Genomic DNA, 288,358 nt, shown 5'->3' on the forward strand with positions numbered 1-288,358 from the left:
TCATTATCATGCTTGGAGCTCCATCTCGTGGGTGCTGGCCACCAGCAGCACTGGCCACTGGCCAGGGGGCCTGGAGGCCACCAAATCTCTTGGGCATCTGGGCTCTCAGAGCCATGGACACGCTTTCTGGTGGCCTTTGAGTTAGTACTTTTTAGTGGCATCCACTTTGCATTTCTCAGCATTAATCTCTCTTATGTCCCTGTTGGAGTCACTAATGGGCAAAGCTGCTGCTCGTCTGGCAGGGCTGTCTGTGAGCTCCTCCTGTTTTGCCATGGTTCAGGGCTGCTTTGTCTCAGCACAGCAGTGAATGGGAAAACATTTGTCATCTTTGAGCTGAGACGTTGCTCTGATCCTTCCGGATGCACCGGGTCAGACTCAGACCTTCCCAAGATTTCCATTCTTCGTATGTCAGCTCTGAAATAGTCCACCCTAAATGTCATGGTGCTGTAGCACATCACCTACAGCCTTTTCTTCAGAGAGAACCAGGACAAAGCCATGAGAGACTTGGATGGAGCCTCTGTCAGGTGTGTGCATCAAGAATAACGATGGGGCAGAGGTCAGTGGAAAGCTGCTGGAGAAACACAGTGTGTCATGGACTGCCCAATGCACATTTCCTGCAAAGGAAATCTCTCAATAAAAGGTGTTGTAAAAATGTGAGTTGATGTTCAAGGCAGTAACATAACAGTAGTGGTGAGCATTATGGATAAAGTGAAGAAACCCTACCCTGGGAAACAAAAGGTGTAATTTAATCCTCTGGACGGTGAATATTCTTGAAGTACAGTCAAGCTAAAATGGCTTAGTTCTTTAAGGATCATTTCAACACATCCATGCTAAACTATTTACAGAAGAAAAAAGAATCTAAAAAAAAAATAAAAGCCATCCCTTTACAGCGCCAATAAATGTGCAGAAGCTAAAGTTTTCTAATTAAAACTGAAGTTAATGGCAAACACCTAGGAAAGATTCAGCTGGCAGCATCTGGCAACACTTCCCTGGGTGAAATAGTCCTTGGAGAAGATGCTGGAGCAAAGCTCACACATTAAAGCTCACATACTCCCCAAAAGCAGAGCTCTCATTTTACCACATCACAGAGATGTGTCTGGCTGACAACCAAGCCCTAAAGAAAGTAGCCACCTGGACCCTTTCCAAAATATTCTTCATTATCAGCTGTGCATGCAGTCAGCTTCATTTCTCATTGTCCATTGCCCTTGAAGCCCTGGCCTGGCTCCCTGCACTCACCTGTGCCTTGACCAGCACTGTGCCAGGCCCACATCTTGAGGAGCTGGAAGGATCAGAGCAACATCTCAGCTCAAAGATGACAAATGTTTTCCCATTCACTGCTGTGCTGAGACAAAGCAGCCCTGAGCCATGGCAAAACAGGAGGAGCTCACAGACAGCGCTGCCAGACGAGCAGCAGCTTTGCCCATTAGTGACTCCAACAGGGACATAAGAGAGATTAATGCTGAGAAATGCAAAGTGGATGCCACTAAAAAGTACTAACTCAAAGGCCACCAGAAAGCGTGTCCATGGCTCTGAGAGCCCAGATGCCCAAGAGATTTGGTGGCCTCCAGGCCCCCTGGCCAGTGGCCAGTGCTGCTGGTGGCCAGCACCCACGAGATGGAGCTCCAAGCATGATAATGAGCTGAGTGAGCACAATCCCTCCTGCTCTTTGCACTCCTTTTTCCCTTCTTCTCTCCTGCAGAAATGTGGAGCTGTGGGCGTGTAATCCATTTTCTTATTGAGTGAGTGCTTATTTCAAATGTCAGTTTGAGGTTTTTCTTCCCCATCTGCATCTCTGACTCTTCTGGTTTGCTCTCTTGTCCAGCACAGGCTCTGCTGGGTATGGACTCAAGCCAGGAGTGTGACCAGAGAGTGGGGCCCAGTTGTGAACACAGAAGATCAGGCCAGCTTCACTCAATTTTCCTGCTGAAAGCAGTGGGAGGCAGGGAATATTGGTGGACTCAGATGGTTGGTAGTGACATTGAATGGGGGTTGACCCAGGCAGAGCCATGGTCAAGAATTTCCAGGAGTTTGCAGAAGATGTTGGGGCAATTCTGTAACCATTCAGCAGTTTCTGTAATTGTGGCAGGAGGTCAATGTCCCTCCTGCAGTCCTGTCACAGCTCCCAGTACATTTCGAGGCCTGGAGACCAAATGAGTTATGAGAATGATCTTGCCCACTTTTACAAGGGATGGTTTGTTGAGGAAATTTTTTCATTGTGTTTCTGCTCAGGTAGAGGGCGGCAGAGCTGATGTCAGAGGGATGGCAGCTGAGGAGAGGCAGAGGTTGTCCTTCTTCCTGCAGAGGGAGATTGCAGCTGCAGCATTTCCCTGGGCTGTGCTCCAGGTGCTCTGAGTCCCTGTGTCAGCTGCAAGGCTCAGTCCTGGCAGCTCCAAGCAGATTTGCTGTGAGGGATTCTATGGTGTCCCCAGGCTCTGTGGGTGGGTTTTGAGCCCCTCATCCCAGCCCTTTGGAATCTCTGTAGCTGATCCTCAGGGACCTCATTCAGGCTCTGCTGAAGAATGGCTTTTGATGCACCAAGCATGAACCTGGATAGTTTTGGAGGAGTTCAGGCATCACCCCAAAGCAAGCTCACTGTAGATGTGCAGCACCAAGTGGAACATTTTGGGGAGCAAAATGTAGCCTCTTATTCCCCAGAGATGCTCAAACCAAATTACAAGACTAAAGAGAGGGATGAGCATCTGGTTACACCCAAAAAAAAAATCAGCTGTGAGACTCTGGAGAAGGAAGGCAAGAAAGCAGAAGATCATGTATTAGAAACACTCATGTTTTCTAAAGCTATGCTTTTATCCTACAGGAGATAGATATCTCGAGTCAGAGAGACATTAATTATTTTCTGACAAAAACTTATACCATTTTCTTACAACTTAAAAAACTGCATCCTGAATTTCAGCAGTGTGCAGTGATGTTTAAGTTGCTTTTTTGCAGCTGAAAATCTGGCTGATGAGATCAAACCCAAAGACATCTTCTCCCATACCAGCACCTGTGACAGTGATGACAGCACGCAGGGCATGATTTATAGCAAGGAGAACAGCTCCTTTCCCAGGGAAATTCAAGTCAGGGTTAAATGTCTCTAAAATCCTTGGCTGCAACAGAAGTTTAATTCCCAAAAGCAACAGAGAATAACAGGTTTATTAAGTAAGAGGTTTTGCTCTCAGCCGCGGGATTTAAGGCTAAAAACCCTCCAGCGTTTTTTGCTTGGTGTAACAACCCTGAAATCTCCAAACTCTCTGTTCCAATTCTCCCCCTGTGGTTCATTGTGCAATGTCCATGCCTCAGGAGCTGATGGATGGAGAGTAAACTGCTGAATGCTTCAAAACTCAGCTTCCTAGAATCAGTCCCAATTTGTCCAATTTATAACTACCATGCTTTCATGAGGATTTCTCTTCCCACTGGCTAACTGGCTCGGAACAAAACAAACCATCATTATTCCTGCAGAATTCAGAGTGGCCTCTGGAAGAAAATTATTTTCTCTGGCATGTTTTCTTTCTACAGGATGTCCGTGATAGTCAAGGCATGTGATTGCTGGGCTCCAGAGTAATGGTGAGCTGCCACAAACAGATCTGCTGCCTTCCACATCCTCAGTAGCTGGGTCTTGCTGTGGAAACAAAATCTCATCTATTTTGTATGCAAGAGTGGCTGGGAAGTTGCTCTTTATTTTATTCTTCCTTATTTGCACCTTTGCTTAATGGTGGCATTTTTTATTTCTCTCCATGCATAGAAAACTTCGATAAGCTTCTAATTCTTCTTACTTATGAACTTCAGGCAATCTCCAGGACGTTAGCAGGCAATTAAAAAAGGGATTTAGAGACTGCAGCAAGTAGGAGTGGGCAAAAAGGAGCACGGTATGGCTGTGTCCTCTCTACTCTGTGCTTATGTCTTCCCAAAGAGACTCTCTCCAGGACCAGGTCAACATCCACAAATCAGTGGAACAGCAAATCAGGAGCCTAATTAATGCTCTCCCTATTAATGCTGATGAGGAAAACAAACAAGATGAAACAAGGCTGAGGAAAAGAAGAACCAAAGGCCTGGTTGATGTGTTCCTAGGAGCTGTGATTGCAGTTTTGGCAGCTAAAAGAGTTAAAGTTTTAGCCCAGTTTTCTTGCTCCCTTTTCACCTGGACAAAAGGGCTTAAGAGGAGGCACTGGACTTCAAGTGTGTGTAGGAGAATCCAAACACAGGCATAATCTGCCGGTTTGTGAAAATGAAGAAATTGACAGCTTTGAAGCACTCAGTTAATTAAATTAACTTCAGTTAATTTCCCTGCTGCAATAATCAGTTCCATGACTGAACAGCAGAATGCTGTTAACAAACCAAAGTCCTGGCTTTGTGGATATTTAAAAATAGGTGCAGCCAGAAACTCCTTTTCAGAAATGATGGACAAGCTGAATGTAAAAATGTTCCATTAGTCAGTTCCACAAGCCCACAACAAGTGCACCACTGATCTGGAGAAAAAGTCCTTGTCTGGAGTGTGGATTGTGTGATAGACTGTCCAGTATGAAAATCATACTTGCAGAAGGCAATATTTGAATTTGCAAGAAGGCTTCATGCTGCACAGATAGAACACCACTCACTACACCTACAACTTGCAGAATTCAAATGGAATTTCAGTAAGATGAAAAAAAGAAGTTGACAAAGCCCAGAGCCTGTGAGAGCAATTAAATATTCTTCAGCAAAGATTCATCACACATGAGAGGTTTGACAGTGTAGGAGAATTAAATAATGCATTACACTGGAAGCATCAGGTACAATCACTTTTGAATGAACAGGAGTAACAGCCACAGGAGTCAAACAAAAAACTAGAATTGCACTCCAGTGAAGAAGCAGATAAAAGCCAAGCCTTGTATGAAACTTTAAATGATGACACAGAGAGCATGGCCATGGACTGGACCTGACGACTTCTCTTCACCAAAGGAAATAGAAGACAACTGTGAGAAAGTCTGCATTTTATAACTCAATCTTTATTTCACATATCCAAGCTTAAATCTTACTTGTGTGTGATTTGTCCATGGAGTTAGTTTGTTGTCTTGCTCTCTACTTTTATTATTAGTTTGAAATCACAAATTAGTTTTACTTAAACTAGTTTTGAAATCACAACCTTGTGCACTAAAATCTCTTGGAAATAACTATGAAAAAATGAAACAACACACAAGACACCCTCCATCCCCCCCTTACTTCATTTGGCACGGTATCTTTAAAACTGCATGACATAGAATTAACAAAATTATGGCTGAAAGCCATTTGCAGAGATCAGGTCACAAGCAAGAAATGAAGTTTTGAGAGTTATCCCAGAGAGTGTGGAATGTTGTGGAGTTTTTATCTCTTGCAATTAAAACCTTCAGTCTTGAAGCATATATCCTGGGTCTCCTGATGGATGTGTGCCGTAAGACAAAACCTAAAAAAAGCTCAGGATACCATAGCTGGTGCCAGCAAATAGTTAAATCATCTGCACTCTGAGTGTGCAGACAGAGACAATTTAACAGCAGCTTCAAAAACGGAGCTGCAGAAAACACATCAGTGCGCAGAGAAGGAGGAAGCGCTTTCCCAGGATACTGTAGAGTGGGTTTTATTCAGTTGGTTTTTGACACACCTGGGGCTCGAAATCTCTCAGCTTGAGAGGTTTCACAAGAGCCTTTCCCTAACCCTAAGTCCCTCCTCATGGAGGGAGATGTGCTTCCGTGATCCAGAGAGCCCCTGCTCTGAATTCTGTCCACAGACATTCAGAACTTTCTGCCTGTTTGTTCCTCCCCATAACCTGGGCGCTGCCCCGGGGACACGCACATCAGCCCGGCTGTGGTGTCAGTCGGTCCTTTTGGCTCTCCGCAGTTACGTTTTACCGTCGGGAGCCCTTTTGAAGCCTTTAGACATTTCTGGAGGCGGCAGAGAGCGGCGGGAGCCCCGCGCTGGGTTCGGGGCGCTGTGACATCACCCCGCGTATCCAGGCAGCCGCGGAATTCCCGTCCGGGGCTCCGCCTGGCCCCTGGACTTCCTGCGGCAGTCCCAGCTTGGCACGCTGGAGGGCGAGCACCATCGGGACAGCTGCAGAACTCCGGTGAGTTTCTGTGGGCTCACTGCGGGTTTGTTATAGGTCGGGGCTTTTGCCTGGTTTAAGTTGGCGCCCCTTAAGATCACGGTTGGGTTTATCCTCGAGTGTTCTTCATCACCTTCAAACGTGGCGGGACCTTCCAATGCCGTCCTGTTCCACCCTCTGCCATGGGCAGGGATCCATTCCGCTGTCCCAGGCTGCTGCTCCAAGCCCTGTCCAGCCTGACCTGGGACACCCCCAGGGACGGGGCAGCCACGGCTGCTCTGGGCACGCCGTGCCAGGGTCTCAGCACCCTCACTGAGGAGAATTTATTCCTCACATCTAAATCAGGGGCCTATTGGGAAGTATTCAGCATCTATTCGGAAGTTTGCAAGAATAAACTGACACAAGTTTTTAGTGACACATCAAACGTAATTCCCCAAGCAAAAACTTCCTCTGCTGTTTTGGTTAATTTTGGAGCTCCCACAAGCTGCTCCATGGCACTGGAATTTTTTTTTTCCTAAGTGAAATAGCACATTTTTTGAATTTATCGTTTGTATGCTAGTAAGCTATCGATACATATTTTAGCAGAGGAATGTTGCATATTCAAAATCTTTAGCATTCTCAGGTGACACTCTTCAGATTTGGTTTTTTCTTTTCCACTATGTGACTTCCGAGTAATTTAAAGAAGTTTTAAAACTTCAGAATAGCGTGGATGTGACAGAAAACATTTTGATTCTGTTATGAGACTACAAATTTTTTTCCCATTCATTATGAGATTTTGGTGTAAGTTGCAATAATAAAAAGAACAATGTTATGAAAAACTAATTTGTTAGTTTTCAGGGCTACATCTTAAAGCAAAAATTCTGCACAAATTGTGAAAGACTTAGCAGCCTTTAACATAGCAAGTGTTCTATTAGGCAGGCAACCTTGGATATCTGATCTACTTGAAAAATCACAGTACCTTCATTTATCTCCCTTAGAATTGTGTAGAATTATTTTGAAGAGAAGCAGAGAGTTTGTAATCTGCTTAGGAGGAATGTAGCTCAATCTATGCAAAGATAATATTTTTGTATTGGTGTTCTGAAAACTCTGACAGTGGATATCGTGCTATATATACATATTTATTTCTCTACAGTAGTCAGGCTTAGAAGAATAGCAGTACAATTCCATTTCCTAAAGCTGATGTCAAATTGCAGTTGTGGTAATTGTTCATGTGACATGGTAGTATGAGTGGTTTAAAAAATCAATATTTTAGTAGGCTGACAAATAAAGCAAAGCATGTCTCTGCTAGATGCCTTGATAGTTTAATGAGATAGAAGAAGCTAATCTTTGAAGCTCATCGAGTAAAAGTCTATATGGTTAACTGTGTTCTTAATCCTCCACAGTTTATAGACTTTAAAAAACCACAGTTTGGAAACCATGAGTTCAGCTCCTTCAGACAATGTCGCTTCCAGTTCAACCTATTAGGTAAGGTCCAGTTCTGGATTTTTTAAGCCTAGCAGTTTAATTCCTGCTTTTTTGGCTTATTTATTTTCTGAATGCCTGAAATGATACAATTCAGGTTGAGTAAGAACCAGATATGGTGTGATAGATGCAAACTGTCATAGAGTCATCAGGAGGTAGAGACAGTTTCTGCCAGCAAGCAGGAACACTGCCCAGAAGGCACAGGAGGATTTTCCAAATTAATTGGGGTGGTAGAGGTTGGCTTTAAATCTTATCATGACCCCTGTGTTTTATAACCTGATAAGAGTTTGATCTTTGGCACAAGCAATTTGTCTCTCTTTAGTCTGTACAAAACTGCCAGTTCTATGGGAACTGCAAAATTTCACAAATACAGAGTTGGTTAGAAAATCAGACTGCAGTCTGCTCCCTTAGCTGCAGAAGTTTAGCAAAATTACACTCCTAGTTAGTAAATGAAAGAACATTCCTCTCAATTGCAAAACTACTCTGCATTTTCTGCCAGCTGTGGAATTGAACCTATTGAAAAGTTGCTTTTCTGCAATGGTCAATGCTGACTGTAAGCAGTGGGCTTGTGAAGTGAAAACTGAGAATTTAGGTTTTGAGCTACAAAATACCTTCTGCGATGTAGAACTCAGGAGCTATTTCACCTGCTCATATGCTTTATTGAAAGCTCTTAAATTCCTGTTAAAAATGATGTCTTAATAAAAATGGTATCTTATTAAAAGCTGTAGTTGGTAAAAAATGTATTTCAGCTCAAAATCAAGAGTTGATGAACTACTAAGATATGAAAATGGAAGTAGAAAACATTCTCTGAATTTTGTTAGGCTGCAAATTGTGCATATTTTGAAACCTTCTAGGGACTTTGTGTGGTTTTGCCTTTGGCTGAATCTTCTGACAGCTTTGTGGTTGTAACACTTGGAGCTGTTAAATGAAGATGGGAGGAAAAATCTCCTAGAAGTGGTAGTAGAAAGTTTTCATAAAGTACTGCACTTGCTGGTCGTGCTGTGACAATTAAAGAAAGTATCACAGAAACAAAAATCCTTAAGGCTAGTTTCCATTTTATTTGAAAATGTATAAGCAGACAACCAAAATGAAGGGGGCAACATAAGCAATAGTTCAACAGTTCTGACACTGGTTGGCTGGGGGATTTTTTGTTCATTTGTTTGTTTTCATTGGTTTGGGGGGTTTTTTTGGTTGCTGGTTTTGGTTTCTTGGGAGTGTTTTTTGGTTTTTTGTTGTTGTTGCTGTTCTATACTAAGAAAAAAAATTAAGGTTTTCTGATATATATCTTTAAGTTTCCACCAATTGCATTGCGATTTCATAAGCTGTGCATAAAATGCTATTTCAAAAAGAGTCTAATGCTTTTTTTGCCAGTACTTAATATTATGTTCTCTGTTTTAATGCTCCAATACATATTTTTGATTTCCATGGCATCCTTAATTTGTTAATCCTTGTGGTATCACATAATTTGTGCATGGCATGGTTTTGGGTTTTTTTAATTCTCCCCTACAGCCCCCCCACAGATTCAGTTAAGCAGAATAGTTTATTGGATAGTTAGTTTCTCCTCTAAGTTTTAATTTGCCTATCCATTCTGATTTTTTCTTGGTGGATATTTCATAGGAGAGCTGAAAGAAACAGATTTCTTTAGCTCTGACTGCCACACAAACCAATGTAATTTAATGAAAGCGTTAAAGGTTTTTACAAAAAGTCATTTTTCTCTTGCTTCCATTCTGTGTGGTCTCCATGAAAATAATATTACATCTCACCAGGTTTAAATAAGGTAAATTACTCCCCTGCTGCCTACACACCACATAAATGGTTACCCTTTCCATAACCCTTTTTCTTGGACCAAGTCTTGCCCAGTTTTCAGTTTGGGTTTCATTTTTCCCCCTTGGTGCTGTCTGGCTTTTAGTTATTTTCAGCTGAGACTGGTACTTTATTCATCATCTCTGAATGATATTACTTGCCTTTATTTCTTCTGTGTTTTCCCCAGAAAGAGAGAAAAAAGGGCCACTCAAACCTATTACATGATGTCCACAAACAAGATTTTATTCAGCTTACAGATGCTCTAGCTGCTTGGGTTCTACTTATTTCCAAATCTTCTTACTACAGGAGCTGAGTTGCACTAAAAATAGTGATTTTAATTGTTGTTGATCTCTTGCTCTTTGATTCATGTTGCTTGCTTTGGGTATGGCTTTGGTAGTAAGTACTGAACACTAATAATGCAGTGCATGCAGGTTTTGATGATTATTGTCTCTACATTTATTAAATATATAAAATGTGTTAAGAAGACGGCACCTTATGGAACAATTTCTGATGACATCTAGCTGTTCTGATCTGACAGATAATGTCTGTCTTGTTTTTAAATGGGAAAATACTTACTATTTCTTCAATTATAAAATATTTATGGTCTGCAGTTAAAATTGAAATTTCCTTCTTTAAGAATAGTAATGTCTTTAAAGGCAAGATTTAATCTAAGTTACAGATCCCCTTATTGATAGTATTTGTGTCTCTTTGGCCAGACAAAAAAAACTACAGAAAAATATGTCATTAGGTAAATTTTTGGTCATGAAAAATGTTAACTGTACACAAATCTAGGGGTAAAGTGGTGACTTTTTATTTAGAAAGATCTAATATTTAAATGGCAGTACAGTATTACTTCTGTAAAAAATACTTCATGCAGACAAAGGTATTTTAGTATTTACATTTCTGCATTATATGATACTAGTTTAGTGCTTAATTTAATCATGTTTCTTTTATCAGTGTATTTCACATTTACTGCCCATAAACTCTTGCACTTTTGTCTGGATAAAATAATTGTTGCGGTCTTACGTATTTAAAAGAATGTGAACACTGATATTCAAGAACTGAAAGAACTGAAAAGTTTTCCAGTTTGAAGTTATAATAATTTCACTTTAAATTATTTAACTGGTTAATAAATAGGTTTTTTATGTAACTATTTATATGTATATGCATACATATACATATGTATCTATATATATTTATGTGTGTATGTATATGTATAAATTTATATATCATATGTATAAATTTTTCACTTTCTATATAGAAACTTGGTGTTGACTCTTTTGTTATTGCTTGTGGTGCTTGAGGGCTGATTCTGCTAATTGCCAAGTAGATTTTGTTTTAAGTAAAATAGTAGTGGAAATTATGATGAAACAGGGTAGTTTGGAGGACTAAGCCTTCAATTTGTGTCGTGTCTGTGATCAGGTGCATGTCTGTGTTTTGAATGTATGTATCTCAGAAGACAAAGTTTAAAAAGAAAGGGTTTTCCCACATCTGTGCATTTGTTTTGTGACAGAGATGGTTTTGAGATGGTAACTAATGTTAAAAAATGAGACTTTTTGTGGAGACAAAAAGCTTGCAGTTGTTTTAACTCACATAATTGGAATTACATTTCTAAGCCTCCTGGAAGTTAATTATCAAAAATTATGGAAGTTCATTATTGGAAACTAATATACTGAAAAATAATAATGAATATGTTATGCTTAAATCAACTTTATTAATCCAAAGTGAATCTCTCTTTTAAGTTCCTGCTGCCACATCTCTCATATCTTGCACAATAAGCAATTCTATATAATCCTTTCTTCAAAGAGCAATAGCAAGATGAAAACTGCACAAAATAATTTTACTTAGGTGAAGGTTTAAAACTCTGGACCCATGATTGTGGAATGGAAATAAAGAAGCATTAAAACTTCAAAGGAATGCTCATGTTTTTTCAAAACACATTTTTCAGCTCAGATAATCAGTTACAAGAGGTACCATTGCATCAGGATTTCAATAAAATGGAAATGGACACTGTTGAAGATCTGAGAAGAAAACTCGAAAGTCTAGAGAAAACAAATTTGGAATTAAACAATCAACGCTTTAAAGAGGTAAGGAGATTTTTTGTTTGTTTGCTTTATTTTACCCTTAGAATAAATGTAATTTATTCTACGGGTAAAAATAAAATTAATTTCCTTAAATGCAATTTGCTTCCTTGAAATAATCCTCTCATCAGGTGAGTAAAAATCACATTCAGAAGTTGGAAAATAACAAAGTAGCACTGTACAGATATCTCATGCCTGTCCCTAGGAACTGATATCACTTTTAGTGTCATTGCTAAGAGCTGAAGGTGTGTGCAAGAAACCTGAGCAGTACACAACAGTACAACCATGCAGGAGAATATTTTGCACCCCCAGCTTTGGAATTCTCAGCATAAGATGTGGTTTGTTTGTCTGTTTGTCTGAGTATTTTAATCCCAGTAATTCCAGGGGTCCATTTTACAGAATCACCCCACCATTGATGGAGCAATGGGGTCAGGACAAGGGCAAAGCCCTGTGTAAGAAGCAGCAATCCTTAAACAAATGGATAGGGAGCAACAAACTTGGTTTATTGGCTGTATTTAATAGGAAACAGATGAATGAGCATCCACACCAGATGCCCCTAAAAAACTGATAAGAGCAGAATTGTTACTTATATCAGTAATAAAATTCAAACGAAAGAAAATTTTAATGAAGCATTTTCTCACTGCTACTTCATTTAGGTACCAGTTTGCCACAAGAGCATCAGGGAAAACCTTTGTAAGGGGGCTAAATTATTTCCTATGAATGGGGCATGCATGAAGGATGCTGCTGCTTTGTAGATGTTCTGAAGAAATTCATGTTTTACTTTCCACCTTCTTGAGTTCTAATGGCTTGAATGTGGTTTCCTGGGTCTAGTTTTGGCAGCACTGACTAGACTATCTTTCTTACACCAGATAAGAGTCCTTTTTGAAGCCTTTTCTTTGTTTTGTTTGTTGTGTTTAATAGCATTCTGCTTGACTGCCGAACATCATTGGACTGAAGTTTGTGTTTACATAGTGAGTTCCTAGGTGTCTGATAATCTAATATCCCAACACAACTGCTTTTCTAGTTGCTAAATACAGTTACCATAAAACTGCCTGTGGAATATAATTGTAGCTTTTCTTTTCTTAAGGCAGAGCATGTTTGGAAAAACAGAGAGGTACATTTAAGGTACATGAAAATGACCTAGGAGCAGGATCAGTTTGCATAAAAAAAATAAAAGTATCTAAAATGTGTGGTTTCAAGACTGTATTTAAAAATCAGATGGGATAAGATGGCAGCTGTGAATGCAATCTCTGAAATATTTATTTTCTAGATGTCTCGCTATGAAAAAGAAATACTGCAATTAAGGTTGGAACTTGAGAAAGGAGAACTTCTTCGTCAAAATCTGGAGAGTGAAATGAAATTTGCTAGAAAAGAAGCTAATTTACAGCTGTATTCTGCAGAGGATGAACTGTGTGATGCAAAAACCAAAGTTATGGAACTTCAAGGTAATTTTCAAAAAAAAAAAAAATCATGGCCAGAGGATACACCAGTCCCAAGTCATTAAAAAAGCAGAGATTGCACAAGGTTTTACAGTTACAGCATTCTTTGAAAGTCTCTTATTTTCTTATTTTCCCATGTCTTACTCATCTGCTTCTATAAGCTCATAAGAGTTTGCAAAACCCTTGCTGTCTCGTATGAATTAAATATAACCTGCTATGCCTATCAATACCTTTGTTTTCTCTTGCTCCTTACCTTCTGTTATTCCTTCCTTCAGTGTGTACAGAATTGTAATTAAGGAGTCCCTCTCCCCATCCTGCTTATCACTATGTCCAGCAGTTCTTCCTTTTTATTTTCAGGGGGAAAATATAATAAAATCAAACCCTGTTTATTTGTTTACACTCTTTCCAAAAAGCTTTGTCTTTCTCCCCAGGAGTTCTCATCGTGCTGCTTTTTTCTTTCACCTTTTCAGATATTTCTAGCTTTTTGTTGCTCATATCTGGCCTCTTCATCTCATCTTTGGTTTTGTTTAGTTTGTGGAAAAGAATGGTTTTACCTGCACATTTTTCCCCTACTAGTTTTGCATTCAGAAACTTAAGTTATTAATTATTCTCAAGCAGAAAGAGATTTCTCACTCTTAAAAGCTGGGGAGATTTTTTTTTGTTTGTTTGCTTGGTTTTTTTTTTGTTACCTAAGTAAATAAAATACTGTTTAAATTCAGTACAGGAGATGTATTTGGGAATCTCTGGTGTTCACTGAAAAGACTGGAGCACTCCTGAACTTTGTAACCTTACAAGGATGGAAGGAGACTCTGAAACTTGAAAGTGCATTTACACTGCCATATTTTTTAAAAGATAATAAGAATTCTGCACTTTCATTCATTTGGAGAACACACAAATTACAAAAATCTTGGTTGGTTTAAATTTCTCAAGCTGTTTTTTGTTTGGTAGGGGGTTTTTTTGTTAGTTTAGTTTTGTTTTGTTCTGTTCTTTGTTGGTTTTTTTCCCTCGGTTTTGTTTTCATTGTGATAAATGTCAAAGCCAAATAGTTGCAGTGTTGCTTCTCATTTCTTTTTCAGTTTTTAACTTACTGCTTCTTCTTCCTTGTCTCTCGGAGCCTTGCTCACCTCGTGTGGTGTTTTTGACACCATCTCAGCTTAACTTCTTGGACAGAGCACCTCACTTGTGCCCTTTCTTTAGTATCCTCTCCAAACTGTTTTTCTGCTGTTCTTCTTGAGGTTCGATTCCTGACATCTGACAGGTCTTTTCCATCATTGTGTCCACAAATTCTCTGTGTTTTCCCAACATGTCTCTTCTGGTTTTCTCAGCCTTCTCCATCTAGGAAGAAATTTCAGAAGAATGGGATGAATTTGAAGTAAAAATCTATTAGAAAGTGGTGATCACATAAATGCCAACATAGCTAGTTGTACTCAGCAACATAAAAAAAAATCAACATATTTTGACGGAGTTTGTGAAATGAAGCAAAGTTCCTAGTAAAACTGCTTTTAGGAAAAGAGCTCTTCCTTGGGATTTACGCTTTAACAGAGAAGTAGATCCAGTATTTCCCTATCTTGGGGCAACCATCGGGCTGAAGATTAAACTCTCTTGAGCAGCAGTAAATTTCCCCAGAAAAGCTAAGCCTTTGCTCATTAGCCCAACCTGCCTAAGGTTTTCCTAGAATCATTTTCATGTGGCTGGTATTTGTCTTTATTGATACTTAAAATGAGCTTGAAATTAATTGCTACAGACTGAAGTATCTCATAAATATTTGGAAATAAGCTAGCCAAGTGTTGCAGAAAAATGTAATTAAGTTATTAAGCTCCCTATGCTATAGAGGCCTCACTTGAAAGAGTTGAATTTTTATTCCTTTCCAAAGGGAGAAGAGCTTAAACTTGTAGAAATCTCCAAAGTATTTCTATGTCCTTGTGTGAAAGTTGCTGCAGGAACACAAAATGTGATTGTTCTCTGTAGTGAAACTGGAAGTGTTACTGTTCCAGTGTTTCACAGGATATCACAATATACAGAGGAACTTATGTTCATTCTACTTTTTTTCTGAACATGCTAATTTTCAGTGCTATTTTTCTTTTTCTCTTTCTCTTTTTTTTTTTTTTTTTTGTAAACAACAGTAATCAATGACAAACATCAGCAAAAAGCATCAGAGATTGAGAAATTAGTTCAAAGTGATCAGTGGCAGCTTCAAGCAGAGCAACAAAGATGTGCAGTGGAGAAGGATAACATCCACAGAGTACACCTTGCTGAGCTAGAATTCCTCATTAGAGAAAAAGCTGAAGCAGAAATGGCTTTTCAGGTATGATGTATTAATAGATGGAAAGTTCCATGAGATGCTGGCTGAAAGGTTTTTGGTACAAAGTGTGGGGTGGGTTGGAGGTTTTCTGGTTTAAGGGGGAAAAAAATCCCCCAAATAGCTAAATACTGCAGAATGATACTGAAGATTACAGAAGTAATGAAGTTACAGAATTATGAAGTTATTACACTTAGTGTGTAATGCTGGTTTGGGGCTTTGATGGAAGGTGTTGTGCCTGTTTGTCATGGTAAACACCTAACCCAAATTATCAGTACACAGTGGTAGTGAAAAACAGAGGAGCTTGTGGACAGGACCTGATGTCCTTCTCAAAACAAGCAGAAACATGAAGCCTCACTTTGGGCGCCAAAATATTTGAATATGAATCCCAATATCACCAGGTAGATTGTGCCTGGGCCAGTCTGACCCTTGCTGCTGGGCCAAAGGCGGCTACTGTGGTGTGTCACCCCAGAGACACCTTTAGCTTGCTGGTGGTTGCAGCTGGGCAGCTGAACAAGTCCAGGCTTGTTAGGAACTCCGTTTACCTCAGGAGAGAAGGCTTCAGGCTATGGTGAAGAGAAAGGAGACGGATTCTGGTGGAGGGTTGATATCCAGAGCTTTATTCCATGGTCACAGAGGTCTGAATCTTGGCAACAGCTCCAACAGAATCCTGAGCACATGGTCCGATTGCCCTTTTAAGCTCCGGGGGAGGGGAAGGGAAAGGACACGTGTGCCACCAACCAGATGGGAGGGGGAGGATCTCAAGGGACGAGGGACACCTAGACAGGCCAATGATCCCCAGGCTTGAAGGGCATCCTTTGAAAGTGACCAACCATAGGAGGCCATGCTGGAATGTTAAGCCTGATTGACAGAACTCACTCAGCAAGGGGGCGAGGGGGAAGGGAGAGAGGTATTGGCACACCTGGGGAAGGGACCCGGAAGTTTAAAACAGGATATTATAACACACTGCAACAGAAACACAAACCAGTTTTTATTCAATGCTGATCCTTGTAAAGCTGGGCAGGATATCGGAGGTGAAGAAGCCCACTTTTATGTAGAGTTTTCCTTTTTAAGTTGCCAGGGGCAGCAGGGTAAGCTCTGAGTTCTGGCCAACAGAAGTGGCTGAGTTAATTTGAGGAGGCTCTGGAAGGGTATTGCCTTCTGTTGTGTACAGTGTTTTATAGGAGCTACCTTCAGAGAGTTTAATGCTGCATCAAAAATCAGCATTGAAAAAGTATGCCATGCTCTGTCGAGTGATGTTTGTCCTTGAAACAGGACAAAAGGAGCAGTGTATGGCTCAGGACATTGTGTTGTCTGTCAGTCCCCTGGCAGTGTTCTCTGACAGTGGTTGTAGAGGAAGGGGTTTTGTTGGTAAATGCATTAAAGATACAAAATTGTAGGAAATGTAATTAGCATGAGTAGACTAAGATTGCCATGAATACATCTAGTTAAACAGGCCAGAGTGAGCTGTAGGGTTTCAGTCTTGATGTCACTGAACTCAAAAGTCTTTCAGGACTTTCACTGAAATGAAAATCTGATTCACTGGTAGGTGCCAAACCCTAACCTGCCTCGGTAATAAAAATGTTAAATTTTTCCACTTTGCTTTTGTAGCTGTTCGCCTGCCCATCACCCTAGAATTATGTTATGGATAGTTATAAAATTACAGGAAATAAAAATTCTTACATCTGGGCTTGACTGCATTGAAAGCTGAATTCATTTAAACTTGTCAGATGAACATCAGAAATGTTTGGGTTTGTGTTGTGTATTTACAGGCCTGGTTTAAATCTCCTTTAGTTATTCTGAGTTACAAAATGAAAGCTAAGGAGATTTAATTGTGGTCTTAATAAGTGCAGAGAAGTGGGATTCTGAGCATGTAGGCAAATCCTTTCCGGAAAAACTGCAGGTCACAAGCCGTAATTCTGAACTTATAAATGGCTGTGAAAATGCTGAGGTAGGCATGGGAGTGGAGTCATGGAGTATTGAAATGCGCCTCTGGAACGAGCACGCAGGAAAAATCACCTTTTCTGCTTTGTGACAGGATCTGTTGGGCGGATCCTGGCCCGGGACAGGAGGGCTTGGATGCGATAGGAAGGGCAATAGCATCGTCTCGTGGTTAGGCAGGAGTCCATAGCCCTTCACGGTTTTTTCCTTCAAAAACCTGGGAGATTGTGTCGTTTAAAAAAAAAAACAAAAAAAACCCCCAAAAAACAAAAAAAGAAAAAAGAAAAAAAACTCAAAACAAACAAACAAACAAAAAAAACCCCCAAAAAACAGAACCAAAAAAACCCAAACAGCTGTGTTTTTCATGAGCAAATATTATGGGGATAGTATTCAACAGTCATATTGCCGCCGAAAAGTTCAGAAATTCTTCAGAACTCTGAAATCCTGCTGCTCATTCTGACTTGTTTAATGAGCTTGATATACTCACGACAATTTTAGTTTGCTAATGCGAATTATATCTCCAGTAGAAAATGTTTCTAAATTTTTTGTAGTATTTCACAGCAAACTACCTGCTACTTATTTCACGTTCCCCAGTTCAAATTTGTTAATATTAGGAATATAAACCTGATATTTCTCTATCTTTCTAGGTATAGAGTAGGAATGTTAGGAAATGTAGAAAACAGTTAATTTTTTGTTTATTTATTTATTTATTTATCTTGCATTCTAAAGGGAAGAAAACTGTCTTGCTGGACATTCAAACCTAGAGGATTACCTTAAATTTAAATGAAATTCATATGGACAATGGGGATCCTGTAGCAGTGATTTCGTGGAGCTGCAGTGTCCAGTAATTGAAGTAATGCTTCCAGCCTGCAGCTTAGTTCAATTTCTGTATGCAGAAATTGAGTGGAGACCAGATTATTTTATTCTACTGAGGACTTCATATTTCACAAGTTTTTAAAGTAATTCAGTTTCTAGATAGTAGCAAATCCTTTTCAGAATACCAGAAATCAAAATTATTTAGTCTGTGGGACTAGCTGTTTCTAAAAAACATCTGATTTGAAGTTTGAGCAATCAAAATCATAACAAAAATGTCCCCTGTTGGGGGACAAAAGTTCACCCAATGCACTCCGTTTCATTGCCACGGAGCTGGGAGACAGAAGAGATTGGAAGGGCTGTAGTCTTTTAGGGAAAGATGTCCTGTGGAGATCTGGTATTGATTTTAGTGTTACCACAGAAGATCATGTTCACAGTGATTTTTTAGCCCAACAGAGATTTCTTGATGGTGAATCAAAAGCATCTCTGCTGTTGGGTAAGCACTTCTGTTGACATGTGCTGGCGTCGTAGATTTTAAAATTCTAACATCATCTTCTGATGCAGTCTCCATTTCTCTGTTGAACTCTCAACTGCAATACTTTATCATAGAAAAAGTGCCTCTTGGCATATTTATTTATTTATTCCTTTACCTGCCTACCTTTAGAAAACTAATGCTGCTCTGCAAAGCATTGCCAAGAAGCTGAAGGACATGGAGGCAGAGCACAATGGCTGCGCCAAGGTGCTGAGGCTCCAGGCCAACTCTCTGGAAATCAAGAACAAACGGCAGGAGAGGCTCCTCAAAGAACTGGAGGTAAAGCTTTCTGCCTGCTGCTGGGAGCCTCAGCAAGCACTGGCACAACTGAGCAGTGTCATTTCTGAGGGGTGAAACCTCTGAGTCAGGTTATGAGTGCCCTGTGTTTGGTTAACAAAATGTGGAGTGTCACTTCCCAGGAAATGTGGATTCACAGGTGAATGCTGTGAGCCCGACCTGAGAGTGGTGTTTGAACTGCAGATGAAAAGGGGTTTATGTCACTGGGAAAGCAATCTTAGCAATACAGATGTATAGAAGAAGAATTTGTGCAGGATTTGTGAGTTTTTTAAAAGTTTTTATTTAAGCATGTTAAGCAGATAGGTCTTGTGGGAGGAGGCAAAGCTTAAGCCTTTTGGCTGATGCTTTTGTGGAGGGGGTTTGGTGATCTCTGTGCTGTGGCTTTTTCTTTAATAGGCCTTCCACAGATCTCTGTTTCTCAATTATTTCCTTTTGTGAATGTGCGGGCTTATACAGAGTTTAAATTTATTGCCAACAGCTAGTATGTAAATTTTATTTATTTATTTATTTTTAAGTTAACATTTCCCTAACTGAAATTCTTAGAGTTAGGATTCAGTCTCACATACTTGCTACTTTGCTTTACCTGTCCAAAATCAATGACTTTACTTGTATCTGTGTAACCTTGAGTGTCTTCAATTACTTTTAATATTAATGTCCTTTTCTTCATCTTTGTGGCATCACTTGAAGGCAGGAGTCATTTTGGGGTGTATTGTTCTTTTCAAATCAATCATCAGTCAAAGTGAGAGGATGTTTTTGATAGGAAAGAATGTAATTAAAATTTCATGTGAATTTCTATTACAGCAGCTCTGTAGTTACTGCTTTTGCTAAAAACATTTTTTCAATTGAAATATCATGTCCAGGCCTTTATGTAGAGACACGTATCTGTGACTATAAAAACTGTAGCAAGAGCATAATCCTACATCAATTTCTTAAACTAAATAGAAAGTATTACTTTGATATTCTGGATATGTAATGATTTCGTTTCATTTGTTTATTGGCATGAGTTTTCACAGTTCCAAAGTGCAAGTAGTTCAGATACCACAGGTTGGTTTATGGAGACCTAATAAAGTGAACAAATAAAGTTGTCTTTACATGATGTTATCATCTTTCTGGACTTAAATATTTTTAAAATGTACTTTTAGGCAGCTGCAGTGAAAATAAAGGAACTGGAGGATGATGCTGCAGCAGCAAGACTAGCACATGTAGAATGTAAATACACAACAGATGTCATGCAGGTAAACTTTTGATTAAATATTTGGTGGAAGTTTGCAGTAAAATAGAAGATGGACTTGTAAAGGTGCAATCTTCCAAAAATGTTAACATTTCCTTGCTCCAGTGAAAACACTGAGTAGATATTTTTGCAATGATTGTCAAGACTGTAAAAGGTAATAGAAAAACATCTCCTTTATTTCCAGGGAACTGTCAAGTTAATAGAATCAATATTAAAATAAAATGTCACATTCTTATGTTTTAGAATTCAAAGTAGCATTGAAACAGTGAGGGGAAAGGAAATGTTTCACAATAGTTAAACTGCTAAAATATTCTGTCCTATATCTCTGGAATGGGCACTTATATAATTTCAGAGATAGAGTGTACTCACCCAACTTCTCTAGGTGTGAGATATTAATGCATCCTGAGGCTGCAGTTCCAAATGTAAATATTCAGAGTTCATTTCTGCTATTACATCTGCTGTTACCAGAAAAGTTTGAATATATGAAAAAATGCTATATGTATACTTGAATATTAAATTTTTGTATCACTAAACTGTGTCACATAGGGTTTGATCCATTAAAGCAATTAGGATTTATTAAAAAAAAAAAGTGAAAAACCTGAAAGATGATTGCTGAGTGATCTTTTGATCTGCTGAGTGATCTGACTAGCAGTGGAATTTAGAAACACTAAATGAGAAAACAAAAGGTGAATTTCATTAATTTTTTCTTATTTTCTGAGGAACTCAAAAAAGCATTTCCACTTCTTCAGTCAGTTATTTTTTTATTACTTTTTCTAAGTACAGGCACTTGGATTTCTGAAGTGATGATTAAATAAGTAATGATGATGCAGGTTTTTTTATTCCTTCTCTACTCTTACAACATACAAAGGGAAAGGTAACATTCCTGGAAGTTAGAGATTTCTCTTCTTTGGGTGAAGAACACAGCAGGTTTTCTTTCTTGTTTATGTACATGAACAAGCTCCACATGAGCTTTGCTCTGAGTGCAAGTGTAGCTTTTACTGTTTATCCTACACTTTTATGAGCCTACTTAATGAATAGAGTTCCCCTGGAAAACTTCAGTAATATAAATAATTGAAATCAGGAAAATCCAAACACCACGCAAGGACAACAAAATGTGCTTTTGGTTGGCATATCTATTTCTCTCTGTTTTGAACTCTATGTATTAATACATTTCTATGTGTGTTCAATGCTTTCTGATTCCATACAGAATTAATAGAATATATTCACCTGTAAAAAGCAGAACAGAGCAGTGAACAGCATGAAAGACCGTGGTAATCTTTCCTAACTTCCCTTAACTGCTTTCTTAACATTTGCTAGTTGAGAATTCAAGAACTCGAAGACATTTTGAATGAAGATCAGCTCGGCAGAAGACAAGCTTTGCCAGAAGGGGTAGCAAGGGAAGATTTCAGAGAGCCAGTAAATGCTCTTGAGACAGGAAAAAAAGCGTAAGTTTCCTTTTAAAGCCATTCCAAAATGGCAGTAGACAGCTTGAGTACAAAATAGAAAATTCCCTGCAATTTTCAGTCAGCAGAAAATTCTAGGGCAATGGGACAAACCAAGCTAAAGGTTCAGAATCTGGCAGTCCATTAATAACAGGCCCATATCAGTAACCAAAGCTATTGTGAATGGTACAGATAATAACTGGCCTGCTACAGATTATTTGCCAAACCAAAAATTTTGAAAATCGTATTTATGGTAGGGTCCAGCCTCCAGTAGTGTTTGGGGTGAGTGTAGGAAAAGATATCCAGCAGATATCCAAAAGATGTCCAATTCTTATATTATTATGAAAACATTGTTTTCCACTTCAGTGAGTCAGTTGGATCTCTAAGACTCCTGTCAAGAAGTTGGGTATCATTTATAGTGGGTAATCTTTGTTTTCAACTTTTGAATGACTGTAGAAAGCTTGACATGGTTAAAAAACATTGAAAAGTGTGAGAGCACAGGAAATCTCTTGGGATGTTTCCACAGCACAGTCTGCTGTGCCTGTGGTAGCAGAACTTTGGTGACCTCTCTTTCAGCCTAGAACTATTTGGGTCCGTATACACAGGTGTTTCTTTTGACTTACTCACACAAGGAGTAGTGGAGAAGGAAAAAAATCAGTTTTCCCACAAGAAAGGAAGTTTGTGGCCCGAGCAACTCGTTCAAGATTCATGATTATAGACATGTTTTTAGTAAGATACTTCAAACTTGAGCTGGAAAAACCTTTGTCATCCTTTGCAAACATCATTTTTAAGCAAGCTTTTGGCTTTCCTGATACCATGCCTAAATACTTAGGCAATCTTTTAAAATTCTTCCTTGCATTCCCTCTCTGTGCTTCTGTGTCGTTTATGCTGTTGTTTTGCCTTGTAGTTTCCTCATCAGCTGCCTGTTTAGTCATGCCAGGCTCTTGGTATATCTGTTTTCCTGACTGACACAGTACAAGAACAGATTAAAATTCTGGGTAGCTTGCTTTCAAAGTCAGACCAGAGTAGGGTCAGGCATGTGGAAATCTTAAGAGCAAGAACTGTACTTGAAATCAGGACTGATGATGCAACATGTGACATGGTCTCTCTGAAGACAGCTGTTGTGCTAATTAAAATATGAAGAATTCTGTTTGTTATATGTAACTTTGAGGCCACATCCAAAAAATCTTATGAATTGCATGACACCAGGCTTGGTAACTGAAAATATAACCTCTTGAAAAATCTTTCTTAGAAGGAATATCAATTTCTTCATTCAATTAAGAAAGGCAAGCAGCTTCAGGATCCATGTGATGTGCTAAAGTGGTATCTGCCATATCCATTGATTATCATTTAAAAGAACATAGAGCATCCGACAAAAGTAATTTTGGTTAAAGTATCTTTTTTGTGGAAACTTTCCAGTTCACCAAGACAGCATATTACCTACGGTATGGAATGGAAAGACAAGGTTGAAGCCATGAGGAGAGCTCAAGATCCCAATGCCACAATAGCGGTTCCTCCAGACAGCTTCAGCCTGCATGAAGGCTCAATAGTAAGGAAAAAAATCCTCAATAGTAAATTGCAAATACAAATAAAAAGTGCTCAATAGTAAGAAAAAATATGTGACACACATTGTTTAGGTGTTTTAAAACATACTGTCAACATATTTACTGTGGTGAGGATTTGCTGCATTTGCTGTGCTGAGCTGCGGAAGAACTCTGCCATTCTCTCACCCTTTCTGTTATTATGTTACCTTTAAAAAAATTTACTACCTGAATAATCGTAACCAATGACTTGGAGAAGCTAATTTGAAAATATTTTTAAAGTATGGGTAGGATGTACTGGCATTCCTAATTAAGGCATTTTGTAGATATTGATTATCATATCATGTGAAGAATGTTCTTTCTACCTAACTTTTTTGTCAAGTTTCATTAGCTACCATTGTAGAAATGCTTCTTTCTATTTCATACACCTTTTTAGTTTTAGTGCAAGTATTTAACTGTAAAAATTGCTTGAAAATTGTTTCAAGCTTTCAGGTGGAAAAGCAGAGGGGATTTTTTTCTTGTTGTTTTGTTTTTTACTTGTTTTGCTGTGGCTTTGGCACATTGGATGTATTTCGCTGGATTATTTTCTGAAAACTTTCTCCTCTTATGTGACCACTTTGGGCTTTTCTACTGTCTTTACCCAGCTACACCTTGAATAACAATTTTGTCATCGTTTTGCATAGCAGCAGGGACAAAGGAAAGTTGTCAGCATGTTTAGAAAATCTCTCCTTTGATAGTGTGGTAACATCTGCTCTCTTTCTACTCTTAGCAATATAAATATTTTTTTGCTGGTGGCTTGGAAACTTCTCTTTCTCTCTCAGAGCTCTGAGCATGGAAGGTACATGAGGTCTGTTCCCTGTGGACAGGAGCAGAGACCTGCATCAGAGAGTCTTCAGATTTGTGGGTGTCTTTTGTTCAGTTGATGGAGTGATTCCACATTTTGTCTCAGTGCTGTCCACTGCCCAGACAGATCTGTGATTCATAAGCTGGAGACAAATAAAATCAGGATCTTCTTTTTTATTTCTGGGAGAATAACAGCTTCTTCCATGCAAGCATTCATGTATTAAAAGACATTTGCTGGCCTAGTTAGGCTGAGAAAGTAATTTCATCAGGCACAAAAGGAATACATCCAGAGAAAAGCAACTGTCTGTCCTAACTACAGGCATTAATGATTGCTATTTATAACTACAAAACACAATTGCAAGCTGAAAATATTCTACTAAAATTCTTGCTTAACCTAAAGTGCTTGCTAGCTGTTGCTGTGGCAGAAGTTTTCCTTTTTATTTGTATTCCCTAGTAAAATATATGACATGGCAATAATTATGGACAAGATTCCATTCATGATCAAGATTTCTTTTAATGGAAACAGTATTTAATGGTAGACTCAAAATTAATGTTATATTATCGCAAGGTTAAAAAATAAAGGGTTGTCTCACTGTCATATTCATAGAACTGGTTGTTTTAATTGTTTTACTCAAAGGATTTCAAACCACAAGACTGTCCTGAGCAGGTGGTAAAAATGTTCATTTTTGGAAGAGTTGTATTAGTAGTTGTCTTATGAGATCAGGTATTTATTGCCTTGGATGGCTTTGCATTTTCCCAAAGCTGTTTGTATTTGTTTGGGAAGCAGAAGTGCCTGTATGTGGTCCTGTTTACTCCATTGAGACAGCTCTGATTTTGCTTCCCAAAGTTAAAAACTAAATATAAATAACATTTAATATATTGCTGTTAGTCTCTGCTATACCTATGCTTAAATTGTGTGAAAATGCCAGTGTGTTCTCTTCCATTCAGTTTCCCCTCCTGCTTTCTTGATCTGTACAGTATTTTTCCATGTTTTATACCATTTTTATGCTTCCTGAATATGTTCTTTCCACTCTAGTCTGATAATCTTATAGTGATCTCTGACTGTACTGATACAGCATTTGAGAAACAGCTTTCTATTATCTTAAGGCACTTTATGAACTGCAAGTATGAACAATTGAATTTCTACTGCATGCTGTTGTTGCTAAAATTTATTTTTAATCCATTTAATATACTACTGATTAAAATCACTGTAAAGAAATGAGGCATGGCTTGTGGAGTTTGACTGATGGAGCTGTAGGCCCATTTTGGCCAGCTGATTAATCATATATAATCCACACAAAGCAAATTTTTAAAGGAATTTAGAGTGTATTGTGCTGCCAAGCCAAATGGACAGTTTTCTGTGTGCTGTGCAAGTGTTGGGGGACAATTTGGAGGCACCTCAAGGTATTAACATGGGTGAATGAATTGCATCCACTAAGAGCATGGAAATTTTTAGCTGCCAGGTCATGGTTGTGGCTCCCACAGGACTGGGATTTACTCACATACTTTATTTACATACTGTGTCTAACTAGATAAATTTTGTGAAATCTGCTTTCTTACTCTGCTGTAATATTATGGCTGCAATTATTAGAAATGAACTGAGGAATTTTGTAAAGCTGTGAGAATGAACCTTAAGGGCTCGTTTTCAGCTGTGCTCAGCGCTGCTACTGCACATATGATGCATCTCTTTTGATTTTAACATTGCCCAGCTACAGCAATTAATTTTTTTCTTTGTGTTCCAGAGGGAGATGTCCATCCTCCTGAACTTATACCAGACCCTGGCAAACGCCCAGGTGCTTTCCAGACAGACAAACGTCCCCCTGGAAGAATTACCTTGGACAGAGCTTTGTGCGCTCTTGCATGAGAATGTTGAAGCCCTGGTCTCGAACTTCAACAAGGCTAAGCAGAGGGTGAGCGTCCCCAGGCATCAGCTGCCTCTGCTGAGCTCAGTGACTTTTATTCACACTGCAGTCTCGTTAAAAAGGACTGATATTCATGCCCCCAAAAAAGGATTTGGACACTAACAAATGAGCACCATTAATGATGGCTTGTCCACTGCTCAGTTTGTTGCCAGGGGCATTTAGATGTGAGTGGAGTGTGCATCAAGTCTCCCAGCTCCACCTTCTGTGCAGGATATTCTGAAAGGACAATCTGATAGTAGCCACAGGGACCTAATTAAAAGACAATAAATTCATCTTACTGAGGAAGAAATTCACTGAACATAGTCATTTACAGTCATAAATCAAATCTTTATTTTACTGTAATCCAGAGGCAAAATACACTTTCTCAAGGAATATCACCTTGTAATTATGTGTTTATGATTCAGATGTACTATTTGAAAGAATGCCAGTGTGGGGTTTTTTTGTTTAATTGTAACTTTGGACTATGACATTTTTATTCAGAAACAAACAGAAATACCTATTCTAAAACATGTCAGGATCTGTATGAAGGAGGAGCTGTACTTTTCTGAAAGGTTTTGAAGCAAATGAGCTTACATGGCTTTTCTCTCCAGAAAACCTTGTGGTTTTAGGAAGGAAAAAGCCCCTTCTAAAATAACTCAGCTGGCTCCAGAGGCTAAGCTATGCCTAAAGAGCTCTTCAGGGTATCACTTTGTGTTCTGGTTTATTTCTCTTTTGAAGTAGATGAGGAAAGGGAAGGGAAGGTGAACACTGTTGGCAGTGTTTGTAGGGCTTGTGTCTTATTGTTGCTTGCTATTTAATTAAGGATTGTTATTAAGACTGATTGTGAGGTCTCTAGGGCTCTTCTCATGTACTTAGCAGCTTTTCTGGGATTTTAGACTGTGCTGAAAAAAAACTTTTTTTCCACACAATTCAGTGTGATCTATCTGGAAGTATCTTGATATTTTCTAGGAACAGAAAGTTGAGGTGTGTGCATTTGGGGATCATTGTTGGCTTGGTTCATTCCTCCATTTAGCTTGCATGAGAAGTGCAGTGTTAAAGCACAAGAGTGAATCCCTTCATGTTTGTTGAAAATACAGCATAAACTTGTGAGCTATTTGTAAGGAAAAAATTCTCTGTGCTAGAATTCCCTGAAATTGTTTTAAAACTTAATCATAACCTGGAATGTCTTGACTTTTCAACAAAAGAAAAAAATCAAAAACCACAAACAAACAAACAAAAAATTAAAGGCTGTGTTTTAATTATTGTTTGCAGTCATCACAAACTTCTAAAGGATATACTTGGATTACTAATTTAGTAAAATTGAATACAATCATTTAAAAAAAAAAAGTTATGAAGTGTCTGGCTCAGGTTTCCTGCAAAGAGGGTGACAAGGTGGTAGAAGGCAAAACCGAAACCAAAAAATATATTTCAGTTTTGTTTTGAGAACCAAGTAATTTATCTGCCATGAAAGGGTTTTACTTAGTTTTAATAAAATATTGAAAAAACTGCAGTTTAGATTTTATGCTGGAATAGTCTGTGCTTAACTTAAAGTGAAAAGGTAAATAAGAATTTCTTCTTAAATGCTTGTCACACAGATATCTCACCTAGAATATATGTGCAAGCACAAGACTGAAACTATGAACAACCTTCAGCAGAACCAGGAGGATGCTTTGGAGAAAATGTCTGAACAGTTAAAAGCACAGGAACACTGGTCGCAGAAAGAAAAGCAATATCTTGAACAGCAGTACTCAAACGCCCTTGCAGAAATTCATGCAAGATCACAGGTATGGTGCTGTGAACTTCTAATTTTTTTTTCTTTAAAAATTGAATTGATTATTTCAATAGTTTAAGCCTCTTAGCAGTTAAAGGTCATTTGGGAATTTTAGTATACGTTTAAAGTTTTAAAAAATCCAAAACCAAACAACAAACCAACCCATCGCTGTGCTAATATTAACATCACTTAAAAAAAGAAATAAATTACTTGGATGAAGCATTTGTTGAAGAGAATTTAGTCTTCAGGCCCAGCTGAGAAGCCTGATTTCATCTGCAGATAGCAGTATTCTTTTTCTGAGAATGTTAAAGCTGTAAGATCAACTTTGCTTGTTTTAAGAATTACTGATGGCAGCAGCTACTTTTCCAGCATCATCATTTGCAGAGATTGTATAGAATAACAATAATGTGGTATCACCTGGGGATAAATTTAGTTACGTATGTACTGACCCTAAGAGCAGTGGTAGATTTCAATGGTGTTAAGCAATTCTGTTTTTCTGATACTACAGTGAGGAGTGGCCTAAAAGTGTGAAACTGTCACTCCTTGTTAGATGAGTTCTTTGCAATCCAAAATGTTCCCTGTTATTCCACAACCACCATTTACTGTCTTTATCATCACACTCCTTCACGCCTGTTTCAATTAAAAGCATAGTGAATAAAGGAAATAGATGTCCCTTGTTATTTGTGAGTTACTGCAACTTACTTTACAGAATAATGCTGTATTTGATGCAGATTTCAGGACTGGAAGTCTCTGCATGCTGAAAAATTCAATCTGTCAGCTTTCATGTTCCAGACTTCCTGATGTTTTTCCTCTCACTTACACTGGCTTTCTGCTCGGTACAGCAGTGTTTTCTCTGAAATTGGAGGATGTTATTAGTATTGTTAAGGCAATTAATAAAACTGAATTGTGGGCAGACAGGTGGTGTTGGACCTTCTGTGAGCTGTCACGGTGTTGGTGGATTGTTTTCAGAAATCAAGAGTCCATTTGCAATTGATTATCATGTAAATTTCCCTCCTACCACTGTTTTTGTTTCATTCATCTTATTCTGTAATTGCTTACTAGAAGAGACACTTTCATCACGATTATTACTAACGACTTTTGCTCCTTTAATGCATCATTTGAATGGCAAAGCTAAATTTTCTTTTCATTCTTGTCTAGGTAAAAACCATGTAGTTAATGTTTCGTCCATTATAGTTTGGTTTGTTTCTGTCACAGGAATGTGAAGAAACAGTGCAGAAAAACAGGCAAAAACTCTATGGCCTTGAACAACTCTCTGACAAACTGGCCCAGGAAAACAATACCTTGAAAAATTCATTATTAGATGCTTTCAAGGCACGCTCATTCCTGCTGGCAGCCTCTGCACTGCTATCAGGGGCCCTGTGCTCTCTCTACGGCCGACTGTGCGCCATGTCTTGCCAAAGAGACATTCTCCAGGAACAGGTGAACCAGCAACAACTATTGAACCACAAGATCGTCAGCCTCCTTTATGCTCTCCCTGCTGTCATGGAAAGAAACCAGGACGAAGTCAGGACAAGGCAAAGAAGAGCCAAGAAGCTGGCTTATGTGTTCCGAAGAGCTGTGATTGTAGCTCTGGCTGCCAACAGGCTGAGGGGTCTGGCCCGATATTCTTGTACCTTTTTTGTCTGGTCAGACGGATGCAGAGGAAGCCCTGGAATTCAAGTTTGTCTGGGAGAATCCAGAGGCAGGCATCCTGTGACACGTAAGTGAAATGTTTTTAAAGAGTTACATCAAATTGCACGTTTGGGGAATAAAAAAGAGGAATATTATTTTTAGTGTTGGGGCATAAAAACATATTTAATGACATTTTGACAAATGTTATTTATGGATTTATGTTTTTTATATAGCTTGATGAATGTATTTCACTATGGGAGGAAATGCCTAGTCTTAGGTTAAGAATTGCAGGTAAAAGTTCAGTTATGCACATGAACTCAACACTATCTGATATTTTTGATATTTGTGTTATGGATTTCAGAACTAGGTGCTACAGCATCTTCCCTGTGGTAAATATCTTGCAATGTTCCTAAACGATTTTTCTTTTTTTTGGAAAAGGTATTTCCTCTTTTTTTAAAAATAATTTTTAATATTTATTTCCTAAAAACCCACAAAAATTGCTTTCTGATTCAGGTAAAACATTAGCATAGGATTTCAAAATTTTCTTTAGAGATTATGTCTATTTGCCCCTTTCTGTTGCCAGACCAGTTTATATTTCTCTCTACAAGGATAAATGGTATTAAAAATGTTTTCCAAATTAGAAGATTCATCTACTTTTTTTTTTTTTTTTAATGTCATTCGGGAAGCATGCTTCAAACAGTCTAAATTGTCCTGACTAATTTCTTGTTTATATGCTTCTTTTTGGTTAATTTCTTAAAGAGCTGGAGGCAGCAGTGTGCCATATTTTTGTGATTTATTTATCCTGCTAGCTGCACTTCTGTTTTACAGGTTTTGGAGAGGAAGGAGTTGACTGTATTGAAGCAATTAACTGGTTGTGTAGCTCTAACCTCTATACTGCAATGATCAATTCTATCTCAGATCTGGAGGGTGTTCTCAACAACCAAGGTAATTTTAACTGCATATTGTTGTAGCAGAAATATATTTAAAAAATAAATAAGTCAGGGTGGTCATATAATTTCCATTTTTATGATTTTATCTAAAGTATTCTGTTTAGATAGCTCTGAAGAGATATTTCTGAATATTTATGATAGACACCTTTGACTAGAAGTTATGTCCTGAGCTAGTCAATACAAATTTAAGTGGGGCTGTTTCCCTGAAAGAGTAATTTTACTGCAGGCTAAAATAATAACCCTTTTCTACATTCTCTGAATGATCACATTTCTGTACTGTTGGAACAGATTAATTTTCTTAAACAGCTGATAGGATATTTTATCCTTTCGGTATATAGAGGCCATGGAAGCAGAGGGCTGTTTCTGGAGTTTATTTACAGTGAGAACTGATACAGGTTCCCTTGATTCATCTGCATTTCCGCCACCCCTGGTTCTTTATTAACCTATAGTTTTAGAGTCCCCAGATTTTTGTCACAGAAAAAAGGATAGTAGAAGAGGGATAATTTATGTGAATAAAGGGAAATAGCAGGAGAAAGACAAGGTGATGCATTTTCCAGAAGCCTAAACACTAGATTGGTATAAAAGTTGACATTGAATCAAGTGTGTTTAGATTCAGTTTCAGGCACTTTCTTCTTTGATCATGCTCTTTTCAATAAATTGAATTCATATCCTTTAAAAGCAAAGTTTGAACAGTGTTTCAGATTCAGCATTCTGTGTTTCAGAATATTTACAGGTTCCATCCTGTAGAAGTGAAAACGAACATGATATTATAAGAAATGAGAACTAATAACCTGCTTGATGTTTCCTTTTTGTTGTTTTTTTCTTAAAGATTCAGAGCTGTGGCTTTCTAGTAACTCGCTGATCGGCACAGCCAGGAACTGCTTTGCAAAACTGATGGACAACCTGAGCGTTCTGATGGAGACAGTTCAAGGGAAGACTCGTGGGTGCAGAGCCTTCCTGGAGAGGGACTCCCTGATAGACAGGCTGGCTCGTGGGCTCCGCAGACTAAATGCCCAGGCCCTGGAAGCTGGATTGCATGACAGACTGCCCAGCACAGTAAGCAGACTTGCAGTCCTCCTTCATGGAAACAGAAGGTTTACAGCAACATTGAAGCTCCCTTGATAGCAGCATTTATTTTGTTTCAGACTGGTGATGAGTCCATGACAGTGAAGTGCTACTATATGGACACTCAGAAGTTGATTTGTCACACATTAGGGTGTGAATAGGTCTTTTCTTTTATTGAGAAAGAATTTTTGGAGGAGGTTTAGTGTATCCAAGTAAAAGATTTTTTTTAAGTTCTATCAGATCTGCATTAGCTTGTAAGCACAAATTTGCTTTTGGCTTGATGTAAATGTTAAGGTTGCTTTTTATTCTTGTTTTCTACTTTCTCATGTTTACCATCCTTTCTTTCAGTAAAGATAACCTTCTTCCCTTTAACCAAAATAAAAGGATAAACTCTTTCCCTACTAATCTTTTCTAGTAAACCTTAGGTGAAAATAGTACTTCCTTGTAAACAGAATTTGCAGTTACCCTTGGTAGGTGACAGGTTCAAACTTTTGTCCTTGTGTATGTCTTTTAGAGATGGAGGAAAAAATTATGTTTTGTCTTCTTTTTCTTGAGTCTTAAATATTATTTATTTTATTGCTAAAACAGCAGATTTTATAGCCCATCAACTTGTTTTTGTTTGCTGACAGAGAAACATAGCAACTTTGCAGCAAGAAATATTTGCATTTTCACGAAGGCTTCATGCAGCAGAAGTAGAGTCCCGCTCACTGTACCTGCAGCTTCAAGAATGCAGATGGGCTTTCAACAAGATGCAAAAGGATGCTGAAAAAACCCACAGACTGCAGACCCAATTAAGTGAAGTTCAGCAAGTAAGTGCATTTGACTTGGAGGCTCTCTTGCTTAAAAGAGACTCTCCTTTCTACACATGTTTTGATTTGTGTTCTTTTGGAAAACAAGCATCAAATTGATTTACTTTCAACAGAATTTTCCAGAAACCTTGCCTTGTAAATGTCACTAAACCAGAAGACAGATTTATTTAGAAATATCTCTTTTCCACTGGAGTTATCTTTTGATTTGTAGAAGGAGGTATCCTGTATAAATTAGAGTTTGGTCTTCAGCAATCCAGGTTCTCCCATTTGCTGGAAATGTTGATCTGATTTATATATCCTCAAAGAAGATTTCACTTAATAGAATAAAGTCAGTGGGAATGAGGGTATTCAATAAAAATTTTAATGAAATATAAACATAGCAGTTTAAACTCTGTAGGGATGTTGGTGAATGTTATAATAAATACAATGCAAAGTTTAACAGGTCTGTTTCCCTGAAGAAGTAACTTTATGGCAGGGGGAAAAAAGCTTTTGTCTATATTCTCAGTAGCACAAAATTCCCCTGAGCCTTTTGCTGTTGGTGATTGACTTACTGAGACACTGTGGGTTCCCCAACCTGAAGCCTAGTTGGTAGAACCTGTCAGGGGGTTCTACCAAGCAAAGAATATCTGCTAGATGATGTCTCGCCCATTGTCCTTCCTGTTCTTAGCTAGTAAAATGGACAAAAATATCTAATCATCTTCAGTTTTGCTCTTAACAGGTTTTATGCCCTTAGTGGTTTTGGACTGTTAGATGAAAATTATCACATATTAGATAGTTGAAATGCAGATGACAGCTTTCTTTGAAGAATTACTTCTTTCTGGAACAGTTTTTGGACAAGAAGAACAGCCCACAAAGGTGTTTACAAGGGTTAATAAGCTCTCCACTAAAATTCTGAACATTGATCTGCATAGTTTTCCTTCTAAATACTGAAGTTTTGCATCCCATGGTGTTAATTAGAATAGAGTAATGAATGCCAAGACTTTACATGAATGTTCTTTATAAAAAACACAGCAATTAACTGGTCTGCCATCTTATTGTTCAGCGATGTCTTCATGTTAAAAAAACCTCAATAGTACTCATAAGCATGCATTTAGTTTAGAATTTGATATGTTTGCAAGTGGAACTCACTCAATGGTAGGGAAGCCATTGGGTATAGTTACAGAATCAGGCACAACTTGTTTCTCTTTCCAGCACATCAACAAAGACAATATACAGGAGGAGTTACAAAACGCTTTACAGCGTGAGCATGAGGCACAATTGCTTTTACAAGAGCACCACCAACGGATTCAGGAGCTGAGTAATAGACTGGAATCACAAGCATTTTCTGAGCTAAGTAAAAGCCAAGTATCTCCGACGGTAAGATTATTCTTCTTATAATATATATATATAAAATAAATTCTTCTTATACCAGAGTATTACTTTTCATTAAATAAGCCAAATAGTGCAGTCCTTGTGTAAATAAAATTACCGGAGTAAATACACCCGCACTACTCAGTCTGCTGGAACTTTAGGCTACTGAGAAAACACTTCAAAGACTCCTTTTCAATTTTTTTTTAGCTAATGGGGTTTTTTAACAGTTTAAGAAAAAGTCTTCAATGGGGGGTTTTTTTCGGGTTTCTTTTTTTTTTTTTTTTGCCTACAATCATTTTGTTTTCTAAAGAACATTTATATGTAGCAAACACTAAGGGGGTTCTGGGTCAGTAATGCTTTTGCTAGGAAATTCATAAAACCTTAGGATGCAGTGGTCCAAATCTTCTTTACAATCAATTTATCCTTCAGTAGTCAGTGGCGTAAAGTGAAGTTTATTTGGGCTACAGAGTAACTCTGCTCTCTGTCTGCTGGCAGGGCCTCCCTGATGCAGCAGAGGAGCTGAGGAAAAGAGACCAAGCTCTAGATCAACAGGAGAAACTCCTGAAAGAAATGGAGCAGGACCAGAAGCGGCTGTGGGATACTCTCGAGGAGGCCGAACGTGCCCTTGATCAGGGAATAAAGTGAGCCCTGGGGCCTGGGGGATGTCACCTGAAAATGAACAGAGATTTAAATTTCTACTTCCAAGGGCGGGGCTTTAGCCCTGGACAATGTAAGATTAGAAGAGAAAAGTACATCTGTCTCTTTTATTTTTAAATTCAGGGATAGTCTTCTAAAAACAAAAGTGTTAGTTCAAAATACTAGGGCATCCATTTGATGCAGTTATCCCATAATAGTTCTTCAAATTCTGGGTGCTGAAATAACTGGCAAAAAAAAATACCTGTGCTGTCTTACTGATCTGACATATCTTTGGCAGATCCTTAACATTCTGTTTATTTAAGAAATTGTTGTTTGTTCTCTGAGTTTCCATGCCAACTTTTTCTAGACAGATACAATTTATTTATAGTAAATACAGAAGCATCAGCTAGGGGACGGGTCTTCACTGTCAGAGAGACTGAAACCCATTTTGGATCTATGGCTTTCCTGTGGTACAAGATAGATCCTCCTGCTGATTTCAGGGAGTTTTGGATTTAGACCTAATCCCCACACCACTTACACCATAACCTGGAGAGGAAGGAAAGGCTCAGGCAGTGGTCTTGAAAAGATTGGTAGTCAAAAGGAGCCCCCTTGACTTGAAGCTTATTACTAACTTATTCTTATGCCATTTGAAAAAAATAAGTCTTTGCAGACTTTGTTGTCTAATACTTTTCATAGTATGAAGTATGTGTTACGAATATTGTTGTTCCATGGCTAGGATCTAAAAAAATTTTAGTTCATTAAAATTTCTCATCATACCTGGGGTCATTTGACCTCTGAAGAACAATATCTGAGAAGATTTAAGGGTTTTATTCACCAGGGAAATAATGTAATTTGTATGGTCATCAGTTAAATGTTTAACAAGCTAAGTAAAATGACAAATGTTATTTGGTATGATTTGATCAAAGCAGGTGTCACCTGCAGAAAGATTTGTTCCAGAAAGCTTGCCCTTTTCATCCTTCCCCAATCTATTTTGGGCATTTCAGTAAAGATCATTCCTTGTGGCCATATATATATATATATATATCCAGAAAAGGTTATTCTAATGTGAAGTAACTTTAAAACTGGCTTTTTTTTTTTTTCTTGTATATAGCAGCTGAATATCAACAAAGAAAGCTACTCTTCCCTCCATTATTACAGCAACTCTTCACAACTAATAGGTTTTATTTCTCCCTTCGGAATATAAGCAAAAAGATGAAATAAACAGAATCTGTCTGTGGTTTCCAATACAAGAATATAATTCCATCCTGCTAGAGACTTTTTATGACCTCTATATCCAAGCCATGATGGTTGTTCATTGATAGGCCTATGATTATCTAAATTTTAATTGCTTGTCCTCAACAGAAGCATCTTTCATATGGAAATGCACCAAATAGTGGTACATGAACTATTTTTAGGGTTTGCATTGGAAATATGAAAAAGAGAGAAAATCCTAATAGTTTGGGTTATCAACAATTATTTTACAAGACATGACAGCCATAAAGTAGCAGAAGATTAATTTCTACATTGGCAGAGCTTCAGTTCCATAAAGTTACTCCGTTGTTCTTGTTTTGTTTTGTTTTATTTTCTTTTATAATAGAGACAAAGAGTTAATCATTGGTCAAATGAAAGCTGTGGAAGCTGCCCTGAATAAGGTAAGAATTTGAACTGTTCCCTCTGATTTGTGTTTTTAAACATGGCTAAAGCCTTAGAACTGCTAATTCTCAGGGGAGGAGAGAAGCCGTTGCAAAACAACTTCCTTTCCCTTAGTGTTGAAGTTTCCCCTCTCAACTTGTTCCATCTTAAAAAACCACAGTGAAATCAAATGCAAGTTTGTAGTACATACACACCTTTTTCTGAATGTAGAAGTTATGACAAAATTCACTTGCCTTCCCTCACTGAACACTTTTTCTGGTTGACAAGTGAAAACTAATGAACACACAAAAAATTGGCAACTGAAGTTACCCCTCTACTGAATAATAAAAAGTCACATGCTTGGTGGCCATATAACATTTGGCTTTGTGTCTGCTACTTTAACCTATGAAACATCATAAATAGGAAAAGGCAGGAAGTAGCAATCTGTGGTCAGAAACTTCCACAGTATTTTTTAAATCATATTTTAAACTTAATAGTAATCTCAAGTTTTTCCTCTGACTTGTACAATTGTGCCCTGATATAGGACTATTTGATGGTCCAACAAAGCTGTATGTATTAATTATTTAGGAGAAAGGACTATTTTCAACTATAGCTCTCATGGTAGATGGTTTCACAACTGTTTTTAATCTAGAGCAGCACAGAGCAACAGTGATTTCATTACCTGGGAGTGTCAATTTCCCTTACTATATCTTTAATTCCCAGCAATGTGGGAATCTCTATTTTAGTTTTGGAGATCACAAAAAACTGTTGCTATTTATTTAATTTATTTCTTTTCAGATCTCTTTTTCTAGTCTATTTCCTTTAATGTTCATGGAAAGTGACAGAATCTGAACTGCATGTTTCTCCTACAGCAAACTCTGCTGATAGAAAATTTCCGTTGTGCCACCACCATCTCCATACCGGCTTCTTTCAAACTTTGGAAGCGAATGTCATGCAGCAAGTGCTGTGTTTTTACAGTAATACATATTTGCCATATCCTTGGCCTTTCTCTTTTCAGACCAGGGCAAGGTGCTTTTTTTTTGGTAGCATTCTCTCCCAGCACTTTGAATTAGAGATTTATTTGCAACAAAAATTCAATCAGTCATACTTTATTCATGGATTTTAGGTCCAGTGATCAAAGCAAGTCCGCTCAATGGGCTCAAGGAGACACCATTCATCCCAGGTGGTGTGTCTGAAGGAGAATTACCACTGATGCTGGGGTTTTTTCCCTTTAGGCCAAAGAGCAGGCTGCAGCATCAAGTGCTGAAGCAGCCGCACCACTCCCCAGCCTGCAGCTGCAGACCCTTCCAGAGGAAGCAACGGCGGGCAGGCCAGAGGCTGCCTCATTACAGGTTAGAGTCTAAAACCAATCCCATTTAATATTTTTTTAAAATTTTCTTTCATTTTTTGCATCTGACATACAACTGCTCTGAGCATGTGGAGAGCAAAAAGCTTCAAAACTCTTGCAGTCAACAGTTGAAAGACTATTTCCATGTATGCTCTTGCACGTGGTATTTCAGAGATGATGGTAACTTCTAATTTTGCGGTTACAGCGTTAAATAACTGACAGCAATACAAACATGGACAGAAGCATACATACCTGAAAATTAATATCCCTCTATCCCTCTCCCTTTTCTCCCATTAATATACAAAAGACTAATTAAAAAAAGAACAACCAAAAAAACCCAAACAAAACCAAAGCCAAGATCCCCAGAAACAAGCAAAACCAACCAAACAAAAAAACCAAAATTTTCATATTCCTTCTTGGTCAGTATCAGATTTGTTTTCAACCCACAGTTTTAGAATCAATTGTGGGGTTTTGAGCATTCCTTATTTAAAAGAAACTGCTCTTTAGAATGTTTAAATATAGAAGCTATGTTGCTCATGTAGGTTTAAAAACTTGCACATTTCAAAATACTAATTTTGTTAGGATAAAACAATGAGTGGGAAAAAGGAGAAGTTAACAGAAGATGTGCCATATTTTCAGCTCTGAACATAGATTCAGTGCAATGCCTCCTCATTGTTTTTAAGTTTGATGTCTTCTACAGAAACTATATTAGTCTTTCTAGCTGTGCAGAATGCATTAGTGCCAAGACAGATTTTTTTTTTCCCCAATGAGAGAACAAAAGGCAAAGTGAGTACATATTTCTTTCATTGTGCTGCTCTGTCTGAATTAGAGAGAGGGCAGGTAATCAAGTAAAGTGCAAGGAACTTAGGCAGAGTAAATATTGCATACAGTGTGTAAGCTTCTGCAGTAATTCCTTCAAATTTATTGTAGATTTTCAGTTCTGGTGCAGTATATAATTGCAAGATCAGGGTCACAAAATCAAACATTCAAGAAAGGCAGATTCGAAGCTGGAAATTTTTCACTGTTGCCCTCTTGCATGCATACATACACTTCAATATGATAAAGATATAAATTATGTGTGCATTATGGTGTTTCCACACTAAAATATGGAAATACGGAATATGTAAAGCCTTGAGATTCCCATGAAGCTTAATTAGCACAGATGAACTTTTCTGTCAAAAGGTAGAATTACAAATTTTTCCCCAGTACAGTGATGATCCATTTTAGAGCTTCACAAAAGTTCCCATGGGTGGCATCTTTCCACAGGAGGCATTGTGGCAATCGCCAGCTTTTCAATCCTGCTTTTCTAATTTGGTAGTCAATGCTGCTTTTTTTTTTTTTTTTTTTTTAAGTCCCATCTCAACTCCCATTCTTTTTAGACCTCACAATGATTGCAGAAGCATCTGCAACCTGTTCCCTCTTTCTCTCCAGAAGAGAATAAAATCACAAACAGTTGCATTTCGTATTTGCACAAGGTGCTTGTGGTACAAATAATATAGTACGGTGTGTGCTGGGGAGCTCGCTGGTGGGGCAGAACTGTAAAGTTCTTGTTCACCTGGCAGCCTCAGGTGCACTTGGTAACTCTGGCCATATACAAACAGCACCAATGGCTCACAGTCTGTGTCACTGTGACCTTCCTTTTCTTCATCCCTTTTCCTTTTTGTCCTTTCATCATCTCTCTTTCCCCCTTTTCCCCCTCTCTCTCCTCAGCCCTCATCTCTAGTTCCTGTTTGATTTCTTTCCAATCTCATTATTGAGGTTTCATTACAAAATTTGCCTTTTATGGACTGAGGTCACCTAATGGATTTTAGTTTTACTCTATGCCAAACTGTATTAAGGGCAGTCCTGCAATCTTGAGTGAGGTAAGCAGCTAGGAATGACTTTAGGGACTATTGTCATTAAAAGCACTGGAGTTTGTTTGCAGGCACATCCTCTAGAACTGCCTTAGTTAGTCTGTGATGAGAACATTTCCATTAAATGCCTTATAATCTGCAATAATCCTCTTTTGGGACTAGGACCACAGCACCAAGACAATTTGGAGATTCTTTCTGATGAAAAGAGATGTGATATGGGTTAATTTGCCACTGCTGTTTCCTAGACACCATGATGAAATAACATGATTGATTTTAGCTGCGTTAATATCTATTCTGAAAATCGTCAAAGTGATGAAAGGAAAGGAAAACTGCAAAAATCTTTTCAAATCCCTGTTTGTGATACTAAGCTGATTTTTGTCTGTATCACAGGTCTACATTCAAAAGACTAATGTAATACTGTCAGAAGGGGAAAATCATAGCAAATAAAATGTGATTAACCATTGTAAAGAAGACCAATAATTTCAACAGTTAGTTGAGACTACCCCAGGGGTAGATATAAAGTTACCAGTACTGCCAAATCGTCTGTGCTCTCTTGTCCTGCTAACTTTATGATCAATCCAATCAATGTAACAAAATTGGGACATTCTTCCACTGCATACATGGAAACAGCTATATTTTTCCAGTTATAGTGCAATCATATCATTTGTTTTCAGAAGTCTGTAGGTTTGTGATGTTTCTTTTGTTACTGCCAAGTTTATTCTTTTGCTGTGGAGTGGAAGGATTAGTAAATTGATTCATCTTGGAAGTGTGAACATTAGCCTTCAACTGTGTGGTAATTGTGAACAGAAATTGAACCTGCACTATGTGTTGTATTGAAATAAAATGAAAAAGTTGTTGCAAGAGCTCAATGCTGTATTGTATGCTTGAAAACATCTCATCAAAGCATCTCCTAACTAGGGTGTAGAGCAATTCCCTTTTCCTCAATGATATTAATATTCAACATTTTAGAAAAAAATAGAAAATCCACTGTTAGGTGTTTTTGATGTTTAAGTCCTGGGACTGACATTCTCCCTGGCTTACAAACTCTATTTTATTTCTCTGCTAGAAAAAGACCCATCTTTTGTAAAAAATTTGGATATGTGCTATTTGCCATTTAAGTGTAGTTTGCCTGGGACTAATGATTCCTTCTACTTTTATTTAAGAATGTGGTTAGAAGTTTTGAGGATCTCTACTCACTGGCAGCTTCCAAAATTGATGTATTAAGAGCAGGAAGAGACTCTTCAGGCTCTACCTATGGATCCTTAACAGCTGTTGGGAGTCGTTCTGCTGAGGGTAAGTCTGCTCTTCAAGCAATTGTAGTCACTGGGATGAGGGTTCCTAGCCAGCATCTCTCTTCATGCTGCACAGTTTCTGTAGGCCAATACAGCAAAACTTAATTGTAAACATAATGGAGAGCAATAAAATTACTGCAAAGAGAAACATCCTGAGATATTTTCCAGAAGAGAAAGGGGATGGTGAAAGCTAACACAGTCATTGAAATTACTACTGTATGTTTTTTTCTGCTGGTCACTATTTGATAGTGGGTTTTTTTGTTTTAGTTCAAATTCCTTGGTTGATTAGTTGGATTGTTTTTTTGGGTTTGGGGAGTGGTGGTGGCAGGTGGGTGGGTATTAGTTTTTTTATTTTTATACATTACCTTTATTTCTGTTCTTTTTTCTCTCTTTCTCTCTTTCCTTCTCTGTCTTTCTTTCTCTTTCTCTTTCTCTTTCTCTTTCTCTTTCTCTTTCTCTTTCTCCTTCTCTTTCTCTTTCTCTTCCTCTTCCTCTTCTCTTCCTCTTTCCCTTTCCCTTCCTCTTCCTCTTCCTCTGCCTCTTTCTTTCCTTTTTTTTTTACCAAAGGACTTTCCTTTCTTTCTGTTATAAACAATAACATTTCTGTAATAGTCTTTTTTGCAACCATAACCCCTTCAGTTCTGTCTATGTCCTTGGTTTTTAACATTTACTTTCTCTGAACAGAATCCTCGCAAATTCACTTTGCACCTGGACCAGCTACTTCATCTCCTATTCCTATTACTCCTGCTCCTGCAGGTAAGTCTGCTTTTCAAGAAATTATAGTTTCTTAGAAGTGAGTTTCCATGCTGCTCAGCTTCTGTAGGTAAATACAACAATACTTGATTTTAAACATAGTGGTGCAATAAAACTAATGATAAGAGAAATGATCTGTGACTTTACAGAATAGAAAGGGGATGGTGAAAGATAAAACAGGCATTAAAATTACTACTGTTATTTTTTTTTCTATTGGTCCTGATTAGCTTAGATATTTTTGGTTTTAGTTTGGGTTTGGTTGGTTGAATCTATTGTTATTGGGTAGTAGTGGTGGTTGTTGGGTGGATGTTTTCTTTTTGTTTTTGATGGGTTTTGATTTTTGGTGGGTTTTTGATTTCTGTTATTTTTGTCTTTCATTTCTTTCCTGTCACTTTCTTTTTTTTTTTTTTTTTTTTTAATGAAGTCTTTTCTCCTTTCTTTCTGTTAGCAACCATTAACATTTCTGTATTGGCCCTTCTTTGCAACCATAATCCCTTCAGTTCAGTCATTTCCTTGCTTATTAAAATTTCTTCCTCCAAGCAAAATTTTTACAAGTTCACTTTGAATCCAAAGCAGCCGGATTTTCTCCTCTTTCTCCTGGTGGTGCTATTCCTCTTCCTTCTCCTATTAGTGTTGGTAAGTCTGCTTGTCAAGCAATTGCACTCATTAGAATTTGGGTTCCTAGCCAGCATCTCCCTTCATGCAGCACAGCTTCTGTAGGAAAATACAACATCAATTTTTAATGTAAACATAATGGAGCAATAAAAGTATTGCTAATGGAAAAAATCTATGACTTTTCAGAAGAAAAAGGGAATAGTGGAAGATAGCAGAACAATTAAAATTACTACAGTAATTTATTTTTTATATTGGACCCCCTTTGCTTGGGTTTTTTTATTTTCCTACGGTTTTGGTTCCTTGGGGAGTTGGATTTTTTTGGTTTTGGGAAGTGTTGGCTGTGGGGTGGGTTTATTTGGTTTTTTTGGTATTACTATTTTTTCTCTTCCCTCCCTCCCTCCCTCCCTCCCTCCCTTCTTTCCTTCCTTCCTTCCTTCCTTCCTTCCTTCCTTCCTTCCTTCCTTCCTTCCTTCCTTCCTTCCTTCCTTCCTTCCGCCACTTCCTTCCTTCCTTCCTTCCGCCACTTCCTTCCTTCCGCCACTTCCTTCCGCCACTTCCTTCCGCCACTTCCTTCCTTCCTTCTTTCCTTCCTTCCTTCCTTCCTTCCTTCCTTCCTTCCTTCCTTCCTTCCTTCCGCCACTTCCTTCCGCCACTTCCTTCCTTCCTTCCGCCACTTCCTTCCTTCCTTCCTTACGCCACTTCCTTCCTTCCGCCACTTCCTTCCTTCCGCCACTTCCTTCCTTCCTTCCTTCCTTCCTTCCTTCCTTCCGCCACTTCCTTCCGCCACTTCCTTCCGCCACTTCCTTCCGCCACTTCCTTCCTTCCGCCACTTCCTTCCTTCCGCCCCTTCCTTCCTTCCTTCCTTCCTTCCTTCCTTCCGCCACTTCCTTCCGCCACTTCCTTCCGCCACTTCCTTCCGCCACTTCCTTCCGCCACTTCCTTCCTTCCGCCACTTCCTTCCTTCCGCCACTTCCTTCCTTCCTTCCGCCACTTCCTTCCTACCTTCCTTCCGCCACTTCCTTCCTTCCTTCCTTCCTTCCTTCCTTCCTTCCTTCCTTCCTTCCTTCCTTCCTTCCTTCCTTCCTTCCTTCCTTCTGCCACTTCCTTCCTTCCGCCACTTCCTTCCTTCCGCCACTTCCTTCCTTCCTTCCTTCCTTCCTTCCTTCCTTCCTTCCTTCCTTCCTTCCTTCCTTCCTTCCGCCACTTACTTCCTTCCGCCACTTCCTTCCTTCCTTCCGCCACTTCCTTCCGCCACTTCCTTCCTTCCTTCCTTCCTTCCTTCCGCCACTTCCTTCCTTCCTTCCGCCACTTCCTTCCTTCCTTCCTTCCTTCCGCCACTTCCTTCCGCCACTTCCTTCCTTCCGCCACTTCCTTCCGCCACTTCCTTCCGCCACTTCCTTCCTTCCGCCCATTCCTTCCTTCCTTCCTTCCTTCCTTCCTTCCTTCCTTCCTTCCTTCCTTCCTTCCTTCCTTCCTTCCTTCCGCCACTTCCTTCCTTCCTTCCTTCCTTCCTTCCTTCCTTCCTTCCTTCCTTCCTTCCTTCCTTCCTTCCTTCCTTCCTTCCTTCCGCCACTTCCTTCCTTCCGCCACTTCCTTCCTTCCTTCCTTCCTTCCTTCCTTCCTTCCTTCCTTCCTTCCTTCCTTCCTTCCTTCCGCCCCTTCCTTCCTTCCGCCACTTCCTTCCTTCCGCCACTTACTTCCTTCCTTCCTTCCTTCCTTCCTTCCTTCCTTCCTTCCTTCCTTCCGCCCCTTCCTTCCTTCCGCCACTTCCTTCCTTCCTTCCTTCCTTCCGCCACTTCCTTCCTTCCTTCCGCCGCTTCCTTCCTTCCTTCCTTCCTTCCTTCCTTCCGCCACTTCCTTCCGCCACTTCCTTCCTTCCGCCACTTCCTTCCGCCACTTCCTTCCGCCACTTCCTTCCTTCCGCCACTTCCTTCCTTCCTTCCTTCCTTCCTTCCTTCCTTCCGCCACTTCCTTCCTTCCTTCCTTCCGCCACTTCCTTCCTTCCTTCCTTCCTTCCTTCCTTCCTTCCTTCCTTCCTTCCTTCCTTCCTTCCTTCCTTCCTTCCGCCACTCCCTTCCTTCCTTCCTTCCTTCCGCCACTTCCTTCCGCCACTTCCTTCCTTCCTTCCTTCCGTCCTTCCTTCCTTGCGCCACTTCCTTCCTTCCTTCCTTCCTTCCTTCCGCCACTTCCTTCCGCCACTTCCTTCCGCCACTTCCTTCCTTCCGCCACTTCCTTCCTTCCGCCACTTCCTTGCTTCCTTCCTTCCGCCACTACCTTCCGCCACTTCCTTCCGCCACTTCCTTCCGCCACTTCCTTCCGCCACTTCCTTCCGCCACTTCCTTCCTTCCTTCCTTCCTTCCTTCCTTCCTTCCTTCCTTCCTTCCTTCCTTCCCCCACTTCCGCCACTTCCGCCACTTCCGCCACTTCCGCCACTTCCTTCCGCCACTTCTACCACTTCCGCCACTTCCTTCCGCCACTTCCTTCCTTCCTTCATTCCTTCCTTCCGCCACTTCCTTCCTTCCGCCACTTCCTTCCTTCCTTCCGCCACTTCCTTCCTTCCTTCCTACCCCCACTTCCTTCCTTCCTTCCGCCACTTCCTTCCTTCCTTCCTTCCTTCCGCCACTTCCTTCCTTCCTTCCTTCCTTCCGCCACTTCCTTCCTTCCGCCACTTCCTTCCTTCCGCCACTTCCTTCCTTCCGCCACTTCCTTCCGCCACTTCCTTCCTTCCGCCACTTCCTTCCTTCCGCCACTTCCTTCCTTCCTTCCTTCCTTCCTTCCTTCCTTCCTTCCTTCCTTCCTTCCTTCCTTCCTTCCTTCCTTCCTTCCTTCCTTCCTTCCTTCCTTCCTTCCCTCCGCCACTTCCTTCCTTCCGCCACTTCCTTCCTTCCGCCACTTCCTTCCTTCCTTCCGCCACTTCCTTCCTTCCTTCCTTACGCCACTTCCTTCCTTCCTTCCTTCCTTCCTTCCTTCCTTCCTTCCTTCCTTCCTTCCTTCCTTCCTTCCTTCCTTCCTTCCTTCCTTCCGCCACTTCCTTCCTTCCGCCACTTCCTTCCTTCCTTCCGCCACTTCCTTCCTTCCTTCCTTACGCCACTTCCTTCCTTCCTTCCTTCCTTCCTTCCTTCCTTCCTTCCTTCCTTCCTTCCTTCCTTCCTTCCTTCCTTCCTTCCTTCCTTCCGCCACTTCCTTCCGCCACTTCCTTCCGCCACTTCCTTCCTTCCGCCACTTCCTTCCTTCCGCCACTTCCTTGCTTCCTTCCTTCCGCCACTACCTTCCGCCACTTCCTTCCGCCACTTCCTTCCTTCCTCCCTTCCTTCCTTCCTTCCTTCCTTCCTTCCTTCCGCCACTTCCTTCCTTCCGCCACTTCCTTCCTTCCGCCACTTCCTTCCTTCCTTCCGCCACTTCCTTCCGCCACTTCCTTCCGCCACTTCCTTCCGCCACTTCCTTCCTTCCTTCCGCCACTTCCTTCCTTCCGCCACTTCCTTCCTTCCTTCCGCCACTTCCTTCCTTCCTTCCTTACGCCACTTCCTTCCTTCCTTACGCCACTTCCTTCCGCCACTTCCTTCCTTCCTTCCTTCCTTCCTTCCTTCCTTCCTTCCTTCCGCCACTTCCTTCCTTCCTTCCTTCCTTCCTTCCTTCCTTCCTTCCTTCCTTCCTTCCGCCACTTCCTTCCGCCACTTCCTTCCGCCACTTCCTTCCTTCCTTCCTTCCTTCCTTCCTTCCTTCCTTCCTTCCTTCCTTCCTTCCTTCCTTCCTTCCTTCCTTCCTTTTGCCACTTCCTTCCTTCCGCCACTTCCTTCCGCCACTTCCTTCCGCCACTTCCTTCCTTCCGCCACTTCCGCCACTTCCGCCACTTCCGCCACTTCCTTCCGCCACTTCCTTCCGCCACTTCCTTCCGCCACTTCCTTCCTTCCTTCCTTCCTTCCTTCCTTCCTTCCTTCCTTCCGCCACTTCCTTCCGCCACTTCCTTCCGCCACTTCCTTCCGCCACTTCCTTCCTTCCTTCCGCCACTTCCTTCCTTCCTTCCTTCCTTCCTTCCTTCCTTCCTTCCTTCCTTCCTTCCTTCCTTCCTTCCTTTTTTCCTTCCTTACTTCCTTCCGCCACTTTCTTCCGCCACTTCCTTCCTTCCGCCACTTCCGCCACTTCCGCCACTTCCGCCACTTCCTTCCGCCACTTCCTTCCTTCCGCCACTTCCTTCCCCCTCACTTTTCGCCACTTCCTTCCGCCACTTCCTTCCTTCCGCCACTTCCTTCCTTCCTTCCGCCACTTCCGCCACTTCCGCCACTTACACCACTTCCGCCACTTCCTTCCGCCACTTCCTTCCTCCACTTCCTTCCGTCACTTCCTTCCTTTTTTTTTTTAACAAAGGCTTTTTCCATTCTTTGTATTAGAAACCATTGACATTTTGTAATAACCTTTCCTTGCAGTCACAAACATTCCAGTATTGTGCACTTCCTTGCTTATTAAAATTTACTGTCTCCAAACAGGATCTCCGCAAGTTCACTTTGAACCTAGTGTTACACCTCCTGCTCCTATTCCTCTTCCTCCTCCTATTCCTGCTTCTGTTCCTGCTGCTTTTCCTGTTTCTGCTCCTGCTCCTGTTCCTTCTGCTGCTGCTGTTCCTGCTCTCACTGGTAAGTCTGTTTTCCAAGCAATTGTAGTCACAGGGATGTGGGTTCCTAGCCAGCACCTCCCTTCAGGCTGCACAGCTTCTGTAGGCAAACAATACTTAAATAGAAACATAAGGGAACATTAAATCTCCTGCTAAGAGAAACATTTTCTGAGACTTTTTTCAAAATAGAAAGGGGATGGTGAAAGCTAACAAAGGGATTGAAATTACTCCTGTCATGTTTGTTTTCTCTTGGTCCCTATTTTTGATTTTAGTTTGGGTTTGGATGCTTAGCTGCTTGGATTTTTTAGTTTTGGAGAGTTGTTGTGGTGGGTGGGTGTTTGATTTTTTATTTTTTTCTTTTATTTCTTCTTTCTATTTCTTTATGTTTATTTTAACTGAAGACTTCTTCCTTTCATTATGTTAAAAACCAGTAACCTTTTTTTAATCGTCTTTCCTTTCAACCATAACCAATTCAGCATTTCCTTGCCTTTTAAAATTTCTTCTCTGAAGTCAATTTACTTTCTCTGAACAGACGCCTTTCAGCATCGCATTTCACCCCAAGCAGCTGGAAGACCTCGTACTCCTGTTTCTGCTCCTGCTGGTAAGTCTGCCTGTCAAGCAATTGTAGTCCCTTGGATGTGGCTTCCTAGCCAGCATCTCCTTCCATGCTGCACAGCTTCTGCAGGCAAATACAACAATATTTGATTGCAAACATCATGAAGTAGTAAAACTGGAACTAACAGCAAAGCTGTAAGACTTTTCTCAGAAGAGAAAGAGGATGGTGAAACCTAACACAGGGATTGAAATTACTACTATAATTTTTTATTCTCTGAGGGTGTGGCACAGCAGTTTGCATAGCACTTCGTGCAGGCAGAGTTGCAACTTTTCTTGCAGTTAAGGTTTGCTGTGTGTTGTTTGCAGTGTTTCTGTTGGTTGGTGGGTTTTGGGGTTTGTATTAGTAATGATTTTTATGCAATTGAAAACTGTAGTTAGTACAAGTGTACATAGTCAAATGGAACCCTCCAAAAAGGTTACATCTGTCCAGACCCATTCTTGTGCAGAGTGTTTGAGCTTAGCAGCAGTTTCAGGGGCAGTTGTGCAGGAAACCTGCCTGCAGTGTGAACAGGTGAACAATCTCCTTTCACTGGTGGCTGAGCTTAGAGAGGAAGTTTAAAGACTAAGGAGTATTAGGGATAGTGAAAGGGGAATAGACTGGTGGATTTGCCCTTCCATCCTTGAGGGAAGCCCACCAAGAGTCAGAGGACTCCCATGCCTCTCACTGTCGGACAATAGAAGGACACCTGGTAAGTGGAGTGGAAATGGGTACCTACTTGAGGAGGTAATAATAAAAATTCCTCCCGACCCTCATCCCCAAGCCAGATGCCACTTCAGAATAGGTATGAACCCCTGGATCTAGAGAGTCAGCCAGATGATTTAGAAGAAAATTATCTGCCCAGTGAGCCTCCCACTCATCTGTGAGAAGGATTACCACCTCTGGCATCAGGAAGAAAAAAAGGGTCATTGTAGTGGGTGGCTCCCTTCTAAGGGGAACACAGGGCCCCAAATGTCAACAGGACCCACCCCACAGAGAGGTCTGCTGCCTCCCTGGGGCCTGGGATATCACTGAGAGACTTCCTGGGCTGATTCAGCCCTTTGATTATTATCCACTGCAGATATTCCAGGCTGCCAGTGATGAGATTGAAAAGAGGAGTGTCAGGACAATTAAAAGGGACTTTAGGGCACTGGGACAAGTGGTTGATAGGACAGGGGTACAGTGAAAGGAATAGGAGAGCTCGCATTATCAACAAGTGTCTCAAAGATTGGTGTCATCAGCAGAATTTGGGTTCTTTGATCATGGGGCAACTTTTACAGCACCTGCTCTACTGGAACCAGATGGGCTCCATCTTTCTGTTAAGGACGGAAGGTTTTTAGCTCATGAACTGGCAGAACTTGTTGAAAGGACATCGAACTTGGTCTGAAGGGGAAAGGGGATGCATCTGGGCTGTCTGGAAGCAGGCCCAAGGGTGGTAAGCCTGAGACAGGAGTGAAATCTGCAGCCCAGCTCAGTTGCAGGTATACCAATACACGCAGCACAGGTTACAAACAAGAGCTCGAGGCCATGGTAAAGCAGCAAAGCTATGATGTAATTGCCACCACAGAAATGTGGTAGCATGACTCACATGGCCGGAGTGCTGCACTGGATGGCTACAAGTTCTTCAGGAGAGACAGGAAAGGGAGAAGAGGTGGAGGGGTGGCCCTTTATATTAGGGAGGCTTTTGATACCATGGGTATTGAAAGTTATGAAGATGAATGCCTACGGGTAAGAATTAAGGGGAAGGCCAACAAGGCTGACATCCTACTGGGAGTCTGTTATTGTCCACCCAACCAGGAAGAAGTGGTGGGCAATTCATTCTATAATCAGCTAGAGAATGTTTCTGGATCATCAGACATTTTTCTTGCTGGCGATTTCAACCTGCCGGACATTTTTTGGGAACTCAATACAGCTGTAAAAAGGCAGTCCAGGAAATTTTTTAGAGTTTGCAGAGGACAATTTTTTGTCACAGCTGGTAGGTGAACCCACCAGGGGAGTGACAATGTTAAATCTGTTATTTGCAAATAGAGATGGACTGGTGGGAGATGTGGTAGTTGGAAGTCACTCAGGGCACAGTGATAATAAAATTCTAAAATTCTCTATATTTGGTTAAATCAAGAGGAACATTAATAAGACTTTCACAGGTGACTTCTGGAGGGCAGACTTTGGCCTGCTCAGGACACTTATTCAGAGAATTCCTTGGGAAGCAGCCCTTAAAAACAAAGGAGTTCAGGAAGTGTAGGTGAGCTTCAAAACAGAGATCTTGAGGGCACAGGAACAGACTGTCCCTGGGTGCCAAAAGATCAGTCAACGGGGTAAATGTCCAGCCTGGATGGGCAAGAAGATTTTGGAGGAAGTTAGGAATAAAAAAAAGGATGTATTATCTTTGGAAGGAGAGTCAGATCTCTCAGGAAGTATTTAAGGGGGCTGCTAGAGCATGTAGGAAAAAATTAGAGAGGCCAAAGCTCAGTTTGAACTTAAAATGGCGACTTTTGTAAAGATTAATAAAAAATACTTTTGTAAATATATTAATGGTAAAAGGAAGAGTAAGATCAACCTTTGTTGTTTATTAAATGCAGAAAGGAACTTAGTAACTGCAGATGAGGAGAAGGCAGAGGTGCTTAACACCTTCTTTGCCTCAGTTTTTAGTGGGAAGGCTTGCCTTCAGGACAACCGTCCTCTTGGGTTGCTTGATGATACTAGGGAGCAGAATGGTCCCCCCATTTTCCCAGGAGGCAGTCAGAGAACTGAGCTGCTTGGATGTTCATAAATCCATGGGTCCAGGTGGGATCCATCCCAGGGTGATGAGAGAGCAGGCAGATGAGCTTGCGAAGCTGCTCTCTATCATTTACCAACAGTCCCGGCTCACTGGTGAGGTTCCAGATGACTGGAAGCTGGCCAATGTGTCAATCATTCATAAAAAAGGGGTGGAAAGGAGGATCCTGTTAATTATAGGCCAGTCAGCCTGAGCTCAGTCCCCCAGTAAGTTTATATGGAGTGTCATCACACAGCGCTTACAGGATGGCCAGAGTATCAGACCCAGTCAGACCCAGCAAGGGTTTAGGAGGAGTTGGTCATGTTTGACCAACGTGGTCTCCTTTTATGACCAAGTGACCCACCTGGTCAAAGTAGAAAAGGCTGTTGATGTTGTGTGCCTGGACTCCAGCAAGGCCTTTGGCACTGTCTCCAACAGCATACTCCTAGACAAGCTGGCAGCCCACGGCTTGGGCAGGAGCACTCTGTGCTGGGTTCCGAACTGGCTGCAGGGCCAGGCCCAGAGAGTGGTGGTGAGCAGTGCTGCATCCAGCTGGCAGCCAGGCACCAGGGGTGTCCCTCAGGGCTCTGTGCTGGGGCCAGTTTTGTTCAATATCTTCACTGATGCCATGGATGAGGGAATTGAGTCTTTCATTAGTAAGTTTGCAGACAACACTAAGCTGGGAGCGTGTGTTGATCTGTTGGAGGGTACGAGGGCTCTGCAGAGAGATCTGGAATGGTTGGATGGATGGGCAGAGCCTAACAAGGTGAAGTTTAATAAATCCAAGTGCTGAGTCCTGCATTTTGGCCACAATAGCCACCTGCAATGTTATGGGCTGGGGATGGTGGGGCTGGACAGTGCCCAGGCAGAAAAGGACTTGGGGTTACTGTTTGACACTGGCTGAACATGAGCCAGCAGTGTGCCCTGGTGGCCAAGAAAGCCAATGGCATCCTGGCCTGTGTCAGGGATTGTGTGGCCAACAGGAGCAGGGAGGTCATCCTTCCCCTATACTCGGCACTGGTGAGGCCACACTTTGAGTGTTGTGTCCAGTTCTGGGTCCCTCAGTTTAAGAAGGATGTTGAGATACTTAAGGGCATCCAAAGGAGGCAACAAGGCTGGTGAGGGGCTGGGAACACAAATCCTGGGAGGAATGACTGAGGGAGCTGGGGCTCTTCAGCCTGGAGAAAAGGAGACTCAGAGGCGACTTTAGCACTCTCTGCAACTTCCTGAAAGGCGGCTGTGCTCAGGTGGGGGTTGGTCTCTTTCTCCAGGCAGCAACTGACAGAACCCAAGGACACAGTCTCAAGCTGCATCAGGGGAAATATAGGTTTGATAATAGGAAAAAGTTTTTTATAGAAAGGGTGATAAAGTAGCAGAATGGTCTACCCAAGGAGGCGGTGGAGTCACCATCCCTGCATGTGCTTAAAAAAAGACTGGATGTGGCACTCGATGCCATGGTTTAGTGCTTTAGCGGAGATGTTAAGGCATGGGTTGGACTCAATGATGTTTAAGGTCTTTTCCAACCTAGTCATTCTGTGAATTCTGTGAATACTGTGGGTTTTTTCTATTGGTCCCCATTTGCTTGGCTATTTTAGGGTTGGGTTTGTTTTGTTTTTTTTTTTTTTTTTTTCCTTGGTTGCTTGGATTTTTTTTTGTTTTGCAAAGTAGCAGTAGTGAGTGGGTGGGTGTTTGTTTTTTGACTTTTTTTTCATATTTTCTCCCTTTTTTTGCCCCCCAAAGGCTTCTTCCTTTCATTTTATTGTAAAGCAATAATAGTTTTTGATCATCTTCTGCAAAAATAACCATTTCAGTTCTATGCATTTCCTTGCTTTTAAAAACTTACCTTCTCTGAACAGATCTATTTCGGATTAGACCACCCCGTACACCTACTATTCCTGTTCCAGCTCCCGCAGGTAAGTCTGCTTGTCAAACAATTCTAGTCCCCTGGATGTGGGTTCCTAGCCAGCATCACCCTTCATGCTGCACATCTTCTGTAGGCAAATACAGCAACACTTAAGGGAAAACATAATGGAGCATTAAAACTAGTGCTAACAGAAATGTTGTCATACTTTCTAAAGAAGAGAAAGGGGATGGTAGAAGCTAAATTAGGGATTAAAATTATTACTGGAAAGTTTTTTGGTTGGTCTCTATTTCCTTCTAGCTTTTTTTTGTTTTAGTTTGAGTTTGAATGCTTGGTTGTATGGACTTTTTTGGTTTTGGGGAGTGGTAGAAGTGGGTGGATGGGTGTTTGCATTTTGGTTTTTTCCTTTTATTACTTCTTTTAAATACTTTCTTTTATTTTAATAACAAAAGGGGTTTTCATTTCTGTTCCAAACCATTCAAATTCTGTAATAGCCTTTCCTTTCAAACATAGCCACTTGCAATCTGTGCAATTCCTTGGTTTATAAATCCTATTTTTACTCAAGAGATAATATTTTGCCTTGTGTTTCACCCCAAGCACCTCATACACCTCCTGCACCTCCTCTGCCTCCTGTTCCTGCTCCGGTTTCAGCTGGTGAGTCTCTTTTTCAAGCAATTGTAGTCACTGGGATGTGGGTTCCTAGCCAGCACCTCCCTTCATGCTGCACAGCTTCTGTAGGAAAATGTGACAACACTTAATTGTAAACATAATGGAGCAATAAAGTTAACGCAAAGAGAAACATTCGAAGACACTCTTCAGAAGAGAAAGGGGATGGTGAAAGCTGACATAGGGATTAAAATTAATGCTGGAGGAATTTTTGTTAATAATGGGTCTTTAATATGCTTTGATACTTTTGATATTACACTAGGTTTAGCTGCTTGGTTGGTCGGATTATTTTTGATTTTGGGAAGTGGTCGTGGTGAGCGGGTGGCTGTTTGATTTTTGGTTTTTTTTCTTTTATTTCTTCTTTTTATTTCTTTATTTTTTTTAACTGAAGACTTTTTCCTTTCATTATGTTGTAAACGATTAACATTTTTTAAATCATCTTTCCATTCAACCATAACCATTTCCATTCTGTGCATTTCCTTGGTTTTCAAAATTTATCTTCTCTGAAGTAAAATTACTTTCTCTGAACAGAATCTTTCTGGCATCACTTCAAACCCCAACCAGCTGGTATCTTGTACTGTGATCTAGCTTGAAAACAAACTAGTGTCAGATTCCAAGCCAGAACTACAGTTTAATAGGACAATTAAAATACAGGCAGAAAACACTGGCAGGAAACCTAGAGAGTCAGGATACAACCTGACACCCAGTTGGACGAGGTGGTGGTAGCAGTCTGATCAAATGGTGGCTGCAGTCCTGCCGGAGTGATAGATGTGGTTCTGTTGATGCGCTGATCCTGTAGAAGGTTCTGGTCTTCCTCTGAAGATCCAGTGGTGGTTATGTACTTCTTGTCCTCTGGGAATCCAGTCAGTAAGGCCATTCTGGTGTTCCAAACCTCAGATTGTATCCAGGAAGGAATGCTTGGTTCTCCCCATTGGGCAGAGCATCTCAAATGGGATGATGTAATTTTATGGGTGATGCAGTGAGACCTTGATGGTCCACGAGCAGACATAGGCCCTGGAGGGAGTTGTCAGTGATGAGTCATGGAGACAATAAAGAATACTGCCCCATTTCTCTAAACAGCTGACATAGATGGTAATAGGCTACACACCTCGGGGTTACATTTTCCATGACACCCTAAGACACTGAAGTAAATTTACTTTCTCTGAGCAGACTCCTTTCACAGTCGCATTCAACCCCAAGGACCCGCTACACCTTGTACTCCTGCTCCTGATGATAAGTTGGCTTGTCAAGAAATTATAGGCATTTGGATGTGTGTTCCTAGCCAGCATCTGCCTTCATGCTGCACAGTTTCTGCAGACAAATACATCATTTTAAACATAATGGAGCAATAACACTACTGCAAACATTTGGAAATGGCCATTTCTTGCATCCATAACTATTTCAGTTCCTTGCATTTCCTTGCTTTTTAAAATGTACCTCCTCTGAAGTAATTTTACTGTTTTTGAAAAGATTTTTTCTGGATTCCTGTTTCAGCCCAAGCTGCTCGTACACCTCCTGCACTAGCACAAGCTCATGATGGTAAGTCTGCTTGTCAAGCAATTGTACTCACTGGGATGTGGATTCCTAGCCAGCATCTGCCTTCATGCTGCACAGCTTCTGCAGACAAATGCAAAAATATTTAAATGTTAACATAATGGAGCAACAAAACTAGTGCAAACAGAAACATTCTGAGACATTTATCAGAAGAGAAAGGGAATGGTGAAAGCTAACACAGGGATTAAAATCATTACTGGCATGTATTTACTCTTAGTTCCTATGCCTTTTGTGGGTTTGTTTTGGTTTTATTTTGGGTTTCGATGTTTGGTTGCTTGGACTTTTTTGGTTTTGGGGAGTGATTGACGTGGGTAGGTGGATAGGTTTTTGATTTTAGAAATTTTTCTTTTCTAATTTTCATTCTATCCTATTTTCTTTTGTTCTTTCTTTCATTCTTTCTTTCCTTTTTTTTTAATAACCAAAGGGTTTTTCATTTCTATCTGATATAAAATACTCCCATTTTGAATTAGGATTTCCTTTCAAACACAACCGTTTCCAAACACTTCATTTCGTTAGTTTTTAAATCCTACTTTTACTCAACAGATATTCTCCAGCCTCGTGTTTCACCCCAAGCAGCTCGTGCAATTCCGGCTCCTGTTCCTGCTCCTGTTCTTGCTCCTATTCCTGCTCTGGCTCCTGCTCCTGCTCCTGCTCCTGCTCCTGCTCCAGTTCCAGCTCTTCTTCTTCCTCCTGCTCCTGGTCCTGCCCCTGCTCCTGCTCCAGTTCCTGCTCCGGCTCATGGTCCTCGTCCTGCTGGTAAGTCTCTTCTTCAAGACAACAGTCACTGTAGTTACTGGGTTATGCCTTCCTAGCCAGCATCTCCCTTCATGCTGCAAAGCTTCTGTAGGCAAATACAGCAACACTTTAGTGTAACGATAATGGTCCAATTCAGCTCATGCAAAGAGAAATGCTCTGAGACATTCTTCACACAAGAAGGAGAGGTGTAAATAATACAGGGATTAAAATTTTTATCAGATTGTAGAAAAACCTGCTTTCCTTGATTAAAAAACACATTTTAGGATTTATGAGCAGGAGGGGTATAATATGTCCTTTGTCTATTAAGGACGAATATAGAATATTTATATGAAATGTCTTTCAAATAAGCAATTAAGACATGGAGCAAACAGTTGTAAGTACTTCAAATACGTAGTCTTGTCAGAACTATTCAACAGCAAATGTAGATTCTCTCCTGATTTGCTTCTATTCATTTTTTTTTATTCCAGCATTCTGGGGACGTCCAAGATTCAGAACCTATACTGTGTCTGAAACCGACTCAGACTACAGTAGTATGACCCCCGACGGAACCTATACTGTGTCTGGAAGCGACTCTGTCTTCACTTCGTCACCCAGCAGATCCTATAGTCTATCTGGAACTGACTCAGGCCTCCATAGTCTGACACTCGGCAGAACCTATACTGTGTCTGGAAGCGGCTCAGCCTTCAGTACGTCACCCAGCAGATACTATACTGCGTCTGAAGGCGACTCACCCAGCAGATACTACACTGCGTCTGAAGGCGACTCACCCAGCAGATACTACACTGCGTCTGAAGGCGAATCACCCAGCAGATACTATACTGCGTCTGGAAGCAACATATTTGCAGGTGTGTCATTCTACAGAATCTGTACTGTCTCTGGAACCAACACTTCCATTCTATGCATCTCCTTTCTTTTTAAAATGTACCATCTCAGAAGTAAATTTACTATCTCTGACTCAACTCCTTAGGGCATCCCCAAGGAGCCAGTACACCTCGTGCTCCTATTCCTGCTGTTGATTATAAGTCTGCTTCTGAAAATATTAGAGCCATCTGGATGTGGGTTGAGAGACCACATCCATGGGGAGTGGTTGAGGTGGGTGGGTGTTTGCATTTTGAATTTTTTTCCTTTTATTACGTCTTTTATTTGCATGCTTGCTTGATTTCTCTTTTTATTTCATAGCAAAATTGTTTTTCCTCTATTTCTATTACAAACCATTCATATTCTGTAATAGCCTTTCCTTTCAAACATAACCATTTCCAATCACTGCATTTCTGTGGTTTGTAAATCCTATTTTTCCTCAAGGGATAATACTCAGCCTCATGTTTCACCCCAAGCAGCTCGTACACCTCCTGGTCCTCCTGCTCCTGGTCCTGGTCCTGGTCCTGGTCCTGGCCCTGGGCCTGCTCCTGGTCCTGCTCCTGCTCCTTCTCCAGCTCCTGCTGGTAAGTTTTCTTTTCAGGCAGTTGTAGTGACTGGGATGTCACTACAACTGCCTGCATCTCCCTTCACGCTGTGCAGCTTCTGTAGGCAAATACAGCAACACTTCATTGTAAACATAATGGAGCATTACAACTAGTGCAAACAGAAATGTCATGATACTTTATAGAGAAGGGAAAGCTGTAGGTGGAAGCAAACATAGGGTTTAAAATTATTATTGGAAATATTTTCCATTCGTCTCTATGTCCTTGTGGGTTTGCTTTGGTTTTTCTTTGGGTTTGGATGCTTGGTTGCTTGGATTCTTTTGGTTTTGGGGAGTGGTTGAGGTGGGTGTGTGGGTGTTTGATTTTTTCTTTTCTTATTTAAATGCTTATTTTAATACTCTTTTTTTAATAATAGATTTGTTTTTCTATTTTTCTGTTACAAACCATTCATATATTTAATCATTGTTCATTTCAATCATAACCATTTCCAATATGTTCATTGCCTTGGTCCTTAAATCTTTTCTAGAAGAGATAATATTAAGCCTTGTGTTTCACCCTAACAGCTCATAGACCTCCAGCTGCTCCTGGTCCTGCTCCTGCTCCTGCTCTCGTTGCTGCTCCTGCTCCTGGTCCTGGTCCGGGTCCTGGTCCGGGTCCTGCTGGTAAGTCTCTTCTTCAAGAGAGCAGTCACTGTAGTCACTGGGATGTGGTTTCCTAGCCAGCATCTCCCTGCACGCTGCACAGCTTCTGTAGGCAAATACAACAACACTTTAGTATAACAAAAATGGAGCAATTCACCTAGTGCAAAGAGAAATGTTCTGAGACATTCTTCACACAAGAAAGAAGTGGTGTAACTAACACAGGGATTGAAGTTTTTGTCAGACTGTTGGAGAAGTTGCTTTCCTTGATTAAAAAACACACTTTAGGATTTATAAGGACCAGGGGAAAAATATGTGTGTGAAAATATGTAAAACTTCAAACAATGTCTAATTACAATACTTTGTAGGGCAAGATACTTGTGCTAATGTCGTTTGCCTATTAAGGATAATAAAGAATATTTATATGCCATGTCTTTCAAATAAGCAATTAAGAGGCAGACAGTTGTAAATACTTCAAATACATAGTCGTGTCAAAGCTATTTTACAACAAATGTAGATTCTCTCCTGATATGTTTATGTTCATTTTTTTTTATTCTAGCATTCTGGGGACGTCCAAGATTCAATACCTACAGTCTGTCTGAAACCGACTCAGGTTACAGTAGTATGACACCCGACAGAACCTACACTCTGTCTGGAAGCGACTCAGTCTTCACTTCATCACCCAGCAGATCCTATAGTCTATCTGGAACCGACTCAGGCCTCCATAGTCTGACACTCGGCAGAACCTATACTGTGTCTGGAAGCGGCTCAGCCTTCAGTACGTCACCCAGCAGATACTATACTGCATCTGAAGGCGACTCACCCAGCAGATACTATACTGCGTCTGAAGGCAACTCATTCTTCAGTACGTCACCCAGCAGATACTATACTGCATCTGGAAGCAACATGTCTGGAGGTGTGTCATCCTACAGAATCTGTAATGTCTCTGGAACCAACATTGCCTTTCCTTCCAACTACAAGCATTTCCATTCCATACATCTCCTTTCTTTTTAAAATTTACCATCACTGAAGCAAATTCACTTTCTCTGAACAGACTCCATAGGGCCTCCCCAAGGAGCCAGTACACCTCGTGCTCCTATTCCTGCTTTTGGTGGTAAGTGTGCTTGTGAAAATGTTATAGTGATTTGGATGTGGGTTGAGATCCCACATCCAAGTGGACTGTTTGCGGTGGGTGGGTGGGTGTATGCATTTTGATTTTTTTCCTTTTACTACCTCTTTTAATTGCATGCTTGCTTGCTTTCTTTTTTTTTTTCCTTTTTAAATTGCAAAGTTGTTTTTCCTATATTTCTATGACATACCATTCATATTCTGTAATAGCCCTTCTTTTTAAACTTAACCATTTCCAATGGGTGCCTTTCCATGGTTTATAAATCCTATTTTTCCTCAAGAGATAATATTCAGCCTCATGTTTTCCCCTCAAGCAGCTCGTACACCTCCTGGTCATCCTGGTGCTGCTCCTGCTCCTGCTCCTGCTCCTGCTGGTAAGTCTCTTTTTCCAGCAATTGTACTCACTGGGATGTGGGCTCCTAGCCAACATCTCTCTTCATGCTGCACAGCTTCTGTATACCAATACAGAAACGCTTCACTGGAAACGTAATGAAGCATTACTAATATGTCAAACAGAAATGTTTTTATACTTTTTAGAGAAGTGTAAGGGGATGGCAATGTCTAACAGACAGTTTAAAATTATTATTGGAAAGTTTTATTTTTCTAATTGTTTCAATTTTTTTTCCAAATTGTTTCAAATTGTATGTCATTTTCAAATTTCATTTCAAATTGTTTTTTCTTTATTTCTCTTACAAATCATCCTTATTTATTAATAGCCTTTCCTTTAAACCATAACCATTTCCAATCTGTGCATTGCCTTAGTTTTTAAATATTACTTTTAATCAAGAGATAGTATACAGCCTCGCGCTTCACCCCTAGCAGCTCATAGACCTCCTGCTCCTCCTGCTCCTGCTCCTGCTCCTGCTCCACTTCCTGCTCGCGTTCCTGCCCCTGGTCCTGCTCCTGGGCCTGGTCCTCGTCCTGCTGGTAAGTCTCTTCTTCAAGCAATTGTAGTCATTGGGATGTGGGTTCCAAGCCAGCATCTCCCTTCATGCTGCGCAGCTTCTGTAGGCAAATACAGCAACAGTTTAGTATAACGACAATGGAGCAATTCACCTAGTGCAAAGAGAAATGTTCTGAGACATTCTTCACACAAGAAAGAAGTGGTGTAAATAACACAGGGATAAAAATTTTTGTCAAGACTGTAGAAGTTTCTGGTTTCCTTGATTAAAAAACACACTTTAGAATTTATAAGTACCAGGGGAAAAATATGTCTGTGAGAATATCTAAAACTTCAAACAACGTCTGATTACAATAATTCCTAGGGCACGACAGTTGTGAATGTGTCCTTTGTCTATTAAGGACTAATATAGAATATTTATATGAAATGTCTTTCAAATAAGCAATTAAGACATGGAGCAAACAGTTGTAAGTACTTCAAATACGTACAGAGACCTATTTAACAGCAAATGTAGATTCTCTCGTGATTTGTTTCTATTTTTTTATTCCAGCATTCTGGGGACGTCCAAGATTCAATACCTACAGTCTGTCTGAAACTGATTCAAACTACAGTAGTATGACCCCCGACGGAACCTACACTCTGTCTGGAAGCGACTCTGTCTTCACTTCGTCACCCAGCAGATCCTATAGTCTATCTGGAACCGACTCAGGCCTCCATAGTCTGACACTCGGCAGAACCTATACTGTGTCTGGAAGCGGCTCAGCCTTCAGTACGTCACCCAGCAGATACTATACTGCGTCTGAAGGCGACTCGCCCAGCAGATACTATACTGCATCTGAAGGCGACTCACCCAGCAGATACTATACTGCGTCTGGAAGCAACATATTTGCAGGTGTGTCATCCTACAGAACCTGTACTACCTCTGGAACCAACAATGCCTTTCCTTCTAACTATAACCATTTCAATTCTATGCATCTCCTTTCTTTTTAAAATGTACCATCTCAGAAGTAAATTTACTATCTCTGACTCAACTCCTTAGGGCATCCCCAAGGAGCCAGTACACCTTGTGCTCCTATTCCTGCTGTTGATTATAAGTCTGCTTCTGAAAATATTAGAGCCATTTGGTTATGGGTTGAGAGATCACATCCATGGGGAGGGATTGAGGAGGGTGTGTGGGTGTTTGCATTTCGATCTTTTTCATTTTATTACGTCTTTTGATTGCATGCTTTTTTGCTTTCTCCTTTTTTTTAATTGCAAAATTGGTTTTCATTTATTTCTATTACAAACCATTCATATTCTCTAATACGCTTTTTATTTCAACCATAACCATTTCCAATTGGTGCATTTCCTTGGTTTCTAAATCCCATTTTCCTCAAGAGATAATATTCAGCCTCATGTTTCACCCCAAGCAGCTCGTACACCTCCTGGTCCTCCTGGTCCTGGTCCTGGTCCTGGTCCTGGGCCTGGGCCTGGTCCGGCTCCTGCTCCTGCTGGTAAGTCTCTTTTTCAAGCAATTGTAGTCATTGGCATGTGGATTCCTCGCCAGGATCGCTCTTCATGCTGTACGGCTTCTGTAGGCAAATACAGCAACACTTCATTGTAAACGTAATGGAGCATTACACCTAGTGCAAACAGAAATCTTATGATACTTTCTAAAGAAGAGAAAGGCAATGGTGGAAGCTAACACAGGGTTTAAAATTATTAATGGAAACTTTTTCCATTGGTGTCTTTGTCCTTGTGTGTTTCTTTTGGTTTTATAAGGGTTTGGATGTTTGGTTGCTTGGAGTTATTTTGGTTTTGGGGAGTGGCTAAGGTGGGTATGTGGGTGTTTGATATTTTATTTTCTTATTTAATTGCTTCTTTTAAAAACTTTTTTTTTTTACAGAATTGTTTTTTCCTATTTTTCTTTTATAAACAATTCTTATTTTATAATAGCCTTTCCTTTCAATCATAACCATTTCCAATCTGTTAATTGCCTTGGTTTTAAAAGTTACTTTTACTCAAGAAATAAATTTCACCTCATGTTTCACACCTAGCAATGCCTAGACCTCAAGCTCCTGCTCCTGCTCCTGCTCTTGCTCCTGGTCCTGCTCCTGCTCTCGTTGCTGCTCCTGGTCCTGGTCCTGGTCCGGGTCCGGGTCCTGGTCCTGCTGGTAAGTCTCTTCTTCAAGAGACCAGTCACTATAGTCACTGGGATGTGGCTTCCTAGCCAGCATCTCCCTTCACACTACACAGCTTCTGTAGGCAAATACAGCAACAGTTGAGTATAACGATAATGGAGCAATTCACCTAGTGCAAAGAGAAATGTTCTGAGACATTCTTCACACAAGAAAGAAGTGGTGTAACTAACGCAGGGATTAAAGTTTTTGTCAGGCTGTAGAAGAAGTTGCTTTCCTTGATTAAAAAACACACCCTAGAATTTATAAGGATGAGGGGAAAAATATGTCTGTGAGAATATGTAAAACTTCAAAACAACGTCTGATTACAACACTTCCTAGGGCAAGATACTTGTCGTTTGCCTATTAAGGATTAATATAGAATATTTATATGCCATGCATTTCATATAAGCAATTAAGACAAGCAGCAAACAGTAGTAAGAACTTACAATACGCACTCTTTCAGAGCTATTTTACAGCAAATGTAGATTCTCTCCTGATATGTTTATGTTCATTTTTTTTATTCCAGCATTCTGGGGACGTCCAAGATTCAATACCTACAGTCTGTCTGAAACCGACTCAGGTTACAGTAGTATGACACCCGACAGAACCTACACTCTGTCTGGAAGCGACTCAGTCTTCACTTCATCACCCAGCAGATCCTATAGTCTATCTGGTACTGACTCAGGCCTCCATAGTCTGACACTCGGCAGAACCTATACTGTGTCTGGAAGCGGCTCAGTCTTCAGTACGTCACCCAGCAGATACTATACTGCGTCTGAAGGCAACTCATTCTTCAGTACGTCACCCAGCAGATACTATACTGCATCTGGAAGCAACATATTTGGAGGTGTGTCATGCTACAGAACCTGTACTGTCTCTGGAACCAACATTGCCTTTCCTTCCAACTACAAGCATTTCCGTTCCACACATCTCCTTTCTTTTTAAAATTTACCATCTCTGAAGCAAATTCACTTTCTCTGAACAGACTCCATCGGGCCTCCCCAAGGAGCCAGTACACCTTGTGCTCCTATTCCTGCTGTTGGTGGTAAGTGCGCTTGTGAAAACATTATAGTGATTTGGATGTGGGTTGAGAGCCCACATCCTAGGGGACTGTTTGCGGTGGGTGTTTGCATTTTGATTTTTTTCCTTTTATTACTTCTTTTAATTGCATGCTTGCATACTTTTTCCTTTTTTTTTAACTTGCAAATGTAGTTTTCCTTCATTTCTATTACAAACCATTCATATTGTGTAACAGCCTTTCTTTTCAACCATAACCATTTCCAATGGGTGTATTTCCTTGGCTTGTAAATCCTATTTTTCCTCAAGAGATAATATTCAGTCTCATGTTTCACCCCAAGTGGCTCGTACACCTCCTGGTCCTCCTGGCCCTGGTCCCGGTCCTGGTCCGGCTCCTGCTCCTGCTGGTAAGTCTCTTTTTCAAGCAATTTGCAGTCACTAGGATGTGGGTTCCTAGCCAACATCTCTCTTCATGTTGCACAGCTCCTGCATGCAAATACAGCAACACTTCATTGTAAACAAAATGGACCATTACACCTAGTGCACAGAAATCTTATGATCTCTTTAGAGAAGTTAAATAGGATGGTGGAAGCTAACACAGGGTTTAAAATTATTATTGGAAAGGTTTTTCCGTTGGTCTCTTTATACTTATGGGTTTGTTTTGGTTTTACATTGGGTTTGGGTGCTTGGTTGGTTGGACCCTTTAGTTTTCGGGACCTGTTGAAGTGGGTGGGTGGGTGTTTGATTTTTAATTTTTTTCTTTCATTGCTTCTTTTAAAGATTTTTTTTTAAATAACAGAATTGTTTTTCCTATTTTTCTATTGTAAAATATTTGTATTTTTTAATAGCCTTACTTTTCAACCATAACCATTTCCAATGTGCATCGCTGTGATTTTTAAATCTTACTTTTACTCAAGAAATTATATTTAGCTTCGCTTTTCATGTCTAGCAGCTCCTGTTCCTGCTCCTGCTCCAGCTCCTGCTCCTGCTCCTGCTCCAGCTCCTGGTCCTGCTCCGGCTCCTGGTCCTGGTCCTGCTGGTAAGTCTATTCTTCAGGAGAGCAGTCACTGTAGTCACTGGGATGTGGCTTCCTAGCCAGCATCTCCCTTCACGCTACACAGCTTCTGTAGGCAAATACAGCAACACTTTAGTATAACGATAATGGAGCAATTCACCTAGTGCAAAGAGAAATGTTCTGAGACATTCTTCACACAAGAAAGAAGTGGTGTTACTAACACAGAGATTTAAATTTTTATCCAACTATAGAAGAAGTTTGTTTCTTGATTAAAAACCACACCCTAGAATTTATAAGGACGTGGGGAAAAATATGTCTGTGAGAATATGTAGAACTTCAAACAACATGTGATTACAATAATTCCTAGGGCAAGACAGTTGTGCTAATGTCCTTTGTCTATTAAGGATTAATATAGAATATTTATATGAAATGTCTTTCAAATAAGCAATTAAGATAAGGAGCAAGCAGTTGTAAGTACTTCAAACACTTACTCTTGTCAGAGCTATTTAACAGCAAATGTAGATTCTCTCCTGATTTGCTTCTATTCATTTTTTTTTATTCCAGCATTCTGGGGACGTCCAAGATTCAATACCTACAGTCTGTCTGAAACCGATTCAAACTACAGTAGTATGACCCCCGACGGAACCTACACTCTGTCTGGAAGCGACTCAGTCTTCACTTCATCACCGAGCAGATCCTATAGTCTATCTGGAACCGACTCAGGTCTCCATAGTCTGACACTCGGCAGAACCTATACTGTGTCTGGAAGCGGCTCAGCCTTCAGTACGTCACCCAGCAGATACTATACTGCGTCTGAAGGCGAATCACCCAGCAGATACTATACTGCGTCTGGAAGCAACATATTTGGAGGTGTGTCATCCCACAGAACCTGTACTGTCTCTGGAACCAACATTGCCTTTCCTTCCAACTACAAGCATTTCCATTCCATACATCTCCTTTCTTTTTAAAATTTACCATCACTGAAGCAAATTCACTTTCTCTGAACAGACTCCATAGGGCCTCCCCAAGGAGCCAGTACACCTCGTGTTCCTACTCCTGCTGTTGATTATAAGTCTGCTTGTGAAAATGTTATAGTGATTTGGATATGGGTTGAGAGCCCACATCCATGGGGAGAGATTGAGGTGATTGGGTGGGTGTGTGCATTTTGATTTTTTTCCTTTTATTACTTCTTTTAATTGCATGCTTGCTTGCTTTTTCCTTTTTTTAATAGCAAAATTGGTTTTCATTTATTTCTATTACAAACCATTCATATCCTGTAATAGGCTTTTATTTTCAACCATAACCATTTCCAATTGGTGCCTTTCCATGGTTTATAAATCCTATTTTTCCTCAAGAGATAATATTCAACCTCGTGTTTCAGCCCTAGCAGCTCGTACATCTCCTGGTCATCCTGCTCCTTCTTTTAAGTCACTTTTTCAAGCAATTGTAGTCACTGGGATGTGGGTTCCTAGCTGCCATCTCCCTTCCTGCTGCACAGCTTCTGTAGGCCTATCCCGCAACACTTAATTATAAACACAATGGAGCTTTAAACCTCATGCAAACAGAAATGTTATAATACTTTTTAAGATGTAGGCTAACACAGGGATTAAAATTAATACTGGAGGATTTTTTTTCCCTATGTGTCCTGTATTTGCTTAGATATTTTTTGTTTTAGTCTGGGTTTAGGTGCTTGGTTGGTTGGATTCTTTTTGGTTTTTCAAAGTGGTCCTTGTGGTTGGGTGGTGTTTTAGTTTTGATCTTTTTTTTTAGCATTTCTTTTAATTACATTTCTTAAACTAAGTCCCTTCTCCTTTCTTTCTGTTTTAAACCATTAACATTTTTATAATAACTTTTCCTTTCAACCATAAGCATTTCAGGTCTTAGTGTTTACTTGTTTGTTAAAACTTACTTTTTTTCAACAGGTAATTTTCAGCCTTCAATTTCATCCCACGCAGCCAGTACACCTGCTACTCCTACTTCTCCTGATGGTAAGTCTGCTTTTCAAGAAATTATAGTCTCTTGGATGCGGGTTTCTAGGCAGCATCTCCCTTCATGCTGATCAGATCTTGTACGTAAATACAACAATACTTTATTTTAAACATAAGGGGCAATAAAACGAGTGCTAACAGAAATGTGAGATTTTTTAAAGAGAGAATGAGGATGGTGAAACCTAACACAGGGATTAAAATTACTTGTGTAATTTTTCTTTTGGTTCTTGACTGCATGAAAAATTTTTGTTTTCAGTTTGGATTTGGTTGGTTGGGTTCTTTGGTTTTGGGGAGTGGTTCCGCTGGGTGGTTTGGTGTTGGGGCTCTAATTTTTTTGTTTTAAAATTATCTCCGCCTTCAACTTTTTTTTTTTTTACTGAAGGCATTTCTTTTCTTTATGTGATAAATCATTGTAATAGCCTTCCCTTGCAAACATAACCATTTCAGTTTCATATATTTCCATATTTTTAAAATTCACCTTCTCTGAAGTACATTTACTTTCTCTACACAGAATCATTTCAGCTTGTCTTTGTACCCCAAGGAACCATTTCACCTCGTACTCCTGATCCTAATGGTAAGTCTGCTTGTCAAGAAATTATAGTCATTTGGATGTAGGTTCCTTGCCAGCATCTTCCTTCATGCTGCACAACTTCTGAAGACAAATACAACAATACTTGATTGTAAACATAATGGAGCAATAACACTATCGCAGATATTTTGAAATAGTAATTTATTGCAACTATAGCCATTTCAAATCTGTGCATTTCTTTGCGTTTAAAAATGTACCTCCTCTGAAGTCATTTTATTTTCTCTGAACAGCCTCTTTTCAGTTTCCGGTTTCAGCCCAAGCTGCTCGTACACCTCCTGCACTAGCACAAGCTCATGATGGTAAGTCTGCTTGTCAAATAATTGTAGTCACTGGGATGTCAGTTCCTAGCCAGCATCTGCCTTTATGCTGCACAGCTTCTGCAGTCAAATACAACAATCCTTAATTGTAAACATAATGGAGCATTAAAACTATTGCTAACAGAAATATTCTGAGACATTTATCAGAAGAGAAAGGGGTGGTGAAAGCTAACACAGGGATTAAAATTACTGCCGTGATTCTCTCCATTGGTGCCCAATAGCTTGGCTATTTTTGGTTTGGGGTTCTTTTTTGGTTGGTTGCTTTTTATGATTTTTTTGGTTTTCCAGAGTAGCAGTAGTGTGTGGGTGGCTTTTTGACGTTTTGAATTTTTTTCTTACTTTTTTTTTTTTTTTTGCCATATGCTTCTTCCTTTCATTATGTTACATACCATTAGCGTTTTTTAATCATATTCTCTTGCAAACACAACCATTTCAGTTCTGTGCTTTTCATTGCTTTTAAAAATTTACCTTCTCTGAAGTAAATGTATTATCTCTGAACAGATATATTTCAGGTGAGCTTTGGACCCAGAGCACCCCGTACACCTGCTACTTCTACTCCTGCTGGTAAGTCTTCTTTTTGAATGTTTTCTTTTCTAACTTAGTTTAATTACATTCTTTCTTTCATTCTTTCTTTTGTTCTTTCTTTCTTTTTAAGAGCCAAAGGCTTTTTCCTTTCTTTCTGTTATAAAACATTAACATTCAGAATAAGTTTGTTTCCTTGAATAAAAAACACAGCTTTGGAGTTAATATGATGAGAAATAAAAGATGTCTTTATGTGAATACTTGTAGCACTTCATTTAAAGTGCTATAGCAACTATTTACGGGCTAGGATACTTGTGCTAATGTCCTTTGTCTATTAAATATTTATATATAATAATCAGGTGCCATGTGTTTCAAAGAAGCATTTAAGGAGCAAACATCTAGAAGTACTTCACATACATGCCCTTGTAAGGAGCATTTAAGAGCAAACGTTAATTCTCTCTCGATTTGTTTTTTATCCTTTTGTTTACTCTAGCACAGCGGAGAGTGCCTAGACACAGAGTCCACACTGTGTCTGGAACCAACGTACCCCCCGTTGTGCTACCAGCCAGACCCTACAGTGCATCTGACACCAACATCCCCTCCAGTGCGATGCCACGTCGAACAGGTTTTGGGTCATCAATGGAACCAGCCATCAACCTGATTCCAACCAGATCCAATATTGGGCCATCCATGGATGCATCGTCCCACACGAGACAAAACAGAGCTTTTACCATGCCCTCAAGCAACACGCCCTCCCACCTGACAGGAAACAGAGCTGGTATTGGGTCTTCATCCTTCAGTTTCAGACCACGCAGAACCAGTTCTTTGCCTTCAGTAGCTCTTTTCAGGCGGGATGTGATACCCAGCACTAGAAGAAATAAGGAAATTTAATTATCAGATGTGAGAGAGTTCTTCATAGAAATACTAGCTTCTCTCCCGAAGAAAAACACTCCAGCAACACAAGATCTAAATAAAGTACAGTCTTACCTACTTTTGTATTGTGGTTCACTGTAGATATTTTTTGTAATTTCATATTGTTATGAAAATGTCATCCATATCTTCACATTTCTGTGTTTCTAATTAAAAAGCACTTATTTATATAACTCTTTTTATTGCAGTTTTTAATTTTTATGTAGTATATTTTAAAATGTTATAAAACAACACCTTTTGGGTAATTTTCCCCATTACTAAAAAATAATAAATCCACAAGCCATTTTAGTCTCTGTCTCTCAAAGTTGTTTCATATCCGTGTATTCTAAACCAGGATTTCCATACTTTAATAGGATTGAGAGAGGTCCATGATATGTACACCAGTGACTCCTCTTGTGGAAAGTCATGGCCCTGTGTTTGGTTTGAAAAGGCAGGTGTCTGCTAAGAAAGGAAGGAGCCTCCCTTGAAATTGAAAATGCAAACTCCCTCTCTCTGAATTATCATTTTGAAATTAAGGGGCTCTCAGGCAAAGACATGGGAGTAGGAATAGTAGTTGTTTCTTAGGAAAATTAAAACACAAATGCACTAGTACAAAAACAAACTACTGACAGAGTCAGAATATGCCCTGACACTCTTTTGGTCAGGGTGTTGGTAGCAGTCCAAAAATGGACAGCATGGTGGCTGTAGCTTTCTTGGAGTGGTGGATGTGGTTCTTTTGAAGCAGTGATCCTGTAGAAGGGTGTAGTCTTCCTCTGAAGGTTCAGCGGTCGTGTAGATGCGCTTGGTCTTCTTCTGGAAATCTAGTGAAAAAAAAGCTGCTCTTCTGGGAATCTAGTGGGAAAAGGCTGCCATGGTGTTCCAAATCTCAGATTATATCCAGGTAGGAATGCTTGGGTCCTTCCCCTGGGTAGACCATCTCCCAGTGGGATGATGTAATTTTTTCATCATGCAGTGAGATTCAGTGGCCCACTAACAGAAGATATTTTCTGGAGGGAGGATTGGTTGTGGAAGAGATGAAGCAATCATCTGCCCCACCTGGTTTTAACAGGTGGCCCAATTAGCAGAAGATAACTGCCCTATCTCTAACAGACAGCAATAGAACACATACTCCCAGACACATTTTCCAACCTAAGACATTATCCACCCCTTCTTCCATTAGTACTTACATTATACTCAAATCAATAAACTTGACACCATGAAACCTTACACACAGTTCTTACTTAAGACTAGGTTTCCCTGTGATACACTGTTGTTGTTGAGTTAGGAACGAATGAAGAAAGGTGACATTGATTCCTTTGATCAGAGGGCATAAAGCGAGATTTATTAGGAACTTCACATATTTATAGACAAGATTGTTCACCCAGAACCTGAATGCCCCTCACACCACTGGTTAATGACGAACAACATCTTCTGGTAAAATATCTTTCCATAAACATGTACAAACATTCCACATGTTCACAAATACCAGGTGCAGAGATTAAGATAATTGTTTTAATTCTTTCTCTGAGCATTCTCACAACTTCCCTAGGACAATGCCTGGGAAAGTTGTCTGTTTTTCTCTCTGTCAGCATCCAGAGATGACAAGAGGCCAATCCTGTGCAATCATCAAAAGAGAGGGAAGTCCAGGTTGCAGAGGCCCCATGTCCTCTATGATATCGTTGATCTTCCTCAGGTCATGGAGCAATCTTCAGGAATCAAAAGTTGCCTTATGAATTACAAAAACTGGGGAATTCCAGGGACTGTTTGTAGGTCTGATGTGGCCCTTTTGCAGTTGTTCACTTACTAATTTTTGGAGAATATTCAATTTTTTCTGCTCAAGAAACCATTGATCAAATTGGCTGATTGGTTTTCCATGATAATTTCAGAGCGGCAGGCATTGCTGTGCTTTTTGTCAAACACCCACTTCTATCTTTGCTCCCCACTGGGACACACATCTCTTCCCTGTACTGTGATGGGCTTCTGCACCATGAAGGGACTGATGGCTGCTGTCCTTGCCTTGGGACCTTGGGCCTTGGGTAACAGTAACCATGAATTCACTTTGCAGACACAAGATAGCTCCTCCAATTCCTGTGAGAGCACCCATGGGTGTCACCAAATTCCAATTGCACAGCCAGGATGCACGAGAAATCACAGTGATGTCAGCCCCTGTGTCCAGCATACCTGCAATATGAACAGTTTGACCAAAGTGCATTAGACTGCACGTCAGCTCTGGCCATTCATTGCTGACATGTTTTAGCCAAAGGACATTAGGCACCGGGCCAGAACTCTCAAAAGGCATTTCTCAGCATACAACTTGCTTATTTCTACTCATTGGTAATGCAATAGTGATAGCTATTTCTGGTTTTCTTTCAATTACCATTGGAGCATTGTAAGTAAGAGCTGAAATGATCACCTCTTCATTATAATTTGCTGAGACCACAGTCGGAAAAATTGAAAGTTGAAGAATTTTATTACTGTCCTTGCCTATAATTAAAAAGTCTTGCTTTTGTTGTGAATACATTTCCTATGTGAATGTATTCATGGTAAAAGTTTTTTTAAAAATAAATTAATTTGGAATTTGTTAGTTTGCATGGTGCCCCTGGGGGTAATAAGTTGGGATCACTTGGGAGATGGTTTTATCTTGTATGACTTTACATCTCATCTTACCCTAATCGGACAGTCTTTTTGAATTATTTCTTGAATCAACAGAAGGTAAAGTAGGTTTTTTTTCTGTTTTTGCGGGACTAGTATGTAATAGGTTAACTTATTGTTCAGAATCACTAGAATTATCACTGTTATTTTCCTCCCTCACAACCTTGTAAATTACAGACTGTCTCGGAGGAATTTCACGGTGACTAGAGACTGTTTGTTTTGTAATACTAACAGAGAAATCCTGCCTTTTGCTAACAGAGATACTGGTGTCGAGAATTTTTTCCCTCTTTCTCTCCCTGCACTTTTTCTCACAAGTAGCAAGGAGCTCTCATGTTCTGGGGGGGCAGAGTGGGGACCCAGACATGGCTTGGAAAATGGTGAAAGTTGGGGGGCACACTGCCATGCTAGGGGTGGAGGTGTCACAGCCCCAGTCTGAATGTCAGGGTCTTGAGTTACAGCTGAAGCAGAGGTGGGAGGTCTGGGGACTCAGTGTTGGGGGAAGGCGCAGATGCAGCTGAGGAAGTGGAGGGTTTAGTAGAATGTTTAAACATATCAATCATGGTAGGACAACACATCAGAAGCAACTTAGCAGCTGTTTGATCTCTGTTTGTGGTAAAAGCACTGTATAGTTTCAGTCCTAATAGTTCCCAAAGAGGGAGTGAAAACATGGAAGTTTTATCTGTAGCTGGAAACTACTTCTGAATATATAATAATAAGTCTTTTAACTCGGTTTTTGAAACATTACAGGAATTAGATTTGACCAGATCTTTGAGGTTTTTATAAACATCTCTAGGTAAATTGGCCATGTTGTGTCCTAATATGTTCCCTGAGGCTTACCTGATGTTGAACAACATGCAAGTCCTTGTCGCATCTCCATCCTGATCGAGCCAGCAACAAGGGGAGAAATCCAACTTCTCTCTTTTTGTAAGAGTTACGATCCTGGGATTTGTGCTTCTCTCAGCAGAACTTTACAAAAATTACCTCAGGGCTTTTAGGTCAGTCAGTTTAGTCAAGTTATTTGCTCCTGACACGGGAACACCAATGTGTTGGACAACACCCTTTTCTGACCCAGAGATGGGGCAACTGAGAGGCATTTTAAAAACTTTTATTCCATTTTCAATCTCATAAGAAGGGTGAGACAATACAGATGTTCACAATCATTCACGCTACCATAATCAGAAGCTGACTATTTCCTATCAGCGTTTCTTGGCCTATCAGCTTTTTTTGCCACACCATGCTGTAGATGCCTTCAAGCCAATAATCTAAAATTACCCCTCATTGTCCTACTACAATGCATCTTTTATAGTTCTTTCTCTCCAAAGTATCCAGTCTTATTTACAAGACCATCCTTTGAAATTTTTTTCTAGCTCCAATTCTTTCTCAACAATATCTGTTCTATTCCGTAGCATTTCTAAGTCAGCATTTCTTATCTCAAAGCTTGCATATGGATGCATACTGTGTGAGCCTCCTGTCAGGCCCTGAGAACTCTCTACAAATCCATTTCCCACATTGGTCAATATCAGTGTAGCGGCTTCTGGCAATACAAAAAGCTCTTTCAAGACTCTTCTGAAGAGAAATGTCTTTTTCCTTTTCATCCTAAACTGCAAAGCTCCCTCTAGGATGTACAGCAAACAGTTATCTAGATTATCTTTCCACAAAAGCAGAACACTTGCCCTTTAATAAAGCCTGAATTGGCAAATTCTCATCTGTATTAAGGAATTTAATTTAGTCTATAGTAGCAGTGTGACCCCCGAGCAGGGAATAGTGAGCTTTGACTCCATGATTTCAGAAGGCTGAATAAATGCTTTATTAAGCTATACTATATTGTACTGTACTACTATACTATACTAATACTAAAATATACTAAAGAAAAACCCGTGACCCATTACAGTCAGTCACAACACAACTTTGACCTAATTGGTCAATCAATCCAAACACCATGTCTAGTCTCCAATTAACAAATCCCTTTTGGGTAAACAATCTCCATTACACATTCCACATAACACATGTGCCAAACAATAGACGCAGCAAGCAGAAAAAAGAATTGTTTTTCTTCTTCTCTGAGCTTTCTCACTGCCTTCCCCAAGTAAAATCCTGGGCAAGTCGTGCCTCTCTCTGCGCGGCCACAAGTCTCTACTGTAAAAAAGTGATTTCTATGCAACAGAGTTGATAAAGGACAAACCTGAATTAACAACAGCTGCCTTGCCCAAGGACAGCCCCTGTGCCAGCCGGGGCAGCTGCGCTGAGCAGCCCCAGCAGGGGCAGGGCCCGCTCCTGCCCCGCCGGGCAGTGCCCACGGCCACAGCCCACGGCAGCCTCAGCCCCAGCCTGCCTCCCGGGGCCTGTGGCCTCAGCTGGGCTCTCTGCAGGCTGGCAGCAGCAGGTCCCTGTTCACTGCTCTTGCTGCTGGCCTTCAGCTCCTCCCTACTGCCTCCCGTCAGTCTCCGGCTGTCCTCAAGGTTTTTCCTTGCAGCTGTGGCAAAAGTGGAGGTTTCTGGAATTGCTTCCAAGGCCTGGCAGAGCTGCAGTCCCTGCTGTGATCCCTGCTGGCCTGCTCCATCCCCTCAGCCCCGCCATGCTCTCGGTGAAGCCCCAGCCCCCTTCAGTTTCTTCAGCCCCTCACAGTCCTCTCACCCCCCTCAGTCCCTTCTGAGCCATCCCGTCCCCTTAGACCCACCAACCCTCAGCCTGTGCTACTTCCCTGTCACCTCAGGGCCACCATGGCCCTCGGCTGCCCAACTGCCCTCAGGCCCAGCAGCAGCCACCGCCCCCTCAGCCCCCTCTGTCTCACCGTCCTTCAGTAGCTCCTCAGGGGACAGTGCCTGGGGCAGCGGCAACTCCCACCGCTCCAGGGACAGCCAGGGCTGGAAGTGCTGCTCCGCCCGGCCTGGCCGCCAGCTCGGGCCCAGCACAGGGACAGGGACACAGGGGACACCGGGGGAAAAGCAGGAAGTAAGTGTTATGAACAAAATTCGGGTAATATTTTTTTGTGAGAAAAAGTTACAAAAAAGCAGCCAGACCACGGGTAGCTGCTGAAGTTCTTCGTGTTTTGTTATTGTAATCACGAGTCCTTGTGGCTAATCGCTCCTTTTGTATCAGCAGAGCCTCGCCCGAGGCTAAGTTGTACCTTTCCCAGAAGGGTGGGAACCTTCCCGAACAGTAGAAGAGACCTGAGAAGGTGAGGGGGGCTATGCAAAGTGACTCCAAGACCACAATGCAGCATGGGTCCCCCGGTGTACAGAGAAGACCCCAAAACGACGAGCCACCTAAGAGTTGAGAGACTGGAGTGATGTCTGGACATGAGGAGCCGAGTGCTGAGCCTGCAGAGATGCAGAACCCCTTCAGACCCTCTCGCCCTGACCAAGAGAGACGACCCCGGCGGTGAGACCAGGCCGACTGAGTGGGTGGGGCAACATCTGACCGGGAATCACGCCCTAAAGGCTCCCACGAGAACTGGATTCCCCCAGCTCTGCCCCTTGTGGACAGAGCTGCGCATATCCTCCTCCTCTGAGTCGCCCGGGAAGACGACGGAGACTGCAGACCCGTCGAGCCACCCAATCCTGAGCTGATCACTTTTAATAAAGGCATTAAAAAGGAGAAGAAGTCTCCTGGCCCTTGTTTATTTCAGTGAGGGAGGAAGCAGAGCAGTGAAACAGGCCTATAAAAAAGAGGCCTGTACCTATACAGATACCAGTCTATGTAACTAAACCCCATATACAAATATGTACATAAACACACTTGCTCTCTCATCTCACAACTCATTCTGCAAGTTGCAATAAACAGCTGAATGCTCTCAGTAGCTCCAAGTTGTTCCTCTTACCATCCTGAAGGGACAGGCAAAAGCAGTAATAGACAATATGAACAACTCTTCAATTCTATTCTAACTTAACTCTTCAAAGATCAGTTTTTATTTTGTGTCTTCCAGGCAAGCAGATGGCCCAAACACACAGGAGAACATGATTTTACTCGGTGCTGATTGGTCTGGCAGTTAGTATGGTCAAGAACTGCTTTTCTCAGGAACTTGTGGATAATCCCTCTCTATGCCTCAAGAACTGCATAATGAGTAAAGCCTGAACGGACCAACTTGCATTTCATGAGTTAGATGGTAATCCTTACATACTCTGAGCAGTGTTTAATAAAGAAGTTAAGGGATATTGGAAAAATATCCTCTCCTGGCTTGACCTGTGATTTATGGGTAAGAAAAAATGTTGGTTTTCCAAAGAAAAAAATAGTGTTTACAATAGGGAATTCCCTAGATTTGCCTGAGAAAGCTGCACTTCAGAAAAGGCAATGAACAATATAGGGAACAAAAAGAAACTTAGCTTAGAGCTGAGAATAAAAGCACAGAAACACATAATACAGATTTTAACCTATCTTATACACTGAATGGCTATGACTCCGAAACTTTTATTTCAAGTTGTATAAGTTTTTATGTATTTTCCATCATTTATTTTTAAGTAGGACTGTACTAATAAAGTAAGAAAAGCAGGAAGTACACCTAGTACCATCTAAAGAGTGATGTTAAACACAGGCAGAATCAAATCATGTCAAGCAATTTCTGAAGCTATCTGAAGTCTGCTGGTCAGTCACTAACTGAAAGGAACGGTAGAAACACCAGAATAAATGTAAAAAAAACCAAGATTGGCTATGACATCTTTCATAAATATCCATGCATAAGTGTTAGGTCAGTTCAGATCAGTGAAAAGATTCTTGCTGACTGCAGTGGGTTGGAAAATGCAAATTGGAAATAATTAACTTTGTGAAAAGATCCCAGAGAAAGCATTAAACTGATCTTCATATCATTTGTAATCAGTCTGTTTCCTCCAATAAAAACAAGATACATGCTTATAAATCACAATCATTCCTCTGCTATTAGTCTTAGTTTGGTATTTCACACCACTCTTAAAATTGAATTTGCTGTTCTCCTTTCTATTCTTCTAGCAGTCACATGAGTAGGGACAGTGAGGAGTCAAAAAGTGCACCCCAATTGTGTGGTCTTTTTGGTTTTTGATTGCTACGTCACATACGTGTGTGACCCTCTCCTTAAGTCAGTTTCATCTTAACCATTAATACCTGCTAAATATCACAGCAATTCAGCAAAGGGAATAATTTGTTTCAAAAGTCAGACTCCTAAAGTCAGTGCCCTTCATGAAGCTGCTTTCCCACCGATGGAGACCTCCTCAACAAAGCCTCTTGGGTTTGTCTTGAGAATTAAGAGCAGAAGTGCCAGCTGAGCACATCTGCAGCTGCCAACATCTCCTGCAGACCGTCATGCCTCCGAGCTGAGCTAGATTTTCATATATCTATATATCTATACATCTACATATCTATATAGATGGATATCTATGTATCTATATCTATAGCTGTATCTAATCTCTAGATGTATATATGTATAAATCTATATATCTATATCTATCTAAACAAGCTCCCATGGAGGAACAGGTACATGGAAAACTAAAGTACAGCCCCAAATTATTAAATCTCTAACTACAATACACCTGTGGAAATAAGGAATGGGGGGAAATAAGGAATGCAAAGAAGATGCAGTCCTACTATAGAGACTTTATGTAGCTGCCTAAGAGTGTTTGTTATCAATTTTAATGGTATATGAAATTTTTTCTTTGCCAAAGGGCATGTTCTGCAGGTCTTGGGTCATATTGTGGACATTTTGCATTTAAAACAATATTAGACAGCTGTGCTGAGACTACAGATAAATTCTAGATATCTGGCTCTCAAGTATAGATATCTAAATTCTAGATACCTTGTTCTCACAGACTTGATGAACCTTCATATACAATCTTGGAGCAGCCCAGAAGAGCAAAGACGAAAACTCAGGCAAAAGTGATTCTTGGCTTAGATGGCTTAAAATAATAAAATATTAAAGAAGAATATAAAGAAGAAGAATATTAAAGCATTTTTAGTATTACTTTTCCTAGATGGAAACCATAGAGTCTGTGATCTAAAATGTCTCCTACAAGCCATAGCTGCTTACCAAGAGCACAAATATTAGCCAAAGGAATAAATCATGCTGCACATGGATAATCAAGAGATTTCATAATGTGACCTAAACAATAACAAATCTTTGATATTGAACTGCATTGCTGCTGCCTCAGCAACCTCCAGATGAATGAATAGAATAATTAACTGATGCTGTTGAGTCAGGGATGGAATGAAAGACTCCAGTCTTAAGAAGCTGAATCAGAAGGCAAGTTAATGATGGTAATGTGTCTTTTACAGTATGACTCACTAAGGCAAGACTTGGTTGGTCTCAAAGTAAAAACCTCTCACACTATTGGTAAACTATGAATAGCACACTCTGGAGAACCCTATCTATAAACAACGGTTACAGAAAGAGAGATAATAATTGTTTTAATTCTTTTCCCAGGCTCAGCCTGGGAGAAATTTTCTCTGTTCTTTCTTCCACTGAACAAAGGATACCCACAATTCCCCCTTTTTGTTTAAAGGAGGAGGCAGTGTTTGTAATCTCCTGTGGGATCCCTTGCAGGAAAGAGAATAAACACAGCTCCAGAGGTTTATCAGTTATCAATCAAAACCGCAATCGGACATTGGCTCAGAATGGTCAAAGAGATCTCATACTTATACTATAAATTCTCTACCATTACATTCCATAAATTTTAACTATTAATTCTAAAAGTCAGTTACCAACTTTTAGTATAGTAACATTGTTAATCTGCTCATAACACTGGGAGTCTAACTCATCAACAATCTGTTTCCGGAAACAAGGAAAAGATAAAACGCTCATACCCCACTCGCAGAGGGGCCAGCTTGATGGTCAGTATCTTGATCATCATTCAAAGACTGTGACTGATGGTCAGCACTTTGGCCACTGCTTGAAGGTTGCCTGCTGGCCACATTCTGTTTCTGATGTCGCAAGTCAGGGGGAACACTCCTTGCAGGTATCCATCGTACCCTGGTACCTCTGGAGACACATGCATATCCGAGGCCCCAGGTGATAAGGTCGCACGGGCCCTCACACTTATTGGTGGCAAGGTCCCATATCCAGACCTTCGCTCGACGCAGGTGTGTCTCACCTGCTGAATTCAACAAGAGAAAATGATTCAGAATTACAGGAATCTCTGAATTCTTTGGCACTGTAAGGTGATTATTTGTATAAAGCTTTTTCCAGTTGACTGTGGGCAGTCTCTCCCAGAATTCCCCTCTTTTGTTTTTCCAGAACATGCTTTCAAGTGCCATGAGCATGTTCAACAATAGCTTGACCCACTGGTGAATGCAGAATACCAAGTTTGTGTGAGACTCCCCATATGTGTAAAACCTGACGTGTCTTCTTGTGAGACAAGGCAGGGCCATTGTCAGTTTCCATAGAAGAAGGTATCCCCAAAACTGCAAAAGCCATCCTCCAACAAGCAAACACATCACAACCCCTTTGAGCAGATGCCCACATGGCAGAGGAGAAGGCGTCAATAGACACATGCACATACAAAACTCAGCAATGTAATATCTATTTGCCAGAGCTACAAGCCCCTTAAGCCTCCGAGGTTCACCCCTGCTGGTAAAGGTGCAGCAAGGCCATGGCACTCAGCACAGGAACTGACAATGCCATGAGCTTCAGTCAACATTAACTGAAATTGCTTTTGCAGAGTATGTGCACTTTGATGAAAAAAATCATGCGATGCTTTGGCTTGCGCAATCTTGTCAGGCTGAAGCGCTACCCATGCAGCATTAGCCAACCTGTCAGCCCTGGCATTACCTTCTGCTATGAAACCTGGTAAAGTGGTGAGACTCCGAATGTGCAGGATGTAACACAAATGAACCTGGGTTTGAATTGCACACCCCAAGGCTTCCAATAACAAACAAAGCTGCATTATTGACCTCTTTCAGAAGCGAGCAATCCAAACGCTTGGTTATGTCTGCGACATAGGCAGAGTCAGTGACCAAATTCAGAGGCAGAAAATTTCTGGAATGCCATGGCAACAGCTTTTAGTTCAACCAGTTGGGCCGAGCTGGAAACATGGCCTTCCAGCACTTGCCATACACACTCATCATCCTTCCAGGTAACAATGGCCTTCCCTGTTTTTCCTGAGCCACCAGTGGAGACGGTGGGTCCCTGCACTGGCACTCAACTATTATTTGGCCATAAGGACAGACTGGTTGTTTTTGGCAGCTGCAGTAACTTGTGACTGGGCAGATGACAAGCAATGTAGCAGGCACAGGGCCTTGCAAGGGCTCCCTGGTGTGCAGAAGTCTAAGATAGGAAATGCCAAGTCATGGTGAATGGGCTAGAAGCCCCTCTCTTCTGCCTTTGGACCCCTGCTTACCTCTCTGTAAGACTGTAGGTCACTTTCCTTTAACCCTTGCTATTGGACAATTTCTGATACCCAGGTACCCTATGTAAAGAGCTGCTTTTGCCCAGCTTGGGCAGAAGAGCTGTCACTGGGAACCTTCTCCCAAGAATCAACAAAGACGCTCCTGTGGAACCCCACACAGACTTCTCCTCTCTCTCCCTGCATCTGCCTGCCTAGGCACCTAGAAAGCTGAAGGGCTGAAATCATAATGAGCTGATAATCACTAAAGAGCTGATATCACTTAAGCTTGCTAAGTGGCCTGTGGCTAAGAATTGCTTGGGAGCTCCGACAGTCTGTCCTGAACCAGACTGCGCTATCTGGACCGCTGCAGCCTGCTGGAGACACCCTGAAACCCAGCAAAAGGTCACAATAAATGGTTTGTCTGCTGGTAGGGAACGGGAAAACATGGGATCAAAACTTAGTATATTGAAAGGATCCCACAATAAGAGAGATTTATACTTACTAATCCTAGAAATCCTATCTTCTAACAACTTCTCTTTCTCTAAAGGTAATCTATCAAAAACTAACCTGAAAAAATTTATAAAATGGATTCTTTCTCAGCTTCCGGATACTAACACAGACATCATTACTAAAGACTTCTTTTAGGACAAAATTGGGAACACGATACATACGCTCCAAACTAACCAAGATTTCTCTGTAACTCAGTTTATTCCTATGTTCCACATTATAACTAAAGCCATAGAGAAAGCCAACAGAAATAGCTCACATTCCCTGCAACCTCCCACAGCAGGGACAGACTACCTCCCTTCAAATCCCAATCACACTGATAACAATCTTTCCCTGGAATTCTGCCCTCCGCCTCCGGGTCCCCAAGGTCCCAGTGCCACCTCTGCCGCTGTTCCATCCTCTGCCCTTTTCCCTGCAAACCTCTCGCCGCTTCCCCCCACCACCTCCGCGCCCGCGGGGTTTGCGTGGTCCCCCCTTCCCCTCCCGGACGTGGCAAACACGAATTCCGCGGCATCCTGTGTGTTATCTGCAAGTGCAAAGGTGCCTCTTTCCTCTGAGTCAGCTCCCCCCACCCTTCTTGCTGCTTCTCCTACCCCGACCACGGCTTCCCCTGCCCCCACTGCGCCCGCCCCCACTGCAGCCACCTCTGCTGCGGCTCCCCCTACCCCTCCTCCCGTTCTCCCCCCGCTCCCGCCGCAGTCCTTCCCATCCCCGCCACCAGTCCCTCAATCCCAGCCCCCACCCCTGCTGCTGCCACCTGCACCCGGGCGTGTATCCCCATCCCATCCCTGCCTGCTGCACTGGCAGGTCTCCCTGCATGCCGGCACACCCCAGCCGCAGCACACCACGCTGTACCCGCGGCAGCCCAGACCAATCCCACCGGCCCCTCTCCCCCGCTTCTCCTTTACCCCCACCCCAGGCTTTCCAGCCGCCCACCCACCCTCAATGTCACCCGAACGGAACCTCAGAGACCCCCCACGGTACCACCCCACTTCCTCAAGCCTGTGCATGTCATTCTGCTGCCCTTCCAGCTCCACTGCTGGCTCCCTCTGGCCAAGCTCTTTTGTGCCTTCTCTCAGCCATAAAAACCTCTGCAAAATCTCACTCCAACGCGCCGTAAAAAGCATAGGCCACGGCCTGCTCGCTCTCATTCCTCCTCTAAGGACAGCAGTGGCAGTGACTCTGATTCTCATACAGAGGACATTGACCCATGGGCTCTCATTAAGATAGAAGCGACCAAGGCAGGAGACTGGCAGATGGCACAAAAAATTAACACCTTCTCCGTAGATTATAAAAAGGGAAAAAGAGAAGGAGCCACTAAGAGAAAAACATGGGAACCTAACTCAAAGAAGGAACTCACACAATTAAGAAATATAGCCAAAGTACATGGCAGAAGTTCACATATTTTTAGACATTTCCTAGAAGCTATGTTCTCAACACATATTTTAGTACCCCATGACATTAAAAATATTGCCCACTGACTCCTTGCCCCAGCAGAATATATGTTTTGGAAAAGGCATTGGAAAAGACAATTAAAAACATTATTAGATTCATATTCTACAAATGCTGGTAAGTCTGATTTCACCGTTGAACAGCTGGCTGAGGAAGGGGATTTACAGAAACCCTCTGACCAAGCTGACCCCTTACCTAAGGAAGCATTACACGATGTGGCACTTGCAGCAAAAACTTCCTTGCTTCTTACCCCAGATAACTCTATCCCTACCCAACACTTTTCTAATGTTAAACAAGGAGTAGATGAAAGCTTTATCAAATTTCTGGACAGAATTAAAGATGCTCTGAAAAAACAGCACAGAGGCAAGAAAGGGGCTGTTATGCAAGCTTGCCATGAGTAAGCCAAATGAACAATGCAAAACAATTCTGAGGTCTCTACCCTTGGATACAGAACCTACCTATTACATGCCCTGTTCTAAAAGACTTTTACACTGTTTTCCCTCTCTCTGTGTTTTCACACTTGTTCAACAAGGTTTTCTTTATAAGAATATTAATCACAATATCCCAAAAAATGGTTGTGTATTTGCTCCCTAAGTATTTACAAAGGAACAATTAAAAACCAAAAAATCTGTATACATGCTGGATGTAAAATGCAAATAAAAATAAACTTGAGAATTCTGCCAAAAAACCTTAAGAAAAAAACCCCATGTATCCTGTAAAACCCAGAGTATCCATCTACAGAATACAAAAATGGGCACGTTCTAGAAGACAAAATTTGTAAAATGATTCTGCACAGAATTCTATGCTTTCAAGCTTTTTGCCCTTCAGGGGCAGTGCCATTCTCTGAACTGGAATGCTCTGAGCATGTTCTGCTCACCACGGCAACTTTCTGCTCTCCCCTGGTACAGATCATCCTCCCAGCAAAGGGGGAGTGCAGCCACCACAACTCGCAGCACTTTCCCACACAGCAAGAACCTGAAGTACAGAGATGGCTTTCACCAGCTGCTGCGGGTTCTAATAGTGCCACCTCTCGGCTGCTGAAACCCTGAATTTCTGTGTTGTGATGTCTTAGTTTATTGACTTAAATCTTCTGTTATCTTGTGGTGTGTTCAAGTGTTCCCTGAGTAATTACACTTCGGTCTCCCCTGTGTTATGATCTCCTACCCAAATGGCCGTCAAGGAATCTCCTCCCTCCTCACCAGATTTTTCCCTGTCTGTCAAGACAATCCGGCCCCTTGGGCCCATCCATCAGCCCAAACCCTACCCTTTGTTCCAGAAAGTTCCCTGTCCCTCACCCCAAGATCCAATCCCCACCCCAACCCTGTCTCCTCCCCTTGTTCTGATTTGTTGTAGCCTTCGAAACCACACCATGAGAGTCGCTTATTGGTTACTATATGGTGTCCACCCCCTGTTTTGAAAGATTTTAAAAACCCGTGCACAGCAGGGATGGGAGTTGGGAGTTGTTTTTAGTTTTGCTTGTTGTTTGCAATTCATTTCTATGTGCTTTTCTCCCGCCTTTTCTGATAAATCTGCTGTATTTTACACTGCAGAAGAGCTTCCTCTGTCTCCTTCACTTGGTCCTTGTTGGTGCTCTACAGGTCTCTACTGGTAGGCAATTAGCTTAGAGGTTCTGGCTCAGGCAAAACCCTAAGCTAGCCAGTTCCCCATTCTTGCCACTGTCCTTGGAACATCACAGAGCTAGCCAGGGCTCTGGAGGGACAGTGACCCATGCCCTGGCATGTCACAGCCCCCAGAGCCACACCTGCCAGGCCACAAGCCCCAGCCCTGGTCCCCACTGCCAACCGCAGCAGCTCCTGGGCATCTTCACCCTGAGTGCAAAGTGCAAAGGCAGCCACAGGTGCCCCCCAGAGCGCTCTGGATCCAGGCTGCAGACACCCTAAAGCCAGCACTGAGAGGGACATGGATGGGGACTGCAGCTGCATCTCCCAGTGCTCACCAGCTCTGACTGCTTGCTCAGTGCACCCAAACCTCACCTGCAGCACCTTGAGCACATTTACTCTTCTCGTCTATTCTGGAACGTGATGTTGCCCCATCCTCTACCAGCACTTTGCAGGGAGTGATCAGCTCCCAGCTGCTCTGCTACCCTGGCCTTACTTTCTGTTTCCTAGCAATGAATTTAATGGATACACTCATGAGTATCCCCACCCAGCATTTGTTTCTCAGGACCTCTTAGGCAAAAAAATTCCACTGATGACTAGTTTTTGCACAGAGGAGGAGGTGCTGACAAACATAAGGCACAAGCAGGGCTCGGGCATGAGAATTCCTGATCCACAGGATTCCACCCATTGGTGTTGCCAACTGCTTTGCTCGTATGTTCCACCCAGTTTGGGACAGAAGTTGCTGTTGCCAGGGTAGGAAAATTTGGAGACATAAAGACGCAGAAGACAACCAAGAAATCCCAAGAGGAAAAATATTTAGAAACACAGAGCGCAAAAGTTCTCGGAGATGGTTCAATAGAAAAATGCCACCAGCAGTGAGCAGAGCCCAAGGCTGGTCACTGCCACCAGAGGGGCTCCTCAGTCCCTTGCTGGTTTATGTCTCATCCCTACTTGGCTCTCTCTGCCCCTTCAGCAGACACAGCCCTGCCTGGAAAGGGCTCCATGCTCTGGTGTTCCCAGCTTGCTCCAGGCTACATTTTTAGCAGCACTGAAAGAAGAGGTGAAACAATGCCGTTTTTTGTCCTGCTTGCAAACTCTTCTCCTTCAGTGCTATTGCCAGAGATCATCCTTCTGTCAGCTTGGCGCTGTGTCTGCTGCTGCAACCTTGTCCATGTCCCTTCCATCAGCTGCTGCATATCGGCGCTTGTTGTCCCACATGAACTGAGAAGAGCAAAGATTGAATTTTCTTGGTTTTTCCAACAGACACAACAAATCTAAGTCCAATAACTTGGTTGTTTGTTTCAGCCCTCCTTGTAGATAACTCTTTCCTGCTTTAATGCAAAAGGTTCTTTTCCTACATGGATGGAATGTTCTGTAATTGGCAGTTGTTTCAGGCTGTTAGGCACTATGGGAGTTTTCTGTTGTCTCTGATGGGGATTTGGTGAATTTTCCATTGGTCACTTGGTGGAGGCCCCATGGGCTGAACTCAGCGGCCGACTCTGCTGTCCCCAGGGGATGCATTGGGATGCCAAGCCTCTCAGGGCTGGAATTCGGGGTTGGGCGGGCTCGGAGCGCGCGGGGCCTGGGCCCGTGAGGAGCTGCTGCTGGCGGTGGCTGTGCTCAGCCCGCTGTGCCGAGCAGCCGCGGCCATGGAGACACGGGCGGGAGCTGTGGCCGATGCCGGCAGGCGGCCTGGGCCGGCTCGCAGCTGCGAGGACGCCGGCAGCCTGTGCCCTGAGGCCGAGGCTGTGGCGGGCGCTTTGCGGGCAGGGCTTTTCCGAGGCGGCCGCAATGTGCTGCCTCTCGTGTGGGCCCGGCTGCGGCAGAGGCAGGCGGGAGCGCGGCGGGGCCGGCAGCGGCGGGCAGAGGCCGCAGAGAGCAGCAGCCCGGCCGGGCCCACTGCGGAGCGGCACGGAGCTGCCGGACAGCCCTCGGCCGTGGCTGTGGGCACAGGGCAGGAGCAGAGGCCGGAGCCGCGGCAGGAGCCGCGGCAGGAGCCGGCCATAGCGGCATCTCGCCGTGCCCGGGGCCGCAGCCGCAGCTCTCTCCTGCCGGCCACAGCAGCAGCCGGTCGCCTCCGAGGCTCCGGCGCTTCCCGAAGACGAGGGGCCCGGCCCCCAGCACGGCCTGGAGCCCCGCAGCTAGAGGAGCAGCCGGCGCCGCAAAGGGCAGCGCCGAGGGCGCAGGTTGAGGAGGAGGACATGAGGCTTGCTGTGGGCCGCGCTGGGGCAGCTCTGCCCTCTCGGCCTTCGCCTTGAGCCTTTTGCTTCTTTTCCAGGAGCCCTGATGCCCGTCCTTGGCAAAGGGCCCCCGCAGCCCTTTCCAGGCGTGCAAGAAAAGCTCTCTCAGTGACAGAATCACAGAGTCAGTGGCTTGGAAGACAGACACCTTCAAGATGATCGACTCCAAGCCATGTCCTAACAGCTCAACTAAAGCACGGCACTGAGTGACACATCCAGTCTTCTTTTAAAGGCTTGCAGGGATGGTGAGTCCACCAGCTCCCTGGAAGGGTCTGTCCCAGGAAGAACCAAGATAACACTGGGGCCTTCTACCCCCCAGCATTTGGAGCTCTGGAAGTTTGTCTTTCTGCTTAGGCAGATGCAGCGATGCCGCGGCCAAAAGTCCTGTGCCTGGCTAGCTGAGAGGGTGGCCAACAGCCCCACTGCAGCAGGGGGTGTCAGTCCTGGTGGCTAGGCCCCAGGACTGGCAGCTTCAGGCACCCCTCGGCGGTGAAAGCCTCGGGCTGTGCCTGCAGGACGAGGTCTTCGGAGAAAAGCTGTGAGGCAGGGCGGAGTGAAGCAAGAGCCGGACACTCTCTGGGGTAGAACTGGTTTAATGTCCCGGGGGACGGCCAGCAGGGGGTGACAAACTGGGAAGGACCAGCAGAGAGTGACAAAGAAAATGAGCAGAACATGGGATTATAAAGGGAGGTGGTAACTGGGGGAGGAGTTTACAATGGACCAATCCGGGGAGGTCAGGGGAAGGGTTTAACATAACAGACTTGAGGAAAGAACCAATGGATACAATGTAAAGGAGGGGCCCCGGGACCTCAGCCAATCACTACTCCCACTGAAGGGAACCTTCTAGAAGACAGGGAGTGGTGGGGAGTGATTGACTGGGCCCAGGGAGGAGAGAAAATTATACATATTTGGAAATATGGGGCGGGGAAGTTACATAACAGGGGGGCAACCATAGCAACAACATAACAGACAGACACTAGGGAGGGGAAAACTAGGAGGACAGAACCATCATAACAAATAAGGGAGAACTGGAACAAACCAACACAACACAACATCTCCCCGTTTTTTGTTAAATAAAATTGAAACAAACGTAAATGTCCATGTTAAAAGTTCAAAAGGCTGGATTCCGGGGCTGGTCAATCCAAGAGATCTCTTCGTCGCCATACAGCTCCTGATGGTACGGGGGAGGCTCCTCTTCCTCTGCGGCTCTGTCTGCCTCTGAGGAGTAGTCTCCCACTTCAGCAGTTTCTCCCGCTTCTACTTGGTTGACGCTAGGAGCTGTGATCTTAATAACGAGTCTTTGGACCAGCCCACGGATCAACGAAAAGCAAATCAAAAGTAGAAACAAAACTAAAACAACTTTTAAAACTGATTCTAACACAGAACTGGCCCAACTGCCCAAGCCCCAACCCTTAAAAATGTCCCTCAGCCAATCTGATGCTTCTTGTTCCATCCGGTGAACTTGGTCTTTCATGCGCTGGATGGTGTGTCTGACGTCCTCAGCTCGTGATGACAAATTCATGCAGCAGAGGCCCTCAAACTCCTCACAATTGTGGTGATGGAGCAGCAATAGAAAGTCTATTGCCGCCCTGTTTTGGAGTGTCGCCTTCCTTGTTAATTCCTCATCTGTAAGGAGGTCGTATATTGCAGCCGAAGTCAAATTGGCTTGCTTAACCACCCAACACTCTAGGCGGCCCAATTCGCCTAGAGATTTCGCCACTGATACCCACGGCAATAAGATGGTAAAAGCGATGGTTTTGGAATGAGACCAATGAGTAATTTCGTCATCACAGTCTTCGGGGAGATCTTTAAGTTCTCTTTTGGACCTAGCCAATTCTGCTGTGATGTTTGTCCTTTTCCAATTCACAATTTGGGTCATGTTGGGGGTAAGCAGCGTCAGCTTGCCAAATGTGCACGGCCCTCCGACCAGACCAGAGGGGATGCCTGCCCACGCTCGGTCGCCACAAATCAAAAAGGTTCCCTTAGGGAGGGCATATGGGGTGCGGCCAGTGGTGGTGGGGCCACTGATCTTTAAAACGGCCTTGCACCACTGGTAAGCTTGATATTCAATTTTATTCTGCTGCACCACCTCATTTCCCTTCTCTATGGGGGAAAGGGAATACTCAAACTGAAAACAAATAGAGGAATTGGTCGAACCGAGTAGATGGAGTTCAGTGGGCTCGGAGGGTAGAGGATCCAGCCTCACCACTCCATCTCTCCAGGCGTTGCTGGAATCAAAACTAGGCAGGATAGTGAGGCTCCGGGCCAGAATAGGGGAAAGGGCTGATTGAAACGCGGAGGGGAACTCGCCTGGAGAGAAGGGGATGCCCACAAGGCATGACGACATCGGGTCCTCTGCTGATCCTGCGTCAAGGCAGATATGATCTTGCCCCAACGCTTGAGCCAAGGTACGCCAGACATTCACCTTTGGCTGAGGGATAATCCATGCTGCCCAGGGTGGTAGGAGGGAGCCGATGACCATGAGAAACAAGAGAGTGCTTGGGCGCTGCCACAGTTGAGGGCTGAGTTGGGCCATTCTGATGAAGCGGGGGCCGGAAATCAGGAGATGAACTGGAAAAGCAAAATAAACCTTATTAACTACACAAATTTCAAATGGATGGTTCTGTCCCGAACAATAACTTAAGCTCGGAGGAAGAGTCTGACGTCGGGGAGGAAGGTCGGGAGTCAAAAACAACACAAAAAGGGGCACGAAACAAAGGAGGAGATGAAGGGGACTCCATCGGAGGGAACCTGTCAAGGAGATAAAAATGAGAAGAGGTGGAAGGTTTCCTCCTCCGCCACCAACATGCCTCTTGTACCTGTGGTACAGCCTCTGATGTCTTCACTTGCTTGGGAAGGAAGGGCTTGACCCATTTAGATGGTATCCATTTGGGTCCTGAGGGAGTGGACACGCAAGCGTATCCCCTCCCCCAAGTGACCAGGTCAAATGGCCCTTCCATTCGCCAGGTCTCCGGATCCCTTATGAGAACCGGGGGCCTGGCTTTCGGCTGCAGCTGTTGGTGACTGCCAAAATGCCGGACAACTGGAGGGTTCAGGTTGTCGAAAGAGCAATTGAGAAAATTAAGAGTGTACAATGCTCTCGACAACCGGACGTGGGGGGTCTCCACCTTCACTGCCGCGCGCTGTTTTTCTAAAGTCTTCTTCAGGCTCTGGTGGGCCCTCTCCACCATGGCTTGGCCTGTCGGGGAATAGGGGATGCCGGTCTTGTGTTCTATTCCCCATTGCTGCAGGAAGCTCCGCAGTTCCTTGGAGGTGTACGCTGGGCCGTTATCAGTTTTTAAGGCCCTAGGGATGCCCAGGACAGCGAACGCCAGAAGCAGATGCTTCTGGACATCCGCTGCCCTCTCACCTGTGTGGGCAGAGGCAAAGATAGCTCCCGAGAAGGTGTCAATGGAGACGTGGACGTAACACAAGTTCCCAAAAGATGGGATGTGCGTCACGTCCGTCTGCCACACTTCACAGCTCGCCAAGCCCCGGGGATTCACCCCAGATGCGATGGTGGGCATCTGATGGGCTTGGCATTGGGGATATGTGGCCACGATCGCCTTGGCCTGGTCCTGCGTAAGATGGAATTGCCTGACCAGACCTGGCGCATTCTGATGGAACCGCTGATGGCTGATCTTAGCCTGGCCGAACACATCTGGGAGCGGGCCCATCGTGACAGCAGCTGCGGCCAAAGAGTCGGCCCGACGGTTGCCCTCAGCGATGAACCCTGGCAGGTCGGTGTGTGATCTTACATGCATCACAAAGAAGGGATGCTCTCGGCGGGAGACCAATTCAACTAACTTTGAGAGCAAGTTAAACAATTTTTGATTAGAGACCTCCTGTAGAACTGCCGATTCTGCCCTAGACACCACACCAGCTACGTATGCAGAATCTGTTACCAAATTGAAGGGACCATGAAACTTCTCAAATGCTCGGACGACTGCGTCCAACTCAGCTATTTGTGGAGAAGCCTCCACGATGGCAACATCAGCCTCCCACCGCTGAGTCTGAGGATCCTTCCAAGTCATTACTGACTTGTGGGATGCTCCGGACGCGTCAGTAAAAACTGTCAGAGCATCTAGAGGCTTCCTGCTCTGAATCCCTTTAATTGATAATTTAAATTCCGAATTAAAAAGTTTATGGGCCGGCCGATCGACTGCAAAGCGGCCAGTGTAGCTGTCTAACGCAAATTGCAGCATTTCGTTAGTCTCAAGCAGTTCATTGAAAGTCTTTAATTTAAGTTGGCCCGAAACCAATCGAATTGGAAGATGGATGGATGCAAAATCACAGCCCGCCAGCTCCCTGATCCGAGATCTCGCTTTTCGGATCAGTTCGGCTATCAGCTCTTGTGGCCTTGTCGTTCTTTTGGACTTGTGGTGGCTGAGGAACACCCACTCTATGATTAAGAGGGGGTCGCCCAGACCCTGGTCCTTTAAACTCTTGTCCCATTGGTGGATCAAGCCGTGAAGATGTGGCAGTTTCCCCAAAATTATAAATTTGAATGGCAGGCCCCAGTGGTAATGGTGGGCCTGCCTGGCCGAAATGGTTTTTTGCACCTTCTCTAGGGCTACCTGAGCCTCTGGGGTGAGTTCCCTAGGAGAACTCAGCTCCTCTCCCCCTTTCAATGAATTGAAAAGAGGGGCTAGGTCTTCAGTTGGTATACCTAGCCAGGGCCTCACCCAATTTAAAGACCCACACGGTTGATGGACATCCGCAAGGGTCTGGACTGAAGTCCTTATGGCCAATTTTTGCGGAACAATGGTCCGCTTCGTAATTTCAAGGCCCAGGTATTTCCAAGGCGGCATCCTTTGAATTTTGTCTGCTTGGAGCTCAAACCCTGCAGCAACCAACGCACTGGTTGTCAGGTCAAGCACATGGGCAAGCAGATCATCTGTTGGGGCGCAGACGAGGATGTCATCCATATAGTGGTATAACAGGATGACATCCCCGAGGGCTGTACGAACAGGAGACAGCAGCGAAGCGACATACCACTGGCAGATGACAGGACTGTTCTTCATTCCTTGTGGAAGAACACGCCAGTGGTAGCGCTTGGCCGGGGACTCACGGTTGATGGAAGGAACCGTGAAAGCAAAACGCGGGGCATCATCAGGGTGTAGGGGAATTTGGAAAAAACAGTCTTTGATGTCGATAATTGCCAAATTCCAATTTTGAGGGAGCATTGTAGGGGATGGCATCCCTGGTTGGAGGGGACCCATATCAATTATTAGTTCATTAATTTGGCGGAGGTCGGTCAGGAGCCGCCACTTGTCCTTGTTGGGCTTCTTGATTACAAATACTGGGGAGTTCCAAGGTGACATGGTCTCCACCAGGTTGCCCTTGAGTAACTGCTCCTGCACCAGCTCGTTGAGCGCCTTCAATTTTTGTTTGTTAAGTGGCCACTGTACCACCTGTACTGGCTCATCTGATCGCCAATCCAGCTTCCAGGTAGGGCGCTCCTCAGTGGCCACCGCCCGAAAAACCTGGGGAGCCTTTGGGAGGTCAATTCTGGCTCCCCACTGGGCTAACAGGTCCCTTCCCCACAGGGGCTCGGTGTAATCTAAAACGAATGGGCGCACAGAAGCCAATTGCCCATCCGGCCCCGTAATTTGTACAATGCTCTTGGATTGTTTTGCCAATTTAAGACCCCCTACACCTTGTATATGTCCGGCTGCGCTTTGCAAATCCCAATGTGACGGCCAATCCCGAGAGGGAATGATCGTCACATCTGCTCCCGTGTCCAGTAACCCCCGCACGATCTTGCGATCCGCGCCCAGGGACAGTTGACATCTCAACCTGGGCTTCTCTCTCCCCACAACTTGTGCCCAAGCAACCGTTGGAGGTGAGGTCCCTTGAGATGGCTTGGGTTCCTGCACCTCCTCCGGCACTGGGATGGCTTGGGCGATGACCCGGCCCTTGTGGAGAGAAAGCGGGGGCAGGACGCAGTACAGCCCCAAGGCAAATCGGTCCCGGTCGGTTGCTACCAACCCCGGGACGATGTGTAAATCTATGGGTGTATATTTTGCGTCCCCAACAATGATCCACCTGCTGCGTCCAAGTCTCCTCCAGCTGCCAGGATGTTGAACGTCGGCAGTCACCAGGTGGAAGTCAGTGTCCGTTAGATGAATATCACGGGTCAGCTGCAGCCTGAATGGGGAGAACGAAGAAATAGTTGTTACGGCAGGCTGAGGCTGTAACCAACAGGTACAATACGTCAAATCCGGGAAAGAAATGTCACATCTAGTAGAGGCACGTGGCGGGCCTTTCTCTGTTCCCTCCTCCCTGTTCAGCATTAACTTGCCCGCCTTATTTCTATCTTTGCGCAGGGAGGGGCTGCGCTCACTTCCTAGTTTTTTGAAGATTTCCCCTCCTGTTTTCCAGCAGGGCACTCCTTCCTCCGATAAGTTAAAAATTCCTCCTTCAGAGGGCAGTCAGGCATCCAGTGCCCAGTCTTCCCGCATAAGTGACACGGGTGGGTGCCTGGATGCCTTCTGGCTGCTCCTGGGGTTGACGATCCGGCCGCCGCCGCACTGTAGTCTTCCTCATCGGCGCTGGAGGTCGACGCGAACGTCACCGAGGTCCGTCTATTCTTGGTCTTGGGGTCAGGCGCTCCTGGCAGTGGGACCTTCCGTGCCACGACCTCCATCATCATCTCGATGGAAGGCCGCGGGCTACGGGGGAGGGATCGGATGGCTCTCCGGCAGTCAGAGTTTGCGTTTTTAAACGCCATCCTCCGTAACAGGTTTTCCCTTTCGCCTTCCTCCGAAGCTTGTGTCTCCACGTACCTGTAGAGTCTCTCTAAGAAATGTAAGTATGGTTCCTGAGACCCTTGCTGAGGCTCTTCCTCGTTCTCCTGTGAGAAGACTGCAGGAGTTTAAAGAAAGCCCTCTCCGCAGCACGACAGGATTCTGTAATGTGGTCTGGGAAGAGCACTCGCACCTGGGTCACCCCACCGGCCCATGCCCCTGTACCCACCAGATGATTTGTGGATATTAATTGGCCCTCTGTGTCATGAGCGGTCGCTTGGTTCTCCCAGAGGATTGGGAGAACTTCTGCGACCTCTCTCCCCCACTCTACCGCCCAGGCCCTAAACTCCATAGGACCTAAAAGGCTGGAGAAGAGAGCCCTCAGGTCAGCGGGGACCAGATCTCCCGGTGCAAGGGCCGAACAGAGGAGCCCCCGGAAATACTCTGATTCCCGGGAATACTCTCTCTGGGCCTTGCACAGATCCTTGATCCGGTCTTGTGCTATAGGAACCCACTGAGCCTGGGAGCTCCCCTCCCCGCTCAGGCGGTAGCTAACCGGGGCGGCTTCAAAAACCGGGGCTCGCCCTGGCTTCTGGTTACCCACCCCCACCCCCCACCGGAACACGGAGCGTGGGAACCGGAAGGGAAGGCGTGGGAACCGGAAAGGGGGGAGGCAGAGGCGGGGCCCACCATTTGGGAGGGGCAGGCTGATGGGCGTGGCGGAACAGGAGGTGGCAGCTGGACTTTCTCCGCCTCCGAGGTGGAGTCTGGAGGCGGGGCAGAGTGAGGAGGTGGGAACGAGGAGGGATTACTGAGGGGAGGAGCGCAGGAAGGAACAGGGGGCGGAGGCAGGGGAGAAAAGGGTGGAGAAGGGGGTGGATCTAGGGGTAGGAAGGGGTTGGGTTGAGAGGCAAAGGGATTATGGGAAGGAGAAGAAAAATTGGCAGGAAAAGCAACGTGGCCGCCTCCATCTTGGGCTCCATAGGAGCCATCTTGTGGAGGCGGTGGGGCATTAACTGGGGGGACATTAAACCGAACCTGTTTAGGGTTCTCAACTGGGAACTGGGGGGAATGAGAAAAGGGGTAGGAAAACCTGCTCCGAGGAGTCTGGCCCGGATCTCCTCGGAGTCCTCCTTTAGGAGGGCCAGGTCGGGCTGATCGAGAGGGGGCAGAGGGAGGATGGAGCCTCTGCTGCATGTTGGCCTTAAGGACCCCCCTCAAGGGCTCCGACCGAGGAACACGGGGTGAGGTAGACGGGGTAGGGACAGCAGGACTGGGAGAACTGGGGTGAGAACCTGAAGAAGATGGATTTTTCTGCAGCTCCCCCTGTGGAGTCAACTGGTGCAAAACTTTACCTGCCCAATAAGCGGCCGGGTAAAGTTTCGCCTCCCCAGAGCTGACCTCCTGATCTAATTTGGCCAATACGGCTTTCCAATAACGCGGGTCCTTAAGTTGCTCTGGGGTGGTGTTGGGGAACTGAGAAAAGATCCACCGTACTAATTTCTTTAAATCAACTTTCGGGGGATCCAACCCTCCCCCAATCAACAAACTTCTAACCTGGTGAAAGGCTCTTTTTTGAGGGGAACTCTGCCGCGCACCCATCGCGGAACGCAAAGAAAAACGAGAAGAAAATCAAAGAAAAGAGTCCCCTACGGTGACAAAGCCGCCTTAACCGGAGCGAACTATAACTAAAACAAGGACCGTCTGCTCGTTTGCTCCTCCCTACTGCTGGCTTAGAGGATCGGTCCCAGAGCAGGCATGAACCCCCTAAAGGCCAAGCAGTAAAGAAGGTTTAAGGGAAGTGGGAGCCTTTACTTAGTGGCGGTCCCCGTCGGGCATGACCACTAAGCTGCCGGTCCTAGGAAAGGCATGAGCACGGCACCCACAGGAAAGAGAAAAACAACAAAGGAAGGGGGTCTATGGAGAAGTAGGATTGGGAACAGTCCCCAAAGCAGGGCTCGGCTCCCGGGAGGGGTTAAAAAAGGTGGGAGGGAAGACCCCCAAGGCAGGGGCTTACCAATCAGACGAGCAGCGAAAAGAAATCCAGGAAAGGCAGGACTCCGCCCTCGGAGCTCTCCCTGGGTGTCGAGAGTTGCAGCTCCGGGTCCACCGGGAGCGCCGCTCCTACAACGGAGCCTGCTGCGACCAGTGGTAGACTGTCGTCGAGAGGTCCAGTGACCTCGTCCGCGGGGTCCGAGCGACGGCTCTGGCCCCACGTTGGGCGCCAAGTTGCAGCGATGCCGCGGCCAGATGTCCTGTGCCTGGCTAGCTGAGAGGGTGGCCAACAGCCCCACTGCAGCAGGGGGTGTCAGTCCTGGTGGCTAGGCCCCAGGACTGGCAGCTTCAGGCACCCCTCGGCGGTGAAAGCCTTGGGCTGTGCCTGCAGGACGAGGTCTTCGGAGAAAAGCTGTGAGGCAGGGCGGAGTGAAGCAAGAGCCGGACACTCTCTGGGGTAGAACTGGTTTAATGTCCCGGGGGACGGCCAGCAGGGGGTGACAAACTGGGAAGGACCAGCAGAGAGTGACAAAGAAAATGAGCAGAACATGGGATTATAAAGGGAGGTGGTAACTGGGGGAGGAGTTTACAATGGACCAATCCGGGGAGGTCAGGGGAAGGGTTTAACATAACAGACTTGAGGAAAGAACCAATGGATACAATGTAAAGGAGGGGCCCCGGGACCTCAGCCAATCACTACTCCCACTGAAGGGAACCTTCTAGAAGACAGGGAGTGGTGGGGAGTGATTGACTGGGCCCAGGGAGGAGAGAAAATTATACATATTTGGAAATATGGGGCGGGGAAGTTACATAACAGGGGAGCAACCATAGCAACAACATAACAGACAGACACTAGGGAGGGGAAAACTAGGAGGACAGAACCATCATAACAAATAAGGGAGAACTGGAACAAACCAACACAACAGGCAGAGGCCATAGAGAAGGGCTGGGAAAAGTAGTCACAAATAGAGTGCCCTATAGAGCTCTAAATAGATATGAAAAGAATACAGAAAACAGAAAAGAAAAAGGCATAACCCAAATGGCATCAGCAAAGTCTTGGGCATAAACACATAGATGCAGATGGTCTTCTCAGCCCTCTTTGTATTTCTGGGAACCAGAGGAATCCTGCTTTGAGCCTCTGGGGAGATGGGTTTGGGAGGTAAAAGTTCATTGCTTTTTTTTTCCTTGGGGCAGCTCCTGTTTGTAGCATCAGCTGAGCCTCTCTCCAGCCTGATGCCTGTTCTGATTGTTGCAGCAAAACAATTGATGGCAGACAGAAGACACTGACACTTGCAGAGATGTGACTTTTTCCAATGCTATTGGAATATGAATCCCAATATTATCAGTTAGATGGTGCCTGGGCCAGTCTGACCCTCGCTGCTGGGCCAAAGGCAGCAACTGTGGTGTAAATCACCCCAGAGATACCTTGGCTGCTGGAGGTTGCAGCTGGGCACTGAGCAAGTCCAGGCTTGTCAGGAACTCCGTTTACCTCAGGAGAGAGAGCTTCTGGCGATGGTGAAGAGAAAAAGGAGAGGATTCCGCTGGAAGGTTTAATGTCCAGAAGTTTATTCCATGGTTACAGAGGTCTGGACGGGAGCAGCTGCTCCAGCAGAATGAACGAGCACATGGCCTGATCACCTTTTAAGCTCCCGGGGCAGGGGGAGGGGGGGACAGGTGAGCACCAACCAGGTGAAAGGGGCGGGGTCTCAAGGGACGAGGGACACCTAGACATAGGCCAATGACCCCTGAGCATAGGGGCATCTTTTGAACTTGACCAATCACAGGATGCCTTGCTGGAATGTTAAGCCTGACTGACACGACTCACTCAGCATGGGGGCAAGGGGGAAGGGAGAGAGGTATAGGCACACCTGGGAAAGGGACCGGGAAGCTCAAGACACACCGCAACATCTCCCCCTAGTTTTGTTTAAAAAGAAGAGGGCTGTGTTTGTGGTCCAGCGTGATTTGCAAACCATGGTTGGTAAATCAGTTCTTCCTCTACAGGAGGGTCAGTGTTTTCCACTGAGGCTTCCAGGTCATCCATTGGAGCACTGAGGGCTTCCAAATGGTAGACCTCTACCCTAGGAGGGGGAGATGAGCTTGAAATTAACTTGAGGACCATGCGTTTGATTACTCTAAAAACAATGCTAAAAACTACAATAACTATAACTAAAATAAACAGCACTAAAAACACAGTTTTCAGAATAGATCCCAACCAGCCCGAGAGTCCCCAGCCTTTGAACAGTCCATTCAGTCCGTTGTCAGTTTCTCTCTTGATGTCCGAGAGCCTTTGTCAAGGTAGTCCATATGTGGTTTGGGCTGCGGCACTATGCAGGAGATCGCAGGTGGGATGATCACGAGCAGAACTAGAAGCAGGCTCGGTCTCATGGCATCTCGAGGCTACACACGAACAGTGGGATCTAAACTGGTACAAAAACTTGAAACAAACATATATTACAAACTATTCCAGATAGGAGGCTTAAATGGAATTTCCTCCAGAGAACGCGTGCGGCATTTTCTTCTCCAGGCAGCATGAGCAACCTGGGGTGCTTCTGCAGATTTCTCTGAGACCTTGGGAACATAGGGCTTTACCCATTTGGAAGGAACCCACCTTAAACCAGAGGGGGTGGACACACAGGCGTATCCACGTCCCCAAGTAACCAATTTGTAAGGTCCCACCATTTTCCAAGTCTCAGGGTCTTTTACTAAAACCGGAGGCTTTTCTTTCATCAACCTGTGACTGCTCCCCCCAAAGTGGCGTAGGATGGGTGGGTTCAGGCTGTCAAAAGAACAATTCAGAAAATTGATTGTGAATAGCGCCCTGGATAACCGGATATGGGGAGGTTCCACCTTCAGAACCTGTTGCTGCTGGTCCAGGACCCTTTTAATATCACGGTGAGTTCTTTCCACAATGGCTTGACCTGTAGGGGAGTAGGGGATGCCAGTTTTGTGCTCTACTCCCCATTGCTGCAGGAAGCTCCCAAATTCCTTGGATTTATAAGCAGGCCCATTATCAGTTTTCAGCTCCTTGGGGATGCCCATGAAAGAAAAAGCCTGTAAGAGGTGCTTAATAGCATCAATAGATGATTCTCCTGTGTGGGCAGAAGCATAGACCGCTCCAGAAAAGGTATCTACACTAACATGAACATATTTCTGCCGTCCAAAAGACTGTATGTGTGTTACATCTGTTTGCCACAGTTCACAACTGTTCAGTCCCCTTGGGTTTGCTCCCGTACTCACTGCAGGGAGTGCATGTTGTTGGCAATTTGGGCATGTGGCCACAATCGCTTTGGCCTGTTCTCGAGTGATGTTAAACTGACGAACCAGGCCAGGTGCATTTTGGTGGAAAAGCTGGTGGCTGATTTTTGCTTGTTCAAAAACATTTGGGAGAGTGGCCATCACTGCAGGTGCAGCAAGAGCATCTGCCCTTCTGTTGCCTTCAGCGATAAACCCTGGCAAGTCAGTGTGTGACCTGACATGCATCACATAAAATGGTTGCTCTCGGTGAGTGACTAACTTCACCAGTTTTGAGAGCAATTCGAAAAGTGCGATGTTAGATACATCTTGCAGAATTGCTTGATCTGCCCTGGATACTACTCCTGCCACGTATGCAGAGTCTGTAATCAGATTAAATGGTTCTGAGAACCTTTCAAAAGCCCTAACAACAGCAGCCAATTCAGCAACCTGAGGTGAACCTTCCACCTCAGCAATGTCAGTCTCCCACTGCTGGGTTTGAGGATCCTTCCAAGTCACAACAGACTTGTGGGACCTCCCAGACGCATCTGTAAAGACAGTCAGAGCCCTTTTTAAAGGTCTCCTACTTAGATCACTTCTCAGTTTTAAAGTAAATTGAACGTCTTGTTCAAACAATTTGTGAGCGGGCCGCGCTACCGAAATTTGTCCTGAGTAGGAATCCAGAGCAAACTGCAACACTTCATTTTCTTGAAACAATTGTTCTAGTATTTTCATAGTATTTTGACCTGATTTTAACTCAACTGGAATGTGAATGCACTTAAAATCACATCCTGCTAACTCCATGATCCGGGTCCTTGCTTTCCGGATCAGTTCTGCTACCAGCTCCTGAGGCTTTGTCAGTCTCTTGGACCTTTTGTGACTGAGGAAAACCCACTCTATGATCAAAAGAGGGTCCCTCTGGTCCCAGTCCTTTTTTGGTGCGTCTTTTGCTTTAGGTGTTTGTTTTTCCTCCCACTGGAAAATAATTCCATGGAGGTGTGGCAACTTACCTAGAATGATAAATTTGAATGGCAGGTCAGGCCGGCATCGGTTGGCCTGTCTTGTGGACATTGCAATCTGCACCTTTTCTAGAGCTTTCCATGCCTCTGGGGTAATAGACCTAGGAGCACCTGGGTCCTCTCCCCCTTTCAGTAAATTGAAAAGAGGGGCAAGGTCTTCATTAGTCAGACCGAGCCATGGTCTTACCCAATTCAAAGACCCACACAACTTGTGGACATCCGCAAGGGTCTTGATCCTTGGATTGATTTCTAGTTTTTGAGGAACAATGGTCCTATTTCCAATTTCTAAACCCAAATACTTCCAAGGTGGCATCTTTTGAATTTTCTTTTCCTGGAGCTCGAACCCTGCAACAATCAATGCATCGATCATTAGGTCAAGCGCATGTGTGAGTAAATCATCATTGGGGGCACACACAAGGATATCATCCATGTAATGATAAATAATGGCCTTCTCTGCGGCTGCATGTACTGGGGAAAGCAGGGAAGAGACATACCACTGGCAGATAGCTGGAGAGACCTTGAGTCCCTGAGGAAGAACGGTCCAATGGTACCTTTTCATAGGGGCTTCTATGTTGTTTGAAGGGACCGAGAATGCAAAACGCGGTGCATCGTCAGGGTGCAAGGCGATTTGGAAAAAACAATCTTTAATATCAATAACAGCTAATTTCCAATCTTGGGGAAGCATTGTTGGGGATGGCATACCAGGTTGGGGAGAACCCATATCTTCAATTACATTATTAATTTGTCGGAGGTCACAGAGGAGCCGCCATCTCTTTTTGTCAGCTTTTTGGATGACAAACACTGGAGAGTTCCATGGGGACATGGTCTCCACAATGTGGCCCTTTTTTAGTTGCTCTTGCACTAGTTCCTCAAGCGCCCTTATTTTTTGTTTACTGAGTGGCCACTGTTTCACCTGAACTGGTTCATCTGTTTTCCACTTCAGTTTTTGGGTGGGGCGCTGTTGTTCAATGACTGCTGCACAAAAATGCTGTGGAGAGTCTGGAATATCAATTGTGACACCCCACTGGGCCATTAAATCTCTCCCTAACAAAGGTTCCGAATAATCTAACACAAATGGACGGATATTTGCCAATTGCCCGTTTGGTCCCTCAAATTGAATAATACTTTTGGATTGTCTTGCTAATTGCAGACCTCCCACACCTTGAAGGTGACCGGCAACATTTTGCAAAGGCCAATGTGCTGGCCAGTCTTGTACTGGAATCACTGTGCAGTCTGCACCTGTGTCTACAAGCATCTCAATGCGTTTAGACTCCCCACCCCCACTGACATTGCACCATAATTTGGGTTTATCTTTCCCAATAACTTGGACCCGGGCAACTGTGGGCCCTTTTTTTTTCAATATTTTCAGGTAAAGATGGCACAGGGATAGCTTGTGCAACAATTTGTCCCTTGGGAAGAAACAGGGGTGGGTGGAAACAGTGCAGGCCGAGAACAAATTGCTCAGGATCTGATGTTGTCATTCCTGGAGCAATTCTGATCTCTTGTGGTGTGTGTTTGGTGTCCCCAATGACGATGTACCTACAACGAATTCGGTTCCAAGTACTCTTCTGTTCAGGATTTACAGAGACAAAATGCCAGTTACTGTCCTTCAGGAGAAGTGACTCTGTCAGCTGCAACCTGTAAGGCTCATTGACAGAAGACGTGGTTAACACAGGATTGCTTAAATCATAACAAAGGTTATTTTGTTTCACTTTCAACAGCGTACTAGCAGACTTAGTCTTTGAAGCACCTGCTTCACTTACACAAACATTAATATTATCGCGCGCTTGATTTGATTTGCTACCCTTATTCCCTTGGCCTGCCTTTTTTATGTCTGCGCGCCTGGCAGGCGGGCGCTCCCTTTTCAGTTTTTTTGTTGTTGACCCGCAGGGAGGGCTTGTAGTTCTCCTCCCCTGCCATGTCTAAATTCATCAAATTCCCTTTTCAGGGGGCACTGGTTACTCCAGTGCCCTAGGTTATTACAAAGCAGGCATGGTTTTGTGGGCTCAACCATTGCTGGTCTCCGCTGCTGCCCAGGGTACTGCTGTGCTGAGGGGAAAGGTGCAGGGCTGGCAATGGCGACAAGCTGATGTGGTCTTGGCAGCAGCCTTGGTCTGGAGTCTTCAGCCACACTCATCAGAGGCACTTTCCTGTTACAGACTAGAAGCATATCTTTTAGGGTGGGAGAAGGTTCGATAGGAAGGCTCAGGATTGCCGCTTGACACTGTGCATTTGCATTTGTAAATGCCATTTCTTCTAAAATTGCTTCTCTAGCATTTTCTTTTTTAACTTGTATTTCAATGGCTCTAGTTAACCTTTCTACAAATTTCACAAAAGGCTCTGATGGTAGCTGTTTAATTTTACTATAGGGCTCAAAAGGCCCCTCAAGTTGGAGGGAAAAGAATGCTTTTTCAGCTGCTTCTTTTACTTTCTCGAGTGTTTCTGCAGGAATTGCAGTAGCTTGGATTGAGGGGGAAGACCATTGGCCCTCACCACAGAGGTGCTCAATGGTGATAGGGTTACCGCTGTTGTCCTTGGCTGTGTTTGGATCAGCATGCAAGCCTGGGAGAGCATCTTTTAGCAGCTGTTTCCATGCTATTTCCCATAATTTGAATTCCATGGAAGTCATGAGACAAGAAAAAAGCTGTTTTAAATCATGTGGAATCACTACAGTCCTACTCAATTCAGAATTTAAAAGGCCACGGAAATATGGACTGTGTGGACCATATTCTTTATGAGATTTACAGATCTCTTTAATCAATTGTCGTCCAAAAGAATTCCAAATAGCAGTCGAGGCTGCCCCCCCTTGTGCTGCAGGCTGAAAGGTAACAGGAGCCAGTGACAACATGGGACTATGCATTGAATCTGCTGTTCCCTGCTCTGTATCCCTTGAAACAGAAGCATTGGGATCACAGATACAGGTTTGGGGACCGGCAGTGGGTGTGTCCCCACTGTGGGAACTCGGGGAGGGGGCGGGGACAGGGGGCAGGCAGGGGGCGGGGAAACCGTGGGAACAGGAGGCGGGGACAAGGGGCAGGCAGGGGGCGGGGACACCTGGTGACATCACGTCAGCAGACGCCCCCTGGGAGGAGTAGAGGGGCGGAGCTGAGGGTACTGCAGGAAAGGGGGGGGAAGGGGGGAAGGGGTCATGAGGAACAGGAGGAGAGGGGGATGGGGCTGGAATTTTGGGATGTTTAAGAGGATTTTGGGAAGAAGAAGACCAGGTTTGGGAAGGTGCCACGTGGCATCCACCATTTTGCGGACCCCCTAGGGATTGGAGGCCATTTTGGGCATCACTGCTCTCTGGAAAGCTGACTCTGGGTTTCAGAGTGGGGGACACAGGGGATTGGGAAAGGTTCCACGCAGCCTGGCCAGGGCCTTGTGGACAGGGCAACTCAGGTATTTCAGCAGACTTTGAGAGTCGACTTCTCAATGAGTGTGCTCTCTTTAAAATACCAAGTTTTGGGTGAAGAGGTTTAGGGGTTTTAGAGCTAGGAGAGGGAGAAACAGGGGGAGCAGAGGTACATGGCTTGGCATTTGGCTTTTTCTCCATTTCCCTTTGTTTGAGCAATGCAGTTCGAATTTGTAAACTCCAGAACACAAATTTAGCTGAGGGTACATTGCTAGATTGTCCTAAGGTTATCAATGCATTCCCAACTTTATCCCAGAATTGAATATTGTAGATTTCTTCAGGGGAAATTTTTGGGAAGTGGAGGAAAAGCCATCTTATAAACTGTTTTAATTTTCCTTTAGAGAACTTCACATTACCACTGTCTAAAATGCTAACAATATTATAATACACTCCTTTTTGTACAATGCTGAGTTTGGAACCCATGTTAGATGTAAAAAGCAAAGTACTTAATCCTGCCTGACCAAAAACAAAGCTAAAATCAGCTACCGATTTCGAAAAAAAACCACAGATAGAAAGCGATAACGAACAGATAAAAGCTTCACAATGCAGCTGTATGTACTGCTTTTAAAATTCCCGGGCAGCAGCAGCAGGGCACGCCCTGCCAAACCGAGGTGGAAACAAAGCCTCCCCCCGCCGTGGAATGCAGCCCCCCCGTGGAGCTGAGAGAACAGCCTCCCCCACGCCACGTGGCAAGCCGAAACCCCGGTCCCCCGCGCCGCGTGTACCGAGAACGCCCCCCCCCGCACCGAGAAACGAATCCCCCGGCCACGTGGAAAGAGAGCCCCCCCCTCCCCCGCGCCGAGAGAGAAAGAGAGAGAGAGCTCCCCCCTCCCCCGCACCGAGAAACGGATACCCCGGCCACGTGGAAAGAGCCGAGCACGCTGCGCTGCCGAGCGGGGGGGAGGGGCAGAGCACTCCCGCCGCTCCGGCGCGAATTCCAAAAGACAGTGAAACACACGGCAGAAAGCAAAGCTAAAACGCAACAAATTCCTCTGTGGGGCTGCACAGCCAAAAATGCAAAGGCAAAAAAAAGGAACAGAACTCACGGCAGAGTCTGTTTTTGAGCTTCTGCTCTACTGAAAGCAGAAATACTCACCTGAAATGGAAGCTGAAGCTGGCTGGGTACAGGAAGGTCTCCTCACCGGACAGGACTTCTCTCTGGGCACGAGAGAGGCTCCCCTGTCCTCCCTCTGGAAAATCTGCTCACCACAAAAGAGCTGGGCTTTCCAGAGGCACCGAACAGTCCACGAAACTTCTTCTGGGAATATTCCCAAAGTCTCTAGCTGAGGGCTATGCAACCAAAGCCCTTCCAGCTGGATGCACGGCTGCCAGAAGCTTCTCCGAGGTGTTGGGAGTCCGTTCTCGGGCTGCAGAGTCGCTTGCCCACCCAAGGGACGCCAGTTATTGGAATATGAATCCCAATATTATCAGTTAGATGGTGCCTGGGCCAGTCTGACCCTCGCTGCTGGGCCAAAGGCAGCAACTGTGGTGTAAATCACCCCAGAGATACCTTGGCTGCTGGAAGTTGCAGCTGGGCACTGAGCAAGTCCAGGCTTGTCAGGAACTCCGTTTACCTCAGGAGAGAGAGCTTCTGGCGATGGTGAAGAGAAAAAGGAGAGGATTCCGCTGGAGAGTTTAATGTCCAGAAGTTTATTCCATGGTTACAGAGGTCTGGACGGGAGCAGCTGCTCCAGCAGAATGAACGAGCACATGGCCTGATCACCTTTTAAGCTCCCGGGGCAGGGGGAGGGGGGGACAGGTGAGCACCAACCAGGTGAAAGGGGCGGGGTCTCAAGGGACGAGGGACACCTAGACATAGGCCAATGACCCCTGAGCATAGGGGCATCTTTTGAACTTGACCAATCACAGGATGCCTTGCTGGAATGTTAAGCCTGACTGACACGACTCACTCAGCATGGGAGCAAGGGGGAAGGGAGAGAGGTATAAGCACACCTGGGAAAGGGACCGGGAAGCTCAAGACACACCGCAACACAATGCCAGCTGTGAGTGGGAGTCAGAAGAAAGACTCCAGAAAGCACAACTCCATTGGAAGATTGCCTTCCTTTTCATTCTGTAAAGAAGCTCTAGATCCACTTGCGAATTGTCAGTTATTTGTTAAGGATGGGAAGTTGTCTTTCATGATTTTTTTCCATGTGGTTTGGAAGTGGATAAGGCTCTCCTTCACTCACAAACTCCAGACCCAAGTGCCTTTGGAATATGGCCCACTGGGCAGTTTTTGCCCAGCCATGGTACTTGTGGATAGAAGAAAGCAAGGGCAATGGTATTTGCAGCCAAAACCCAGCAAAGCTTGGCTCAGCCAAAACATCCTGGGGAGAGAGAGGCCTCCAGCTTTTCCTAGAAATCAGCAGAGTTCCAGCCAAATGGTTCTAAGTGCACTCTCTTTGCCTGGATCAGAGCCTTGCTCAGCTGAAAAAGCAGAAAGATCAGCAAGGAGTTCCCAAAGGCCCATCACATTGTTTTGATTTTGCTCATCTTGTGTAAGTTTGGAACTAAACATGTGTTTGCCGTTGAGCTGATGGGAGGAAAAAAAACCCAAAAACCAAAAAACCAACCAAAAAAGCGCCAAACCCAAGAGGCTTATGACAGGGCCATGACATTCCACAAGAGGAATCACTGGTGTGCATTTCATGGACCTCTCTCAATCCTATAAAAGTATTGTAGCCCTGATTTAAAATAGACCAGTATGAACCAACTTGGAGAGACAGAGACTGAAATGGCTTATAGGGTTTGTTTTAAAAGTGAGGAAAACTACCCAAAGGGTGTTGTTTTGGGACATTTTAAAATAATACTACTTCAGAATTACCAACTGCAATAAATCAAGAGGTAAAAAAGAAATGATTTGGTATAGGAATAATTAAAAACACAAAAAATGTGAAGATATGAATGCATGTTTTCATAAAAATCATGAAATTAAAGACAAATAGATGCCCTGAATTACAATAGAAAGGCAGGTAGAACTGTATTAGCTCTTTTTACATTGCTGGAATTTTTTTCCTTCTGAAGAGGAGCTAGTAGGGTATTGCTGAAGAAAAGTGACCCAGGCAGGATGGGGCAGCGTGCTCTGCTCCCTGCAGAGGCTGCCAGGGGCTGCCCGAAGAGCGCCCTGCTGCAGCCAGAGCCCTCCTGGCCTGCGGCCTGGGAGCAAAGGGCCAGGGCAGCCACCTCCTCCTCGTCCTGACCCTGCCACTGCCCCTTGCTGCTGCTGTGACTGCTGCTGCTGCTGCTGCTGCTGCTGAGGGAAGGAGAACCAAAGGCTGTCGGTGGAGAACACCAGGCCATTGCTGCTGCAGTCTGTCCTGCCCTGACTCTGCCTTCAGCGCTGTGCAGAACCTGGACATCCTGGACAAGGAACAACAGCTGGCGTGTGCTTGTGGCTCCGAGGCTCCTGAGAGCTGATGTGTAACTGGGAAAAGCTGCCCCAGCCCTGACTCTGCCCTCTGCAAGTTGTGGCAGCAGTGCAGACTGTCTCTGCACAACCATCTGCCGTGTCCTCGGTCCACTTGGTTTCCTTGCCTGCCCGGGGATGCCCACCCTCAGGGTGCCACATCTGCATGGCTACACTTCTGGGAACAAGTGAGCACAGCTTGGCCAGAAGAAGAGGTCAACTTCCCACAGTCACGTGGTGAGAGGTCAAGTACTTGTCTGTCACTGGACAGGACCAGGGCAGGCTCTTGCTTGGTATCAGCGGCTCTCTTGACTGTTTGTTCCTTGTCATACCTCTGTACACGTTGCAACCATGTCACCAGCTCACAGCGGGTGTCCCTGCACTGCCACCAGCATGATTTTTGGCGACCTGGCTACGACTCAAAGCAGCCCTACACCGCAAATCCCTGGAATGCTGCCCCTGACCAAGAATATACTGACCCAGCTTGACAGAGCCATCAGTTCTGAGAAGGATGTTGCCGCTCTTCACATCTTGGTGGCTCACGTAGTTTGAGGGCAGAAAATGCAGTCCTTGCAGGCACAAGAAGAGAAAACAGGAAGAGGAGGGCAAAAAAATGGGAGTTCATCACAACAGAAAGAAAACAAACTCTCTCAAAGATTCCCTCTCCAGGGGAATGGGCAGTATTGGCAGAACACAGTGCCATTGAGAGGAAGAGCTGGCTCACCCACTGCCAGTATCTTCCAGTTCAGTGAATTTCATGATGGGATTTTCCTTCTCTACTATTTTCTCAGAGGGAAACAAAATGCAAGATGCTGACTTTAAAGAAGAGATCCCAGCTTCCAGGACATATAAAAGGCAGCCCCACTATCTGGGGCTCTCTGCCGTTTGTGCTCAGCTGGGTAACAACCACCACAATAGCAACAGGACAGGCCGCCCTGCAGTGTAGATGGCTGGCACAGAGGCTAACAACTGATTTTATACAGTTGTTTGAAGAGTTCTCTTGACAGGAAACAAAGCACAGGTAGAAGCATCCCACGCTTGAGAGACAAGGAGATCTTCCTGGTCCTGTTCTTGATGCGGGCAAGACGTCGGCAGCATGGACATGTCTCTGACAGTGCCTTCTGAGCATATTCACAAATTCTGAGCAGCACTGAGAGATGGGACCATCTATCCCCAGTGTGGGAACATGTTTGCAGCTGGCCTAACTTCACACTGGATAGACATTCCACCAGAAAAACACCTGGCCCATGACTGTGCAGGGGTATCTGCGGTTCGACTCCTTTGCTGCCAGTATGTTCTAGTTCGGTGTATATCGTCATGGGATTTTCCTGGTTCACCATTCTCCCTGAGGGAAACAAAATGCAAGATGCTGACTTTAAAGCAGAGATGCCAGCTTCCAGGAGATACAAAACGCAGCCCCACTCTTGGGGGCTCTCAGCCCTTTGTGCTCAGCTGGGTAACAACCACCACAACAGCAACAGGACGGGCAGCCCTGCAGTGCAGATGGCTGGCACAGAGACTGATTTTGTACAGTCCTTTGAGAAGTTCTCTTAACAGGAAACAAAGCACAGGTATGCTGTGAGAGTCTGTCCAAAATATCTTTCATTTTTGCCTCACAATTGTCATGAAGAAAAAGACCACCGAAAAGTTAAAAACTGCTGAGCCAGTGGGGAGGGAAAGTCATATGCTATGGGGTTAAAGGGTAGATAGAGGTCTAATTGTATTAGGAACTCACATTTTAAAAAAGGAATTTACTTGCTGCAGCAAAACATCTAGATATGGACAACATTGGAAGTAGATTAGTGAAGAGCTTTTTTTTATTGTTGGTACATCAGTCTCAGAACATTGTTACAATGGAGACAGGATGTTAACAGCTCGCTGATCTACTGAAAATGTCTGGAGAGGGTGGGGTGATACAGAAAGACATAAAATCATCTCAGTCTAGATTTCAGCTAATCATACGCAGAACAACACATATTGACAAGCATTCTATCCAATCTTATAAAACACATGTAATGGTAGTTAAAACAAAGACTGGTTCATAAGAGACAAAGAACAGAGCTCTATTCATGCTAACCTTCTAAAGATATACGTTAAATAACCCTCTCTGTGCTTCTGTATCGTTTATGCTGTTGTTTTGCCTTGTAGTTTCCTCATCAGCTGCCTGTTTAGTCAGGCCAGGCTCTTGGTATATCTTATTTCCTGACTGACACAGTACAAGAACAGATTAAAATTCTGGGTAGCTTGCTTTCAAAGTCAGACCAGAGTAGGGTCAGGCATGTGGAAATCTTAAGAGCAAGAACTGTACTTGAAATCAGGACTGATGATGCAACATGTGACATGGTCTCTCTGAAGACAGTTGTTGTGCTAATTAAAATATGAAGAATTCTGTTTGTTATATGTAACTTTGAGGCCACATCCAAAAAATCTTATGAATTGCATGACACCAGGCTTGGTAACTGAAAATATAACCTCTTGAAAAATCTTTCTTAGAAGGAATATCAATTTCTTCATTCAATTAAGAAAGGCAAGCAGCTTCAGGATCCATGTGATGTGCTAAAGTGGTATCTGCCATATCCATTGATTATCATTTAAAAGAACATAGAGCATGCGACAAAAGTAATTTTGGTTAAAGTATCTTTTTTGTGGAAACTTTCCAGTTCACCAAGACAGCATATAACCTACGGTATGGAATGGAAAGACAAGGTTGAGGCCCTGAGGAGAGCTCAAGATCCCAATGCCACAATAGCGGTTCCTCCAGACAGCTTCAGCCTGCATGAAGGCTCAATAGTAAGGAAAAAAGTCCTCAATAGTAAATTGCAAATACAAATAAAAAGTGCTCAATAGTAAGGAAAAATATGTGACACACATTGTTTAGGTGTTTTAAAACATACTGTCAAAATATTTACTGTGGTGAGGATTTGCTGCATTTGCTGTGCTGAGCTGCGGAAGAACTCTGCCATTCTCTCACCCTTTTTGTTATTATGTTACCTTTAAAAAAATTTACTACATGAATAAATGTAACCAATGACTTGGAGAAGCTCATTTGAAAATATTTTTAAAGTATGGGTAGGATGTACTGGCATTCCTAATTAAGGCATTTTGTAGATATTGATTATCATATCATGTGAAGAATGTTCTTTCTACTTAACTTTTTTGTACAGTTTCATTGGCTACCATTGTAGAAATGCTTATTTCTATTTCATACACCTTTTTAATTTTAGTGCAAGTATTTAACTGTAAAAATTGCTTGAAAATTGTTTCAAGCTTTCAGGTGGAAAAGCAGAGGGGATTTTTTTCTTGTTGTTTTGTTTTTTACTTGTTTTGCTGTGGCTTTGGCACATTGGATGTATTTCGCTGGATTATTTTCTGAAAACTTTCTCCTCTTATGTGACCACTTTGGGCTTTTCTACTGTCTTTACCCAGCTACACCTTGAATAACAATTTTGTCATCGTTTTGCATAGCAGCAGGGACAAAGGAAAGTTGTCAGCATGTTTAGAAAATCTCTCCTTTTATAGTGTGGTAACATCTGCTCTCTTTCTACTCTTAGCAATATAAATATTTTTTTGCTGGTGGCTTGGAAACTTCTCTTTCTCTCTCAGAGCTCTGAGCATGGAAGGTACATGAGGTCTGTTCCCTGTGGACAGGAGCAGAGACCTGCATCAGAGAGTCTTCAGATTTGTGGGTGTCTTTTGTTCAGTTGATGGAGTGATTCCACATTTTGTCTCAGTGCTGTCCACTGCCCAGGCAGATCTGTGATTCATAAGCTGGAGACAAATGAAATCAGGATCTTCTTTTTTCTTTCTGGGAGAATAACAGCTTCTTCCCTGCAAGCATTCATGTATTAAAAGACATTTGCTGGCCTAGTTAGGCTGAGAAAGTAATTTCATCAGGCACAAAAGGAATACATCCAGAGAAAAGCAACTGTCTGTCCTAACTACAGGCATTAATGATTGCTATTTATAACTACAAAACACAATTGCAAGCTGAAAATATTCTACTAAAATTCTTGCTTAACCTAAAGTGCTTGCTAGCTGTTGCTGTGGCAGAAGTTTTCCTTTTTATTTGTATTCCCTAGTAAAATATATGACATGGCAATAATTATGGACAAGATTCCATTCATGATCAAGATTTCTTTTAATGGAAACAGTATTTAATGGTAGACTCAAAATTAATGTTATATTATCGCAAGGTTAAAAAATAAAGGGTTGTCTCACTGTCATATTCATAGAACTGGTTGTTTTAATTGTTTTACTCAAAGGATTTCAAACCACAAGACTGTCCTGAGCAGGTGATAAAAATGTTCATTTTTGGAAGAGTTGTATTAGTAGTTGTCTTATGAGATCAGGTATTTATTGCCTTGGATGGCTTTGCATTTTCCCAAAGCTGTTTGTATTTGTTTGGGAAGCAGAAGTGCCTGTATGTGGTCCTGTTTACTCCATTGAGACAGCTCTGATTTTGCTTCCCAAAATGAAAAAGCCGAAGACTGTAGCAGAAACTAAGTATAGATAACATTTAATATATTGCTGTTAGTCTCTGCTATACCTATGCTTAAATTGTGTGAAAATGCCAGTGTGTTCTCTTCCATTCAGTTTCCCCTCCTGCTTTCTTGATCTGTACAGTATTTTTCCATGTTTTATACCATTTTTATGCTTCCTGAATATGTTCTTTCCACTCTAGTCTGATAATCTTATAGTGATCTCTGACTGTACTGATACAGCATTTGAGAAACAGCTTTCTATTATCTGAAGGCACTTGTATGAACTGAAAGTATGAACAATTGAATTTCTACTGCATGCTGTTGTTGCTAAAATTTATTTTTAATCCATTTAATATACTACTGATTAAAATCACTGTAAATAAAGGAGGCATGGCTTGTGGAGTTTGACTGATGGAGCTGTAGGCCCATTTTGGCCAGCTGATAAATCATATATAATCCACACAAAACAAATTTTTAAAGGAATTTAGAGTGTATTGTGCTGCCAAGCCAAATGGACAGTTTTCTGTGTGCTGTGCAAGTGTTGGGGGACAATTTGGAGGCACCTCAAGGTATTAACATGGGTGAATGAATTGCATCCACTAAGAGCATGGAAATTTTTAGCTGCCAGGTCATGGTTGTGGCTCCCACAGGACTGGGATTTACTCACATACTTTATTTACATACTGTGTCTAACTAGATAAATTTTGTGAAATCTGTTTTCTTACTCTGCTGTAATATTATGCAATATTATGGCTGCAATTATTAGAAATGAACTGAGGAATTTTGTAAAGCTGTGAGAATGAACCTTAAGGGCTCGTTTTCAGCTGTGCTCAGCGCTGCTACTGCACATATGATGCATCTCTTTTGATTTTAACATTGCCCAGCTACAGCAATTAATTTTTTTCTTTGTGTTCCAGAGGGAGATGTCCATCCTCCTGAACTTATACCAGACCCTGGCAAACGCCCAGGTGCTTTCCAGACAGACAAACGTCCCCCTGGAAGAATTACCTTGGACAGAGCTTTGTGCGCTCTTGCATGAGAATGTTGAAGCCCTGGTCTCGAACTTCAACAAGGCTAAGCAGAGGGTGAGCGTGCCCAGGCATCAGCTGCCTCTGCTGAGCTCAGTGACTTTTATTCACACTGCAGTCTCGTTAAAAAGGACTGATATTCATGCCCCCAAAAAAGGATTTGGACACAAACAAATGAGCACCATTAATGATGGCTTGTCCACTGCTCAGTTTGTTGCCAGGGGCATTTAGATGTGAGTGGAGTGTGCATCAAGTCTCCCAGCTCCACCTTCTGTGCAGGATATTCTGAAAGGACAATCTGATAGTAGCCACAGGGACCTAATTAAAAGACAATAAATTCATCTTACTGAGGAAGAAATTCACTGAACATAGTCATTTACAGTCATAAATCAAATCTTTATTTTACTGTAATCCAGAGGCAAAATACACTTTCTCAAGGAATATCACCTTGTAATTATGTGTTTATGATTCAGATGTACTATTTGAAAGAATGCCAGTGTGGGGTTTTTTTGTTTAATTGTAACTTTGGATTATGACATTTTTATTCAGAAACAAACAGAAATACCTATTCTAAAACATGTCAGGATCTGTATGAAGGAGGAGCTGTACTTTTCTGAAAGGTTTTGAAGCAAATGAGCTTACATGGCTTTTCTCCCCAGAAAACCTTGTGGTTTTAGGAAGGAAAAAGCCCCTTCTAAAATAACTCAGCTGGCTCCAGAGGCTAAGCTATGCCTAAAGAGCTCTTTAGGGTATCACTTTGTGTTCTGGTTTATTTCTCTTTTGAAGTAGATGAGGAAAGGGAAGGGAAGGTGAACACTGTTGGCAGTGTTTGTAGGGCTTGTGTCTTATTGTTGCTTGCTATTTAATTAAGGATTGTTATTAAGACTGATTGTGAGGTCTCTAGGGCTCTTCTCATGTACTTAGCAGCTTTTCTGGGATTTTAGACTGTGCTGAAAAACCTTTTTTTCCACACAATTCAGTGTGATCTATCTGGAAGTATCTTGATATTTTCTAGGAACAGAAAGTTGAGGTGTGTGCATTTGGGGATCATTGTTGGCTTGGTTCATTCCTCCATTTAGCTTGCATGAGAAGTGCAGTGTTAAAGCACAAGAGTGAATCCCTTCATGTTTGTTGAAAATACAGCATAAACTTATGAGCTATTTGTAAGGAAAAAATTCTCTGTGCTAGAATTCCCTGAAATTGTTTTAAAACTTAATAATAACCTGGAATGTCTTGACTTTTCAACAAAAGAAAAAAATCAAAAACCACAAACAAACAAAAAATTAAAGGCTGTGTTTTAATTATTGTTTGCAATCATCACAAACTTCTAAAGGATATAGTTGGATTACTAATTTACTAAAATTGAATACAATCATTAAAAAAAAAAAGTTATGAAGTGTCTGGCTCAGGTTTCCTGCAAAGAGGGTGACAAGGTGGTAGAAGGCAGAACCGAAACCAAAAAATATATTTCAGTTTTGTTTTGAGAACCAAGTAATTTATCTGCCATGAAAGGGTTTTACTTAGTTTTAATGAAATATTGAAAAAACTGCAGTTTAGATTTTATGCTGGAATAGTCTGTGCTTAACTTAAAGTGAAAAGGTAAATAATAATTTCTTCTTAAATGCTTGTCACACAGATATCTCACCTAAGAATATATGTGCAAGCACAAGACTGAAACTATGAACAACCTTCAGCAGAACCAGGAGGATGCTTTGGAGAAAATGTCTGAACAGTTAAAAGCACAGGAACACTGGTCGCAGAAAGAAAAGCAATATCTTGAACAGCAGTACTCAAACGCCCTTGCAGAAATTCATGCAAGATCACAGGTATGGTGCTGTGAACTTGTAATTTTTTTTTTCTTTAAAAATTGAATTGATTATTTCAATAGTTTAAGCCTCTTAGCAGTTAAAGGTCATTTGGGAATTTTAGTATACGTTTAAAGTTTAAAAAAATCCAAAACCAAACAACAAACCAACCCATCCCTGTGCTAATATTAACATCACTTAAAATAAGAAATAAATTACTTGGATGAAGCATTTGTTGAAGAGAATTTAGTCTTCAGGCCCAGCTGAGAAGCCTGATTTCATCTGCAGATAGCAGTATTCTTTTTCTGAGAATGTTAAAGCTGTAAGATCAACTTTGCTTGTTTTAAGAATTACTGATGGCAGCAGCTACTTTTCCAGCATCATCATTTGCAGAGATTGTATAGAATAACAATAATGTGGTATCACCTGGGGATAAATTTAGTTACGTATGTACTGACCCTAAGAGCAGTGGTAGATTTCAATGGTGTTAAGCAATTCTGTTTTTCTGATACTACAGTGAGGAGTGGCCTAAAAGTGTGAAACTGTCACTCCTTGTTAGATGAGTTATTTGCAATCCAAAATGTTCCCTGTTATTCCACAACCACCATTTACTGTCTTTATCATCACACTCCTTCACGCCTGTTTCAATTAAAAGCATAGTGAATAAAGGAAATAGATGTCCCTTGTTATTTGTGAGTTACTGCAACTTACTTTACAGAATAATGCTGTATTTGATGCAGATTTCAGGACTGGAAGTCTCTGCATGCTGAAAAATTCAATCTGTCAGCTTTCATGTTCCAGACTTCCTGATGTTTTTCCTCTCACTTACACTGGCTTTCTGCTCGGTACAGCAGTGTTTTCTCTGAAATTGGAGGATGTTATTAGTATTGTTAAGGCAATTAATAAAACTGAATTGTGGGCAGACAGGTGGTGTTGGACCTTCTGTGAGCTGTCACGGTGTTGGTGGATTGTTTTCAGAAATCAAGAGTCCATTTGCAATTGATTATCATGTAAATTTCCCTCCTACCACTGTTTTTGTTTCATTCATCTTATTCTGTAATTGCTTACTAGAAGAGACACTTTCATCACGATTATTACTAACGACTTTTGCTCCTTTAATGCATCATTTGAATGGCAAAGCTAAATTTTCTTTTCATTCTTGTCTAGGTAAAAACCATGTAGTTAATGTTTCGTCCATTATAGTTTGGTTTGTTTCTGTCACAGGAATGTGAAGAAACGGTGCAGAAAAACAGGCAAAAACTCTATGGCCTTGAACAACTCTCTGACAAACTGGCCCAGGAAAACAATACCTTGAAAAATTCATTATTAGATGCTTTCAAGGCACGCTCATTCCTGCTGGCAGCCTCTGCACTGCTATCAGGGGCCCTGTGCTCTCTCTACGGCCGACTGTGCGCCATGTCTTGCCAAAGAGACATTCTCCAGGAACAGGTGAACCAGCAACAACTATTGAACCACAAGATCGTCAGCCTCCTTTATGCTCTCCCTGCTGTCATGGAAAGAAACCAGGACGAAGTCAGGACAAGGCAAAGAAGAGCCAAGAACCTGACTTATGTTTTCCGAAGAGCTGTGATTGTAGCTCTGGCTGCCAACAGGCTGAGGGGTCTGGACCGATATTCTTGTACCTTTTTTGTCTGGTCAGACGGATGCAGAGGAAGCCCTGGAATTCAAGTTTGTCTGGGAGAATCCAGAGGCAGGCATCCTGTGACACGTAAGTGAAATGTTTTTAAAGAGTTACATCAAATTGCACGTTTGGGGAATAACAAAGAGGAATATTATTTTTAGTGTTGGGGCATAAAAACATATTTAATGACATTTTGACAAATGTTGTTTATGGATTTATGTTTTTTATATAGCTTGATGAATGTATTTCACTATAAGAGGAAATGCCTAGTCTTAGGTTAAGAATTGCAGGTAAAAGTTCAGTTATGCTCATGAACTCAACACTATCTGATATTTTTGATATTTGTGTTATGGATTTCAGAACTAGGTGCTACAGCATCTTCCCTGTGGTAAATATCTTGCAATGTTCCTAAACGACTTTTCTTTTTTTTGAAAAAGGTATTTCCTATTTTTTTAAAAATAATTTTTAATATTTATTTCCTAAAAACCCACAAAAATTGCTTTCTGATTCAGGTAAAACATTAGCATAGGATTTCAAAATTTTCTTTAGAGATTATGTCTATTTGCCCCTTTCTGTTGCCAGACCAGTTTATATTTCTCTCTACAAGGATAAATGGTATTAAAAATGTTTTCCAAATTAGAAGATTCATCTACTTTTTTTTTTTTTTGAATGTCATTCGGGAAGCATGCTTCAAACAGTCTAAATTGTCCTGACTAATTTCTTGTTTATATGCTTCTTTTTGGTTAATTTCTTAAAGAGCTGGAGGCAGCAGTGTGCCATATTTTTGTGATTTATTTATCCTGCTAGCTGCACTTCTGTTTTACAGGTTTTGGAGAGGAAGGAGTTGACTGTATTGAAGCAATTAACTGGTTGTGTAGCTCTAACCTCTATACTGCAATGATCAATTCTATCTCAGATCTGGAGGGTGTTCTCAACAACCAAGGTAATTTTAACTGCATATTGTTGTAGCAGAAATATATTTAAAAAATAAATAAGTCAGGGTGGTCATATAATTTCCATTTTTATGATTTTATCTAAACTATTCTGTTTAGATAGCTCTGAAGAGATATTTCTGAATATTTATGATAGACACCTTTGACTAGAAGTTATGTCCTGAGCTAGTCAATACAAATTTAAGTGGGGCTGTTTCCCTGAAAGAGTAATTTTACTGCAGGCTAAAATAATAACCCTTTTCTACATTCTCTGAATGATCACATTTCTGTACTGTTGGAACAGATTAATTTTCTTAAACAGCTGATAGGATATTTTATCCTTTCGGTATATAGAGGCCATGGAAGCAGAGGGCTGTTTCTGGAGTTTATTTACAGTGAGAACTGATACAGGTTCCCTTGATTCATCTGCATTTCCGCCACCCCTGGTTCTTTATTAACCTATAGTTTTAGAGTCCCCACATTTTTGTCACAGAAAAAAGGATAGTAGAAGAGGGATAATTTATGTGAATAAAGGGAAATAGCAGGAGAAAGACAAGGTGATGCATTTTCCAGAAGCCTAAACACTAGATTGGTATAAAAGTTGACATTGAATCAAGTGTGTTTAGATTCAGTTTCAGGCACTTTCTTCTTTCATCATGCTCTTTTCAATAAATTGAATTCATATCCTTTAAAAGCAAAGTTTGAACAGTGTTTCAGATTCAGCATTCTGTGTTTCAGAATATTTACAGGTTCCATCCTGTAGAAGTGAAAACGAACATGATATTATAAGAAATGGGAACTAATAACCTGCTTGATGTTTCCTTTTTGTTGTTTTTTTCTTAAAGATTCAGAGCTGTGGCTTTCTAGTAACTCGCTGATCGGCACAGCCAGGAACTGCTTTGCAAAACTGATGGACAACCTGAGCGTTCTGATGGAGACAGTTCAAGGGAAGACTCGTGGGTGCAGAGCCTTCCTGGAGAGGGACTCCCTGATAGACAGGCTGGCTCGTGGGCTCCGCAGACTAAATGCCCAGGCCCTGGAAGCTGGATTGCATGACAGACTGCCCAGCACAGTAAGCAGACTTGCAGTCCTCCTTCATGGAAACAGAAGGTTTACAGCAACATTGAAGCTCCCTTGATAGCAGCATTTATTTTGTTTCAGACTGGTGATGAGTCCATGACAGTGAAGTGCGACTATATGGACACTCAGAAGTTGATTTGTCACACATTAGGTTGTGAATAGGTCTTTTCTTTTATTGAGAAAGAATTTTTGGAGGAGGTTTAGAGTATCTAAGGCAAAGATTTTTTTTAAGTTCTATCAGATCTGCATTAGCTTATAAGCACAAATTTGCTTTTGGCTTGATGTAAATGTTAAGGTTGCTTTTTATTCTTGTTTTCTACTTTCTCATGTTTACCATCCTTTCTTTCAGTAAAGATAACCTTCTTCCCTTTAACCAAAATAAAAGGATAAACTCTTTCCCTAATAATCTTTTCTAGTAAACCTTAGGTGAAAATAGTACTTCCTTGTAAACAGAATTTGCAGTTACCCTTGGTAGGTGACAGGTTCAAACTTTTGTCCTTGTGTATGTCTTTTAGAGATGGAGGAAAAAATTATGTTTTGTCTTCTTTTTCATGAATCTTAAATATTATTTATTTTATTGCTAAAATAGCAGATTTTATAGCCCATCAACTTGTTTTTGTTTGCTGACAGAGAAACATAGCAACTTTGCAGCAAGAAATATTTGAATTTTCACGAAGGCTTCATGCAGCAGAAGTAGAGTCCCGCTCACTGTACCTGCAGCTTCAAGAATGCAGATGGGCTTTCAACAAGATGCAAAAGGATGCTGAAAAAACCCACAGACTGCAGACCCAATTAAGTGAAGTTCAGCAAGTAAGTGCATTTGACTTGGAGGCTCTCTTGCTTAAAAGAGACTCTCCTTTCTACACATATTTTGATTTGTGTTCTTTTGGAAAACAAGCATCAAATTGATTTACTTTCAACAGAATTTTCCAGAAACCTTGCCTTGTAAATGTCACTAAACCAGAAGACAGATTTATTTAGAAATCTCTCTTTTCCACTGGAGTTATCTTTTGATTTGTAGAAGGAGGTATCCTGTATAAATTAGAGTTTGGTCTTCAGCAATCCAGGTTCTCCCATTTGCTGGAAATGTTGATCTGATTTATATATCCTCAAAGAAGATTTCACTTAATAGAATAAAGTCAGTGGGAATGAGGGTATTCAATAAAAATTTTAATGAAATATAAACATAGCAGTTTAAACTCTGTATGGATGTTGATGAATGTTATAATAAATACAATGCAAAGTTTAACAGGTCTGTTTCCCTGAAGAAGTAACTTTATGGCAGGGGGAAAAAAGCTTTTGTCTATATTCTCAGTAGCACAAAATTCCCCTGAGCCTTTTGCTGTTGGTGATTGACTTACTGAGACACTGTGGGTTCCCCAACCTGAAGCCTAGTTGGTAGAACCTGTCAGGGGGTTCTACCAAGCAAAGAATATCTGCTAGATGATGTCTCGCCCATTGTCCTTCCTGTTCTTAGCTAGTAAAATGGAATTTTTTTTAAGCTCAAAAATATCTAATCATCTTCAGTTTTGCTCTTAACAGGTTTTATGCCCTTAGTGGTTTTGGACTGTTAGATGAAAATTATCACATATTAGATAGTAGTTGAAATGCAGATGACAGCTTTCTTTGAAGAATTACTTCTTTCTGGAACAGTTTTTGGACAAGAAGAACAGCCCACAAAGGTGTTTACAAGGGTTAATAAGCTCTCCACTAAAATTCTGAACATTGATCTGCATAGTTTTCCTTCTAAATACTGAAGTTTTGCATCCCATGGTGTTAATTAGAATAGAGTAATGAATGCCAAGACTTTACATGAATGTTCTTTATAAAAACACAGCAATTAACTGGTCTGCCATCTTATTGTTCAGCGATGTCTTCATGTTAAAAAAACCTCAATAGTACTCATAAGCATGCATTTAGTTTAGAATTTGATATGTTTGCAAGTGGAACTCACTCAATGGTAGGGAAGCCATTGGGTATAGTTACAGAATCAGGCACAACTTGTTTCTCTTTGCAGCACATCAACAAAGACAATATACAGGAGGAGTTACAAAACGCTTTACAGCGTGAGCATGAGGCACAATTGCTTTTACAAGAGCACCACCAACGGATTCAGGAGCTGAGTAATAGACTGGAATCACAAGCATTTTCTGAGCTAAGTAAAAGCCAAGTATCTCCGACGGTAAGATTATTCTTCTTATAATATATATATAAAAAATAAATTCTTCTTATACCAGAGTATTACTTTTGATTAAATAAGCCAAATAGTGCAGTCCTTGTGTAAATAAAATTACCGGAGTAAATACACCCGCACTACTCAGTCTGCTGGAACTTTAGGCTACTGAGAAAACACTTCAAAGACTCCTTTTCAATTTTTTTTTAGCTAATGGGGTTTTTTAACAGTTTAAGAAAAATTCTTCAATGGGGGGTTTTTTTGGTTTTTTTTTTTTTTTTTTTTTTGCCTACAATCATTTTGTTTTCTAAAGAACATTTATATGTAGCAAACACTAAGGGGGTTCTGGGTCAGTAATGCTTTTGCTAGAAAATTCATAAAACCTTAGGATGCAGTGGTCCAAATCTTCTTTACAATCAATTTATCCTTCACATTGGTCAGTAGTCAGTGGCGTAAAGTGAAGTTTATTTGGGCTACAGAGTAACTCTGCTCTCTGTCTGCTGGCAGGGCCTCCCTGATGCAGCAGAGGAGCTGAAGAAAAGAGACCAAGCTCTAGATCAACAGGAGAAACTCCTGAAAGAAATGGAGCAGGACCAGAAGCGGCTGTGGGATACTCTCGAGGAGGCCGAACGTGCCCTTGATCAGGGAATAAAGTGAGCCCTGGGGCCTGGGGGATGTCACCTGAAAATGAACAGAGATTTAAATTTCTACTTCCAAGGGCGGGGCTTTAGCCCTGGACAATGTAAGATTAGAAGAGAAAAGTACATCTGTCTCTTTTATTTTTAAATTCAGGGATAGTCTTCTAAAAACAAAAGTGTTAGTTCAAAATACTAGGGCATCCATTTGATGCAGTTATCCCATAATAGTTCTTCAAATTCTGGGTGCTGAAATAACTGGCAAAAAAAAAATACCTGTGCTATCTTACTGATCTGACATATCTTTGGCAGATCCTTAACATTCTGTTTATTTAAGAAATTGTTGTTTGTTCTCTGAGTTTCCATGCCAACTTTTTCTAGACAGATACAATATATTTATAGTAAATACAGAAGCATCAGCTGGGGGACGGGTCTTCACTGTCAGAGAGACTGAAACCCATTTTGGATCTATGGCTTTCCTGTGGTACAAGATAGATCCTCCTGCTGATTTCAGGGAGTTTTGGATTTAGACCTAATCCCCACACCACTTACACCATAACCTGGAGAGGAAGGAAAGGCTCAGGCAGTGGTCTTGAAAAGATTGGTAGTCAAAAGGAGCCCCCTTGACTTGAAGCTTATTACTAACTTATTCTTATGCCATTTGAAAAAAATAAGTCTTTGCAGACTTTGTTGTCTAATACTTTTCATAGTATGAAGTATGTGTTACGAATATTGTTGTTCCATGGCTAGGATCTAAAAAAATTTTAGTTCATTAAAATTTCTCATCATACCTGGGATCATTTGACCTCTGAAGAACAATATCTGAGAAGATTTAAGGGTTTTATTCACCAGGGAAATAATGTAATTTGTATGGTCATCAGTTAAATGTTTAACAAGCTAAGTAAAATGACAAATGTTATTTGGTATGATTTGATCAAAGCAGGTGTCACCTGCAGAAAGATTTGTTCCAGAAAGCTTGCCCTTTTCATCCTTCCCCAATCTATTTTGGGCATTTCAGTAAAGATCATTCCTTGTGGCCATATATATATATATATCCAGAAAAGGTTATTCTAATGTGAAGTAACTTTAAAACTGGCTTTTTTTTTTTTTCTTGTATATAGCAGCTGAATATCAACAAAGAAAGCTACTCTTCCTTCCATTATTACAGCAGCTCTTCACAACTAATAGGTTTTATTTCTCCCTTTGGAATATAAGCAAAAAGATGAAATAAACAGAATCTGTCTGTGGTTTCCAATACAAGAATATAATTCCATCCTGCTAGAGACTTTTTATGACCTCTATATCCAAGCCATGATGGTTGTTCATTGATAGGCCTATGATTATCTAAATTTTAATTGCTTGTCCTCAACAGAAGCATCTTTCATATGGAAATGCACCAAATAGTGGTACATGAACTATTTTTAGGGTTTGCATTGGAAATATGAAAAAGAGAGAAAATCCTAATAGTTTGGGTTATCAACAATTATTTTACAAGACATGACAGCCATAAAGTAGCAGAAGATTAATTTCTACATTGGCAGAGCTTCAGTTCCATAAAGTTACTCCGTTGTTCTTGTTTTGTTTTGTTTTATTTTCTTTTATAATAGAGACAAAGAGTTAATCATTGGTCAAATGAAAGCTGTGGAAGCTGCCCTGAATAAGGTAAGAATTTGAACTGTTCCCTCTGATTTGTGTTTTTAAACATGGCTAAAGCCTTAGAACTGCTAATTCTCAGGGGAGGAGAGAAGCTGTTGCAAAACAACTTCCTTTTCCTTAGTGTTGAAGTTTCCCCTCTCAACTTGTTCCATCTTAAAAAACCACAGTGAAATCAAATGCAAGTTTGTAGTACATACACAACTTTTTCTGAATGTCGAAGTTATGACAAAATTCACTTGCCTTCCCTCACTGAACACTTTTTCTGGTTGACAAGTGAAAACTAATGAACACACAAAAAATTGGCAACTGAAGTTACCCCTCTACTGAATAATAAAAAGTCACATGCTTGGTGGCCATATAACATTTGGCTTTGTGTCTGCTACTTTAACCTATGAAACATCATAAATAGGAAAAGGCAGGAAGTAGCAATCTGTGGTCAGAAACTTCCACAGTATTTTTTAAATCATATTTTAAACTTAATAGTAATCTCAAGTTTTTCCTCTGACTTGTACAATTGTGCCCTGATATAGGACTATTTGATGGTCCAACAAAGCTGTATGTATTAATTATTTAGGAGAAAGGACTATTTTCAACTATAGCTCTCATGGTAGATGGTTTCACAACTGTTTTTAATCTAGAGCAGCACAGAGCAGCCGTGATTTCATTACCTGGGAGTGTCAATTTCCCTTACTATATCTTTAATTCCCAGCAATGTGGGAATCTCTATTTTAGTTTTGGAGATCACAAAAACTGTTGCTATTTATTTAATTTATTTCTTTTCAGATCTCTTTTTCTAGTCTATTTCCTTTAATGTTCATGGAAAGTGACAGAATCTGAACTGCATGTTTCTCCTACAGCAAACTCTGCTGATAGAAAATTTCCGTTGTGCCACCACCATCTCCATACCGGCTTCTTTCAAACTTTGGAAGCGAATGTCATGCAGCAAGTGCTGTGTTTTTACAGTAATACATATTTGCCATATCCTTGGCCTTTCTCTTTTCAGACCAGGGCAAGGTGCTTTTTTTTTGGTAGCATTCTCTCCCAGCACTTTGAATTAGAGATTTATTTGCAACAAAAATTCAATCAGTCATACTTTATTCATGGATTTTAGGTCCAGTGATCAAAGCAAGTCCGCTCAATGGGCTCAAGGAGACACCATTCATCCCAGGTGGTGTGTCTGAAGGAGAATTACCACTGATGCTGGGGTTTTTTCCCTTTAGGCCAAAGAGCAGGCTGCAGCATCAAGTGCTGAAGCAGCCGCACCACTCCCCAGCCTGCAGCTGCAGACCCTTCCAGAGGAAGCAACGGCGGGCAGGCCAGAGGCTGCCTCATTACAGGTTAGAGTCTAAAACCAATCCCATTTAATATTTTTTTTAAATTTTCTTTCATTTTTTGCATCTGACATACAACTGCTCTGAGCATGTGGAGAGCAAAAAGCTTCAAAACTCTTGCAGTCAACAGTTGAAAGACTATTTCCATGGATGCTCTTGCACGTGGTATTTCAGAGATGATGGTAACTTCTAATTTTGCAGTTACAGCGTTAAATAACTGACAGCAATACAAACATGGACAGAAGCATACATACCTGAAAATTAATATCCCTCTATCCCTCTCCCTTTTCTCCCATTAATATACAAAAGACTAATTAAAAAAAAAAACAACCAAAAAAACCCAAACAAAACCAAAGCCAAGATCCCCAGAAACAAGCAAAACCAACCAAACAAAAAAACCAAAATTTTCATATTCCTTCTTGGTCAGTATCAGATTTGTTTTCAACCCACAGTTTTAGAATCAATTGTGGGGTTTTGAGCATTCCTTATTTAAAAGAAACTGCTCTTTAGAATGTTTAAATATAGAAGCTATGTTGCTCATGTAGGTTTAAAAACTTGCACATTTCAAAATACTAATTTTGTTAGGATAAAACAATGAGTGGGAAAAAGGAGAAATTAACAGAAGATGTGCCATATTTTCAGCTCTGAACATAGATTCAGTGCAATGCCTCCTCATTGTTTTTAAGTTTGATGTCTTCTACAGAAACTATATTAGTCTTTATAGCTGTGCAGAATGCGTTAGTGCCAAGACAGATTTTTTTTTTTCCAATGAGAGAACAAAAGGCAAAGTGAGTACATATTTCTTTCATTGTGCTGCTCTGTCTGAATTAGAGAGAGGGCAGGTAATCAAGTAAAGTGCAAGGAACTTAGGCAGAGTAAATATTGCATACAGTGTGTAAGCTTCTGCAGTAATTCCTTCAAATTTATTGTAGATTTTCAGTTCTGGTGCAGTATATAATTGCAAGATCAGGGTCACAAAATCAAACATTCAAGAAAGGCAGATTCGAAGCTGGAAATTTTTCACTGTTGCCCTCTTGCATGCATACATACACTTCAATATGATAAAGATATAAATTATGTGTGCATTATGGTGTTTCCACACTAAAATATGGAAATACGGAATATGTAAAGCCTTGAGATTCCCATGAAGCTTAATTAGCACAGATGAACTTTTCTGTCAAAAGGTAGAATTACAAATTTTTCCCCAGTACAGTGATGATCCATTTTAGAGCTTCACAAAAGTTCCCATGGGTGGCATCTTTCCACAGGAGGCATTGTGGCAATCGCCAGCTTTGCAATCCTGCTTTTCTAATTTGGTAGTCAATGCTGCTTTTTTTTTTTATTTTTTTTTAAGTCCCATCTCAACTCCCATTCTTTTTAGACCTCACAATGATTGCAGAAGCATCTGCAACCTGTTCCCTCTTTCTCTCCAGAAGAGAATAAAATCACAAAAAGTTGCATTTCGTATTTGCACAAGGTGCTTGTGGTACAAATAATATAGTACGGTGTGTGCTGGGGAGCTCGCTGGTGGGGCAGAACTGTAAAGTTCTTGTTCACCTGGCAGCCTCAGGCGCACTTGGTAACTCTGGCCATATACAAACAGCACCAATGGCTCACAGTGTGTGTCACTGTGACCTTCCTTTTCTTCATCCCTTTTCCTTTTTGTCCTTTCATCATCTCTCTTTCCCCCTTTTCCCCCTCTCTCTCCTCAGCCCTCATCTCTAGTTCCTGTTTGATTTCTTTCCAATCTCATTATTGAGGTTTCATTACAAAATTTGCCTTTTATGGACAGAGGTCACCTAATGGATTTTAGTTTTACTCTATGCCAAACTGTATTAAGGGCAGTCCTGCAATCTTGAGTGAGGTAAGCAGCTAGGAATGACTTTAGGGACTATTGTCATTAAAAGCACTGGAGTTTGTTTGCAGGCACATCCTCTAGAACTGCCTTAGTTAGTCTGTGATGAGAACATTTCCATTAAATGCCTTATAATCTGCAATAGTCCTCTTTTGGGACTAGGACCACAGCACCAAGACAATTTGGAGATTCTTTCTGATGAAAAGAGATGTGATATGGGTTAATTTGCCACTGCTGTTTCCTAGACACCATGATGAAATAACATGATTGATTTTAGCTGCGTTAATATCTATTCTGAAAATCGTCAAAGTGATGAAAGGAAAGGAAAACTGCAAAAATCTTTTCAAATCCCTGTTTGTGATACTAAGCTGATTTTTGTCTGTATCACAGGTCTACATTCAAAAGACCAATGTAATACTGTCAGAAGGGAAAAATCATAGCAAATAAAATGTGATTAACCATTGTAAAGAAGACCAATAATTTCAACAGTTAGTTGAGACTACCAGGGGTAGATATAAAGTTACCAGTACTGCCAAATCGTCTGTGCTCTCTTGTCCTGCTAACTTTATGATCAATCCAATCAATGTAACAAAATTGGGACATTCTTCCACTGCATACATGGAAACAGCTATATTTTTCCAGTTATAGTGCAATCATATCATTTGTTTTCAGAAGTCTGTAGGTTTGTGATGTTTCTTTTGTTACTGCCAAGTTTATTCTTTTGCTGTGGAGTGGAAGGATTAGTAAATTGATTCATCTTGGAAGTGTGAACATTAGCCTTCAACTGTGTGGTAATTGTGAACAGAAATTGAACCTGCACTATGTGTTGTATTGAAATAAAATGAAAAAGTTGTTGCAAGAGCTCAATGCTGTATTGTATGCTTGAAAACATCTCATCAAAGCATCTCCTAACTAGGGTGTAGAGCAATTCCCTTATCCTCAATGATATTAATATTCAACATTTTAGAAAAAAATAGAAAATCCACTGTTAGGTGTTTTTGATGTTTAAGTCCTGGGACTGACATTCTCCCTGACTTACAAACTCTATTTTATTTCTCTGCTAGAAAAAAACCCTGTCTTTTGTAAAAAATTTGGATATGTGCTATTTGCCATTTAAGTGTAGTTTGCCTGGCACTAATGATTCCTTCTACTTTTATTTAAGAATGTGGTTAGAAGTTTTGAGGATCTCTACTCACTGGCAGCTTCCAAAATTGATGTATTAAGAGCAGGAAGAGACTCTTCAGGCTCTACCTATGGATCCTTAACAGCTGTTGGGAGTCGTTCTGCTGAGGGTAAGTCTGCTCTTCAAGCAATTGTAGTCACTGGGATGAGGGTTCCTAGGCAGCATCTCTCTTCATGCTGCACAGCTTCTGTAGGCCAATACAGCAAAACTTAATTGTAAACATAATGGAGAGCAATAAAATTACTGCAAAGAGAAACATCCTGAGATATTTTCCAGAAGAGAAAGGGGATGGTGAAAGCTAGCACAGTCATTGAAATTACTACTGTATGTTTTTTTTCTGCTGGTCACTATTTGATAGTGGGTTTTTTGGTTTTAGTTCAAATTCCTTGGTTGATTAGTTGGATTGTTTTTTTGGGTTTGGGGAGTGGTGGTGGCAGGTGGGTGGGTATTAATTGTTTTATTTTTATACATTACCTTTATTTCTGTTCTTTTTTCTCTCTTTCTCTCTTTCCTTCTATTTCTTTCTCTTTCTCTTTCTCTTTCTCTTTCTCTTTCTCTTTCTCTTTCTCTTTCTCTTCTCTTTCTCCTTCTCTTTCTCTTTCTCTTCCTCTTCTCTTCCTCTTTCCCTTTCTCTTCCTCTTCCTCTTCCTCTTCCTCTGCCTCTTTCTTTCCTTTTTTTTTTTACCAAAGGACTTTCCTTTCTTTCTGTTATAAACAATAACATTTCTGTAATAGTCTTTTTTGCAACCATAACCCCTTCAGTTCTGTCTATGTCCTTGGTTTTTAACATTTACTTTCTCTGAACAGAATCCTCGCAAATTGACTTTGCACCTGGACCAGCTACTTCATCTCCTATTCCTATTACTCCTCCTGCTCCTGCAGGTAAGTCTGCTTTTCAAGAAATTATAGTTTCTTAGAAGTGAGTTTCCATGCTGCTCAGCTTCTGTAGGTAAATACAACAATACTTGATTTTAAACATAGTGGTGCAATAAAACTAATGATAAGAGAAATGATCTGTGACTTTACAGAATAGAAAGGGGATGGTGAAAGATAAAACAGGCATTAAAATTACTACTGTTATTTTTTTTTCTATTGTCCTGATTAGCTTAGATATTTTTGGTTTTAGTTTGGGTTTGGTTGGTTGAATCTATTGTTATTGGGTAGTAGTGGTGGTTGTTGGGTGGATGTTTTCTTTTTGTTTTTGATGGGTTTTGATTTTTGGTGGGTTTTTGATTTCTGTTATTTTTGTCTTTCATTTCTTTCCTGTCACTTTCTTCTTTTGTTTTTTTTTTAATGAAGTCTTTTCTCCTTTCTTTCTGTTAGCAACCATTAACATTTCTGTATTGGCCCTTCTTTGCAACCATAACCCCTTCAGTTCAGTCATTTCCTTGCTTATTAAAATTTCTTCCTCCAAGCAAAATTTTTACAAGTTCACTTTGAATCCAAAGCAGCCGGATTTTCTCCTCTTTCTCCTGGTGGTGCTATTCCTCTTCCTTCTCCTATTAGTGTTGGTAAGTCTGCTTGTCAAGCAATTGCACTCATTAGAATTTGGGTTCCTAGCCAGCATCTCCCTTCATGCAGCACAGCTTCTGTAGGAAAATAGAACATCAATTTTTAATGTAAACATAATGGAGCAATAAAAGTATTGCTAATGGAAACAATCTATGACTTTTCAGAAGAAAAAGGGAATGGTGGAAGATAGCAGAACAATTAAAATTACTACAGTAATTTATTTTTTATATTGGACCCCCTTTGCTTGGGTTTTTTTATTTTCCTTTGGTTTTGGTTCCTTGGGGAGTTGGATTTTTTTGGTTTTGGGAAGTGTTGGCTGTGGGGTGGGTTTATTTGGTTTTTTTGGTATTACTATTTTTTCTCTTCCCTCCCTCCCTCCCTTCCTTCCTTCCTTCCTTCCTTCCTTCCTTCCTTCCTTCCTTCCTTCCTTCCTTCCTTCCTTCCTTCCTTCCTTCTTTCCTTCCTTCCTTCCGCCACTTCCTTCCGCCACTTCCTTCCGCCACTTCCTTCCTTCCGCCGCTTCCTTCCGCCGCTTCCTTCCTTCCTTCCTTCCTTCCTTCCTTCCTTCCTTCCTTCCTTCCTTCCTTCCTTCCTTTCCTTCCTTCCTTCCTTCCTTCCGCCACTTCCTTCCTTCCTTCCTTCCTTCCTTCCTTCCTTCCTTCCTTCCTTCCTTCCTTCCTTCCTTCCTTCCGCCACTTCCTTCCGCCACTTCCTTCCGCCACTTCCTTCCTTCCGCCACTTCCGCCACTTCCGCCACTTCCTTCCGCCACTTCCTTCCTTCCGCCACTTCCTTCCCCCTCTTTCCGCCACTTCCTTCCTTCCTTCCTTCCGCCACTTCCTTCCTTCCTTCCGCCACTTCCGCCACTTCCGCCATCTACACCACTTCCGCCACTTCCTTCTGCCACTTCCTTCCTCCACTTCCTTCCGTCACTTCCTTCCTTTTTTTTTTTAACAAAGGCTTTTTCCATTCTTTTTATTAGAAACCATTGACATTTTGTAATAACCTTTCCTTTCAGTCACAAACATTCCAGTATTGTGCATTTCCTTGCTTATTAAAATTTACTTTCTCCAAACAGGATCTCCACAAGTTCACTTTGAACCTAGTGTTACACCTCCTGCTCCTATTCCTCTTCCTCCTCCTATTCCTGCTTCTGTTCCTGCTGCTTTTCCTGTTTCTGCTCCTGCTCCTGTTCCTTCTGCTGCTGCTGTTCCTGCTCTCGCTGGTAAGTCTGTTTTCCAAGCAATTGTAGTCACAGGGATGTGGGTTCCTAGCCAGCACCTCCCTTCAGGCTGCACAGCTTCTGTAGGCAAACAATACTTAAATATGAACATAAAGGAACATTAAATCTAGTGCTAAGAGGAATGTTTTCTGAGACTTCTTTCAGAAGAGAAAGGGGATGGTGAAAGCTAACAAAGGGATTGAAATTACTCCTGTCATGTTTTTTTTCTCTTGGTCCCGATTTTTGATTTTAGTTTGGGTTTGGATGCTTAGCTGCTTGGATTTTTTAGTTTTGGAGAGTTGTTGTGGTGGGTGGGTGGGTGTTTGATTTTTTATTTTTTTCTTTTATTTCTTCTTTCTATTTCTTTATGTTTATTTTAACTGAAGACTTCTTCCTTTCATTATGTTAAAAACCAGTAACCTTTTTTTAATCGTCTTTCCTTTCAACCATAACCAATTCAGCATTTCCTTGCCTTTTAAAATTTCTTCTCTGAAGTCAATTTACTTTCTCTGAACAGACGCCTTTCAGCATCGCATTTAACCCCAAGCAGCTGGAAGACCTCGTACTCCTGTTTCTGCTCCTGCTGGTAAGTCGGCCTGTCAAGCAATTGTAGTCCCTTGGATGTGGCTTCCTAGCCAGCATCTCCTTCCATGCTGCACAGCTTCTGCAGGCAAATACAACAATATTTGATTGCAAACATCATGAAGTAGTAAAACTGGAGCTAACAGCAAAGCTGTAAGACTTTTCTCAGAAAAGAAAGAGGATGGTGAAACCTAACACAGGGATTGAAATTACTACTATAATTTTTTATTCTCTGAGGGTGTGGCACAGCAGTTTGCATAGCACTTTGTGCAGGCAGAGTTGCAACTTTTCTTGCCAGTAAGGTTTGCTGTGTGTTGTTTGCAGTGTTTCTGTTGGTTGGTGGGTTTTGGGGTTTGTATTAGTAATGATTTCTGTGCAATTGAAAACTGTAGTTAGTACAAGTGTACATAGTCAAATGGAACCCTCCAAAAAGGTTACATCTGTCCAGACCCATTCTTGTGCAGAGTGTTTGAGCTTAGCAGCAGTTTCAGGGGCAGTTGTGCAGGAAACCTGCCTGCAGTGTGAACAGGTGAACAATCTCCTTTCACTGGTGGCTGAGCTTAGAGAGGAAGTTTAAAGACTAAGGAGTATCAGGGATAGTGAAAGGGGAATAGATTGGTGGATTTGCCCTTCCATCCTTGAGGGAAGCCCACCAAGAGTCAGAGGACTCCCATGCCTCTCACTGTCGGACAATAGAAGGACACCTGGTAAGTGGAGTGGAAATGGGTACCTACTTGAGGAGGTAATAATAAAAATTCCTCCCGACCCTCATCCCCAAGCCAGATGCCACTTCAGAATAGGTATGAACCCCTGGATCTAGAGAGTCAGCCAGATGATTTAGAAGAAAATTATCTGCCCAGTGAGCCTCCCACTCATCTGTGAGAAGGATTACCACCTCTGGCATCAGGAAGAAAAAAAGGGTCATTGTAGTGGGTGGCTCCCTTCTAAGGGGAACACAGGGCCCCAAATGTCAACAGGACCCACCCCACAGAGAGGTCTGCTGCCTCCCTGGGGCCTGGGATATCACTGAGAGACTTCCTGGGCTGATTCAGCCCTTTGATTATTATCCACTGCAGATATTCCAGGCTGCCAGTGATGAGATTGAAAAGAGGAGTGTCAGGACAATTAAAAGGGACTTTAGGGCACTGGGACAAGTGGTTGATAGGACAGGGGTACAGTGAAAGGAATAGGAGAGCTCGCATTATCAACAAGTGTCTCAAAGATTGGTGTCATCAGCAGAATTTGGGTTCTTTGATCATGGGGCAACTTTTACAGCACCTGCTCTACTGGAACCAGATGGGCTCCATCTTTCTGTTAAGGACGGAAGGTTTTTAGCTCATGAACTGGCCGAACTTGTTGAAAGGACATCGAACTAGGTCTGAAGGGGAAAGGGGATGCATCTGGGCTGTCTGGAAGCAGGCCCAAGGGTGGTAAGCCTGAGACAGGAGTGAAATCTGCAGCCCAGCTGAGTTGCAGGTATACCAATACACGCAGCACAGGTTACAAACAAGAGCTCGAGGCCATGGTAAAGCAGCAAAGCTATGATGTAATTGCCACCACAGAAATGTGGTAGCATGACTCACATGGCCGGAGTGCTGCACTGGATGGCTACAAGTTCTTCAGGAGAGACAGGAAAGGGAGAAGAGGTGGAGGGGTGGCCCTTTATATTAGGGAGGCTTTTGATACCATGGGTATTGAAAGTTATGAAGATGAATGCCTACGGGTAAGAATTAAGGGGAAGGCCAACAAGGCTGACATCCTACTGGGAGTCTGTTATTGTCCACCCAACCAGGAAGAAGTGGTGGGCAATTCATTCTATAATCAGCTAGAGAATGTTTCTGGATCATCAGACATTTTTCTTGCTGGCGATTTCAACCTGCCGGACATTTTTTGGGAACTCAATACAGCTGTAAAAAGGCAGTCCAGGAAATTTTTTAGAGTTTGCAGAGGACAATTTTTTGTCACAGCTGGTAGGTGAACCCACCAGGGGAGTGACAATGTTAAATCTGTTATTTGCAAATAGAGATGGACTGGTGGGAGATGTGGTAGTTGGAAGTCACTCAGGGCACAGTGATAATAAAATTCTAAAATTCTCTATATTTGGTTAAATCAAGAGGAACATTAATAAGACTTTCACAGGTGACTTCTGGAGGGCAGACTTTGGCCTGCTCAGGACACTTATTCAGAGAATTCCTTGGGAAGCAGCCCTTAAAAACAAAGGAGTTCAGGAAGTGTAGGTGAGCTTCAAAACAGAGATCTTGAGGGCACAGGAACAGACTGTCCCTGGGTGCCAAAAGATCAGTCAACGGGGTAAATGTCCAGCCTGGATGGGCAAGAAGATTTTGGAGGAAGTTAGGAATAAAAAAAAGGATGTATTATCTTTGGAAGGAGAGTCAGATCTCTCAGGAAGTATTTAAGGGGGCTGCTAGAGCATGTAGGAAAAAATTAGAGAGGCCAAAGCTCAGTTTGAACTTAAAATGGCGACTTTTGTAAAGATTAATAAAAAATACTTTTGTAAATATATTAATGGTAAAAGGAAGAGTAAGATCAACCTTTGTTGTTTATTAAATGCAGAAAGGAACTTAGTAACTGCAGATGAGGAGAAGGCAGAGGTGCTTAACACCTTCTTTGCCTCAGTTTTTAGTGGGAAGGCTTGCCTTCAGGACAACCGTCCTCTTGGGTTGCTCGATGATACTAGGGAGCAGAATGGTCCCCCCATTTTCCAAGGAGGCAGTCAGAGAACTGAGCTGCTTGGATGTTCATAAATCCATGGGTCCAGGTGGGATCCATCCCAGGGTGATGAGAGAGCAGGCAGATGAGCTTGCGAAGCTGCTCTCTATCATTTACCAACAGTCCCGGCTCACTGGTGAGGTTCCAGATGACTGGAAGCTGGCCAATGTGTCAATCATTCATAAAAAAGGGGTGGAAAGGAGGATCCTGTTAATTATAGGCCAGTCAGCCTGAGCTCAGTCCCCCAGTAAGTTTATATGGAGTGTCATCACACAGCGCTTACAGGATGGCCAGAGTATCAGACCCAGTCAGACCCAGCAAGGGTTTAGGAGGAGTTGGTCATGTTTGACCAACGTGGTCTCCTTTTATGACCAAGTGACCCACCTGGTCAAAGTAGAAAAGGCTGTTGATGTTGTGTGCCTGGACTCCAGCAAGGCCTTTGGCACTGTCTCCAACAGCATACTCCTAGACAAGCTGGCAGCCCACGGCTTGGGCAGGAGCACTCTGTGCTGGGTTCCGAACTGGCTGCAGGGCCAGGCCCAGAGAGTGGTGGTGAGCAGTGCTGCATCCAGCTGGCAGCCAGGCACCAGGGGTGTCCCTCAGGGCTCTGTGCTGGGGCCAGTTTTGTTCAATATCTTCACTGATGCCATGGATGAGGGAATTGAGTCTTTCATTAGTAAGTTTGCAGACAACACTAAGCTGGGAGCGTGTGTTGATCTGTTGGAGGGTACGAGGGCTCTGCAGAGAGATCTGGAATGGTTGGATGGATGGGCAGAGCCTAACAAGGTGAAGTTTAATAAATCCAAGTGCTGAGTCCTGCATTTTGGCCACAATAGCCACCTGCAATGTTATGGGCTGGGGATGGTGGGGCTGGACAGTGCCCAGGCAGAAAAGGACTTGGGGTTACTGTTTGACACTGGCTGAACATGAGCCAGCAGTGTGCCCTGGTGGCCAAGAAAGCCAATGGCATCCTGGCCTGTGTCAGGGATTGTGTGGCCAACAGGAGCAGGGAGGTCATCCTTCCCCTATACTCGGCACTGGTGAGGCCACACTTTGAGTGTTGTGTCCAGTTCTGGGTCCCTCAGTTTAAGAAGGATGTTGAGATACTTAAGGGCATCCAAAGGAGGCAACAAGGCTGGTGAGGGGCTGGGAACACAAATCCTGGGAGGAATGACTGAGGGAGCTGGGGCTCTTCAGCCTGGAGAAAAGGAGACTCAGAGGCGACTTTAGCAGTTGCTTGGATTTTTTTTGTTTTGCAAAGTAGCAGTAGTGAGTGGGTGGGTGTTTGTTTTTTGACTTTTTTTTCATATTTTCTCCCTTTTTTTGCCCCCCAAAGGCTTCTTCCTTTCATTTTATTGTAAAGCAATAATAGTTTTTGATCATCTTCTGCAAAAATAACCATTTCAGTTCTATGCATTTCCTTGCTTTTAAAAACTTACCTTCTCTGAACAGATCTATTTCGGATTAGACCACCCCGTACACCTACTATTCCTGTTCCAGCTCCCGCAGGTAAGTCTGCTTGTCAAACAATTCTAGTCCCCTGGATGTGGGTTCCTAGCCAGCATCACCCTTCATGCTGCACATCTTCTGTAGGCAAATACAGCAACACTTAAGGGAAAACATAATGGAGCATTAAAACTAGTGCTAACAGAAATGTTGTCATACTTTCTAAAGAAGAGAAAGGGGATGGTAGAAGCTAAAATAGGGATTAAAATTATTACTGGAAAGTTTTTTGGCTGGTCTCTATTTCCTTCTAGCTTTTTTTTGTTTTAGTTTGAGTTTGAAGGCTTGGTTGTATGGACTTTTTTGGTTTTGGGGAGTGGTAGAAGTGGGTGGATGGGTGTTTGCATTTTGGTTTTTTCCTTTTATTACTTCTTTTAAATACTTTCTTTTATTTTAATAACAAAAGGGGTTTTCATTTCTGTTCCAAACCATTCAAATTCTGTAATAGCCTTTCCTTTCAAACATAGCCACTTGCAATCTGTGCAATTCCTTGGTTTATAAATCCTATTTTTACTCAAGAGATAATATTTTGCCTTGTGTTTCACCCCAAGCACCTCGTACACCTCCTGCACCTCCTCCGCCTCCTGTTCCTGCTCCGGTTTCAGCTGGTGAGTCTCTTTTTCAAGCAATTGTAGTCACTGGGATGTGGGTTCCTAGCCAGCATCTCCCTTCATGCTGCACAGCTTCTGTAGGAAAATGTGACAACACTTAATTGTAAACATAATGGAGCAATAAAGTTAACGCAAAGAGAAACATTCGAAGACACTCTTCAGAAGAGAAAGGGGATGGTGAAAGCTGACATAGGGATTAAAATTAATGCTGGAGGAATTTTTGTTAATAATGGGTCTTTAATATGCTTTGATACTTTTGATATTACACTAGGTTTAGCTGCTTGGTTGGTCGGATTATTTTTGATTTTGGGAAGTGGTCGTGGTGAGCGGGTGGCTGTTTGATTTTTGGTTTTTTTTCTTTTATTTCTTCTTTTTATTTCTTTATTTTTTTTAACTGAAGACTTTTTCCTTTCATTATGTTGTAAACGATTAACATTTTTTAAATCATCTTTCCATTCAACCATAACCATTTCCATTCTGTGCATTTCCTTGGTTTTCAAAATTTATCTTCTCTGAAGTAAAATTACTTTCTCTGAACAGAATCTTTCTGGCATCACTTCAAACCCCAACCAGCTGGTATCTTGTACTGTGATCTAGCTTGAAAACAAACTAGTGTCAGATTCCAAGCCAGAACTACAGTTTAATAGGACAATTAAAATACAGGCAGAAAACACTGGCAGGAAACCTAGAGAGTCAGGATACAACCTGACACCCAGTTGGACGAGGTGGTGGTAGCAGTCTGATCAAATGGTGGCTGCAGTCCTGCCGGAGTGATAGATGTGGTTCTGTTGATGCGCTGATCCTGTAGAAGGTTCTGGTCTTCCTCTGAAGATCCAGTGGTGGTTATGTACTTCTTGTCCTCTGGGAATCCAGTCAGTAAGGCCATTCTGGTGTTCCAAACCTCAGATTGTATCCAGGAAGGAATGCTTGGTTCTCCCCGTTGGGCAGAGCATCTCAAATGGGATGATGTAATTTTATGGGTGATGCAGTGAGACCTTGATGGTCCACGAGCAGACATAGGCCCCTGGAGGGAGTTGTCAGTGATGAGTCATGGAGACAATAAAGAATACTGCCCCATTTCTCTAAACAGCTGACATAGATGGTAATAGACTACACACCTCGGGGTTACATTTTCCATGACACCCTAAGACACTGAAGTAAATTTACTTTCTCTGAGCAGACTCCTTTCACAGTCACATTCAACCCCAAGGACCCGCTACACCTTGTACTCTTGCTCCTGATGATAAGCTGGCTTGTCAAGAAATTATAGGCATTTGGATGTGTGTTCCTAGCCAGCATCTGCCTTCATGCTGCACAGTTTCTGCAGACAAATACATCATTTTAAACATAATGGAGCAATAACACTACTGCAAACATTTTGAAATGGCCATTTCTTGCATCCATAACTATTTCAGTTCCTTGCGTTTCCTTGCTTTTTAAAATGTACCTCCTCTGAAGTAATTTTACTGTTTTTGAAAAGATTTTTTCTGGATTCCTGTTTCAGCCCAAGCTGCTCGTACACCTCCTGCACTAGCACAAGCTCATGATGGTAAGTCTGCTTGTCAAGCAATTGTACTCACTGGGATGTGAATTCCTAGCCAGCATCTGCCTTCATGCTGCACAGCTTCTGCAGACAAATGCAAAAATATTTAAATGTTAACATAATGGAGCAACAAAACTAGTGCAAACAGAAACATTCTGAGACATTTATCAGAAGAGAAAGGGAATGGTGAAAGCTAACACAGGGATTAAAATCATTACTGGAATGTATTTACTCTTAGTTCCTATGCCTTTTGTGGGTTTGTTTTGGTTTTTTTTGGGGTTTCGATGTTTGGTTGCTTGGACTTTTTTGGTTTTGGGGAGTGATTGACGTGGGTAGGTGGATGGGTGTTTGATTTTAGAAATTTTTCTTTTCTAATTTTCTTTCTATCCTGTCCTTTTGTTCTTTCTTTCATTCTTTCTTTCCTTTTTTTTTAATAACCAAAGGGTTTTTCATTTCTATCTGATATAAAATACTCCCATTTTGAATTAGGATTTCCTTTCAAACACAACCATTTCCAAACAGTTCATTTCCTTAGTTTTTAAATCCTACTTTTACTCAAAAGATATTCTCCAGCCTCGTGTTTCACCCCAAGCAGCTCGTGCAATTCCGGCTCCTGTTCCTGCTCCTGTTCTTGCTCCTATTCCTGCTCTGGCTCCTGCTCCTGCTCCTGCTCCTGCTCCAGTTCCAGCTCTTGTTCTTCCTCCTGCTCCTGGTCCTGCCCCTGCTCCTGCTCCAGTTCCTGCTCTCGTTCCTGCTCCGGCTCCTGGTCCTCGTCCTGCTGGTAAGTCTCTTCTTCAAGAGAGCAGCCACTGTAGTCACTGGGATGTGGCTTCCTAGCCAGCATCTCCCTTCACGCTGCAAAGCTTCTGTAGGCAAATACAGCAACACTTTAGTATAACGATAATGGAGCAATTCACCTAGTGCAAAGAGAAATGTTCTGACACATTCTTCACACAAGAAAGAAGTGGTGTAACTAACACAGGGATTAAAGTTTTTGTCAGACTGTAGGAGAAGTTGCTTTCCTTGATTAAAAAACACACTTTAGAATTTATAAGGACCAGGGGAAAAATATGTCTCTGAGAATATGTAAAACTTCAAACAACGTCTGATTACAATACTTCCTAGGGCAAGATACTTGTGCTAATGTCCTTTGTCTATTAAGGATTAAAAAAGAATATTTACATGCCATGCCTTTCATATAAGCAATTAAGACATGTAGCAAACAGTTGTAAGTACTTCAAATACTCTTATCAGGGCAATTTAACAGCAAATGTAGATTCTCTCGTGATTTGCTTCTATTCATTCTTTTTTATTCCAGCATTCTGGGGATGTCCAAGATTCAATACCTACAGTCTGTCTGAAACCGACTCAGACTACAGTAGAATGACACCCGACGGAACCTATACTGTGTCTGGAAGCGACTCTGTCTTCACTTTGTCACCCAGCAGATCCTATAGTCTATCTGGAACCGACTCAGGCCTCCATAGTCTGACACTCGGCAGAACCTATACTGTGTCTGGAAGCGGCTCAGCCTTCAGTACGTCACCCAGCAGATACTATACCGCGTCTGGAAGCGACATATTTGGAGGTGTGTCATCCCACAGAACCTGTACTGTCTCTGGAACCAACATTGCCTTTCTTTCCAACTATAAGCATTTCCATTCCATACATCGCCTTTCTTTTTAAAATTTACCATCTCTGAAACAAATTCACTTTCTCTGAACAGACTCCATAGGGCCTCCCCAAGGAGCCAGTACACCTCATGCTCCTATTCCTGCTGTTGGTGGTAAGTGTGCTTGTGAAAACGTTATAGTGATTTGGATATGGGTTGAGAGCCCACATCCATTGGGAGAGTTGGGTGGGTGTTTGCATTTTGATTTTTTTCCCCTTTTATTACTAGTTATAATTGCATGCTTTCTAACTTTTTTTTTTTTTATAGCAAAATTGGTATTCTCTTATTTCTATTACGCACCATTCATATTCTGTAATAGCCATTTTTTTCCAACCATAACCATTTCCAATGGGTGCATTTTCTTGGTTTGTAAATCTCATTTTTCCTCAAGAGATAATATTCAGCCTTGTGTTTCAGCCCAAGCAGCTCGTACACCTCCTGGTCATCCTGGTCCGGGTCCTGCTCCTGCTGCTGCTTTAGCTCCTGCTCCTGCTCCGGCTCCTGGTCCTGCTCCAGCTCCTGGTCCTGCCCCTGGTCCTGCCCCTGGTCCTGCTCCTGGTCCTGCTGCTGCTCCTGCTGGTAAGTCGCTTTTTCAGGCAAGTCTATTCAGTAGAACGTGAGCTCCGAGCCAGCATCTCCCTGCACGCTGCACAGCTTCTGTAGGCCAATGCAGCAACACTTCATTGTAAACAAAATGGACCATTACACCTAGTGAAAACAGAAATGTTATGATGCTTTTTAGAGAAGAAAAAGGCGATGGTGGAAGCTAACACAGGGTTTAAAATCATTATTGGAAATTTTTTTTTTCATTGGTTTCTATGTCTTTGTGGGTTTGGTTTGGTTTTTCTTTCGGTTTGGATGCTTGCTTGCTTGGACATTTTAGGTTTTGGGGAGTGGTTGAGGTAGGAGGACGAGTGTTTGAATTTTTATTTTTTTCTTTCATTGTTACTTTTAAATACTTTTCTTTTAAAATAACTGAATTGTTTATCCATTATTTCTGTAACAAACCAATCATATATTTAATCACCTTTCCTTTAAACCAGAACCATTTCCAATCAGTGAATTGCTGTGGTTTTTAAATATCACTTTTACTCAAGAAATAATATTTAGGCTCGTGTTTCATTCCTAGCAGCTCAAAGACCTGCAGCTCCTCCTGCCCCTGCTCCTGCTCCAGGTCCTGCTTTCATTCCTGCTCCTGCTCCTGGTCCTGGGCCTGGGCCTGGGCCTGGTCCTGGGCCTGGTCCTCGTCCCGCTGGTAAGTCTCTTCTTCAAGCAATTGTAGTCATTGGGATCTGGGTTCCAAGCCAGCATCTCCCTTCACGCTGCAAAGCTTCTGTAGGAAAATACTGTAACACGTTAGTATAACGATAATGGAGCAATTCACCTAGTGCAAAGAGAAATGTTCTGAGACATTCTTCACACAAGAAGGGGTGGTCTAGATAATACAGGGATAAAAAATTTTTGTCAGACTGTAGGAGAAGTTTGTTTCCTTGATTAAAAAACACACTAGAGAAGTTATGAGCATGAGGGGTATAATATGTCTGTGAGAATATGTAAAACTTCAAACAACGTCTTATAATACATCCTAGGGCAAGGTACTTGTGCTAATGTCCTTTGTCTATTAAGGCCCTCCAAAAGGAGGACTCCGAGGAGATCCTGGCCAGACTCCTCGGAGCAGGTTTTCCTACCCCTTTTCCCAACCTCCCCAGTACCCAGTTGAAGTCCCTAAGGCTGTTCGGTTTAATGTCCCGCCGCCTCCACAAGATGGCTCCTATGGAGCCCAAGATGGAGGCGGCCACGCTCATTTTCCCGACAGCTTCTCTTCTCCTTCCCACAATCCCTTCGTCCCTCAACCCAACCCCTTCCTACCTTCAAATCCATCCCTTTCTCCACCCTTTTCTCCTCCGCCTCCACCCTCTGCTCCTCCCTGCGCTCCTCCCCTCAGTGGTCCCACCTTCTCCCTGCCTCCTCACTCCGTCCCGCCTCCAGACTCCACCTCGGAGGCGGAGAGAGTTCAGTCGCCACCTCCTGTTCCGCCACGCCCATCAGCCTGCCCCTCCCAGATATCTGGCCCCGCCTCTGCCTCCCTCCTTTCCGGTTCACACGCTTCGTGTTCCGGGGGGGGGGGTGGTGGGTAACCAGAAGCCAGGGCGAGCCTCGGTTTTTGAAGCCGCCCCGGTTAGCTACCGCCTGAGCGGGGAAGGGAGTTCTCAGGCTCAGTGGACACCAATTGCACAAGACCGGATCAAGGATCTGTGCAAGGCCCAGAGAGAGTACTCCCGGGAATCAGAGTATTTCCGGGGGCTCCTCTGTTCGGTCCTTGCACCGGGAGATCTGGTCCCTGCTGACCTGAGGGCTCTCTTTTCCAGCCTTTTAGGCCGCATGGAGTTCAGGGCCTGGGCGGTAGAGTGGGGGAGAGAGGTCGCAGAAGTTCTCCCAGCTCTCTGGGAGAATCAAGCGACCTCACACGATGCAGAGGGCCAATTGATATCAACTAATCATCTAGTGGGAACGGGGGCATGGACTGGTGGTGCGATTCAAGCGCGGGTGCTCTTCCCGGATCATATTATAGAGACCTGTCGTGCTGCAGAGAGGGCCTTTTTCAAACTCCCCTCGGTCTTCTCTCAGCAGGACGAGGAAGAGCCCCAGCAAGGCCCACAAGAACCATATTTACATTTCTTAGAAAGGCTTTGCAGGTACGTGGAAACGCAGGCTTCAGAGGAGGGCGAGAGAGAGAATTTGCTGCGACAGATAGCATATTAAAATGCGAATTCCGAATGCAAGAGAGCCATTCGAACCCTCCCCCGTAGTCCACGGCCTACCATCGAGCAGATGATGGAGGTCGTGGCACGGGAAGTCCCGCTGCCAGGAGCGCCTGACCCCAAGATCAGGAAAAAGCGGACATCGGTAGCGTTTGCGTCATCCTCCAGCGCCGACGAGGAGGACTGTATTGCAGCGGCGGCTGGATCATCAACCCCAGGGGCAGCCAGGAGACATCCAGGCACCCACCCATGCCATCTGTGCGGGAAGACGGGGCACTGGATGCCTGACTGCCCCCTGCGGGAGGAATTTTTGAGTTACAGGAGGAAGGAGTGCCCTGCGGGAAAGCAGGAGGGGAAACCTTCAAAAAACTAGGCAACGAGCGCAGCCCCTCCCTGCGCAATGATAAAAATAAGGCGGGCGGGTCAACACCGAGCAGGGAGAAGGGAACAGAGGAAAGCCCGTCGCATGCCTCTACCGGATGTGACTTTACTCTACCGGACTTGACGTATTGTACTTGTTGGTTACAGCCTCAGCCTGCTTTAACAACAATTTCTTCATTTTCTCCATTCAGGCTGCAGCTGACCCGCGACATCTACCTGGCGGACACTGACTTCCACCTGGTGACTGCCGACGTCCTACATCCCGGCAGCTGGAGGAGACTTGGACGTAGCAGGTGGATCATTGTTGGGGACACAAAATACACACCGTTCGAATTACATATAGTCCCGGGACTGGTGTCAACCGACCGGGACCGATTCGCTTTAGGGCTGTACTGCATCCGGCCCCCGCTTTCTCTCCCCAAGGGCCAGGTCATCGCCCAAGCCATCCCGGTGCCGGAGGAGGTGCAGGGCCCTCCACCATCTAAGGGGTCCTCGCCTCCAACGGTTGCTTGGGCACAGGTTGTGGGGAGAGAGAAGCCCAGGTTGACCTGCCAACTGTCCCTGGGCGCTGACCGCAAGATCGTGCGGGGGTTACTGGACACAGGAGCAGATGTGACGATCATTCCCTCTCGGGATTGGCCATCACATTGGGATTTGCAAAACGCAGCCGGACACATACAAGGTGTAGGGGGTCTTAAATTGGCGAAACAATCAAAGAGCGTTGTGCAAATTACGGGGCCGGATGGGCAATTGGCTTCTGTACGCCCATTCGTTTTGGATTACACCGAGCCCCTGTGGGGGAGGAACCTGCTAGCCCAGTGGGGAGCCAGAATTGACCTTCCAAAGGCTCCCCAGGTTTTTCGGGCGGTGGCCACTGAGGAGCGCCCTACCTGGAAGCTGGATTGGCGATCCGATGAACCAGTACAGGTAGTGCAGTGGCCACTTAACAAACAAAAATTGAAGGCGCTCAACGAGCTCGTGCAGGAGCAGTTACTCAAGGGCAACCTGGTGGAGACCATGTCACCTTGGAACTCCCCAGTGTTTGTAATCAAGAAGCCCAACAAAGATAAGTGGCGGCTCCTGACCGACCTCCGCCAAATTAATGAACACATAGTTGATATGGGTCCCCTCCAACCAGGGATGCCATCCCCTACAATGCTCCCTCAAAATTGGAATTTGGCTATTATTGACATAAAAGACTGTTTCTTCCAAATTCCCCTACATCCTGATGATGCCCCGCGTTTTGCATTCACGGTTCCTTCCATCAACCGTGAGTCCCCGGCCAAGCGCTACCACTGGCGTGTTCTTCCACAAGGAATGAAGAACTGTCCTGTCATCTGCCAGTGGTACGTCGCTTCGCTGCTGTCTCCTGTTCGTACAGCCCTCAGGGATGTCGTCCTCTTACACCATTACATGGATGACATCCTGGTCTGTACCCCAACAGATTATCTACTTGCCCATGCGCTTGACCTGACAACCAGTGCGTTGGTTGCTGCAGGGTTCGAGCTCCAAGCAGACAAAATTCAAAGGATGCCGCCTTGGAAATACCTGGGCCTTGAAATTACGAAGCGGACCGTTGTTCCGCAAAAATTTGCTATAAGGACTTCAGTCCAGACCCTTGCGGATGTCCATCAGCTGTGTGGGTCTTTAAATTGGGTGAGACCCTGGCTAGGCATACCAACTGAAGACCTAGCCCCTCTTTTCAATTTATTGAAAGGGGGAGAGGAGCTGAGTTCTCCTAGGGAACTCACCCCAGAGGCTCAGGTAGCCCTGGAGAGGGTGCAAAAAACCATTCCGGCCAGGCAGGCCCACCATTACCATCCGGGCCTGCCATTCAAATTTATAATTCTGGGGAAACTGCCACATCTTCACGGCTTGATCCACCAATGGGACAAGAGTTTAAAGGACCAGGGTTTGGGTGACCCCCTCTTGATCATAGAGTGGGTGTTCCTCAGCCACCATAGGTCCAAAAGAATGACAAGGCCACAAGAGCTGATAGCCGAACTGATCCGAAAGGCGAGATCTCGGATCAGGGAGCTGGCAGGCTGTGATTTTACATGTATTCATCTCCCAATTCAATTGGTTTCGGGCCAACTCAAATTAAAGACTTTCAATGAACTGCTTGAAACCAACGAAATGTTGCAATTTGCTTTAGATAGCTACACTGGCCGCGTTGCAGTTGATCAGCCGGCCCACAAACTTTTTAATTCGGAGTTTAAATTATCTATCAGAGGGATTCAGAGCAGGAAGCCTCTAGATGCTCTGACAGTGTTTACTGACGCATCCGGAGCATCCCACAAGTCAGTAATGACTTGGAAGGATCCTCAGACTCAGCGGTGGGAGGCTGATGTTGCCATTGTGGAGGCTTCTCCACAAGTAGCTGAGTTGGATGCAGTCGTCCGGGCATTTGAGAAGTTTCCTGGTCCCTTCAATTTGGTAACAGATTCTGCATATGTGGCTGGTGTAGTATCTAGAGCAGAGTCAGCAGTTCTGCAAGAGGTCTCGAATCAAAAGCTATTCAATTTGCTCTCAAGGCTAGTTGAATTGGTCTCCCACCGAGAGCATCCATTCTTTGTGATGCATGTAAGATCACACACCGACCTGCCTGGGTTCATCGCTGAGGGCAACCGTCGGGCTGATTCTTTGGCCGCGGCTGCTGTTACGATGGGCCCGCTCCCAGATGTGTTCGGTCAGGCTAAGATCAGCCATCAGCGCTTCCATCAGAATGTGCCAGGTCTGGTCAGGCAATTCCATCTTATGCAGGACCAGGCCAAGGCGATTGTGGCCACATGTCCCCAATGCCAAGCCCATCAGATGCCCACCATCGCATCTGGGGTGAATCCCCGGGGCTTGGCAAGCTGTGAAGTGTGGCAGACGGACGTGACACACATCCCATCTTTTGGGAGGTTGTGTTGCGTCCACGTCTCCATTGACACCTTCTCGGGAGCTATCTTTGCCTCTGCCCACACAGGTGAGAGGGCAGCGGATGTCCAGAAGCATCTGCTTCTGGCGTTCGCTGTCCTGGGCATCCCTAGGGCCTTAAAAACAGACAACGGCCCAGCGTACACCTCCAAGGAGCTGCGGAGCTTCCTGCAGCAATGGGGAATAGAGCACAAGACCGGCATCCCCTATTCCCCGACAGGCAAAGCCATGGTGGAGAGGGCCCACCAGAGCCTGAAAAAGACCTTAGAAAAACAGCGTGCGGCAGTGAAGGTGGAGACCCCCCACGTCCGGTTGTCGAGAGCTTTGTATACTCTCAACTTTCTAAACTGCTCCTTCGACAACCTGAACCCTCCAGTTGTCCGGCACTTTGGCAGTCACCAACAGCTGCAGCCGAAAGCCAGGCCCCCGGTTCTCATAAGAGACCCGGAGACCTGGCGGATGGAAGGGCCATTTGACCTGGTCACCTGGGGGAGGGGATACGCTTGCGTGTCCACTCCCTCAGGACCAAAATGGATACCATCTAAATGGGTCAAGCCCTTCCATCCCAGGCAGGCAAAAACAACTGAGGCTGTACCACAGGTACAAGAGGCATGTTGGCGGCGGAGGAGGAAACCCTCCACCTTCTCTCATTTTTATTTACTCGACAGGTTTCCTTCGTCGGAGTCCCCTTCCTCTCCTTCTCTGTTTCGTGCTCCCTTTTGTGTTGTTTTTGATTCCCGACCTTTCTCCCCGAATTCAGACTCTTCCTCCGAACTCAATTTATTGTTTGGGACAGAACCATCTATTTGAGGGATTTGCATTGTAACAATGTTTGTTATGTGTTTTCAGTTCATCTCCAGTTTTCCGGTCCCTGCTTCTTCACTATGGCCCAGCTCAGCCCTCATCTGTGGCAGCGCCTGAGCGCTTTCCTGTTTTTCATGATCATCTGCTCCTTCCTGCCACCATGGGCAACATGGATCGTCCCTCAGCCGAAGGTGAATGTCTGGCGTACCTTGGCTCAGGCGTTGGGGCAAGACCATATCTGCCTCGACGCAGGATCAGCAGAGGACCCGATGTTGTCATGCCTTGTGGGGATCCCTTTCTCTCCAGGCGAGTTCCCCTCCGCTTTCCAGCCAGCCCTTTCCCCTATTTTGGCCCGGAGCCTCACTATCCTGCCTAGTTTCGACTCTAGCAACGCCTGGAGAGACGGAGTGGTGAGGCTGGATCCTTCACCCTCCGAGCCCACAGAACTCCATCTACTCGGTTCGGCCAATTCCTCAATTTGTTTTCAGTTTGAGCACACCTTTTCCCCCGTAGAGAAGGGCAGTGAAGTAGTTCAACAAAATAAAGTCGAATATCAAGCTTACCAATGGTGCAAGGCAGTTTTAAAAATCTGTGGCCCCACCACCACTGGCCGCACCCCATATGCCCTTCCTAAGGGAATCTTTTTCATTTGTGGCGACCGAGCGTGGGCAGGCATCCCCTCTGGTCTGGTCGGAGGGCCGTGCACATTTGGCAAGCTGACGCTGTTTACCCCCAACATGACTCAAATTGTGAATTGGAAAAGGACAAACATCACAGCAGAATTGGCTAGGTCTAAAAGAGATCTCAAAGATCTCCCTGAAGACTGTGATGACGAAATTACTCATTGGTCTCATTCCAAAACTGTCGCTTTTACCATTCTATTACCGTGGGTATCAGTGGCAAAATCTCTAGGCGAATTGGGCCGCCTAGAGTGTTGGGTGGTTAAACAAGCCAATTTGACTTCGGCTGCTATATACGACCTCCTTACAGAAGAGGAATTAACAAGGAAGGCGACACTCCAAAATAGGGCAGCAATAGATTTTCTATTGCTGCTCCATCACCACCGATGTGAGGAGTTTGAGGGCCTCTGCTGCATGAATTTATCATCGAGAGCTGAGGACGTCAGACACACCATCTTGCGTATGGAAGACCAAGTCCACTAGATGAAGCAAGAGACATCAGACTGGCTGAGGGACATTTTTAAGGGTTGGGGGTTGAGCAGTTGGGCCGGTTCTATATTAGAGTCTGTTTCAAAGCTTGTTTTAGTTTTGTTTTTACTTCTGAGTTGCTTTTCGCTGGTCCGTGGGCTGGTCCAAAGACTTATTAATAAGATCACAGCACCGAGCGTCAACCAGGTGGAAACGGGAGGATCTACCGAGGTGGGAGACTACTCTTCGGAGGCAGATGGAGCCACGGAAGAAGAGGAGCCCTCTGCACCTCCCCCGTACCACCAGGAGCTATATGAGGAAGACGAGATCTCCTGGACTGATCAGCCCCGGAATCCAGCTTTTTGAACTTTAAAAATAGACTTTTCCGTTCTTTTCAATTTTATTTAACAAAAAACGGGGAGATGTTGCGGTGTATTAGTTTGTTCCATTTCTCCCCCAATTGTTACGATGGTTCTGTCCTCCCTGTTTTCCCCGCCCCAGTTTCTGTCCGTTATGTTGTTGCTATGGTTATCCCCCTGTTATGTAACTTCCCCGCCCCATATTTCCAAATATGTATAATTCTCTCTCCTCCCTGGGCCCAGTCAATCACTCCCCACCACTCCCAGTCTTCTAGAAGGTTCCCTTCAGTGGGAGTAGTGATTGGCTGAGGTCCCGGGGCCCCTCCTATACAATGTATCTATTGGTTCTCCCTTCATGTCTGTTATGTTAAATCCATCCCCCAATGTTTCCCGATTGGTTTTCTGTAAACCCCTCCCCCAGTTACCACCTCCCTTTATAATCCCATGCTCTGCCCCTTTTCCTGGTCACTCTCTGCTGGTCCTTCCCAGTTCGTCACCCCCTGCTGGTCGTCCCTTGGGACATTAAACCAGTTTCAACCCCAGAGAGTGTCCGGCTCTTGCTTCTCTCCGCCCTGCCTCACAGCTGCACACCGAGACCTCGTCCTGCAGGCACAGCCCGAGGCTTATACCGCCGAGGGGTGCCTGAAGCTGCCAGTCCTGGGGCCTTGCCACCGGGACTGACACCCCCTACTGCAGTGGGGCTGTTGGCCACCCTCTCAGCTAGCCAGGCACAGGGCTATCGGCCGCGGCATCGCTGCAGTTACCCCCTTCCCCCTCAGCTGCCAATCTCCTATGTTATGTAACTTCTCCTCCCCTATACCACCTTATAAGTAAGTTTTTCCTCCTCCCTGGGATCAGTCAATCACCCCCCACTCCTCCCAGCTTTCTAGAACTTTCCTCTCTCTGGGGGTCGGGATTGGCTGGTGTCCCGGGGCCCCTCCTTCGCTTTATGTTTATTGGTTATGTACTCAGGTCAGTTACGTATCACACCACCCTTTTTGCTCTCCGATTGGTTTGCTGGGCTCCCCTCCTTTCTCCTCCCCTTCCCTTTAAAAGATGGTCACTCCCCCTGTTCCTGGCCACTTGCTGTGGGTTCCTTACCACACCTGTTGGTTGCCATTCTGCTGACTGCTCTCAATAAACTGACGTTGAACCCTCCCAAGTGGTCGCCTCCTATTCCGTCCCGTCTAGCGCCAGGTCTCCGACTCCGCGATCCAGCCCAACCTGAGGCCAAGACGCCAAAGGGGGCTGGCTTCCATGGGCAGGGGCGTCGGCCGATCTCATCCCCTCTGCTAGCCGGACCTTAGGGCCACGTACGCTCTAGCGCAGGTGGCGCCCAACGTGGGGCACGAAGTGGACAGCTGACCACCGACCGGACCCCGCGGAGTTGGAGTTACAGTGCTCCAGTTGGTCGTCACTCTACTCCGGGTGGTAGCAGACCCCGTTTTAGGGGTAGCGCTCCCCGGGGATTGGAGTCCCAACCCTCGGCATCCGAAGAGGAGGACTCCAGGGACGGAGATCATCGCCCAGTTTTCTTTTTCGCCGTCATTGGGTTGGTAAGTCCGGGCCCTGCTTTGGGGACTCTCCGGGCTTCCCCCCTGCCTTTTTACACTTCCCTAGGGGTACATGCCCTGCCTTGGGGACCTACCCCCTGCCTTTTTCCCTTGAGGAATTTCCTCGTCCCCGTGCCTTTCTTGTTTTCCCTTTCCTACAGGTGCCGGCTTCCCCAGACGTGGGGCCCGGACCCATTCCCAAATCTCCCTTTTACCCTCCGGCCGTCTCGGACCTTGGGGCGGTGGGAGGGTGCAGGGGCCGGTGTCTGGCGAATTGCTGTTTTAGTTTCCGTTTTTTTCACTGGGCAGGTGGTCGAGCCACCAGAGGATTTCCCCCCTTTCTAGTGCGGCAATTCCTGCTCTAGAAAGGTGCCATGGCTGCTGGCTTGGGGAAATCCCAAAAGGAGGTTTATTATATTGGTAAAGGTTTGCTGCTTGGGGGTGGGCAGAAGCCCCCTAAGCAGGCGTTGAAGTATTTAGTTAGGTGGATCTTTTCTAAGTTCCCCGAGACCTCTCCGGAACTTGTACGACAGCCACGATATTGGGCAGCTGTTATAGCCAAATTAGACGAGGCCATAAATTCCGGAGAGGACAAGTTGGCCACCGTGGCTTATTGGGCACGCAGAGTACATGCTGTACTCCGCGTGACTGGGGAGCCTAAGAAAAGTTCCACTGGTTCCAGTTTATCCCCTCGTTCCCCTCGTTCTGTTGCCCTTGCCCCTCAAACCTTACCCGCTTCCCGTAGGCAGGAGCCCTCGAGGGGGATCTCAAAGGCCGACCGGAAGCAGGGGGTCCATCCTGCCCCTGCTCCCCCTCGACCTGCTCGGCCTGCCCCTTCGAGGAGCCCTGGCCAGGCTCCTTCTCTACCCCCACCCTCTGCCCCACTGCCCAAGCCGCCAATTCTTGATCCACCAGTTTCTCGGTTTGTTGAAGCCTCCCAAAATGGCTCCCTTGGAGCTCAAGATGGCGGCGGCCATGCGGCCGTTCCCGCCAGGGCTCCCTCCTCCAATCCTTTTTGCCCTGACCCCAACCCCTTCTTTCCCATTGGCCCAACCCCTTTTTCGGTTGCCCCTCCTGTGCACTCCCCTTCGTATCCTCCCCTCGTTCCACCCATTTCCCCACCCTCTGCTCCTCCCACACTTCCACCCTCTGCCCCTCCTCCGGCTCCTCCCCAATTCCCTCCTCCAGTTCCGCCCCCGGTTGACTCCTCCCCCGCTCTGCCGTCATATTCCGCTCCGCCTCCAAACACCACCAAGGAGGCGGAGAGGGGTGGTGTGCCGCGCCCACTCCCTCGCCCCGCCCCACTGCTATGTCCCGCCTCAGCCTCCTCCAGTTCCGGTTCCCACGCTCCTCCTTCCGGTTCCCACGCTTTGTGTTCCGGGGGGGGGGGGGGGGGGGTGGATGACCGGAAGCCGGAGCAGGCACCTTTATTGGAAGCCGCTCCGGTCACCTACCACCTCAGCGGGGACGGGAGCTCTCAGGCCCAATGGGTGCCACTTGCACAAGCCCAGATCAAGGAACTGTGCAAGGCGCAAAAGGACTACTCCCGGGAGTCTGAGTACTTCCGGGGGATGCTCCGCAATGCCCTTGCGCGGGGAGATCTGGTGCCTGCGGACCTGAGAGCCCTCTTCTCCAGCCTTACTAGACCCATGGAATTCCGGGTCTGGGTGGCAGAGTGGAGGAGGGAGATCTTGGAGGCTCTCCCAAATCTCTGGGGGAGTCCTTCAACATCTCATGATGCGGACGGGCAGGTGGTTTCTATGGAACATCTGTTGGGTGAGGGACATTGGGCAGAGGGGGCAGAACTTACAATACGCACTCTTGTCAGGCCTATTTTACAGCAAATGTAGATTCTCTCCTGATAAGTTTATGTTCATTTTTTTTATTCCGGCATTCTGGGGACGTCCAAGATTCAATACCTACAGTCTGTCTGAAACCGACTCAGGTTACAGTAGTATGACACCCGACAGAACCTACACTCTGTCTGGAAGCGACTCAGTCTTCACTTCATCACCCAGCAGATCCTATAGTCTATCTGGAACCGACTCAGGCCTCCATAGTCTGACACTCGGCAGAACCTATACTGTGTCTGGAAGCGGCTCAGCCTTCAGTACGTCACCCAGCAGATACTATACTGCGTCTGAAGGCAACTCATTCTTCAGTACGTCACCCAGCAGATACTTTACTGCATCTGGAAGCAACATGTCTGGAGGTGTGTCATCCTACAGAATCTGTAATGTCTCTGGAACCAACATTGCCTTTCCTTCCAACTACAAGCATTTCTGTTCCACACATCTCCTTTCTTTTTAAAATTTACCATCTCTGAAGCAAATTCACTTTCTCTGAACAGACTCCATCGGGCCTCCCCAAGGAGCCAGTACACCTTGTGCTCCTATTCCTGCTGTTGGTGGTAAGTGTGCTTGTGAAAACATTATAGTGATTTGGATGTGGGTTGAGAGCCCACATCCTAGGGGACTGTTTGCGGTGGGTGTTTGCATTTTGATTTTTTTCCTTTTATTACTTCTTTTAATTGCATGCTTTCATGATTTTTCCTTTTTTTTTTAATTGCAAATGTAGTTTTCCTTTATTTCTATTACAAACCATTCATATTGTGTAACAGCCTTTCTTTTCAACCATAACCATTTCCAATGGGTGTATTTCCTTGGCTTGTAAATCCTATTTTTCCTCAAGAGATAATATTCAGTCTCATGTTTCACCCCAAGCGGCTCGTACACCTCCTGGTCCTCCTGGCCCTGGTCCTGGTCCTGGTCCGGCTCCTGCTCCTGCTCCTGCTGGTAAGTCTCTTTTTCAAGCAATTTGCAATCACTAGGATGTGGGTTCCTAGCCAACATCTCTCTTCATGTTGCACAGCTCCTGTATGCAAATACAGCAACACTTCATTGTAAACAAAATGGACCATTACACCTAGTGCACAGAAATCTTATGATCTCTTTAGAGAAGTTAAATAGGATGGTGGAAGCTAACACAGGGTTTAAAATTATTATTGGAAAGGTTTTTCCGTTGGTCTCTTTATACTTATGGGTTTGTTTTGGTTTTACATTGGGTTTGGGTGCTTGGTTGGTTGGACCCTTTAGTTTTCAGGACCTGTTGAAGTGGGTGGGTGGGTGTTTGATTTTTAATTTTTTTCTTTCATTGCTTCTTTTAAAGATTTTTTTTTTAAATAACAGAATTGTTTTTCCTATTTTTCTATTGTAAAATATTTATATTTTTAAATAGCCTTTCTTTTCAACCATAACCATTTCCAATGTGCATCGCTGTGATTTTTAAATCTTACTTTTACTCAAGAAATAATATTTAGCTTCGCTTTTCATGTCTAGCAGCTCCTGTTCCTGCTCCTGCTCCAGCTCCTGCTCCTGCTCCTGCTCCAGCTCCTGGTCCTGCTCTGGCTCCTGGTCCTGGTCCTGCTGGTAAGTCTCTTCTTCAAGAAAGCAGTCACTGTAGTCACTGGGATGTGGCTTCCTAGCCAGCATCTCCCTTCACGCTACACAGCTTCTGTAGGCAAATACAGCAACACTTTAGTATAACGATAATGGAGCAATTCACCTAGTGCAAAGAGAAATGTTCTGAGACATTCTTCACACAAGAAAGAAGTGGTGTAACTAACACAGGGATTTAAATTTTTATCCAACTATAGAAGAAGTTTGTTTCCTTGATTAAAAACCACACCCTAGAATTTATAAGGACGTGGGGAAAAATATGTCTGTGAGAATAGGTAGAACTTCAAACAACATGTGATTACAATAATTCCTAGGGCAAGATACTTGTGCTAATGTCCTTTGTCTATTAAGGATTAATATAGAATATTTATATGCCTTGTCTTTCAAATAAGCAATTAAGATAAGGAGCAAGCAGTTGTAAGTACTTCAAACACTTACTCTTCTCAGAGCTATTTCACAGCAAATGTAGATTCTCTCCTGATTTGCTTCTATTCATTTTTTTTTATTCCAGCATTCTGGGGACGTCCAAGATTCAATACCTACAGTCTGTCTGAAACCGATTCAAACTACAGTAGTATGACCCCCGACGGAACCTATACTGTGTCTGGAAGCGACTCTGTCTTCACTTCATCACCCAGCAGATCCTATAGTCTATCTGGAACCGACTCAGGCCTCCAAAGTCTGACACTCGGCAGAACCTATACTGTGTCTGGAAGCGGCTCAGCCTTCAGTACGTCACCCAGCAGATACTATGCTGCGTCTGAACGCGAATCACCCAGCAGATACTATACTGCATCTGGAAGCAACATATTTGGAGGTGTGTCATCCTACAGAACCTGTACTGTCTCTGGAACCAACATTGCCTTTCCTTCCAACTACAAGCATTTCCATTCCATACATCTCCTTTCTTTTTAAAATTTACCATCTCTGAAGCAAATTCACTTTATCTGAACAGACTCCATAGGGCCTCCCCAAGGAGCCAGTACACCTCGTGTAGTTAGGAGTGAGTTACAAGTTAGGAGTGAGGCACAGGAACAGTGCCCACCAGAAATGCTCCAGGTCCAGCACATCATGGGCTCTGAACCTGCTGCCGCAGCAGCATCACCTCGAGGAAGCTCTTCTGTGACACCTGGGAACTCGAGCTCAGGCAGTTTGTTCATTTCCCTGGAACAGCAGACTGAGGAGAAGTACCTGGAGATGCTGGGTACATCTGGGCTGTTTCTTGTCTGAGGGACAGTGTGCTGTGTGCAGCTGCCAGCAGAGCTGTATCAAATGCTCCTCCTGAGTTTGGTGCCACAGGGCCATTTAGGACTCCCCAGAGGAAGCGCTGCGCTCCGAGGCAGCGAGAGAGCGCTCTGGGTGTTCCTGCTGCCTCTGAGGGCACCTTGGACTGGCTTGGGTTTGCCTGAGCTTCCCTCTCTGCTGAAGGCTGAAGCAGGGATTGTTCTTGCATCAGCAGAAGGCTTTGACCTAGCAAATCATCTAGAAGTGCTGTGTGCTAGTAGCCAAACGGAACAGAATTTTTAGCTTCCTAAATTCTCCTTAGACTCCCAACTTCCAACCAGCCATCAGCGCAAAAAAACTTCAGAGAAATGAACTGGCTTTGGAGTTTTGTCTTTTTAGTTGGGGATTATTTTGGTGGGGGGGGGGGGGGGGGGAGAGTGGGGTTGTTTTATGCTGTTTATTTTTGGTGGGTTTTTTTTGCTGTGTTTTTCTCCATCCTGAAAGAGCCCTTCTGCCCCACATCTTACTGATGTCATTTTTATTACTGTTACCACTACTACATCTGCAGTTTATTTTCATGACAATGCTACAGTTTTGTCAATAAGAGAATACCATCTTTTTGTCAATAAGAACTAGTTAGAAAGAAGTTCAGGTTAAAGGGCAAATAGAGAGCACAAGGTGTTTTCCACGTGCTCCCAAAGAAAAAAGCAGTATCTTTATAACAACTTTTATTTAATCTTCTAGTTTTATGCTTTTCAAGGTGTGTCCAAGAGACACATCCAAGTGGCAAGATCAGATAAAACTATACTGCAGGCATTTCTCAGGAGAGAGCCTCCAGCCCAGCCATGGTATATTCCTGAGATTCATGGCACTTTTCCATACCCGATTCCCACTCTTTGCCACGACTGTTAAAATCCTACCCATTGGCCCAAGCCCTGCTCAGATCAGTCTCTAAGAAAACACATGAAGTCCTTTGTGATTCTGCAGCACAACCCAACGAATCTGCTTCTTGCCCGTAACAGCTGCCAGTGCTGCGCTCTCAGATAAGACCTGGTAGAGTTGAGAAGAGAGCCCAGTGGATTCTGTGTCTACCATCACCTGTTGGGACAAAAAGGGCACTGATCCACACCTCGGTGGGGCTGATCTCAAAGCCCATCCTGTTGTGTCCTGAATGGGGGCAAAAGCTTGTACGTGGCTCAGGCTCACTCTGGCTTCTTCCCATCAGTGTCTGTCAGTGCTCATGCTTGGGCTTTGCCAGCCTTGTTGTGGTCGCTGCCCTGCCCCTGGGGGCTGGAGGGACTGCAGAGGCTGGAGCCTCCCTTAGCTGGGAGGGTCCCGCTGCTGCCCGGCTGCTGCAGCGCGGAGCTGCCTGAGGCTGCAGCCTCTTCTCTGGGCCGGCCTCTGCCTCGCACGGCCTGGACTCACAAGAGGGTCAGCATCTCCTCTGGGCAGCTCTCTGTGTCACAGGGGTGCCTGAGGAGCACTGCTGTCCTCTGTGCCCGTGCCCACCATGCTGACTTGGGAAATGGGGAGGTGTGCGGTGCCGAGAGGGCGAGTGCAATGGGGGCGACTGATCCGCGCTGTCAGGGTGAAGAGAAGCGGCGTGGTTCCTCATGGGACACGGGCAAGGGCGTCTTTGAGCTCAGCCTGCTCATAAAGGGTGAGGGTCCTGATGCTGAAAGCCCCATCGCAATTGGTTCTGGCATGAGCTGCTCTGGTTTACAACTGGGAAGGCATTCTATTGGCAAACTGCTGAAAGCTGGAGAAAATGTCCTCCTCTCCCGGAAATGCACGGCCCTGTGCTTTGTTTCCTGTCAAGAGAACTCTTCAAAGAAATGTACAAAATCAGTCTCTGTGCCAGCCATCTGCATTGCAAGGCTGCCTGTCTTGTTACTGTCATTGTTGCTGTTGATGTTACCCAGCTGACCCCAAAGGGCTCAGAGCCCCCGACAGTGGGGCTGCCTTTTGTATCTCCTAGAAGCTGGGATCTCTGCTAAAAGAGATCTTGCATTTTGTTTCCCTCAGGGAGAATGGTGAACAACATGAAAAATCCCCTTCTGAGATACAAAGACCTGGAATATATTGGCAGCGGGTAAAACCAACTGCAGTTACTCCTGCACAACCATGGGCCAGGTGTTTTTCTGGTGGAATGTCTATCCAGCGTGAAGTCAGGCCAGCTGCAAAGATGTTCCCACACTGGGGATAGATTGTCCCATCTCTCAGTGCTGCTCAGAATTTGTGAGTGGGCGCAGGAGGCACGCTGCAAAGATCTTGCCTGCATCAAAGAACAGGACCTGGAAGGTCTCCTTGTCACTCAAGTCTGGGACACCTCTGTGTTAATTTTCTTAGCATTTTTTGATGTCTCTAAATTGTCTGGCCACAGTAATGAATGAAGAAGAATCTTGCTTGCCTGAAAGAGCAACCTACTCCTGATAGCTGTGAGATAACAATTCCCAGGAACATTTCTTTCCCCTGGTTTGCAGAAGGAAAACGCTGTGTTCAGGATAGGAACCACACAGTTAAGAAAGGGAAACCCAAGAGGAAACACTTAATTCCCTTTAGAAGTAGAACCTCAGTGCTTCAGGAACAGGCCCAGTGCCCATGCACTTGAGAGGAAAATGCATCATCTGCCTTCTGGCAGAGCCCTCCTGCATCCTGCAGGTTTTACACGTTTACAGCACAGATCTTCTGTGTGGGCTGGCTTTCAGTGCAAGATCTAAATGGCTTCTCCTTTCTCTGCTTCTCCTTTGTATCTAGGAGTTTTGGAGATGTTTGTAGAGCACTCAACAATGCACCAGGGAGAGAGGTAAATGTCAACAGCCCCTGCAGACTCTGCTGCGCTTGAGGGGCTTTCCCCTCTGGTGTGAGCTGTGGCTGGAGCTTTGGCTAGAGCCATGCTGAAAAGGCACAAGAAGCACAGACTGGTGCCAGCCTGCAAAATACATTTGGCACTTTGTCCTCCTCAGCTGCCGGAAGGAAGGCACGCAGGGCAGCGCTTCCTTTCAGACAAGGACGCGCTCACTCGCTCTCCATTGCTAAAACAAAGGTGGTGCCTTAGAGCACCTCCCTGCTCTTTGGGGCTACAGCTTCACAGTCCTGAATTCTCGATTCTGGCTGCCAGCAAATCCATCGGAAAGTTACTGGTAGTTCCTTAGCCACCTGCAGTGCTGCACTTGGCAAGTGCACATAGGGAGAGATCTGCAAGGTGCCCTAAAAGCCCTAAGCCCTGCCCATAGCCCAAGATGTATCCACAGAATATTAAGGCATGGATTACTTCTTGTGAATCCTAGAAAGAGCAGCAGAGATTGTGGTCAGAGGTTTGTGGGTGATAGTTGAGACACAACTGTTACCAAGTCGACAAGGCAAAATGTCAGTGGCCCACGTGTCCTGTAACTGGCTCTCAAGGCAGCAGAGAAATTGGCTGTTGGAATGTCAGTTCCTAATTACTGCAGTGCCTAATCACAAGGCAGTTTGGCACAGCTCAGCTGTGTCATTGCAAAATCACTCGCTCCAGGTGCATTTTTGTCCGTTGCCACCAACTGCTCAAGGTGTCTTTCACAGGCAGGGACCTATGTGAGTCCTTGGATTTTCCTGAAAAGAAGAAACCCCAGGCACAGAAAACACCATTTCTAGAGCACTGGCAGGGCAAAAATCCCAGCAACATGAAGACATCACAATCAACAGATGACTGGGACTCTGGGCCACATTTGCCTGGGATGGCCAGGTCCTGCACGTGACAATTGGGGAACAGGTGGTCCCATTGTTCTACTTTCTGGGTATTTCTAGGAACTAGAAGAATCCTCATTGAGCCTGTGAAGCACTGAGCTTGGAAAGTCATGGTTCAGTATTCTTGTTTTGTTTTCGTTTTTTCTTTCCTGTGGACAGCACCCATTTGTAACAACAGCCAAGCCAGCATCCATCCTGGCACCACTCATCAACTCAGTTCAGAAGAAGTAAGAGACACGAACATATCATGTCAAGATGTTATCTCCATAGCCAATTTTGAGTAGATTGTAGAGTCAGATTTTAGAGTAGGATTGTTGAAGAGTTTTGTCGGATAGGGTTATAGACTAGGATTAATTAAATAAAGTAATTAAAGTTTCTGAAATATCAACTCATTTGGAAGATGATTTGAAAGATCCCCTTCTGACTCTTTCAGCAAAACACAACATTTCCTCCTGAGTTAGCAGTTGTTTTTCTACTGGTGCTAAGACACACTTATGGTTTCTTTTGAATGGTTCAAAAGTGGGGAAGGTTCTTCTTCATTCATCCTACCCAGAGCACACTGCCTTTGGAATACCACCCACTGCCTGGTTTTGGCACAGCTGTGGTATTTCTAGTTGAGGCAGAAAAGGCAGTGGCATTTGCAGGAAAAACCAAAGGAGGAGTAGGGCAGCCCAGACATCCTCCGTGGATTCAGGCCTGCAGCTGTGACTCAAGAGCATTTGGGTTCCTGCCACTTGGATTTGGATCCCTAAATGCAATCTCTTTGGCTGCAGGAGAGGCAGGAACCCAACATGACAGGTCAGAGGCCAATTTCTAGCTGTCACTGCCTGCAGGAAAAGGCTCCATCCTGCAGGACTCCAGCACTCAGCATCCTCAGCCAGACACAGCAAGTGCTGGCAACTCAGAAGCTTGCACCTCTGCCTTGCACTAAAGACAGCACCTCCCACAACGGGCACTTACAGGTACAGAGTTTTGTGATGTGACCCCTCCATGGAGCTGGTGGACTCACCACCCCTGCAAGCCTTTGAAAAGAGACTGGATGTGGCACTGGGTGCCATGCTTTAGTTGAGGTGTTAGGGCATGGCTTGGACTCGATCATCTTAAAAGCATCTCTCTTCCAAGCCACTGATTCTGTATGTTACTGAGGGAGCTTTTCCTGCAGCCCTGGAAAGGCCTCTGGCGGCCCTTGGCCGAGGACGGTTATCAGGGCTCCTGGAAAAGAAGCAAAGGGCTCAAGGCGAAGGCTGAGAGGGCAGAGCTGCCCCAGAACGGCCCAGAGCCAGCCTCATGTCCTCCTCCTCAACCTGCGCCCTCTGCGCTGCCCTTTGCGGCGCCGGCGGCTCCTCTCGCTGCGGGGCTCCAGGGCGTGCTGGGGGCCGGGCCCCTCGTCTTCGGGAAGCGCCGGAGCCTCGGAGGCGACCGGCTGCTGCTGTGGCCGGCAGGGGAGAGCTGCGGATGCGACTGCAGGCACGGCGAGATGCCGCTATGGCCGGCTCCTGCCGCGGCTCCTGCCTCTGCTCTGGGCTCTGCTCCTGCCCTGTGCGCACAGACACGGCAGAGGGCTGCCCGGCAGCTCCGTGCCGCTCCGCTGCTGGCCCGGCCGGGCTGCTGCTCTCTGCGGCCTCTGCCCGCCGCTGCCGGCCCCGCCGCGCTCCCGCCTGCCTCTGCCGCGGCCGGGCCCACACCGGAGGCAGCACATTGCGGCCGCCTCGGAAAAGCCCTGCCCGCAAAGCGCCCGCCACAGCCTCGGCCTCAGGGCACAGGCTGCCGGCGTCCTCGCAGCTGCGAGCCGGCCCGGGCCGCCTGCCGGCCTCGGCAACAGCTCCCGCCCGTGTCTCCATGGCCGCCGCTGCTCGGCACAGCGGGCTGAGCACAGCCACCGCCAGCAGCAGCTCCTCACGGGCCCAGGCCCCGCGCGCTCCGAGCCCGCCCAACCCCGAATTCCAGCCCTGAGAGGCTTGGCGTCCCAATGCATCCCCTGGGGACAGCAGAGTCGGCCGCTGAGTTCATCCCATGGGGCCTCCACCAAGTGACCAATGGAAAATTCACCAAATCCCCATCAGAGACAAGAAAAAACTCCCATGGTGCCTGACAGCCTGAAGCAACTGCCAATTACAGGTCATTCCATCCATGTGGGAAAAGAGCCTTTTGCATTAAAGCAGAAAAGAGTTATCTAAATGGAAGCCAGGAGCCAACAACAAATTTATTTGGACTCATGCTTCTTCTGTTGGTTAAAAAGACCAAGAAATTGCAATCTTGCTCTTCTGACACAGCCCTCTGTTCATGATGTGGGATAGTGAGTGCCGATGTGCAGCAGCTGATGCAAGGAACAGGGACGAGGATGCAGCAGGCACAACGCCAAGCTGACAGAGGGATGATCTCTGGCAGTGGCACTGAAGGAGAAGAGTTTGCAGGCAGGACAGAAAATGGCTCTTTATTTCACCTCTTCTTTCAGTGCTGCTAAGAATGTAACCTGGAGCAAGCTGGGAACACCAGAGCATGGAGCCCTTTCCAGGCAGGGCTGCATCTGCTGAAGGGGCAGAGAGAGCCCAGCAGGGATCAGACACAAAGCAGCAGGGGACTGAGGAGCCCCTGTGGTGGCAGTGAGCAGCCTCGGGCTCTGCTCACTGCTGGTGGCATTTTCTATTGACCCATCTCCAAGGTCTTCTGCTCTGCGCTGTAATTCTGTGCTACACCCCTTGGAGTTTTTTTGTTGGTTTTGTTTGTTTGTTTGTTTTTAGGGTTTTTTTTGTTTGTGTTGGGTTTTTTTTTTTTCTCGTTTCCTGTACCTTTATTTTCCTACCTGTCAGCAGAAGTCCCTGCTCAGAACTGGCTCTAAAATATCAGCAAAGCAGCTGGCAACAACAATGGGTGGAATCGTGTGGCTCAGGAATACTTATGCCAAAGCCGTGCCAGTGCCTTATGATTTGTCAGAACCTCCTTTTCTGTGCAAAAACTAGGGATTAGTGGAGGTTTTTTGCAAGGGCTCTTGAGAAGCAAATGTTGTGCTGGGATTCTCATGAGTGTACCCGTTAACTTCATTGCAGCAAAACAGAAAGTAAGGTCAGGGTAGCAGAGCAGCTGGGAGCTGGTCACTCCCTGCAAAGGGCTGGTGTAGGATGTGGGAACACCACATTCCAGGATGGGCCAGAAGGGTAAATGTGCTCAAAGCACTGTAGGTGAGGTTTGGGTTCACTCAGAGGGCAGTCAGGGCTGGTGAGCACTGAAGATCCAGCTGCAGTCCCCATCCATGTCCCTTTCAGCGCTGGCTTTAGGGTGTCTGCAGCCTGGATCCAGAGCGCCCTGGGAGGCTCCTGTGGCTGCCTTTGCACCCAGGCTGAGGATGCCCAGGAGGCGCTGAGGCCAGCAGTGGGGACCAGAGCTGGGGCTTGTGGCCTGGCAGGTGTGGCTCTGGGGGCTGTGACATGCCAGGGCACGGGTCACTGTCACTGCCCTCCGGAGCCCTGGCTAGCTCTGTGATGTTCCAGGCACAATGGCAAGAATGAGGAACAGGTTAGGTTGGGATTTTGCTTGAGCCAGAACCTCTAGGCCAGCTGCCCAGCAGTAGAGACCCCTGGAGGACCCAGTGAAGGAGGCAGAGACAGCTCTTCTGCAGTGTAAAGTGCAGCTAATTTATCAGGAGAGGCGGGGGAAAGGTTGGCAGGAGAAATTCCCCAGAGGGAAACAGAGGTTAAAAAACCCCCAGCACTCTTCTCCACAGGCTTTTAAAATCTTTCAAAACGGAGGGGTGGACACCATGTAGTCACCAAAAAGCGACTCTCGGGGTGTGGTTTTGAGGGTTACAACAAATCAGAACAAGGGGAGGAGAGAGGGTTGGGATAGGGATAGAGGTGAGGGACAGGGAACTTTCTGGAACAAAGGGTAGGCTTTGGGCTGATGGATGGGCCCAAGGGGCTGGGTTGTCTTGACAGACAGGGAAAAATCCGGTGAGGAGGGAGGGGATTGCTTGAGGGACACTTGGGTAGGAGGGCATAACACAGGGGAGAAACAAACTGCAATAGGTTGGGGAACACTTGAACATACCGCAAGCAAACAGAACATTTGACTTGGAAACTAACGCACTGCAACACAGAAATTCAGGGTTTCAGCAGCCGAGAGGTGGCACGATTAGAACCCGCAGCAGCTGGTGAAAGCCATCTCTGTCCTTCAGGTTCCTGCTGTGTGGGAAGGTGCTGCGAGTTGTGGTGGCTGCACTCCCCCTTTGCTGGGAGGATGATCTGTACCAGGGGAGAGCAGAAAGCTGCCGTGGTGAGCAGAACATGCTCAGAGCATTCCAGTTCAGAGAATGGCACTGCCCCTGAAGGGCAAAAAGCTTGAAAGCATAGAATTCTGTGCAGAACCGTTGCAAAAAAATTTCTCTTCTAGCATGTGCCCATTTTTGTATACTGTAGATGAATACCCTGGGTTTTATAGAATACATGGGGTTTTTTCTAAAGTTTTTTGGGGGAACTCTCAAGTTTATTTTTATTTGCATTTTACATCCAGCATGTATACAGATTTTTTTTTTCTTTTTTAAATACTTAGGGAAAAAATAACTAAGCATTTTTTAATCTTTTGGGATATTGTCAATAATATCCTTAGAAAGCAAAACTTGTTGAAAATGTGTGAAAACACAGAGAGGGGGAAAATAGCATAAAAGTCTTTTAGAACAGGGCGTGTAATAAGGACTGCAGAACTGAGTAATTTCTCCAAGGGCAGAATTAACAAGATATATCACCAAGAATACCTGCCAAGATACTTCCTTAAATCCAGGGAAATGTGACCTGCAGCCGTACAAAGTACAGCCAAAGCAAATGAAAACCTTTGGAAAAGAAGGAATTTTCGCCAGTGAGATGAGTCTGTCTGGATAACTGAGGGATGCCCATCAACCTTGCACTGCATTCCTCAATATTTGCAATGTCTTTTCTCCCAATTTCTGTGAAGTGAATAGGCTGCAGTTGTTTAACCATTAATTTAAGCTCATTGGGGAATTACCAAGCACCGTGTATGTTTTTTTGTAGCTGAGCAGGACTTGACTTTCCCAAGTCTTCTACAAAGCAGAAGGGAACCACACAGCTGCTTGTGCTAATGTTAATGAAGGGTTTCATGAAAGCAGGTGAATGAGAGCATTGCATTATAGAACTTCCACATTCAAGAAAACAGGAGTCCACTTAGAATAAAACCTATAAGGCTAGCATAACATCAGAACAGGATGAAATGAAATTACTAGAAAGGAAGTGATGCATTAGAAATGAAGTGTATCATTTCTGATACATTTGCATGCATTTGCAAGCTAAAACAGAAAAAAGAAGGGCAGAGATAATAAGGAATGAAGATTTTAAAATAGCACTGTGCAGAAGAGACATACGAACCACCAGAGTGAACACAGGTGGAAGATTCATCTTGGAGATGGATAAGAGTGGAACCCATTCACTGAATGTTTCTGGTGCACATGAGTGCAAAGACTGAGGAAAAAAGGAGAAAGTTTAGTTTCTGACAGCTATTTCGATTCCTGGAAGCATTGTGTAGAGATGTAAAAATCTAAAGCCTCAGAGAATCTGAACCTAAAACATCCCCAAATGGATTGATCGGGTATGATGGGCACATCTCTGCTCTTTTCAGAGTCAATGAAATTGACAATGAGTGTCTGGAAATTAGGAATGCGTGCCCAGATTTTATCTCGGTTACTTTAAGAACACCTTAATAAGGCACTTCAGGAACTGTACTATGAAGTTCTTCACCCGGCTGTATTTACTTTACATTTGAATACAGGCTGGTAGAAGGAGAGATCTGGCTTTAATTTCTCCCCAAATCACCTGTTGCACTCTCAGGTTACCAGTAGATATAAAATTCAGCTAATCACTCTCTCTATCCATGAATATTCCACTAGTGAACTGACATGTAGAAACATCCTTTTTCCCTTGGTACCTTCCTAAATGGTGCCCTGATGAACAGGAGACTTGCATAAATCTCACATAAAATCACCAAAATTGCTGAAATTAACACTCAATTCCATGATCAAAACTTCTTGGAAAAGGCTTGACAGGATCACTGAAGAAAGTCAAACTTGGGAGAGAAACATGCATTTTAGCACTGATCAAGGGGAAAGAAATAGAAATGCTGTAAAAATTCCAAGTGGAAGGTAAGGAGAAAGACAGGCAGCACAGGAAGCACAAGCGCCCATCAGATGACCTGTGGAAGGTGACTTTGTGCCCCAGCACTGTTAGAGGACGTTCCCTGTCATTGGTGCAAGCAGCCGGAGACATAAATACTGATTGATTTGGGGGCCACAGTCTTGGTAAATGCAGAAGTGGTTCAGTAATGTGACATGAGGGAGTTCCCTCAGAGCAACTGAGATGCCTGAAAGAAGTGAACAGCTCACCACAGCCCGGCCCGGTCGGCTGCTTTTCCTTCTGACCCTCCTGGGGAGGCTCTGACATTTCCTCTTCCCTGATGGAAGTGCAGCTGCTGCCAAGGGAAACGTCCCCATACTCACTCAGTGTTCCCTTTGCTTGCCGGATGCCCCACCTGCTGTCGCTGTCCAGGAGAGCTGCTCTGCTCGGGAGGAGGAGCCCGAGGGAGAGGCTTTGAAGATGGGGCAGCTGGGATCCCTCTGCTTGGAGCTCTGTTTAAAGATACACGAACTTGCATGTGGACAGGGATAAGTATATGGATTTGTACATATGTAGCCTGCTATTTGTACAGGCCTATTTCTGTACATATGGTATCAGATTTATGAATGTACTGTGTATCTATGTACGTATAGGTACCTGCATACATACAGGTTTGCAGTTGCATCTTTGTGTGTATATGTATCCAGTTCATTATGTGTATTGTACATGTACAGAAATCTAATCTTTGTTTAGATTACCGTATGTATACAGTTGTGTAGGTATCTATTTCTATTGATGTATTGATGTAGTTTTGGTCTTTTAAAATAGCTATATTGGTATTTGTTTTCGTATATATGTATTTTTATATTTTTTTAGATGTGCATTGATGTATTTCTATATCTATTATATTTACATTTATATCCAGATATATTGCTGTATATTTGTATTGATGCAGTTGTACAGATATTTAGATTGGTACTGCTGTTTGTCTATTTATAGATAGGTTTTTTTTATGTATCTGATTCTTGAATGTAATAGGTAACATTTAATCTGTATTCACATCTGTATATTGTAGTGGTTATTTAAGTATTCAGTTCTATTTAAATGCGTCTGGAGTGGTATAGTAGTGGAATTCTATTTGTAGAGTACTTGGTATTACAGGGAAATACTGCTATTTTCATATTTGCATATGGGCTGTATGTTTGCCATAATATGCAATAAACTAAGTTGTTAATTTTCCCTTGATCTCTGTGTATAGTGAGTGTTTGTAGAGGTTTGCAATAAATTAGTTTTTGTTACCAGAAGTTGTTATTTGTATGTTTTTAAATAGCGTGGTGTAACAAATACATAAATTACTTTTTTAAAATTTAACAGAGATGTGTATAGTTCTGTTTTGTCAGCGCTGGTGTAGTAATTGGTAAGAAATGCCATTTGTCAAGTGAGATGGATGTGTTGTAATTTGTGCTACCCAAGCCATGGGCAGATGCAAATGCTGGAGAATTTTGGCCATGCAAATTTCCAGCCATGCCCAGCACGTGCCCCACCTGCACTCAGGCTGGGCAAGGGAAGCGCCGATTTGGGCTGGCAGCAGAGCCCCACGTTGGCTCAGAACTCGCTGCAAAGGCCTGCTGGCTGAGAAAAAGATCAGGGATACATTTTATATATTCTATTTATTACAGTACATATACTAAAATATATATTATGTGGTGTATTGTAGAAATCCTTTAAATCGGAGGGTTTTGGGAAAGCTGCTCCTCAGTGAAGAGGATTTCCAGCCTAGAGGAACATAAAAATAAAAAGAAGACCATGGACAGTGCCATTGCCAGAGGCCCAGGCTATTCAGAGGAATGGATCGTCCCCTTCGCCGTCTGTAGCTGATACCCCTGTCAGTAATAAGTAGCAACTCCGGGGGCAACGAGATGGGAAACCATCTCTCTAAACCAGAATGGGGCATCTTTTAATAGCTTGAGGCAATTTTACAGGGTAAAGGATGTTCAGACATCTCAAAACGTGAACAAAAAGACTTATTTTATCTGGGAAAAAGTGAATACTCAAAATACAGACTTGAAGTCTGATTTTACCTTTGATTTCTGGGACCAGATAAAGTGGAAAATTCACAATCTAGTCTCTCTCAAAAAGGAAGAGTCCTTGGTCAACATTATGCCTGTCTCCACAGCTTTAATGGAGAGCTTTGATCAGAGTGATTGTAACAGAGACTTTCTCAAACATCAGAACAGAACACCTGGCTCTGAGACTTTAATTCTGAGTGGTGCTGGACCTTCATCCTTCTCTGTGGGGATCTTAAATTTTGTTCACGGTGTCCTGGCATGTCCAGGGTTTCTCCAGGCAGTGTGCACAGCACCCCGAAGCCCGGAAAAGGGGAATCAGATCAGCTCCCAGCTTTGGTCTGTTCTCTGCTTTTTCCAGGATTCCCTGAGTCACTGATGCTGCAACCAGGCATCGTCTCAACTCCTCCAGGAAATCATCCACCCCCAGAATTCCCAGAAAAGTGTTTGGGATTTTTCTTGCATTCCAAGAGTTTGGGGGGTCATGGGACATGTTCTAGGGAGGCTGGGAATCAAATGGATCCAGGAGATTAATGTTTGATGAAGCTTTGCAAAAGAGGAGCTGCTGTTTCTGTTCTCTGCTGCACTTCTGAAAAACATGCGGCCGGATCTTATTCTGAAGTTGTGCAGGTGGGGTCAGCCAAGGGGGGCCTGGATCTGCTCTGCCTGGCCGAGGGGCTGCAGGGTCGCTCCTGTCACTGTTTGCCCTTCCCAGGAAGTCACCCCTCGGATCGGGCTCAGGCTGGCAGTTTGCTTTGGAGCTCTGAGGACTCTTTTCATATGGATTCCTCTGCCAAAACTTTCCGGGATTTTCACCACTTTTGGCTCCCCAGCCTTCAGTTACAGCAGGTGGGGGGGCTTTGGATTTGGCTCTGCCTGCAGGGGAGCGGGCAGGGGAGAGGACAGAGGTGGTGGGGGGCAGCCAGGGCTTGAGCAGGGCAGGGATGGCTCTGCCCAGAGAGATGGATGGGGTGGAGGTGGGAGAGCTCAGGAAAGTTGCTGTGGAGGCACAGACAGTTCATTCAGAAGCCTTGAAGCCTGTCTCATTGCCTACTGGGGTCAAGGGTGGGGGGAAGCATGCTGAGATTGCTCTTGGGCCTGAGAGTTTTCCAGCTGAATCCCTGCGGGCAGGGATACAGTGTGGAACCTCTCACAGTCCATTGGAAAGCATCACAAATACAAAGTCGGGGTCTACAGCTGGAGAGCAGCCCGATTTGTATGAATCTAAAAAGATCCAATTTAGTGAATCCAGACGTGAGTTAGCAGGCTCTGGCTTTCTTCCTGTCGCCAAGAACTTGGAGCTCTCCTCCCCAGCCCTTCCTAGCAGGGCTCCCAGGAAAGTTGCTGCAGCAACACTACTGCCAAGTGACGCCAGCCAGGGGCTATTTACAGACTACGAACGAGACAGGGCTGCTTTGGAAGGTGCCTAGAGCTGTTTATTTTTCAGCATCAGTCACATTACATGATTATGATAATGGGAAGATGCTAGCAGCTCACAATCCAGACAGCAGGCCAAAAATCATAAGGTTTTTATAAAATCATACGCTTACTATATAAGCTTCTTAACAAATCACACAAAGCAAACCATATTGACAGTAGTTCTATCCAATCACCATAAGCACATGTAGCTTTGGTTATAACAATGCTTGTTTATTTCGAATACAGTACCTGTTTGTAAGCCTTAAAACACAATGCACAGAGCTCCACTATTAAGCTTCAACCTTCCTAATATCTTGCTAGATAAACTTTCTGCAGCTTAGAGAGCTGTTCAGACAAGCATTAATACACAGGCTTATTGTTCGATTTGCCCTTGCTTTTTCTACAGTTTAAATAATTTTTCTGCTGACCTATCTCATGACTGTTTCTTTAGCTCTACTCACAATTCTGCTGTATCTGAGGCCTGCCTTTTGCAGCTTTCCCAAAACCCTCTAGTTTTATGGATTCCCTCAATTCCCCCTCTCTCTTCACCCAAAAAGAAACCTTACCAATTGTGTCATTTATTACTTGCGTTTTGTGGTCTTACTATAATATTTTTGTTTCCTGTCTGCTTAAAGCATGTTTTTGTTGGCACTAAGCATTGCTGTATTAAAACACAGCAATTTAGTGCTGTGAAGGTCCAGTCAGTGGAAAGGGCATAAATTATGCCTGACAATAGTTACAAGTCATTGTTCAAAAATCTCTTGTTGATTCCAGGGTCTTAACTCAAAACCTTCCTCCATTTCTATTGCATCATTCACCATCTACGTGACATTTTGAGCACCTGTCTGCGAATCCATTTCCTACCTCTCTCTCTTGTGTGATAAAAACTTCTTGAACAGTTTTGTTCATCTCTTGTCGCACACACTGAAGTATGCAAGGTATTACTATTAATATCACTACCAAAACACCCAATACATATGGAGACCTATCTTGCAAAGTTCCCTTAGCCAAGGTGCAAAGCTCCTTTCTTAGGACAAATTATCTGACCAGGACCCACCATCTTCTTTAATTTGGGCTGTCAAATCTTTCAGCTTTTGTATGCTTTTGAGGATGGATTCAGAGTGATCAGACCGGTTCATACAACACAATCCTTCCAATTCCTCACAACCATGTCCTTGTGCCAGTAAAAGAAAATCAATTGCTGCTCTGTTTGAAAGGGTGGCATTTCTAACACTATTAACATTGGTCAACATTTCACGGATTGCAGTGGATGTGCCATTAATTTGTTTACTCAGCCAATATCCACACCAATCTAATTCTTTCAATGCCATTGCTGAAGCCAGCTGGGGTAAAAACAAACCTGCTGAAACCCTTTTTGCAGCCTTCCAAGGCATGAAATTACTTCTACAGCTCTCATCATAATGACGAGAACTTGGAGCTTTTTGGCAGGATTCATGGGACAGCTGATTGCTGTGAAAACAATTCCTGTTCCTATGGATCATATACAGGAGTGATGTAAAAGAAAAAAAACCACGGTCTAAATTGACAGTAGACCTTCCATTGCAACTACCTAAGTGGTCTAATATTATTCCAAATTTAGAAAAAATTTGGATTCAAATAAACACTTCCTTGCCTTACTTGTAAGATATGGTCATAATGATGTAAATCCACAATATGAAATTCCTTCTCACCATGAGATCAAAGAACTTATAGGAAGAATGCAAAAAAATTATTATAACTTTACCTGATAAGCCTCCAAGTGTAACAGAGATGCTAACAGCTTGCAGTAAGCTCATCTCTCCAAAACATCTTGCTAAAGTGCAAGTCAATGCTTTTGGAAAGCAGATTGCAGATTCTTAAGAAAAGTTAGGAAACCATTGGGACATATGTTGGGAAAGGCTTTAGGAGGAAATTGGGGACAATAAATGGAAAAGCTTGAAGAGGGCATTGAAGCGCAAAGAAACATTTTCTAAAAATCTGTTGGTACTGTACAGTTGGACTCTGATAAAAAGGCTTGTGGCTTTGCTTGTGGTAAAGCAGGACACATGAGAAGAGATTGTCCTACAACAACAGTCAAACCTAAACCACTTTCTATTTGCCCTCAGTGTAGGAAAGGGAAGCATCTTGCTAAGTACTGTCGTCCTCAATTTGACATCGATGGCAAAGCTTTGTCGTTAAACTCAAAAAAGAGCGCAGATTATCACCACACCTTGACACAAGTAGTGACCTCCTTACAGTCAATTACCCAGTCAAATGGCATTGGTACCTCAGTCATTTATCCCTCAGTCAACCATCCCTCAAATGGTCCCAGGTCAATACCCTCACGTACAAGGTTTGAATTGGCCCCCTCAAAAATTGATACACCTTTTAAATAATTTCTGATATGAAAGTATTTCTACTGCAATTATCAGGTTTTTTCAGCAAAGACAAGAGTTTTTGATTCTAGGCAGAGCTAGCACCAAAATTTTCAGACTTTTAGTCCTTCCAACGGTTGTTTCAGTAGATTTTAACAATAAACCAATATGTTTAAATCTTGCATGTAACGTTCCTATTGCGACTCCACCAAAAACACCTATAGGTATTGCATTTCTTCTACCCATGAATACAGCCAAGTAAAACAACTTTCCAGAGAATTCAATGCTGTCTGTGCCATTTGGAACCTCAGGTCCTGAGGTCTTTTGGGTGCAATTTTTGGACCCCAAGCAAGCAAAATTGACTTGCTTCCTGACTCACTGTGGTAAAAAAATTTACATTACAGGCATGGCGGATACTGGCGCAGATGTCACTGTATTCTCTCACATCTTTTGTCCCAGAGATTGGGATTTAGCAGCTCCTGCAGGTTCTCTCACAGGGACTGGAGATGCTACCGTATGTTTGCAAAGTGCATCCATGATTAACATTACAGGTCCTGAAGAAAAGACAGCAATAGTGCGTCCTTTCCTTGTTCAGAAGCCTCTCACCGTCTGGGGGAGAGACGTCCTGTCCCAATGGGGAGCAGAACTGGAGGTGGAACTGTGGTGGAAACCACGTCAAAACCTGCCACTTGAAAGCTGAACTGGAAAACTGATCCTCCTGTATGGATTGATCAATGGCCTTTAACAGAGAAAAAATTAAATAGCCTTAAAGGATTGGTAAAGGAGCAATTACAAGAAGGTCACATCACACCCACAAAGAGTCCCTGGAATTCACAAGTATGCGGCATCCACAGGAAGGCATTGGACTCCTGGAGGTTGTTTCATGACATGAAGATCAATGTAGTGACTGAAGACATGAGACCCCTTCAACCTGGACTTCCTTCTTTATCAATGATCCCAAAACACTGGCCTCTCATTGTCATTCATTTAAAGGAGTGTTTTTTCCACATCCCACTTCATCCCAATGATGCTCCAAGATTTGCCTTTTCAGTTCCAGTCATCAATCAAAGAGAACCCATGCAGAAATAGCACTGGAAAACGTTGCCTCTAAAAATGAAGAATTCGCCTATAATTTGACAATATTTTGTCGCACAAGTTTTGTCTCCTGTTCGACAGAAGTATCCAATATCCATGATTTCACACTACAGGGATGATTTGCTCATCACAGCTCCAACGAAGCCAGAGATGGAGCAAGTTTTCCTAGTGTTGTTACTGAAATCCAAAATGCTGGACTTAAAATTTCCATACCCAAAATTCAAGAAGTTCCACCTTGGAACTATCTGGGATGGAAGATGACTGAAAAAACAATTACACTGCAGAAGATACAGCTCTGGACCAGTGTCAACACCCTGCAAGACTTACAACAGCTTCTAGAAGAAATCAATTGGGTCAGACCTGTTTTGGGAATCACGGACGATGAATTGGGTCCACTTTTTAATTTGTTGAGAGGAAGCTGCGCCATTGACTCTCCTGAACTCTAATACCTGAAGCTCGTGCAGCGCATGACGAGGTCATGGAGGCTCTCCAAAGACAACAAGCTCATCGCTGTACTCCAGAAAAGCCATTCTTTTCTGCAATTTTAGGAGGAAAGATGCAACTTTGTTCTGTCATTTTTCAATCAGACCCTTCTGAGAGAGATCCTTTGTTGAGAATAGAATGGGGTTTTCTTCCCTCAAGGTTTCCAAAAACAATTTTTAAAGTCTTAGAGAGGATAACACAAATTCTGATTAAGGCGAGAACAAGGTTATTAAGTTGAGCAGGTGAAGAATTTGCAGTTCTCTATTTACCACTGAAAAAAAGTATCTTGATTGGGCAATGCAAAATTCTGCAAATTCTGATGATTTGCAACGAGAGTTATTAAATTTTGCAGATATTGCTTCTGTTCATTACCCGGCTCACAAATTGTTGCAGGCAAAATTCAGTTTAAGAGAGAAACCTTTGTTAAGTAAAGAACCTTTAAACACAATAACTCTCTTCACTGATGGGATCTGGCAGAAGTCACAAATCAGTCATTACTTGGTTGAACCAAACCAAGTTCCCAACTAAAACTTGGGAATCAGATATTCAAATAGTAGAGGGATCTGCTCAGATGGTTGAGCTTGCTGCTGTGGTTCAGGCTTCTCAGTTCTTCTCACCACCTTTTAATTTATTCACACATTCTGCCTTTGTTGCTAATGTGGTTAAAAGAATAGAAGGATCAGTTCTAAAGAATCCTAGTAATGACACTTGATATCATTGGCTTTCAAGGCGTTTTACAACTTTACAAAAAGGAACTAATCCACAGTTTGTTTCTCACATCAGGGCTCATTCTTCGCTTCCTGGATTTTTAGTGGAAGGAAACGCGAGAGCGGACAAACGGACAGTGCTTATTTCAAACACTTTGCCAAACATTTTGGAACAAGCAAAACTGAGTCATGCCTTTTTTCACCAAAACGCACAAGCACTTCTGTGAATGTTTCAAATTTCAAAAAGTCAAGGTAAAGCTATCATTAGTACTTGCCCTTTAATTTTAATTGAATAAATTGAACTTTAATTGAATAAATTAGAAAATATATAAATAAGGGATAATTTGGTTCAAATAATAGCACATAAGCAAAAGATACCGCGGGGAACGGAAGGCAGAGTTCTTGACCCTTGCCACTTCACGTACAAGCTTGCCAAGTGAAAATCACCCCTTATATGCCATGTGTCAATACCATCTCCTCCTATTTTTGGTTCGTCACTTTTCTGTCTCCGCCTTCCTCACCACCTTTACCACGCATGCGCCACCACTCGGTTTGGTGGTCACACAAGTCTTTGGGGGTCGTCACTGATGAAGGCCCTATAGTCTTCTTCGTGGTCCTTTAATTCACCTTTGGGTTACACATGCGCATCAAGCCAGTACGTAGCCAGTACAGCCAATGTAAGCCAAGACTAACGTATCACTCCATCTACATATCAAGGCAATAAATCCCTTAGAATTATCATGTGTTGGGACCGAACCAGGTTCTTGCTCATTTTTAGCACCTGTATCTTCAGCTTCTTTCCTGTGGTCCTTGAGAACAGCTGCTGGGAAGGGGGCTGGAGCCCCTCCTCTCCCTCTCTTCTTTGGCATTACAACTTTTTAACCATTTATTATGCTCAAATATAATTACTGTATCAATATCAATTACTGTTTCAAATTTTATCACCACGAATGATACTTTTTTATCACGATAATGGAACCCTGTGCATGTGTTTTAAGGCTTGCAAGCAGGTATTGTATTCAAAAGAAGCAAGCACTGTTTTAACAAAAGCTACGTGTGCTTATAGTGGTTGCACAGAACTACTGTCAATATGCTTTTGCTTTGTGTGAGTGGTCAAAAAACTTTTCAAGTAAGTTGTACCATTAAGTTCATTGCCTACTGCCAGAGATGTGAGCTGTTGGCATCTTCCCACTGTAACAACCATGTCATGAGACTGATGCTGGAAAACAAACAGCTCGAGGCGCGTTCCTCAGCAGTCCCGTCCGTTTCGTGATTCGTACAGAGACCCGCGGCCAGCAATACTCAGCTGAGGACCAGAAGAGAGCGGAATAGCCCGGGCACTGCAGCTTCACTGCAAGGCATCCGGCAGCCTTGAGGGTACAAAGCGAGCACAGGTCGGAGCTCCTCGTGGCCGGAGCGAGCCCGGAGCAGCTCTCCCAGGCCGCAGCCCCTCCCAGGCCCAGCTCCGGGCGCAGCCGGGGCCGCTCCGCCTGCGCGGGGCCGCTGCCGGGGCGCTGTGGCGGCTCCTCCCGCGGGGCGGAGCTGAGGCGGCCCCGGCGGCCCCGGCCCGGCCCCGCTGCGCTCCGAGCGCGGCCCCGGAGCGGCCCGGCCGAGGCGGCGAGGGACGGGCGGCGAGGGGCCGGGGGCATGGGGCGCTCCGGGAACGGGCGGACATCCCGGCAGAGGGGAGAGAGACGTGGCAGAGGGAGGAGTGAGCGGGAGAGGGGAGAGATGCTGGGAGGAGGGGGAAAATCCCAGGAGAGCGGGACGAGCCCGGGAGTAGGGGAGATCACGGGACGGGGGCGGGGGTGAGATCCGTGGCAAAGGGTGGGTAGCCTTCCAAGCGGGTAGAGGCGGGGAAACAGGAAAGAGCCCTGGGAGAGGGGGGAGATCCTGGAAGAGGGAGGAGTAATCGGGAGAAGGGCAGATCCAGGGAGACGAATAAAGGCACTGGCTACAGCCCGGGAAAGGAGTGAGCTTGGGACAAGGGGTAGCTCGGGACTGGGGAAAAGCCGAGAGAGGAGGCAGAACCCAGGAGACAGGGGACAACCTGTGAACGGGGGGAGATCCGGAGTAGAGTGGAGAGGGCCTGGGAAAGAGGGGAAAGACATGAGAGAAGAGAGCCCAGTGGGGGCAGGCCAGGAGCGGAGGCTCCTGCAGGCGGACTGGGAACGCGGAGAGCCCGGAATCACGGAGTCCTGCAGCCGGGCCGAGAACGGGCGCGGGTCAGTGCGGTTCGGGAGAGCGCGGCTGCGGGGCTGGCTCCGGAGGCGGAGGCGCGTGGAAAGCGCTGCTCGGCAGCCCCGGCGGCGCTGAGAGCACAGCCCTGCCCGGGGAGGCAGCGCCACGGGCGCCGCTCGGCTTCCCAGCCCGGCCACGGCACCGCTCGGCTTCGCCGCCGGATCCGCGGCAGCTCGGAGCATCGCTCCCTGCCCGGGCCCGAGGCTCACCTGCGCCAGGTGCACCAGAGCATCGCCTCTGCCTTGACAACCCAGAGCGAGCAGTGCCCGGCAGGGACTGCAGATCCCCATTGGTGGCAGAGAAAAAAGAGCAAGGAATCTTCCATGGGAGAACATAGGCAATAGGATGGGGTGTCAGTGTCCAATGTGTTCAGATGCACTCACAATGGTGCTTTTGCTCTTGGCTGAGAACATGCAAAAGAAGTGGGCAGACACAAATCAGAAGCTGGTTGCAATATCCAGGGATCAGTTATCAGAAGAAAATGCTACGCAACTGCTGGAATGCTTAATGGATGACTGATTACCCTTTGCCAAGTAATCTGGACTTGTTAGGGGCAGCATACTTATGTCTCAAAAATTACTCTAGAGATATTCTTAAGAAAATTTTGAAGAAAGGCTCATACACCCACATATTAATGCAGTTCCTGTGGGTTTGATAAATGAAATCTGCTTTAATGTCTTGATGTTCCTAAAGATATGTGGGGGTTTTTTTTCACACATGCATGCATGCTAAATTTGAGAATCTAAGGTAAGGTCTTTTTATAGGGGATATGGAAGAGACAGGTCTTCAGCCAGCAATATGTCAGTGAGAGACAGCTGAGCGATGATTACTGAGAAGAAGAACAGCCCTGCAATAGAGGTGTGAGCTGCATTGCACAGCACTTGCTGTGGGCCAGAGAGCACAAAGCAGGCTGGCCTGGTGGGCCTGAATATTTCTGCCAAACACTCTGCATCTCACACCTTTGCTCGGGCTCAGTGCAGAAATGCAGGATTGCAGGCGCTTCCTCCCAGAGCTGCGTGAGGCGCTGGCTCCTGCAGATGTGCCCTGCCAAGCTGTCCCTGCCTCACGCTGGCCTCGCTTCCCCTGGCACAAGAGCCGGGCCTGAAGGAGGCTGCCCTGTGCTCCAGCCTGCCGAGCAGCCCAGGTCCCTGCCCCGGTGCCCAGAGTGCTGCACACACTGCTGACCTTTGCCAGGAGTTGCAGGGCAGCCGGCAGAAGAGGAGGAATCCTTAGGCAGCCCAGCGGCCCTCGGCTGCCCTTGGCCTTTCTCCCCTCCTGGGCACACTCCAGACGGCCAATGCCTCCAGGCTGGGCTGTGTCCAGCAGGGCTGCGCTTCCCCTGGGCAGCTGCCAGCTGCCACCTGGGCTCTGAGAGTGGAGGATTCGCCCGCTGCCAGGAACAGGCACCCAGGGCCCGGCTGCTGCCTCTTGCAGCTCCAAGGGCCTCCTTCCAGCCTGCCTCTGCCGGGGCTCAGCCTGCTCCGGCCTCTGCCCGAGCTCTGCTGGGGCTCCACCCCAGGCAAGGCCGGGCCCACTCTCACCTCCCAGGCGCTGACTGCTCTGCACCACAGGAGACCTTCCCGAGCACCCTCTCTGATCTTTCTGCTTTCTCACTTGAGCAAGGCTCTCCTCCAGCCAAAGAGATTATTGCATTTCGGGATACAAATCCAAGTGGCAGGAGCCCCAGTGCTCTCCAGTCACAGCTGAAGGCCTGCATCTGCACAGGGTGTTTGGGCTGCCTCATTCTTCTTTTGGTTTTGCCTTCAAATGCCATTGCCATTTCTGCCTCAAATAGAAATACCAAAGCTGGCCAAAAACAGACCAGTAGGCCAGATTCCAAAGGCAGTGTTCTCTGGAGAGGATGAATGAAGAACATCCTTCTTCCCTACTTTCACACCATGCCAAAGACACCGTGTAACTTTCCACCTTTAAGAAACAACAGACAATTCAGAAGAAATTCTTGAGCGTATTCGCAGAGTGAGAAGGAAGGGAAACTTCAAGGTGAGTTGTGGTTTCAGAAACTGTATTCATTTCCAATCCTACTCTGCAGTCCTATTAGACAATCCTACTCTAACCCTAACCCTAACCTTAACCCTAATCCTAATCAAAATCCAAATCCTAATCCTAATCCTAACCCTAATCCTAACCTACAATCCTACTCCAAACTGGTTGACGAGTAAATGGTCCTGATGTGATTGGCACATTGTTGTCTTCCTCCTCTTCTTCACTGAAACAATCAGTGGCACCAGGCTGGATGCAGGCTCAGCAAATGTTACAAATGGATGCTGCCCAAAGGGAAAAAAAACAAATCAACAAAAAATAATGGACCATGACTTTCCAAGCTCAGTGCTGCACAGGATTCCTCTGGCTTATAGAAGGATGCAGGAAGAGGACACTTGGGACCATCTACACCTCCATCTTTATGTGCCGGACTTTGCCATCACAGGCAAATGTGGCCTAGAATCCCACTCATCCATTTATCCAGGTGTCTTCATCTTGCTAGGATTTTTGCCCTGCCAGTGCTTTAGAAATCGTGCTTTCTGTCCTTGGAGTTTCTTCTTTTCAGGAATCTCTAAAGCCTCACACTGGTCCCTCTCTTTGAAAGACAGGCACTGTGCTGATTCCCACAGGGAGACAGAGCAGTGTCTACCTTTCCATGCCCTGCCCCTCGTGTGCTGGATGGCTCCTTCCTTCCCAGCAGGGCCAGCTCAGTGGCCCTGGGCCCTGCAGTTCCCTCTCTGCCACACAACCCGGCAGTAACCCTGGCACAGTTCCCGTCTGCTTGAGCGTGCCAGGCAGCAGATGGTGCTGGGACAAGTCCCTCCCAGCTGTCCCTGTTTGCGTGGCAGAAACCTCTAAGGGTGGGCTGGGGGGCACAAACCAGGGCCACTCAGAGGCTCACAGTGAGCCCCCCAAGACCCCTCCTGCCCACAGCCAAATCTCTGACCCCTAGGCTGGGACTGGCTTTCTTGGGCTCCTGCACCACCATTTCATGTCTCTGTACTCTGCATTGCTCTACTTCAATTCTTTTGCCATTAGATAAAATTGAACACTCCACCAAATGACAAAAGAGGGAGACTGAAACAGCCAGAGGAGCTCCCTGACTCAGGAAATGCAGAGAGAGATGGAGTTACTCAGTTTTGTGAAGAACAGGCCCCAGGGAGACTTTATTGCCAATTTCCAAGACTTCAGAGTGGCTTTGAAGAAAGTGAGTGACATCTTTTTTAACAGGGCCAGTTACAATAGGATGTGGGTGAATATTTTGAAACACAAATAGGATCTAATCAGGACTTGTTTACTCAGAGCATGGTGCCACCCTGGCACAGGTTGCCCCAAGAGCTTGTAGGTGCCCCATCCCTGCAAGCATTCCGGCTCCAGTGGGAAAGGGCTCTGAGCAACCTGATCTCTTTAAAGATGTCCCTGCTCATTGCAGGACACTTGCACCAGAGGACCTTTACAGGGCCCTGCCAGCCCAGCCCAGTCTAGGATTCCTCACCATTTTAATTTGAAGAGCACCAAGAATGGAGGTGAGGAGGAAGGGGGCTCATGTGATGCCTTGGACTTGAGTGGAGGAGGAGCCCATCCCTCCGAGCCTGTTTCACCTGCAGCCCCTTCACATTTTACCTGCAGGAGCTCCCTGGCAGACCAGCGCTGCTCCTCGTCTGTCTGCAGGCAGCAGCTCAGGAAGTCACGCAGGCAAGGCGAGAATCGGTTGGGCTGCTGCAGCTGTGGGGTCCCTACTGTGGCTATCAGTTGTGTAGCCTGGAGAAAAAGGAGACACCAGGCTCCACTTGCTGCTTTCACATCTCTAAGTGCTCTCCCACCTCCCTTAGTTTAACCTCTGTTCTTCAGGGCAGTTTCTGCCTTGGCAGAGACCCAGAGATGATTTTCCTTTACCAACTAAAAACCCAAACCCTGATGCAGCCACAGCTTTTCCACCATCCCGAAGATCTTGCCTTGGCAGCAGATTTCATTGACTGACCTAGTTAGTGGGAACTACATCAGCATAAGCACATTTGCTTCTCTGAGGATTCACACCAGCTTGAGAGGCTTTTTGGAAGAGGGACTGTGCTGTACAAACTAATTTCAAGGCTTAGTACATGAAAGGCATGTCTGCAGTGCTTGTTGGTCCTTTAAGCGCACGTGCCCAAGAACAAAACTCATCATACTTTTTGTGCTTTTCTTGAAAAAAATGGTCATTGGAAGGAAAGAAAGGGAATCCATCAATTAATCCCCAGGTAAGGAAATAAATATTTGCAATCTCATCTTCAACAGAGACACATTTAGATGCCTGCACAAATGTATTGGGATGAAAATTCCTGCTTGGGCACAAAGGAGCCACCTGCAGCTCTGTCTCTCAGCAGTCTGAAAATTGCAGGTTCCCATTTTGCAGCAAAAGGAAAATTGTCATGGTCAGAAGAAGGAGAGGTGCCATCCCTATGGCCACCCTCTGCTCATTTGGCTGCTCAAGTCAATGCATTAATGGTAGGCCCATGCCAGAAAGAGCCAGGAAACAAAGGGGAGGCTTTGGCAGCCTGTCCGCATCACCAGGCTCTGGCTTGGTGACACAGAGAATGTGCCTTTGGCTAGGAGAGAAACACGGTGACTGAGTGTTTCAGCAGCACTGTACAAGAAGCAGAAGAGACTCAGTGGCCTTTACACTCTCATGCCCAGGTTTCAGGCATGTTTCCCAGTGAGAAGAAACTGTACAGGGAGATAGGCTCATCTCTAAAGACCGCAGTTTTAGAAACTTTGTTGGGTTTGTGTTGCCTTCCTTCCTTTCTGGAAAGATAACAGCAGTTGTCAGATGCTTCTTTTCTGCTCTTAAGGCCATCTCCACAGCCAAAGGACTGGAAGCACTTAAAAGGCAAAGCAAAGTGTTGCCTGAGAATAGAGTTTGTTTGGAGTTTGTTTGCATGTGGTAAGGCTTGAGTTCCCCCACTGCTGCAACCACAACTACAGCAGATGCTGATGTGTTGCAGGCACATTTTTAGGAGGGGTCCTTGGTGGAAGCAGTTCAGGCAGATGGCAATGGGCTTTTGTCCAATGGCACGCAGGACAAGGGACAGGTGAGAAAGAGAGTGGGATCAGTGAGTATTTGCTCCTTACCGTGATGGGACTTTGGTTCCAGTAGGGAGGTTCTTGCTCTATCATTTCAATCCCCACAATTCCAAAAGACCATATGTCCACTTTGGGACCATATGGTTGACCTGTCAGCACTTCGGGCGCCAGCCACCAAGGAGTCCCGACTACCGAGCACCGTCTGCTCTGCTGAGGGCTGAGCTGAGTAGAGAGGCCAAAATCACCTGAGGAGAAAGCAAAACACTGTTTTTATTTGAATTCTGTGCAATTAGGAAAGCAAGCCAAAGAATTCCCCAGTAGAAGTGTTTGAAAATGTGCTGTTGAATCTCCTGGCATTGGCGACTTTTAACCTCCCCCCATTTTTTACACTGTCTCCAGTAGTGTCTTTTGTTCTTTGGAAGCTTTAGACTTGTAACTCCCTCCCTCGAGAAGGGACACACACAGAGCAAGGCCACTGTTGACTGCTTGTTCCTTCTCCTTCCTCTGTGCACGTTGCAACTGTGCCCTCAGCTCACGGCGGGTGTCCCTGTGCTGCCACCAGCACCATTTCTGAGGAGCTGGCTGTCACTCAAAGCAGCCCCACCCCCACATCCCTGGAATGCTGCTCCTGACCAAGAATACACTGACCCAGCTTGACAGAACCATTGGTTTTGAGAAGGATGTTATCACTCTTCACATCTCTATGGATCACATGGTTTGTGTGAAGAAAACACAGTCCTTGCAGGCACTGAGAGAGAAAACAGAAAGAGGAGGGCAAAAATGAGTGATGTGATTTCATCCCACAAGAAAGGCAACAAAGAATCCAAAAGATTCCCTCTCCAGGGGATTGGGCAGTAATGGCAGAACACAGTGCCACTGAGAGGAAGTGTTTGCTGCTCCAACACTTGCAGAGCAGGACCTTTCTGAGGAAAGGCATGTCAGCTTCTGAAAGAGCAACAGCCAGGATGCAAACCAGCCAGGATGACTGCTGCTGCAGTGCATGTGCTCAGAAGCAAAGAGCCTTTTGGCTGCACTCCTGTCCTTGTATGCTGAGGCCTGAGAGAAATGAGTCTCTCTCTTTTTTCTTTGCTGATCATTTCAAATCAAGCCACCAGCACCTTTGCTGTCACAGGCAAGGAATGCAGTGAAGACAGACTCCAGGCAAACATTTAGAGAGGCAAGGTGGAGAACAGCAAATAAAAAGACATGAGCCAGAGCAAGAATACAACAGCAGGAGAGAAGAGTACTGGCACTGAGTACAGGGAGTGCAGGGGCACTGGCAGGCCTTTCACTTGAGATGCTTTTACTTGCCCATAGCATAGCAGCAACACAGAACCAAAGCTTGGCACAGGAAATCACTGCAGGTCAGAGCCCCTGTTTCCCAGACAATCCTGCCCAAGCCCTTGGAAACACAGATGGGATTGCTGACCTCCCGACTGATGGCTGCTGCCTCATCTTCATACAGGGAGGTCGTGCTGAGGATATCGTTCAGGGTGCCTCCGTCCATGTACTCCAGCACCAGCCAGAGTTCCTCACCCACAAGGTAGCTGAAAGAAGGAAACAAGGCCCTGGAGATGAGCATGCATGGCTACGTTGATTTTTGCTTCCAGGTTTCTTATTTCCAGATGCCTTTGTGACAAGGACAGAATCATAGCAATAGATATTCCCTCTTGGCTGTGCATTGTTTGCAAGCTGTGCAGTCTCAAGGAGAAAGGCACCGCTGTGAAAAAGGAGATGTCTTAGATGGCTAACAAGTGAAAAATGCAGTTTAGAAACAGCCCAGATAAAAAGCCTGTCAGGCATGGTGTTTCTGGAAAGAAGCACCTAGTCTTCCTGGCATGCCCTTCAATGGCAAAGAGTGGCAACAATCCAAGGGAAATCCATTTTAGGACGGTTCATCAGCACTTCAGAAACTTGAAAAAATCAATCCTAAATAAATGTGGAGGCAGTAAACTTCGAGGCTGATGACTAAGGAAGATACAGCTGATCCAGGTTTTGAATAATTTTGGAATAATTTTCAAACTAGGTGTGCCAGGGAAGACTCATGCAGACAGGATGCACTCTCTTCTCATCCATTGGAGATGAGTAGAGAGATAGGAATAAATAAAAATTAACAGCTCTACTTTCTACCACTGACCAAAGTGGGTTTTTAACCTCTCATGTTTGCTGTATGTAAATGCACACATGGGATAAGACCATAACCACTCACCTGTCTAAATAATTCACAACATTGGGACTCCTGTACCTCTTCATGATTTGGATTTCATTAACGCTTCGTTCCATCCTCCTCGGTCCTTGAATATCTATTTTCTTTATGGCCACCTAAAATGACATTGAAAATCAGTAACTTGAGCAGTTGGTGGCAGGAAAAATCAACGCACATGGAGCGAGTGATTTTTGCAATGACACAGCTGAGCTGTGCCAAACTGCCTGGTGATTAGGCACTGCAGTAATTAGGAACTGACATTCCAACAGCCCATTTCTCTGCTGCCTTGAGAGCCAGTTACAGGACACGTGGGCCACTGACATTTTGCCTTGTCCACTTGGTAACAGTTGTGTCTCAACTATCACCCACAAACCTCTGACCACAATCTCTGCTGCTCTTTCTAGGATTCACAAGAAGTAATCCATGCCTTAATATTCTGTGGATACATCTTGGGCTCTGGGCAGGCCTTAGGGCTTTTAGGGCACCTTGCAGATCTCTCCCTATGTGCAATTGCCAAGTGAGGCACTGCAGGTGGCTAAGGAACTACCAGTAACTTTCCGATGGATTTGCTGGCAGCCAGAATTGAGAATTCAGGACTGTGAAGCTGTAGCCCCAAAGAGCAGGGAGGTGCTCTAAGGCACCACCTTTGTTTTAGCAATGGAGAGCGAGTGAGCGCGTCCTTGTCTGAAAGGAAGCGCTGCCCTGCGTGCCTTCCTTCTGGCAGCTGAGGAGGACAAAGTGCCAAATGTATTTTGCAGGCTGGCACCAGTCTGTGCTTCTTGTGCCTTTTCAGCATGGCTCTAGCCAAAGCTCCAGCCCCAGCTCACACCAGAGGGGAAAGCCCCTCAAGAGCAGCAGAGTCTGCAGGGGCTGTTGATATTTACCTCTCCTCCGGTGGCAGTGTCGAGTGCTTTAAACACCTCTCCAAAACTCCTAGAAACAAAAGAGAAGCAGAGAAAGGAGAAGCCATTTAGATCTTGCAGTGAAAGCCAGCCCACACAGGAGATCTGTGTTGTAAATGCCTAAAACCTGCAGGACACTGGAAGCATGGAGATGTCCTTGACAATGCCTTCTTAGCACACTTAGAAATTCTGATCAGCTCCGACAACCTAAGCCCAGTGCCTGAACACATTTGCAGCTTGTCTGACTTAATGCCTGATACCTATTCCACCAGCAAAACACTTGATGCATAGTTATGTAAAATTAGCATTGCTTGGACTCACCCACTGCCAATATTTTCCAGTTCAATGTATTTGATGATGGGATTTTCCATCTTCACCATTCTCCCTGAGGGAAACAAAATGCAAGATGTTCACTTTAAAGCAGAGATCCCACCTTCTCGGAGATACAAAAGGCAGCCCCACTGTCTGGGGCTCTGAGCCCTCGCTTGGTTAGCCAGCTCTGAGCTGGCTAATAACAACAGGGACAGGAACTGGAACAACGAGAAAAGAACAGCACATCCACAGCGCAAGTCTGGCTTGCACAGAGACTGATATCTTGTATCCTTTGAAGCGAGAGACCTCTTGACAGCAGACACACAGGGAGGCACAGGGAGATACATTCAGAGGAGACTGAGACCAGAAGAGAATACCTACCAAGGCAAGTAAGTTTGTCATCTAGAAACATTAAGGAGAGCTGGAACTAACAGTGCCTTTGTTTTCTTGGGAATAAAGACTGGAAGATTTAGAAAAGGTTTCCTACTTGCTAAGATTAAATGCACGTGGACATCCAGAATCAATTGCTCTGAACAGATGTCAAGTTCAGAACAGGAGGAATATTGCCAAATGTTCCCATCTTTTCCACCTTCCAGCACTTTGCCAGAAGAATGCCTCGGTGTTTGTAAACCAGAGCAGCTCATGCCAGAACCAATCGTGACGGGGCTTTCAGCATCAGGACCCTCACCCTTTATGAGCAGGCTGAGCTCAAAGACGCCCTTGCCCGTGCCCTGCGTGAAGAACCACGCCGCTTCTCTTCACCCTGACAGCGCGGATCAGTCGTTCCCATTGCACTCGCCCTCTCGGCACTGCACACGTCCCCATCTTCCCAACTCGGCACGGCGGGCACGGGCACAGAGGACAGCAGTGCTCCTCAGGCACCCCTGTGACACAGAGAGCTGCCCAGAGCAGATTCTGACCCTCTTGTGAGTCCAGGCTGTGCGAGGCAGAAGCCGGCCCAGAGAAGGGGCTGCAGCCTCAGGCAGCTCCGCGCTGCAGCAGCCGGGCAGCAGCGGGACCCTCCCAGCTAAGGGAGGCTCCAGCCTCTGCAGTCCCTCCAGCCCCCAGGGGCAGGGCAGCGACCACAACAAGGCTGGCAAAGCCCAAGCATGAGCACTGACAGGCACTGATGGGAAGAAGCCAGAGCCAGCCTGAGCCCCGTACAAGCTTTTGCCCCCATTCAGGACACAACAGGATGGGCTTTGAGATCAGCCCCACCGAGGTGTGGATCAGTGCCCTTTTTGTCCCAACAGGTGATGGTAGACACAGAATCCACTGGGCTCTCTTCTCAACTCTACCAGGTCTTATCTGAGAGCACAGCACTGGCAGCTGTTACAGGCAAGAAGCAGATTCATTGGGTTGTGCTGCAGAATCACAAAGGGCTTGTTTTGTTCTCCTGGAGACTGATCTGAGCAGGGCTTCTACCAGTGGCTAGAACCCAAGCAGTCACAGCCTTCTGCTGATGCAGGAACAATTCCTGCTTCTGCCTTCGGCAGAGAGGGAAGCCCAGGCAATCTCCAGCCAGTCTAAGCTGCCCTCAGAGGCAGCAGGAACACCCAGAGCTCTCTCTTGCTGCCTTGGAGCAATGCCAGCACTTCTGTGACACTGAAGTGAGGAGAACCCTTTGGTACAGCTCTGCTGACATGTGCACACAATACACTGTCCCTCAGGTAAGAAAGATAGCAGACGTACTGTGTTGCTCCAGGGAGTCACCCGCCATCTCCAGTTGCTGAGCAGCAGCTGGGTCAGCACGGGAGGTGAACCAAGTGCTCAGGCTCCACGTCTTCGGCTGGGGAGCAAAGGCTCCTTGGGACGGCTCTGCTGCAGCAGCTTCAGTGTCAGAGTTGGTGTAGATCTGAGAGAAGAAATGAGTTGATGTCAGGAAGGTGTGGCAGAGATTGCCCTGAAATGCAAGAGAGATTGCCATTTGAAACGCAAGCCCTTAGGAAGCTGCTGTCAGCCACATGCAGAGCTCTTCAACTGGATTGCTTTGGATGTCCACTTGTGAAACCAAATGCTCAAAACCAAAGGCTGGTTTTACTCAAGTTCATAGCCACTTTCTTGTTCTAAAGGATGACTGCAGCAACGACCGCTCCACTTCCTCCCAAAGACTCCTTTCCCCCTCCTAGGTCTGCAGATATATTTGCAGCTCCTCATTCTAATGTTCTACCTCCTGCCATGAAATTCTCTTTTTCTGCACCTTCCTTGGGACGTGCTTATCCTGCAGCATCTCTGGATGGTACAGTTCCTGGGCCTCATGCCAGCTTCGCGGCTCTTGGTTGCCCGTCATTTGCTGGAACTCGCTGCAGGCTGCCAGGTAGGATGGCGACACTTCCACCTGAAGTCAAACAGAACAAAGCAGTCAGAGACTACAGCTTGTCCCTTTCAGCCAGGAGTCATTGACTGGGAAGAAAGTAAAGGACGGGAGCAGATTCACAAGGGATACAGACAGCTTGTAGCTCGTATTCCAAATCTATGTGAATGACCATGTTCACCTGCAAAAACACCTCAAGAAACAAGGTCACCTGGAAGAAGCCAGCAGGAGTTCATTGGAATGACTGCTGGCTAAATGGCCAAGGGAGTAATGCCACTGTCTAGAGCATCAGCTGAGATTCAGCAGAGCAGGAAGTTTCTTTGAGAGCAGCTCTGACAGAGGCCTCATCAGGATGGCACTCAGAGGCAACACCCCACCCCCCTGCTGCTCTGCACTGCAAAGGCAAGGAGGGCAGAAACCACCCCTTGGGTGACTGCAGTGCCTATTGATATTTCACTCGCTTTTCTAGAGCCTTTTGCTCCTGAAGGAGGCAATTAATTTTCTCTTTGATGATTTTGATTTTTTCATCTGGCCTCTTCTTCCTTGCCTTGATCCTAGCCTCAGTTTCCTGCAGCTGTGCCGGCACCTGTTTGTCCATGTTCTGTAAACAACAACGGAAAGGACTCTCTTTCATGAGTGGAGGGGCTGGCATTCTTTCATTCACCTGTTTTTGTTGACTGTCCCTCTGCATAGGGAGATTCTTCTCCTCTTGGATGTCTTCATTCCCCCTCTTCACTGCCATGTCACTCTGAGCTTCGGGCAGCTCTGCTTGTGGTTCTACCTGGAGGTTCTGTGCACACAAATGCAGAGCAAGTGACTGGGAGCTGCCATCAGACTCAGCGTTTCCCTCTTTTAGCCTCAAAATCACATTGATTCAGCCACTTCTTTCTGCTTCCCTACCCACATCTGCTCCCAATGTAACCCTCCTGTCCCAGGGCTGATCTCTTCAGATTCCAAGGCTCTGTGCTTCCAGTGCCTGTGGGATTCCTGGCCTTCTCAGTCCCAAGAGCTGTGGTTTATGCCCTTCTTCCTGCCCTTCCCTCTGTGCCCTGGCCAGTCAGGCTTACCTGGCCTTTCTCCTGTGGCACTTCCACCTGCTGCCCGAGCTGCTCTTCCTGCTCTCGAGCTGGGAACAGCTCTCCCTGAGTCTGGCATGGTGTCTCTGATGAAGCACTCTGCTCCTGCTCTCTCTCTAGAAGCACCTGCACAGAAAGCAAGAGAAGATGGGTTTCAGCTTCCCATAGGACCTTTGTGGGCCAAGACTCAAAGACTGCTGGGTTCAAACGTTCCCAAAGCACTGTGCTGCTGCTCTGCTGGGTCATTCTCTGTTCAAGGGGAGGCACAGATTCCAAAGTGGCCCTGGCCCTACAATCAGGGGCCATCTGGGACTGAAGCTGCAAGAGCCTCTCAGGCAGCTGACAGGGAAGGTGTGGCATTTCTCAAGGGTCTGGTGAGGGCCTCCCTCTGCTTCTACCATGTCCTGTTTATCTCTCCTGAAGGGATGCATTTAGGTGAGCATTGCATCTTCTACTGCTTTGGAGCAGAGCCAGGAAGATTCAAATAGATAGATAGATAAACAGATCTCACTTTTATAATCTCTCTTTACTGTACTGTGGGATTTACATTTGTCGTGGTTTGACCGGAAATGGGACATCTGGGATATTTTGTTTTGCTGTGATTACCAATGGGTAATTGGAATTTAAGATGGGCACTTAGTTTGACCAGTGGGACATTTGGATCCGCCTCTTGAGACTACGAACTCAAGGGGTTAAAAGCAGGGCTCTTGGCCTTCGGAGCCCTCTTGGGATTTCCGGCGTGAAGAAGTCTCTCCCCCGGCCCAGTTGTTGGCTGGGCTGGGGGAGGGGAAAGCCACGTGGCCCATTTTACGGTAGGCCCGGGTTCGGAGGAAGGGTGGCAGACCCTTGAGCGACCTGTTTATTCCCCCCCCCAGAGAATGCAGCCCGTGCTCGAACTGTATATCTTGAAACCTGATATCATGTGCCGGCAGGCAGCACGGCTGGGAGGAGAAAGGGGGGGGGCAGCGGGCAGTCCGGCCGCCTGGGAGAACTTTTAACCCTTTGGGGAATGAAGGCTTCGCAGAACATTGCCTTTCCTGGGAAAGGGACAGGAGTGGAAGATGAAGGAAGAAAATCAGGCCAGTAAGGAGGGTCTGGCAAAGGGAGAAGAGAGATGTTGAAGGAATGGAGGAAGATGGAGTGGCAGTTTTTGCTGGACTCTTTTTTGTTGTATTTCCATGGACTGTTTCCTGGTGATGCAGAGGCTGTATTGCAGGGGGAAGCGGAGGCTCGGCGTCAAGAGAGTTTGGTTTTGAGACCCCTCGGCCCCAGGGGGTATAGAAGACATGGGGGGGGACAGAGGTCCCAGGGATGTGACTGTACTCTACTTGGAACGAGACGAGGCATTCTTAAAAGGCCCTGAAGGCAGGCCCCTGCCCCATCCCATGCCTGGTGGTGAGAGCACCTCGGCATGGAAAGGAGATGTCACGAGATAGCAAGATACCGGGCGGATTGCTGATTGTGACAAGAAGTCCGTGGCACAAGGAAGGACTCCGTCTATCCCTTATGAGCTGAAGACTTGATTTTTTTTTCAAAGGGTGGTGCCAGACCGAGTGTGGATAATTTTTGGGAAATGTAAATGTGTTTGGGAATTTGGTGGGAGGAGGATAAGGAAGTGTTTCTGTGTAGTTTTCATTCTCCTTGTTTTTTTCCTGTGTGTGTGTGTGTAGTTTAGTAATATTGTGTGTAGTTTAGTTAATAAACTTCCCTTTATGTTTAAGTTGGAGCCTGCTTTGCTTATTTCCTGGCCACATCTCACAGCAGATATCAGGTAAAAGGTATATTTAGGGGGGCCTTGGCTTTGCCAGGCCTAAACCATAACAACATTCTTTGAACGGAGAGAGATATAATTCCCTCTCCTAGGTTTTTTTCAAGGAAAGGTAGTGAGAAACTTAGAGAAGAGGAGAAAACAATATTACCTGTATTGGCTGTTCTTTAATTTTAGTACATGTGGAATGTGTATAGTGATTGTTTACTGAAAGTGATTTGTTAATTGCATTTTAGGGATAGTTGCTTTGATTGATTAGCTAATTAGATAAAGGACTGTGTGGAGACAGTCACTAGTTTTTCTTTAGTATCTTTTTAGTATAGTATTACTTTACTATAGTTTTAACATAGTACTAGTGTAATATAACATAGCTTAATAAAGCATTTGTTTAAAATTCTAAATCACACAGTCAAAGCACATTTTTCGCCACGTGGGGGGTCACCCTGAATCAATACTGTCCTTTCTGTCGCTACAAACATCAACACTCGGTTGCAGTGCCCCAGTCAGAAGCCATCCTGAACTTGCTCTCCTGTTGCTTCAGTAACCCACACTCTTGGAGAATCTGGAGCATGTGGGTCTTTATGGAATGCAATCAGACTCAGAGCACTGCACTAAGAACTGCACTCTTTGTGCATCTCTGCTCGGGCAAGTTCTTCTCTTGCACTTGACCACACTGATGGTGCTAAAGTGGCTGGAATCAGAAATGCAGCCCAGCCCTTCCCAGCTCCTCTAATCTCTGAGGGCCAGCTGGAATGCAAGGGCATTGATTTCCTGCTCAATTCCCAAACACAACACACACTGATTCCCTGGGTTGCCAAATGAGATGGGAGCCGTTAACTTGAAGATGACGGGCAAGCCCTACTGGCTGGTCTGGCACCAGAACAGCTCATTCTGCACCAACATCCCTGCCCCAAACTATGTGTTCTTGTGCAAAAATACTGCATTATCCAGAACTGCCTCCTTGAAAACTAAAATTCTTACAGAATTTCTGCCAGAGCTGGAAAAGGGCAGGAAAGATTGAGAAAAAGTGCACTTGCTCCCTGGAGAAGGAGAAATTGCACAAGGGTTCTTTTTCTATCAAACAAACAAATCAACAAAATATGAAAGTGTTACCCACACCAGTGTCTAAAGCACTTGGATGCAGTGAGGGGATGTTTGGAAGGGAAACAGCCCTTGTGCTGAGCTTTGGATCTATGGATCTAAGGCAGCGATCTATGGAAGTCCGCCTGAAGGTGCCTCATGAGCCCCCCCATTTTCCAGGCTAAAGCTCCCTCAGCACCTCCTCCCTGGCTTTGTGCTGCACCCCCTTGCCCAGCTCCCGTGTCCTTCTGTGCACACGCTGCAGCCCCTCCGTGACTTTCTGCTCCCCAGGGCCCACAATTGCACACAGCACTCCAGCTGTGGCCGCAGCGCTGCCCAGCACAGGGCCACACTCACTGCCCTGCTCCTGCTGCCCCACTGCTGCTGGCACAGCCACCATGCCCTTGGCCTTCTTGGCCCCCTGGCCACACGCTGCCTCATCTTCAGCTGCTCAAGGCCGCCAGCCCGGCATCCTTTTTGCCCACGCAGCTCCCCAGCCACAAAGGTGCCTATTTGACTTCAGATACAGCAGGCACCATTGCAACATGGCCTTCCTGTTCTACCACCTCATGTTCCAAGTAGATATCAGCCACTGCCCCTTCTCACCAGCGAGGGCTCCTTGCTGAGCTCCACATGGCCTCCGGGCTCTGGGTGCAGCCTGTCCCCGCACTCGCTCAGCAGGTGCCTGGACACAACCGACAGGGCACTGGCACCGTGCTTTTTCAAGTGCAGACCCTGCAGGGCCGTGACAGCCTCCGGCCTGGTCTCAGCCACTGCCCTGACAGAGTATGCTGCTCGCTCCAGGGAGGCTGAGGTGACATCAGCCTCTGCCTGCGGCTCAGCCGTGCCCTCGGTTGTTGCGGCGCTGGTGTTTCTGCGCCCATGGCCCAGGAACCTCCGCAGTATCTGCAACAGAAGGAAGGGCAGGAAGAGAGGGACGTTCCGTGGCCTGCTCCAAGCATGGCGCTGGGCCAAGCAGTGCCAGCAGGCCCAGCCCAGGTGGGGACGGCCGCAGGTACCTGCACTGGTCTGTGGAAGCAGCCGCGAGTGGGGTCCCGCTCCAGTGTCCCATCCTTTCCTGCATCTGGCAAAGAGCAAATGCAGCCAGAGCTGAGGGGCTGCGGGAGAGGCCGGAGAACACGGCCTAGCCCTGCACGGCCCAGGCAGGGACAGCCCCCGGCTACCCAATGGACCAGAGCACGGCCAGCAGGGGCAGCCCCAGCCCTTCTTACATCCTGTCTGTGGGGACATCCATAGGGGCAGGGATGGGATGGGGCAAGGGCGGCCGCAGGCACCAGCCCTGCGGCCCGGCCCTGCCACTCACCGTCCTGCACTGGCTGCAACTTCTCCGGCTCTGCAGGCTGCTGCGCTGGGGAGGCTGCAGGCCCTTTCTTTTTCTTGCCCCGAAGCACCCTGAAGAGCCTGAGCACTCTGCCTGCCATCCTGCTTTTTGGCCTCTAGACAACTTTGAGCCAGATGACTGGGAAAAGCTCTGATTTAGGAAGTCCTGCAGTCTGGCCACAAGGCCAGCCGCAGGAGAAATGGCTTGGAAAACCTGGTGGGTCAGTGACAAAAGAGCTGGCTGTGTGGGGCTCCTCACAGCACAGCTCTGCCACGTCCTCTCCTCTCACGTGCACCGAGCACTGTGGCGTTGCTTCGTCACCGCCAGCAGCCACTTCACCACATGTCACAAAGGGCCCTGTTCCATTCCGTTCCATGGTAACCGTGCTGTGCCGTGTCAGCAAGGGCCATTGGACACACTGCCAAGTTCTCTGGGGCTACCCCAACCCTGCCCCAAATGCCTCTGATTGGAACAAATCCATTGCCCCAAGTGTCTAAGACGTCCTGGGACACACCAAGCCCAGCCAAGTGCTCAGGGGAGGACTCTCCACGGTGCCAGGCCAGCACAGCCCAGCTCACTGCTGGCTCTGGAGCAGAGCAGCTTCCAGCAAGCACGGGGCAAACACATCTTGCCAAGAGTTAAAACTCACCAGATAGGGGAGGTGACATGAATGTGTGCATCAAGGCCTTTGAATTCACAGCTCCCCAAGACAGCTTTGGGGCACTTGGCTGGACAAACAGGATCCGGCTCAGACCTGTGCTCAAAGGTGGGCAACAAACCCTGCCGCAGGTGCTTGGCTTGGTCTCTGCAGGCCCAGGCAGATGCCAAAGCTGCTCTTCACATCCTTCCCCTGCCCCTCAGCCAAGTGCGAGGACTGAAGGAAACACAGGAAGTCAAATGGAGACACTTGCACCTGTCTCATTGGGGGCTCCTGGGGAAGCAGTTTCCTTGGCAATCAAGCCCCTCTCTTCCAAGGGCACTTCCCCAGATGTGTACATTTCCTGGGCAACACCAACCTGCCCTTAAGTGCGGGGTGCAGAGGTTCATGGGCATCACACCATAACCAATATGATCAAGTGAAGCTAAATTTATTATTCCTAAAAAGACTCTATTTATAATAAATCTCTACTGTCCATGCCTCTCTAGCTAATATATGATTGGTTAATCCTAGCTGTTCACACCTCTAAAATAGAATGCTGATTGGATTATCTAAGTTTTCATGCATCTTGCTGGGGTTGTATGGCCCCCCCATGGCTCACTTTCCCAAGCTTGCTGACAAACTTGCTGAGTCCTGATGACTCTTCTTCTTGCGTCTTCTTCAAGGATATACCGACCCCATTTCTGAATATGTCCATAATTCATTCTTTGTGAACGTGTTCATTGTCCATTATTACAAGCAGGCTGGATTGTGCATCGGCTCAATAAGGCCGTTGTCTTGCAAAAACTCCTCCACCTGCAAAATATCTTCAACAGTTCCCCGCTTTTGTTTTTGCACAAGCCAGACTGATTTAAAAGCACGGTCAATTTCTTTTTGCACACAGCGTAGTAAGCAAGGCACGATTAGCAGAACTGAAAAAAGAATGAAATACAAAGCCAATAATATGTAAGATTATTTATTCATTACATAGCCAAGAATACCTAATACCAAAGCATACTAAGTCCTTGAGCCAGCCTCTTATTTCCCAGGATTTTAGCCACTCATCCAAAGAATTCTAAACAACTGTCAGATTTATCATCTTCTCCTTAAGCAATGACACTTCCTTGTCCATAGATTCAGAGTGCTCAGACATATTCATGCAACACATCCCTTCAAAATCTACACACCCATCTCTCTGTGCTAGCAACAAAAACACTATTGCAGCCCTATCCTGTAATACAGCGTGGCGTATGCTACCTACATCAGTGGTAAGCTCATTCAGTATTGCAGATGTAATGTTAATTGGTTTGTCTGTCCAACAAGCCAATTGTTTGAATTGTGTAAGGGCCTGTGATGAAGCTACTCCTGGTGTAAAAAGTGATGCCAGTATAACCAACGACATATTCTACAATTCTACATTATCCTTACAGTCTGAGCCTAATAGATGCACAGTACGTTTTGGACATTGGAATTTGTGCCTGATGTCAAGCATCTGTTGAATGCTAGGGGCAAACAGTGTCAATTTCCCAAAATAGCACAGTCCTTCTCATGCTTTCTCAGGAATCGCAGGCTAAGTTTAATCTCCACAAATGAGAAAAACTCCAGGAGGTGACATCCTTGCAGATTTTGGTTTTAGGGATACAACCATGTCCAATTGGCACAGTCTGGCGTGGTATTGTAATACCAGGAAGAAACAGGAGATATCCAAGTGCCATCATCACCGGGTTTTCCTGATTTCTCCCTAATCAGCTCTTTACCCCTGTGGTACTCATAGAACAAACAGTAATTTCCTGGCACTGATCCCAAAATATCTAATTCCTGTGGTCACTGTCTGGTAGTATTTAAACCTTGAACGATTGTAAATGCCTGAATTCCTAACGGATTTCTAGGGATGCTTTGTTTTTCACACCAAATTTCTGTGATCATCCCATTTTGATTAGTGCGCCAATTTGAACAGGCCTTACTTAAGTTGCCATAAATTTGAGCTCTGGCCCAATTTCCCAATTCTTCCATTGAGTCTAAAGGAATTCCAATGAAACAGGTGCCAAATGGATCTGAAGGTGGAGCTAGTGATAGGCAGAAAGATTCCTGCCTTGTTCTGTTAGCCTATGGAACCTTCATGTTAGCTTGCTGCTTTATCTTGTATACCCCCTGCGTTTCCTTAATCACTCCACTAAGCAACATTGTTAATATTTGCCAGACTGGTGCCATTGTCGCCCTTGTGGTCCATCACGCCTGCGCTTTACCCAACCTGCTTTAGGTTCTTCTCACTCCAAATCTCTCAAGTGAGGTGTTTGTGGTATTGCTATTCTTCCTCTACATTCTGTAGCTAGTATCTTGCTCTCTAGCACAATTTGATTTACTACAGCAATTAAAGCAAGTTTAAACTGCAATTGCAGTAACAATCTTTGCTTCTATATTTCTATCAAAGATACATCTTAGAGAAAACTCTGATATCTTCTTCAGTTATGCCTTAAAAATTTAGCTAATGCCATTCTCGGGGTACTAGTGTTAAGTGTGTAAGAGCAGTTTTTACATATTATGTTGATAGGCTTAAACTTTTGCTTTTTTCCTCGGACCACTACGCAATTATGTTCTTCACAAATTTGTCCCCAAGTTTTTTAGTTACACTGGATACAATGAACCTTAAGCCATGGTTTACATGCACAACTATGCAGATACCAAGCATTTTCTCTCTGATTTACAACTTGTGAGGGAAGTGAAGGTCCACGTGGCTGGAATCCAACGAATGCCTTTATCTGTAAGTAAGCACATAGACCTTCTTCCTCTTCATTTGACTGTAGCTGGTCCTTGCCACAACCCTGCTGCTGGACTTTTGAACATGACCTGAATGCCGTCAGGCAATTCCTCCCTTGGATTATGTGTGAGGGCATGATGCACAAGACTACGTGCATCTTCCCTATCTCCTGTTGTTCTGAGCTAATTAGGCACAAAATTGGCTTTAGCTGTTTTTTCCTCAGGGGATAACCCTGCAGTTCCCCCTTTTTGTTTTTGCAGCATGTCCTTGAACATCTGATGGGCACGCTCAATAATTGCCTGTCCAGTAGGATTGTGAGAAATACCAGGGTCACGTCAAATACCCCATAAATTACAGAAACCTTTGAATCTTAAGGAACATCAAGCAGGACTATTGTCATTCTTAATGCTAAGGGGATACCTAATGTGGCAAAGAAATTGAACAAATATTTCTCAACATGACGTCTCACCTGTTTAGGGAGTAGCCCAAAAAATACAAGCATAGGTATCAATGCAAACATGTACCAATTTTTGCTGACCAAATTCTTCTACATGAGTTACATCCATTTGCCATAACTGCGAGGGCTGAGTACCCCTAGGGCTAACACCATGCCTAAACCAATGCCATCTCGTTGACCGGTCAGGACAGGATCATGCAATACTAGAAGCATCAGTAAAGGGAATAGCAAATTGTTTACCTAACATTTTTGCAGATTGATGAAGAAATGCATGGGAAGTTTTGGACTGTCAGCCTGTGCCACTTCCCTGTCACCTCAGTGCCACCATGGCCCTCGGCTGCCCCACAGCCCTCAGCCCCAGCAGCAGCTCAGGGTCAGCGTCCCTTCGGCGCCACCGCCCCCTCAGCCCCCTCAGCCCCCTCTGTCTCACCGTCCTTCAGCAGCTCCTCAGGGGACAGGGCCTGGGCCAGCGGCAGCTCCCACCGCTCCAGGGACAGCTGGGGCTGGAAGTGCTGCTCCGCCCGGCCCGGCCGCCAGCTCGGACCCAGCACAGGGACAGGGGACACAGGGGGCACTGGGGCAAAAGCAAGAGGTGAAAAAGGCAGCCGAGGGGGGAAAGAGGTAAAAATGCAGCCTGGGCTTACACAGCTCAATCTATGCATCTAAACTTCCCCATACCTCTAACTAAATAACTAAGCATATTTCTAGATCTATATCTAAGCATCTAAATTTGAGCATCTAAATGTAGGTGCCTAAATGTAGGCATCTAAATGTAACTCTATTAATGTATAAATGTAGATCTCAAAATCTAGAAATGTAACTAATTCTACCCCATCTAGAACAATAGAGATCAATTTAAGTATATAGATGTATATATATGCACATATAAACAGACCTCTGTAAATCTATAAATGCAACTATATGGATATAGAAAGAGAATTGTAGAAATCCATAAATCTATGTGTACACTAAGGGATTCCACCCGTCTGATGCTCACAGGCTCTCCCTCTGGTCCTTCTTCCCATGCAGGGCAGCCCTCCTGACAAGGCAGATCAGCTGGAAGTCTGGGATGCAAAGGGAACACTGGGTCAATATTGGCCTCTCTGCATTATCTGTCCCTTTGGAATTAACTGCCCTTCTATCAAAGGCTGTAAAAGATGAGCAGAAAGGCAAAATCTCACTTGGCAATTTGAAGCCTGCTCTTCAAAGAGCCGAATCCTTCCAAGAGTTTATAACTTCTGAAGTTTTGAAGTATCCCAATACACTGAAAGCCCTCAGTGTATTGGGATACTTTCGCAAGGCCAAGGGCCCCCATGAGAGCTTGAAACACAGACAGACCCAGCTGCCACAAAGAAGCCCAGCCTGGTTCTTTCTCTGTGCTGACAGAGACACCTCAGTCCTCACTGAAATGGCTGAAGCTGAAGGTGCTGGCAGCTGAGTTATGAACTAGCACCGTTCCCTGCCATCCACAACCTGCCCTCTGCAGTGAGCCACAGCTCCTCCAAAACAACCACCAGCTCTGGGATGAACAGCTGGGTGACAAATGACCACGTAATATTGGCTTAGGCATTTATGTATTAGCTGATGGACGTTGTTAGTGATTATAAGTATTTAGAAATAGCATCAGTTAGAACTCTTTTTGCTGCTTTTAATATAACAGAATCTATCAGCTTAAGTTTGCACTGTTTTGCTCATAGAAGCAGTAGTGTAATGAATATAATATCGATGCATCACTTATGGAAACAATTGTGTGATGAATGTATTGTGTTATAGACCCTAGCAAAACATAACGGGAAAAAAGGCTTGTGTGTAACTAAAATCAGTGTAAGGCTGTCAACTGACCAACCTGTCCAAGTGATAAAATAACCCTGACACAAGGCAGAGCACCAGAGGACAATTAGAGAATACCATGTGAAATTTAGGGAGAACCTATTAAAGCCTTATCAGAGGAGGTGAAACAGCAGGAAGGAGACACAAGCAGAAAAAAAAAATGTTGACATGATGCACAGGATGTCATGCAGTAAACCTGAGTGCGAAGCAGTCAAAACAAGGAGTTCCCAAAACATGAGAAAATTCCCAAGAATGCTGGAAAAATTCATGAAACACATGAATATACTTGCCTCTCAGCAAAGTAACACCATAAAGCTAACACTGTCACTTAGCACCAGGTGTTGTTTGGGTGTTAGCCCTGAGCACCACAGTGCCGCAATTATTGTCTTTTTTTAACCTATTACTATTAAACTTTTGATAATTCTAAGCAGTGAATTCTGTTTCTCACAGCTGTGAAGGAAAGAGCTCCCTAACAGGACTGCAAGCAGCACCAGCTTTGCTCAAGAATGCAGACCCAAAGTGCTCTCTCTTTCCTTTAGTTCTCACTAATTTTAAGGGGTGATTTCAGATTTTTGTTGAGCTCCTGGTTTTGTGACTAATGATTTCCTTGGCCTCAGAGCTTCTGCTGCTTGTATTTTTAATGTATCTCACTACAGCTATCAGCAGAGTGCCACTACATGGATTTAATGCTTGGAGACAAAAAGCTCAGATCTCTACACTGACCTTTTGCTGGGCTTTTCCTCTCTTGCTTCAAGAGTCACTCAGGGTTGCCTCCAGAGCACTGACATCCTGCAGCAAACTTATCCCCACGGACATCAGCACAAAACTGGGACACCTGGCTTGGTGACACAACTGCCACAAGGTCAGGTTTATTCCCTGCTCTCTTGCCCCAGCAGAGGACTCAGTGTCAGAGCCTCTGGAGAAGCGTGGAGGGCAGGGCTCAGGCAGGTTGTGCCCGTGCAGGATTTGAACCCAAGGCACCAGGAAGCACCAAGCCTGCAGACAGGAACTCAACCCTTCTCATCTACCTCACTGCCAGAGGCAGGCTCAGAGCAGCCATCTCACCCCTCTCCAAACCAGTGGGATCTCTGTCCTTACCAAGCTCCTCGCGGTCCTGGGAATTGTTCCTGCCGCTCTTGGTGCCAGGCAAAGCTCCCTCTGCTGCAGCTCTGTCCACAGGCTCCCCTCCTGAAGACTCAGGGTCAACAATAATATTGCCCTTGAAAGAGAAACAGACAGGCAGAAAACCTTCCACCACTTAGACAAAACACCTGGTCCAAAAACTCCATGGCTCACACACTTCATCCCTTCTTCCTAACAACAACTCTGGGCCCCAAAGCCCTTCAACAGTCAGAAAAATTGACTTCTCAAACACAGTCCAAAAACTGTCAGAGTTGACAGTGTTGAACATGGGGGTGACACTGAACACATGGAATGGCTGCTAAGCAGGAGTCCTGCCAGCTCCTGGCAAAGGGATGTGCTCCTTCCTCCACAGCCCTGAGCACAGCAGTCTCATCCAGGCTGCAGCTTGGCAGGGACAGCATGGGAACACACATCTCTGCCCACAGAGATGCCCAAGAGCAAGGGGAAAGAGCTCTGCAACATGGACAGCAAGACTGGCCAGTTTGCCCAGCTGAGGATTTCCCAGATGGAAATTGGACTGCAGGCAGCAGCTTACTGAGAGGACAAGAAAGCTGCAGCTGCAGCCCAGCCCCAGCCATGGCTCTGGGAGCGCCCACACGCACGGCAGGGCTCACACAGCAGCAGCAGCTGCAGCCCAGCCCTTGCTTTGCCTTGGCCTTCCCACCCAAAAGAGGCACAGCCCACATCTGCTGCTGCAACAGAGGCACCTCTGCATGCCCCTCCCTGCCCGGGACACTTGGCCTTCAGTGCCACTTCTCCAAACACTCTTCTCTTCTTTCCCATCAAACAAAGCCTCTTAGAACCTACAAAGCTTCCACTTCCTCACCACAAATGCTCCTGCATCAGAGGTTCTTCCCAGGAAAAGGAACACCCAAACTTGGCCAACACAGCCTCACACCTTTCCATCCTTACTCATGGATGACATTTTCATTCCCTCTTCTTTACCAAGTCATGCTTTACCAAGCAAATCCTTCCTTGTCCATTCACAGCTGAACTCAAGAAGCTTTGCCTTCTCAGCCATGCAACAACATTCACAAGTTCTCAGTCCAGCCCCTTTCTCCCCTGCCCAATGAAGTTGCCCAAGCAGAGGGAGAAAACCTCTCCTCCAGTGTCTCAAGCACCATGTCCAGATCCGGCGGTGGCAATTCCTCTTTCCCAGGAGTATTCCACAGCCAGCTGTGGCTGTCCATGCTGCAGAACCTGCACTGGCAGCTGGAGTGCTGGGGGCTGAAGTGTCTGGCCTGGCTGCAAGAATCCAAACACATTGGTCAGGCTTCACAATGTGTCTTTGGGACGCAGAGCTCTACTGCTGCCTTGGATCAAACATCACAGGAAGCACACAGCAACCTCCATTCCAGAAATGTATTCAGACTTCCCAGGGGATTGAAGGAGTGAGTTCTTCCTCTTAAAAATAGTTATCCGAATTGACGTGTACATAGATTAAAGCATGGACTTGAAATCTGGTATAGACACACACAGAGACACACACACACACAAACACCCTAGAATCACAGCTTTGTGCATCTTCCCAGCAGCTTTGGGATTTGGCTACATTTGGTTTCTCATCACAAAAGCCCACAGAAAATGGATTCACCCAGGAAGAGCCCAGATCTGTAGACATGCATGCTAAACTTGTACTGTGAGTTTCTTCTATAAACAGCCTTGAGGGTGAGGCCATATTCTTCAGCTGCAGCTGTTGTGGGGCACACAGAGCTCATTTCAATGGCACGGCTTGATTTGCAGGGCAGACAGTCTTAAACATCTGCAATGTCCCATCAGAGTCCCAGTTTGGCTTCATTCAAAGGAAGAGGAGAGTGCACCTAACACTGACCACTTGTTAGGCAATATCTTTCACCGTGCCCTTGTACCCCTACAGAGAGTCTCTCTACAAAATGCCCAGAACACCCTCCAAATCTGCAGCGAGGACAGGAAAATGAGGCAGAGAATCTTTCTGTTTTCAAGGTCCCCCTTCCTAGGCAACTTGACACTTTCTACCTGCTTCTCACTTGAGATATACCCATGATAGAGTACTGCAAGAAAACACTTGAAAGGGTCATTAACCAGGAGCTGCTTGGAAAGCAAGGGTAGAAGCTCTTTCCCTCCCTGATGGGCTGCGCGCTGGCAAGTGCTGCTCTGAAGATGTGCAGTTGCTCCTCTCTGGGGAGGCCATGGAAGGGTTGTGATGGTCTATGGGTACCAGAGGAACGATGAGCTCAGGTTGGCATTTAAGCTCCATGGGAACAAGCAGAATGAAGAGCTCACAGTGGAGATGAAATTTGCCTGTTCCTGGCTTCTCTGATGAAACGCCAAGAAGTCCAGATGAAGCAAACACCTTCCCCCAAGAAGCTAGGAAAACCTCAGAATCATGAGCACCTGCACTTAGCCTGGAATGGTGTGGAGGCAGCTCTGAATGCTCAGGTGAGGCAGCACTGGGGTTCTGGTCTGAGAGCGCTGTGTAGCAGTGAGGGAAGGAAAAGGGAAGCAAAGGGAAGGCTGGGTCACTATTGGTCTTTGGGTGTGCTTCCCTTGGCAGCAACTGTACTTCTGTCACGGAAAACAAAAGCTCCCTGAATTGTCAAAACTGAAAATCATGGACAAAGACTCTCTAATTAGTCAAAGTAAGAAAGTGGTATGTTCATTACGCTGATGGCCGGCACAGGGGAGGGTCATTCCTGAAATCCGTGACCGCTGGCCGGGCTCGGCTCAGCACGGCACAGCACAGCAGGTTCCAGCAGGACAGGGAAGGGCAAGGCAGGCAGGGAGGGGCAGGGCAGGGCACTGGGAGCAGTGACAGGCTCTGTCCCCACACTGCATCCCATGCCTGGGTAACCATCGGAGACAGAGAGGAAGGACATTGCTCGTGCTCGGCTGGGGAACAGATGAAAAGCGGGACTTAGAAAACATTAATTTGGACTCCTTTTTAGCAGACTAGCTGGTTTCATCTCAGCATGTCCTCCTTTCTTTGGCAGAGTTGGCACATTTCTCGTGATCTGGAGTCAGCTACAGCAGCAGGAAGGGGCAGCAATTTTGTCAGCATGGATATCAAAGCCAAAGTGCTGCCCCATGGATGGATGTTGCTTTCTTCAAAGCATTTCTGGCCTAGAGTTGTAGTGAACTGACACTGGTGTCTTTCCAAACGGCGTTACTATTTTCTTTGTTCGGGAATCACCTTTTCCGTTTCTTCCCCTCATCTGGGGAGAGCTCCAATGCAAATGCCTCCTGCAGCCAACTCCTGTCACTGTAGACTGACAAAGGAGATCTTGCAATGGAGAGAGACTCCCTAGAGGTGCTGTGGGGAGCTGAAGGGGGAAGCTTTGTCCCTTAGTCTTGAAGTCTTGTTGGGGAGCTGCTTGTGCTCTGGGGGACGGACACCAATGATGTTTATGCAAGCCTTGCAGGTTCATTCCTGAGCTTCCTGACACAGCACAGAGACTTTGGGGTTGTCGTATTGGCAAAGCAATTTCAGTCTCGTCACTTCTTGAAATACTTCAATTATCCTTTTTTTTGCTTTTCTGCAGAAATATTGTCATCATCTATTCCTTCCAGAGGGTCTTTTCCTACTTTTTGGAGAATTCCTTTTTCTGCCCTCCCAGATCAGGCCAATTCCCAGGGCTCCTTCCCAAACTGAGGTGCAGCCCATGGCCTCCACTCTCCAGCTGGAACAGAAGGAAGCACAGAGTTTCCTGTTGTGGGAGAGGAGCTTCTCGTTCCTGCCTGCTTTCCCTTGGGGACAGCTTGGTGTGTTCTCATTTGATAAAGGCAGGTTTAAACTCTGAAGCAGTTGTGTTTCGAACTGCTCCCTCCTCGAGCTCTTCTGTGGGTATCGTTGGACAAAATGATCTTGGTGGGAGCTCCCTGTGGCAGCTTAAGGAAGGAGGTTGATATTTCAGGGTTGTGACTGCTGAAAGCAGCTGGTTTTTGGAGGTGTCCAGAATTGGGAGTGGCTCCTTTTCTCACCTGCCTGCAGAAAAGGAAGTTGCAAAGTGGGAATTTCATTTGCAGAGATGGCCGCCAGGGGTGTTTGCCAAGAGATGGGCTGGCAGAGAGGCAGGTCTCGTGCTAAACTGGCTGTGTGTTTGTTTTGATATTGGGAAGGGTCAGAGAGGCAGACACAGACACCAGCTGAAGGAACAGTGTAATTTACTGTAATGCAAAAGTGCAAAAAAGAGTCAGGAAAGGATAAGCTAAGCAATGAACCTCAGCATTATTACAAAAGGGTGCCTCTGGTGATTAAGGAAGATATATCACCAGGTACCCCAATGGTTTCCCCTTCATCCAGAGCTGCACATCAGCTGGGGGAAGCTGTCCCAGCCAAACCCTGCAGAGCCACGGCCGGGAACCGGGAAATGCTGCGGTGCCTCCACCTTTGCCAGCCACGAGGCTCCCGAGTGCGCAGTGAGAGTAGCCTCGCTCTGATTGTGCTGGACGAGCAATGTGCCAGAGCTTCTGCTGAGGGCACAGCTGGTTTCATTCTCCTCTTGGTTTTCTCCTCGAGCCTGCCTAGGGCTCAAGGAGGAACCAAGGCCAGGTGTGGCCTTGTCCATTTTCCTCATGCAGAAAGATGCAGACATGCTTCACCAGTGAATGGAGGCAACAATATTTTTGACAGTAATACTTGGTTAAGGAGCAGATGCATAGAACATTGGGTTGGAAAGATCATCTAGCGGGCAGCTTTGGCTCAGGTCCTGTTGTGGAGGCTTCAGTCAGGGTCTGGTGTTCAGGCCTTAGTCCTTTGGTATTTTGTGGTGCACATCAATGCTGTGCAGAGCTGGAAACAAATAAGTCTGTCTTTAGCACAGTTGAGACAGGGAACAGGATTAGCCCTGCAAGGCCAGGCTAGGGCCAAGAGCAGAAGGCTAGCACCCTGCTTTTGCCCACAGGCAGCCCTGCAGAGCAAGCAGCCACTCCTGCCCAGGGGCTGAGGTGCCCAAAGCTGCCTCCCCGCTGTGCAGCTCTGCAGAGCCCGCGGAGCGCAGGGTCCTGGGCAGCCAGGGCAGCCCGGCTGCCTTGGAGCACAAGGAGTGGCCCAGAGAGAAGCTGCTGCCCTTTGCTTTGGAACTGTTCCTCAGAGTCTTGTCATTATTCCACAGTGTCTGATGTGTTTTCTTTTCCTCTCCCAAATCTAACAGAGCTTTTTGAGAAAATTGACTGAAGTAGCTTCTGCTGCTGGTGGTGGTGCTTTTCTCTGCAGGTGAGGGCAGGTGATTTGAACCAAGAACAGAGTCCATTGTTAACACCCCAGCTTTGCCAAGTCAAGAAAACCATTCACAATTGGGCAGCCAGTGCTAAGCAATTTTCCTACTTTTGGAAAGCTCCCATCTTAAGAAATCCAAGAGCTACCTTAAGAAATTCAAGAGATTTTCCTCCATGAGAATACCAGCAGTACCATGTTTCCAGTGTTTTCCACCGCGTTTTCTGTGTCTTTGGTGCTTTTAAGACTTCCTCAGTGCCCATTGAGAATTAAATGAACTGTGATCATGTGATTTGAGAGCTCTGTGTTCTTCGTTGGCACATGAGTGTTCATGACAAGCTGGACACACCAGTCGTGGCTCTGTTGAGTTAAATTCATCCCAATTTTGTGCAAACAGCAGCCCCAAGATGCTGAGAAGAGCAAGCGCAGTGGCTGGGTGTGCATGCACACGCCTGGGGGCTGACTGCTGTGTGTGCAGAAGGTTTTGCACTGTTGTAATTCTTCACTCTCCCAAGCTGGAGGAAGAAATCAAATCTTTATTAAAAAAAATATATAGATCTAATGTGAAATGAAAAAATATCAAAATGAATGAAACAATACCTATTAATTTATCATGGATGTAATTTAACATCTATATACTATTGCCGGCCGGGGGTCTCTGTACAAATCACGAACGGGACGGGACTGCTGAGGAACGCGCCTCGAGCTGTTTGTTTTCCAGCATCAGTCTCATTACTTGGTTATGACTATGGGAAGATGCCAGCAGCTGACATCTGTGGCAGCAGGCAAAGAACTCAATGGCACAGCTTACTTGAAAAATTTTTTGACCAATCACACAAAGCAGAAGCATACTGACAGTAGTTCTATCCAACCACTATAAGCACACGTACCTTTTGTTAAAACAGTGCTTGCTTCTTTTGAATACAATACCTGCTTGCAAGCCTTAAAACACAATGCACTGAGCTCCATTATTAAGCTGAGAAGTTCCTAATATCTTGCCTGAGATACTTTTTTGAAGGTTAGCGAGTTATTCTAGCCAAGCACTAACACACAGGCCATTTTTCTATTTCTCCTTACTTTTCTACTTCTATAACTCTTGTGCTGACAAATCCTATGGCTGCTGCTTAGCTCCAACCGCAGTTCTGCTTTCTCTGAGGTCTGCCTTTTGTAGCTTTCCCAAAACCCCCTGATTTGAAGGATTCCCACAATTCCCCCTCTCAGTACAACTAAACAGAAACCTTTGTATCCGTGTCATTTATTAACTACCTTGCATTTCATAGCTTTACTATAGTATACCTGCTTATTACTTGCCTAAAGCATCCTTTTTGCTCACATTAAGCCTTGCTATATTCCAACACAGCAATTTTATTGCTTTGAAAGTCCAGTCAGTTCAAAGGGCAAAAGTCATGTCTGATAGCAATTACAAGTCATTGTTCCAAAAAAGTCTCGCCTGTTCCAAGGTCTTAATTCAAAACCCCCCTCCATGTCTATACCTTCATCCACCATCTGTGTGAGATTTTGAGAATTCTCTGTGAATCCATTTCCTACCTCTCCCTCTTGTGTGATAAAAACTTCTTTGATCATGTTGTCCACCATTTGTCACAAACACCAATGTAAGCAAGGTATTACTACTAGTACCACTACCAAAACACCCAATCCATCGAGACCTATTCTACAAAGTTCCCTTTGGCCAAGGTGCAAAGCTCCATCCTTGGAACAAATCATTTAACCATGACCCACCATCTTCTTTTTTTGGAGCTGTCAAATCTTTCAGCTTTTGTATGCTTCTCTGGATGGATTCAGAGTGATCAGACAGGTTCATGCAATACAATCCTTCAAATTCCTCACAACCATGTCCATGTGCCAGTAAAAGAAAATCAATTGCTGCTCTGTTCTGTAAGGTTGCAGGTCTGACAACACTAACATCAGTCATCATGTCACTAATTGCAATGCAAGTAGCACTGTCTTTCTCCAGCAAACACCCCAATCGCTATAATGGTTTCAATGCCTCACCCGAAACAAGTGGACGTAGAAATTAATTTGATGTAACTCATTTTGCAGGGCCCTAGGGTCTGAAATTGCTATTACACTTTTTTTTATAATGATGGGCAAATCTTTTTTCTCTGTGTTTTCTCTTGATGGCGTTTTTAACGATAGGTGCTATCACAGTGAGTTGTCTGATGCTACATGGGCCACCTTTAATTTTTGAGGAATTCCCTGTCAGGCTCTACCTCCACAAATGAGCCAATATTCCTTTTCTAATTGTCAGGGGGACTCATCTAGGTCATCTACTTGTCAGCAGTTTCACCCTTAGGGGACACTGGGGTAGTACAATTGCACCACAAACTTGAGTATCTGTCCACAGGATGATGGGGAGTAACATTTAACTGTGGATCTCCCTGGTACTGAAACTCAGCACAAAATTCCATTAGAAATGAACCAAGAATTCCAATTCTTGAGGTTCAGAAGGTGCTCTAAGAAGATCAGGGGCCCAATGATGCCAGCTGGTTATGGGATTGGTCTCGTTGGCAGCCTCACACCAATATTTGTCACGATTGGGTGTTGGCCATTCCTTGGCTGGCACTGGCACACCGACCAAACAGGTCACCAAGGGTTTGTCTGGGCTCAATTGGTCAAACATATGGTGTCTGAGCCTGCTGACTTGGCTAAAGCAAGGCAAACATTCATTTTTGGTTGATCTACACGCATATATGCACTGCAAAAGCAAGCAAGCAAAACCAGCAAGCGCCAGTATATCATTTGATCAAACTCCATGTTTCTGTTCAGCTGCTTTTTGGCAAAAGCTTCCCCATCTCTTTCAGTTCTCAAGCAAATCTTTTAGCACTTGTTCAGGGACTGGCCATCTATAGGGCACTAAAATGTCCCTCTGACCTTCAGTTTTTACAAATTTGGATATCTTAGAATTCTTTTGAACAAAACGGACACCATGCTTTTGCTGAAAGAGCTCTATGATACAAACCATTTTCACAGTCTAAAGATCAACCATCAAACTCAAGATTTGTAGCTTTCACAGGTAGAACAGGGAACGTCTGCCATGAACCGTAGTTTCTCGGTGCGGCTCACGTCTGCGTGCTCATTTCCCTGCTGGTGGAATTGTCGGTGCGCTCTTGTGTATGAGACAGTTTCACGTCCTTCGCGGGGACCCACTTAGGTCTGGCACCTGTGCAAATAAATACAAGCATACCCTTTGCCCCAAGTGATTAGTGCAAATGGTCTTTCAATTTGTCCTAACTCAAGGTTTCTGATCAAAACTGGAGGATTTTCTTTCAGTTTTGCCTGTGTGCTGTTTGAAAAGTGCCTCAAAATTGGAGGATTAGGTCCTACAAAAGATCTATTCAAAATATAAAGACATCTAAAGCTTTGCTCTACCTTATCAGAGGTGTTGCTTGGGGAACTCCCCCTTTTGTTGACCTAGAATGGGTTTTAGAGTGTGGTGCATCCTTTCAACTATTGCCTGACCTGTGTGGGCATAGGGAATTCCAAAAGTGTGGCAAACATTCCAGTCCATCAGAAATGTCGCCACTTTTTGAGCTCTGCATGTGGGGCCATTTGTCGGTTTTTGCCTCATGGTGGATCAGTTTGGCGAGCTCTGGAACCCAGTGACACTGACAAGGACAAACGCAAAAGATGAGAGGCGCTCTTTCTTCTCGGGACCAAAGTCCCACAGCTTTAATGGAGAACAACTCCAGGAGAGAAAGGGAGCATCCAGGAGAGGAAAGAAGATGTCCAGGAGAGGAAAGAGAGCGTCCACCTCGTGGCAGGAGATTTTAAACCCTGGGGGAGGGAGGGCGGTAGAAAGGAACTACCATAGGTCAACATATGTAAATCACTACACTGTAGTTTTCTGCATAAATTGCTGCACTTGTTGCAAACAAAATCCTAAAATCTCCCCAAACACAACCATACAGTCCCAAATGATCACAATGAGGGAGAAAAACCACTCAACCTCCCTGTATACCCAGGCACCAGGTGTCACAAGGAGTACAAGCCCCTGCAATTACAAAGTCCACACACACAAGCTCACTGGGAAAGGAGTATCTCTTTATGAGGGGACAGAGTGCTCGCTTTTCTCAACACAACACACACCATAAAGCACAACAGCATCCACCCACATCATCTCCCTCAAACATTCACACACTGAAAACACAACCACAATTACGACACACAGGAAAAATTGCAGCAACAAAACAGCATTTGCTCAATTCACCCCCAGAATTTCTAGCAGGTCCTTCTTGATACAGCAAATCCTTTCTGCTGGCAGCCAGACCCAAACTCAAACTGTACAGGCGTACGTTGTACGCAGGACATCTCTGTGTGACTCAGGAACAGCCCTTCCCCTGCGTTTGCCTTACGGGTTACTTTATACAGAGTTAAACATTCCCTTTCTCCACAGTCCCAGAAGTCTTGTCTGTCCCCCACGAGGAACAGCCCAGAGCCAAGGTGCCTCCAGGAAAGGAATGTCCTGGCAGCACCCAGAGACGACCACAGCGCGGTTGCTCTCGCTGGAGCAGAGAAGCGCTCCTGCCGCGGTCACTACAGGTCACCTGAAGCGTGTATTTAGCCGAACTGATCATGAGGTGAATGAGAAAGGAACAGTTCATGTTCCTGGTGTTTAAGCATTGTAGAGGAAGCTGTGAGCTTGGCCAGTGGCAATAGAGTGTAGAGGGCCAGCTAGGAAGGCTGAAAAAGAAAACGATATTCATGCTTGCAAGAAAAAAAAATCAATGGCACAAGTGGTAATTTATTAATTTCCATCTCAGAGCTTTGAAGAACTAGAAATCAAGTTTTACAGAGAGAACGTTGTTTCCTACAGCATAGAGGGTGGAGCATTTAACTGAGAGCAAATTCCTGTACAGTTGAATTAGACCACTGAATTTAGGTCACAGTACCTTAGAACTCTATTCCTAACAAATCTTATAATATCTACATAAAAGATGCAGTTGCAGAACAGGAAGGTCATCTTGCAATGGTGCCTGCAGTATCTGAAGTGAAATGGGCACCTTTGTGGCTGGGGAGCTGCATGAGCCAAAAGGAGCCAGGGGTGCTGGCGGCCTTGAGCAGCTGAAGATGAGGCAGCGTGTGGCCAGGGGGCCAAGAAGGCCAAGGGCATGGTGGCTGTGCCAGCAGCAGTGGGGCAGCAGGAGCAGGGCAGTGAGCGTGGCCCTGTGCTGGGCAGCGCTGCGGCCACAGCTGGAGTGCTGTGTGCACTTGTGGGCCCTGGGGAGCAGAAAGTCATGGAGGGGCTGCAGCATGTGCACAGAAGGACACGGGAGCTGGGCAAGGGGGTGCAGCACAAGGCCAGGGAGGAGGTGCCGAGGGAGCTTTAGCCTGGACAATGGGAGGCTCTTGAGGGGTCTTCAGCATCTCCGCAATGCATCCAAATATTTAGCCATGTTCAGACTGGACTTTCCCTCCCTTTTCGTTAGTTTGTACTTTACTTGGAGGAGGAGACCTATTCATTTTCTCTTTCTCCCAACTAAGGTTCTTTCCGCAATTATTTCTTGCCCTGATACAGCACTGGGAATGGTTCTGCTCGAAGTATTTTTTCCAAGGTACCACTTCTAGGGAATGCAGTATTTTTGTGTGAGAACACATCATTCTGTGCAGGGACCTTGGTGCAGAAGGAGCTGTTGTGTTTCTAGGCCAGGCAGCATGGCCTTACAGATCACCTTTAAATTAGCAGTGCCTGTGCCTTTCTGCAGCCCTGGGAATTAATGTGTGTTGTGTTTGGGAATTGAGCATGAGATCAATGCCCTTGCATTCCAGCTGCTCCTCAGAGATCACAGGAGCTGGGAGGGGCTGGGCTGCAGTTTGGATTCCAGGCCCTTCAGCACCATCAGTGTGCTCTTGTCCAAGACAAGACCTTGGCCGAGCACAGATGCACAAAGAGTGCAATTCCCAGTGCAGTGCTCTGGGTCTGATTGCATTCCATAAGGACCCATATGCTCCAGATGCCCCAAGAGTGTGGGTTACTGAAGCAACAGGTAACCAATCTCAGGACTGCAGCTGATCATGGCAAGGGCCACCAAGTCTTGATCTGTGCAGCAACAGAGGACAGTAAAGAGAGATCATAGTAGTGAGATCTATCTCTCTATCTTTCTTCCTATCTATCTATCTATCTATCTATCTATCTATGTAACATTTACATAATTGAATCTTCCTGGCTCAAGTCCAAGGCAGTTGGAGGTGCAAAGATCACCTAAAGCCGCATCCCTTTCAGGAGAGGATTAGAGACATGTTCTCTCGACTGATTCTGAGCAGGCAGAGATGTTTCCCCCTCCAGATCTGGTGGCTTTTTCCCCCAGAGTTGTATTCCTCCTCCAGCCTCTTGTGCCCTGAAGTCCCCAGTTAATTCTTTAAATTTCTGCCTCTCCTAGAGAGGTGGAACAATTCCATGTTTAGGTGGTGTTTGGTGACTCTGGTCATACGTGCCATGCATTACATGACGCATGGTTTCCTTCACTGGCATCCCCAGGCCTGTGTAAGTGCATTCGTGCATGGGGCCTTAGGGGAGTCTCTGTTTCTGCTGATCAGAATTCTCAGTTGACAAAAGAGGGAGAAGAAACACCTTGGTCCTCCTGCATATACTGAGGTGACCATAAAGGCTCTGCGACCTCCATCAGAGATCTTTGCACGCATCCTCATCTCCTGAATGACCAGGTTTTCTAACAAGAGTGTGGATGTCAGAAAGGCAGGAAGGCTGGTGCAGGCCTGAAGAGAACTCCAGAAGTTTCACTCACAAGGAGGGAGCTCACCCAGGAAGCCACCTGCAGAGCCAGGATGGAGCTGTGGGACAGGGCAGGGTGTCAGTCACTACTGAAAGACAAACAGGACATGGCAGAAGCACAGGGAGGCCCTCACCAGACCCTTGAGAAATGCCACACCTTCCCTGTCAGCTGCCTGAGAGGCTCTTGCAGCTTCAGTCCCAGATGGCTCCTGATTGTAGGGCCAGGGTCACTTTGGAATCTGTGCCTCCCCTTGAACAGAGAATGACACAGCAGAGCGGCAGCACAGTGCTTTGGAAAAGTGTGAGCCCAGCAGTCTTTGAGTCTTGGCCCACAAAGGTCATATGGGAAGCTGAAACCCATCTTCTCTTGCTTTCTGTGCAGGTGCTTCTAGAGAGAGAGCAGGAGCAGACTGCTCCATCAGAGATGCCATGCCAGACTCGGGGAGAGCTGTTCCCAGCTCGAGAGCAGGAAGAGCAGCTCGGGCAGCAGGTGGAAGTGCCACAGGAGAAAGGCCAGGTAAGCCTGACTGGCCAGGGCACAGAGGGAAGGGCAGGAAGAAGGGCATAACCACAGCTCTTGGTTTATGCCCTGAGGAGGCCAGGAATCCCACAGGCACTGGAAGCACAGAGCCTTGGAATCTGCAGAGAACAGCCCTGGGACAGGAGGGTTACATTGGAAGCAGATGTGGGTAGGGAAGCAGAAAGAAGTGGCTGAATCAATGTGATTTTGAGGCTGCAAATAAAAAAAAGCTGAGCCTGATGGCAGCTCCCAGTCACTTGCTCTGCTTTTTTGTGTACAGAAGATCAAGGTAGAGCCACAAGCAGAGCTGCCCGAAGCTCAGAGTGACATGGCAGTGAAGGTGAGGAACAAGGAAGACATGAGAAGAATTCAAGAGAAGAATCTCGATCAGCAGAGGGGCGATCAACACAACCAGGTGAGTGAAAGAGTGGCAGCCACTCCTCTCATGAAACATCCTCTCACTTGTTTCTTAGAGAATATGAAGGAACAGCTTGATGCAGAGCTTCAGATAGCTCACAGTATGGTCAAGGCAAGGCAGAAGCGGCTGGAGGAGGAAATGAAAATCATCAGACAGAAACTTAATGTCTTCTGTCAGTCTCTGCAAAAGCAAGTGTATGAAAGAGGGATGCAGTCACTGCAGTCACCAAAGTGGTGTTTTCTGCCCTTCTTGCCTTTCCACTCAGAGCATCAGCGAGTAGGGTGATGCCTCTGAGTGCCATCCTGCTCTAGTGTGTATCACAGTCACTCTGAAGGACATTCCCTGCTGTGCTGAATCTCAACTGCGGCCTGGACAGTGAAACTTGTCCTTTGGCCTTTGGGCCAGCAGTCATCCAAATTGATTCCTGCTGACCTGTTCCTGCTCCTCTTGTTTCTGGAGGTGTTTTTACAGTGGAATGTGGTGACCCAGATGGAGGATTGAAACAAGCTGTTGTATCCCCTGTCAATCTGTTCTTTCCCTTTCCTCACAGTCGATGACTCCTGGCTGACACCGGGCAGCCTGCACAGACTTCCAGAGAATGTCTGGCAGTGAAGGACCCCAAGTTAGGAGTGAGGCACAGGAACAGTGCCCACCAGAAATGCTCCACGTCCAGCACATCATGGGCTCTGAACCTGCTGCCGCAGCAGCATCACCTCGAGGAAGCTCTTCTGTGACACCTGGGAACTCGAGCTCGGGCAGTTTGTTCATCTCCCTGGAACAGCAGACTGAGGAGAAGTACCTGGAGATGCTGGGTACGTCTGGGCTGTTTCTTGTCTGAGGGACAGTGTGCTGTGTGCAGGTGTCAGCAGAGCTGTACCAAATGCTCCTCCTGAGTTTGGTGCCACAGGGCCATTTAGGACTCCCCAGAGGAAGCGCTGTGCTCCGAGGCAGCGAGAGAGCGCTCTGGGTGTTCCTGCTGCCTCTGAGGGCACCTTGGACTGGCTTGGGTTTGCCTGAGCTTCCCTCTCTGCTGAAGGCTGAAGCAGGGATTGTTCTTGCATCAGCAGAAGGCTGTGACCTAGCAAATGATCTAGAAGTGCTGTGTGCTAGTGGCCAAACTGAACAGAATTTTTAGCTTCCTAAATTCTCCCTAGGCTCCTGACTTCCCACCAGTCATCAGAGCAAAAAAAACTTCAGAGAAATGAACTGGCTTTGGAATTTTGTCTTTTCGGTTGGGGTTTTTTTTTTTGGGGGGGGGGGGGAGGGTGGGGTTGTCTTTGTGCTGTTTATTTTTGGTGGGGGTTTTTTGCTGTGTTTTTCTCCACCCTGAAGGAGCCCTTCTGCCCCACGTCTTACTGATGTCATTTTTATGACTGTTACCACTACTACATCTGCAGTTTATTTTCATGAGAATGCTATAGTTTTGTCAATAAAAGAATACTATCTTTTTTGTCAATAGGAACTACTTAGAAAGAACTTCAGGTTAAAGGACAAATAGAGAGCACGAGGTGTTTTCCATGTGCTCCCAAAGAAAAAAGCAGTATCTTTATAACAACTTTGAATAAAAGTTTTCTAGCTTTATGCTTCTCAAGGTGTGTCCAAGAGACACATCCAAGTGGCATGATCAGATAAAACTGTACTGCAGGCATTTCTCAGGAGAAAGCCTCCAGCCCAGCCATGGTATATTCCTCAGATCCATGGCACTTTTCCATACCCGATTCCCACTCTTTGCCACGACTGTTAAAATCCTACCCATTGGCCCAAGCCCTGCTCAGATCAGTCTCTAAGAAAACACATCAAGTCCTTTGTGATTCTGCAGCACAACCCAATGAATCTGCTTCTTGCCCATAACAGCTGCCAGTGCTGTGCTCTCAGGTAAGACCTGGTGGGGCTGAGAGAAGAGCCCAGTGGATTCTATGTCTACAACCACCTGTTGGGACAAAAAGGGCACTGATCCACACCTCGATGGGGCTGATCTCAAAGCCCATCCTGTTGTGTCCTGAATGGGGGCAAAAGCTTGTACGTGGCTCAGGCTGGCTCTGGCTTCTTCCCATCAGTGCCTGTCAGTGCTCATGCTTGGGCTTTGCCAGCCTTGTTGTGGTCGCTGCCCTGCCCCTGGGGGCTGGAGGGACTGCAGAGGCTGGAGCCTCCCTTAGCTGGGAGGGTCCCGCTGCTGCCCGGCTGCTGCAGCGCGGAGCTGCCTGAGGCAGCAGCCCCTTCTCTGGGCCGGCTTCTGCCTCGCACGGCCTGGACTCACAAGAGGGTCAGCATTGCGGAGGTCAGGTATATATGGGAAATATATATCCAATTGTGTCAGGAACCCACGCATTACCGAGGAACCCACTTGCCGCAGCAACTACGTCCAGATACGGACAACACTGGATAAACCAGACCAATGAAGAGCCTTTTTTTTATATTTTCAGCACATCAGTCTCAGGACACTGTTAGACAATGGAGACAGGATGTTGCCAGCTCGCTGATCCACAGGGAATGCCAAGGAGCTGGAGCATTACAGCAAAGCATAAAACCATCTCAAGCCTAGATTTCAGCCAATCATACACAGAACAACACATATTGACAAGTATTCTATCCAATCTTATAAAACACACGTAATGGTAGTTAAAACAAAGACTGGTTAATAAGAGACAAAGAACAGAGCTCTATTCATGCTAACTTTCTAAAGATATACATTAAATAACCTTTTTGCCAGCCATAAGCCAATTCTACAGAGGCCTATTGTTATTTGTCAGGTATGCTCTACTGTTTAGGAAACTTTTCTGCTGTATTTGCAATGCTAACAAAACTTCAGTCTGAGGCATATACTTTTTTAACCATTTCATAAAAACCCTCTAACTTTATGGATTCCAACAAGCATCTCCTCTGGGCAGCTGTCTGTGTCACAGGGGTGCCTGAGGAGCACTGCTGTTCTCTGTGCCTGTGCCCGCCGTGCCGAGTTGGGAAGATGGGGACGTGTGCGGTGCCGAGAGGGCGAGTGCAATGGGAGCGACTGATCCGCGCTGTCAGGGTGAAGAGAAGCGGCGTGGTTCTTCACGCAGGGCACGGGCAAGGGCGTCTTTGAGCTCAGCCTGCTCATAAAGGGTGAGGGTCCTGATGCTGAAAGCCCCATTGCAATTGGTTCTGGCATGAGCTGCTCTGGTTTACAACTGGGAAGGCATTCTATTGGCAAACTGCTGAAAGCTGGAGAAAATGTCCTCCTCTCCTGGAAATTCACAGCCCTGTGCTTTGTTTCCTGTCAAGAGAACTCTTCAAAGAAATGTACAAAATCAGTCTCTGTGCCAGCCATCTGCACTGCAAGGCTGCCTGTCTTGTTACTGTCATTGTTGCTGTTGATGTTACCCAGCTGACCCCAAAGGGCTCAGAGCCCCCGACAGTGGGGCTGCCTTTTGTATCTCCTGGAAGCTGGGATCTCCGCTTAAAGTCAGTATCTTGCATTTGAGCCAGGGGAGAGATGACTCTTGGTTCTGTCATCTGTGAGAAGAGAGGAGCGTGACGAAGAGGCCATTTCCTATTATGTAGAACCACATTTCTTTTCACATCTACCACCACATCTTTGAAGGAATAATCAAAATATTTCATAGTGACAGAGGGGTTCTAAGTCACAGCCACCAAATTAAAATGGGACAATTCAACAGCACTCTAGATGGATATGAAGTTGATTTTCCTCCCTGGCTGCTATCAGCAAGCAAGGTTGTTTTGGCAAAACAGAGCTTTTAGTGCTTGAAAGCACTGAAATGGAATAGCTGGAAAGCGACAGCAATGCCATTGCTACTGTTGATGTAGGAAACTCAAAGTGGATCACAATCCCATCCAGGGCTGCAAAAGGGCAGGAAACGTTGTGCAGAAGCATCTTTGCTTGCCGGGAAAAGAGGAAAATCAACAGGCCTTCTCTTCCTAACAAAACAAGCCAACAAGCCACATGATGGAATCGTCAGCCACTCCACTGTGTAAAGGCTTTGGATGCAGTGAGGGCATGTTTGGTGGTGAAACAGCCCTTGTGCTGAGCACTGTCATGCAGGGATTGATGAAAGTCTGTCTGAAGGTGCCTCAAGAGCCTCTCACTGTCGAGGTTAAAGCTCCCTCAGCACCTCCTCCCTGGCCTTGTGCTGCACCCCCTTGCCCAGCTCCCCTGTCCTTCTGTGCACACGCTGCAGCCCCTCCATGACTTTCTGCTCCCCAGGGCCCACAAGTGCACACAGCACTCCAGCTGTGGCCGCAGCGCTGCCCAGCACAGGGCCACGCTCACTGCCCTGCTCCTGCTGCCCCACTGCTGCTAGCACAGCCACCATGCCCTTGGCCTTCTTGGCCCCCTGGCCACACGCTGCCTCATCTTCAGCTGCTCAAGGCCGCCAGCACCCCTGGCTCCTTTTGGTCCACGCACTCCACAGCCACAAAGTTGCCCATCTGACTTCAGATACAGCAGGCACCATTGCAAGATGGCCTTCCTCTTCCGAGCAACACAAGTCAGCAGTCGAGGACTTGCAGCTTCACCCCCCCCTCCGGGCTCCAATGCACTTGCCCAAGTGGCAGACTACAGCACAAAACTGATCAGCAGAAACTTTCCCCTACTGCTGTTTGCGCCTTCTCAAAAGCCAAAAGGCAGTTGGGCCAACAGTAACTCTACAAGTTAGAAACGACTCAATAAAAATGCAGAACACTTCCACAAGTTAAGGCAGTTAAGGCACCTTTCCAAAAGAGAAAACAAACCAACAAAACCTTTTGACCTTCAGCACTACCACTTGCGCCCTTGGCCGTAACTCTGCAGAAGCCCAGAGATGGAGCTTCCCTGAGCCAAGCAGCCAGAAGCTCAGCTGCAGCCCCCAGCTCCGTGCTGCCTCAACAGGACAGGTCACAGGCCAATTTCCAACTGTCACTGCCTGCAGGAAAAGGCCATGTCCTGCAGGACTCCAGCACTCAGCATCCTCAGCCAGACACAGCAAGTGCTGGCCGCTCAGAAACTTGCACCTCTGCCTTGGTAAAGACAACACCTCCCACAACAGGCACTTACAGGTACAGAGTATTGTGGTGTGACCCCTCCATGGAGCTGGTGGACTCACCATTCCTGCAAGCCTTTGAGAAAAGACTGAATGTAACACTGGGTGCCATGCTTTAGTTGAGGTGTTAGGGCATGGCTTGGACTCGATCATCTTAAAAGCGTCTGTCTTCCAAGCCACTGATTCAGTGATTCTGTCACTGAGGGAGCTTTTCCTGCAGCCCTGGAAAGGGCTGTGGGGGCCCTTGGCCGAGGATGGCGATCAAGGCTCCTGGAAAAGCAGCGAAGGCTCAAGGCAAAGGCCGAGAGGGCAGAGCTGCCTGACCGTGGCCCAGAACCAGCCTCATGTCCTCCTCCTCAACCTGCGCCCTCTGCGCTGCCCTTTGCGGCGCCGGCGGCTCCTCTCGCTGCGGGGCTCCAGGCCGTGCTGGGGGCCGGGCCCCTCGTCTTCGGGAAGCGCCGGAGCCTCGGAGGCGACCGGCTGCTGCTGTGGCCGGCAGGGGAGAGCTGCGGCTGCGGCCCGGGCATGGCGAGCTGCCGCTAAGGCCGGCTCCTGCCTCGGCTCCTGCCTCTGCTCTGGGCTCTGCTCCTGCCCTGTGCGCACAGACACGGCAGAGGGCTGCCCGGCAGCTCCGTGCCGCTCCGCAGCGGGCCCGGCCGGGCTGCTGCTCTCTGCGGCCTCTGCCCGCCGCTGCCGGCCCCGCCGCGCCGCCGCCTGCCTCTGCCGCAGCCGGGCCCACACGAGAGGCAGCACATTGCGGCCGCCTCGGAAAAGCCCTGCCCGCAAAGCGCCCGCCACAGCCTCGGCCTCAGGGCACAGGCTGCCGGCGTCCTCGCAGCTGCGAGCCGGCCCGGGCCGCCTGCCGGCATCGGCCACAGCTCCCGCCCGTGTCTCCATGGCCGCGGCTGCTCGGCACAGCGGGCTGAGCACAGCCAGCGCCAGCAGCAGCTCCTCACGGGCCCAGGCCCCGCGCGCTCCGAGCCCGCCCAACCCCGAATTCCAGCCCTGAGGGGCTTGGCGTCTCAATGCATCCCCTGGGGACAGCAGAGTCGGCCACTGAGATCAGCCCATGGTGACTCCACCAAGTGACCCATGGAAAATTCACCAAATCCTCCTCAGAGACAAGAAAAAACTCCCATGGTGCCTGACAGCCCGAAGCAACTGCCAATTACAGGTCATTCCATCCATGTAGTAAAATAGACTTTTGCATTAAAGCAAAAAAGAGTTAACTACAAGGAGGCCAGGGACAAACAACAAATTATTTGAACTCATGCTTCTTGTGTCTGTTAAAAAGGCCAAGAAAATGCATTCTTTGCTCTTCTGACACAGCCCTCTATTCATGATGTGGGATAGTGAGTGATGATGTGCAAGAGCTGATGGAAAGAACAGGGACACAGCAGGCACAGCGCCAACCTGACAGAGGTATGATCTCTGGCACTGGAACTGAAGGAGAAGATTTCGCAGGCAGGACAAAAAATGGCTCTTTGTTTCACCTCTTCTTTCAGTGCTGCTAAGAATGCAGCCTGGAGCAAGCTGGGACCACCAGAGCTTGGAGCCCTTTCCAGGCAGAGCTGCATCTGCTGAAGGGGCAGAGGGAGCCCAGCAGGGATCAGACACAAAGCAGCAGGGGACTGAGGAGCCCCTGTGGTGGCAGTGAGCAGCCTCAGGCTCTGCTCACTGCTGGTGGCATTTTCTATTGAACCACCTCCAAGGACTTCTGCTTTGCTCTGTATTTTTAAGTGTTTTATCCCTTGCAGGTTGTTTTTTGTTTTGTTTTGTTTTGTTTTGTTTTGTTTTGTTTTTTGGGTGTCTTTTTGTTTGTTTCTTTTGGTTTTTTTTTGCTCGTGTCCTGTACCTTTATTTCTCCAAATTTTCCTACCCTGTCAGCAGCAGCCCCTGTTCAGAACTGGCTCTAAAATATCAGCAAAGGAGCTGGCAACAACAATGGGTGGAATGCTGTGACTCAGGAATACTTATGCCAAAGCCCTGCCGGTGCCTTATGATTTGTTAAGATCTCCTTTTCTGTGGAAAAGCTAGTGAGCAATGGAGGTTTTTTGCCTAAGAGCCCCTGAGAAGCAAATGTTGTACTGGGATTCTCGTGAGTGTACCCGTTAATTTCATTGCAGCAAAACAGAAAGTAAGGTCAGGGTAGCAGAGCAGCTGGGAGCTGGTCACTCCCTGCAAAGGGCTGGTGTAGGATGTGGGAACACCACATTCCAGGATGGGCCAGAAGGGTAAATGTGCTCAAAGCACTGCAGGTGAGGTTTGGGTTCACTCAGAGGGCAGTCAGGGCTGGTGAGCACTGAAGATCCAGCTGCAGTCCCCATCCATGTCCCTTTCAGCGCTGGCTTTAGGGTGTCTGCAGCCTGGATCCAGAGCGCCCTGGGAGGCTCCTGTGGCTGCCTTTGCACCCAGGCTGAGGATGCCCAGGAGCCGCTGAGGCCGGCAGTGGGGACCAGGGCTGGGGCTTGTGGCCTGGCAGGTGTGGCTCTGGGGGCTGTGACATGCCAGGGCACGGGTCACTGTCACTGCCCTCCGGAGCCCTGGCTAGCTCTGTGATGTTCCAGGCACAATGGCAAGAATGAGGAACAGGTTAGATTGGGGTTTTGCCTGAGCCAGAACCTCTAGGCCAGCTGCCCAGCAGTAGAGACCCCTGGAGGACCCAGTGAAGGAGGCAGAGACAGCTCTTCTGCAGCGTAAAGTGCAGCTATTTTATCAGGAGAGGCAGGGGAAAGATTAGCAGGAAAAACTCCCCTAAAAACCCTCCAGCACCCTTCTGCACGGGCTTTTAAAGACTTTCAAAACAGGGGGGTGAACACCATATAGTAACCAAAAAGCGACTCTCGGGGTGTTGTTTTAAGGGCTACAACAAATCAGAACAAGGGGAGGAGAGGGGGTTGGATAGGGATTGGATCTTGGGGTGAGGGACAGGGAACTTTCTGGAACAAAGGGTAGGCTTTGGGCTGATGGATGGGCCCAAGGGGCCGGGCTGTCTTGACAGACAGGGAAAAATCCGGTGAGGAGGGAGGGAATTCCTTGAGGGACACTTGGGTAGGAGGGCATAACACAGGGGAGAAACTAACTGCAATAAATCGGGGAACACTTGAACATACTGCAAGCTAACAGAACATTTGACTCAGAAACTAATGTACTGCAACACAGAAATTCAGGGTTTCAGCAGCCGAGAGGTGGCACGATTAGAACCCGCAGCAGCTGGTGAAAGCCATCTCTGTCCTTCAGGTTCCTGCTGTGTGGGAAGGTGCTGCGAGTTGTGGTGGCTGCACTCCCCCTTTGCTGGGAGGATGATCTGTACCAGGGGAGAGCAGAAAGCTGCCGTGGTGAGCAGAACATGCTCAGAGCATTCCAGTTCAGAGAATGGCACTGCCCCTGAAGGGCAAAAAGCTTGAAAGCATAGAATTCTGTGCAGAACCGTTGCACAGATTTTCTCTTCTAGAACATGCCCATTTTTGTATTCTGTAGATGAATACCCTGGGTTTTATAGAATGCATGGGGTTTTTTCTAAAGTTTTTTGGGGGAACTCTCAAGTTTATTTCTATTTGCATTTTACATACAGCATGTATACAATTATTTTTTTTCTTTTGGAAATATTTAGGGAAAAAATAACTAAGAATTTTTTAATCCTTTGGGATATTGTCATTAATATCCTTAGAAAGCAAAACTTATTGAACATGTGTGAAAACACAGAGAGGGGGAAAATAGCATAAAAGTCTTTTAGAACAGGGTGTGTACGAAGGACTGCAGAACTGAGTAATTCCTCCAAGGGCAGAATTAGCAAGATATATCACCAAGAATACCTGCCAAGATACTTCCTTAAATCCAGGGAAATGTGACCTGCAGCCGTACGAAATACAGCCAAAGCAAATGAAAACCTTTGGAAAAGAAGGAATTTTGCCAGTGAGATCAGTCTGTCTGGATAACTGAGGGATGCCCATCAACCTTGCACTGCATTCCTCAATATTTGCAATGTCTTTTCTCCCAATTTCTGTGAAGTGACTAAGCTGCAGTTGTTTAACCATTAATTTAAGCTCATTGGGGAATTACCAAGCACCATGTATGTTTTTTTGCAGCTGAGCAGGACTTGACTTTCCCAAGTCTTCTACAAAGCAGAAGGGAACCACACAGCTGCTTGTGCTAATGTTAATGAAGGGTTTCATGAAAGCAGGTGAATGAGAGCATTGCATTATAGAACTTCCACATTCAAGAAAACAGGAGTCCACTTAGAATAAAACCTATAAGGCTAGCATAACATCAGAACAGGATGAAATGAAATTACTAGAAAGGAAGTGATGCATTAGAAATGAAGTGTATCATTTCTGATACATTTGCATGCATTTGCAAGCTAAAACAGAAAAAGAAGGGCAGAGATAACAGGGAATGAAGATTTTAAAATTGCACTGTGCAGAAGAGACATACGAACCACCAGTGTGAACACAGGTGGGAGATTCATCTTGGAGATGGATTAGAGTGGAATCCATTCACTGAATGTTTCTGGTGCACATGAGTGCAAAGACTGAGGAAAAAAGGAGAAAAGTTTAGTTTCTGACAGCTATTTAGATTCCTGGAGCATTGTCTAGAGATGTAAAAATCTAAAGCCTCAGAGAATCTGAACCTAAAACATCCCCAAATGGATTGATCGGGTATGATGGGCACATCTCTGCTCTTTTCAGAGTCAATGAAATTGACAATGAGTGTCTGGAAATTAGGAATGCGCGCCCAGATTTTATCTCGGTTACTTTAAGAACACCTTAATAAGGCACTTCAGGAACTGAACTATGAAGTTCTTCACCGGGCTGTATTTACTTTACATTTGAATACAGGCTGGTAGAAGGAGAGATCTGGCTTTAATTTCTCCCCAAATCACCTGTTGCACTCTCAGGTTACGAGTGGATGTAAAATTCAGCTAATCACTCTCTCTATCCATGAATATTCCACTAGTGAACTGACATGTAGAAATATCCTTTTTCCCTTGGTACCTTCCTAAATGGTGCCCTAATGAACAGGAGACTTGCATAAATCTCACATAATATCACCAAAATTGCTAAAATTAACACTCAATTCCACGATCAAAGCTTCTGGGAAAAGGCTTGACAGGATCACTGAAGAAAGTCAAACTTGGGAGAGAAACATGCATTTTAGCACTGATCAAGGGGAAAGAAATAGAAATGCTGTAAAAATTCCAAGTGGAAGGTAAGGAGAAAGACAGGCAGCACAGGAAGCACAAGGTCCCGTCAGATGACCTGTGGAAGGTGAATTTGTGCCCCAGCACTGTTAGAGGATGCTCCCTGTCATTGGTGCAAGCAGCCGGAGACATAAATAGTGATTGATTTGGGGGCCACAGTCTTGGTAAATGCAGAGGTGGTTCAGTAACGTGATACATTTTATATATTCTATTTATTACAGTACATTTATTCAAATATATATCATGTGGTGTATTGTAGAAGTACTTTAAATCAGAGGGTTTTGGCAAAGCTGCTCCTCAGTGAAGAGGATTTCCAGCCTAGAGGAACATAAAAATAAAAAGAAGACCATGGACAGTGCCATTGCCAGAGGCCCAGGCTGTTCAGAGCAATGGATTGTCCCCTTCGCCGCCTGTAGCTGATATCCCTGTCACTAATATGTAGCGACTCCGGGGACAACAAGATGGGAAACCATCTCTCTAAACCAGAATGGGGCATCTTTTAATAGCTTGAGGCAATTTTACAGGGTAAAGGATGTTCAGACATCTCAAAACGTAAACAAAAAGACTTACTATATCTGGGAAAAAGTGAATACTCAAAATACAGACGTGAAGTCTGATTTTACCGTTGATTTCTGGGACCAGATAAAGTGGAAAATTCACAATCTAGTCTCTCTCAAAATGGAAGAGTCTTTGGTCAACCTTATGCCTGTCTCCAGAGCTTTAATGGAGAGCTTTGATCAGAGTGATTGTAACAGAGACTTTCTCAAACATCAGAACAGAACACCTGGCTCTGAGACTTTAATTCTGAGGGGTGCTGGACCTTCATCCTTCTCTGTGGGGATCTTAAATTTTGTTCACGGTGTCCTGGCATGTCCAGGGTTTCTCCAGGCAGTGTGCACAGCACCCCGAAGCCCGGAAAAGGGGAATCAGATCAGCTTCCAGCTTTGGTCGTGTTCTCTGCTTTTTCCAGGATTCCCTGAGTCACTGATGCTGGAAACAGGCATCGTCCCAACTCCTCCAGGAAATCATCCACCCCCAGAATTCCCAGAAAAATGTTTGAGATTTTTCTTGCATTCCAAGAGTTTGGGGGGTCATGGGACATGTTCTAGGGAGGCTGGGAATCAAATGGATCCAGGAGATTAATGTTTGAGGAAGCTTTGCAAAAGAGGAGCTGCTGTTTCTGTGCTCTGCTGCTCCTCTGAAAAACATGCGGCCGGATCTTACTCTGAAGTTGTGCAGGTGGGGTCAGTCAAGGGGGGCCTGGATCTGCTCTGCCTGGCCGAGGGGCTGCAGGGTCGCTCCTGTCACTGTTTGCCCTTCCCAGGAAGTCACCCCTCGGATCGGGCTCAGGCTGGCAGTTTGCTTTGGAGCTCTGAGGACTCTTTTCATATAGATTCCTCTGCCAAAACTTTCCAGGATTTTCACCACTTTTGGCTCCCCAGCCTCCAGTTACAGCAGGTGGGGGGGCTTTGGATTTGGCTCTGCCTGCAGGGGAGCGGGCAGGGGAGAGGACAGAGGTGGCAGGGGGCAGCCAGGGCTTGAGCAGGGCAGGGATGGCTCTGCCCAGAGAGATGGATGGGGTGGAGGTGGGAGAGCTCAGGAAAGTTGCTGTGGAGGCACAGACAGTTCATTCAGAAGCCTTGAAGCCTGTCTCATTGCCTACTGGGGTCAGGGGTGCGGGGAAGCATGCTGAGATTGCTCTTGGGCCTGAGAGTTTTCCAGCTGAATCCCTGCGGGCAGGGATACAGTGTGGAACCTCTCACAGTCCATTGGAAAGCATCACAAATACAAAGTCGGGGTCTACAGCTGGAGAGCAGCCCGATTTGTAGGAATCTAAAAAGATCCAATTTAGTGAATCCAGACGTGAGTTAGCAGGCTCTGGCTTTCTTCCTGTCGCCAAGAACTTGGAGCTCTCCTCCCCAGCCCTTCCTAGCAGGGCTCCCAGGAAAGTTGCTGCAGCAACACTACTGCCAAGTGACGCCAGCCAGGGGCTATTTACAGACTACGAATGAGACAGGGCTGCTTTGGAAGGTGCCTAGAGCTGTTTATTTTTCAGCATCAGTCACATTACATGATTATGATAATGGGAAGATGCTAGCAGCTCACAATCCAGACAGCAGGCCAAAAATCATAAGGTTTTTATAAAATCATACGCTTACTATATAAGCTTCTTAACAAATCACACAAAGCAAAACATATTGACAGTAGTTCTATCTAATCACCGTAAGCACACGTAGCTTTGGTTATAACAATGCTTGTTTATTTCGAATACAGTACCTGTTTGTAAGCCTTAAAACACAATGCACAGAGCTCCATTATTAAGCTTCAACCTTCCTAATATCTTGCTAGATAAACTTTCTGCAGCTTAGAGAGCTGTTCAGACAAGCATTAATACACAGGCTTATTGTTCGATTTGCCCTTGCTTTTTCTACAGTTTAAATAATTTTTTCTGCTGACCTATCTCATGACTGTTTCTTTAGCTCTACTCACAGTTCTGAGGCCTGCCTTTTGCAGCTTTCCCAAAACCCTCTAATTTTATGCATTCCCTCAATTCCCCCTCTCTCTACACCCAAAAAGAAACCTTACCAATTGTGTCATTTATTACTTGCGTTTTGTAGCCTTACTATAATATTTTTATTTCCTATCTGCTTAAAGCATGTTTTTGTTGGCACTAAGCATTGCTGTATTACAACACAGCACTTTAATGCTGTGAAGGTCCAGTCAGTGGAAAGGGCATAAATTATGCCTGACAATAGTTACAAGTCATTGTTCAAAAATCTCTTGTCGATTCCAGGGTCATAATTCAAAACCTTCCTCCATTTCTATTCCATCATCCACCATCTCCGTGACATTTTGAGCACCTGTCTGTGAATCTATTTCCTACCTCTCTCTCTTGTGTGATAAAAACTTCTTGGACAGTTTTGTTCATCTCTCGTTGCACACACTGAAGCGTGCAAGGTATTACTATTAATATCACTACCAAAACACCCAATACATATGGAGACCTATCTTGCAAAGTTCCCTTAGCCAAGGTGCAAAGCTCCATTCTTAGGACAAATTATCTGACCAGGACCCACCATCTACTTTAATTTGGGCTGTCAAATCTTTCAGCTTTTGTGTGCTTTTGAGGATAGATTCAGAGTAATCAGACAGGTTCATACAACACAATCCTTCAAATTCCTCACAACCATGTCCTTGTGCCAGTAAAAGAAAATCAATTGCTGCTCTGTTTGGAAGGGTAGCATGTCTAACACTATTAACATCGGTCAACATGTCACTGATTGCAGTGGATGTGCCATTAGTTTGTTTACTCAGCCAACATGCAACCCAATCTAGTTGTTTCAATGCCATTGCTGAAGCCAGCTGGGGTAAAAACAAACGTTGGAACTTGGAGCTTTTTGGCAGGGTTCATGGGACAGCTGATTGCTGTGACAACACTACCTGTTCTTCTGGATCACATACAGGAGTGATGAAAAGGAAAAAAAACCACGGTCTAAATTGACTGTAGACCTTCCATTGCAACTACCTAAGTGGTCTAATATTATTCAAATTTATAAAAAACTTGGATTCAAATAAACACTTCCTTGCCTTACTTGTAAGATATGGTCATAATGATGTAAATCCATAATATGAAATTCCTTTTCACCATGAGATCAAAGAACTTATAGGAAGAATGCAAAAAAATTGTTATAACTTTACCTGATAAGCCTCCAAGTGTAACAGAGATGCTAACAGCTTGCAGTAAGCTCATCTCTCCAAAACATCTTGCTAATGTGCAAGTCGGTGCTTTTGGAAAGCAGATTGCAGATTCTTAAGAAAAGTTAGGAAACCATTGGGACATATGTTGGGAAAGGCTTTAGGAGGAAATTGGGGACAATAAATGGAAAAGCTTGAAGAGGGCATTGAAGCGCAAAGAAACATTTTCTAAAAATCTGTTGGTACTGTACAGTTGGACTCTGATAAAAAGGCTTGTGGCTTTGCTTGTGGTAAAGCAGGACACATGAGAAGAGATTGTCCTACAACAACAGTCAAACCTAAACCACTTTCTATTTGCCCTCAGTGTAGGAAAGGGAAGCATCTTGCTAAGTACTGTCGTCCTCAATTTGACATCGATGGCAAAGCTTTGTCGTTAAACTCAAAAAAGAGCGCAGATTATCACCACACCTCGACACAAGTAGTGACCTCCTTACAGTCAATTACCCAGTCAAATGGCATTGGTACCTCAGTCATTTATCCCTCAGTCAACCATCCCTCAAATGGTCCCAGGTCAATACCCTCACGTACAAGGTTTGAATTGGCCCCCTCAAAAATTGATACACCTTTTAAATAATTTCTGATATGAAAGTATTTCTACTGCAATTATCAGGTTTTTTCAGCAAAGACAAGAGCTTTTGATTCTAGGCAGAGCTAGCACCAAAATTTTCAGACTTTCAGTCCTTCCAACGGTTGTTTCAGTAGATTTTAACAATAAACCAATATGTTTAAATCTTGCATGTAACGTTCCTATTGCGACTCCACCAAAAACACCTATAGCTATTGCATTTCTTCTACCCATGAATACAGCCAAGTAAAACAACTTTCCAGAGAATTCAATGCTGTCTGTGCCATTTGGAACCTCAGGTCCTGAGGTCTTTTGGGTGCAATTTTTGGACCCCAAGCAAGCAAAATTGACTTGCTTCCTGACTCACTGTGGTAAAAAAATTTACATTACAGGCATGGCGGATACTGGCGCAGATGTCACTGTATTCTCTCACATCTTTTGTCCCAGAGATTGGGATTTAGCAGCTCCTGCAGGTTCTCTCACAGGGACTGGAGATGCTACCGTATGTTTGCAAAGTGCATCCATGATTAACATTACAGGTCCTGAAGAAAAGACGGCAATAGTGCGTCCTTTCCTTGTTCAGAAGCCTCTCACCGTCTGGGGGAGAGACGTCCTGTCCCAATGGGGAGCAGAACTGGAGGTGGAACTGTGGTGGAAACCACGTCAAAACCTGCCACTTGAAAGCTGAACTGGAAAACTGATCCTCCTGTATGGATTGATCAATGGCCTTTAACAGAGAAAAAATTAAATAGCCTTAAAGGATTGGTAAAGGAGCAATTACAAGAAGGTCACATCACACCCACAAAGAGTCCCTGGAATTCACAAGTATGCGGCATCCACAGGAAGGCATTGGACTCCTGGAGGTTGTTTCATGACATGAAGATCAATGTAGTGACTGAAGACATGAGACCCCTTCAACCTGGACTTCCTTCTTTATCAATGATCCCAAAACACTGGCCTCTCATTGTCATTCATTTAAAGGAGTGTTTTTTCCACATCCCACTTCATCCCAATGATGCTCCAAGATTTGCCTTTTCAGTTCCAGTCATCAATCAAAGAGAACCCATGCAGAAATAGCACTGGAAAACGTTGCCTCTAAAAATGAAGAATTCGCCTATAATTTGACAATATTTTGTCGCACAAGTTTTGTCTCCTGTTCGACAGAAGTATCCAATATCCATGATTTCACACTACAGGGATGATTTGCTCATCACAGCTCCAACGAAGCCAGAGATGGAGCAAGTTTTCCTAGTGTTGTTACTGAAATCCAAAATGCTGGACTTAAAATTTCCATACCCAAAATTCAAGAAGTTCCACCTTGGAACTATCTGGGATGGAAGATGACTGAAAAAACAATTACACTGCAGAAGATACAGCTCTGGACCAGTGTCAACACCCTGCAAGACTTACAACAGCTTCTAGAAGAAATCAATTGGGTCAGACCTGTTTTGGGAATCACGGACGATGAATTGGGTCCACTTTTTAATTTGTTGAGAGGAAGCTGCGCCATTGACTCTCCTGAACTCTAATACCTGAAGCTCGTGCAGCGCATGACGAGGTCATGGAGGCTCTCCAAAGACAACAAGCTCATCGCTGTACTCCAGAAAAGCCATTCTTTTCTGCAATTTTAGGAGGAAAGATGCAACTTTGTTCTGTCATTTTTCAATCAGACCCTTCTGAGAGAGATCCTTTGTTGAGAATAGAATGGGGTTTTCTTCCCTCAAGGTTTCCAAAAACAATTTTTAAAGTCTTAGAGAGGATAACACAAATTCTGATTAAGGCGAGAACAAGGTTATTAAGTTGAGCAGGTGAAGAATTTGCAGTTCTCTATTTACCACTGAAAAAAAGTATCTTGATTGGGCAATGCAAAATTCTGCAAATTCTGATGATTTGCAACGAGAGTTATTAAATTTTGCAGATATTGCTTCTGTTCATTACCCGGCTCACAAATTGTTGCAGGCAAAATTCAGTTTAAGAGAGAAACCTTTGTTAAGTAAAGAACCTTTAAACACAATAACTCTCTTCACTGATGGGATCTGGCAGAAGTCACAAATCAGTCATTACTTGGTTGAACCAAACCAAGTTCCCAACTAAAACTTGGGAATCAGATATTCAAATAGTAGAGGGATCTGCTCAGATGGTTGATCTTGCTGCTGTGGTTCAGGCTTCTCAGTTCTTCTCACCACCTTTTAATTTATTCACACATTCTGCCTTTGTTGCTAATGTGGTTAAAAGAATAGAAGGATCAGTTCTAAAGAATCCTAGTAATGACACTTGATATCATTGGCTTTCAAGGCGTTTTACAACTTTACAAAAAGGAACTAATCCACAGTTTGTTTCTCACATCAGGGCTCATTCTTCGCTTCCTGGATTTTTAGTGGAAGGAAACGCGAGAGCGGACAAACGGACAGTGCTTATTTCAAACACTTTGCCAAACATTTTGGAACAAGCAAAACTGAGTCATGCCTTTTTTCACCAAAACGCACAAGCACTTCTGTGAATGTTTCAAATTTCAAAAAGTCAAGGTAAAGCTATCATTAGTACTTGCCCTTTAATTTTAATTGAATAAATTGAACTTTAATTGAATAAATTAGAAAATATATAAATAAGGGATAATTTGGTTCAAATAATAGCACATAAGCAAAAGATACCGCGGGGTACGGAAGGCAGAGTTCTTGACCCTTGCCACTTCACGTACAAGCTTGCCAAGTGAAAATCACCCCTTATATGCCATATGTCAATACCATCTCCTCCTATTTTTGGTTCGTCACTTTTCTGTCTCCGCCTTCCTCACCACGTTTACCACGCATGCGCCACCACTCGGTTTGGTGGTCACACAAGTCTTTGGGGGTCGTCACTGATGAAGGCCCTATAGTCTTCTTCGTGGTCCTTTAATTCACCTTTGGGTTACACATGCGCATCAAGCCAGTACGTAGCCAGTACAGCCAATGTAAGCCAAGACTAACGTATCACTCCATCTACATATCAAGGCAATAAATCCCTTAGAATTATCATGTGTTGGGACCGAACCAGGTTCTTGCTCATTTTTAGCACCTGTATCTTCAGCTTCTTTCCTGTGGTCCTTGAGAACAGCTGCTGGGAAGGGGGCTGGAGCCCCTCCTCTCCCTCTCTTCTTTGGCATTACAACTTTTTAACCATTTATTATGCTCAAATATAATTACTGTATCAATATCAATTACTGTTTCAAATTTTATCACCACGAATGATACTTTTTTATCACGATAATGGAACCCTGTGCATGTGTTTTAAGGCTTGCAAGCAGGTATTGTATTCAAAAGAAGCAAGCACTGTTTTAACAAAAGCTACGTGTGCTTATAGTGGTTGCACAGAACTACTGTCAATATGCTTTTGCTTTGTGTGAGTGGTCAAAAAACTTTTCAAGTAAGTTGTACCATTAAGTTCATTGCCTACTGCCAGAGATGTGAGCTGTTGGCATCTTCCCACTGTAACAACCATGTCATGAGACTGATGCTGGAAAACAAACAGCTCGAGGCGCGTTCCTCAGCAGTCCCGTCCGTTTCGTGATTCGTACAGAGACCCGCGGCCAGCAATACTCAGCTGAGGACCAGAAGAGAGCGGAATAGCCCGGGCACTGCAGCTTCACTGCAAGGCATCCGGCAGCCTTGAGGGTACAAAGCGAGCACAGGTCGGAGCTCCTCGTGGCCGGAGCGAGCCCGGAGCAGCTCTCCCAGGCCGCAGCCCCTCCCAGGCCCAGCTCCGGGCGCAGCCGGGGCCGCTCCGCCTGCGCGGGGCCGCTGCCGGGGCGCTGTGGCGGCTCCTCCCGCGGGGCGGAGCTGAGGCGGCCCCGGCGGCCCCGGCCCGGCCCCGCTGCGCTCCGAGCGCGGCCCCGGAGCGGCCCGGCCGAGGCGGCGAGGGACGGGCGGCGAGGGGCCGGGGGCATGGGGCGCTCCGGGAACGGGCGGACATCCCGGCAGAGGGGAGAGAGACGTGGCAGAGGGAGGAGTGAGCGGGAGAGGGGAGAGATGCTGGGAGGAGGGGGAAAATCCCAGGAGAGCGGGACGAGCCCGGGAGTAGGGGAGATCACGGGACGGGGGCGGGGGTGAGATCCGTGGCAAAGGGTGGGTAGCCTTCCAAGCGGGTAGAGGCGGGGAAACAGGAAAGAGCCCTGGGAGAGGGGGGAGATCCTGGAAGAGGGAGGAGTAATCGGGAGAAGGGCAGATCCAGGGAGACGAATAAAGGCACTGGCTACAGCCCGGGAAAGGAGTGAGCTTGGGACAAGGGGTAGCTCGGGACTGGGGAAAAGCCGAGAGAGGAGGCAGAACCCAGGAGACAGGGGACAACCTGTGAACGGGGGGAGATCCGGAGTAGAGTGGAGAGGGCCTGGGAAAGAGGGGAAAGACATGAGAGAAGAGAGCCCAGTGGGGGCAGGCCAGGAGCGGAGGCTCCTGCAGGCGGACTGGGAACGCGGAGAGCCCGGAATCACGGAGTCCTGCAGCCGGGCCGAGAACGGGCGCGGGTCAGTGCGGTTCGGGAGAGCGCGGCTGCGGGGCTGGCTCCGGAGGCGGAGGCGCGTGGAAAGCGCTGCTCGGCAGCCCCGGCGGCGCTGAGAGCACAGCCCTGCCCGGGGAGGCAGCGCCACGGGCGCCGCTCGGCTTCCCAGCCCGGCCACGGCACCGCTCGGCTTCGCCGCCGGATCCGCGGCAGCTCGGAGCATCGCTCCCTGCCCGGGCCCGAGGCTCACCTGCGCCAGGTGCACCAGAGCATCGCCTCTGCCTTGACAACCCAGAGCGAGCAGTGCCCGGCAGGGACTGCAGATCCCCATTGGTGGCAGAGAAAAAAGAGCAAGGAATCTTCCATGGGAGAACATAGGCAATAGGATGGGGTGTCAGTGTCCAATGTGTTCAGATGCACTCACAATGGTGCTTTTGCTCTTGGCTGAGAACATGCAAAAGAAGTGGGCAGACACAAATCAGAAGCTGGTTGCAATATCCAGGGATCAGTTATCAGAAGAAAATGCTACGCAACTGCTGGAATGCTTAATGGATGACTGATTACCCTTTGCCAAGTAATCTGGACTTGTTAGGGGCAGCATACTTATGTCTCAAAAATTACTCTAGAGATATTCTTAAGAAAATTTTGAAGAAAGGCTCATACACCCACATATTAATGCAGTTCCTGTGGGTTTGATAAATGAAATCTGCTTTAATGTCTTGATGTTCCTAAAGATATGTGGGGGTTTTTTTTCACACATGCATGCATGCTAAATTTGAGAATCTAAGGTAAGGTCTTTTTATAGGGGATATGGAAGAGACAGGTCTTCAGCCAGCAATATGTCAGTGAGAGACAGCTGAGCGATGATTACTGAGAAGAAGAACAGCCCTGCAATAGAGGTGTGAGCTGCATTGCACAGCACTTGCTGTGGGCCAGAGAGCACAAAGCAGGCTGGCCTGGTGGGCCTGAATATTTCTGCCAAACACTCTGCATCTCACACCTTTGCTCGGGCTCAGTGCAGAAATGCAGGATTGCAGGCGCTTCCTCCCAGAGCTGCGTGAGGCGCTGGCTCCTGCAGATGTGCCCTGCCAAGCTGTCCCTGCCTCACGCTGGCCTCGCTTCCCCTGGCACAAGAGCCGGGCCTGAAGGAGGCTGCCCTGTGCTCCAGCCTGCCGAGCAGCCCAGGTCCCTGCCCCGGTGCCCAGAGTGCTGCACACACTGCTGACCTTTGCCAGGAGTTGCAGGGCAGCCGGCAGAAGAGGAGGAATCCTTAGGCAGCCCAGCGGCCCTCGGCTGCCCTTGGCCTTTCTCCCCTCCTGGGCACACTCCAGACGGCCAATGCCTCCAGGCTGGGCTGTGTCCAGCACGGCTGCGCTTCCCCTCGGCAGCTGCCAGCTGCCACCTGGGCTCTGAGAGCGGAGGATTCGCCCGCTGCCAGGAACAGGCACCCAGGGCCCGGCTGCTGCCTCTTGCAGCTCCAAGGGCCTCCTTCCAGCCTGCCTCTGCCGGGGCTCAGCCTGCTCCGGCCTCTGCCGGGGCTCTGCTGGGGCTCCACCCCGGCCAAGGCCGGGCCCACTCTCACCTCCCAGGCGCTGACAGCTCTGCACCACAGGAGACCTTCCCGAGCACCCTCTCTGATCTTTCTGCTTTCTCACTTGAGCAAGGCTCTCCTCCAGCCAAAGAGATTATTGCATTTCGGGATACAAATCCAAGTGGCAGGAGCCCCAGTGCTCTCCAGTCACAGCTGAAGGCCTGCATCTGCACAGGGTGTTTGGGCTGCCTCATTCTTCTTTTGGTTTTGCCTTCAAATGCCATTGCCTTTTCTGCCTCAAATAGAAATACCAAAGCTGGCCAAAAACAGACCAGTAGGCCAGATTCCAAAGGCAGTGTTCTCTGGAGAGGATGAATGAAGAACATCCTTCTTCCCTACTTTCACACCATGCCAAAGACACCGTGTAACTTTTCACCTTTAAGAAACAACAGACAATTCAGAAGAAATTCTTGAGCGTATTCGCAGAGTGAGAAGGAAGGGAAACTTCAAGGTGAGTTGTGGTTTCAGAAACTGTATTCATTTCCAATCCTACTCTGCAGTCCTATTAGACAATCCTACTCTAACCCTAACCCTAACCTTAACCCTAATCCTAATCAAAATCCAAATCCTAATCCTAATCCTAACCCTAATCCTAACCTACAATCCTACTCCAAACTGGTTGACGAGTAAATGGTCCTGATGTGATTGGCACATTGTTGTCTTCCTCCTCTTCTTCACTGAAACAATCAGTGGCACCAGGCTGGATGCAGGCTCAGCAAATGTTACAAATGGATGCTGCCCAAAGGGAAAAAAAACAAATCAACAAAAAATAATGGACCATGACTTTCCAAGCTCAGTGCTGCACAGGATTCCTCTGGCTTATAGAAGGATGCAGGAAGAGGACCAATGGGACCATCTACACCTCCATCTTTATGTGCCGGACTTTGCCATCACAGGCAAATGTGGCCTAGAATCCCACTCATCCATTTATCCAGGTGTCTTCATCTTGCTAGGATTTTTGCCCTGCCAGTGCTTTAGAAATCGTGCTTTCTGTCCTTGGAGTTTCTTCTTTTCAGGAATCTCTAAAGCCTCACACTGGTCCCTCTCTTTGAAAGACAGGCACTGTGCTGATTCCCACAGGGAGACAGAGCAGTGTCTACCTTTCCATGCCCTGCCCCTCGTGTGCTGGATGGCTCCTTCCTTCCCAGCAGGGCCAGCTCAGTGGCCCTGGGCCCTGCAGTTCCCTCTCTGCCACACAACCCGGCAGTAACCCTGGCACAGTTCCCGTCTGCTTGAGCGTGCCAGGCAGCAGATGGTGCTGGGACAAGTCTCTCCCAGCTGTCCCTGTTTGCGTGGCAGAAAACTCTAAGGGTGGGCTGGGGGGCACAAACCAGGGCCACTCAGAGGCTCACAGTGAGCCCCCCAAGACCCCTCCTGCCCACAGCCAAATCTCTGACCCCTAGGCTGGGACTGGCTTCCTTGGGTTCCTGCACCACCATTTCATGTCTCTGTACCCTGCATTGCTCTACTTCAATTCTTTTGCCATTAGATAAAATTGAACACTCCACCAAATGACAAAAGAGGGAGACTGAAACAGCCAGAGGAGCTCCCTGACTCAGGAAATGCAGAGAGAGATGGAGTTACTCAGTTTTGTGAAGAACAGGCCCCAGGGAGACTTTATTGCCAATTTCCAAGACTTCAGAGTGGCTTTGAAGAAAGTGAGTGACATCTTTTTTAACAGGGCCAGTTACAATAGGATGTGGGTGAATATTTTGAAACACAAATAGGATCTAATCAGGACTTGTTTACTCAGAGCATGGTGCGACCCTGGCACAGGTTGCCCCAAGAGCTTGTAGGTGCCCCATCCCTGCAACCATTCTAGCTCCAGTGGGAAAGGGCTCTGAGCAACCTGATCTCTTTAAAGATGTCCCTGCTCATTGCAGGACACTTGCACCAGAGGACCTTTACAGGGCCCTGCCAGCCCAGCCCAGTCTAGGATTCCTCACCATTTTCATTTGAAGAGCACCAAGAATGGAGGTGAGGAGGAAGGGGGCTCATGTGATGCCTTGGACTTGAGTGGAGGAGGAGCCCATCCCTCAGAGCCTGTTTCACCTGCAGCCCCTTCACATTTTACCTGCAGGAGCTCCCTGGCAGACCAGCGCTGCTCCTCGTCTCTCTGCAGGCAGCAGCTCAGGAAGTCACGCAGGCAAGGCGAGAATCGGTTGGGCTGCTGCAGCTGTGGGGTCCCTACTGTGGCTATCAGTTGTGTAGCCTGGAGAAAAAGGAGACACCAGGCTCCACTTGCTGCTTTCACATCTCTAAGTGCTCTCCCACCTCCCTTAGTTTAACCTCTGTTCTTCAGGGCAGTTTCTGCCTTGGCAGAGACCCAGAGATGATTTTCCTTTACCAACTAAAAACCCAAACCCTGATGCAGCCACAGCTTTTCCACCATCCCGAAGATCTTGCCTTGGCAGCAGATTTCATTGACTGACCTAGTTAGTGGGAACTACATCAGCATAAGCACATTTGCTTCTCTGAGGATTCACACCAGCTTGAGAGGCTTTTTGGAAGAGGGACTGTGCTGTACAAACTAATTTCAAGGCTTAGTACATGAAAGGCATGTCTGCAGTGCTTGTTGGTCCTTTAAGCGCACGTGCCCAAGAACAAAACTCATCATACTTTTTGTGCTTTTCTTGAAAAAAATGGTCATTGGAAGGAAAGAAAGGGAATCCATCAATTAATCCCCAGGTAAGGAAATAAATATTTGCAATCTCATCTTCAACAGAGACACATTTAGATGCCTGCACAAATGTATTGGGATGAAAATTCCTGCTTGGGCACAAAGGAGCCACCTGCAGCTCTGTCTCTCAGCAGTCTGAAAATTGCAGGTTCCCATTTTGCAGCAAAAGGAAAATTGTCATGGTCAGAAGAAGGAGAGGTGCCATCCCTATGGCCACCCTCTGCTCATTTGGCTGCTCAAGTCAATGCATTAATGGTAGGCCCATGCCAGAAAGAGCCAGGAAACAAAGGGGAGGCTTTGGCAGCCTGTCCGCATCACCAGGCTCTGGCTTGGTGACACAGAGAATGTGCCTTTGGCTAGGAGAGAAACACGGTGACTGAGTGTTTCAGCAGCACTGTACAAGAAGCAGAAGAGACTCAGTGGCCTTTACACTCTCATGCCCAGGTTTCAGGCATGTTTCCCAGTGAGAAGAATCTGTACAGGGAGTTAGGCTCATCTCTATAGACCACAGTTTTAGAAACTTTGTTGGGTTTGTGTTGCCTTCCTTCATTTCTGGAAAGATAACAGCAGTTGTCAGATGCTTCTTTTCTGCTATTAAGGCCATCTCCACAGCCAAAGGACTGGAAGCACTTAAAAGCCAAAGGAAAGTGTTGCCTGAGAATAGAGTTGGTTTGGAGTTTGTTTGCATGTGGTAAGGCTTGAGTTCCCCCACTGCTGCAACCACAACTACAGCAGATGCTGATGTGTTGCAGGCACATTTTTAGGAGGGGTCCTTGGTGGAAGCAGTTCAGGCAGATGGCAATGGGCTTTTGTCCAATGGCACGCAGGACAAGGGACAGGTGAGAAAGACAGTGGGATCAGTGAGTATTTGCTCCTTACCGTGATGGGACTTTGGTTCCAGTAGGGAGGTTCTTGCTCTATCATTTCAATCCCAACAATTCCAAAAGACCATATGTCCACTTTGGGACCATATGGTTGACCTGTCAGCACTTCGGGCGCCAGCCACCAAGGAGTCCCGACTACCGAGCACCGTCTGCTCTGCTGAGGGCTGAGCTGAGTAGAGAGGCCAAAATCACCTGAGGAGAAAGCAAAACACTGTTTTTATCTGCAATTAGGAAAGCAAGCCAAAGAATTCCCCAGTAGAAGTGTTTGAAAATGTGCTGTTGAATCTCCTGGCATTGGCGACTTTTAAACTCCCCCCATTTTTTACACTGTCTCCAGTAGTGTCTTTTGTTCTTTGGAAGCTTTAGACTTGTAACTCCCTCCCTCGGGAAGGGACACACACAGAGCAAGGCCACTGTTGACTGCTTGTTCCTTCTCCTTCCTCTGTGCACCTTGCAACTGTGCCCTCAGCTCACAGCGGGTGTCCCTGTGCTGCCACCAGCACCATTTTTGGGGAGCTGGCTGTCACTCAAAGCAGCCCCACCCCCACATCCCTGGAATGCTGCTCCTGACCAAGAATACACTGACCCAGCTTGACAGAACCATCGTTTTTGAGAAGGATGTTATCACTCTTCACATCTCTATGGATCACATGGTTTGTGTGAAGAAAACACAGTCCTTGCAGGCACTGAGAGAGAAAACAGAAAGAGGAGGACAAAAATGAGTGATGTGATTTCATCCCACAAGAAAGGCAACAAAGAATCCAAAAGATTCCCTCTCCAGGGGAATGGGCAGTAATGGCAGAACACAGTGCCACTGAGAGGAAGTGCTTGCTGCTCCAACACTTGCAGAGCAGGACCTTTCTGAGGAAAGGCATGTCAGCTTCTGAAAGAGCAACAGCCAGGATGCAAACCAGCCAGGATGACTGCTGCTGCAGTGCATGTGCTCAGAAGCAAAGAGCCTTTTGGCTGCACTCCTGTCCTTGTATGCTGAGGCCTGAGAGAAACGAGTCTCTCTCTTTTTTCTTTGCTGATCATTTCAAATCCTGCCACCAGCACCTTTCCTGTCACAGGCAAGGAATGCAGTGAAGACAGACTCCAGGCAAACATTTAGAGAGGCAAGGTGGAGAACAGCAAATAAAAAGACATGAGCCAGAGCAAGAATACAACAGCAGGAGAGAAGAGTACTGGCACTGAGTACAGGGAGTGCAGGGGCACTGGCAGGCCTTTCACTTGAGATGCTTTTACTTGCCCATAGCATAGCAGCAACACAGAACCAAAGCTTGGCACAGGAAATCACTGCAGGTCAGAGCCCCTGTTTCCCAGACAATCCTGCCCAAGCCCTTGGAAACACAGATGGGATTGCTGACCTCCCGACTGATGGCTGCTGCCTCATCTTCATACAGGGAGGTCGTGCTGAGGATATCGTTCAGGGTGCCTCCGTCCATGTACTCCAGCACCAGCCAGAGTTCCTCACCCACAAGGTAGCTGAAAGAAGGAAACAAGGCCCTGGAGATGAGCATGCATGGCTACGTTGATTTTTGCTTCCAGGTTTCTTATTTCCAGATGCCTTTGTGACAAGGACAGAATCATAGCAATAGATATTCCCTCTTGGCTATACATTGTTTGGAAGCTGTGCAGTCTCAAGGAGAAAGGCACAGCTGTGAAAAAGGAGATGTCTTAGATGGCTAACAAGTGAAAAATGCAGTTTAGAAACAGCCCAGATAAAAAACCTGTCAGGCATGGTGTTTCTGGAAAGAAGCACCTAGTCTTCCTGGCATGCCCAGCAATGGCAAAGAGTGGCAACAATCCAAGGGAAATCCATTTTAGGACGGTTCATCAGCACTTCAGAAACTTGAAAAAATCAATCCTAAATAAATGTGGAGGCAGTAAACTTCGAGGCTGATGACTAAGGAAGATACAGCTGATCCAGTTATTGAATAATTTTGGAATAATTTTCAAACTAGGTGTGCCAGGGAAGACTCATGCAGACAGGATGCACTCTCTTCTCATCCATTGGAGATGAGTAGAGAGATAGGAATAAATAAAAATTAACAGCTCTACTTTCTGCCACTGACCAAAGTGGGTTTTTAACCTCTCATGTTTGCTGTATGTAAATGCACACATGGGATAAGACCATAACCACTCACCTGTCTAAATAATTCACAACATTGGGACTCCTGTACCTCTTCATGATTTGGATTTCATTAACGCTTCGTTCCATCCTCCTAGGTCCTTGAATATCTATTTTCTTTATGGCCACCTAAAATGACATTGGAAATCAGTAACTTGAGCAGTTGGTGGCAGGAGACAACAACACACCTGGAGCAAGTGATTTTGCAATGACACAGCTGAGCTGTGCCAAACTGCCTGGTGATTAGGCACTGCAGTAATTAGGAACTGACATTCCAACAGCCCATTTCTCTGCTGCCTTGAGAGCCAGTTACAGGACACGTGGGGCCACTGACATTTTGCCTTGTCCACTTGGTAACAGCTGTGTCTCAACTATCACCCACAGACGTCTGACCACAATCTCTGCTGCTCCTTCTAGGATTCACAAGAAGTAATCAATGCCTTAATACTCTGTGGATACACCTTGGGCTATGGGCAGGGCTTAGGGCTTTTAGGGCACCTTGCAGATCTCTCCCTATGTGCAGTTGCCAAGTGCAGCACTGCAGGTGGCTAAGGAACTACCAGTAACTTTCCGATGGATTTGCTGGCAGCCAGAATCGAGAATTCAGGACTGTGAAGCTGTAGCCCCAAAGAGCAGGGAGGTGCTCTAAGGCACCACCTTTGTTTTAGCAATGGAGAGCGAGTGAGCGCGTCCTTGTCTGAAAGGAAGCGCTGCCCTGCGTGCCTTCCTTCCGGCAGCTGAGGAGGACAAAGTGCCAAATGTATTTTGCAGGCTGGCACCAGTCTGTGCTTCTTGTGCCTTTTCAGCATGGCTCTAGCCAAAGCTCCAGCCCCAGCTCACACCAGAGGGGAAAGCCCCTCAAGAGCAGCAGAGTCTGCAGAGGCTGTTGACATTTACCTCTCCTCCTGTGGCAGTGTCGAGTGCTTTAAACACCTCTCCAAAACTCCTAGAAACAAAAGAGAAGCAGAGAAAGGAGAAGCCATTTAGATCTTGCACTGAAAGCCAGCCCACACAGGAGATCTGTGCTGTAAATGCCTAAAACCTGCAGGACACTGGAAGCATGGAGATGTCCTTGACAATGCCTTCTGAGCACACTTAGAAATTCTGATCAGCTCTGACAATCTAAGCCCAGTGCTTGAACACATTTGCAGCTTGTCTGACTTCACGCCTGATACCTATTCCACCAGCAAAACACTTGATGCATAGTTATGTAAAATTAGCATTGCTTGGACTCACCCACTGCCAATATTTTCCAGTTCAATGTATTTAATGATAGGATTTTCCATCTTCACCATTCTCCCTGAGGGAAACAAAATGCAAGATGTTCACTTTAAAGCAGAGATCCCACCTTCTCGGAGATACAAAAGGCAGCCCCACTGTCTGGGGCTCTGAGCCCTCGCTTGGTTAGCCAGCTCTGAGCTGGCTAATAACAACAGGGACAGGTGCTGGAACAACAAGTACAGCACATCCACAGTGCAAGTCTGGCTGGCACAGAGAGTGATTTTTTGTATCCTTTGAAGTGAGAGACCTCTTGACAGCAGAGGAGTCTCCTCTCAGAGGAGACTGAGACCAGAAGAGAATACCTACCAAGGCAAGTAAGTTTGTCATCTAGAAACATTGAGGAGAGCTGGAACTAACCGTGCCTTTGTTTTCTTGGGAATAAAGACTGCGAGATTTAGAAAAGGTTTCTGACTTGCTAAGATTAAATGCACCTGGACATCCAGAATCAATTGCTCTGAACAGATGTCAAGTTCAGAACAGGAGGAATATTGCCAAGTGTTCCCATCTTTTCCACCTTGCAGCAGTTTGCCAGAAGAATGCCTCGGCGTTTGTAAACCAGAGCAGCTCATGCCAGAACCAATTGCGACGGGGCTTTCAGCTTTAGGACCCTCACCCTGACAGCGCGGATCAGTCGCTCCCATTGCACTCGCCCTCTCGGCACCGCACACGTCCCCATCTTCCCAACTCGGCAAGGCGGGCACGGGCACAGAGGACAGCAGTGCTCCTCAGGCACCCCTGTGACACAGACAGCTGCCCAGAGCAGATGCTGACCCTCTTGTGAGTCCAGGCCGTGCGAGGCAGAGGCCGGCCCAGAGAAGAGGCTGCAGCCTCAGGCAGCTCCGCGCTGCAGCAGCCGGGCAGCAGCGGGACCCTCCCAGCTAAGGGAGGCTCCAGCCTCTGCAGTCCCTCCAGCCCCCAGCGGCAGGGCAGCGACCACAACAAGGCTGGCAAAGCCCAAGCATGAGCACTGACAGGCACTGATGGGAAGAAGCCAGAGTGAGCCTGAGCCACGTACAAGCTTTTGTCCCCATTCAGGACACAACAGGATGGGCTTTGAGATCAGCCCCACCGAGGTGTGGATCAGTGCCCTTTTTGTCCCAACAGGTGATGGTAGACACAGAATCCACTGGGCTCTCTTCTCAACTCGACCAGGTCTTATCTGAGAGCACAGCACTGGCAGTTATTGCGGGGAAGAAGGAGATTCATTGGGTTGTGCTGCAGAATCACAAAGGGCTTGATTTGTCCTCCTGGAGACTGATCTGAGCAGGGATTCTACCAGTGGCTAGAGCTAAGGCAGTCACAGCCATCTGCTGATGCAGGAACAATTCCTGCTTCTGCCTTCGGCAGAGAGGGAAGCCCAGGCAATCTCCAGCCAGTCTAAGCTGCCCTCAGAGGCAGCAGGAACACCCAGAGCTCTCTCTTGCTGCCTTGGAGCAAAGCCAGCACTTCTGTGACACTGAAGTGAGGAGAACCCTTTGGTACAGCTCTGCTGACATGTGCACACAATACACTGTCCCTCAGATAAGAAAGATAGCAGACGTACTGTGTTGCTCCAGGGAGTCACCCGCCATCTCCAGTTGCTGAGCAGCAGCTGGGTCAGCACGGGAGGTGAACCAAGTGCTCAGGCTCCACGTCTTTGGCTGGCGAGCAAAGGCTCCTTGGGATGGCGATGCTGCAGCAGCTTCAGTGTCAGAGTTGGTGTAGATCTGAGAGAAGAAATGAGTTGATGTCAGGAAGGTGTGGCAGAGATTGCCCTGAAATGTAAGAGAGATTGCCATTTGAAATGCAAGCCCTTAGGAAGCTGCTGTCAGCCACATGCAGAGCTCTTCAACTGGATTGCTTTGGATGTCCACTTGTGAAACCAAATGCTCAAAACCAAAGGCTGGTTTTACTCAAGTTCATAGCCACTTTCTTGTTCTAAAGGATGACTGCAGCAACGACCACTCCACTTCCTCCCAAAGACTCCTTTCCCCCTCCTAGGTCTGCAGACATATTTGCAGCTCCTCATTCTAATGTTCTAACTCCTGCCATGAAATTCTCTTTTTCTGCACCTTCCTTGGGACGTGCTTATCCTGCAGCATCTCTGGATGGTACAGTTCCTGGGCCTCATGCCAGCTTCGCGGCTCTTGGTTGCCCGTCATTTGCTGGAACTCTCTGCAGGCTGCCAGGTAGGATGGTGAACCTTCCACCTGAAGTCAAACAGAACAAAGCAGTCAGAGACTACAGCTTGTCCCTGTCAGCCAGGAGTCATTGACTGGGAAGAAGGTAAAGGACAGGAGCAGATTAACAAGGGATACAGACAGCTTGTAGCTCGTATTCCAAATCTATGTGAATGACCATGTTCACCTGCAAAAACACCTCAAGAAACAAGGTCACCTGGAAGAAGCCAGCAGGAGTTCATTGGGATGACTGCTGGATAAATGGCCAAGAGAGTAATGCCACTGTCTAGAGCATCAGCTGAGATTCAGCAGAGCAGGAAGTGTCCTTGAGAGCAGCTCTGACAGAGGCCTCATCAGGATGGCACTCAGAGGCAACACCCCACCCCCCTGCTGCTCTGCACTGCAAAGGCAAGGAGGGCAGAAACCACCCCTTGGGTGACTGCAGTGCCTATTGATATTTCACTCGCTTTTCTAGAGCCTTTTGCTCCTGAAGGAGGCAATTAATTTTCTCTTTGATGATTTTAATTTTTTCGTCTGGCCTCTTCTTCCTTGCCTTGATCCTAGCCTCAGTTTCCTGCAGCTGTGCCGGCACCTGTTTGTCCATGCTCTGTAAACAACAATGGAAAGGACTCTCTTTCATGAGTGGAGTGGCTGCCATTCTTTCATTCACCTGTTTTTTTTGACTGTCCCTCTGCAAAGGGAGATTCTTCTCCTCTTGGATGTCTTCATTCCCCCTCTTCACTGCCATGTCACTCTGAGCTTCGGGCAGCTCTGCTTGTGGTTCTACCTTGATGTTCTGTGCACACAAATGCAGAGCAAGTGACTGGGAGCTGCCATCAGACTCAGCTTTTCCCACTTTTAGCCTCAAAATCACATTGATTCAGCCACTTCTTTCTGCTTCCCTACCCACATCTGCTCCCAATGTAACCCTCCTGTCCCAGGGCTGTTCTCTGCAGATTCCAAGGCTCTGTGCTTCCAGTGCCTGTGGGATTCCTGGCCTCCTCAGTCCCAAGGTTTATGCCTTTCTTCCTGCCCTTCCCTCTGTGCACTGGCTAGTCAGGCTTACCTGGCCTTTCTCCTGTGGCACTTCCACCTGCTGCCCGAGCTGCTCTTCCTGCTTTCGGGCTGGGAACAGCTCTCCCTGAGTCTGGCATGGTGTCTCTGATGAAGCACTCTGCTCCTGCTCTCTCTCTAGAAGCACCTGCACAGAAAGCAAGAGAAGATGGGTTTCAGCTTCCCATATGACCTTTGTGGGCCAAGACTCAAAGACTGCTGGGTTCAAACGTTCCCAAAGCACTGGGCTGCTGCTCTGCTGGGTCATTCTCTGTTCAAGGGGAGGCACAGATTCCAAAGTGGCCCTGGCCCTACAATCAGGGGCCATCTGGGACTGAAGCTGCAAGAGCCTCTCAGGCAGCTGACAGGGAAGGTGTGGCATTTCTCAAGGGTCTGGTGAGGGCCTCCCTCTGCTTGTGCCATGTCCTGTTTGTCTCTCCTGAAGGGATGCGTTTAGGTGAGCATTGCATCTTCCACTGCTTTGGAGCAGAGCCAGGAAGATTCAAATAGATAGATAAATAGACAGATCTCACTTTTATAATCTCTCTTTGCTATACTGTGGGATTTACTTCCTTTGAATGGAGAGAGATATAATTTTCTCTGCTACGTTTTTTTTAAGAGAAGGTAGTGAGAAACTTAGAGAAGAAAACAATTATTATCTCTACTTGCTGTTCTTGTTGTTTAGTACATGAAGAATGTGTATAGTGATTGTTTACTGAAAGTGATTTGTTAATTGCATTTTAGGGATAGTTGTTTAGATTGATTTGGTAATTAGATAAAAGACTGTATGGAGATAGTCACTCGTTTTTCTTTAGTATCTTTTTAGTATAGTATTTCTTTACTATAGTTTTAACATAGTACTAGTGTATTATAACGTAGCTTAATGAAGCATTTGTTTAAACTTCTAAATCACAGAGTCAAAGCACATTTTTTGCCACGTGGAGGTCACCCTGAATCAATAATGTCCTTTCTGTCGCTACACACATCAACAGTCGGTAGCAGTGCCCCAATCAGAAGCCATCCTGAACTTGCTCTCCTGTTGCTTCAGTAACCCACACTCTTGGGGAATCTGGAGCATGTGGGTCTTTATGGAATGCAATCAGACTCAGAGCACTGCACTAAGAACTGCACTCTTTGTGCATCTGTGCTCGGGCAAGTTCTTCTCTTGCACTTGACCACACTGATGGTGCTAAAGTGGCTGGAATCAGAAATGCAGTCCAGCCCTTCCCACCTCCTCTAATCTCGCTCATTTTCCCGCCAGCTTCTCTTCTCCTTCCCACAATCCCTTCGTCCCTCAACCCAACCCCTTCCTACCTTCAAATCCATCCCTTTCTCCACCCTTTTCTCCTCCGCCTCCACCCTCTGCTCCTCCCTGCGCTCCTCCCCTCAGTGGTCCCACCTTCTCCCTGCCTCCTCACTCCGTCCCGCCTCCAGACTCCACCTCGGAGGCGGAGAGAGTTCAGTCGCCACCTCCTGTTCCGCTACGCCCATCAGCCCGCCCGTCCCAGATATCTGGCCCCGCCTCTGCCTCCCTCCTTTCCGGTTCCCACGCTTCGTGTTCCGGGGGGGGGGGGGGGGGGTGGGTAACCAGAAGCCAGGGCGAGCCTCGGTTTTTGAAGCCGCCCCGGTTAGCTACCGCCTGAGCGGGGAAGGGAGTTCTCAGGCTCAGTGGACACCAATTGCACAAGACCGGATCAAGGATCTGTGCAAGGCCCAGAGAGAGTACTCCTGGGAATCAGAGTATTTCCGGGGGCTCCTCTGTTCGGTCCTTGCACCGGGAGATCTGGTCCCTGCTGACCTGAGGGCTCTCTTTTCCAGCCTTTTAGGCCGCATGGAGTTCAGGGCCTGGGCGGTAGAGTGGGGGAGAGAGGTCGCAGAAGTTCTCCCAGCTCTCTGGGAGAATCAAGCGACCTCACACGATGCAGAGGGCCAATTGATATCAACTAATCATCTAGTGGGAACGGGGGCATGGACTGGTGGTGCGATTCAAGCGCGGGTGCTCTTCCCGGATCATATTATAGAGACCTGTCGTGCTGCAGAGAGGGCCTTTTTCAAACTCCCCTCGGTCTTCTCTCAGCAGGACGAGGAAGAGCCCCAGCAAGGCCCACAAGAACCATATTTACATTTCTTAGAAAGGCTTTGCAGGTACGTGGAAACGCAGGCTTCAGAGGAGGGCGAGAGAGAGAATTTGCTGCGACGGATAGCATATAAAAATGCGAATTCCGAATGCAAGAGAGCCATTCGAACCCTCCCCCGTAGTCCACGGCCTACCATCGAGCAGATGATGGAGGTCGTGGCACGGGAAGTCCCGCTGCCAGGAGCGCCTGACCCCAAGATCAGGAACAAGCGGACATCGGTAGCGTTTGCGTCATCCTCCAGCGCCGACGAGGAGGACTGTATTGCAGCGGCGGCTGGATCATCGACCCCAGGGGCAGCCAGGAGACATCCAGGCACCCACCCATGCCATCTGTGCGGGAAGACGGGGCACTGGATGCCTGACTGCCCCCTGCGGGAGGAATTTTTGAGTTACAGGAGGAAGGAGTGCCCTGCGGGAAAGCAGGAGGGGAAACCTTCAAAAAACTAGGCAACGAGCGCAGCCCCTCCCTGCACAATGATAAAAATAAGGCGGGCGGGTCAACACCGAGCAGGGAGAAGGGAACAGAGGAAAGCCCGTCGCATGCCTCTACCGGATGTGACTTTACCGGACTTGACGTATTGTACTTGTTGGTTACAGCCTCAGCCTGCTTTAACAACAATTTCTTCATTTTCTCCATTCAGGCTGCAGCTGACCCGCGACATCTACCTGGCGGACACTGACTTCCACCTGGTGACTGCCGACGTCCTACATCCCGGCAGCTGGAGGAGACTTGGACGTAGCAGGTGGATCATTGTTGGGGACACAAAATACACACCGTTCGAATTACATATAGTCCCGGGACTGGTGTCAACCGACCGGGACCGATTCGCTTTAGGGCTGTACTGCATCCGGCCCCCGCTTTCTCTCCCCAAAGGCCAGGTCATCGCCCAAGCCATCCCGGTGCCGGAGGAGGTGCAGGGCCCTCCACCATCTAAGGGGTCCTCGCCTCCAACGGTTGCTTGGGCACAGGTTGTGGGGAGAGAGAAGCCCAGGTTGACCTGCCAACTGTCCCTGGGCGCTGACCGCAAGATCGTGCGGGGGTTACTGGACACAGGAGCAGATGTGACGATCATTCCCTCTCGGGATTGGCCGTCACATTGGGATTTGCAAAACGCAGCCGGACACATACAAGGTGTAGGGAGTCTTAAATTGGCGAAACAATCAAAGAGCGTTGTGCAAATTACGGGGCCGGATGGGCAATTGGCTTCTGTACGCCCATTCATTTTGGATTACACCGAGCCCCTGTGGGGGAGGGACCTGCTAGCCCAGTGGGGAGCCAGAATTGACCTTCCAAAGGCTCCCCAGGTTTTTCGGGCGGTGGCCACTGAGGAGCGCCCTACCTGGAAGCTGGATTGGCGATCCGATGAACCAGTACAGGTAGTGCAGTGGCCACTTAACAAACAAAAATTGAAGGCGCTCAACGAGCTCGTGCAGGAGCAGTTACTCAAGGGCAACCTGGTGGAGACCATGTCACCTTGGAACTCCCCAGTGTTTGTAATCAAGAAGCCCAACAAAGATAAGTGGCGGCTCCTGACCGACCTCCGCCAAATTAATGAACAGATAGTTGATATGGGTCCCCTCCAACCAGGGATGCCATCCCCTACAATGCTCCCTCAAAATTGGAATTTGGCTATTATTGACATAAAAGACTGTTTCTTCCAAATTCCCCTACATCCTGATGATGCCCCGCGTTTTGCATTCACGGTTCCTTCCACCAACCGTGAGTCCCCGGCCAAACGCTACCACTGGCGTGTTCTTCCGCAAGGAATGAAGAACAGTCCTGTCATCTGCCAGTGGTACGTCGCTTCGCTGCTGTCTCCTGTTCTTACAGCTCTCAGGGATGTCGTCCTCTTACGCCATTACATGGATGACATCCTCGTCTGTACCCCAACAGATGATCTACTTGCCCATGTGCTTGACCTGACAACCAGTGCGTTGGTTGCTGCAGGGTTCGAGCTCCAAGCAGACAAAATTCAAAGGATGCCGCCTTGGAAATACCTGGGCCTTGAAATTACGAAGTGGACCATTGTTCCGCAAAAATTGGCTATAAGGACTTCAGTCCAGACCCTTGCGGATGTCCATCAGCTGTGTGGGTCTTTAAATTGGGTGAGACCCTGGCTAGGCATACCAACTGAAGACCTAGCCCCTCTTTTCAATTCATTGAAAGGGGGAGAGGAGCTGAGTTCTCCTAGGGAACTCACCCCAGAGGCTCAGGTAGCCCTGGAGAGGGTGCAAAAAACCATTTCGGCCAGGCAGGCCCACCGTTACCATCCGGGCCTGCCATTCAAATTTATAATTCTGGGGAAACTGCCACATCTTCACGGCTTGATCCACCAATGGGACAAGAGTTTAAAGGACCAGGGTTTGGGTGACCCCCTCTTGATCATAGAGTGGGTGTTCCTCAGCCACCATAGGTCCAAAAGGATGACAAGGCCACAAGAGCTGATAGCTGAACTGATCCGAAAGGCGAGATCTCGGATCAGGGAGCTGGCAGGCTGTGATTTTACATGTATTCATCTCCCAATTCAATTGGTTTCGGGCCAACTCAAATTAAAGACTTTCAATGAACTGCTTGAAACCAACGAAATGTTGCAATTTGCTTTAGATAGCTACACTGGCCGCGTTGCAGTTGATCGGCCGGCCCACAAACTTTTTAATTCGGAGTTTAAATTATCTATCAAAGGGATTCAGAGCAGGAAGCCTCTAGATGCTCTGACAGTGTTTACTGACGCATCCGGAGCATCCCACAAGTCAGTAATGACTTGGAAGGATCCTCAGATTCAGCGGTGGGAGGCTGATGTTGCCATTGTGGAGGCTTCTCCACAAGTTGCTGAGTTGGATGCAGTCGTCCGGGCATTTGAGAAGTTTCCTGGTCCCTTCAATTTGGTAACAGATTCTGCATATGTGGCTGGTGTAGTATCTAGAGCAGAGTCAGCAGTTCTGCAAGAGGTCTCGAATCAAAAGCTATTCAATTTGCTCTCAAGGCTAGTTGAATTGGTCTCCCACCGAGAGCATCCATTCTTTGTGATGCATGTAAGATCACACACCGACCTGCCTGGGTTCATCGCTGAGGGCAACCGTCGGGCTGATTCATTGGCCGCGGCTGCTGTTACGATGGGCCCGCTCCCAGATGTGTTCGGTCAGGCTAAGATCAGCCATCAGCGCTTCCATCAGAATGTGCCAGGTCTGGTCAGGCAATTCCATCTTATGCAGGACCAGGCCAAGGCGATTGTGGCCACATGTCCCCAATGCCAAGCCCATCAGATGCCCACCATCGCATCTGGGTTGAATCCCCGGGGCTTGGCAAGCTGTGAAGTGTGGCAGACGGACGTGACACACATCCCATCTTTTGGGAGGTTGTGTTGCGTCCACGTCTCCACTGACACCTTCTCGGGAGCTATCTTTGCCTCTGCCCACACAGGTGAGAGGGCAGCGGATGTCCAGAAGCATCTGCTTCTGGCGTTCGCTGTCCTGGGCATCCCTAGGGCCTTAAAAACAGACAACGGCCCAGCGTACACCTCCAAGGAGCTGCGGAGCTTCCTGCAGCAATGGGGAATAGAGCACAAGACCGGCATCCCCTATTCCCCGACAGGCCAAGCCATGGTGGAGAGGGCCCACCAGAGCCTGAAAAAGACCTTAGAAAAACAGCGTGCGGCAGTGAAGGTGGAGACCCCCCACGTCCGGTTGTCGAGAGCTTTGTATACTCTCAACTTTCTAAACTGCTCCTTCGACAACCTGAACCCTCCAGTTGTCCGGCACTTTGGCAGTCACCAACAGCTGCAGCCGAAAGCCAGGCCCCCGGTTCTCATAAGAGACCCGGAGACCTGGCGGATGGAAGGGCCATTTGACCTGGTCACCTGGGGGAGGGGATACGCTTGTGTGTCCACTCCCTCAGGACCAAAATGGATACCATCTAAATGGGTCAAGCCCTTCCATCCCAGGCAGGCAAAAACAACTGAGGCTGTACCACAGGTACAAGAGGCATGTTGGTGGCGGAGGAGGAAACCCTCCACCTTCTCTCATTTTTATTTACTCGACAGGTTTCCTTCGTCGGAGTCCCCTTCCTCTCCTTCTCCCTTTCGTGCTCCCTTTTGTGTTGTTTTTGATTCCCGACCTTCCTCCCCGAATTCAGACTCTTCCTCCGAACTCAACTTATTGTTTGGGACAGAACCATCTATTTGAGGGATTTGCGTTGTAACAATGTTTGTTTTGTGTTTTCAGTTCATCTCCAGTTTTCCGGTCCCTGCTTCTTCACTATGGCCCAGTTCAGCCCTCATCTGTGGCAGAGCCTGAGCGCTTTCCTGTTTTTCATGATCATCTGCTCCTTCCTGCCACCATGGGCAACATGGATTGTCCCTCAGCCAAAGGTGAATGTCTGGCGTACCTTGGCTCAGGCGTTGGGGCAAGACCATATCTGCCTCGACGCAGGATCAGCAGAGGACCCGATGTCGTCATGCCTTGTGGGGATCCCTTTCTCTCCAGGCGAGTTCCCCTCCGCTTTCCAGCCAGCCCTTTCCCCTATTTTGGCCCGGAGCCTCACTATCCTGCCTAGTTTCGACTCTAGCAACGCCTGGAGAGACGGAGTGGTGAGGCTGGATCCTTCACCCTCCGAGCCCACAGAACTCCATCTACTCGGTTCGGCCAATTCCTCTATTTGTTTTCAGTTTGAGCACACCTTTTCCCCCGTAGAGAAGGGCAGTGAAGTAGTTCAACAAAATAAAGTCGAATATCAAGCTTACCAATGGTGCAAGGCAGTTTTAAAAATCTGTGGCCCCACCACCACTGGCCGCACCCCATATGCCCTTCCTAAGGGAATCTTTTTAATTTGTGGCGACCGAGCGTGGGCAGGCATTCCCTTTGGTCTGGTCGGAGGGCCGTGCACATTTGGCAAGCTGACGCTGTTTACCCCCAACATGACTCAAATTGTGAATTGGAAAAGGACAAACATCACAGCAGAATTGGCTAGGTCTAAAAGAGATCTCAAAGATCTCCCTGAAGACTGTGATGACGAAATTACTCATTGGTCTCATTCCAAAACTGTCGCTTTTACCATTCTATTACCGTGGGTATCAGTGGCGAAATCTCTAGGCAAATTGGGCCGCCTAGAGTGTTGGGTGGTTAAACAAGCCAATTTGACTTCGGCTGCTATATACGACCTCCTTACAGACGAGGAATTAACAAGGAAGGCGACACTCCAAAATAGGGCAGCAATAGATTTTCTATTGCTGCTCCATCACCACCGATGTGAGGAGTTTGAGGGCCTCTGCTGCATGAATTTATCATCGAGAGCTGAGGACGTCAGACACACCATCTTGCGTATGGAAGACCAAGTCCACTAGATGAAGCAAGAGACATCAGACTGGCTGAGGGACATTTTTAAGGGTTGGGGGTTGAGCAGTTGGGCCGGTTCTATATTAGAGTCTGTTTTAAAGCTTGTTTTAGTTTTGTTTTTACTTCTGAGTTGCTTTTCGCTGGTCCGTGGGCTGGTCCAAAGACTTATTAATAAGATCACAGCACCGAGCGTCAACCAGGTGGAAACGGGAGGATCTACCGAGGTGGGAGACTACTCTTCGGAGGTAGATGGAGCCACGGAAGAAGAGGAGCCCTCTGCACCTCCCCCGTACCACCAGGAGCTATATGAGGAAGACGAGATCTCCTGGACTGACCAGCCCCGGAATCCAGCTTTTTGAACTTTAAAAATAGACTTTTCCGTTCTTTTCAATTTTATTTAACAAAAAACGGGGAGATGTTGCGGTGTATTAGTTTGTTCCATTTCTCCCCCAATTGTTACGATGGTTCTGTCCTCCCTGTTTTCCCCGCCCCAGTTTCTGTCCGTTATGTTGTTGCTATGGTTATCCCCCTGTTATGCAACTTCCCCGCCCCATATTTCCAAATATGTATAATTCTCTCTCCTCCCTGGGCCCAGTCAATCACTCCCCACCACTCCCAGTCTTCTGGAAGGTTCCCTTCAGTGGGAGTAGTGATTGGCTGAGGTCCCGGGGCCCCTCCTATACAATGTATCTATTGGTTCTCCCTTCATGTCTGTTATGTTAAATCCATCCCCCAATGTTTCCCGATTGGTTTTCTGTAAACCCCTCCCCCAGTTACCACCTCCCTTTATAATCCCATGCTCTGCCCCTTTTCCTGGTCACTCTCTGCTGGTCCTTCCCAGTTCGTCACCCCCTGCTGGTCGTCCCTTGGGACATTAAACCAGTTTCAACCCCAGAGAGTGTCCGGCTCTTGCTTCTCTCCGCCCTGCCTCGCAGCTGCACACCGAGACCTCGTCCTGCAGGCACAGCCTGAGGCTTATACCGCCGAGGGGTGCCTGAAGCTGCCAGTCCTGGGGCCTTGCCACCGGGACTGACACCCCCTACTGCAGTGGGGCTGTTGGCCACCCTCTCAGCTAGCCAGGCACAGGGCTATCGGCCGCGGCATCGCTGCAGTTACCCCCTTCCCCCTCAGCTGCCAATCTCCTATGTTATGTAACTTCTCCTCCCCTATACCACCTTATAAGTAAGTTTTTCCTCCTCCCTGGGATCAGTCAATCACCCCCCACTCCTCCCAGCTTTCTAGAACTTTCCTCTCTCTGGGGGTCGGGATTAGCTGGTGTCCCGGGGCCCCTCCTTCGCTTTATGTTTATTGGTTATGTACTCAGGTCAGTTACGTATCACACCACCCTTTTTGCTCTCCGATTGGTTTGCTGGGCTCCCCTCCTTTCTCCTCCCCTTCCCTTTAAAAGATGGTTGCTCCCCCTGTTCCTGGCCACTTGCTGTGGGTTCCTTACCACACCTGTTGGTTGCCATTCTGCTGACTGCTCTCAATAAACTGACGTTGAACCCTCCCAAGTGGTCGCCTCCTATTCCGTCCCGTCTAGCGCCAGGTCGCCGACTCCGCGATCCAGCCCAGCCTGAGGCCAAGACGCCAAAGGGGGCTGGCTTCCATGGGCAGGGGCGTCGGCCGATCTCATCCCCTCTGCTAGCCGGACCTTAGGGCCACGTACGCTCTAGCGCAGGTGGCGCCCAACGTGGGGCACGAAGTGGACAGCTGACCACCGACCGGACCCCGCGGAGTTGGAGTTACAGTGCTCCAGTTGGTCGTCACTCTACTCCGGGTGGTAGCAGACCCCGTTTTAGGGGTAGCGCTCCCCGGGGATTGGAGTCCCAACCCTCGGCATCCGAAGAGGAGGACTCCAGGGATGGAGATCATCGCCCAGTTTTCTTTTTCGCCGTCATCGGGTTGGTAAGTCCGGGCCCTGCTTTGGGGACCCTCCGGGCTTCCCCCCTGCCTTTTTACACTTCCCTAGGGGTACATGCCCTGCCTTGGGGACCTACCCCCTGCCTTTTTCCCTTGAGGAATTTCCTCGTCCCCGTGCCTTTCTTGTTTTCCCTTTCCTACGGGTGCCGGCTTCCCCAGACGTGGGGCCCGGACCCATTCTCAAATCTCCCTTTTACCCTCCGGCCGTCTCGGACCTTGGGGCGGTGGGAGGGTGCAGGGGCCGGTGTCTGGCGAATTGCTGTTTTAGTTTCTGGTGTTTTCACTGGGCAGGTGGTCGAGCCACCAGAGGATTTCCCCCCTTTCTAGTGCGGCAATTCCTGCTCTAGAAAGGTGCCATGGGTGCTGGCTTGGGGAAATCCCAAAAGGAGGTTTATTATATTGTTAAAGGTTTGCTGCTTGGGGGTGGGCAGAAGCCCCCTAAGCAGGCGTTGAAGTATTTAGTTAGGTGGATCTTTTCTAAGTTCCCCGAGACCTCTCCGGAACTTGTACGACAGCCACGATATTGGGCAGCTGTTATAGCCAAATTAGACGAGGCCATAAATTCCGGAGAGGACAAGTTGGCCACCGTGGCTTATTGGGCACGCAGAGTACATGCTGTACTCCGCGTGACTGGGGAGCCTAAGAAAAGTTCCACTGGTTCCAGTTTATCCCCTCGTTCCCCTCGTTCTGTTGCCCTTGCCCCTCAAACCTTACCCGCTTCCCGTAGGCAGGAGCCCTCGAGGGGGATCTCAAAGGCCGACCAGAAGCAGGGGGTCCATCCTGCCCCTGCTCCCCCTCGACCTGCTCGGCCTGCCCCTTCGAGGAGCCCTGGCCAGGCTCCTTCTCTACCCCCACCCTCTTCCCCAGTGCCCAAGCCCCCAATTCTTGATCCACCAGTTTCTCGGTTTGTTGAAGCCTCCCAAAATGGCTCCCTTGGAGCTCAAGATGGCGGCGGCCATGCGGCCGTTCCCGCCAGGGCTCCCTCCTCCAATCCTTTTCGCCCTGACCCCAACCCCTTCTTTCCCCCTGGCCCAACCCCTTTTTCGGTTGCCCCTCCTGTGCACTCCCCTTCGTATCCTCCCCTCGTTCCACCCATTTCCCCACCCTCTGCTCCTCCCACACTTCCACCCTCTGCCCCTCCTCCGGCTCCTCCCCAATTCCCTCCTCCAGTTCCGCCCCCAGTTGACTCCTCCCCTGCTCTGCCGTCATATTTCGCTCCGCCTCCAAACACCACCAAGGAGGCGGAGAGGGGTGGTGTGCCGCGCCCACTCCCTCGCCCCGCCCCACTGCTATGTCCCGCCTCAGCCTCCTCCAGTTCCGGTTCCCACGCTCCTCCTTCCTCCTTCCGGTTCCCATGCTTTGTGTTCTGGGGGGGGGGGGGGGGGGGGGGGGGGTGGATGACCGGAAGCCGGAGCAGGCGCCTTTATTGGAAGCCGCTCCGGTCACCTACCACCTCAGCGGGGACGGGAGCTCTCAGGCCCAATGGGTGCCACTTGCACAAGCCCAGATCAAGGAACTGTGCAAGGCGCAAAAGGACTACTCCCGGGAGTCTGAGTACTTCCGGGGGATGCTCCGCAATGCCCTTGCGCGGGGAGATCTGGTGCCTGCGGACCTGAGAGCCCTCTTCTCCAGCCTTACTAGACCCATGGAATTCCGGGTCTGGGTGGCAGAGTGGAGGAGGGAGATCTTGGAGGCTCTCCCAAATCTCTGGGGAAGTCCTTCAACATCTCATGATGCGGACGGGCAGGTGGTTTCTATGGAACATCTGTTGGGTGAGGGACATTGGGCAGAGGGGGCAGAACTTACAATACGCACTCTTGTCAGGCCTATTTTACAGCAAATGTAGATTCTCTCCTGATATGTTTATGTTCATTTTTTTTATTCCAGCATTCTGGGGACGTCCAAGATTCAATACCTACAGTCTGTCTGAAACCGACTCAGGTTACAGCAGTATGACACCCGACAGAACCTACACTCTGTCTGGAAGCGACTCAGTCTTCACTTCATCACCCAGCAGATCCTATAGTCTATCTGGAACCGACTCAGGCCTCCATAGTCTGACACTCGGCAGAACCTATACTGTGTCTGGAAGCGGCTCAGCCTTCAATACGTCACCCAGCAGATACTATACTGCGTCTGAAGGCAACTCACCCAGCAGATACTATACTGCGTCTGAAGGCAACTCATTCTTCAGTACGTCACCCAGCAGATACTATACTGCATCTGGAAGCAACATGTCTGGAGGTGTGTCGTCCTACAGAATCTGTAATGTCTCTGGAACCAACATTGCCTTTCCTTCCAACTACAAGCATTTCCGTTCCACACATCTCCTTTCTTTTTAAAATTTACCATCTCTGAAGCAAATTCACTTTCTCTGAACAGACTCCATCGGGCCTCCCCAAGGAGCCAGTACACCTTGTGCTCCTATTCCTGCTGTTGGTGGTAAGTGTGCTTGTGAAAACATTATAGTGATTTGGACGTGGGTTGAGAGCCCACATCCTAGGGGACTGTTTGCGGTGGGTGTTTGCATTTTGATTTTTTTCCTTTTATTACTTCTTTTAATTGCATGCTTGCATGATTTTTCCTTTTTTTTTTAATTGCAAATGTAGTTTTCCTTTATTTCTATTACAAACCATTGATATTGTGTAACAGCCTTTCTTTTCAACCATAACCATTTCCAATGGGTGTATTTCCTTGGCTTGTAAATCCTATTTTTCCTCAAGAGATAATATTCAGTCTCATGTTTCACCCCAAGCGGCTCGTACACCTCCTGGTCCTCCTGGCCCTGGTCCTGGTCCTGGTCCGGCTCCTGCTCCTGCTGGTAAGTCTCTTTTTCAAGCAATTTGCAGTCACTAGGATGTGGGCTCCTCGCCAACATCTCTCTTCATGTTGCACAGCTCCTGTATGCAAATACAGCAACACTTCATTGTAAACAAAATGGACCATTACACCTAGTGCACAGAAATCTTATGATCTCTTTAGAGAAGTTAAATAGGATGGTGGAAGCTAACACAGGGTTTAAAATTATTATTGGAAAGGTTTTTCCGTTGGTCTCTTTATACTTATGGGTTTGTTTTGGTTTTACATTGGGTTTGGGTGCTTGGTTGGTTGGACCCTTTAGTTTTCAGGACCTGTTGAAGTGGGTGGGTGGGTGTTTGATTTTTAATTTTTTTCTTTCTTTGCTTCTTTTAAAGATTTTTTTTTTAAATAACAGAATTGTTTTTCCTATTTTTCTATTGTAAAATATTTATATTTTTAAATAGCCTTTCTTTTCAACCATAACCATTTCCAATGTGCATCGCTGTGATTTTTAAATCTTACTTTTACTCAAGAAATATTATTTAGCTTCGCTTTTCATGTCTAGCAGCTCCTGTTCCTGCTCCTGCTCCAGCTCCTGCTCCTGCTCCTGCTCCAGCTCCTGGTCCTGCTCCGGCTCCTGGTCCTGGTCCTGCTAGTAAGTCTCTTCTTCAAGAGAGCAGTCACTGTAGTCACTGGGATGTGGCTTCCTAGCCAGCATCTCCCTTCACGCTACAAAGCTTCTGTAGGCAAATACAGCAACACTTTAGTATAACGATAATGGAGCAATTCACCTAGTGCAAAGAGAAATGTTCTGAGACATTCTTCACACAAGAAAGAAGTGGTGTAACTAACACAGGGATTTAAATTTTTATCCAACTATAGAAGAAGTTGATTTCCTTGATTAAAAACCACACCCTAGAATTTATAAGGACGTGGGGAAAAATATGTCTGTGAGAATATGTAGAACTTCAAACAACATGTGATTACAATAATTCCTAGGGCAAGATACTTGTGCTAATGTCCTTTGTCTATTAAGGATTAATATAGAATATTTATATGCCTTGTCTTTCAAATAAGCAATTAAGATAAGGAGCAAGCAGTTGTAAGTACTTCAAACACTTACTCTTGTCAGAGCTATTTAACAGCAAATGTAGATTCTCTCCTGATTTGCTTCTATTCATTTTTTTTTATTCCAGCATTCTGGGGACGTCCAAGATTCAATACCTACAGTCTGTCTGAAACCGATTCAAACTACAGTAGTATGACCCCCGACGGAACCTATACTGTGTCTGGAAGCGACTCTGTCTTCACTTTGTCACCCAGCAGATCCTATAGTCTATCTGGAACCGACTCAGGCCTCCGTAGTCTGACACTCGGCAGAACCTATACTGTGTCTGGAAGCGGCTCAGCCTTCAGTACATCACCCAGCAGATACTATGCTGCGTCTGAAGGCGAATCACCCAGCAGATACTATACTGCATCTGGAAGCAACATATTTGGAGGTGTGTCATCCTACAGAAACTGTACTGTCTCTGGAACCAACATTGCCTTTCCTTCCAACTACAAGCATTTCCATTCCATACATCTCCTTTCTTTTTAAAATTTACCATCTCTGAAGCAAATTCACTTTATCTGAACAGACTCCATAGGGCCTCCCCAAGGAGCCAGTACACCTCGTGTAGTTAGGAGTGAGTTACAAGTTAGGAGTGAGGCACAGGAACAGTGCCCACCAAAAATGCTCCAGGTCCAGCACATCATGGGCTCTGAACCTGCTGCCGCAGCAGCATCACCTCGAGGAAGCTCTTCTGTGACACCTGGGAACTCGAGCTCAGGCAGTTTGTTCATCTCCCTGGAACAGCAGACTGAGGAGAAGTACCTGGAGATGCTGGGTACGTCTGGGCTGTTTCTTGTCTGAGGGACAGTGTGCTGTGTGCAGGTGCCAGCAGAGCTGTACCAAATGCTCCTCCTGAGTTTGGTGCCACAGGGCCATTTAGGACTCCCCAGAGGAAGCGCTGCGCTCCGAGGCAGCGAGAGAGCGCTCTGGGTGTTCCTGCTGCCTCTGAAGGCACCTTGGACTGGCTTGGGTTTGCCTGAGCTTCCCTCTCTGCTGAAGGCTGAAGCAGGAATTGTTGTTGCATCAGCAGAAGGCTGTGACCTAGCAAATGATCTAGAAGTGCTGTGTGCTAGTAGCCAAACGGAACAGAATTTTTAGCTTCCTAAATTCTCCTTAGACTCCCGACTTCCAACCAGCCATCAGCACAAAAAAACTTCAGAGAAATGAACTGGCTTTGGAGTTTTGTCTTTTTAGTTGGGGATTATTTTGGTGGGGGGGGGGGGGGGCAGAGTGGGGTTGTTTTATGCTGTTTATTTTTGGTGGGTTTTTTTTGCTGTGTTTTTCTCCATCCTGAAAGAGCCCTTCTGCCCCACATCTTACTGATGTCATTTTTATTACTGTTACCACTACTACATCTGCAGTTTATTTTCATGACAATGCTACAGTTTTGTCAATAAGAGAATACCATCTTTTTGTCAATAAGAACTAGTTAGAAAGAAGTTCAGGTTAAAGGGCGAATAGAGAGCACAAGGTGTTTTCCACGTGCTCCCAAAGAAAAAAGCAGTATCTTTATAACAACTTTTATTTAATCTTCTAGTTTTATGCTTTTCAAGGTGTGTCCAAGAGACACATCCAAGTGGCAAGATCAGATAAAACTATACTGCAGGCATTTCTCAGAAGAGAGCCTCTAGCCCAGCCATGGTATATTCCTGAGATTCATGGCACTTTTCCATACCCGATTCCCACTCTTTGCCACGACTGTTAAAATCCTACCCATTGGCCCAAGCCCTGCTCAGATCAGTCTCTAAGAAAACACATGAAGTCCTTTGTGATTCTGCAGCACAACCCAACGAATCTGCTTCTTGCCCGTAACAGCTGCCAGTGCTGTGCTCTCAGATAAGACCTGGTAGAGTTGAGAAGAGAGCCCAGTGGATTCTGTGTCTACAACCACCTGTTGGGACAAAAAGGGCACTGATCCACACCTCGGTGGGGCTGATCTCAAAGCCCATCCTGTTGTGTCCTGAATGGGGACAAAAGCTTGTACGTGGCTCAGGCTCACTCTGGCTTCTTCCCATCAGTGTCTGTCAGTGCTCATGCTTGGGCTTTGCCAGCCTTGTTGTGGTCGCTGCCCTGCCCCTGGGGGCTGGAGGGACTGCAGAGGCTGGAGCCTCCCTTAGCTGGGAGGGTCCCGCTGCTGCCTGGCTGCTGCAGCGCGGAGCTGCCTGAGGCTGCAGCCTCTTCTCTGGGCCGGCCTCTGCCTCGCACGGCCTGGACTCACAAGAGGGTCAGCATCTGCTCTGGGCAGCTGTCTGTGTCACAGGGGTGCCTGAGGAGCACTGCTGTCCTCTGTGCCCGTGCCCGCCGTGCCGAGTGGGGAAGATGGGGACGTGTGTGGTGCCGAGAGGGCGAGTGCAATGGGAGCGACTGATCCGCGCTGTCAGGGTGAAGAGAAGCGGCGTGGTTCCTCATGGGACACGGGCAAGGGCATCTTTGAGCTCAGCCTGCTCATAAAGGGTGAGGGTCCTGATGCTGAAAGCCCCATCGCAATTGGTTCTGGCATGAGCTGCTCTGGTTTACAACTGGGAAGGCATTCTATTGGCAAACTGCTGAAAGCTGGAGAAAATGTCCTCCTCTCCCGGAAATGCACGGCCCTGTGCTTTGTTTCCTGTCAAGAGAACTCTTCAAAGAAATGTACAAAATCAGTCTCTGTGCCAGCCATCTGCATTGCAAGGCTGCCTGTCTTGTTACTGTCATTGTTGCTGTTGATGTTACCCAGCTGACCCCAAAGGGCTCAGAGCCCCCGACAGTGGGGCTGCCTTTTGTATCTCCTAGAAGCTGGGATCTCTGCTAAAAGAGATCTTGCATTTTGTTTCCCTCAGGGAGAATGGTGAACAACATGAAAAATCCCCTTCTGAGATACAAAGACCTGGAATATATTGGCAGCGGGTAAAACCAACTGCAGTTACTCCTGCACAACCATGGGCCAGGTGTTTTTCTGGTGGAATGTCTATCCAGCGTGAAGTCAGGCCAGCTGCAAAGATGTTCCCACACTGGGGATAGATTGTCCCATCTCTCAGTGCTGCTCAGAATTTGTGAGTGGGCGCAGGAGGCACGCTGCAAAGATCTTGCCTGCATCAAAGAACAGGACCTGGAAGGTCTCCTTGTCACTCAAGTCTGGGACACCTCTGTGTTAATTTTCTTAGCATTTTTTGATGTCTCTAAATTGTCTGGCCACAGTAATGAATGGAGAAGAATCTTGCTTGCCTGAAAGAGCAACCTACTCCTGATAGCTGTGAGATAACAGTTCCCAGGAACATTTCTTTCCCCTGGTTTGCAGAAGGAAAACGCTGTGTTCAGGATAGGAACCACACAGTTAAGAAAGGGAAACCCAAGAGGAAACACTTAATTCCCTTTAGAAGTAGAACCTCAGTGCTTCAGGAACAGGCCCAGTGCCCATGCACTTGAGAGGAAAATGCATCATCTGCCTTCTGGCAGAGCCCTCCTGCATCCTGCAGGTTTTACACGTTTACAGCACAGATCTTCTGTGTGGGCTGGCTTTCAGTGCAAGATCTAAATGGCTTCTCCTTTCTCTGCTTCTCCTTTGTTTCTAGGAGTTTTGGAGATGTTTGTAGAGCACACAACAATGCACCAGGGAGAGAGGTAAATGTCAACAGCCCCTGCAGACTCTGCTGCGCTTGAGGGGCTTTCCCCTCTGGTGTGAGCTGTGGCTGGAGCTTTGGCTAGAGCCATGCTGAAAAGGCACAAGAAGCACAGACTGGTGCCAGCCTGCAAAATACATTTGGCACTTTGTCCTCCTCAGCTGCCGGAAGGAAGGCACGCAGGGCAGCGCTTCCTTTCAGACAAGGACGCGCTCACTCGCTCTCCATTGCTAAAACAAAGGTGGTGCCTTAGAGCACCTCCCTGCTCTTTGGGGCTACAGCTTCACAGTCCTGAATTCTCGATTCTGGCTGCCAGCAAATCCTTCGGAAAGTTACTGGTAGTTCCTTAGCCACCTGCAGTGCTGCACTTGGCAAGTGCACATAGGGAGAGATCTGCAAGGTGCCCTAAAAGCCCTAAGCCCTGCCCATAGCCCAAGATGTATCCACAGAATATTAAGGCATGGATTACTTCTTCTGAATCCTAGAAAGAGCAGCAGAGATTGTGGTCAGAGGTTTGTGGGTGATAGTTGAGACACAACTGTTACCAAGTCGACAAGGCAAAATGTCAGTGGCCCACGTGTCCTGTAACTGGCTCTCAAGGCAGCAGAGAAATGGGCTGTTGGAATGTCAGTTCCTAATTACTGCAGTGCCTAATCACAAGGCAGTTTGGCACAGCTCAGCTGTGTCATTGCAAAATCACTCGCTCCAGGTGCATTTTTGTCCGTTGCCACCAACTGCTCAAGGTGTCTTTCACAGGCAGGGACCCATGTGAGTCCTTGGATTTTCCTGAAAAGAAGAAACCCCAGGCACAGAAAACACCATTTCTAGAGCACTGGCAGGGCAAAAATCCCAGCAACATGAAGACATCACAATCAACAGATGACTGGGACTCTGGGCCACATTTGCCTGGGATGGCCAGGTCCTGCACGTGACAATTGGGGAACAGGTGGTCCCATTGTTCTACTTTCTGGGTATTTCTAGGAACTAGAAGAATCCTCATTGAGCCTGTGAAGCACTGAGCTTGGAAAGTCATGGTTCAGTATTCTTGTTTTGTTTTCGTTTTTTCTTTCCTGTGGACAGCACCCATTTGTAACAACAGCCAAGCCAGCATCCATCCTGGCACCACTCATCAACTCAGTCCAGAAGAAGTAAGAGACAAGAACATATCATGTCAAGATGTTATCTCCATAGCCAATTTTGAGTAGAATTGTAGAGTCAGATTTTAGAGTAGGATTGTTGAAGAGTTTTGTCGGATAGGGTTATAGACTAGGATTAATTAAATAAAGTAATTAAAGTTTCTGAAATATCAACTCATTTGGAAGATGATTTGAAAGATCCCCTTCTGACTCTTTCAGCAAAACACAACATTTCCTCCTGAGTTAGCAGTTGTTTTTCTACTGGTGCTAAGACACACTTATGGTTTCTTTTGAATGGTTCAAAAGTGGGGAAGGTTCTTCTTCATTCATCCTACCCAGAGCACACTGCCTTTGGAATACCACCCACTGCCTGGTTTTGGCACAGCTGTGGTATTTCTAGTTGAGGCAGAAAAGGCAGTGGCATTTGCAGGAAAAACCAAAGGAGGAGTAGGGCAGCCCAGACATCCTCCGTGGATTCAGGCCTGCAGCTGTGACTCAATAGCATTTGGGTTCCTGCCACTTGGATTTGGATCCCTAAATGCAATCTCTTTGGCTGCAGGAGAGGCAGGAACCCAACATGACAGGTCAGAGGCCAATTTCTAGCTGTCACTGCCTGCAGGAAAAGGCTCCATCATGCAGGACTCCAGCATCCTCAGCCAGACACAGCAAGTGCTGGCAACTCAGAAGCTTGCACCTCTGCCTTGCACTAAAGACAGCACCTCCCACAATGGGCACTTACAGGTACAGAGTTTTGTGGTGTGACCCCTCCATGGAGCTGGTGGACTCACCACCCCTGCAAGCCTTTGAAAAGAGACTGGATGTGGCACTGGGTGCCATGCTTTAGTTGAGGTGTTAGGGCATGGCTTGGACTCGATCATCTTAAAAGCGTCTCTCTTCCAAGCCACTGATTCTGTGAGTATGTTACTGAGGGAGCTTTTCCTGCAGCCCTGGAAAGGCCTCTGGCGGCCCTTGGCCGAGGACGGTTATCAGGGCTCCTGGAAAAGAAGCAAAGGGCTCAAGGCGAAGGCTGAGAGGGCAGAGCTGCCCCAGAACGGCCCAGAGCCAGCCTCATGTCCTCCTCCTCAACCTGCGCCCTCTGCGCTGCCCTTTGCGGCGCCGGCGGCTCCTCTAGCTGCGGGGCTCCAGGGCGTGCTGGGGGCCGGGCCCCTCGTCTTCGGGAAGCGCCGGAGCCTCGGAGGCGAGCGGCTGCTGCTGTTGTGGCCGGCAGGGGAGAGCTGCGGATGCGACTGCAGGCACGGCGAGATGCCGCTATGGCCGGCTCCTGCCGCGGCTCCTGCCTCTGCTCTGGGCTCTGCTCCTGCCCTGTGCCCACAGCCACGGCCGAGGGCTGTCCGGCAGCTCCGTGCCGCTCCGCAGCGGGCCCGGCCAGGCTGCTGCTCTCTGCGGCCTCTGCCCGCCGCTGCCGGCCCCGCCGCGCTCCCGCCTGCCTCTGCCGCGGCCGGGCCCACACCAGAGGCAGCACATTGCGGCCGCCTCGGAAAAGCCCTGCCCGCAAAGCGCCCGCCACAGCCTCGGCCTCAGGGCACAGGCTGCCGGCGTCCTCGCAGCTGCGAGCCGGCCCGGGCCGCCTGCCGGCCTCGGCCACAGCTCCCGCCCGTGTCTCCATGGCCGCGGCTGCTCGGCACAGCGGGCTGAGCACAGCCACCGCCAGCAGCAGCTCCTCACGGGCCCAGGCCCCGCGCGCTCCGAGCCCGCCCAACCCCGAATTCCAGCCCTGAGAGGCTTGGCGTCCCAATGCATCCCCTGGGGACAACAGAGTCGGCCGCTGAGCTCAGCCTATGGCGACACCACCAAGTGACCAATGGAAAATTCACCAAATCCTCATCAGAGACAAGAAAAAACTCCCATGGTGCCTGACAGCCTGAAGCAACTGCCAATTACAGGTCATTCCATCCATGTGGGAAAAGAGCCTTTTGCATTAAAGCAGAAAAGAGTTATCTAAATGGAAGCCAGGAGCCAACAACAAATTTATCTGGACTCATGCTTCTTCTGTTGGTTAAAAAGACCAAGAAATTGCAATCTTGCTCTTCTGACACAGCCCTCTGTTCATGATGTGGGATAGTGAGTGCCGATGTGCAGCAGCTGATGCAAGGAACAGGGACGAGGATGCAGCAGGCACAACGCCAAGCTGACAGAGGGATGATCTCTGGCAGTGGCACTGAAGGAGAAGAGTTTGCAGGCAGGACAGAAAATGGCTCTTTATTTCACCTCTTCTTTCAGTGCTGCTAAGAATGTAACCTGGAGCAAGCTGGGAACACCAGAGCATGGAGCCCTTTCCAGGCAGGGCTGCATCTGCTGAAGGGGCAGAGGGAGCCCAGCAGGGATCAGACACAAAGCAGCAGGGGACTGAGGAGCCCCTCTGGTGGCAGTGAGCAGCCTCCGGCTCTGCTCACTGCTGGTGGCATTTTCTATTGAACCATCTCCAAGGACTTCTGCTCTGCGCTCTAATTCTGTGTTATACCCCTTGGGGTTTTTTTGTTGGTTTTGTTTGTTTGTTTGTTTTTAGGGTTTTTTTTGTTTGTGTTGGTTTTTTTTTTTTTTCTCGTTTCCTGTACCTTTATTTCCCTAAATTTTCCTACCTGTCAGCAGAAGCCCCTGCTCAGAACTGGCTCTAAAATATCAGCAAAGCAGCTGGCAACAACAATGGGTGGAATCGTGTGGCTCAGGAATACTTATGCCAAAGCCGTGCCAGTGCCTTATGATTTGTCAGAACCTCCTTTTCTGTGCAAAAACTAGGGATTAGTGGAGGTTTTTTGCAAGGGCTCTTGAGAAGCAAATGTTGTGCTGGGATTCTCATGAGTGTACCCGTTAACTTCATTGCAGCAAAACAGAAAGTAAGGTCAGGGTAGCAGAGCAGCTGGGAGCTGGTCACTCCCTGCAAAGGGCTGGTGTAGGATGTGGGAACACCACATTCCAGGATGGGCCAGAAGGGTAAATGTGCTCAAAGCACTGCAGGTGAGGTTTGGGTTCACTCAGAGGGCAGTCAGGGCTGGTGAGCACTGAAGATCCAGCTGCAGTCCCCATCCATGTCCCTTTCAGCGCTGGCTTTAGGGTGTCTGCAGCCTGGATCCAGAGCGCCCTGGGAGGCTCCTGTGGCTGCCTTTGCACCCAGGCTGAGGATGCCCAGGAGCCGCTGAGGCCGGCAGTGGGGACCAGGGCTGGGGCTTGTGGCCTGGCAGGTGTGGCTCTGGGGGCTGTGACATGCCAGGGCACGGGTCACTGTCACTGCCCTCTGGAGCCCTGGCTAGCTCTGTGATGTTCCAGGCACAATGGCAAGAATGAGGAACAGGTTAGGTTGGGATTTTGCTTGAGCCAGAACCTCTAGGCCAGCTGCCCAGCAGTAGAGACCCCTGGAGGACCCAGTGAAGGAGGCAGAGACAGCTCTTCTGCAGTGTAAAGTGCAGCTGATTTATCAGGAGAGGCGGGGGAAAGGTTGGCAGGAGAAATTCCCCAGAGGGAAACAGAGGTTAAAAAACCCCCAGCACTCTTCTCCACAGGCTTTTAAAATCTTTCAAAACGGAGGGGTGGACACCATGTAGTCACCAAAAAGCGACTCTCGGGGTGTGGTTTTGAGGGTTACAACAAATCAGAACAAGGGGAGGAGAGAGGGTTGGGATAGGGATAGGGGTGAGGGACAGGGAACTTTCTGGAACAAAGGGTAGGCTTTGGGCTGATGGATGGGCCCAAGGGGCTGGGTTGTCTTGACAGACAGGGAAAAATCCGGTGAGGAGGGAGGGGATTGCTTGAGGGACACTTGGGTAGGAGGGCATAACACAGGGGAGAAACTAACTGCAATAGGTTGGGGAACACTTGAACATACCGCAAGCAAACAGAACATTCGACTTGGAAACTAACGCACTGCAACACAGAAATTCAGGGCTTCAGCAGCCGAGAGGTGGCACGATTAGAACCCGCAGCAGCTGGTGAAAGCCATCTCTGTCCTTCAGGTTCCTGCTGTGTGGGAAGGTGCTGCGAGTTGTGGTGGCTGCACTCCCCCTTTGCTGGGAGGATGATCTGTACCAGGGGAGAGCAGAAAGCTGCCGTGGTGAGCAGAACATGCTCAGAGCATTCCAGTTCAGAGAATGGCACTGCCCCTGAAGGGCAAAAAGCTTGAAAGCATAGAATTCTGTGCAGAACCGTTGCAAAAAAATTTCTCTTCTAGCATGTGCCCATTTTTGTATACTGTAGATGAATACCCTGGGTTTTATAGAATACATGGGGTTTTTTCTAAAGTTTTTTGGGGGAACTCTCAAGTTTATTTTTATTTGCATTTTACATCCAGCATGTATACAGATTTTTTTTTCTTTTTTAAATACTTAGGGAAAAAATAACTAAGCATTTTTTAATCTTTTGGGATATTGTCAATAATATCCTTAGAAAGCAAAACTTGTTGAAAATGTGTGAAAACACAGAGAGGGGGAAAATAGCATAAAAGTCTTTTAGAACAGGGCGTGTAATAAGGACTGCAGAACTGAGTAATTTCTCCAAGGGCAGAATTAACAAGATATATCACCAAGAATACCTGCCAAGATACTTCCTTAAATCCAGGGAAATGTGACCTGCAGCCGTACAAAGTACAGCCAAAGCAAATGAAAACCTTTGGAAAAGAAGGAATTTTCGCCAGTGAGATGAGTCTGTCTGGATAACTGAGGGATGCCCATCAACCTTGCACTGCATTCCTCAATATTTGCAATGTCTTTTCTCCCAATTTCTGTGAAGTGAATAGGCTGCAGTTGTTTAACCATTAATTTAAGCTCATTGGGGAATTACCAAGCACCGTGTATGTTTTTTTGTAGCTGAGCAGGACTTGACTTTCCCAAGTCTTCTACAAAGCAGAAGGGAACCACACAGCTGCTTGTGCTAATGTTAATGAAGGGTTTCATGAAAGCAGGTGAATGAGAGCATTGCATTATAGAACTTCCACATTCAAGAAAACAGGAGTCCACTTAGAATAAAACCTATAAGGCTAGCATAACATCAGAACAGGATGAAATGAAATTACTAGAAAGGAAGTGATGCATTAGAAATGAAGTGTATCATTTCTGATACATTTGCATGCATTTGCAAGCTAAAACAGAAAAAAGAAGGGCAGAGATAATAAGGAATGAAGATTTTAAAATAGCACTGTGCAGAAGAGACATACGAACCACCAGAGTGAACACAGGTGGAAGATTCATCTTGGAGATGGATAAGAGTGGAACCCATTCACTGAATGTTTCTGGTGCACATGAGTGCAAAGACTGAGGAAAAAAGGAGAAAGTTTAGTTTCTGACAGCTATTTCGATTCCTGGAAGCATTGTGTAGAGATGTAAAAATCTAAAGCCTCAGAGAATCTGAACCTAAAACATCCCCAAATGGATTGATCGGGTATGATGGGCACATCTCTGCTCTTTTCAGAGTCAATGAAATTGACAATGAGTGTCTGGAAATTAGGAATGCGTGCCCAGATTTTATCTCAGTTACTTTAAGAACACCTTAATAAGGCACTTCAGGAACTGTACTATGAAGTTCTTCACCCGGTTGTATTTACTTTACATTTGAATACAGGCTGGTAGAAGGAGAGATCTGGCTTTAATTTCTCCCCAAATCACCTGTTGCAGTCTCAGGTTACCAGTAGATATAAAATTCAGCTAATCACTCTCTCTATCCATGAATATTCCACTAGTGAACTGACATGTAGAAACATCCTTTTTCCCTTGGTACCTTCCTAAATGGTGCCCTGATGAACAGGAGACTTGCATAAATCTCACATAAAATCACCAAAATTGCTGAAATTAACACTCAATTCCATGATCAAAACTTCTTGGAAAAGGCTTGACAGGATCACTGAAGAAAGTCAAACTTGGGAGAGAAACATGCATTTTAGCACTGATCAAGGGGAAAGAAATAGAAATGCTGTAAAAATTCCAAGTGGAAGGTAAGGAGAAAGACAGGCAGCACAGGAAGCACAAGCGCCCATCAGATGACCTGTGGAAGGTGACTTTGTGCCCCAGCACTGTTAGAGGACGTTCCCTGTCATTGGTGCAAGCAGCCGGAGACATAAATACTGATTGATTTGGGGGCCACAGTCTTGGTAAATGCAGAAGTGGTTCAGTAATGTGACATGAGGGAGTTCCCTCAGAGCAACTGAGATGCCTGAAAGAAGTGAACAGCTCACTACAGCCCGGCCCGCTCAGCTGCTTTTCCTTCTGACCCTCCTGGGTTGGCTCTGACATTTCCTCTTCCCTGATGGAAGTGCAGCTGCTGCCAAGGGAAACGTCCCCATACTCACTCAGTGTTCCCTTTGCTTGCCGGATGCCCCACCTGCTGTCGCTGTCCAGGAGAGCTGCTCTGCTCGGGAGGAGGAGCCTGAGGGAGAGGCTTTGAAGATGGGGCAGCTGGGATCCCTCTGCTTGGAGCTCTGTTTAAAGATACACGGACTTGCATGTGGACAGGGATAAGTATATGGATTTGTACATATGCAGCCTGCTATTTTTACAGGCCTCTTTCTGTACATATGGTATCAGATTTATGAATGTACTGTGTATCTATGTACGTATAGGTACCTGCATACATACAGGTTTGCAGTTGCATCTTTGTGTATATGTATCCAGTTCATTATGTGTATTGTACATGTACGGAAATCTAATCTTTGTTTAGATTACCGTATGTATACAGTTGTGTAGGTATCTATTTCTATTGATGTATTGATGTAGTTTTGGTCTTTTAAAATAGCTATATTGGTATTTGTTTTCGTATATATGTATTTTTATATTTTTTTAGATGTGCATTGATGTATTTGTATATCTATTATATTTACATTTATATCCAGATATATTGCTGTATATTTGTATTGATGCAGTTGTACAGATATTTAGATTGGTACTGCTGTTTGTCTATTTATAGATAGGTTTTTTTTATGTATCTGATTCTTGAATGTAATAGGTAACATTTAATCTGTATTCACATCTGTATATTGTAGTGGTTATTTAAGTATTCAGTTCTATTTAAATGCGTCTGGAGTGGTATAGTAGTGGAATTCTATTTGTAGAGTACTTGGTATTACAGGGAAATACTGCTATTTTCATATTTGTATATGGGCTGTATGTTTGCCATAATATGCAATAAACTAAGTTGTTAATTTTCCCTTGATCTCTGTGTATAGTGAGTGTTTGTAGAGGTTTGCAATAAATTAGTTTTTGTTACCAGAAGTTGTTATTTGTATGTTTTTAAATAGCGTGGTGTAACAAATACATAAATTACTTTTTTTAAATTTAACAAAGATTTGTATAGTTCTGTTTTGTCAGCGCTGGTGTAGTAATAGGTAAGAAATGCCATTTGTCAAGTGAGATGGATGTGTTGTAATTTGTGCTACCCAAGCCATGGGCAGATGCAAATGCTGGAGAATTTTGGCCATGCAAATCTCCAGCCATGCCCAGCACATGCCCCACCTGCACTCAGGCTGGGCAAGGGAAGCGCAGATTTGGGCTGGCAGCAGAGCCCCACGTTGGCTCAGAACTCGCTGCAAAGGCCTGCTGGCTGAGAAAAAGATCAGGGATACATTTTATATATTCTATTTATTACAGTACATATACTAAAATATATATCATGTGGTGTATTGTAGAAATCCTTTAAATCGGAGGGTTTTGGGAAAGCTGCTCCTCAGTGAAGAGGATTTCCAGCCTAGAGGAATATAAAAATAAAAAGAAGACCATGGACAGTGCCATTGCCAGAGGCCCAGGCTGTTCAGAGCAATGGATCGTCCCCTTCGCCGCCTGTAGCTGATATCCCTGTCACTAATATGTAGCAACTCCAGGGACAACGAGATGGGAAACCATCTCTCTAAACCAGAATGGGGCATCTTTTACCAGCTTGAGGCAATTTTACAGGGTCAAGGATGTTCAGACATCTCAAAACGTGAACAAAAAGACTTACTATATCTGGGAAAAAGTGAATACTCAAAATACAGACTTGAAGTCTGATTTTACCTTTGATTTCTGGGACCAGATAAAGTGGAAAATTCACAATCTAGTCTCTCTCAAAATGGAAGAGTCTTTGGTCAACATTATGCCTGTCTCCAGAGCTTTAATGGAGAGCTTTGATCAGAATGATTGTAACAGAGACTTTCTCAAACATCAGAACAGAACACCTTGCTCTGAGACTTGAATTCTGAGTGGTGCTGGACCTTCATCCTTCTCTGTGGGGATCTTAAATTTTGTTCACGGTGTCCTGGCATGTCCAGGGTTTCTCCAGGCAGTGTGCACAGCACCCCGAAGCCCGGAAAAGGGGAATCAGATCAGCTTCCAGCTTTGGTCGTGTTCTCTGCTTTTTCCAGGATTCCCTGAGTCACTGATGCTGGAACCAGGCATCGTCCCAACTCCTCCAGGAAATCATCCACCCCCAGAATTCCCAGAAAAGTGTTTGGGATTTTTCTTGCATTCCAAGAGTTTAGGGGGATCATGGGATGTGTTCAATGGACGCTGGGAATCAAATGGATCCAGGAGATTAATGTTTGGGGAAGCTTTGCAAAAGAGGAGCTGCTGTTTCTGTGCTCTGCTGCACTTCTGAAAAAGATGCGGCCGGATCTTATTCTGAAGTTGTGCAGGTGGGGTCAGCCAAGGGGGGCTCTGGACCCGCTCTGCCTGGCCGAGGGGCTGCAGGGTCACTCCTGTCACTGTTTGCCCTTCCCAGGAAGTCACCCCTCGGATCGGGCTCAGGCTGGCAGTTTGCTTTGGAGCTCTGAGGACTCTTTTCATATGGATTCCTCTGCCAAAACTTTCTGGGATTTTCACCACTTTTGGCTCCCCAGCCTTCAGTTACAGCAGGTGGGGGGCTTTGGATTTGGCTCTGCCTGCAGGGGAGCAGGCAGGGGAGAGGACAGAGGTGGTGGGGGGCAGCCAGGGCTTGAGCAGGGCAGGGATGGCTCTGCCCAGAGAGATGGATGGGGTGGAGGTGGGAGAGCTCAGGAAAGTTGCTGTGGAGGCACAGACAGTTCATTCAGAAGCCTTGAAGCCTGTCTCATTGCCTACTGGGGTCAAGGGTGGGGGGAAGCATGCTGAGATTGCTCTTGGGCCTGAGAGTTTTCCAGCTGAATCCCTGCGGGCAGGGATACAGTGTGGAACCTCTCACAGTCCATTGGAAAGCATCACAAATACAAAGTCGGGGTCTACAGCTGGAGAGCAGCCCGATTTGTAGGAATCTAAAAAGATCCAATTTAGTGAATCCAGACGTGAATTAGCAGGCTCTGGCTTTCTTCCTGTCGCCAAGAACTTGGAGCTCTCCTCCCCAGCCCTTCCTAGCAGGGCTCCCAGGAAAGTTGCTGCAGCAACACTACTGCCAAGTGACGCCAGCCAGGGGCTATTTACAGACTACGAATGAGACAGGGCTGCTTTGGAAGGTGCCTAGAGCTGTTTATTTTTCAGCATCAGTCACATTACATGATTATGATAATGGGAAGATGCTAGCAGCTCACAATCCAGACAGCAGGCCAAAAATCATAAAGTTTTTATAAAATCATACGCTTACTATATAAGCTTCTTAACAAATCACACAAAGCAAACCATATTGATAGTAGTTCTATCCAATCACCATAAGCACACGTAGCTTTGGTTATAACAATGCTTGTTTATTTTGAATACAGAACCTGTTTGTAAGCCTTAAAACACAATGCACAGAGCTCCACTATTAAGCTTCAACCTTCCTAATATCTTGCTAGATAAACTTTCTGCAGCTTAGAGAGCTGTTCAGACAAGCATTAATACACAGGCTTATTGTTCGATTTGCCCTTGCTTTTTCTACAGTTTAAATAATTTTTTCTGCTGACCTATCTCATGACTGTTTCTTTAGCTCTACTCACAATTCTGCTGTATCTGAGGCCTGCCTTTTGCAGCTTTCCCAAAACCCTCTAGTTTTATGGATTCCCTCAATTCCCCCTCTCTCTTCACCCAAAAAGAAACCTTACCAATTGTGTCATTTATTACTTGCGTTTTGTGGTCTTACTATAATATTTTTGTTTCCTGTCTGCTTAAAGCATGTTTTTGTTGGCACTAAGCATTGCTGTATTAAAACACAGCACTTTAATGCTGTGAAGGTCCAGTCAGTGGAAAGGGCATAAATTATGCCTGATAATAGTTACAAGTCATTGTTCAAAAATCTCTTGTTGATTCCAGGGTCTTAACTCAAAACCTTCCTCCATTTCTATTGCATCATCCACCATCTCCGTGACATTTTGAGCACCTGTCTGTGAATCCATTTCCTACCTCTCTCTCTTGTGTGATAAAAACTTCTTGGACAGTTTTGTTCATCTCTTGTCGCACACACTGAAGTATGCAAGGTATTACTATTAATATCACGACCAAAACACCCAATACATATGGAGACCTATCTTGCAAAGTTCCCTTAGCCAAGGTGCAAAGCTCCATTCTTAGGACAAATTATCTGACCAGGACCCACCATCTACTTTAATTTGGGCTGTCAAATCTTTCAGCTTTTGTATGCTTTTGAGGATTGATTCAGAGTGATCAGACAGGTTCATGCAACACAATCCTTCAAATTCCACACAACCATGTCCTTGTGCCAGTGAAAGAAAATCAATTGCTGCTCTGTTTGGAAGGTTAGCATGTCTAACACTATTAACATCGGTCAACATGTCACTGATTGCAGTGGATGTGCCATTAGTTTGTTTACTCAGCCAATATCCAAACCAATCTAATTCATTCAATGCCATTGCTGAAGCCAGCTGGGGTAAAAACAAACCTGCTGAAACCCTTTTTGCAGCCTTCCAAGGCAAGAAATTACTTCTACAGCTCTCATCATAATGACGAGAACTTGGAGCTTTTTGGCAGGATTCATGGGACAGCTGATTGCTGTGAAAACAATTCCTGTTCCTATGGATCATATACAGGAGTGATGAAAAAGAAAAAAAACCATGGTCTAAATCGACAGTAGACCTTCCATTGCAACTACCTAAGTGGACTAATATTATTCCAAATTTAGAAAAAATTTGGATTCAAATAAACACTTCCTTGCCTTACTTGTAAGATATGGTCATAATGATGTAAATCCACAATATGAAATTCCTTCTCACCATGAGATCAAAGAACTTATAGGAAGAATGCAAAAAAATTATTATAACTTTACCTGATAAGCCTCCAAGTGTAACAGAGATGCTAACAGCTTGCAGTAAGCTCATCTCTCCAAAACATCTTGCCAAAGTGCAAGTCAATGCTTTTGGAAAGCAGATTGCAGATTCTTAAGAAAAGTTAGGAAACCATTGGGAGATATGCTGGGAAAGTCTTTGGGAGAAAATTGGGGACAAAAAATGAAAAAGCTTGAAAAGTCCCTTGAAGCACAAAGAAACATTTTCTAAAAATCTGTTGGTACTGCACAGTTGGACTCTGATTAAAACGCTTGTGGCTTTGCTTGTGGTAAAGCAGGACACATGAGAAGAGATTGTCCTACAACAACAGTCAAACCTAAACCACTTTCTATTTGCCCTCAGTGTAGGAAAGGGAAGCATCTTGCCAAGTACTGTCATTCTCAATTTGACATCGATGGCAAAGCTTTGTCGTTAAATTCAAAAAAGAGCGCGAATTATCACCGCACCTCGACACAAGTAGTGACCTCCTTAGAGTCAATTACCCAGTCAAATAGCATTGGTACCTCAGTCATTTATCCCTCAGTCAACCATCCCTCAAATGGTCCCAGGTCAATACCCACACGTACAAGGTTTGAATTGGCCCCCGCCAAAATTGATATAGCTTTTAAATAATTTCTGATATGAAAGTATTTCTACTGCAATTATCAGGTTTTTTCAGCAAAGACAAGAGCTTTTGATTTTAGGCAAAGCTAGCACCAAAATTTTCAGACTTTCAATCCTTCCAACGGTTGTTTCAGTAAATTGTAACAATAAGCCAATATGTTTAAATCTTGCATGTAACGTTCCTATAGCGACTCCACCAAAAACACCTATAGCTATTGCATTTCTTCTACCCATGAGTACAGCCAAGCAAAACAACTTTCCAGAGAATTCAATGCTGTCTGTGCCATTTGGAAGCTTGAGATTTTTTGGATGCAATTTTTGGACCGCAAGCAAGCAAAATTGACTTGCTTCCTGACTCATTGTGGTAAAAAAATTTACATTACAGGCATGCCGGATACTGGTGCAGATGTCCCTGTAATCTCTCACATGTTTTGTCCCAGAGATTGGGATTTAGCAGCTCCTGCAGGTTCTCTCACAGGGACTGGAGATGCTACCGTATGTTTGCAAAGTGCATCCATGATTAACATTACAGGTCCTGAAGGAAAGACGGCAATAGTGCGTCCTTTCCTTGTTCAGAAGCCTCTCACCGTCTGGGGGAGAGACGTCCTGTCCCAATGGGAAGCAGAACTGGAGGTTGGCCTGTGATGGAAACCACGTCAAAACCTGCCACTTGAAAGCTGAACTGGAAAACTGATCCTCCTGTATGGATTGATCGATGGCCTTTAACAGAGAAAAAATTAAATAGCCTTAAAGGATTGGTAAAGGAGCAATTACAAGAAGGTCACATCACACCCACAAAGAGTCCCTGGAATTCACCAGTATTCGTCATCCACAGGAAGGCATTGGACTCCTGGAGGTTGTTTCATGACATGAAGATCAATGTAGTGACTGAAGACATGAGATCTCTTCAACCTGCACTTCCTTCTTTATCAATGATCCCAAAACACTGGCCTCTCATTGTCATTCATTTAAAGGATTGTTTTTTCCACATCCCACTTCATCCCAATGATGCTCTAAGATTTGCCTTTTCAGTTCCAGTCATCAATCAAAGAGAACCCATGCAGAGATAGCACTGGAAAACGTTGCCTCTAGAAACGAAGAATTTGCCTATATTTGACAATATTTTGTCGCACAAGTTTTGTCTCCAGTTCGACAGAAGTATCCAAGATCCGTGATTTCACACTCCATGGATGATTTGCTCATCACAGCTCCAACGAAGCCAGAGATGGAGCAAGTTTTCCTAGTGTTGTTACTGAAATCCAAAATGCTGGACTTAAAATATCCATACCCAAAATTCAAGAAGTTCCACCTTGGAACTATCTGGGATGGAAGATGACTGAAAAAACTATTACACTGCAGAAGATACAGCTCCGCACCTGTGTCAACACCCTGCAAGACTTACAACAGCTTCTAGAAGAAATCAATTGGGTCAGACATGTTTTGGGAATCACGGACGATGAATTGGGTCCACTTTTTAATTTGTTGAGAGGAAGCTGCGCCATTGACTCTCCTGAACTCTAATACCTGAAGCTCGCGCAGCGCATGACAAGGTCATGGAGGCTCTCCAAAGACAATAAGCTCATCGCTGTATTCCAGAAAAGCCATTCTTTTCTGCAATTTTAGGAGGAAAGATGCAACTTTGTTCTGTCATTTTTCAATCAGACCCTTCTGAGAGAGATCCTTTGTTGAGAATAGAATGGGGTTTTCTTCCCTCAAGGTTTCCAAAGACTATTTTTACAGTCTTAGAGAGGATAACACAAATTCTGATTAAGGCCAGAACAAGGTTATTAAGTTGAGCAGGTGAAGAATTTGCAGTTCTCGATTTACCACTGAAAAAAAGTATCTTGATTGGGCAATGCAAAATTCTGCAAATTCTGATGATTTGCAACGAGAATTATTAAATTTTGCAGATATTGCTTCTGTTCATTACCCGGCTCACAAATTGTTGCAGGCAAAATTGAGTTTTAGAGAGAAACCTTTGTTAAGTAAAGAACCTTTAAACACAATAACTCTCTTCACTGATGGGATCTGGCAGAAGTCACAAATCAGTCATTACTTGGTTGAACCAAACCAAGTTCCCAACTAAAACTTGGGAATCAGATATTCAAATGGTAGAGGGATCTGCTCAGATGGTTGAGCTTGCTGCTGTGGTTCAGGCTTCTCAGTTCTTCCCACAACCTTTTAATTTATTCACACATTCTGCCTTTGTTGCTAATGTGGTTAAAAGAATAGAAGGATCAGTTCTAAAGAATCCTAGTAATGACACTTGATATCATTGGCTTTCAAGGCTTTTTACAACTTTACAATAACAAACTAATCCACAGTTTGTTTCTCACATCAGGGCTCATTCTTCGCTTCCTGGATTTTTAGTGGAAGTAAACGCGAGAGCGGACAAACTGACAGTGCTTATTTCAAACACTTTGCCAAACATTTTGGAACAAGCAAAACTGAGTCATGCCTTTTTTCACCAAAACGCACAACCAGCTGTGCGAATGTTTCAAATTTCCAAAAGTCAAGGTAAAGCTATCATTAGTACTAGCCCTGACTGTCAGCTTGTGCAGCCTCCTGTTTCTAGAAAGAGTTGTTCAACCCACGGGGTTTGCAAAGCCTGCACTTATGGCAAATGGATGCCACTAAATAGCCTTCCTTTGGTAAATTTACCAACACTCATGTTTCAGTGGACACATTCTCTGGTGGAGTTTTTGCTTGTCTTCACACAGTGGAAGCAGGTAATCATGCCTGTCAACATTTTTAGCAGAGCTTTTGCTTCACTGGGTGTGCCCCTAGAAGAAAAAACTGACAATGATCCCACAGATGTATCTCAAAAATTGGCCACATTTTTAAAGATTGGGGTGTTTGTCATATCCTTGGTATTCCACATTCTCCCACAACCAAGCAGTTGCTGAGAGGACACATCAGACATTAAAACGCATTCTGGATCAAGAGAGGGGGGAGTGGAGGTCACACCACAGATGAGGTTAAACAAAGCTTTGCATGTTTTAATTTCTTAAACAGCTCTGTTGCAGAACCTGATCCACCAATTTCTAGGCATTTTCACAATACCACACAGGCAAAACTGAAAGAAAATCCCCCTGTTTTAATTAGACACTCTGGGACAGGACCAATTGAAGCTCCTTTCTGATTAATCACTTTGGACAAAGGGTTTGCTTCTGTCTCTACAGGTGCAGGAATTAAGTGGGACACAGCAAAAAACGTCAAACCATATCGCACCCCAGGACAGTTGACGAGCTCAACACCGTCGAAGCAAGTACGCAGACGTGAGCCAAACAGAGGGATCACGGGTCACACCTAACGTTCCTTGTTCATCAGTGGAACCTGCAAACTCTGATTTTATGTGGTTTATAAATGTGTCACTTGTTGGTTTCATAGAGCTCTATTGGAGAAAGCGTAGGTTTTCTTTGGGTAATTTTTATTAAAGGTCAAAAGTAATGTTTTTGAATTGAGAAGGATATGGGAGGAGCTTTAGCCAACAATTAGCTCACAAAAAGGATGCTGCAAAAATCAAATGTTACTACGATGTCAGTTTTGATTGCTTCTTCTAGTGCAGAGTTTTAGTCAATTTGTAGTGTAGATTTGTCTGCGGAACAACCAAAACCAAATGTCTGGGTGACCTTAGCCAAGGCAGCAGGCTCGGATACCATGTCTTCGTCTAATTCAGAACAGAAAAGCCTTTCTCAACCTGACTAGTCAGTGTGCCAGTAAAGAATTTGCCCTTGGTCAAAAAGCAATTCAATAGTAAGCCTGGTAAAATTGACAACGGGAGGAGCCCTGTATAGTCTTGTAACATCTGGGAAAAAGAACTTCCCAAAGCAGTACCTGAACCCCAAGAATTAGAAATCCTTGGTCCTTTAACAATGGATTTTTGCCTTACATTTACAGCTAATGATTGGCAAGAAAGTGATCCTCCAAGGTACAATGTTACTCCCCATTATTTTGCATACAGAAACTCAAGATTTTTGTGTAATTATTAAGAATGTAGGGAAGTGCTTTCTAAAGCTCACCAATATCCATGACAATTACCAAAAGGATGTTGGTTCACCTGTGTAGATAGGCCCTGGCAGGGCATCCCATCATGCCCTGAAGGTGGCCCATGTAGCAATGGGATGCTCACTGTAATTGCGCCTACTGCCAAAGCGGTCATTAGGAAAAAGCAAAGGGGAACAAGATCTGGTCGTCATTATCGTGAATACTGTAGAAGTGATTTCTCACCTTGGATGGCAGCGAAAAGGGTTTCAGCAGGTTTGTTTTTACCCCAGCTGGCTTCAGCAATGGCATTGAAACAATTAGATCGGGTTGCATGTTGGCTGAGTAAACAAACTAATGGCACATCCACTGCAATCCGTGACATGTTGACCAATGTTAATAGTGTTAGACATGCAACCCTTCAAAATGGAGTAGCAATTGATTTTCTATTACTGGCACAGAGACATGGTTGTGTGGAATTTGAAGGATTGTGTTGTATGAACCTGTCTGATCACTCTGAATCCGTCCCAAAAAGCACAAAAAAGCTGAAAGATTTGACAGCTCCAATTAAAGAAGATGGTGGGTTATGGTTAGATGATTGGTTCCAAGGATGGAGCTTTGCACCTTGGCTAAGGGGACCTTTTAGAATAGGTCTCCATATGTTGGGTGTTTTGGCAGTGATACTGGTAGTAATATCTTGCATACGTCAGTGTGTATGTGACAAATGATGGACAAAACGACCAAAGAAGTTTTAATCACACAAGAGAGAGAGGTAGGAAATGAATTCACAGAGAATTCTCAAAATCTCACACAGATTGTGGATGAAGGTATAGACGTGGAGGAAGGTTTTGAATTAAGACCTTAGAACAGGCGAGACTTTTTTGGAACAATGACTTGTAATTGCTATCAGACATGACTTTTGCCCTTTGAACTGACTGGACTTTCACAGCATTAAAATTGCTGTGTTGGAATATAGCAAGGCTTAATGCGAGCAAAAAGGATGCTTTAAGCAAGTAAGAAGCAGGTATGCTGCAGTAAAGCTATGAAATGCAAGGTAGGTAATAAACAACACGGTTACAAAGGCTTCTATTTACCCGAACTGTGAGGGGGAATTGTGGGAATCCCTCAAATCAGAGGGTTCTGGGAAAGCTGCAAAAGGCACATCTCAGAGAAAGCAGAACTGCAGTTAGAGCTAAGCAGTAGATTTGTCAGCAGAAAAGTTATACAAGAAGTAGAAAAGTAAGGACAAATAGAACAATGGTTTGTGTCTATTACTGTAGAATCCAGGACATTCATATGTCTGAGATGTAACACAACAGAACTCCCTTTGGTCATCAGCAAACAGCTTCCTTTATTGCCTTCAGCACCCACAGCCCATTTAGCCCATTCAAAACTCCCACGACGAGACATCTCATTGGTCTATCTCTGTGCCCCCAGACTAGGAACTAATGCAATGTCTGCATCTTAGGAGAGCTCCCATTGCCTGGGAACTTCTGTCAGTCAGTCCAGAGGCTGCTCCATGGAGCTGAGCTGGGCTGCTCATTCTAACTTGATTGATACTGGCGCACCAGTGTATTAACGCTTGGCTGGAATGACTCCCTGAGCTACAGAAAAGGATCTCTAGCAAGATATTAGGAACTTCTAAGCTTAATAATTGTAATATTTGCCGAATTATCCCATTAAAAAAAAAACAATATTTAAGGTAGCAGTAATTTTTATTGAATAGTTTAGAAAATTTATAAATAAGGGATAATTTGGTTCAAATAATAGCACATAAGCAAAAGATACCGCGGGGTACGGAAGGCAGAGTTCTTGACCCTTGCCACTTCACGTACAAGCTTGCCAAGTGAAAATCATCCCTTATACGCCATATGTCAATACCATCTCCTCCTATTTTCGGTTCGTCACTTTTCTGTCCCCGCCTTCCTCACCACCTTTACCACGCATGCGCCACCACTCGGTTTGGTGGTCGCACAAGTCTTCAGGGGTCGTCACTGATGAAGGCCCTATAGTCTTCTTCGTTGTCCTTTAATTCACCTTTGGGTTACACATGCGCATCAAGCCAGTACGTAGCCAGTACAGGCAATGTAAGCCAAGACTAACGTATCACTCCATCTACATATCAAGGCAATAAATCCCTTAGAATTAGCATTTGTTGGGACCGAACCAGGTTCTTGCTCATTTTTAGCACCTGTATCTTCAGCTTCTTTCCTGTGGTCCTTGAGAACAGCTGCTGGGAAGGGGGATGGAGCCCCTCCTCTCCCTCTCTTCTTTGGAATTACAACTTTTAAACTATTGATTATTCTCAAATATTAATTACTGTATCAATATCAATTACTGTTTCAAATTTTATCAGCACGAATGATACCTATTTATCACAATAATGGAGCTCTGTGCATTGTGTTTTAAGGCTTACAAGCAGGTATAGTGTTTGAAAGAAGCAAGCAGTGTTTTAACAAAAGCTACGTGTGCTTATAGTGGTTGCACAGAACTACTGTCAATATGCTTTTGCTTTGTGTGAGTGGTCAAAAAACTTTTCAAGTAAGTTGTACCATTAAGTTCATTGCCTCCTGCCAGGGATGTGAGCTGTTGGCATCTTCCCACTGTAACAACCATGTCATGAGACTGATGCTGGAAAACAAACAGCTCGAGGCGCGTTCCTCAGCAGTCCCGTCCGTTTCGTGATTCGTACAGAGACCCGCGGCCAGCAATACTCAGCTGAGGACCAGAAGAGAGCGGAATAGCCCGGGCACTGCACTTGCAGCTTCACTGCAAGGCATCCGGCAGCCTTGAGGGTACAAAGCGAGCACAGGTCGGAGCTCCTCGTGGCCGGAGCGAGCCCGGAGCAGCTCTCCCAGGCCGCAGCCCCTCCCAGGCCCAGCTCCGGGCGCAGCTGGGGCCGCTCCGCCTGCGCGGGGCCGCTGCCCGGGCGCTGTGGCGGCTCCTCCCGCGGGGCGGAGCTGAGGCGGCCCCGGCGGCCCCGGCCCGGCCCCGCTGCGCTCCGAGCGCGGCCCCGGAGCGGCCCGGCCGAGGCGGCGAGGGACGGGCGGCGAGGGGCCGGGGGCATGGGGAACGGGCGGACATCCCGGCAGAGGGGAGAGAGACGTGGCAGAGGGAGGAGTGAGCGGGAGAGGGGAGAGATGCTGGGAGGAGGGGGAAAATCCCAGGAGAGCGGGACGAGCCCGGGAGTAGGGGAGATCACGGGACGGGGGCGGGGGTGAGATCCGTGGCAAAGGGTGGGTAGCCTTCCAAGAGGGTAGAGGCGGGGAAACAGGAAAGAGCCCTGGGAGAGGGGGGAGATCCTGGGGAGAGGGAGGAGTAATCGGGAGAAGGGCAGATCCAGGGAGACGAATAAAAGCAGTGGCTACAGCCCGGGAAAGGAGGGAGCTTGGGACAAGGGGTAGCTCGGGACTGGGGAAAAGCCGAGAGAGGAGGCAGAACCCAGGAGACAGGGGACAACCTGTGAACGGGGGGAGATCCGGAGTAGAATGGAGAGGGCCTGGGAAAGAGGGGAAAGACATGAGAGAAGAGAGCCCAGTGGGGGCAGGCCAGGAGCGGAGGCTCCTGCAGGCTGACTGGGAACCCGGAGAGCCCGGAATCACGGAGTCCTGCAGCCGGGCCGAGAACGGGCGCGGGTCAGTGCGGTTCGGGAGAGCGCGGCTGCGGGGCTGGCTCCGGAGGCGGAGGCGCGTGGAAAGCGCTGCTCGGCAGCCCCGGCGGCGCTGAGAGCACAGCCCTGCCCGGGGAGGCAGCGCCACGGGCGCCGCTCGGCTTCCCAGCCCGGCCACGGCACCGCTCGGCTTCGCCGCCGGATCCGCGGCAGCTCGGAGCATCGCTCCCTGCCCGGGCCCGAGGCTCACCTGCGCCAGGTGCACCAGAGCATCGCCTCTGCCTTGACAACCCAGAGCGAGCAGTGCCCGGCAGGGACTGCAGATCCCCTTTGGTGGTGGAGAAAAAAGAGCAAGGAATCTTCCATGGGAGAACCTAGGCAATAGGATGGGGTGTCAGTGTCCAATGTGTTCAGATGCACTCACAATGGTGCTTTTGCTCTTGGCTGAGAACATGGAAAAGAAGTGGGCAGACACAAATCAGAAGCTGGTTGCAATATCCAGGGATCAGTTATCAGAAGAAAATGCTACGCAACTGCTGGAATGCTTAATGGATGACTGATTACCCTTTGCCAAGTAATCTGGACTTGTTAGGGGGAGCATACTTATGTCTCAAAAATTACTCTAGAGATATTCTTAAGAAAATTTTGAAGAAAGGCTCATACACCCACATTTTAATGCAGTTCCTGTGGGTTTGATAAATGAAATCTGCTTTAATGTCTTGATGTTCCTAAAGATATGTGGGGTTTTTTTTCACACATGCATGCATGCTAAATTTGAGAATCTAAGGTAAGGTCTTTTTATAGGGGATATGGAAGAGACAGGTCTTCAGCCAGCAATATGTCAGTGAGAGACAGCTGAGCGATGATTACTGAGAAGAAGAACAGCCCTGCAATAGAGGTGTGAGCTGCATTGCACAGCGCTTGCTGTGGGCCAGAGAGCACAAAGCAGGCTGGCCTGGTGGGCCTGAATATTTCTGCCAAACACTCTGCATCTCACACCTTTGCTCGGGCTCAGTGCAGAAATGCAGGATTGCAGGCGCTTCCTCCCAGAGCTGCGTGAGGCGCTGGCTCCTGCAGATGTGCCCTGCCAAGCTGTCCCTGCCTCACGCTGGCCTCGCTTCCCCTGGCACAAGAGCCAGGCCTGAAGGAGGCTGCCCTGTGCTCCAGCCTGCCGAGCAGCCCAGGTCCCTGCCCCGGTGCCCAGAGTGCTGCACACACTGCTGACCTTTGCCAGGAGTTGCAGGGCAGCCGGCAGAAGAGGAGGAATCCTTAGGCAGCCCAGCGGCCCTCGGCTGCCCTTGGCCTTTCTCCCCTCCTGGGCACACTCCAGACGGCCAATGCCTCCAGGCTGGGCTGTGTCCAGCACGGCTGCGCTTCCCCTGGGCAGCTGCCAGCTGCCACCTGGGCTCTGAGAGTGGAGGATTCGCCCGCTGCCAGGAACAGGCACCCAGGGCCTGGCTGCTGCCTCTTGCAGCTCCAAGGGCCTCCTTCCAGCCTGCCTCTGCCAGGGCTCAGCCTGCTCCGGCCTCTGCCGGGGCTCTGCTGGGGCTCCACCCCAGGCAAGGCCGGGCCCACTCTCACCTCCCAGGCGCTGACAGCTCTGCACCACAGGAGACCTTCCTGAGCACCCTCTCTGATCTTTCTGCTTTCTCACTTGAGCAAGGCTCTCCTCCAGCCAAAGAGATTATTGCATTTCGGGATACAAATCCAAGTGGCAGGAGCCCCAGTGCTCTCCAGTCACAGCTGAAGGCCTGCATCTGCACAGGGTGTTTGGGCTGCCTCATTCTTCTTTTGGTTTTGCCTTCAAATGCCATTGCCTTTTCTGCCTCAAATAGAAATACCAAAGCTGGCCAAAAACAGACCAGTAGGCCAGATTCCAAAGGCAGTGTTCTCTGGAGAGGATGAATGAAGAACATCCTTCTTCCCTACTTGCACACCATGCCAAAGACACCGTGTCACTTTCCACCTTTAAGAAACAACAGACAATTCAGAAGAAATTCTTGAGCGTATTCGCAGAGTGAGAAGGAAGGGAAACTTCAAGGTGAGTTGTGGTTTCAGAAACTGTATTCATTTCCAATCCTACTCTGCAGTCCTATTAGACAATCCTACTCTAACCCTAACCCTAACCTTAACCCTAATCCTAATCAAAATCCAAATCCTAATCCTAATCCTAATCCTAACCCTAATCCTAACCTACAATCCTACTCCAAACTGGTTGACGAGTAAATGGTCCTGATGTGATTGGCACATTGTTGTCTTCCTCCTCTTCTTCACTGAAACAATCAGTGGCACCAGGCTGGACGCAGGCTCAGCAAATGTTACAAATGGATGCTGCCAAAAGGGAAAAAAACCAAATCAACAAAAAATAATGGACCATGACTTTCCAAGCTCAGTGCTGCACAGGATTCCTCTGGCTTATAGAAGGATGCAGGAAGAGGACCAATGGGACCATCTACACCTCCATCTTTCTGTGCCGGACTTTGCCATCTCCGGGAAATGTGGCCTAGAATCCCACTCATCCATTTATCCAGGTGTCTTCATCTTGCTAGGATTTTTGCCCTGCCAGTGCTTTAGAAACGGTGCTTTCTGTCCTTGGAGTTTCTTCTTTTCAGGAATCTCTAAAGCCTCACACTGGTCCCTCTCTTTGAAAGACAGGCACTGTGCTGATTCCCACAGGGAGACAGAGCAGTGTCTACCTTTCCATGCCCTGCCCCTCGTGTGCTGGATGGCTCCTTCCTTCCCAGCAGGGCCAGCTCAGTGGCACTGGGCCCTGCAGTTCCCTCTCTGCCACACAACCCGGCAGTAACCCTGGCACAGTTCCCGTCTGCTTGAGCGTGCCAGGCAGCAGATGGGGCTGGGACAAGTCTCTCCCAGCTGTCCCTGTTTGCGTGGCAGAAACCTCTAAGGGTGGGCTGGGGGGCACAAACCAGGGCCACTCAGAGGCTCACAGTGAGCCCCCCAAGACCCCTCCTGCCCACAGCCAAATCTCTGACCCCTAGGCTGGGACTGGCTTTCTTGGGCTCCTGCACCACCATTTCATGTCTCTGTACTCTGCATTGCTCTACTTCAATTCTTTTGCCATTAGATAAAATTGAACACTCCACCAAATGACAAAAGAGGGAGACTGAAACAGCCAGAGGAGCTCCCTGACTCAGGAAATGCAGAGAGAGATGGAGTTACTCAGTTTTGTGAAGAACAGGCCCCAGGGATATTTTATTGCCAATTTCCAAGACTTCAGAGTGGCTTTGAAGAAAGTGAGTGACATCTTTTTTAACAGGGCCAGTTACAATAGGATGTGGGTGAATATTTTGAAACACAAATAGGATCTAATCAGAACTTTTTTACTCAGAGCATGGTGCGACCCTGGCACAGGTTGCCCCAAGAGCTTGTAGGTGCCCCATCCCTGCAACCATTCTAGCTCCAGTGCGAAAGGGCTCTGAGCAACCTGATCTCTTTAAAGATGTCCCTGCTCATTGCAGGACACTTGCACCAGAGGACCTTTACAGGGCCCTGCCAGCCCAGCCCAGTCTAGGATTCCTCACCATTTTAATTTGAAGAGCACCAAGAATGGAGGTGAGGAGGAAGGGGGCTCATGTGATGCCTTGGACTTGAGTGGAGGAGGAGCCCATCCCTCCGAGCCTGTTTCACCTGCAGCCCCTTCACATTTTACCTGCAGGAGCTCCCTGGCAGACCAGCGCTGCTCCTCGTCTCTCTGCAGGCAGCAGCTCAGGAAGTCACGCAGGCAAGGCGAGAATCGGTTGGGCTGCTGCAGCTGTGGGGTCCCTACTGTGGCTATCAGTTGTGTAGCCTGGAGAAAAAGGAGACACCAGGCTCCACTTGCTGCTTTCACATCTCTAAGTGCTCTCCCACCTCCCTTAGTTTAACCTCTGTTCTTCAGGGCAGTTTCTGCCTTGGCAGAGACCCAGAGATGATTTTCCTTTACCAACTAAAAACCCAAACCCTGATGCAGCCACAGCTTTTCCACCATCCCGCAGATCTTGCCTTGGCAGCTGATTTCATTGACTGACCTAGTTAGTGGGAACTACATCAGCATAAGCACATTTGCTTCTCTGAGGATTCACACCAGCTTGAGAGGCTTTTTGGAAGAGGGACTGTGCTGTACAAACTAATTTCAAGGTTTAGTACATGAAAGGCATGTCTGCAGTGCTTGTTGGTCCTTTAAGCGCACGTGCCCAAGAACAAAACTCATCATACTTTTTGTGCTTTTCTTGAAAACAATGGTCATTGGAAGGAAAGAAAGGGAATCCATCAATTAATCCCCAGGTAAGGAAATAAATATTTGCAATCTCATCTTCAACAGAGACACATTTAGATGCCTGCACAAATGTATTGGGATGAAAATTCCTGCTTGGGCACAAAGGAGCCACCTGCAGCTCTGTCTCTCAGCAGTCTGAAAATTGCAGGTTCCCATTTTCCAGCAAAAGGAAAATTGTCATGGTCAGAAGAAGGAGAGGTGCCATCCCTATGGCCACCCTCTGCTCATTTGGCTACTCAAGTCAATGTATTAATGGTAGGCCCATGCCAGAAAGAGCCAGGAAACAAAGGGGAGGCTTTGGCAGCCTGTCCGCATCACCAGGCTCTGGCTTGGTGACACAGAGGATGTGCCTTTGGCTAGGAGAGAAACACGGTGACTGAGTGTTTCAGCAGCACTGTACAAGAAGCCGAAGAGACTCAGTGGCCTTCACACTCTCATGCCCAGGTTTCAGGCATGTTTCCCAGTGAGAAGAAACTGTACAGGGAGATAGGCTCATCTCTAAAGACCGCAGTTTTAGAAACTTTGTTGGGTTTGTGTTGCCTTCCTTCCTTTCTGGAAAGATAACAGCAGTTGTCAGATGCTTCTTTTCTGCTCTTAAGGCCATCTCCACAGCCAAAGGACTGGAAGCACTTAAAAGGCAAAGCAAAGTGTTGCCTGAGAATAGAGTTTGTTTGGAGTTTGTTTGCATGTGGTAAGGCTTGAGTTCCCCCACTGCTGCAACCACAACAACAGCAGATGCTGATGTGTTGCAGGCACATTTTTAGGAGGGGTCCTTGGTGGAAGCAGTTCAGGCAGATGGCAATGGGCTTTTGTCCAATGGCACGCAGGACAAGGGACAGGTGAGAAAGACAGTGGGATCAGTGAGTATTTGCTCCTTACCGTGATGGGACTTTGGTTCCAGTAGGGAGGTTCTTGCTCTATCATTTCAATCCCCACAATTCCAAAAGACCATATGTCCACTTTGGGACCATATGGTTGACCTGTCAGCACTTCGGGCGCCAGCCACCAAGGAGTCCCAACTACCGAGCACCGTCTGCTCTGCTGAGGGCTGAGCTGAGTAGAGAGGCCAAAATCACCTGAGGAGAAAGCAAAACACTGTTTTTATTTGAATTCTGTGCAATTAGGAAAGCAAGCCAAAGAATTCCCCAGTAGAAGTGTTTGAAAATGTGCTGTTGAATCTCCTGGCATTGGCGACTTTTAAACTCCCCCCATTTTTTACACTGTCTCCAGTAGTGTCTTTTGTTCTTTGGAAGCTTTAGACTTGTAACTCCCTCCCTCGGGAAGGGACACACACAGAGCAAGGCCACTGTTGACTGCTTGTTCCTTCTCCTACCTCTGTGCACGTTGCAACTGTGCCCTCAGCTCACAGCGGGTGTCCCTGTGCTTCCACCAGCACCATTTTTGGGGAGCTGGCTGTCACTCAAAGCAGCCCCACCCCCACATCCCTGGAATGCTGCTCCTGACCAAGAATACACTGACCCAGCTTGACAGAACCATCGTTTTTGAGAAGGATGTTATCACTCTTCACATCTCTATGGATCACATGGTTTGTGTGAAGAAAACACAGTCCTTGCAGGCACTGAGAGAGAAAACAGAAAGAGGAGGACAAAAATGAGTGATGTGATTTCATCCCACAAGAAAGGCAACAAAGAATCCAAAAGATTTCCTCTCCAGGGGATTGGGCAGTAATGGCAGAACACAGTGCCACTGAGAGGAAGTGCTTGCTGCTCCAACACTTGCAGAGCAGGACCTTTCTGAGGAAAGGCATGTCAGCTTCTGAAAGAGCAACAGCCAGGATGCAAACCAGCCAGGATGACTGCTGCTGCAGTGCATGTGCTCAGAAGCAAAGAGCCTTTTGGCTGCACTCCTGTCCTTGTATGCTGAGGCCTGAGAGAAACGAGTCTCTCTCTTTTTTCTTTGCTGATCATTTCAAATCAAGCCACCAGCACCATTGCTTTCACAGGCAAGGAATGCAGTGAAGACAGACTCCAGGCAAACATTTAGAGAGGCAAGGTGGAGAACAGCAAATAAAAAGACATGAGCCAGAGCAAGAATACAACAGCAGGAGAGAAGAGTACTGGCACTGAGTACAGGGAGTGCAGGGGCACTGGCAGGCCTTTCACTTGAGATGCTTTTACTTGCCCATAGCATAGCAGCAACACAGAACCAAAGCTTGGCACAGGAAATCACTGCAGGTCTGAGCCCCTGTTTCCCAGACAATCCTGCCCAAGCCCTCGGAAACACAGATGGGATTGCTGACCTCCCGACTGATGGCTGCTGCCTCATCTTCATACAGGGAGGTCGTGCTGAGGATATCGTTCAGGGTGCCTCCGTCCATATACTCCAGCACCAGCCAGAGTTCCTCACCCACAAGGTAGCTGAAAGAAGGAAACAAGGCCCTGGAGATGAGCATGCATGGCTACGTTGATTTTTGCTTCCAGGTTTCTTATTTCCAGATGCCTTTGTGACAAGGACAGAATCATAGCAATAGATATTCCCTCTTGGCTGTGCATTGTTTGCAATCTGTGCAGTCTCAAGGAGACAGGCACAGCTGTGAAGAAGGAGATGTCTTAGATGGCTAACAAGTGAAAAATGCAGTTTAGAAACAGCCCAGATAAAAAGCCTGTCAGGCATGGTGTTTCTGGAAAGAAGCACCTAGTCTTCCTGGCATGCCCAGCAATGGCAAAGAGTGGCAACAATCCAAGGGAAATCCATTTTAGGACGGTTCATCAGCACTTCAGAAACTTGAAAAAATCAATCCTAAATAAATGTGGAGGCAGTAAACTTCGAGGCTGATGACTAAGGAAGATACAGCTGATCCAGTTATTGAATAATTTTGGAATAATTTTCAAACTAGGTGTGCCAGGGAAGACTCATGCAGACAGGATGCACTCTCTTCTCATCCATTGGAGATGAGTAGAGAGATAGGAATAAATAAAAATTAACAGCTCTACTTTCTGCCACTGACCAAAGTGGGTTTTTAACCTCTCATGTTTGCTGTATGTAAATGCACACATGGGATAAGACCATAACCACTCACCTGTCTAAATAATTCACAACATTGGGACTCCTGTACCTCTTCATGATTTGGATTTCATTAACGCTTCGTTCCATTCTCCTCGGTCCTTGAATATCTATTTTCTTTATGGCCACCTAAAATGACATTGGAAATCAGTAACTTGAGCAGTTGGTGGCAGGAAAAATCAACGCACATGGAGCGAGTGATTTTTGCAATGACACAGCTGAGCTGTGCCAAACTGCCTGGTGATTAGGCACTGCAGTAATTAGGAACTGACATTCCAACAGCCAATTTCTCTGCTGCCTTGAGAGCCAGTTACAGGACACGTGGGCCACTGACATTTTGCCTTGTCCACTTGGTAACAGTTGTGTCTCAACTATCACCCACAAACCTCTGACCACAATCTCTGCTGCTCTTTCTAGGATTCACAAGAAGTAATCCATGCCTTAATATTCTGTGGATACATCTTGGGCTCTGGGCAGGCCTTAGGGCTTTTAGGGCACCTTGCAGATCTCTCCCTATGTGCAATTGCCAAGTGAGGCACTGCAGGTGGCTAAGGAACTACCAGTAACTTTCCGATGGATTTGCTGGCAGCCAGAATCGAGAATTCAGGACTGTGAAGCTGTAGCCCCAAAGAGCAGGGAGGTGCTCTAAGGCACCACCTTTGTTTTAGCAATGGAGAGCGAGTGAGCGCGTCCTTGTCTGAAAGGAAGCGCTGCCCTGCGTGCCTTCCTTCTGGCAGCTGAGGAGGACAAAGTGCCAAATGTATTTTGCAGGCTGGCACCAGTCTGTGCTTCTTGTGCCTTTTCAGCATGGCTCTAGCCAAAGCTCCAGCCCCAGCTCACACCAGAGGGGAAAGCCCCTCAAGTGCAGCAGAGTCTGCAGGGGCTGTTGATATTTACCTCTCCTCCAGTGGCAGTGTCGAGTGCTTTAAACACCTCTCCAAAACTCCTAGAAACAAAAGAGAAGCAGAGAAAGGAGAAGCCATTTAGATCTTGCAGTGAAAGCCAGCCCACACAGGAGATCTGTGCTGAAAATGCCTAAAACCTGCAGGACACTGGAAGCATGGAGATGTCCTTGACAATGCCTTCTGAGCACACTTAGAAATTCTGATCAGCTCCGACAACCTAAGCCCAGTGCCTGAACACATTTGCAGCTTGTCTGACTTAATGCCTGATACCTATTCCACCAGCAAAACACTTGATGCATAGTTATGTAAAATTAGCATTGCTTGGACTCACCCACTGCCAATATTTTCCAGTTCAATGTATTTGATGATGGGATTTTCCATCTTCACCATTCTCCCTGAGATAAACAAAATGCAAGATGTTCACTTTAAAGCAGAGATCCCACCTTCTCGGAGATACAAAAGGCAGCCCCACTGTCTGGGGCTCTGAGCCCTCCCTTGGTTAGCCAGCTCTGAGCTGGCTAATAACAACAGGAACAGGAACTGGAACAACGAGAAAAGAACAGCACATCCACAGCGCAAGTCTGGCTTGCACAGAGACTGATATCTTGTATCCTTTGAAGCGAGAGACCTCTTGACAGCAGACACACAGGGAGGCACAGGGAGATATATTCAGAGGAGACTGAGACCAGAAGAGAATACCTACCAAGGCAAGTAAGTTTTTCATCTAGAAACATTAAGGAGAGCTGGAACTAACAGTGCCTTTTTTTCTTGGGAATAAAGACTGGAAGATTTAGAAAAGGTTTCCTACTTGCTAAGATTAAATGCACGTGGACATCCAGAATCAATTGCTCTGAACAGATGTCAAGTTCAGAACAGGAGGAATATTGCCAAGTGTTCCCATCTTTTCCACCTTGCAGCAGTTTGCCAGAAGAATGCCTCGGTGTTTGTAAACCAGAGCAGCTCATGCCAGAACCAATCGTGACGGGGCTTTCAGCATCAGGACCCGCACCCTTTATGAGCAGGCTGAGCTCAAAGACGCCCTTGCCCGTGCCCTGCGTGAAGAACCACGCCGCTTCTCTTCACCCTGACAGCGCGGATCAGTCGTTCCCATTGCACTCGCCCTCTCGGCACCGCACACATCCCCATCTTCCCAACTCGGCACGGCGGGCACAGGCACAGAGGACAGCAGTGCTCCTCAGGCACCCCTGTGACACAGACAGCTGCCCAGAGCAGATGCTGACCCTCTTGTGAGTCCAGGCTGTGCGAGGCAGAAGCCGGCCCAGAGAAGGGGCTGCTGCCTCAGGCAGCTCCGTGCTGCAGCAGCCGGGCAGCAGTGGGACCCTCCCAGCTAAGGGAGGCTCCAGCCTCTGCAGTCCCTCCAGCCCCCAGGGGCAGGGCAGTGACCACAACAAGGCTGGCAAAGCCCAAGCATGAGCACTGACAGACACTGATGGGAAGAAGCCACAGCCAGCCCGAGCCCCATACGAGCTTTTGCCCCCATTCAGGACACAACAGGATGGGTTTTGAGATCAGCCCCACCGAGATGTGGATCAGTGCCCTTTTTGTACCAACAGGTGATTGTAGACACAGAATCCACTGGGCTCTTCTCTCAGCCCCACCAGGTCTTATCTGAGAGCACAGCACCAGCAGCTGATATGGGCTAGAAGTAGATTAATTGGGTTGTGCTGCAGAATCACAAAGGGCTTGATTTGTTCTCCTGGAGACTGATCTGAGCAGGGATTCTACCAGTGGCTAGAACTCAAGCAGTCACAGCCTTCTGCTGATGCAGGAACAATTCCTGCTTCTGCCTTCGGCAGAGAGGGAAGCCCAGGCAATCTCCAGCCAGTCTAAGCTGCCCTCAGAGGCAGCAGGAACACCCAGAGCTCTCTCTTGCTGCCTTGGAGCAATGCCAGCACTTCTGTGACACTGAAGTGAGGAGAACCCTTTGGTACAGCTCTGCTGACATGTGCACACAATACACTGTCCCTCAGATAAGAAAGATAGCAGACGTACTGTGTTGCTCCGGGGAGTCACCTGCCATCTCCAGTTGCTGAGCAGCAGCTGGGTCAGCACGGGAGGTGAACCAAGTGCTCAGGCTCCACGTCTTTGGCTGGCGAGCAAAGGCTCCTTGGGACGGCGATGCTGCAGCAGCTTCAGTGTCAGAGTTGGTGTAGATCTGAGAGAAGAAATGAGTTGATGTCAGAAAGGTGTGGCAGAGATTGCCCTGAAATGCAAGAGAGATTGCCATTTGAAATGCAAGCCCTTAGGAAGCTGCTGTCAGCCACATGCAGAGCTCTTCAACTGGATTGCTTTGGATGTCCACTTGTGAAACCAAATGCTCAAAACCAAAGGCTGGTTTTACTCAAGTTCATAGCCACTTTCTTGTTCTAAAGGATGACTGCAGCAACGACCGCTCCACTTCCTCCCAAAGACTCCTTTCCCCCTCCTAGGTCTGCAGATACATTTGCAGCTCCTCATTCTAATGTTCTAACTCCTGCCATGAAATTCTCTTTTTCTGCACCTTCCTTGGGACGTGCTTATCCTGCAGCATCTCTGGATGGTACAGTTCCTGGGCCTCATGCCAGCTTCGGGGCTCTTGGTTGCCCGTCATTTGCTGGAACTCGCTGCAGGCTGCCAGGTAGGATGGCGAACCTTCCACCTGAAGTCAAACAGAACAAAGCAGTCAGAGACTACAGCTTGTCCCCATCAGCCAGGAGTCATCGACTGGGAAGAAAGTAAAGGACAGGAGCAGATTAACAAGGGATACAGACAGCTTGTAGCTCATATTCCAAATCTATGTGAGTGACCATTTTCACCTGCAAAAACACCTCAAGAAACAAGGTCACCTGGAAGAAGCCAGCAGGAGTTCATTGGGATGACTGCTGGCTAAATGGCCAAGAGAGTAATGCCACTGTCTAGAGCATCAGCTGAGATTCAGCAGAGCAGGAAGTGTCCTTGAGAGCAGCTCTGACAGAGGCCTCATCAGGATGGCACTCAGAGGCAACACCCCACCCCCCTGCTGCTCTGCACTGCAAAGGCAAGGAGGGCAGAAACCACCCCTTGGGTGACTGCAGTGCCTATTGATATTTCACTCGCTTTTCTAGAGCCTTTTGCTCCTGAAGGAGGCAATTAATTTTCTCTTTGATGATTTTGATTTTTTCATCTGTCCTCTTCTTCCTTGCCTTGATCCTAACCTCAGTTTCCTGCAGCTGTGCCGGCACCTGTTTGTCCATGCTCTGTAAACAACAACGGAAAGGACTCTCTTTCATGAGTGGAGTGGCTGCCATTCTTTCATTCACCTGTTTTTGTTGACTGTCCCTCTGCAAAGGGAGATTCTTCTCCTCTTGGATGACTTCATTCCCCCTCTTCACTGCCATGTCACTCTGAGCTTCGGGCAGCTCTGCTTGTGGTTCTACCTTGATGTTCTGTGCACACAAATGCAGAGCAAGTGACTGGGAGCTGCCATCAGACTCAGCTTTTCCCTCTTTTAGCCTAAAATCACATTGATTCAGCCCCATCTTTCTGCTTCCCTACCCACATCTGCTTCCAGTGTAACCCTCCTGTCCCAGGGCTGATCTCTTCAGATTCCAAGGCTCTGTGCTTCCAGTGCCTGTGGGATTCCTGGCCTCCTCAGTCCCAAGGTTTATGCCCTTCTTCCTGCCCTTCCCTCTGTGCCCTGGCCAGTCAGGCTTACCTGGCCTTTCTCCTGTGGCACTTCCACCTGCTGCCCGAGCTGCTCTTCCTGCTCTCGGGCTGGGAACAGCTCTCCCTGAGTCTGGCATGGTGTCTCTGATGAAGCACTCTGCTCCTGCTCTCTCTCTAGAAGCACCTGCACAGAAAGCAAGAGAAGATGGGTTTCAGCTTCCCATAGGACCTTTGTGGGCCAAGACTCAAAGACTGCTGGGTTCAAACGTTCCCAAAGCACTGGGCTGCTGCTCTGCTAGGTCATTCTCTGTTCAAGGGGAGGCACAGATTCCAAAGTGGCCCTGGCCCTACAATCAGGGGCCATCTGGGACTGAAGCTGCAAGAGCCTCTCAGGCAGCTGACAGGGAAGGTGTGGCATTTCTCAAGGGTCTGGTGAGGGCCTCCCTCTGCTTGTGCCATGTCCTGTTTGTCTCTCCTGAAGGGATGCATTTAGGTGAGCATTGCATCTTCCACTGCTTTGGAGCAGAGCCAGGAAGATTCAAATAGATAGATAGATAAACAGATCTCACTTTTATAATCTCTCTTTACTGTACTGTGGGATTTACATTCTTTGAACGGAGAGAGATATAATTCCCTCTCCTAGGTTTTTTTTAAGGAAAGGTAGTGAGAAACTTAGAGAAGAGGAGAAAACAATATTACCTGTATTTGCTGTTCTTTAATTTTAGTACATGTGGAATGTGTATAGTGATTGTTTACTGAAAGTGATTTGTTAATTGCATTTTAGGGATAGTTGCTTTGATTGATTAGCTAATTAGATAAAGGACTGTGTGGAGACAGTCACTAGTTTTTCTTTAGTATCTTTTTAGTATAGTATTACTTTACTATAGTTTTAACATAGTACTAGTGTAATATAACATAGCTTAATAAAGCATTTGTTTAAAATTCTAAATCACACAGTCAAAGCACATTTTTCGCCACGTGGGGGGTCACCCTGAATCAATACTGTCCTTTCTGTCGCTACAAACATCAACACTCGGTTGCAGTGCCCCAGTCAGAAGCCATCCTGAACTTGCCCTCCTGTTGCTTCAGTAACCCACACTCTTGGGGAATCTGGAGCATCTGGGTCCTTATGGAATGCAATCAGACTCAGAGCACTGCACTGGGAACTGCACTCTTTTTGCATCTCTGCTCGGGCAAGTTCTTCTCTTGCACTTGACCACACTGATGGTGCTAAAGTGGCTGGAATCAGAAATGCAGCCCAGCCCTTCCCAGCTCCTCTAATCTCTGAGGGCCAGCTGGAATGCAAGGGCATTGATTTCCTGCTCAATTCCCAAACACAACACACACTGATTCCCTGGGTTGCCAAATGAGATGGGAGCCGTTAACTTGAAGATGACGGGCAAGCCCTACTGGCTGGTCTGGCACCAGAACAGCTCATTCTGCACCAACATCCCTGCCCCAAACTATGTGTTCTTGTGCAAAAATACTGCATTATCCAGAACTGCCTCCTTGAAAACTAAAATTCTTACAGAATTTCTGCCAGAGCTGGAAAAGGGCAGGAAAGATTGAGAAAAAGTGCACTTGCTCCCTGGAGAAGGAGAAATTGCACAAGGGTTCTTTTTCTATCAAACAAACAAATCAACAAAATATGAAAGTGTTACCCACACCAGTGTCTAAAGCACTTGGATGCAGTGAGGGGATGTTTGGAAGGGAAACAGCCCTTGTGCTGAGCTTTGGATCTATGGATCTAAGGCAGCGATCTATGGAAGTCCGCCTGAAGGTGCCTCATAAGCCCCCCCATTTTCCAGGCTAAAGCTCCCTCAGCACCTCCTCCCTGGCTTTGTGCTGCACCCCCTTGCCCAGCTCCCGTGTCCTTCTGTGCACACGCTGCAGCCCCTCCATGACTTTCTGCTTCCCAGGGCCCACAAGTGCACACAGCACTCCAGCTGTGGCCGCAGCGCTGCCCAGCACAGGGCCACGCTCACTGCCCTGCTCCTGCTGCCCCACTGCTGCTGGCACAGCCACCATGCCCTTGGCCTTCTTGGCCCCCTGGCCACACGCTGCCTCATCTTCAGCTGCTCAAGGCCGCCAGCCCGGCATCCTTTTTGCCCACGCAGCTCCCCAGCCACAAAGGTGCCTATTTGACTTCAGATACAGCAGGCACCATTGCAACATGGCCTTCCTGTTCTACCACCTCATGTTCCAAGTAGATATCAGCCACTGCCCCTTCTCACCAGCGAGGGCTCCTTGCTGAGCTCCACATGGCCTCTGGGCTCTGGGTGCAGCCTGTCCCCGCACTCGCTCAGCAGGTGCCTGGACACAACCGACAGGGCGCTGGCATCGTGCTTGTTCAAGTGCAGACCCTGCAGGGCCGTGACAGCCTCCGGCCTGGTCTCAGCCACTGCCCTGACAGAGTCTGCTGCTCGCTCCAGGGAGGCTGAGGTGACATCAGCCTCTGCCTGCGGCTCAGCCGTGCCCTCGGTTGTTGCGGCGCTGGTGTTTCTGCGCCCAAGGCCCAGGAACCTCCGCAGTATCTGCAACAGAAGGAAGGGCAGGAAGAGAGGGACGTTCCGTGGCCTGCTCCAAGCACGGCGCTGGGCCAAGCAGTGCCAGCAGGCCCAGCCCAGGTGGGGACGGCCGCAGGTACCTGCACTGGTCTGTGGAAGCAGCCGCGAGTGGGGTCCCGCTCCAGTGTCCCATCCTTTCCTGCATCTGGCAAAGAGCAAATGCAGCCAGAGCTGAGGGGCTGCGGGAGAGGCCGGAGAACACAGCCTAGCCCTGCACGGCCCAGGCAGGGACAGCCCCCGGCTACCCAACGGACCAGAGCACGGCCAGCAGGGGCAGCCCCAGCCCTTCTTACATCCTCTCTGTGGGGACATCCATAGGGGCAGGGATGGGATGGGGCAAGGGCGGCCACAGGCACCAGCCCTGCGGCCCGGCCCTGCCACTCACCGTCCTGCACTGGCTGCAACTTCTCCGGCTCTGCAGGCTGCTGCGCTGGGGAGGCTGCAGGCCCTTTCTTTTTCTTGCCCCGAAGCACCCTGAAGAGCCTGAGCACTCTGCCTGCCATCCTGCTTTTTGGCCTCTAGACAACTTTGAGCCAGATGACTGGGAAAAGCTCTGATTTAGGAAGTCCTGCAGTCTGGCCACAAGGCCAGCCGCAGGAGAAATGGCTTGGAAAACCTGGTGGGTCAGTGACAAAAGAGCTGGCTGTGTGGGGCTCCTCACAGCACA

Source organism: Melozone crissalis, unplaced genomic scaffold (assembly GCF_028551555.1).
Source record: "Melozone crissalis strain CALT ecotype California unplaced genomic scaffold, PUWL_Pcris_2 ptg000005l_1, whole genome shotgun sequence".
NCBI lineage: Eukaryota > Metazoa > Chordata > Aves > Passeriformes > Passerellidae > Melozone > Melozone crissalis.